This window comes from Acinonyx jubatus, chromosome B2, assembly GCF_027475565.1.
Source record: "Acinonyx jubatus isolate Ajub_Pintada_27869175 chromosome B2, VMU_Ajub_asm_v1.0, whole genome shotgun sequence".
NCBI lineage: Eukaryota > Metazoa > Chordata > Mammalia > Carnivora > Felidae > Acinonyx > Acinonyx jubatus.
The window spans coordinates 111321155-111606840 of NC_069385.1; the positions used below are offsets into that span (position 1 = coordinate 111321155).

The following is a 285686-nucleotide window of genomic DNA, read 5'->3' on the forward strand; positions in this document are numbered from 1 at the left end:
TTCCTGCAGGGTTTAGTTTCAGGTGAGAGCTCCCTTACTGGCTTATAGACAGTACTTGGTCCTCACATGGCCTTTCCTCTGAGTGTGGCAGAGAGAGAAAAAATGAGAGACAGAGAGAGAATGAGATAGAGATAGAGTGGGGGATGGAGAGAAAGAGAGAGTGAGAAAGAGAAAGATGGGGGAGTCTGAGAGAGAGAGGGAGAGAAACAAGCTCTCTGGTGTCTTTTCTCATAAAGACACTAATCATAAAAGGTCAGGGCCCCATTCTTAGGATCTCACCTAACCTTAGTCATCTCCTTATAGACTCTATTTTTAAATACATTGGGGTTAGTCACATTGGGGTTTAGTGCTTCAACATATGAATTTGGGGGAACACGATTTGATCCACAGCAGATGCTGACAGGTGACAGGAGACCTCTGTTGTCAGAAACAACTTAATTACTCACAGCACAGCAGGTAGCATAAGCTTCCTGTTCTCATCATTGTCCCTGAGGTCTCATTGGACCTAAATGGATACTCTGCGCAAGGTAGTTTTGTGTCACAGTTGAGGAATGCTAAATGTAGGGAACTTCTATCTTTTATAAGAGGTTGCATGGAAATCTGCCTGGACTTTGCCCTGGAAGGACTATCCTGGACAGCACACAAGTTGTTCCTCTTTTCCAGAGGGAGACATTATCTCTGTCTTCCTAGGCTGTTCATTATACAAACACTCTTTCTTTAAATATAAAGTTTGTTTATTTATTTATGTGGTCAGGGGCAGAGACAGAGGGAGAGAGAGAGAATCCCAAACAAGCTCCACATTGTCACTGCAGACACCAACATGGGGCTCAAACTCACAAACCATGAGATCATGATCTGAACCAAAATCAACAGTCTGACGCTTAACCAACTGAGCCACCCAGGTGGCCCACTATATAAACATTCTTGAAAAGATAGTTCAGAATAAAAGATAGTCCAGAAGCTAGTATCTCTGTCAGCATTTCTCTTACAGAAAAGAAATCTCTTGCACAAGAAATCTTTTGCATAAGATCCATGGAGAATTATTTCCCAACATTCCTAAGATAGAACACGTGAAGGATATTCATCTCACCACTTTCATTCAACAATGTACCGGACATGACAGCCAGTGAGGAGTCCAAGAAAGTCATAGAGATTGGAAAGAAAGAAATAAAACTGTGTTTGTAGATGATCTGGCTGTTTACATAGAAAGTGCTCAGGAATTAGGACTTGTTCTATAAAACAACTACTAGAATTAATAAGTGACTTTAGAAAGATCACAAAATATAAGGTCAAACACTAAAAGAAATGGGATTTCTACATACCAGAAAGAAAAATTCTTAAAATCCTACTTTTAATAGTAACACGTCATAAAATAGGAATAAATTTAAGAAAATAAATGCAAGACTGAAAGACATAAAACATGTTGAGGAAAAGTAAAGAAGATCTAAATAACTGGAATGATATCCCATGTTCATGAATTGGAAGACTCAAAATTGGCATGATGTCAAGTCTCCCCAAATTAGAGTCTCCCCTTAGATTCAGTACAATTCCAATCATATGCCCAACAGGTTTTTTTTTTAACAGATCTGACATGCTAATTTTAAATTTTATATGGAAATGCAAATGACTTAGAATATATAAAGCAATATTTTAAAAAAGAACAAAGTTCGAGGACTTTTGCTATTTGTCTCAAAGACTTATTATAAAAGCTGTATTAATCCAAATAGTATGACTAACATGAAGATCAGTAAATATATCAATGGGATAGGCTAGAGAGCCTGGAAATAAATTCATATATCTACAAACATTTGATTTTCTCCAAAGGCACCAAGTCAATGTAATGGAGAAAAGGAAAGTCTTTTCAGCAAATAGCACTGGAAGAATTAGATATTAACACAAAAAATTAATCTCAGCCCTTGCCTTACACACACACAAAAATTAATTTGATATGGATCATAAACTATAAAGCTGCCAGAAGGAACTGGGAAAATATCTTTGTGACTTAGGGATAGCAAGGGTTTCCTAGACAGGATTAAGGAAGACAATAACCATAAAAGAAAATGTTGTTAAATCAGACTTCATAAAAATTAAAAACTTCTGCTCATCAAAAAACACTATGGAGGAAAAACCAGGCTAGCCACAGATTGAGGGAAATATTTGCAAAACATATATCTGACAAAGGACTAGTGTCCCGAATATATACATAATTCCTGCAATTCAATAATAAAAAGACAAACAATGCAATAAAAATAAACAAAGATTTGAACAGACACTTCACAAAAAAGATAAGTGAATGGCCAATAATCACATAAAAAAAGATGTTGAATATCATTAGTCATCAGGAAAATGTAAATTAAAACTACACTGATATACTACTGCGATCCCATCTGAATGCTCAAAGGTAAAATGACTGTCAGCACCACAGTTGGTAAGGATGTGGATCTGGGACTGGAATTCTCATATATTGCTGATGGGAGTGTAAAATGGTACAATTGCTTTGGAACATTCTGGCAGTTTTTTCTTTTCATTTTTTTTCTTTTTTTCTTTTTTTAATATAAAACTAAACATACATCTAACCTAGAACCCAGTAAGTTCATTCCTGGATATTTACCCATATGAAATGGAAGCATATGTCCACAGGAAGTGTTGTTCATGCCAGCTTTATTCATAATTGCCCAGAACTGAAAGCAGCTTAGGTGTCCATCAGCAGGAGAATGTGTAATCAAACTGTGATATATTCATTCAATGCACTACTACTCCATCATCAAAAGGAATGATTTACTGATTCACCCAGCATGGAGGATGCTCAGAAATGAAATGAAAGAAGCCTTATGCAGAAGAATACGTACTGTATGTTTAAGCTTCCATTTACATAAGATCTGGCAACCGAGTCTACGGTGAAAAAACTCAGAACAGTGCCTATGGGGAAGAACTGATGGAAGAGGTGTGAAGGGACTTTCTAGAGCTATGGCAATGTTCTAGGGCTTTGAGTTACACAAGTGTGTGTATTTGTCCAAACTCATCAAGTGGAATATTTAAGGTTGATGCATTCATTGTATGTAAATTTCATCTAAAAAAGAACTGTAAACAAATATTAAACTCTCATTACTAACATGAATACTGAAGTATTTAACATTTATTTATTTTTGAGAGACAGAGCCTGAGCAGGGGAGGGGCAGAGAGAGAGGGAGCCACCCAGGCTCCCCGTATGCTGCAGTATTTAAAGGTGAATTGAACTGCTGTCTATAATATGCTTTCAAATGCATCAAAAAATAATATTTATTAATGGATAGATAGATGATAGATACATGACAAAGCAAATATTCTAAAACACTGTAGAATATAGGTGATAAATATATGGTGCTTGTCGCTAAGCTCTTTTCCCGTTTCAGTATATATTTATATATATATAAAAGTGTGGGGAAAATATTGTTGGAAAAGCATTTGCATACACCCCCAAATTTATGGGGAATAAAATTTTTTTCTTATAATGATACATGCTAGGATGTTTAGCTTTTAAGCAACAGATTTGCAGCAAAAGGCTGCCCCAAAGAACAGAGATGACATATGCATTAATTAAAGAACTTTCATACAAACGTATGACCTCAAGGCGAATCTTTTCAGTTTTTAGTATGATATTCTGCCTTCATCAAAGTCATTAGTGGGAATGAGAATGTGATTATGTCTCCACACGTCTGTTTGCATTTCACAGCTGCTAGTGAGGCTCAGTCAACACTTCCACGTGCTAATAATTGTAATCAACCCATTTGTTCATTTAAGACAAACAAATGATTACTCTGAGAAAGAAATACCTTGAGTCCTAATTTGCTAATTATTAGTTCTTATGAATATTAGCGTTATTCTGTTTCTCCCCCCAAACATATAGAACCTTGAAGGTACTTTTTTTTTTTTTCTTTCCTGGAGGATTGGTCTGGGAAACCTGGTTTGTAAATGCCCAATTAAAAGAAATATGCATGGGGTGCCTGTGTGGCTCAGTCGGTTAAGCATCCGACTTCGGCTTAGGTCATGATCTCACGGTTTGTGGGTTTGAGCCCCCCCTGGGGCTCTGTGCTACCAGCTTGGAGCCTGGAGCCTGCTTCGGATTCTGTGTCTCCCTCTCTCTCTGCCCCTCCCCTGCTCATACTCTCTCTCTCTCTGTCAAAAATAAATAAAAAAGATTTTTAAAAAATTTTAAAGAAATATGCAGTGGTTATTTTATTTTATACACATGTGTACACACACACATACCCAATAATGGAAGAGGGGGAGGAATTTCATTTTAGCATACATATTATAGCTCAAATTATATTGTAAAGCCTTTAAAAGCAAACTATAATAAAAATCACAATATGTATGCTATAACCACGCCAGATGGTGAAAGGGACGCCCAGTCACATTTGAGGATTGACAGATCCATTCAGCTGTGTTCAGGCCCTGTCCTCAGGAGCTCTGTCCCTCCATGTGAAAGGTCCAGGTTAGAAGATACCTATTCTTCACCAACTTGGGCACCTGGAATGGAATCCCTTAATCAACGAGGTACATGCATCTCACCTGTAAGTGAAATAAAGACTAATGGAAATTCATTGAAACTCCTCCTTTTGGTAGACTTCATGGAAGAGTTGAGCTCCAAGATCAGCTGAGAATGGCAAGAAAACATAAGAGCCAACAAAGGGAGGAAGAGTTTGCTCTGTAAGGCTATGCGTGAACAAGAGTGCAAGGCAAGGACGTACAGACACTGCCATGCACATGGGGGAGATGGCTCACCTCCCCACGCACCAGCTCACTGAAAGCTTCCAATGCCATGACATTCCTCTTCCCAGCCAGGTCTTCACTTTGAGGTCCTCTGGGATGAGCAGTGGGCAACCTTGATAAAGCTCCAAAGTCAATGTCACGGGCCCCAGCACCCTGGTCATAGTACCTGCTTCCCTAGAAGACAGTCAGCGTCCTCTTCATTCTAACACACCTCTCATGAGTGCTTTGCAAACCAGCATTATTTACTTTCAGTGTTTGTGGGTTGTGGCCATGGGGATGGTTTCTACTCATCCATTTCTCTAACATGTCCCCTTTAACCTCTATGCTGGGACAAATGCTAAAAAAGGAAATTTTCATCCAAAGACATGCTTAAAGAACAAGAAGGAGATGAGGAACCAGGAGCCAGGGGCGCATAACAAGTGAGCCAAGGCACTTCTCCAGAGTCACTGACTTGTCCTGTTTTGCCTGGGATTTTGCTAGTTTAACACTGGAATGTCACATCTAGGGAACATGCCACCCCCACCTCGATCCCTGGCAAATTGGGATAGCTGGTTTACCCGTAGGTCTCCTGGGCTTTCCAGAGGCTAGGTGGGACATTACTGATCTCCTACCAATCTGGGGGATCCAAGAGGAAGCAGGGATGGTAGAGCCAAAGTTGTCTCACCCAGGAGTGCCTGAACCCTGTCTTGAGGAGCCAAAAGTCTCTAGCTTAGAGCTGCTCCCTTACCTTCCCACTCCACACCAAGTCTGTTCTGGAGACTGAGGAAGGGATGGTGATAAGCACTGTCTTCTCTTTGCTACTCCTGCAGTAGAGGGATCTGAGAAGTCACAGTTCTACCAAAGCTGGGGTCATCTGCATTCTGGGCAGTTGTTCAGAGAAGGGGGCCTTCCATTCCGGCCATCGTCAAAGACCAGCCCTAACTGCTTGGCAGCCAGCCTCACAGCTCTTCAGGGTCCCTGGCAGGAGTGTGACAATCATGTCCGCTTTGTGTTAGGTCCGCATCTCTGGCTTCTACTCTAACCACTGCAGCAGCCTGGATCAGTGCTGCAAGGCAACTCGGACCTGGCAGCTGGCATGCAGGAGACGGGTGTGACACTCACGGAGATGCACTGGCCAGGTGGGGCCCCCTGCCCTTTATATCATGGCCTCCATCACCTCTTCCATCCACCTCCATCACCACCTTCCACTCACCATGTTTCCTAGTGCAGAGCAGTAGGTGACTTTGAGCCAGTGTCCCAAGCTTTCCCTGTGCCAGCAACACCATCTGGAAAATGGATTTGTAACCTAATAATAGAGGGTTCAAGAAATGAGCTCATTGATGGGACCTTTGGGCTGCAGGATCTTTAAGCTGTTTAAAAGGCCCAGAGCCACTGTGCTAGCTGATTGTTATGGGCAGGTTTACAAATCACATTTGGTTATAGGTATTCATTCAACTCACATCCCAGTAATGGGGCACCCAATGTGTGCAGCCAATCTGAGCCAGGCATGAGAATGGCAAAGAAGTAGAATTTGTCTTTGGCAACCAATAATTCCCAAAAAGGAGAGTGGATCTAAAACCAAGAGGTGGAGATTGATATTTTGTTAAGGAGCTGGTGCAGTGCATGGGACGAAGCTAAAAAAAGTGCCATTATTGTTGCTCTAGAGAGAATCTAGGAGGCAGAGATTGACATGAGTGTCACAGGGGGTGGGAGGAAAAAGGGAAGGTGGAAATGGCCACAGAGGCAGACATTCCAGCGTCTTGCCAAGGGCATGCTTGGGGGAGTGAGAGTTAAACATGTCCATGGTGCCTCTCTGGGATGGAGGTTGCTAGGAAAAGATAGGAGAGGAAGCCCTGATTCATAGATGAAGATGCCAGTTCAGTCTGGAGCTGGGATTTATTGATAATTAGCAGGACCCCATCTCCAAAAAACATTTGCCTTCTCTCGCTATTGAATCACCCTCTAGTGTTCTTCAAGTATTGGGTGACGGAGCTGTTAACTTGGGAACGCCTTGAGGGTAGGGGTTGTGTTGATTCCATCAGACCAGAAGAGTTTTGAGAATATGAACTGTACTGGCTCCACCAAAGTGGAGAATCCCTGAGGCCAGGAACTGAGTCTTCCTCTCAGACTGGGTAATCCTCAGCTCATGGCAGCTTGTTATAGGATGGGGTAGAAGGCAGAGCTGGTCTGGCCTGGCCAAGAAATCCACTCCTGAGCTGGGCTCAGGCTATTTGAACCTTCTTTGTGCAGGGACGATGGAGACTGTCTTAGGTCCTGGCTGAGTGGTGGGACTCAGTCACGCTCCAAGGGGAGGGGACAGGTGTAACAGAGAGGGGACACAGTATCAGACCACAGCTCAGTCACAACCTGCTGCTTCCACACCCCTCTGGGCTATTTTCTGAGTCTTACACCTCACTGCTCTGGGAGCAGGCCTTGCATGCAGGAGGAGCTGGCCCCACAGAGCTCCACGAAGACTACAAAGAAGTGTGTTGTACTCCCTGCTAATGCCTGAGTTATTGCTTTCCTTTCTCCTCAAATGAAAGGAGCATTTTATTGGCTTGGGTTTAGAAACAAAGCATAAAAAGTGGCTTGTTTTTTCTTTTCTGACATCATGAAGCTCAGGCTGGAGAGAGAGGTGCTGGGGAAGAATTAGGAGGGTGGAGGGAGAGAAGTGGAAGGGAAGGCAGGAGAGGGTGGGGAGGGGCCAAGTAGAAGAGGAGGAAATGATGGGGTGGAGGGGCAGGAGAACTCTGCAGGGGTGTGACCTGCAGGGGAGGAGAAGGAGGAGGAGCAGAAGGAGGGGCTAGGAGAAAGGAATACTGCACTGTAGGATAGGCATCCATTTCCCTCCCCAGTGGGAAGGCATTAAGAGCCAAAGGCAGCAGAGTTGGTTTCAATTGGAAAAGCTTCAACTCCCTGGAGACACTGTCCAGCTCAGGCACCAGGGTTGCAGAGAGTGGCTTGGAGGCCAGGGGAGGGGGAGGGATTTTCTCAGCTTATTCGGTCCCAGGCCACCACCCAGGTTTCTGCGTTGTTTTGTTTGTTCGTTTGTTTTTGTTTTTGTTTTTAATCCCTGAACTGGGATTTGAGATCTCCCAGGGATAGGGCTTGATGCTTCTCTCATTTTGTGAAGCAGGTAGGAGAGAGGTTATTAATTTGGGATACCTTGAACTGGCTCTTCTCCCCTGATGAGCTAATAGTGCCATGTGATGTTGGGAGTGGAGATGCTGTGCTGCAGGGGTGAAGGGCGGGGGGGTGAGACTCCACCTGCACCCATTGCTGTCTCCCAACCCAATGTGCTCTCTCAGTCCTCCCTGCCTTTCCCACACTGCTCTTCTTGCCAATTGCCATCTCGTACTTCAGTGACAAGTCACATGCTGGTCACCCTTTATGTTTTGACTCAAACTTTGTTTCCTTTCTGGAGTTTTTCAAGCCACCCCCGGAATATGTTCCTACCTTACCCTGTATTTATCTTTATCATTGTGTCATGCTGTATTTTGATTATCAGTTAATGTTTTCAGTTAAGCATTAACTGGGAGGTCTTTGAGAGCAAGAACTAAGTCTTATTTACCTTTGTATGCTTAGCAGAGGGTCAGAAACATGGTAAGCATATTTGTGTTCCAGGGAAGAGGAAAGGAAGGAGTTGCAGAAAGGCTGTGCAATGTCATTTGCGATATATAAACTTTGGATTGAGACAGCCATGGATGCATATCTTTCCTCTGTAACTTACAAGCTATGTGGCTTTGAGAGATTATTTTTCAAGGTTTCCATGAAGATTAGAAGAAATATATAAATTGTTTAGCACACAGCCTGGCACCTAATAGGTGCTCAATAAATAGTAGTGATTACATGCCAGATTGCTGATTGCTAGAGTCCATCCTGACATGGCATCCCTACATCCCTTTTACCTCACCATTCGGTCCTTCCACAGAATCTCTGGACCATTTTTTTCTAGGAGACAGACATGGATTTTTTTTCATGGGAAGAAATAGTCTTCCTGCATCTTTGCCAGCGTTGTCAGCATGTCTGCCACAGGACTGTTGATAGGAGGTGCAAATGTACTTCCTAATTTGAGATGATGGTGTTTGGAATGCCTGGAACAGGGCTATATTTAGCTCTGACTTCCCCCAAATAGCAACATGGAGGAAGAGCCTCCCATCCAAACATCCCATCCAGCTGGAAAATACAACAATCATAATGATTATTTTTATCATTGTTATTATTTATTGACTAAATGAATTAACAGGAGGTGGATATCCACTGGCATAAAGAATAAGGGGGTTTTAAAATACCAAGTCTCAGAGGCCCTTGGATTCCATACAATCAAATATAGCATGCCCCAAAAACAAGGTAACTGAGGCTGAAAGAGATCATGTGATTTGTACACCCAACATCAGAATCCAGACTAGACCAAAGTCTAGACCTTTGGACTCAATTTAATGGTCTTTGTTTTTTAAAAGTTCTAAGGCATTTCATGCAAGGGCATTGGCCCGGCTTTGACTAAGAAGTTAGTCATTATCTGGTGATGCCTTTATCTGTCTCTGTCTTTAAAGGCCTTCTCTCAGTGCTATGAAGGCCACATGGAACACCAGGCAGGGAGTCTAATGACTTAGATTTTAGTCGCGAATCTGCCCAAAAGTTACTGTGTGACCTGGGGTAGGTTATTTGACTTCTCAGGCCTTCTGTTTCCTCATTTACTGCCCATTGTTTATCCATCCATCCATCCGTCCATCCATCCATCCATCCAACAAGTATGTATATAAAACCTATATGATCAACCGGAGACGTTTAAGGATCCAAGGGGAGTACTAGCATGATTCCTATTTTCCAAGCCTACATACAGCCCACCAGTAGGTGGTAGAGAACCACCTGACATACTCACAAAGGAGAGTAATGAAGAGCTGTACACATTAAGGAAGGGCAAAAGAGGCATGGAGAGGAGCGCCTGGGCAACTCAGTTGGTTAAGCATCTGACTTCGGCTCAGGTCATGATCTCGCAGTTTGTGAGTTCAAGCCCTGCATCAACTCTGTGCTGACAGTTCAGAGCCTGGAGCCTGCTTTGGATTCTGTCTGTCTGTCTCTCTCTCTGTCCTCCCCCACTCACACTCTGTCTCTCCCTCTCCCTCTCAAAAATAAACAAACATTTAAAAATTTTTTAGAAAAGAGGGATGTAGAACCCAAAGTAATAAACATCATACAGACCCTTTCCCTCTGGTATTGAAAGGTAACGATAGAGGACGAAGGGTCTCCTGCTTGCCCAGTATGTTTGTGAGAACACACACACACACACACACACACACACACACACACACACTCCTTCTTGTCCCTAGCTGTCCTCAATGAACTCCCCAGAAGTGAACCTGGAAAGTTAGGAAAAGAAGGACCAGAGTCACAGCTTATCTAGATCAGGTGTGCTGCTGGTCACACAAAGTTGAGGCTGCAGGCTGCTGGGAGGGGTGTGTTCATTGTCATTCAGGTGTCACTTCCCAGGTGGGCAGTGACTATACCTCAACACTCCTCCAAAGCTCCAAGAACATCAGCACAGGGCACATCACCATGCGTCAATGATTGATTGAACACCACTAGGTGACCTTGGGGAAGGCTATTTCTTTCTTGGGTTTCAAGTTCTATATCAGGAAAATGGAGAAGGAGTATTAGAATAGATGCCACTTGAGGTCATTTCCAACATTAATAATCTTCTGTTTCATGAATGAATATTCCTCAAAGACCTTCCCCTTTGACTCTTTTTCTTTTTATGTTTTATCCTCAGGTTCCAAGATTTGATGCCCCAATCATCTGATCCTTCATCCCTGCTCCTTCATTCCCTCCAGTACTGTCTCTATTCCAATCTCCTAACTCCCTAATTCTGCTAACTCTAGTCCCCTTCTAATCTCCTGGAATATGTTAGTCAAACTAGAGCTCCTCAGCTGTGGTTGGCAGGGATGCCATGGCCCTCCCCTTTCTCTGTGTGCACATATACACCTAAACCCATCTGTGAAATGCAATGAGCCAAGGGTCCCAAGAGGGATTCCAGCTCTTGTCCGAGTTAATAGGAGAGAGGATGAGAAGAGAGGGACTGAATTTCAATCACAATGTGATTATTGGCCTTTTTGAAGTTTTTCTGAGTTTTTTTCACCTGGTTGGCTCGATATCACTAACCAAATGCTTGTCTCACAAATCGGCTTTGGCCGCAGTTCAAATTTAATTACATTCTAGCTAAGTAAAAGCAAGAAAGCAAGCAAGGAGAGAGAGAGAGAGAAGTGAGAAGGTGGTGGGGGGGGTAGCTTATGTTTATAGACCAGACAACTCTATCCTAAATCTTCAAATCTTCCCAAGTGCAACAGTCAATGTGAGCCAGACAGAGATGGGTCAGCCCTGAGATAGAAGTGAAGCAATAACAAGCTTCTTGTAATTTGAAACTAGTGAAATTACAATGCCAAGGCTGGGAGAAAATTGGGAAATTGGCAGAGTTTGGCTCAAGTGTGCCAGCTGCCTGGTTCTGTACCTGAATGCCTCTTTGTTCTCCATTTAGCTACTGTCTAAAGCACTCAGGCTTTTTCCCTTGTCCCTTATCATCTTCTCCTGTCAGTAATCTCATTCACACTAAAGTGTAAATGACTAAAGATAAATTGCCTTTTTCCATGCCTGGAATTGTGTTTTGTTAAAAATAAAACAAGGACAGACGGGTGAACATACATGCCAGCATGTAAGAATCAAATGAACAGCAAATAAATTAAATAGTGTATAAACAAGGGTGTGTTGGGTGGCCATATGAGAGTCGATATTAGATAACTACAGACCCATAGCCTATGGAATATTAGTATAAAAGTATAAAAAGGCAGGGGAAAGGTAGGGGATGGAGTCAAGGATGACTCAAGTTCTTTGCTATAGAAAATAAAAGAAGAAAGCCATTTGTGGGGGAACAGCGATGATTTCTGTGGAGCATAGGATGAACTTGAGGTGCTTATGGGCATCCGATGGGGGTGTTCATAGGTCTTTGTATATTCTTGTCTGCTTTAGAGGAAAGGGCTGCTCTGAGTCATGTGTTTGGGAGCAATTAACTCAGGAGAGAATCCTAGGAGCACAGGTAGGTTAACCCAGGGAGAATTCATAGAGAAGAGGTGATCGAAAGCAGGAAGGATACTGGAGAACATCAAAAAAAATTTAAGGCATTCTCAAGAGACTGAGAAGTTATAATCCAAGAGGCAGGAGAAAAACCACTGTGGTCACAAATAATCAAGGAAGAAGAATGAATTCTAAAATATCAAAGATGCACTGCCTGGGTGGCTCAGTTGGTTAAGCATCTGCCTCTTGGTCTAGGCTCAGGTCCTGGTCCTGATCTCATGGTTTGTGAGTTTGAGCCCTGAGTTGGGCTCTGTGCTGACAGTACAGAGCCTGTTTGGGATTCTCTCTCTCTCTCTCTCTCTTTTAAATGTTTATTTATTTTTGAAAGAGAGAGAGAGAGAGAGAGAGAGAGAGAGAGAGAGAGAAACAGAATCTGAAGCAGGCTCCAGGCTCTGAGCTGTCAGCACAGAGCCTGACATGGGGCTCAAACTCACAAACTGTGAGATCATGACCTGAGCCAAAGCTGGATGCTTAACTGACTAAGCCACCCAAGCACCCCAAGGAAATGTGGCTTTTAAAGGAAGGTGAAAAAGGAGATGATAAGCTAAAGGAGTCTTTATAAAATGGTAGAAACTTGAACCTACTTCTGCACTGAAAGGAAAGTTAGTAGGAGGGAGAGGTTGATGAGGAGAGGGTGCATTATTGATGGACAAGATCCTCATAGAGATAGAAGGAGAAAGGCTCTTCATCCTGGATAGAAGGGTTTCCTTCGGGCAGAAGAAGGAATGAATGCCTGCTCCTTTATGACGGAAGGAAAGAAGGAATGTATAATTGTGAGAGCAGATGGATTTTTAATGGGGTTGAGGGAATCTATGCCTGATAGCCTGATTTTTCATTGTTAACAGGGAAGCCCTATTGCTCACTGAGAAGAAATTAGGGAAGTTGAAACGTTTTCAGAAAAGTTAGGGAAGGTTAGAACAGCTACCACAGAAAACGAGAAAAGGAGGTTACTCAAGCCCAAGTCCCAAGACGGGATAAGGGGCCACATTGAGGCATGATATCCAAAATCTGGTCTCAGTTCAATGTATACCCTTTCTCCCTAGGGCTCAGCAGCAGAGGTATGGGGGAAGATAGTTGAATGGACAGATTTGAAAGATTTCAGAATGCATGTAGCCGACTGAAAAGCAGATGAGGGTGTTGGAGTTTCTGGGAAAATGTGGTGAATATGATGCTCTTTGGGAGCTAGAAACGAAAACCATGTAGAGTGTGTGTGTGTGTGTGTGTGTGTGTGTGTGTGCACGTGTATGTACATGTAGGGCAATGTTGTGAAAACTGGTGAAAAAGTACCTATGGTTTACTCCCATGTAGACTATCCACAGGGCATCCTTAATCCTAGGCTGGCTACCTCCTGACTTTTCTCCTTACCTTCTCCATCTTTCTCTCTCTTGCCTCATTCAAGCAGGGCTCAACGTGATTACAAGTACACCTGCAGCCCCTTCCCTTCCTCCAATATGGCTTCTAATTCAATCTGCACTCAAAATAGAAATTATTTTGTGTTACATACTATTTGGAATTCTATGAGCTTCCTCTTTCCTTTCATTGACACAGGTAATCAAAACCAACTTATATTTGATCTTCTCAAATAGCAGGTATAATCATGCCAACAGAGCATTCCCATCCACCCTCTGGGTCTCACATCCCCCATATGCACTATAAGGGAAGTGAAATAAGTGGCCCCAAAGCTCCTGTCCGTCCCTGACGACGTTCTGGGCCTCTAAGCCCCAGCAGCCTAGTGTAGCTCAACCTAGACCAGTCCATTGGCTAGACCAGCCTGGGTTCCAGCACCAAGTCCAGTGCCCAGTGGCACCAATGGCTGCTTGAAAAGGGCATACAGTAGCCTGCCAGGACATGGATGCAAAGCTTGTCTTAACCTCACTGGTCCCAAAGTCTCAGGAGAACTGTGTAATTAACCTAGGTTAGGGCTTCAGATCCCTGCTGCCCATAGCTGGTCAGATATGCAGAGTGGTGTGAAATTGTTGACAAAGTATAGGGGTGAATCATAAAGAAATTTATGGACTATTAGCTTTTTGCACTCATTCACTTGTCCCTTGCCCTCCTTACTCCACTCCCCAACCAGTTCCAGCAATTTATGGTGGTGCATTCCCAGTGATATGTGGCTTCCAGGGTTGCCAGAGGGGATCCCAAGAAGGAATGGGAACTGGACTAAGAGTTGGAGACATCTGTGGCTCCAGCCCAGGTCTGCCAGGTGTGACCCTGTGCAGGTCACCTACCTCTCTGGGACTCAATTTAGTCACGACATGGTTGAGCCAGATGTCCTCTCAGATTCCAAGCAGACTGTCTTAGTCTGGCTTTCCCCAGAAACAGACACTGAGTCTAGGATTCAAGTGCAAGCAGTTTATTTGGGACATGAGCCCAGGAAGCACCAGTAGCAAATCAGGAAGTGAGACAGGGAAATAAGCCAACGCAAAGTCTGTAAATGAACAGTTTACCACCATGGACAACTGGGCTTCAATCTCAGTGGAAACTTTTGGGAGATGTTGTAGGATATGTGTTCCAGAGTTGTCCCTCATGAGAGGTGACAAGGTAATTAATCACTAAATTCACATTTGTCATTCATTGGGAGCTTCTCTCAGGGTGCTATATCCCTAGCATTTATAACCTTCTCTGGGGGGCGGGGAGAACATGATCTCACTGCTAGAGAAAGCCCTCAGGCAGGGAGATGCAGGTGCTTGCAATAAGAGACTCTCAGCAGGCACAGAACCAGTGAGTGCTAAGGGGATATGGGCAGGACACTGACAGCATCTGCCATGCATATTTAATGACCTTAAAATTCTATGACTTCCTTTGACCAAACTAAGAGTGAGAAGAACCATCCATCTTGAAAGGACTAGTAGAGAAAGATTTCTTTTTGCTTTGAAAGTCTGACTCTCCCTTCCTCTAAAGCTAAAAGCTCATACATTCTGAGAATCTTTCCTAAATTAAGAAATCTGATAGCTTATGTTATAGTCTCAGGCCTACTAGTTACTATGGGAAAATTAATCAACCTCTGTGAGCTTCAACTTCCACACCTTAAAGAAGGAACACTAATACCTACCTTGAAGAGTTGTCATTATAATTCAATGTACTGAGCAAGTGGGCAAAAGAAAGCCTGGGTTGGGCCGGGGCGGGGGGGCAGGTAACTGATGGGAATACATCTAATTCTTCCAGTAGAATGTCCAGTGGCATAGGGAGCAGACTAGGGAACAGAAGCTGGATCCGGACTAGCTTTTTATCCAAGGAAGCAACCAATGTGATGGTGGGACACAACAGTGGGAGTTTGTGATGAAGGAAGTACACTAAGTTCTGTGGGAGACATAGACCTGGCTGTAGATAAGACTTCTGCTTTGGAGCATCAGACACAAAACCAGATAGACTGGTAAGGGAAACAGAGCTTAGACTCAGGGAGAAGGAATTACCCAAGTTTGGAAGCATGTTCCAGGACAGTTCCAAGAGGAAAGCCAAATATGAGTCATGATCCAGGGAGAAACTAGGGTAAGCCTGATGCTATGTGTATAGGGCTCACATCAGAAACTTTGCTTAGAACTGAAGCAACCACAGAAATATCCATTCCAAACATTACTTAATGAAAGGAAAAATGCGTCTTAAAATATGACCATTATTGGTGAAAATTGACATGGCTCAGGAATCAGGTTCATGCAGGGCAATAACACAATCACTTTGTTTGATTAAAAAGTTGTCAGAGTAGGGATAAAGGATTCTTGTGCCTTCTTATCACATTCATTGACTTGTATGGACCCTAAGAAATTGGTGACTTACATGGAAGGACCTAGAAGAGGGTGTCAATCAGAGTGACCTAGTGGAGAAGAGGGAGGTGTTCGGGTATTGAGAAATGGATATGTCTGTAGAGTGCACACTATTGAGAATGGATGTCCAAAGCATCAGGTCCATGAGAACAGAGAAGAGAAGAACAATAATAGATGCAAACTGGTGGGTTGGCAAAATAGAAAAAGCAAGACAAACAGGGGTGGAGGATGGAAATGTTCAGTATTTGCCAAGGAGTGAAGGAGTCTTGCTGTGTAGACTTCTGGGCAAGAGGGAGCTGTGACCAATGCTGAGCCAGTGTGGCTGTGGTTGCTGCTGGGGCCTTTGATTGTTACCTGGGGGCTGCTTTGCCAATTCTACCACCTCAGCACCAAACTAGTCCAATGTCACTGTGCTGACGTCAAATGTCATCCCACCCTCACCATGTGTTGTGATAAACAATCCAACTCTGGCTCTTCAAGGAGCTCCCTCACTAGCTGCAACTACAAACTGCCCTCAGCATAGATGGCATCTGGAACCTAGGGACAAGAAACGGAGTTGGGGGAAAAGAGACTCTGCTGAGGAGGGGAGGCTACCAGAGTGGAGACATGTGGCTAGGGAGGGAGAGAGGAAGAACCTTGGAAAAAGAGGAAGGCAAAGAGGAGAAGATAAAAAGAGAATGATGGTGGTGCAGAAGACTAGGTGGAGGAAGCTCTTTCAGCAAGTTAGGGATCCCCTGAGATCCCATGATGAATGAGTAGAGCAATTATCGCTCTACTTGGCAGAATGCTATGTACCACACAGATGGAGAGCTGTCCACCATACCGAGGTAACTGTGCATGAAAAACCCATGCAGCAGGCCCATGAGAGTGACACCCTGCCCAAGGGTGGCAGCCATCTGCCCCATTGTATGAGCACACAGCATGAGCCTACACATCTGCGCTTCCCCGGCACTCAGCCACACTCCCTTACTGGGGCCCTTATCACTCTGTATTATAGTTAGCTGTCTGCCTGTCTGTGAGAGTAAGACCTCTTTGAAAGCAATTGCCTTCTCTTATAGACTGTTTATCTTTGAGAAACCTGAGGTCTCCCTGGACCATAATGAGTGCTTTGAAAGTTTGGGGAATAAATAAGTCATTTGTGCACAGGGATGCTGGTGTGTGTGTGTGTGTGGGGGGGGGGGTGTTGCACAGATGTGAGGCCAGGGCATGTGAGGGCAAATTAAATAAAAAAAAAAAAACTCGGAGAGGTGTTCCAATACAGTATTTCTCAAATTCCTCTGATTAGTTCTGGAGAGTCAACCAGGATGCATATTAAAAATACACACTCTCCTAGCGCTGTCCCTGAATCAGAACTCCACAGTTGGGCCTGAGAATATGCATTTTCTCTCCCTCCACAGGTGATACTGATGGCCAGCCAGGTCTGAGAACCACTCTTCTACAGGCATCTATTGGATTTACAAGCGACTGATTCATAGGTGACTAGGACACTGAGGGTCCTTTGACAGCATTCGGAACAAATCCACGCTTGACAAATGACAAAAGTCGACGCCCGGTGAGGAGATTGGCCTTACCGAACTCCACGCTGCGACCTGGTACTTCGGCTGGCGAGTTGCCGCACAGATCACCCCATTGCCCCCGCCCCCCCCCCCCCCCCCCCCGCTCCAGCACCCCTCCCCCCAATCTTTGTGGTCCAGGGGATGTTACACTTCAGAGACTTGAAGCCTTGGCCTAGCGCGCAGTGCGCTGTCCAGCAGCGCGTGCTCCTGAAGCACGCCGTCCTGCAGCTGGGCGAGCTCCCGCACCCGGCACTGCGGTGAGTTACACGACTGGTGGGCGGCCCCGCAGTGCGGACTGCAGCAGCGCCCGCCTGCAGTGCCCCCCGCCCCGCCCCCTGCACCCGGCCGCGCGCCGATCCCGCCACAGCCGCCACAGCCGCCACAGCCGCAGCGCGGGGCTCCTCTCGCGGCGCGTTATCCAAATTCAGGCTAGTTATGAATGGCTACGGCGCGGAGATGACGACCCGGTCCCTGGCACGTTAGCTCGCTGCTAGCTGATCGATTCCCCAGTTAAGGGACCGCACAAGCAGAGGAAGTAGATTAAAATATAATGTATTGCATTGAAATTTAACACAGTGCTATACATAATATTCAGCCGGATTTGCATATTCACGCTTCCCTCCTCCCCTCCTCCCCTCCTCCCCAATTTCTCCTGGAGAGTCCCATGGGCCCTTTCTTGTTAAGCTTCTGTCACTGCCGGACAAAGAAATTTAATGACTTGAGGGGCTAGAAGGGCCTTCAAAATGTCACCTATCCAGCTCTGTTTCTGGCCCAGGAATATTGAAATCCTGAACTCTGCCCTTAAACTTGGTGAAGAGGGAAGGAGGAAGTCTGAAATAGACCTGTTGGGTGGTTTCCATTTCACCTTTGACCCGCTCCATTGTGTCCTCTTCTGTCTGGCCTTTCATCCTCAAACCTCCTCCTTTGAGCTAGGAGAAACCAGCTGGACTTTCTCTGCTGCCCCCCAACCCCCCAACTGATTTCCTAGCTTCAGCAACAAGCCCCACCCTCCTATTTTCAATAGCATCCTTCTCACTTGATTGGGAGCCCAGCTTATAGGGATAATGTTAGAGAAATGCCGAGTCTCCGGAGGCTTTAAACCGTGGTAGGACAAGTACCTGAGAAAAGAACTCAGTGTGTTGAAAAGAATGACAGCCAAAGAATCCCATTTAATTTGATGGCGCGATGAATATTTAAAGTTTTATAAAGAAATACAGGAAAGCAATCAGGCTTATTCAGGCATGTGCTCTGGGGAACAGAGTACCGCTCCCCATGTGTTGGAAATATGGGGATGGGAGATGGGGACGAGGGTGGGGGTGGGGGACATACACATAAATAGTCCATATTCTCTCCGTTCTTTGTATTGAGGTGAAAAAGAGCTTACCAGTGCAGTTCAAGAAAAAGCGGGGGGGGGGGGATCCTCCCAGATAATTATCATAACGTGCTGACGCCCTAAACAGTTCCTTTTTAAAATTGAATTTCTAATATCATCACTTTGGAGATTATAATATTGAGACATGAATCCCTTGGCAAATGATTCGGGAACCATACACACTGTGATAAAGGCACCTGCCACAGAAACAGGAGGGGACATAAATCTCCCACCGTGTGTGCAGAATGCCTAATTGTACCATCCTTTTGGCAGAGTGGGGTCAGCAGACACCTCCAAACTGCCATTCCAAGGGCAGTTAATTCATTATAAACATGTACCAGATATCTTCATTTTGTATCAGCCACCACATCAAATCTAGTTATCAGAGAACTAGCATGAGATAGAAGCCTTGACTTCAAAAAGCTCCTAGTCTTCTTGGAGAGACAGATGTATGTGCACAGGATATACCATAATGCTCGTCCAGCACAGAGCAAAGAGGACAAGCTAAGCACTCATGAGACAGCAAGTGGGGAATCTGTCAATATGGATTGTGGGGATAGGGGTAGGCTTCCTATTACCCACTGTGGCAGTTACCATCACTGCCCTGCTGTTATCTCTTGAGCATTCACCTGTACACAGCTAAGTTGCTACTATGAACACCTGAGACTTTATGTCTGATGTGTTCCTGGCCAAGGGAGCCAGTTGTGCTAGAGAATTAATGTCCCTGAAAGATCTTGGCCAGTGATAGATGACAAGTAGATGGACAAAAATACTCCTTAACCCTGGGGTGGGCAATTCAGAGCATGCTTTGTACTGTATCCCATGGATTCCCTGGTGAAGCAAGCCCACCCACTCCCCACCCTATCCTCACTAGCCTGCTTATCCAGGATCCCATAATTCATCTTTTACAAGGACTCAAAGTTTACTGCATAGTTGGTACATCCCTACTCCCTCCTGAAAATACTTGCTTGATAACACACCCTTTATTGGGTTCTTTCCCTTTTTTTCACTCCCTACTCCCCTACTGACATTTTCTAGGTCACCTCACAAATAAAATACTTGTACTCAAACCCCTATCTAAAGGTCTGTTTCTGGAGGAACCCAAACTAGTATAATACCTATAGCTGCCTTTCATTAAAAGTCAACCGTGCCAGGTGCTGTGTTGGCTTTTATACTATTTCTAATCCTTGCAATAATCCTAAAGGGCATAAATTATTTTTCCATTTTACAGATGAAAAACTGAGGCCCAGAGAGCAAAAGTGAATTTTTTCAAGGTCACAGAAAATGTTAGAGACCTTGAGACAGTGAAGTACCTAAAACTCATCAATGATGTCCTTTCCCTCTCCCTGCACCCACACCCAAGATGAAGAGAACAAAGGATACCTTTGAAAGTGTTATAGATACAATAGTCTCTCTTTCAAGGGGAAAAATACCATGCATGTATACATGTGAAATTGGCTATACAATTTCAGGGGGGTTATAGACTCCCTTAGATTCTGGGCTCCAGATTAAGAAACTCTTTTAAGAAGGACTAAAACTTTCAAAAACATGGGGGCAAAATACATTCCTGGGGATTTGAATAGGTGGGGAAACTATGAAGGGGACATAGTTTAGGAGACAGTAGCAGGGACAGTGGATGACAAACATATCACTGTTCGACAAACATATCACAAACAAATCTACATGGAGGTACAGAGGAAAGTAACTTGGGGAGCTGGGTGTAAGGAGAGTGTTATCTGGACTGAGCCACCAAGGTGCTCCTCAATTATAGATTCTTATGCTAAGCCTTTACCTCGCTGGTATCTCAGCTATTTGACCTCAGTACTCCCCATCCTAAGGCCTTCATCTCTTCACTAGCCATCCACATGTCACATGACATCGGGAGCTTTCTAACAGAGGTAGAACTATGTCATTTGGAAAACAGAAATCACCCTAGTTATTTCGAGCAGAGGGGAATTTAATAGAGGACATGTATATCAAAGGTGTTGTTTGGATTTTTAAAAGCAAAAAGAGAGGGATGCCTGGGTGGCTCAGTCAGTTAAGCATCCAGCTCTTGGTTTTGGCTCAGGTCATGATCTTGTGGTTTGTGGGTTTGAGTCCCACATGGGGCTCTACACTGACAGTGAGGAGCCTGCTTGGGATTCTCTCTCCCTCTGTCTCTGCCTCTCCCCTGCTCTCTCTTTCTCTCTCAAAATAAATAAACTTTAAATTAAAAAAAATAATAAATAGAAGCAAAAAAAAGAGAGAGAGAATGATAACTTCAAGAAGCCATTATCACTCCTAGAGATGAAACTGTAAAAAGGGGAAAGTGTCATAATCCAGGTCCCAGGATTCTGCATTTTGTGACAGAGCAGTGACATAGCAGAACCACCGCTAAAACTGGGCAGATTCCCCGGACCCACATCCCTGCCAATGCTGCTACCAGAAGCAGAAATAGCCTCTACCTTCTTCATGCCTTCTAATCTCACTTGAGTGCTTCCCATCAGTAGACCCTAGCAAGGGAGTCTTGGAAATGAGTGTTTTTTTCAGGTGCCCAGACCCTTGTAATACAGAGGAGAGGAAGAAAGAGCAGGTATGGGTCTCTTGGCGACAGGCAACATTCAGTACAATCCTAAAAACCTGGAAGTCCTTATTCTCCTTTGCTCTGGCCACAAGTGTGTATCCTTCCGTCTGTCCATCTATGTTAAACCCCAGCTCCTGTTTAAAGCAAACCCACCTCACTTCCCACCCTATCCTCACTAGCCTGCTTACCCAGGATTCCATAACGCATCTTTCACAAGGACCCAAAGTTTACTGCACAGTTGGTACATCCCTACTCCCTCCTGACTACTCCAAATCCTAGAGCACAAACATGCTGGTTCTTTCTGGTATTTCCAGGTTGATAAATTGCAGGACAAAGTCCCATGATCCCTTGAGTTTCCACCATAGCAAAATAAAAACAATGGGCTTCACTTCTGCCTGAAATACTCATATTCGTCCTCTGGCAGACTGCCAGTTTCATCCCCAAGGGGGCTGCTCCAACCTCCCTCTCCCCTCCAATCCCACTTCCTCTCTCTGTGTACCATACAACTTACAAGATCCAGACCACATATCACTTCCCTCCACCTCATAATCGTCTCCTTTTCCTTTGTTTATTTCCTCTGGTCTCTGCAGAAGAAGGACTTTCTCTTTCTAGGGTTCACGCCTGAACCCTTCCTACCTCTCCCTTCCCCCAGGGAAGATCTCTTCTTGCTTTCTCTCTACACCGGCTGCTTGTCTCTGGCTTACACCCAAGTGTTTCCCACCCCCAAGAAAGTCTTTCCTCCATTCTGATTTCTCCTGAGCTTTCATCCCACCTTCCACCCTCCTTTCGCAGCTAAACTTCTCGAAAAAGTATTATATGCTCACCGCCTCTACTTCCTCACCTCCCACTCAGTCCCAACCACTAGCAATCTGGTTTCCATACTCATAACACTGCAGAAATTGCTCTCTTAAAGGCCACCAATGACCTCTGAGTCGCCCAACCTGATAGTTCTGACGGTTACTAGTTACCATCCTCATAGACCCACTCCTTTGCCAGGTCAAATGCACCAGGTAACCAAATTCTGAGCCAGTTGTCCTAGCTGGTGTGTCATAGCACATGGGTGTGCTGGATATTGGTCACAGCCAGGCCTGGGATGCACCATTCAGCCATATGGGTGATTACAATATGGAAATATTTCCAAACCACTGCCAGAGTCCCCTTTCCACCGCCTGGCTGCCAAAGCCCCTGATCTAGGACCCCAAGGCAGACCTCATTATGTAACAATGAGACAGAGCTATATCTGGTGTGGCAGGGGGCTTTGCTCTTATTGGTTGGCACCTGGATGTACCAGTTGTTAGAGATTGTCAATATCACCATGCTTACTGCTGTGCTGAGATATTGATTCGTTCAGTGCTGGGGATTCATTCAGTGCCATGTAGAGTCAGGGGAGTCAGAGGGCAAATCAGCCCCAGTGAAGAACAGCCTCTCCATATACCCTCCATGTGCCATACAAATACCATTTTCTACGTGAGCCTTGGCATAGGGACATTGAGAAGCAAAACTCTAAGCCCCTCACCTTCCCTGATTCCCATGATAGGAGCCTGTTCTAATACCCCTTTGCGGGCTGCTTTTCTGTTTCCTCGCCTGGCTTCTCTACCAGGGTGACCTTGGGAAAGCTACTTAACCTTGTTGAGCCTCAGGCTCCTCCTCCATAAAATGGGGCTAACAGATTTCTGCTTTGTGAAGAGGATCATGGGTAATATGTGTAAAATGGCTAGTGTAGGACCACACATGGAGTAAAGCCAAATAAGTGTAAATTCCTAACCCCCACCTCCCTCTCACTCTATGCTTTCTCCCCTGGGGATGTGCTCTACTTACACCTCCATTCTACATCCGGCTATTTCTTCCAGACCCATTTATTGAATTATGTCCTGGACAAGAGGACCTAGGGTCTCAAACTCCAAACGTCCAGTGTGGAGCTCATCATTCCCCCACCTCCCACATTCTCCATCTCCCAGTATCTCTCAAGGACACCAATCACTCTTACAGTTGAGTAAGCTTCATAACGTGAAGTGAGCTTTGACCATGATCCTCCTTCCCCTCAGACCCCACAGTCTTGTCCCCTCTAAGGTCTGGTTCCTTCTACTTCTCCCATCTACCTCCTTTTATTGTCACTAAGATAGCCTTCAATCTGACTCCTTTCCCCCCTTAACCTGGACTATTTCAATATTTATAAATGCTTTTCTGTTGTCAGGTCTTTCTCCTATCAGTTCACCCACCAAGCTCTTACACAGATCTGTTCAAAACACTACAGTGTTGCCCAGTTGTCCGCACGAAGGAACCCAGACCCACTACCTCCATGTTCAAGGCACTGACGGCCGAGTCTGCTCCTACCTCCTGCTATGCTCTTGTAAAATAATAATAGTAATAATAACTAACACATCTTGAAAACTTAGTTTGTGTCACCCTAATATTCAAAAGTCATTTATGTCATTTAATCCCCTCATCCAGCTTGTGACATTGTCACTATTATTAATCGCACTTTAGTGTTGAAGTAATGGAACCTCAAGGAGGCTCAGCAACTAACCTAAAGTAACTTTCCTTACAGGCAGGGCACTTAAGTTTAAACCAAGAGACTATATCCGCACTTAAGTTTAAACCAAGAGACTATAGCCGGAGCCCCCATTTCTCACCACCATGTCTTTTTCCACCATTGCTTTGGCCACACCAGAAAATTCCCCACACTCACTTTCCTGTCCTGCCTCCTTGCCTTCACCTGTACTATTACCCCGACCTGCACCACCAGTTTCTCTCATCTCTTTACCCACTAAAAAATGCCATCCATCCTTCAAGTGTAATTCAGATGTCAATGCCTCCTCGAAGTCTTGTCTGATTTCCTTGCTTTACAAGTGATCCCTTCAGGGGGTGCCTGGGAGGCTCTGTCCATTAAACATCTGACTCTTGATTTCAGCTTCAGGTCCTGATCTGAGGGTTGTGGGATCGAGCATGGAGTCTGCTTGAGATTCTCTCTCTCTCTCTGCTCCTCTCTCCCACTTGCATGTTCTTTCTCTCTCTCTCTCTCCCTCTCTTTCTCTCTCTCTCTCTCTCTGTCTCCCTTCCTCCGTCTCTCCCTCAGAAAACATTTTAGAAAGTGATCTCTCTATTCTGGAAACACAGAATTTTCCCAAACTTTTCACTTTTACCTTATTCTCTGATATTGTAGTCATACAGAGCTGGTCGGCTCTACCAGAGTCTAGGATGGGGCCACAGCTGTTCTTTCCCTTAATCCTTGTCTGTACTTTTCACATGAAACCTACAAAGGCAGTTTTATTAGGGGGAGTTGAATTATTGTCCTGCTCGGGATCAGGAATGGGTTGGTTTCTGCTTCACTCTCCAAGTCCCTTTGAAAGAAAAGCCAAGGGCTTGATTAAGGAACGGAAAGAATTTTGTAGTCAGTCAATTCCTGCTGCGATAAATCTCTTGGGTGAAGGATGCTAAGGCAGGGACATAAATGACAACAGCCATGCTTCCACAGTTGACTGGATTATAAAACAAACCACATACTTATGACTGTATGCTCTAAACAATGCATAAAAGAAGGCAGGGTGAGGTGAAGGAAGGGACTAAGAGCTGGTGTGCAAGCAGGAAATCTGCCCTGTCCATTGGGGAGACTGGGACTGTGATTTTCCTTACCCTGATTTTCCTTAAACAAGTCTATTCCACAACCAGTCACTTCTAGCATAGGCTCTGGAGTTCAAGTGCCAGGGATAGCATGCTGACTCCGTCCCTGCCAACTCTCTGACCTAGCAAGTTACTCAGCCTCTCTGTGCCATGTTTCCCTACCTGTAAAATGGGGACAAGAACCGTACCTGTCTCACAGGGTTTTGTGAGAATTAAATACCATAAATATCGTCCAGGGCAAAGAGGCGTGGCCGGCACACAGTGCATCGAATGTGTTGCCTGGAAAGCCTGCTGTTATGTGCCCGGTGGCAAGAGAAATGGGGCTGGGGGTGCAAGGCGGTCTGGGGAAGGCTGGGGCAAGTGCCTGGGTAGAGCTAAGAGATCTGATCTCTCCCAGGTCCCCTTGGGCACTTGCCACAGCCCAGTGTTTCCACTTCAATACCACCCTTAGGATCTGGGGATTCCCTAGTAGGAGGCAAAAGCCAGAGAAGTCAATGACATTGGCCTATTGTCCATCGAGTCATGGCATCTCACGTCCCGCTCTGGATGGCTATTTTCTTTACTGCTTTTCATTGGATCTTAGAGATCATTTAGCTCCAACTCTCCCATTTTAGAGGTGGAGAAGGTGAGACCCAGAGAAAGTTAGAGTTGCGCAAGGTCACGCTAAAGAACCATAATCCAGATCCCTCCATCTAACCCTCTGGTGCTCTTTCTCCCACACTCTCCTGCAAGCCCAGGGTCTCTTAACTCTGCATTTGCCAGGCTGGTTCTTCCAGGCTGCAAATTCTGTACCAAGCTAGCCCTGGTGGCCTTGGCCTTCCCTTTGCTGGATGCCTACTGCACCTCAGCCTGTACCAGATAATTTGCCACTGAGTGGCATCCCGGACAGTATTAGAGAAGCTTCTCTGTACACAGGAAGGGGCCTGGGAGTCAGATGATTCAATTTGGAATCCAGGGCCATCCATTCAGAGTTTCAAACTCTGGGAGCCATCATGTTAAGTGCCTTTGTTTGTAAAATGGGGATGATGATCTATTTCATGCGATTGTTGTGAGGAACAAGTGAGGTAGCATTTGGGAATGCTCTTTATAGACTGCAAGGCGCCGTGCCAGAACTGGTTTGTGTCCTTTCTCTCCGGGAAGAGACTGCCTTCTCCTTCCCTCTCTTCTCCCTACAGTATTTAGCCGAGTGCTCAGTGGTACATAGAAGATACTCGAAGAGACTGCTCTGTTGATTGAATATGATCTCCCAGGACCCTCTGACCTGTTGATGCATCAGGCACCCAGCCCCAGACCTGGTGTTGGGGTGAGAGGGTGAAACTGTGCAGGGAGCCTATGGGGCCTGGGGAAGGGGAGAAGTAAACAGAGGGCTTGCAGATGAAAAGTAAACTGGATTTAGAAAACAAACTGGAGCTAATGGCTGTAGGTGGTGTTAGTCATGCTGTTAAGGAATTTGGGAATACATATGCATACTAATAGGGATTTATTTGGGCTGCTACTTACTCCAGCACTTGGGAAGGGAGGAGGGGTGGAGGGCACTGCAGGATTAAAAGGCACCAGACCTTCATCTCCAGAAAGTGCACTCTGGGGTTGGGCCTCAGCTTCTGAGGATCCATGTGCCCGAGTTCTACAAGGCCTGTGGGATAAGCCGGGTGAATGGGGTGCTAAGAATTTAGGAGTGGTTCCCCGCTTCTAGCCTATATGGTAGACTCAGTGGAGGGAGATCTCACGGTCTTAGGAATCTGTGCCCCAGGATCTCTCTTATTCCCCCAGCCCACAAAGTCAGTCTTTAGAGGTGCCATGGGAGATTCTGAGAAGCATCTAGTGCATTCTTGGGATTACAGACTGCACCTCTTGCCTGGGACAGGCTCCACAGTTCCCACCCTGTGACTCCACACACTCAGGCACGTGGCTCTGTCCTACCATCTAATCTGAATCCCTCACTTCTGTTTGTACCAGTTTCTTCTCTTTTTCACACTAGAGAAGCTCCTCATAGTCCTTTGCACAGATGGTTCTATCTGTTAGGAGGCCCAGGCCAACTCAACCTTCTTTTCCTCATGCTAAAGGCCTCCCCACTCCAACCCCTCCTGAGAAATCTTCTGATCTTCTGAGAAACCCGCTGAGCAAGTGGGTATTGGGAGCCAGCCATGTGCCCAGAAGGGTGCTGGGCAGGGGGGGGGGGGGGCATGGGGAGGTTAGTGTCTAGAGTCCAGCCAGAAAGCCAAAGGATGCAGACAATAGGGTGAAGCTGGTCACGAGTGCTCAGGCGGGCAGGGGAAGATGAGTCATGGCTAGGGGCAGGGGAGCTTGGATAATTCAAATTGAGATATTGGAGCTATATTCAAGTGTGTAGTGTGGCCCTGATATGCAGCACGAGGCACAAAGCACACCCCTTAGGCACCTGCTAGGAGCTCTCTGGGAAATCATTTGTCTGCCCTTGACTCTCAAACTGAAACAAAGAAAAATGTACCCAGAGCCTTAAGTATATTCATGCCCTTTGGCCCAGTAATTCTACTTCCAGGAATCTAGAGCAAACAAAGACACAACAAGAATGTGGGTGGAGAATTTGATACAAAGATGTCCATTGCAGGGTTATTTAAGAGTGGAAAATAAATAGCGTTGTTAGAATGGCTTGTGTACAAGCTTTCTTCCTTGTTCCTCCACCCCTATCCCAGCCATGTGTACCCCTTTGGAAAGTCCTGGCTCTCCTCTGGGGTTCAGCAATCAGTAAAAGCAGGAAGGTGGTTAACACAGCAGTCACCCCCTACCCAGCCCTTCTGGGTTTGCTCAAGCAATCAAAAAACCCACCATCATTGACCTTTCCATCATTGAAGTGGGGTTATCTTCCAGGGGTTTCCCACCATGAGTGGTGATTGCAGACTGGTTTTCTCTCGACCTCCCAAGGTGCATCTGGGTCCCCACCCTGCTCCAATTGCCAAGGTCCCTGGGGAGTTCCCAGAGCTGGGCAGGTCCTTAGAAAGAACACCGTCCAGCCCCTTTGAGGGGAAGGCATTGTCACACTGTTGGTTAGTCTAAAAGCCACCTTGAGCATCCAGGCCCAGGGCTCAGTGGTAAGGTAAAGCAGATGCAATTGGAAAAATAAACCCGTCGTCCTCAGAATTACCCAAAATGCAAGAAACGAACCATTCATTTAAATACATTTCATGCATATGCATTAAAAAAAGAGAGAGAGAGAGAAATGATCCAGGTCCAGGGAATATGCATTCCCTTCTCTGGGCTGGGAAAACTTTTTGATGAGGCATTGGGTTCACTTTGCAGCAGGGACTGGGGCATCCTTCCAGCATCTCTGGGGGCTCCGGCCCCTCCCCCATGCCCCCCTAATGCTTTTTTGGTTTCTGAGAGCAGCTCCGTTTTGCTCTGGTGCTAGCCTGGTCCTTATCCCTGCGACTAGGGATTTCAGTTCTCTCATGGGTGACTGTAGGGTTAAGGAGATAACCTAGCCCCTTTCTCTTGGGGTAATTCAGAGACTTGAACCTGGAATTCAGTTCCTCCTTCTACTCCCAATGCCCCCTCCCCAGAAGCCCCACCTGTGGTATGCAAAACCCTCAGGTAAGCAAGGGAGGAAATACTGGCCTTGCCTATCTCCCCCTCTATTGTCCCTCCCCCATCTTCCTCTCTTCACACTCTTCTCCCTATCTGCTACCTCCTTCAAAGCACCTCCAGTTTTCTCCTTCCTCTCTTTCCCATTTCTTCTCCCCTTGTCTATCCCTACCCCAGCTCCGCTTCTCTTTTCTTAACCCAGCACACCCTGATATACCTTGACTTTCATCCTGGCCATGCCCTTCTCCCTGCCCCCCCCCCCCCCGCCCCCCAGGCTTTCCAGAATCCCTGCGGGGAAGGGCCTATTTTTCAGAGTCTGAAGTAGGCTGATATGGCAGTTTCCCTGGATGCACATGGAGAGGGTGTCCGGAACATGGGGCCTGGGTGCGGGGGGTTCTGCCAATCTACACCCACCTGTGTGCATAGGCAGGTAGGAGGCAGGGTCTTATATTACAGATTTATCCAGCTGAGCCAATCCTGGGCTGCAGAGAAACAGCCACATGCCACATGTGCCTCCCTGTGGGTATCTGGGACAGGTGCAAGGGAGGCGTTAGCCACTAGGAGAGAAGAGATGGATTGAGACATTTTCCCTGCCCCTGGATTAACCAGCTAGAGTGCCAGCAGGAGTCTCAAATTTTCATTTCTTTCAGTAGGACAGGTACCTCTTGGGAAGCTCAGTAAGGCAGAGCCCAGTCCAGCCTTCCCAGGAACTGGTTGCTGATCCCAGTGGATAAAGAGGATAACCAAAGGAAGATGAGACCCTGGCCAGACCCCGACCTTCTGATGCTAAGCCCACAGTCAGCCTGGAGTAGGGACTACCTGCCACGTGCCTTGGACAAGTCGCTTTAGACTTCCGCCCTCAGTGTCCTCCCATGTCAGATGAGGGGTTGCTGGGAGGATCACACAAGGAAAGAGTTGCAAAAGGTGCTGTGCGAACAGCTGGCGCCACAGCACACCTCACGGATCCCTGTGATACTCACGGAAAGTCTAAGCCTGTGTGTGCGCGTGTTCCCGGCGCTCATCTTTCACGGGTCCCCCGCCAGGATGCGGGGCTCGGAGCCGGGCCCCGGGCTGGATGGGCGCGATCCTCCCAGCCCCCACCCCCAGCCCCGGGCCGGCGCGGCGGGTTTGCGTCCTGCAGGCGGCGGGGCTGGAGGCTGCACGGCGCGCTCCGCACGTGAGGCGGCAGCACCGGCGCCGGCTGCAGCGGCGCAGCCCCGGCCGCCCGGCCCGCCTTGCGCAGGGGCAGCCCGCGCCACTCGGTCGCCGAGCCCGCCCTCCCGGCTTCCGGGGCTCGCGGCCCGCCCGCCGCCCTCCCGTCTCTCCGTGCGGAGCCGTCTGGCCGGCTCTCGCCGGCTCCAGGCCACCCCCGCGGGCCGCGCGAATCCCTCCGGTTTCGGCGGCGGTGGAGGTCGGCGCGAAAGGGTGTGCGTTGGGCGGCGGGCCCGGCTCCTGCAGCTCCGCCGGCCACCGCTGGGGGCTGCCGCGCCGGAGAGCTCGGCGGGGACGGTGCGCACCGCCCGAGGTTCTCGGGCGCCTCCGGCCGCCGGGCTTTCTCCACCGCCGGCTCCGCGCTGCCTCCGCAGCCGGCCCGGCTCCCTGCCGGATCCGTGCGTGTGATCGCTGTGCGTGTGTGTGTGTGTGTGTGTGTGTGTCCGGGTGCGCGCGTGTGCGCGCGCGCGGGGGGCGGTGTGCACGCGGGGAGTGCGGGGGAGTGTGTTTGTGTGTGTGCGTGTGGGTGTGAGTGCCTGGCTCTCTCTCGCTGAGACACACACACACACACACACACACACACGCACACACGCACACCCCGGCTGGCTCGCCTGAACTTGAAGACACCCCACATTCCGAGATGCCCGAGGTCCCTGGGAATGCCCCGGGTTCTTCGATCTGGAAAATCCTACCGGCGTCTTCCTAGGGGGGGATTATCTTATTTTTGGTTTTGGGGGGTTTTTGTTTTTTGTTTTTTTAATCTGGAAGAGAAGAGAACAAGTTGTGCTTTTCCCTCCGTTCTTTTCGCTAAATGCTGTGGATATAACTGAATAAGCCGCTCAGGGCTCTCCCCGCGTGGACGTCCGAGGCCACCATCTGCCTGCGTTCGCCGGAGCCGGAGGGCTTAGCTCGAGCCTGTCTCGGGCGGGGAAGGATGCGTGGCCGAGCCGGGGAGCCCGGGCGCCCCGCGGAGCCGGCCTCGGAGCCTCCCAGCCAGGGGTAGATGCTGCCTCGCCCAGGTGAGTGGTCGCCTGCCGCCGCGTCTCCGCGATCCATTGGGGCATTTGCGGGGAGCTCGGCGCGGGGCTGAACGCGCCTGGGGGAACCGGGAACTTTGCATCCCTTTCTTTCTCACTTGAGGACTCCCTCACCCGGGCAGTCGTGCGGACACCTCTTTTCGCCCATCCTTATCGCGGGAGGTTTCATTTCTTTTTTTGCCCCGGAGTGGGGGGGGGGGTGAAACTCTGGCTGGGAGCGGGGAGAATGGGTCCGTGCGAGGCCGGCGAGCAGGAGGGAGAGACGGGAGCCTCAGGTGTACGGCAACGTTCGAAGCAGGAGGAGAACTTTGCCGCCAGACCACTCTGTTGCATCTCCCCACATGCGAGGCCTGGCTCCAGCTCTTGCTGGGGGCTGGGTCGGACGCCAGGGCTCCCTGCGCTCTGTGGGCTGAGTGGGGTGGGGTAGAGCTGGGTGCGGAGGGGTTGATTCGGCGCGGAGGGAGGAAAGGCAGGCATCATTGCAGTTTGGGGAGGCAGGTAGGGCAGGCACAGGGCCCTATCCTGGCCTCAGGCAGGGAGATCGGGGGGGGGGGGGATTGTGTGTGTGCAGCTTGGGGCATCAGAATGGCATGATGAAGCAATATGGAAACTGGCATTAGCCGTGCCTGGTTGGTAGGTCTGTCTCCCACCTAGCCCTGCCCTGGTTGTAAGGTTGGCCTGAGCAGGAAGGGGGGAGAGGGATGGACTGCTCTGAGGCCAGCAGTGCTGTGCTCTGCACAGACCCGCGGCAGTGACAGGGAGGTGTCTTGTTCATCTGCCCGTCCCTCACCCTAGTACAAAGGACATAGGCAGCAAGTTCGAGGGAGACGGAGCCCCTGAAAGCCGGAGCCTCAGAAAGAATGAGTAGTGAGCCTGAGCGGAGACTGCGGAGGGACTGAGCCAAGCCAACACCAAGTGCAAGCTGAGAATCACAGACACCACAGACAGACAGACACTTGGTGGGGAGAGGGAGCTGGAGTCATAAGCATGGCTGTAGACGCCGACCCCTGCCTTGCCACAGTGGTGTGTGTGTGTGTGTGTGTGTGTGTGTGAGGGGGGTGTGCTCTGGCTGCAATGGGCTGATTGGCCTTGTAGGGCTGGGGGGGAGGGCACAGGCTGCTTCTCGAAATTGACCCCTGTGGCTGGGGAGGAGCAAGGCTGGGGAGGAAACTGCCAGCTCTGAGCTGTGAAGTTCCAGAGACCCAGGCGGGTGGTGGGAGGGAGGTTCTGGGTGGGTTGTTGTCCGTGAACAGGGCCCGGTTTGGAACTCATGGTGGGGAGGCCGAGGTGGGGGACCGGGTGTGTGGGTCCCAGGATCAGGGGAGACTGGGAGTGTGGGTCCCCGGTCTTGGGGTTGTGGCCAAGGCTGGTTGCCACCCGTGGCTTCATACAGCCACTGTACAGTGGAGCCTAGCCAGCTTGGGACTTGCGTGTGGGGTACTTTGGAGGCTAGAGGGGGTCAGGGTCACGCAGGGAGGACTGGGAAGCTCATGTGGGCCTGGTCTTGGACCTGTCAGCCTCCGCGGACCATGCCAGCTGCCCGGGCCCTTCTGCTGACGCTGGAATGTCGTCTTTCCCTTCTGACTCTGGCTGGGATGCAGAGTTCCGTGTCTTTCCTCCCCTCACATGCGTCTGCTCAGGCCCCCTGCCCAGCCCTCGATTTAGAGTTTCTGGTCTAATTCCTGCCCAGGAATATCATTACTTATCTTCCGGTCCTCTCCCTGGGGAATACAAACAGCAAACTTGGCATTTTGGTCTCAGCCTCTGGCGCTGCTTCTCCGGGAGGAGGTCGGCTCCCAGCTGCGGCTCCTGGCCGGCTGGACCGGGTGCCCGGCAGCGGTGGCTGGGGCTCGGGCTCCCTGCTCCTCCCAGGTGCCAGCTCCTTGCCCAGGCCCAGAAATCTGAGCAGCTGGGGAGTGTGCCCTGAGAGGAGGGTGAGCAGGGAGCTTCCCTGAGGGGAGACTGAGGAGGAGGAATTGGATGGGGTGGGAAATGCAGACGAGGTAGGTGGCGCCACTGGGGAAACTGGCTGCCTTTTGGCCACCCAAGCTCTGGTTTGGCTGGAGTGGGAGTCAGCTCTCTTATCTCAGCTGAGGCTCTAAAGTGAAACCAAGCATCCAGGGGTTCTGGCCTCCGCGTGTCAGGCTTGTGGAGTGTCTCCAGCCAGTCTTTCCTCCTTCAGAAAGTCCCCTGGCTGAGGTGGAGATGAGCAGTTATTGGCATCTGGGGCATCCCCATTCTGATGCCAGAGATGTAGAGGAAGAAAACCAACCAGAGATAGCCAAGTGGAATTGGACCCTGGACAGAAGCAACAGCAGTGTGGGTGTTTTGCAATTTTTCTTGGGACACCATTGGTGTTTTAGGGTCCAACTGCTTTGAAGGGATAGAGTTGGCATGCAATGGAAATCAACCTCCACTTGGAGGGCCTGGGTTCAAACTCTGCCTCTGCCACATCTTTGTTGGCTGATGACTGGAGCCTCCATGTTCTCATTTGGTGAAAGGACATGGTAGCACAATGCCTCATAGATGTGTGATAACCTCATGTTTGTTCTGGTGCCCCCCAAGTCCTGGGTCAGATCTGGAGGAGTGTTTGGTTGGAGGGGGAGGGGGCGCTAATACCCCTGGCTTTCCCCACCCACCTAGCTATCTGGACGGTACACTGATCTTTAAAAGATTCCAGGAAACCCTCCAGAAAACTTTGGGAATTGATATTCGGAGAGCAAATTTCACCTCTGGGGCTATGGCACCTGCTTCCCTCTTTCTCACTTGCTCCAGACTTTTACAGCCATGCACATTTGCTCAGGAAGCACAGGCTCCGTGTTTTACAAGTGTCATCTGTCACCCTTTCCTGTCCGAGGCTTGAGTGTGAAATTTCTCCCAGAACCCAACCCCTCCCTTCTCTTCCCTGACTCTGCCTCTCGCTGCCCCCAGAGTGGGTCAGGTGCAGACCCAGTGAATGGGCACAGCTTCTGCTGGGGTGTGTGTAGGGCCTGTGATTGGACCTGGGTCCCGTCAGTAGAGTTGGGAAGAGATGCTCAGACCCAGGGTGCATTTAGCAAGGTCTGACTAATGAGCCAACTGGAATAGGACTGGATATGGAGGTGTAACCATAATGAGCATGCCTAAGAAGAGGTGTTGTCAGGGAGCCGGCAGTCAGATATGAAGATGGCGACCAGGAACCATGGCTATGTCCAGTCTGCTCAGAGCGAGGGCAATCAGGAGGGCTCCTTGGAGGAGGTGAGGATTTCAGGAACAGCAAAAGCCCATAGAAGTTCACAGAAGACAGATTTTGTTTTCTCTGAAATTCTTAGAGGTTCCTGGGGATTTGGGAGGCTTCAGGGGTGGGGGTAGTGAGCAAGCAGAATAGATATTCTGAGAATTTCTTAGGCTATCAGGACCAGCTTCCTGAAGCAATATCTTGGTTGCTTATCATGTGCCAGGCACACGCTAAGAGCTTCACATTATTATCTCATTGAATTCTCCCAATTCTATGAAATCACCACTATTCCCACCTCGACCTTACAGATGAGAACACCGAGGTTCAGAGAAGTTGGGACCTGCCCGGTCGCTAGTACGTGACAGAGCGGTCACTCAACTCTCATGTCTGTCTGACTTCAAAGCCCACAGGACCCAGCTCTGCCCTGTGTTCCCTCCCCTGGAGCCTCGTGCTTCCTTGCCGATGAATCCTGATGAATCAGGATGTTAATGCTTATGGCGTGCGTGAATGCACTTCCTACATCGCATAATACCCTTAGCACTCAGGGTTATATTTGCGACCCCTTCCTAAGTCACTAAAATGTCAACTGTAATACTTCTTAGGTACGAGGGCACTGAAAGTGGACTCTATTATATCGGCTTCATGTGGGACTAAGATTAACCAATAAGGTGACAGGCCAGCCAGGTGGGCGCTGTGCCTTCTGGGAAGGCAGAAGAGGGGCATGTGGTCTAGACATTGGGTGGGATCAGTGGCAGGCAGCTAGAAAGGGACACACTGACATAGACATCATTTTTGTAACCTGGCAGCCATCAGGGAGGCGTTGGCCCTGGAGTCTGCAGAAGCCATTTTCCTTAGGCTGATGTTTCTAGGCCCTCTTTCTGCTGCTACTGTCTTCAAGGAGCTTTTTAGACACCTTTTTCCTAATTGCACCCCTGCATGGATTTTAATACCATGGGTGTGCCATAGATCTGTTTATATACCGTAGGTGTATCTGTGCTTCACATACAAGAAGTAAACTTTTTTGCACCCCTCCCAAGAACAGATTTTTCCCCCCTTGGGGGCGCTGGTGCCCCCATTGAGAATGCACGTTTTAGAGCTAACAGACCAGGATTAGGAAAAAAACAAAGTGGACTATAATGAGGCTAGAAGAATCCCGGAGATGGTGAGGAGGACAGATTCACTGTGACATGTCGCTACCCCAAGTGTGCTCTGTGCCAGCAGCATCAGCATCTCCAGGGAGCAGACTAGCAATGCAAACCCCATCCTGTCCCAGACCTCCTGAATACACATCTTCATTTTATCAAGAGGGGAGATGGCTACCCCCAAACAAACCCGAGGCTAGTCTTTGAATAGAGGGCCAGAGGAAAAGAGGTGAGAAAGCAAAGAGCGGAGACAGCCACGTGCAGGGTCACTGGCTTGTTAAGCCCCTGAGTCCAAATGCAGCAAGCAAGTTTAGGTCCACGCCTGTCTTGAGCTCTCAGTCTTTACTTTGCCAGGTGATTTCCTTGCACTGTAGCTGCAGGCTGTGTAGAGGGTGTAGGGATCCTGAAGAGGAGACACGAGGGTGAGCGTGGCCTTACTTCCAGGCAACAGAAGGCGAGCCACCTTTGATTTGAACAGATCTGGACCTGCTTTCTTGAATACCCCGAAGGGCTGAGGCTAATGAGGATCAGACCAGCCTGAGGGACAGACTGGGACTGTAGAGACAAGACTTAGGTTTTAAACTGTGTCAAGTGGATTAAGTAACTAAATGAGCTCTTCTATTGTATCAACTTGCATGAGATAGTCTGCCATAGACCCTGGGTCTCCTTGGGGCGGGGGGTTCCTGTATTCACAGGGAAGTCCTGGAACATGAGAGACTGTCACATCCCAAAGTTGGGCTCTTTTAGAGTTCAGTGCATTTATTATTGGCCTGTCCTGTGTCAGCCCACACACTGGCAGGAGCTGAGCCTCAGTCATTCTGCCCAGACTCCACCAACGTGAGAGAAACGTGGAGCCCCTCTCGAGTCCTCTTTCTCTGGGTCATCTCCCCTCAACCCATCTCTCCCCCTACCCCACTTTGATCTAGGCCAGCATGCAGGGGTCTTCCTTCTTGGCTTAACTCAGGTTCCTAATAACCTTCACTGGGATGCAAATCAGTTTGGTCTTCTGATACCCCCTTCTGTAAGACTTACTTCCTATTCCCTGTCCCCAAAGGTGGCACTGTCCTCACCTTCCCCCTCCTTATCTAGTGCCTGTTGAGGCAGCTTTAGTCAAATGAACTGGGGGAGTGGATTTCCTTTGGCCCCCAACTGCGTCTCTGGAGGCTCTTCCTTGAACAACATGGATTTAAACTGTCTAGGTCCACTTGTGTGTGGATTTTTTTCAATGAATATGGTACAGTGCTGTAAACATATTCTCTCTTACGATTTTCTTAATAACATTTTCTTTTCTCTAGCTCTACTGCACGAATACAGTACATAATGCATATAACATACAAATATATGTTAATCAACCATTTATGTTACCGGTAAGGCTTCTGGTCAGCAGTAGGCTGTTTGTAATTGAGTTTTGGGAGCAGTCAAAAGTTACAGAGAGATTTTGGACTGTATGGAGAGTGGGTGCCCTTAGCCCCCATGTTGTTCAAGGGTCAACTGTAGCTGTAACTAGGCCATGCTGTTACATGACTCTTTTTGGTCCCCAAAATGGGTGACATATGGTCACTCAGCCCGCAGGACTTGGAGAAGCTTGAGGAGTGAGTTTGGCTCAGAATCCAGCTTGGGTCTCAGAGTCTGATGAGAGAGAGATGTGGGAGCCTCTGGGATGGTGGCAATGAGGGTAAAGGCATGCTTGACTTTCTAAGCTCCTGGAAACATCTGGAAATTCCTAACAAGGTCCATAAGGTGAGGCCCCACCATTCCAAAAAGGTATTGAAGATTCCAGGGCGAGCAAAGTTGATGCTTTGATTCAGTGACCTGCCCCCCATTAATGCAGCCATTGTTACACCCATATAGGTCCTCCTGGGACAGAAAGGAAGGAGCCTAAATGGTGACCTGGGGTCATAGGGTTAAAGGTTAGAGGTCCTCTTACATCACAAGACACCAGGGCTGGGCATGGTGGACAGTGGGGGAACCTGGAACGAGTTTTCCCTTCGACTCTGCCAGGATCTTGCTCAGTGACTTGGGCAGCCTATCTCACTTTCTGTTCTCACCTGTGCGACGGCCTGGGGCTCCTCAAGTGCCTTACAGTCCAGGTATTTGATCCTTTGATTTAAAATTCCCGGAACCCGCCTGAGTAAAGATATGTCTGCCGAACCATTCAGGCTCTGGAAGTGACTTGCTCTCCAGCCCCCTTCTCATCCTATTCTCCCAGATAGTGCTGACCTGATGCTTCCCTCAGCTGGGTGCCCCCCGACTGCAGCAGACCTGCCCTGAATCCCGTTACCAGGTTACCATGTTCGGTTTTGAACAGCCAGCATCCCAGGGCGGCATTGTGCCTGCAAGTGTCTCCCTCTCCCACTCCAACGCATGTGTGCACACACACTCACACTTGCACTTTATGCACGTGCACACACACCCACAAGCAGACACCCCATGCACACACTCGTTCGTACTCACACTCTCACATACACTCACACATCCCACATGTCCACACACATATACACACTTTCCCACATACACACGCATGCATAAATGCATGATGCGCCCATATATGCTCCCATACTTGTATCTCCAAACACGCATGTGCACCTGCACACACACCTGCAGTGCACACATTCATACATGCTTGCACGCGTTCACACATACCCATGCTCTCTCATGTATAGACACATACACACACACTAGCACACACTCCCTTTGTCTACTGCTGCCACTTCTCCTTCAAAGACACGGACACATGACATCCAGCCCTGCATGGCACTGGCCACTTGACAAAGAGCATTTCCGTGCGCGGTCTCCTGCGGTCCCTGGGCAGAGTGCGGTTTTGCCCTCCTCCCTCTCTGGGAGAGGAGCCAGGCTCAGACCGGGAGGGCCACATGGGTAACAGAGCCGGCATGGGAACCCAGACTTGGGATGCCGTGCAAAGGTTCACCATCACAGCAGAGCCGCCATGGCATGCTCACACCCGTCACTGTGCCTGCCGCCCAGCAGCCCTGGGAGACAGGAGGAGCTGTTTGTCCCTGAGGTCCCGGGAGATGCAGACACTGGGCGATGGAGCTGGCACGGGAGCACCCTGTCCTCTCCCGGGACAGAGTGTGGCTGCGTTGGTCTGGTCCTGGGAGCTTGGGTTCACATCAGTCTTCCGGCAATAGACAATGCCGCCCTGCATCAGCCCTGTGGGCCTGGCAGCCCCATCTGCCTCCTTTCTACCGAGGTAGGTGCTGTGCAGCAGCGGACTGGGCTGTCTGTGTCCTCAGAGGGCAGAGGAAGCCCTCTCCTGGCATTTCTCATAACGCTTGTGAGGGATGAAGGCCTGGTCGTCATGAGGGCCTCCGCTGGCTCGCCTGTTTGTGCCCCTGAGGCTGTAGGTTCTGTGCTTTGCTGCCTGCCCTGGGAGTGGGGCTTCCTTTCACTGCTTCCAATGTGCCCCCTCCCGGCTCCCTCAAGCCCTCAGGTCAGCATTTGGTGACCAGACCCAGGCTCCGTCCCCCAGCCCTCTCCTGGCTGGCTGGTCGGCAGTCCTCACAGATTGTTTAGCTCTGCGAGCAGCTCCTGAACGCCTACTGTGTGCCGCCCAGAGGGCCAGGTGCCGCAGAGATGAATCAGCTCTCCAGCCCGCGTGCGCAGGCAGCCCCCTCGCGTCCACCGTCTGAGTCCTCCTCCCGTGCTTTTCTCAGCCCTGCCTGTGGCCTCCGGGACTCGGCAGAGGGGGCTTGGGGGCTCCAGTCTGGCTTGTTTCTAGCGCCTTCCCTCACCTGCATTCCCATGATGTGCATGTGTATGTGTGTGTGTGCATGCGCACGCAGAACTCAGCTGAGGGTCACATGTGATTAACTGCTTGATGTAAAGCCGACTGTGGTGGTGATGATGATGATAGTGGTGGGGACGAAGACCACGTAGGAAATGTCCTCTCACACTGCTGTCCCAGACCCCTCCTCTGACCCATCACTAAGCTGACATCTAACCATCTCACCCAAATGCAGACTGACTGGATGAAGAGATTTGGGGGTCACGGTCCCCATGTAGGGGCAGCTGGCCCTAAAGGGACCATTTAATCTTCCTCCTCTGGGCCTGGTTACTTGCGTCACAGGGGCTGAGCTGGGGAGCAGGGGAAGTGAGGAGAGGCCTCAGAATAGACATAAATCCCGGACCCTCTGTCTGGTCACAGCTTCTAAGCACATGACAGATAAGGGCCATCACTCGGGGTGGGGGAGGAGGATTGCCCAGCCTTCGATGGGCAAGAATCCCGGTGTTGATTGCTGGCAGGGAGGAGCACAGAGAGGTTTGCAATGGGACAGGCAGGCTCCTGACACTTGAGAAACCTCCAATAGGGAAAATCCTGCTCCTTGTTCTTGGGCAGTTGACATCAAAGAGGAGGACGGAGCAGATAAACATGGCACATGATATTGGAACACTTAGAGGCTAAACCACAGGGACATGGCATCCTTCTTATGCAGGGATCATGGGGGCCTTGGGACTTCCATTCCTAGGCTTTATACTGTCTCCTGTTTTCCTGGTTGTGTGAACTCAAGCTGGTGACTGTGTCCCTCAGTTTCCTCATCTGCAAAGTGGGGATAATAATAGTGCCCATCACATAGCGTTAGGAAAATTTAACAGATTACTTTATGTAGAGTTCTTGGAGCAGTGCCCAGTACACTGTGAATGCTGTAGAAGTGTGAGCTGTCATTATTCATAGTGGGTATAATGAGGGCATTTTCCTAAGCATGGAGAAGAACACTGTAGACCAACTTAACTGATGCTCCCTTTCCATAAGCACCCCTTAAATGATACAACAACTTGGGGAATTTCATAATACTCTCCACATGATCCTGTTGGACCCTCCCAACAATCCTACCAGGCAGGCAGGACAGACGTTATGATTATATTGATTTTACGTGAGGGGAAACTGAGGCACCAAGGTTACCAAGTAGTTGCTGGTCCAGTGGGGTTTCCATTCTGCCTTATGGCCGCACTGTGTTCAGTCGTGGGGTCTGGGGAATTTGGTGGGGAGGGTTTGGGTGAAGATGGCTGATGGGCCTGGGACTGGCCCTCCCACCTGGTCTTTACTCATGCCGGGGTCAGATCACTGGGAAGTAATCAATGTGGGAGGAAGTTCATGTCATGTGCCAGGTCTGCAAGTCTAGCATAGATCTACACAGCATGGCCCAGGGGAAAAAAGGTTGTGTCTGTACAAAAAAAGTACCTCAGGGTATGGGAGTCAGTGGCAGGGCCATAGGACATATTATTTGGATTTTTTTGAAAATGTTAAAATTCCCTGGGGTGGGGGTGGAGGTGGGATGTGTGGGAGGCTCTAAGGGGGTTGGGAAACCTAGACAGGGGGACCTTCTGATGGGAGAGAGCCCCTTCATTCAGCCTGGGCCGTATGTGAAGAGAAGGCCAGAGAGAGACATCCCCCTGAGCCATGATTCCTGCCCATGCCTCCAACACCCATCCCCCAGGGCCCATCCTGCTCCTAGGAAGAGGGACCTTCCATTTGAAGGAGCTGGGAAAGCACCTGCGGCAGGAAAATGAGCCTTGAGCTGGGACACAGGAAGAGAGAATGAAGACTTCTGGTGGGGAGAAACCAGGCCCAGAGGAACACCCAGGAGATATTGTTTCAGGAACCCTGGGGAAGTTGGGTACAGAAATAGATGATGGGGTCAGTGTCTAGGGTAGGACATGGGATGGTGCTGGGGAGTAGGTGTGTGACCAGGAGGCAGGGACAGGAATCAGGGAGGCGGTGAAGAGCAGAAGAGGGTCAGGTCAGAGCCCTAGGAGGAGAGCAAGGAGGGGTTGGGAGCCAACTGGGGCCTGGGCCTCTAGGATGCTCCCACCTCAAAGCCAGGGCTTCCTAGAACCAACGCCCCACCCCAGTCCCTCTCTCTTTAGGGGAGAAATCCAGGCCCCAACCCCATTTCCAGGACTATGTCATCAGCTGGGTCCATAAATCTCGTGCCATGCAAATATGGCACATTATTGGGAGGCATCGTGGGTCCCAGCAGCTCTGGATCACCCTGAGCAGGGAGAGAGCAATGGATCATGACTTACAGGGCGGGTTGGTAGGGCACCGGTGGCTGGCCCAGCTTCGGGTGTGAGTAATCTCAGGCCGGGCCACGCTGCTATGCTGCTGCTTGATGGCACCGGGCTGCTATTTACTGTATATTGGTTTTTAAATTACAGTACAACATTGATTCCCTGCTCTTGACGTTCAGGTCTCACTCGCCGTCCCTGTCTCGCTCCACCTTTCTCTGCCTCTCCTCCTCTTCCTCCATCTGTCTTGTCTCTTTCTCAACTCAGTTTTTAATGCAGAGTATTAGCTTACATTGTATCACAACCCACTAGTATTATGTTTGTATTGCCTTACATTTGTTAGAGTATATATTATATTTGTCCCTTCCGTATACACAACACTTGATAGTTTTTAAAGCTCAGCTTGTAGCCATGTTTATCTACTTTGGACCCCATGACAGTGAGGAAATAAAGCAAGCAGAATTGTCTCCATCTAAAGGTGAGGAAACTGGGGCTCAGAGAGGCTAATGGAATGACCAGGTCATGCTTGGATTGAATTATATGATATTATGCCGTCAGGATAATGGCTTCTGTGTATTGAATGCTTACGGTGGACCCGGCATTATTCTAATGTAAGTTTTATATGCTGGTTTTATCCCCACATTAATTCTGTGGGGGTGGGCCCTGATTTTAGCTCATTTTACAAGTGAGGAAACAAAGGCCCAGAGAAGTCAAGTACCTTGCCCAAGGTCACGCAGATAAGAAGGCAGAGCTTGGATTCCAGACCAAGAAGCATGACTCCTGAGCCCACACTCTTATCTGCGATTCAGGCTGTCATATGTTGTGATCCCTGAGTTGGAGATGGCAAGAGGGACAGGGATGAGGTGGCATTCTTGTCTTCATACACCTTCAGTTTCTATAACAGTTTCGCTGTACCCATGGGAAAGACAGGGACCCTTGTGGGAGCTGGGAATGCCCCCAGGGTCGGGGCCATGGACCTGACTGGTAATTTGGGCTGCCGGGTGAGGGCCGAAGAGCAGGCCCAGGGTAGGGGTGGTGGAAGCCCTGGCTAGGGGGCTTGCTGGCTATCTGCCTCCTCCTTTCCTGTGTCCCTGGAAGGAGGCTGATGTCCTGACCTCCATGGGGTCCCGATCGACTCCCTTGCCCTTTGTGTTTTAGCTCCAATCACAGGCAGAGCTGCTTGGGCCCAGGCCCATCTCCAGGCCAGACCTTGCTCCCAAGGGCCCAGCAGGCCAGTGGGTATCAGAGGAGGAGCTGTGGCAATACCTGGGAGCCCTGCATGTTCTGCTGGGTCCAGTCCCCTCCCTGATTGGGGTGGGGGGGGGGGTCCCTGCTGAGCATTGCCCTCTGCAGCCTGATTCCCATCTGAGCAGAAGTTTGGAAGGTGTACCCGGCTTTACTCTGGACTGCAGCCAGGGGCCCTTCCTCTCCAGACTCCTCACAGTCCCTGCCTCCTACCTCCATCCTGAGGAGATACAGCCATGGCTTGAGTCTGGGTCACGTGACGCAGCTTGCTGTGGCTGGGAAGCTTATCTCACTGTCCCCACTCTCTTTTCATGGGGGAAGAGGAGACAGGTGCTCTGGGACAAGCAGGAATCCCCTGTGCCTTCTGCACCTGCGTGGCCCCCACTGGGGGCAGGGAGGAAGGAGGGTGAGCAGTGAGGCCTGAGCCTGAGGGTGTAGCTGGGGCTGGGCTTCCTGGAAATGAGCTATCTCGGGGCACACAGCCTGCACATCTGCATTTCCATGGGCCTGCTGTGAAGCAGGGCTTTGGGTGCCTGGGCTCCCTTGCCAGGATCCCTACCATCTGCCCTTGCTCAGGGGCCTCTAGCAGAGAAAATGTAAAGTATAAGGTAAAGGGACCCTTGCCCTCCTTCCCACGGGCTCAGAATCATCAATTCACACCCCATGGGAACATAAACTGGGGATATCATTCAGAGGGGTGATGCATTTTTTTTTGTTTTTCTTATCAATTGCTACTATTTATGGGGCACTTGTTTTGTTTTTTTTTTAAGTTTATTTATTTTTGAGAGAGAGTGTGTGTACAGGAGCGGGAGAGGGGCAGAGAGAGAGGGAGGGAGGGAATCCCAAGCAGGCTCTGCGCTGTCAGTCTGTGAGTGTGAGCGCAACGCGGGGCTCAATCTCAGGAACCCTGAGATCATGACCTGAGCTGAAATCAAGTCTGATGCTTAACGGACTGAGCCACCCAGTTGTCCCTATTGACTACTTGTTATGTGAGAGGAAGTCTTAGCACAGTGATTGAGGCCCAGGGGCCAGACAGGCTGGGTTCAAATCTCAGTGATTGCACCTATGTGCTGTGTGTCCTCAGGCAGGTCAGTTCTCTCTGAGCCCAATTGCGTCCTCTGTAAAATGGGGCTCATGCCAGCACCTGACCTCCAAGGTTGTGGCTAGTATGGAATGAGTGATTATCTACAAAGTGCGACAGCATCTGCCTGGGGTGTGTCCTAGACCAGTGTTTTCTGGTGCTGTGATTTACATGCCTTCTCTCCATTAGTCCCCTTACTACCTTTGCCAAGTAGATATTACCTCTCTCTGTGCAGAGTGGAAATGGAGGCTCAGAATAGCAAAGGGGCTGTTTGCCCTGGACCGAGGGGGTTCCCAGGATGTAGGACTTTCAGTTTGAAAACTAGGGAAGTCCCAGGCCAGCTGAGATGAGTCCCAGGTCCTGCAGAAACCGTATGGCTGAGCCAGGATTTAAGCCCAATTGTGTCTGATCCCCACTGCCCTTAACCACCACTCCAGACTCCCTTGGGGACAGTGCCTCTCTTAGCTGCCCACATTTGCTGAGCCCCGGTAGGCTTTAGAGACAGTCTCCTGTTTTCTCCTCACAAAACCTTGTGAATTAGATCATCTTCTCCAAAGTGTACCAAAGAGGAAACTGCGACAGACCCAGAGAGGTAAAGTACCTCGCTCAGCAACTAAATAAAAGTATTGGGGAAGACAGTGACAAGAGTCTATAAATTCTGAATGAGGTTCAGGAAAGTGGCCTGGGCCCCTAGCAGCCAGCCAGGAAGGGGCTGAGCAGGATTCGAGCCCAGGCTATCCAGTGCCAGGGCCCTATGCTCTGCTACACCTCCCCTTGTATCTTTTCCCACTCCCCCCCCCCCCATGGTACATGGTCTCGTTTCTTCATCCCAGGGGCCTGTGGAACAGACAGGGTAGGTACTTTTATCCCTGTTTACAGGGCAGAAAACGGAAGTTCAGAGAGATCAAGTTACCTAGCTAACATCACATAGCTTGTGAGTGGCAAAAGTGGGGTGAGGTTTCATTGGGTTCTCGGCTGGCACTTCTTGCTGTGGTTTCCTTGTTCAATAAGTGGGAGGAGGCCCCCCAGCTGAGCTCAGTCCGGTTCAAATTCCTAGAAGGCAGGAGGTCTCGGTGATCACTGGGTCCCACGTGCAGAGGGCTGGTTCCTTCCCATGCTTGGGCTCTGGGATGCCATCTGATCCCCCTGGCAGGTAGAGGAGGCAGCCACTGCAGGGCGGATATTCTGTCAGCCACACAGCTCCCTCCTCCCAACAGCTGGGGACTGACTGCCGAACGAGCTGTGTTTTCCCGGAAGGGCAGCGAAAGCTCTATTAATGCCAGGCTTGCTTCTGAAGCAACTAAATAAAAGTATTGGGGAAGACAGTGACAAGAGTCTATAAATTCTGAATGATGTTCAGGAAAGTGGCCTGGGCCCCTCGTGCCCATAAAACCCAGGCAGCCTGCTGGGTCAGGGGTGATTTATGGGGCCCTTCGTCTGCCTTGGGGTCACCTGCCCATCAAGCTTCCCACTTGTGAGGTATTTTTCTTTTTAACCTCCAAGCCCTTTTCATAGTTCTCGGCATTTTGTGGTTGTCCTCGAGCCACTCATAGGGACAGATTACTCCCCCATTTAACAGATGGAGAAACTGAGGCATGGAGTGGGTTGGTGAATAGCCTAGGCACACCTAGTGACCCAGGTCCCTGGACTGTGTCCTAGTAAGTTCTTACTAACATTTATACTGATGAGCCCTTACTCCCTGCCAGGAATTGTTCTAAGCACTCTATATTTATTAACTCATTTAACCCTCGCAACCACCTTAGGACTTAGGACTATTGTCCCTGAGGTTTCTATTTTATTGTGAGGACACGGAGGCAGAGAGAGTTTACATAACTAGCCCAGGACCACACAGCTGGGACGTTGCAGAGCTAGGATTTGGACCCACACCCTTACCCCTCACACTGTTAGCAAAACAAAGACAGAATGGCCTGTGGCAGTGAGGAGGGGTTCCTGCTGTCCCTGGAGGACCTGGCTGGCTGCCTCTGCCTGGGGAGGGGGGGGTGCTCCCCTGTGAGCTCTGGGTGCTCTGTGCTCTGGGCAGCTTCAGCGCCGCTAAGCAGAGACCTTCCTAAAGGAGCAGTGGGGGCTGGCAGGTGCTCTGAAGGGCGGTGCAGAAGTGCCATGGAAAAAGCCCTGGGCTGGGAGTCTGGAAGCTCGGATCTCTGGCCCCAGCTCTGCCACCCTCTGGCCATGGCACCTGGGTGACCCCACTGAGCCTCCCGCCCCTTCGCCCCTGCCCTCCTCTGATCTGGACAGAGGCAGGGTGCTGCATGGTTGGGGGCCAACCTGGCGGTGGCGATGGCAGCAGATGGAGGTACACGCAAGCTCCAGTGCCAGCCCCACCCTCCCTGCAGAAACCCGAGCAGCAGCCGGTGCCCAAACTGCCAGTTAAAAACCCGGGCTATTTAAAGTGTCTGGCACTGCCTGGAACCTTGAGGCTCTGCTATTTCAGGAGGGGTCTGGGCTGGGGCCACCTCCCTCCCCATTGCCCTGCCTAACGGGGTTTGGTGGCAGTGCGGGGGGAGGGGACAGGCTTGGCCATCGCCGGTTATCTGTGGCGCTGCTGCCCCATCAGGTGTTCATCCACGAGGGCGGGGTGAGGGGCTTTGCTGGGGGCCTTTGGGGTGCAGCATCCTCTTCTGGCCAAGGTCTGTGAAACCCCAGCTCTGGAGGAGAAAGTGAGCAGAGGGGCTTCTCCCGGTTTCTTCCCTTCTATGAAATTCTTCAGGATGCTGCCGGCCTGGCCTGGCGGGCCTTCATTCAACTCATTTGCAGATAACAGATGTTTCCAGAGCACCTCGTATTGGTCAGCTGCTGGGCTGTATGGGTAAGCTAGACCTGTTCCCCGCCCTCAAGGTGCTCCCCTCCCAGCAGGGGAGGCTGAGAGGTAAACAGGCCATTAAAATACACAGAGCTCCACTGGAAGTGAGGAACCCAGAGAGCTTCCTGGAGGAGGCAATTCTCTCTAGCTCCACTGCAGCTGCCTTTCCCTAAATGGCTGCAATAGCCTCCTGAGGGCCCCCAGACCCCCCTAGCCCACCCTCAGAGGGATCTGGCTGAAGCCCACCCTTGCAGGCCTTGCTGAAGACTCATTGCCCTCAGGATAAAACCCTCACTCATTAGGTAGCCTGCAAGGCACTGGTCCCATCAGCTTCTTTCCCTGGGGTGCGCCCACCCCCATACTGGACTTACACAATTCCCAGAGTGTGTCGTGCACTTTCCCACCTCTGGGTCCCCTGCCTGGGATACCATTTCTCCACACCCTGCTTGGCTGGGTGCTTCTCACCTGGCAGGTGTCTCCTGACATATTGTCCCCCAGGGGGTAGCCTGACCACCCAGTCTAAAGTTGGCCCTTTGCTCTCCTCTCACTCAGGGCACCTTTGTTTTTTTTCCATATCCTTTTCTCTACTTGGTATTTGCTTGCTTGTTTATTGTTTCTCTCTTGCAGCCTGTGAACAACCTGAGGGCCACAGACTGCCAGCCTGTGGGTCACGTTGCAGTGCTTACTGGCTGTGTGACCCTGGGGAAGTCGCTTCCCCTCTCTGTGTCCCCATTTCCCCATGTGTAGGTGGGGGAAACAATAGTACCTACCCCACAGAGGTGTTATTCTAGTTTAATGAGTTAGTATGTATAAAACACTCAATATTAGCTATCATTATTATTTTTATATCCAGTGCTTAGAACAGTGTCCAACTCAATGAATATTTAACGATTGGATGAGACACCTGGGCTGAATGTTCAAGGGAGTAGGTCGGGGTTGGTTAAAGGGAGAATAGCGGATGTCAGCCCTGGCTGCACACTGAAGCCACCTGGGGGCTTTAAAAACCAGTGATGCCTCAGCCCCATTCCCAAGACTGTCTGATTTAATTGTTCTGGGTGTGGCCCGGCCATTGGAGTTTTCAAGCCCTCCTGGGATTCTTATTGCAGGGTTGAGGATGTCAGAGACGGGAAGAGGCAGGCATTCATGGCAGCAAGAACACCTGCAGCTGGGAAGGCCTTGCAGGGAGAAGAGGGGTATGGTGTGGAGAGAGACCAGGGACAGGGGAGTTGAATGTTTCCCAGGAAGGGAAGGCCAAGCCAGGAAGGTCCCCACATGCCATACTGAGGAGCTCAGGTTAGGCTTGGTGGGGAAGTCCCTGGGGAGGCTGGAAGGCTTTTAAGCTGGGAATGACACGGTCCGATTTGCCTGTAAGGAAATTGGCTTGGGTGGATGTGTGGAGGATGGATTCCCGGGAGTGAAATTGAAGGCACGCAGATCAGAGTGCAGAGGCCTTCCTGCCACTGCGAGAGCAGTTCGGGGCCCGGCTTGTACGGGGAAGGCAACTTGCTTGTCCCCCGTTTCATGACTTAATCCTCCTTGGCGTGTCTGAACGGCGAAATCTGGTCAGTGCAGGTCTCCTGCGTGCCATCCGGCCCCCAGCTGCAGCCGCAGCCCACATGGATGTAACCCAGGCCGGTGTAAACCCCATCATGTCCTGACCAAGGGAGGGCTTTTCTGTCTGCATTGCAAGCCAGGCTCCCAAGTCGTAATGAAAATTCTGTATTTCGCAGCCCACTAGCCCCCAAGCTGGTTGTTCCCACCGGGAAACCCCTCCCAGGCCTGGTTCCCCCTCCTCCTCCATGATGCCCTCCCAGTCTGCCATCTGAATATACCAGTTTTTGTCCAGGTTCCGGGCTGGTCCACCCTCGAAGCAACAGACTCCATCCTCAGGGCCTTCTTGCCCTGCATCAGCTTGAAGGCTTGCTCAATCTTCCCCTCCCCTGGCTTGCAGGGGGAGGTCACACTTCCCCTGGCCACCAAGCTGTTCCCATCTATGTGTTCCGTTGACCCCCTGCACGTGGATGTGGGTCCCAGAGCCGCCTTTGATGGCAGGACCCTTGATAAAGTGACCCATGTCCTTCCCACTGTATCACACTAAACCACCCAGTGTAGATGGGTGTTCCAACCCAGCTCTGCTACTCACTGGCTGTGTGATCTTGGGCAAGTCATTTGACCTCTCTGTGCCTCACTTTCCTGGTCCATAAAAATGGGGCGAAAGCTCACAAACAGTTAGTCCAGGACCACCAGCCATGCGCATGGGTTTGGACCGGCCATCCAGTCCGGAGGATACAATAGACTTTATTTACCACCATGTTTCTTAGCGTCAGGGGAGGATTCGGGACAGGACAGGAAATAAAGCATCTTCATTTTCGTCTCGTGGGAGGCCCCGCAGCTGCCCACGTGAACAACTTTTTTTACCCCACACCCACATGGGGCATGTCAGCTGCCGTGGCTGAGAGCTGAGATGCATGTGAGTCTCCTTGCTACAGAAAAGCTGCAGCCTCAATTTCCCACCATCTGTATACCGTCTTAGAGATCCAAGTCCTGCCTGCCTGCCAGCTCACAGTTCCCCAGTCCCAGTGGATCAAGGGTTTCACAGTACGTGTGCATACACCACACAATGAGTGTGCCTTACCTGTACTGGGGAAGGACAGCCCGGGCCGTCAGCAAGCCTCTATAACATTTCTCATAGGATGGGACAGTCAGGAGACGACAGTTAACTACAAAGGCAAGAGCTGGATTTATAAGAGACAGAAGAGAGGGGGAGAATCTGCAGAGCACCCAGGAATGGTGAATCTTGTTTCCACATTTGGGGGGGGGGTCAACTGATCAGCTGGCAGCTGGCAGAGCAGTTAGTCGGGGCATTTCTGTTCCTGAGCAGACCGTCTAAGGGCATCAAAGAACATAGTGGCAGTTGTTAGGGATTTTCCAGAAGAACCCCAAGAGTTCACATGGATGGGGGCTGAGTCTCTGGGGCAGTTCTGCCACGCCCCCTCACCAGCACCTCCACCTTAGCCAGGCCAGCCTGCACTTTCCTCATCATGGGCCACGGTGGGGTTAAATGCATCAAGGCACACAAAGTCCTCAAAACAGTGAGGAGTGTGTGTTCACATGGAAATAAGTGCACAATGAATGTTTAGGAAGTTCCACATACTATTATTTTTTTCTCTCCTTGGGTTCCATCTCTTTGGCCTCTCAGCTGCCATTGCCTGATGTCTCATATCTCTTCTGGAACTGAGATCTGAAGGGGAGAGGAGGAAGATGGGGACCCAGAGAGGAAGCCAAAGGCAAGATGGCTTTGGAATAGCTGGCTTTAAGCAATAAAGTGGTCTGGTTCCTCCCTTGGAGCTCTTTAGGACCTAGAGTTGAGAATTTCTTTTGTCTCCTTTTAGTCAAGGCAGCATCAACCAGAAGCTCCCACCACCTCCCATAATTTCATCCCGTTGGCCAGCATAGGCTGTGTCCACCATTTTGTTTTTCCTCTCAGTGGTGGAGGATAACTAAAAGCCCAAAACCCAGATAAAGAGTGTCCTGCTCTTTTCCTGTGGGGACGTGGGGACAAGGACCTGGTAGCAGGAGGCTGTTCCCTTCTTGAGTGTCTTCCCTCTCTATTTCCTCTTCTCTAGGAAGCCAGGTGGGCTAAGTGATGGGGTCTCAGAGGCTGACTGTGGAGCCTGTCTGTCCTAGGGATTTGCAGTATGGCCTTGATCAAGAGGGTGTCCTCTCTGACCCTCTTCTGTTTTCTCATCCTTAAAGCAGGGAGATGGAAGAACTCACACATAATATCCTAAGAGCTCTGGGGTACAGAGCCTGCCTCTTTCTACTGTAAGCATACTCTTTGTGTTTCTCTTTAAGACCACTCTCAAAAGTCATGATCCCAAAGTTTGGCTGGAATAGAAGTGTTAGGGGGTTCTATAGTGATTTTTCTCTGGTGCCAAATCCTCCGTCAGGTGGCCCTGGCTGTTAAACATCCTGCCTTGGGGCAGGAAGAGCTGTGCTCCCTTTGACTATGGGTCAGGAACTTTTCTTAGAGATGCGGAAGGCTAGAAACTCCAGATCCCCCTTCAGGCGTTCACTTGAACAGACAGGTGCCATGATGATTTGTGTCTGAGTCCACGTCTCATATGGTTAGAGCTTTGATCTCAGGGCTGCCTGTTTCTATCATTGCACACAGCACCCGGCGTGGCCACGCACATGGAGGCTGTGCTTTATGAAGATTCAGACACTTCTGTGATGTTGAGCACTGCTGTGATGGAGGGGATGGTAGTGGAGGAGGTCGGGATGATCGTGGGGATGGACATTACGATCACAGTGCTGGTGGAGATGGTCATTGTGGACATGCTGTAGGGAAAGGCTGGGGAGATAGGTAGGGCATCAGAGGCAGTGAAGAAGCATTTTTGCTAGGAGAAATGGGAAGGCATTGAAGCATTGTAATTTAAGGGAAGGGGGACCAGATTTACATTTTGAAAAGCTCACTGTAATTGCATGGTGGAAAGCTGCTTAGGGGTTAGTGGGGGTCGGGGGACGCAATCTACTGAGGAGGCCACTGGAATAGTACAGGAGAGGGAGAAGGGTCACTTGGACTGGGGTGGTAGCAGTGAGACAGAGAGAAGTGGACAGATCCTGGAGCTGCTTAGGTGATGAAATCAATAGGATGTGGTGATGGTCACATGATACCTTGATTAGATTCAGGGAGCTGTGAGTGGGAAGGTTGCATCAGAGATGAACCTTACATTTGATTAATAAACGCCATGGGACCAGGAACTTTGTCTTGCCCACCTGTATCCCCAGGCCCTCAGACAGCAGCTCACACAAGGCCCTAAGTGATTGTTGGTTGCACGACTATTGCTGTTGACTCTTGGTCATGACCATGATGGAAAGTGTATATGGTAATTTTGGCTCCTGTGTCCCACCATGGGACACCAGATGCTCTTGGAGCTGGCCAGCAGATGATTAATGGCCATGGGGCTGGACCTCAGAATCAGATACATCTGAATTTGAATCCTAAGACCTTCCTTTACTGGCTGTGTGATTTTGGGAAAGTTAGACAACTTCCCTAAGCCTCCGTATATTCACCTTTCCCTGAGCCTCAATATGTTCACCCAGCAAATGGGGATTAAAAGAGATCTTACCTCGCAGAGCGAGCGGTTCCACTGATTAAATGAAATGAGGTCCTATAATAAGATAATGTTGTACAGCACCCAGCCCAGCTCCTGGACCACGGTTGCTAAGTGTGATGGTAGTCATTTTAGAAACTTAATCACCTCACATCCAGTACCTTGCTGGCACACAGCGGGTGTGTCTGTGGGGTGACAGTGAGGAAATGATGAGGGCAGGGGAGCTGTTGAACACTTCGGGGACAGGGCTGAAGACGCTGTAGGAGACTGGTGCTCCTTCCACAGCCATGCTATTGCTTCCACTCTGATTTCTATTCTTGCTTCCTGGCAGACCAGGAGATGAGACCGTTTATGACATGGTCTCCGGGGCTCATGGCAGGCCCTCAGTGCTGACAGGGAAGGCAGACCGTCTGGGGACCCAGCTGCTTCCATATCTACCTCTGCCTCAGCTTAATCCTGACTTAGTCACAAAGAAATGTGTTTTTAAAAATAGCAACAGGTGCTGTTCATCCAGATGGAACCCCCTAAAAACCACTGCTCCCTAATGGTCTTTGCACCAGGATAAGTGGCTGTGGATTGACAGGGAGCCCCTGGCAGCTTCTGCTCCCTGCGCTTTTCCTCCCTTTGATGAGAAAGCAAGGACTCAGCAAACCTGAGGACCCTCAAGGGCCCCCCAGAGGAGGATATGGTAGGAGTTCACTGGCCCAGTGGCCAGCCCTGCTGCTGTCCTCCTTATGCATCTGAGCTAGAGGGACAGGGAGGTAGAATCACAGACACTGACTGGAGGCAGAGAGGCAGATATTCTGAGAGCAGGACAGAGAGAGGCGCCATGTGCACCTGGGCCATCAGTGGGTACCATGCAGGTGTGCAGGGAGGGGTCTCTACACATGGGGCCCCTTGAGCCATCTGTGGGCTTAGAGTCAACCCTCAGGAAGAGACAGGTAGGGCCAGGAGCCAACTGGTGGGTCGTCAGCACTTGGTCAAAATCTAGACTTAGGCTGTAGGGAGACACACATGTGATACACACTCCTACCCACACAGAGTCCCACCTACTGACCCTCACCCCCTCCATGGCTGGCTCCCCCAAGACTTGCCTGCTGCCCCTTGTTGGATGCAGCCGTGGGCAAGCGGCACATTGTGTGTGTGTGTGTGTGTGTGTGTGTGTGTGTGTGTGTGTGTGTCACATGCGTGCAGGTGGCCTTTGCATGTACAATGGAGGCTTAATAGTCAATTGCTAGGAAAGTCGTCACCTCCAAGAGGTGGCAGAATCAGACTGGGCCCTTTTTCAGAGCTTTTTCTTGCCGGTTCATACCTGCGTGTCAGCAGGACCCGGAAGCCCGCCCTCTCTGCTTGTCCTGTGGCTAAGGTCCTTCAAGGCTCAGGAGCAGGAGAGGGAGACTGCAATGAACTCTGGCTGGAACCACAGGGTCCTGGCAGAATGATGGCCTCCCCAGTTTTCCCTGGGGGCTGTGAAATTGGAAGTGGTGCGTCTTCCCTTCATACCATATGCTCCCCGCTGGCCTGGCCTAGTCCCTGGTTGTGACCACTCACCCAGCCCTAGGAGGCCTTTCAGCACCCTTCATGTCTCTGTACTTCTCCAATCCATGCACCACACTGTCCTGCCTCCTTCCCTATGCCCGAACCCTACCTTCCCCTAACCTCCACCTCCAGGAAGTCTTCTGTGAATGCTGTAGCCGAACCTTGCCCCCAGATCCTACCTCCTTCCTCGTCTGTGCCCCTTAGCTGTCTCTCATCGTATGTTCAATTTGAAATGCTTTTCCTCTACTTCTCTGTCCTCGTGCCTAAACTGGCCTGTCATCTTCCAGAGGGCAGGTTCTGTGCTCTCTAGTCTCTACTATGTTCATTCATTCATTCATTCATTCACTCACTCATTCTTGAAATACTTCTGGTACTTCCTGTCTGCTAGGAGCCAGACACTGGGCTGGGCCCTAAGGCTATGGGCATGAGCAAGACTGAGGTTTCCTGCCTAGGGGTTCCTGGACTGCAGGTCAGCAGGTGGAGGGAAGATGCCCTGGACTCCCTGCAACCCAAGGCTAGAGAACAGGTGTGAGGGAAGCCTACTCCAGGAGAAGGGTTCACCCAGAACCTGGGAGAAGTGAGCAGCTGGGGTGCCCCTTCCCAGGCCTGCTGCAGCCTGCCCCTTCCTCCAGCCCCTTACCGTGGTCCGGCTTGTCCTCACTGGCCTTCCCTCTCCACCCTGACTCTCCCACTAGGGCTCAATGTGGGGAAAGCCAGGGCTCTCGTTCTTCTCATATCTGAAATGGCTGTCTCCCTCGCCCTCATTTCAGCCCTTCCATTCTGAGTAGCTTCTTCCAAACCCTCCAGCTAAGGTGCCTCCCCCAGAAAGTCCGACAGGAGAGTGACCCGTGAGTCCTCGTCCCTCCCTGAACCCTCCCCTCTCCATTCCCCGCCCCACCCCAGAGCTGGCAGGATCTGCAGCAGACAGCCCCCAGAAGGGACAGGGTGCCGCTGAGTAACCTGCCTGCAGCTCGTGTGCCCTAGGAGCAGGGCAGGCCTGGACAGCAATAAGCAATGCTCATGGGGAGGTCTTAGGAGACAGGCATGCTCTTCCCAGGTCCGACCCAAGCCATCCATTGGGCCTCCCTCTGTGGGGGCTTGGGTTTCCCCATCTACAAAATGAGGGTTGCTGCAGAAGCTCCCTGAGGTCCCCTCCAGCCCTGACCTTCTATGACTCTGGGAGAGAAGGCCTGGGTTCAGGCCATCCTTTCCTTCCCGTTCCCTGGAAGACTGAGGAGGAGTTCCCAGGGCCAACTGCAGAGGGCATCAGAGGGGATCCTCCCATCTGCCCTTTTCCTGAACTCCTGGCACCACTTCAGGGCCCTGGAGGCTGAATGTCCTGACATCCTATTGAATTGCCTCCCTGTTGACACCCCCGCCCCCCCCACCCCCCCGTCGGTAGTGAGGGCAGCTCTGTACTGAGGTGTCAGTGTGCTCAGGAGATCCTTTAGTTCAGAGAATCACTCCACAGAGTTGCCGAATTGCAGTACAGAAAGGGAGGGAACACACATCAGTTAGGGTCAGGTAGATTTAGGGGTGCTCTGGACCATCCATGTTAGTGGCACTCAAATTTTATCAACTGGAATGGGCATTAAGAAATGTATTTTATGGGGTACCTGGGTGGCTCAGTCGGTTAAGCGACCAACTTCAGCTCAGGTCGTGATTTCGCAGTCTGTGAGTTCGAGCCCCGTGTCGGGCTCTGTGCTGACAGCTCAGAGCCTGGAGCCTGCTTCCGATTCTGTGTCTCCCTCTCTCTCTCTGCTCTTCTCCCACTGACACTCTGTCTCTCAAAAATGAATAAGACGTTAAAAAAATTTAAAAAAAAGAAAAAGTATTTTATATTACATCCTGATGTGTACATTCGACATACACAAATACTCAACACATGTAGAATGGAAACAAAATATTATCAAACAACACTCTTACTAAGTACAATGCCCTGTTCTGTCCTCTCCTCTCCTCTTCGATTCTAGTCTCATCTGTTAAGCATGCCAGTTATGACCTACTGCATTGATTGTGTGACCCACCGGTGGCCAGTGCACTACAGTTTGATAAACACCGATCTGGAGTGATCAGGCAGGTGTGGCGTGATGGCTGTAGGGAGCTGCTGTGTGTTCCAGCGCATGCTGGTAGGAGGACCTCTCCTTCTGGAGCGTCTTCGGGTCCGCTGATCCAGACAGAGAACATTCCACTTAGCAGCATGCTAGCCACGCCAGACCCTTTGCCCTCAGGAGTCAGGCACCCCCTCCTCCTGCCCTCTCTGCCCCTTGCACTTTCTGGTGCTTCCCACGTATTTGTGCATCGCTGAGGGTCCCCGGCCCCACCAGGGCTGCCCCACCACGGATGATGTTCTCCCACCTCACAGCATCCTGGCCGGGTCCCAGGAAGGGCCCGCGGGCCTCAAGCACGTGATCTCTGAGAGGGTGGCTGGCGGTGGCCCCTGCTGCTGGCTGGAGTGCTGCCTCCGTCAGAGAGGGCCTCCCAGGCTGGACTTGGTTCAGCCCACAGACACTTAGTTAGCACCTCCTGTGTTTCCCACACTACAAGACCTTCGGGCTGCAGAAATGAATACTTCTCTCACCAAATGTTTACTGAGCGTCCCCTGAGTGCTGGGCCCAGGGCTAACGGAGACAATGCAGAGAGGGAGACACATCCCAGCTCTCTGAGAGCTGGCGGTCTGGGGGGAGGTGTGTGCAGACAGATGGTGAAAACAGTCTGAGGCTCGGGGAGGGCCAAGTCCGGACTGTTCCCCAGGAAATGGGAGAGGGAAGGAGGCCGGCCTTTGTGCACCAGCTGCTCCCACGTGAGTGGGACTTGGAAGAACGGCAGAGAGGGAGAAACAAGGACTTGTGAACAGGACCGGGAGCCTGCCCAGGAGGGGGCAGTGGGGATCTGTGGGGTCACAGAGGCAGAATTCATGCTTTCAGTCTGGGGAAGTCCTCGGGGCCTGGGATCAGTTGGCAGCAAGGGTGGGACAAGCCTGGGGGAGGGGCAGGCTTGAGTCCCTGCCTACCTGGCCCTTGCGGGATCTCTGACCCCTTTTGGGTCTCAGAGGCTGGTACTTCTCAGCGTCAAAAGTCTGGGTATTACAGGAAGGGGTGAGTACCATCCCTCGTCCCCCTTCCGCCTCCCTCCACTCCACCCTCTACCTGACCAGGCTGGGAAGGGCTCTCAGTGCTGCAGCCTGGGATGATCCAGCCAGGCCAAGAATTCCCAGGGTGAGGGGTTGTTGCATCCGCAGCCCCTGTCTGCTCTCGTCGGGATTTACCGTGGCAGGAGTCATAAACTAAATTCGAGTAACCGCTCGAACAGTGGCATCGGGCAATAGACTGAGCGCCGGAGGCGCGGTAATGGGTTTACTTAGGAGCCCTGATTTACAGCATCATCAGGAAGCCTCCCAGCCCTGCTCTCCGCAGGAGGAGGCTTTAGAGGCTGATCCCTCCCAGGCTGCCCGCTCCCCTTCTACATTTGACAAATGCAGGAGACACAGAGCAGCGCTCCCTCACCCCCACCCCCCCGCCGTCCACCCCACCCCCACCGTACTCAGTGGCTCCTTCTCTCCCCATCTTGACACGCTTTTGTGCTCAGATCTGCACCCCAACATATGCTCCTTTCCGTGTCCCCATTAATCCTTATTGTCTTCAAAAGTCACTCCTGAGGGCCGCCTTCCCAGTCAGCCGGAGGCTGCCACCTGGTGGGGCAGGTGGGGGGGGGGGGTGTACTGCTAGCAACCTCTGTTTCCCCACCCAGTGCAGGGTCACGGTGCACAGTGCAGGGTCTCGGTGAAGCCTGGCCGTTGGCCGGTGAGCTGTCTCTGACTGCTGTGGACCTTGGGCAGGTTACATCACTTCTCCATGCCTGTTCCTCATCTGAAAAACAGAGGTGCTAATGACGTTACCACCTCATAGTGGGTTTTATGGGGATTGAATGACAGGAGGCAGGAGCTTAGAATAGCAGAGTAGGAGCTCTGTAGTAATAGGAGTAGGAGCCATTATTAATAATACTAATAAATTCGGGGGCGCCTGGGTCGCTCAGTGGGTTAAGCATCTGACTCTTGATTTCGGCTCAGGTTATGATCTCACGGTTCATGGAATCGAGCCCCGCATTGGGCTCTACCTAGCTCACGTGCTCTCTCTCTAAATAAACAAACATTTTAAAAAAACAATGCTAATAAATTTCATGATTCTAACATCAGTTTGCCCTTGAATTCCTCTACTAAACCCCAAACTCTGCAAAGTCAGGGACTGTCTTCAGACAGAAGGCTTCTCTCCCCTCCTTGCCCTCCTGTGACCTGCTTGCTTCCCAAGTTCAGCTCACTAACATCCTAAACCCCATAGGAGCCACATAGCCACGCTGACTGCCCACCCCCACTCCAGACCCCATCTTGCAGCCCCTGGCCTGGGTGGGCCTGATGAAGGGAGGAGCAGACCCTTAGCAGAGTACAATGGCCCAGGCCTTCAGCTACCCAGTGGAAGGAAGTCCTGGCTGTTCCTCCACTGGCTGTGAACTGGCCAGGCCAGAAGAGAATCAGTCCCTTTGGGAGGGCAGAGGGTGCAAGCTGATTTCCTCCCATTCCTGGGCTCCGGGCCTGTCGCTGCTGCCTGGATCCACAGAGGAGCTAGGCTGAAGGAGGTGTGGTGTTGGAAGATCCCTCTGGGTGATCAGAACAGCTTCCCTGGGGACTTTGGCTTATTCAGGCCCGGGAACTCCGGAACCCCCTACCCCAGCCACCCCTCCTCCCCTCTCCTCCACCCCTTCATGGGGGGCAGGGGTTGTCAGGAAACATGTGACACCCCATCAGAGGTCTCCGCTGCTCACCGCTGGCATCTGTTACTTCTTTCAGGCAAATGGGCAAGTGAATCTTTGCCCAAAACATGGAAAAGCCTTCTGTGCAATGAAAGATCATCATCATCAATATCAATAGTAATCATGTCTCACATAGCCCCTACTGTGGACCAAGCGCTGGTATAAATGCCTTGCAAATATTAACTCACTTAAACCTCACAAGGATCTTATGAAGTAGATGCTGTTTTCATTCCCATTTTATAGATAAAGCACAGAAAGGCTAAGTAACTTGCTTAAGGCCACACAGAAGAGCCAGGATCTGCACACGTAGTCACAGTGTATAGAAGCATCCCTGATGTGGTGGCTTGTGTCCCAGCCATAGTACCTCTGCTGCCCCGGTTTCTTGCCCTTGGGCACATTGCACTCTCGTCTCTGTTTATAGATGTCCCTCAAGGCCAAGGCCTGTCCCTGAACCCAAGACCTCCTTGGAGCCTCCCTGATCCTTGCCTGTGGATCTTGCTCCTTGGGGCTCTCCAGGGTGAAGGTCAGTAGTGGCAGCCGTGGCCCAGCTGCCATCTCCACCATCCTTACCCCTTCTCTGAACCCTCACACCTCTGCTTCCTGCCCTTTTCTGCCTTTCCGTGTCATTTCTGTGAGAGAACTAGGACATCATTTCTGCAGTCAGTGCATTGAGGGCAGGTTTGTGTCCTCTGCTTCCTTGGAGCCCTCAAAAGATCAGACACATTGCTGGGCCCATGGGGGCTTTGCCCCCGAGTGAAGGAGGGTCTGATGAATGGTGCGATGCCCTCTGTCATGAGCTCATGGCCAGCCTATCCCAGATTGTACTGGGCTGCCAGCTGGACTCCTTCATGGAATGTGGTGATAGCAGGATGGCAGAAGAGGTGTGAGCCACACTGATGGAGGGAAGGGACCGGGAGACGCACCTGACAGCTGAGTGCTGACTATGATCCTGGTTACTATTATGTCTCTTGTTTAAGGAGCTCTCAGTCTGAGGTGACACAGGCTAGGCAAATGGAAACATGCCCTGAGTGGGATTTGGACTGGAATTGGATCTTGGGAGATGCAAGCAGGGATGGGCCATGGCCTCAGGAATTCTGGGTATGAGCCAAATTTGGGTTCACTCAGATAGGAGGATACGAGTCGCAAGAAATCACCCATTCAGAAGAGGGTCCTGGGCATTAGTAGGGGTGTGTGTATGTGTATGTGTGTCAGGGAGAGACCGGGTTCCAGTCCCCTCTTCGCTGCTATCCAGCTGTGTAACCTCGTGCCCGCTACCTGTTCTCTCTTCTGGAAAACTCTGCAATCCTAAGGACAAGGGTGTGGCCTCTGCATGACTGTAATGGTGAAATATCCTGCAAAAATCAGGGTGTGGGTGACAGTGTCCTGTGAGAGTGGTCACCTCCTCCCCCTGCCCCGCCCTTTTAGAGGAGCACGTGGCCTCCACACCTTATCCTCACTGCTCTGCAACCTTCAGCACATCTTTAGATGACATTAGTCCTTTGGGGTAGAAGGGCTCTTGGCCAAGGATGAGAGGGGCCTGCCAAGGTGTCAGGGCCCAGACATGGGCCAGAGTTCATACAGGACTAGGTCCCCGTAGTCGTAGAAGTGCTAGACAGGAAAGCTGGCCATGCAGCCTGGGCCCACGTCGGGGAAGGCCCCTGGGAGGGCCCTCTGGTGTCCATGGCTTCTCCCGGGTTCCCCAGATCCCAAGTTAGAGCCACTGGGCCAATACTAGACCCTCCAGCTGGTGGGGCCCTTTCCAGGTGGCTCAGAAGAGCAGGGCAGGTGGAGCTTGAGGAGAGCAGTGAAAGTTGAGAATGTGCGTGGCATGGAGCCTGGAACAGAGTACAATCTCAGTGTATTATTACTGTTAAGGATATTCTGATTTTTATTATGCCTCTTGCTCTTAGGGAGTCCCCTGTCTGAGATGACATGGAGGTCAGCAGAAAAGAAAGATGTAGCACAGGAAAGCAGTCAAGGTCAGGTGAGGAGCTACGTGGACAGGATGCATGTCAGGGAGGTGTGTGGATGGAGTGAGTGCATGCTCAGTGGCAGGGATTCAAGTCGGGGTAGAGAGGGCTGGACCAGAATCACCACTGGGTCCCATCTATTCTGTACAAGGAGGCTTCCTGCCAGAGGGGAGGTTTCAGAGGCCCTTGGGAGGATGGGAGGGAAGCAGGCAGGGGAATGTGGGTGTGGGGCTGAGAATACAAGACCGCTCTCACAAGACCAGTCTCTCCAGATTCCCCCCAGACCCCCTTGGAACGGTGGCCTGTGAGGAGGGGGCTCTGAGTAGTGACTGCATCTGGCTCTTACCTCCCGGATGGGGCCCAGACGGCCTGTCAGTGGCCACCACCCATCCCTCCGTGATCAATACTCTGAGAAAGGTTTCCTGCATCCTGCCGGCTCAGTTTCATGTGTGTGGGGGAGAGAAGGAACAGGGTCTCCTGACCTCCTTACTGGTGGGTGAGGTCGTCTTCAGCCCCCCCACCCAGCTTCCCCCTGCCCCCCCGTTCCCAAGGTGGAGGAGCCTGCGGGAGAGGGCCCCCCCCCCAACCCTGCAGAGTGCATTTGATTGTACTGGCCTTTCTGAAGTTGACAAAGACAATGCCTTACGTTCCGAGGGAAAAGAGAGTGGGGGAAATTATTTAATCAGCTGTAAAGAAGGATGGAGTTATGTTAGATGTCAGGAAGAACTTTCTACCAGCAGGCAAGGAAAAGGCCTCTTTTATACGTTATAATTAATTATACATTATTGAAAGTGGCTTTGTCAGAAACAGAACGTCGGCCTCACCTCCTGCTTTTGCTGTGGAAACCACTGTGTTCGTAGGTTGATTTACTGGGGGAAGTGGGGTGACTTTTAACCAAGAAACAGTCTGGGCAGCAATAAAAGGTAGTTGAAAGGTATGTAGGTAAAAGTCAGGACAAGAGGGATTTTTCAGAGAGAAGGAGGGGGGTTAAGGGAGGGAGACAGAGACAGAGAGGGAATAATAAACAAAAGTATAAAAAAACCAAACAGTGTGAGACTTTGGGCCCTATCGGCTGCCCTCCTTGGGCCTCAGTTTGTAAAAGGGGACCTCATTTTAGCTTAAATAGCCAGTGGTTCTATGAAGCTGCGGTTATGAGCTGACAGCCAGATTACAAAGCAGTGGTCTGGAGAGCAGAGCGATTGTTGGGTCCACTTTACCTTGAATTAATGGCTGCTCTTGGGAAGCAGGCAATAAAACAAAAAAGAGTAAAAACAACCACCTATTTTGAGGGGACCTTTCTGCTTCCTGTCAGTTTGTCTACCCCAGCTGCCCCCTATCGTTTTGTCTGTCTGCCTATCCATTTATATATCTCTCTATCCATCCGCACCCCTCCCCTGCCCCATTCATCTGTCCACCCATCCATCTATCCCATCCATCCGTCAGTGAACTCCTCCCTCTATGTGCCTTGAATTTTAGCTTATTCCTGGGTGAAACCAAGGTAGGCAACACAGAGCTGGAAGGCCCCAGGAGACAAGACTCTCAAGGAGGGTGTGAGGTTAGTCCATTGGACAGAAACCTCCAGAACTGGGCTGACCTCATACACGGTATCCTGGGTCCACTGACGTTCTCCTAGCCAGACCTCTGGGCATCCTGTTCTTTGACAAACTCCCTTTTGCTTTTGCATAACCCACAGTCCTCATAGGAGTAGAACAGGGCAAAGGGGCAGAGGCTTGTGCCCAGTAAGAAAGCCCTGACTCCCAGGGGGTGGGGATGGAGGGACCCCAGTGGGTCAGTAGGTTCAAGAGAGAGGGCCATGGGGGAGAAACTTATTTTTTGAAGACTATGAAGGCTCAGCCAAGACAGGAGAGGCCTGCCTGAAGCCACGGGAGAGACAAAGGCCTCTCTGGGTCCTTGAGCAACAGTGTCCGGGGCAGGGGGACATCTGTGGCCTCAAGTATGATCTGCTGAGATGACCTCTGAGTGGGTGAGGAGCACAGCCCAGATCCTAGCCCGCCTCTGCTCGCCCCTGCCTCAGTGCCTCAGTTTCCTGTGCCGCGGCTCACCTAACACCTGCCTCCCCACCCCAGGCCACATGCAGAGTGCTCATGCATGCAAGCGGCTCCTCTTTACCACCTGATTGCACGCGGGGCGGTTCATCGAGAACTGCGGTTCTCTGGTGGCCACTCAGATATTTGCTCACCTGTTCCATTTGGGGAGCATTTCCTGGGTGCTGCGCTCTGTGCTCCCACGGGCTTCCTGTCCAGGACACCAATGAGAAAGTACTCTCCTGGTTAGGGACGGGGTGTCCTCCAGGTCCCCAACCTGATCATTTGTGTTTCCTCTGCTCTGCCGGATGTCCTGGGTGTGTGTGATGCCTCCCTGACTTGGAACAGATCAGGCTTCCCTTTGATGTGACTCCATTTGCATAGCTGCTTGAAACCCCTCAAGGGTGTGGTCATATATTGGGATTTTTCCCCTCTGTGTAAGTTTTGTGGATTATAAAAATAAAACTCAATAAATAGGTTGTGTTGAACTCATAATTGCTTTGTTATGCAATCTACATTGGTTGATACTTAGCCACATCTCTTTATTTTTTTTATATGTTTATTCATTTTTGAGAGAGAGACAGAGCATGAGCAGGGGAGGGGCAGAGAGAGAGGGAGACAGAATCTGTAACAGGCTCCAGGCTCTGAGCTGTCAGTGCAGAGCCTGACGTGGGGCTTGAACTCACAAACCATGAGATCGTGACCTGAGCCGAAGTCAGACACTTAACTGACTGAGCCATCCAGGCTCCCCTTAGCCACCTCTCTTTACAGAGTCAGGTGGCAGAGATGGGCCTCTTTTACCTAGGGATGTGGGTGAATTAGGAACTAGAAACGGGTGAGAAGGAGCTAGCAGCTGACCTCCCCCTAAGTGGCAGAGGAGAGTGAATGAGAAGGAAAGTGCATGGTTGCTGGAAGAAAACAGAGCCCGGGGCACACACCTGCTCTGAGAACGGGGACAGTATGGGTGCAAATTCAAGACAGTGTAACTCCAGCTAACTGTTGACTGGCTGAGTATGTTAATGAAGTGATTAAGTGTGGGTTTTTACTGATTAAGATAAATGGCTCTAGTATTACAGCACTCCCATACAGAATTGTTCTAGTCAAGAAAACCCCCTAGTACATGATAGGACCCGCTTTCAGTTATTTGTTTTAAGGATACTTACAGGCCAAGATTGGGAGGATTATGCAAACAGAAAAAAAAAATAGTTGCTGAGCCGAGGTGATTGGAGTATGAGTGTTTTTCTTCCTTTCCTTTTCTCGAAATCTTTTAACGATATTATTTTTATAATGAAATGTTTTGTTTTGTTTTTAAGCGAGAAAGAAAAGTAAGGTTTGAGAGGTTAGCGACCTAGGTTTTATTTCTGAATTACCTAACGATTTAGCTGTAAATCTCCTTCCTTTTTCATGGTGTGCTGTGTCTCTGGGATTTCACTTTTCCAAGGCCCACGAGACTGTGTCGCTCAGCTACCTCGAGAAGGTTCCAGTAACCACTCGTGACGGGGAACAGATGCAGGATGATGTTATAGTCTACACAGCATTGCCATGGCCAGCAGCATTGGCATCTGCTGGGAACTAGTTCAAAATGAAGATTCTCGGGCCCTACCCCGGACCTATGAAATTTGAATTGGCAGTTTAACAAGAGCCCCAGGGAACTTGCGTGCACATTAGGATTTGAGAACCACCATTCTAGAAGGGTGCTTCTCTGGCTTGAGGATTCATCAGGATCGCCTGAAAAGCCTAGTAAAGCAGGGGTCACTGGGCCCACTTGAGTTTCTGCTTTGGGAAGTCTGGGGTGAGGCCAAGAGAATTTGCATGTCTTTGTTTTTTTTTTTTTTTTAAGTTTATTTATTTATTTTGAGAGAGACGGAGACAGTGAGAGGGAGGGAGGGGCAGAGAGAGAGGGAGCCAGAGAATCCCAAACTGAGCTGACTCAGGGGTTGGAACACACAAAACCTGGAGATCATGACCTCAGCCTAAACAAAGAGTCTGATGCTTAACCAAGCCACCCAGATGCCCAGAGAATTTGCATTTCTAATGGGCTCCCAGGTGACTCTGGGCTGCAAGTCCGGAGACCACACTTTGAGAAGCATTGTACTCAAGGATGGAACAAAAAGCTGCCCCCTCCCCCGCCAGCCGGTGTGGGAACAGCATGGGAACAGCATGTACCTCTTGCCCATTTGAGTGGATGTGGAAGCCTTGTCTTTTGGCTTCAGGTTCCCCATCAGTCAAGTGAGGGACTTGGACTTCATGGACTAGAATCCTTCTCCTCCTTCCACCTCTGATCTTTTCTGTTAATTGAATCTGTCCCAGGCATGTCAGAGCTGATGGGAGCAACCACTTTTATAAAACATTCTGCCGTTCTTATTGAGAAAGCACTGTTAATTCCCCGGTCACCCTACATGGCTAGCCTCACAACTCATGTACAGTCGTAGCGTCGTGGCCTCTCTAGCTCTGTGCTGGAATCCGTCCTCAGCAGCCACATCTGCTCACATGTTTGATGGTTGTCTACATTTGTTCATTCATTCAACACATGTTGCCAATCACGGTGTGTGCTCTTGCCAGGGGGTTAGGTGCGATGATGGGATCCAAAGAAGTGGATTAAGCTCCAGAGATTCACACACAGTGTATCTTTTAAATACAAATAATGGAAAACGCAACTCCAGCTAGGTAAAATGATAGAGGACGTGTGTCGGTTCATGTATTTGGAAAGTTGGGGAGTAAGGTGGACTACAGGAACAGCTTGAACAGGCCCCAGGCTCCATTTTTCATTGGCTCTTGGTGTCCTGAGCTCCTGGTGTGCCGGCCTTGTCCTCTTCCGCTGACTTCCTTCCTGGCCTCACATCTGCATACTGTGTTTTCTTGAAGAATGTGGGTTTTTGGAGGGCGAGGACCATGTCTCTGCTGTTCATTACAATTGTCTAGAACAGTCCGTGGCACGCAGTTGGCCTCTGTAATTACCTCTTCCTGAGTGCTTTGTCCCCAAGAGTCACTTTTAGTGGTTTCACTTGGATCACACACTCCTTGAGAACTAGTCATTGTGACTTGGGTCCTGAACCATCACTAACCTGCCTTGTGTCACACACAGGCTCCCACCTGGAGTTGGCGTTTGAGTCAGCTTCCCAGCACCACGGGAGGTCCTACATGGAAACTGGGGGTTTTCATCAGGGACCCTGGGAGGCAATGCTGATGTCCGCCTCTTTGACTGCAGCACCTGCTCTTGTATTCCGTGTGTACTTTCAACAACACCTGCATACATCCAGTGTGCTCAATTCACACACAGAGCGAGGCATTGTGAGGCTTCACCCCGCTGCAGGTTACAGCCGCCCAACCCAGCATCTCCCAGGGCTGCTTCATCCTATCCAGATGAGAGTCCTGATGTTTCAGCCTCCGATTTGTCAAATGAGAAGCTACCTACACCTCAACACACCTAACTGGCACCTGTGGAGAGAGAATATGAGAATTGCAAAAATGAAAAAAAAAATCACAAAACAAAACCATACGCCCTCCATTTGGAAAATGAGTAAAATTGGAAGGCCACGTTGTGGTCACTGGTCTGTGGTCTAGAGCATGTACTTTGGACAGCGTGTGCCTTCCTCGGTTAGCCAGGGTGGGGTGGGAGGCTTCCCTTGTCCGTTGTCCTCTCTGGACCCCTACGAGGTAGGCACTGCGAGCCCCTCTCTTCTGTATTGCTTTAGCAGGGGCCTCCTGTCAGATGAGGCTGGGAATTTGGGCATTGCCTCAAGGTTTGAGCAATCAAGGGCCATTACCGGCCAGACTTGACAATATAACTCTCTCTGAAGACCTTAGATTTCCAGTCTATTTACTTCCCAGTCAATACCGTGTGCCAATAACAGCAGCCAAGAGATATTGCTGAGTCAGTCTTAAGTTTGAGAATTGTCTCTTTAGTAACCTCCTTGCTCTGCTCATATCCTGGCCCTTAGAGTCACAGCTTCTGCCTCCCCGCTGTGCCTCCCTGTGCCTCCCAGTGGCCTTCTCTTCTGCATAGGGAGGCACCTCCCATCGGCCTTTTTTGTTTAATTGTTTTTTACTGTTTATTTTTTTTTGAGAGAGAGAGACAGAGACAGAAAGAGAGAAAGACAGAGCACCAGTGGGGGAGGGGCAGAGAGAGGGAGACACGGAATCTGAAGCAGGCTCCAGGCTCTGAGCTGTCAGCATGGAGCCGGACACGGGGCTCGAACCCACTACCCGCGAGATCATGACCTGAGCCCAAGTCGGTTGCTTAACTGACTGAGCCACCCAGGCTCCCTGGCTACACCTCAGCTGCATCCTCACAACAAACAGGATTGCCCCGTGCCCAGAAGGGAGTTTATTTGTGTGTGGTCAGGGGGTTCAGACTTCCTCCTGATACCAATCTTAGGCTTCCCTATTACCTACCTTTGGTCACTCCCTACAGTATCACTTTATCGCCTGGCAGGCTCCAGATTACTGTAATCTCAAGAAATTTGGATTACAAACCAAAGGTGGCAGCCTCTCTTGGCAAAGCCGTATATATTTTCTCCCCCTATGTTCTCAGTGGGCCACCTGGAACCAAAAGTTGTCTTTGTATTGTAGGACATTGCATTGTATTGAAGGCACAGAAGTAGTCCGTGGAGTCCAATGTCCTAAATTTGTCTTCCCCGCCATGGCCGAATCAGGCCCAGGGGCTGCAATCCAAGATGAGGCACAGGTTAAACCACATCTTCGTCATATCCGGTGTCACCTACGCCTGTGCAGTTGGCATCATTGTGCCACTTTGGAAAAGTCTCCCCCTTCTCAAGTCACTTGACTGCCATTTGCTAGAAAGTTGACTTGTAGGGGCACCTGGGTGGCTCAGTCAGTTAAGCGTCTGACTTTGGCTCTGGTCATGATCTCACAGTTTATGGGTTCGAGCCCTGTGTCGGGCTCTGTGCTGACAGCTCAGAGCCTGGAGCCTGCTTCGGATTCTTTGTCTCCCTCTCTCTCTACCCCTTGCCCGCTCACATTCTCTCTCTCTCTCTCTCTCTCTCCCTCTCAAAAATAAATAAACATTAAAAAAAAGTTGACATGTCAAGACACAATTCTCTAATGGCCTTGAGTGTTAGCGGTGCCCCCAGTGTTGTACAAGCCGCAGTCTGTCGTGGCCCTCCCTGGATAGCAACACTTTATTGTTTGCCAGTCTGTCTCTTTGGCTTGATGTGTACACCCTGCCTGACATTGTAGGGTCAGTTATTTCAACATTCCACTTCAGGTACAAAGTCTCAGTCCATTGGATGCAATCGATTACAAGTACACAAAAATCCAATTTGATCTGATTTCTTAAAATGAATGTTATTGGCTTGGGTAACAAGGAAGTGGTGTGGAGTCCAGGCATGGATTCACCGAAGTCTGGCTTCATTTCCTTGCTGTCTTTGAGTGGGCTTTGCCTTTAGGCTGGCCTTCCTCGAAGTAGCAAGATGGCTGTGGCAGGTGCAGGCTGCATGGCCATAGATCAGGCCACCTAGAAGGAGGCAGAACACATTCTCCCAACAGTCTTGGAACAAGTTCTGAATCACGGTCTGAATAGACCTGCTTGGGTCTTCTGCTCCTCTTGTAACCAATCACTGGGATCTCAGGAATTAAATGTATCCATTGGGAAGGTGTGGGTTGGGGTCAAGGTGGGGTGAAATCAACTTTCCAGAACCACACAGCTTCCTCCTAGCCAAAATCAGAGGCTTTGGGGAAGATAGCCAGACTGCTCCTGATATAAATATAATGCTAATAATGCTGATGGCTATCATTTATAGAATCGTACTCCATGCATTGGATCAAAATGACCTATAGGGGTACTATTTCTACCCCTCATTTTACTCCCACGTAAAAATAGATGGGAAAACTGAAGTTCTTACCTAGGTCACACGACTGGAAAGTATTAGAATGACATTTGACCCACAGTCTGCCCAGATGTCAATGAGCGTGATGCTCTCTCGTTCCATTTAGTTGAAGCTACATATTGGTCAGGATGCCTTCAGGGAACAGAAGGCACACTTCGAGTGGGTTATTTAAAAAGGAACTACTGGGGCACCTGGGTGGCTCAGTTGAGCGTCGACTTCGGCTCAGGTCATGATCTCCCAGTTTGTGAGTTCAAGCCCCACATCAGGCTTGCTGCTATCAGCACAGAGCCCGCTTTGGATCTTCTGTCCCCTTCTCCTTGCCCCTTCCCCACTTGCTCTCTCAAAAAAATAAATAAACATTTAAAACAATTTAAAAATAATAAAAAGGAACTATTGGCAAAGCCGGGGACGTAACATGGAGAAACCAGGGATAACGAAGTACCATGGGACTAGTAACAGTGGGAGGCTATTGCCATCCTTAAACTTGAAAGGGTGAAGGGAAGGGGTGGTTCCTGAAGCCCAGAGGCCACGTGAGCAGTGCCAGGAAACATGCCCAAAAGGAGCTGTCATCTTTGCTTGAAGGTCACAACCAAATTCACAGGGAGGGAACTGTGTATGTCAGGTGGAGGCAGGGGGGTTAGTGATTGGGACCCTGAACCCACTCTCCCTTCTCCCTCTCACCTCCTTTGGTCTTCCCTGTTGATCTGCCAATAAGGGAAGTGGAAGACAGTCAGCATGGTGGCCATTGGTGTGGGACACATGGATCAGTCCCCTGGGTGGTGATCAGGGTAGAAAAGGCTGGATGGTAGATCTGGAGGGGAAACAAAGGTGACTAAGATGGAATAAGCTAAATAATATAATAGAGAAAGTGTTATGAGGCAGGAGAGTCCCCATGGTTTGGGGCCACTCACAGCCATTAATCAAGATTTGCTTTATTGCCATTTTTACAGTGGAAATACACTCTTTTTTTTTTTTGAAATACACTCTTAAGTCAGTAAAATATAGTAGCTGCTGTGAATACCTACTTTACCAAGTATTTTATATATGTGATTTCAAACCTTCAGTAACTCTAGGAAGAAGATACTATTATGAGCCTCATTTGAGAAATGGGGAAACTGAGGCTCAGAGAGGTTAAATAAGTGATGTTGAGGGGGAGCACCTGGCTGGCTCAGTTCTTAGAGCCTGTATTTCTTGACCTCGGGGTCATGAGTTCGAGCCCCACGTTGGGCATAGAGATTGCCTCTAAAAAAGATATATAAATAAGTGGTGTAGAAGCCGAGAGCCGGGGATGTGCAGGCCGACCGCTTGAACTCAAATCCTGCTGCTGCCACTGACTCTTGACTCTCTACCTGTTGCTTCACCTGTGCCTCAGTTTCCTCATTTGAAAAATGGGATAACAGTAGTACCTGCCACATAGGGTAGTGAACATAAAATGCAAAATGGAACAAAGTAAACAGTCAATAACATCAGCTGGGGTTTGAATCCAGACTCCAAAACTGGTTATCATCTAATCTGTATCACAAGAATTGGCCAGGCCAATGAGCGCATGTCTGCAGGGTCTCCCCTAAGCTCCCCACTAGTGTTGGCCAGGAAGTGGTTTATGGACTTGGGCTGACTACTCACCTGTGTCCTTCATGGATCTGGGTCTGGCTGTCAGTGGTAGGGGGCATAAGAGGCTGCAGGGAGGCTTTGGGTCAGTATCAGCAGGTCATTGGGATTAATCGCTCCACCACCTTTCCCAGGAAGGATGAGTTATGATGTGCATAGTTTGGCACAAACCCTCTGGAACGTACCATACCTTTAGGACCAAGCACACGCAGGAGAGCCACATCCTCAGCTGCGGTCAAGGCCCTGTCTCTGTGCTGCCCTCTTGTGCCGCCTGTCAGCACAACCGCCCATTGCCTCCTGACTGTGGGCTGTTAGGTTGCAATCTCTGCCTCCCCTCTCCCAACCCTCTTTCTGCAGCCAAGCAGTGATCTTCAAAGTCAGCCATTAAGATTCCCTGGGGCACCCCCCCACTTGGCCCCCAAGTGCAGGATAGAACACGTAGAAGCCTCTGGGCTACCTCCTGCTAGATGATTGCACGGAAATATTTTCACGTGCCATCCTGGGCAGGCACAATTCTAGGACCAGAAGATACAAAGCTGAAAGAAAAGGGGCGCTTGGGTGGCTTAGTGGGTTAAACGTCAACTCTTGATTTCAGTGCAGGTCATGATCTCACAGTTCCATGAGATTGAGACCCTTATCAGACTTCAAACTGACAGTGTGGAGTCTGCTTGGGATTCTCTCTCTCTCTCTGTCTCTCTCTGTCTCTCAAAATAAATAAACAAACTTTAAGAAAAAGTAAATAATAATAACAATAAAGTAACAAAGAGCCCCTGCCCTCATGGGACTTACATTTTAAAATAGCTCTTGGGGTGCCTGGGTGGCTCAGTCAGTTAGGTGTCTGAGTCTTGATTTCAGCTCAGGTCATGATCTCACGGTTTGTGAGTTCAAGCCCCACGTCGGGCTCTGTGCTGACAGAGGGGAGCCTGCTTGGGATTCTCTCTCTCCCTCTCTCTCTGCCCTTCCCCCACTTGTGCTTGGTCTCTCAAAATAAACTTAAAAACTAAAATAAAGCAAAATAGCTCTCACTTGCAGGCCAAAGGATATTTGCTGAACTTGCAGATTGTGCCAGTTTGCATTTCAACTCCAGAACCCAGGTCCTGGGCCTCCCTTCCTCCCCGCCTGCCCTCTGCTCCTCACTGTCCACCCTTTTTCTTTCTCCTCTTTTACCTTGTTCTCCCCCTCACCCTCTCTCTCCCCCTCTCCCACCTTCCCCCTCTTCCTCCTGGGGTCCCCTCCTGTAGGTCCCTTTCTCTCTCCTTTCCTTTCTGTCCCCACCGGCCTCCAGCCTCTGTGGCCCATGGACAGTAGCCTACTTAGCATGCCGAGGTGTGGAAGATCAGAAGATCAGCGAATACAAATCAATCAATTTGTTTTCAATGAAGGTGGCCTGTTCTCTCCCCTTTTTTGCCCAGGACACGTGTGCAGTGTGGCTACGGCTGCTGGGCTCTGCATTACGCATGAGTGAGCGGTCTTGTGGGGCCATAGCCTTGAGTGCCCTGCCCTGCCGGAGGACCCCACCTTTGTGGTGCCCCCCCCACCCCCCACTGCTCAGTTCCTCAGAATTAAAGGACTAGACTCCTTGCTATCTGGTCAATTTCCAATAGGAAAAAGGTAATGATACTATTTATTAAGCCCTTACTACGTGCTAGGCACTAAGCTAAGCACTTTGCATGAAATAGTTCATTTAATCCCACAACTATGCCATGAGGTACGTGCTCTTATTATCCCTGGCTTACTGTACAGAAACTCTGGCCCAGAGATAAGAAGTGACGTACCCCAGACCATCTGCTAGTAAATGGGAGAGCAGGATTTGAATCCAGGACCCTGTGCTTCTAACGTGATCCCCCACCATCCCCCGCCCATTGACAGCTCTTGTCCAGTTAACATATCTGCACTCCTCACGGCTGCAAAGGCTCTGTCACCCATTTGCTCTATCCCCTCATAAGGACTGAGGTTTGGGGTCCAAAGAGAGGAGGTAACTGGCTTGGAGCCAGCACAGAGCTGGGACTTGTTGTCTCTGGCCAGTACCACCTTCTCCGCGCCATGAAAATGCAGCTTATGCCCAGTTCTGCTGGAACCAGGGAGACAAGCCATCCCCTTAATCTTGCAGGTTTGTGTTTTGAAGAGGAGGGCAGAGGGCAGGCGTGAGCTTGGGCCAGTTTTCTTCCTCTCCAGCTGTCACAGGAAGGCACTGGAGCAGATGACTTCACAGCTCTCTTCCGCTCAGAGGTCTGAATGTGGGGTTTGGGAGGAGGAGCTCTGGGCCCAAAGACTTTTGGGGGCAAGAATGAGTGGCCCTCTGGGGAAACACAGGATTATGCATGGCTGTTTACTCAAATCCACCCTCAAATGCTTGGCCGCCGGGATGCTAGGCCTGGGGCTTTCATTTCAGCCTGAAGTTGACTCCGGAAGTTTGTGCTAAGTAATAAAACAAGAACAGGTCTCAAGGCGTCAGCCTCAGATGGGACTTTGAGGTCTGGCGTTAGTGAGGACGCGTGAGACACTAGGCAGACTTCCATGGGTCAGGCAGGTCACTGTGTTTGCAGGGAAGGAGGGTTTGAGCTCTGACCGAGGACTTGTTCTAGTTTCTCTCCCCAACCCTCCCCCCTCCCTTTTCTCTCTTCTTTCTCCCAGCTTGCCTGCTTCGACAGGCACCTCCAGGCTTAGGGTAGAACTAGCTAGTTACACCCTCATGTAAGAGTCCGTGGATGGCCCAGCAATTCAGGGTGGGGACAGTGGCGGGTGGGGGTTGTCCTTGTTGGGGGCCAGCAGAGTGCTTCCCCAGGGTGTGCCTGGGACCAGGTGAGCATGCCAGGCCCAGATCCCTCTGTGGCTTATGAACTGAGCATTGACAACCTGGCTGCAGGCATTTGCTACACCAAGGATAAGGATAGGCGACATTCAGTGGAGCCTGGCATTTCAGGAGGACAAGATGGAATGAACCAGAAGAGGCAAAACACCCAGGTCGAGTCCCTTTTCAGCATGCCTCTTGGATGCCTGGCTCTTTGCTGATTCAAAAGATACCCAAGCCAGGGAAGCCCCCAATGCATGCAGCTGCTTTCCGCTCAGGGCTTGACCCATAATTATAATCCCTTTCCTTTGATTTTCTCTGCAAAAACAGCAACATTCCAGCCTGCCTTCAAGCTGAAAAAAAAAAGCCCCGTGCAGAGCTTAAGAGATTTATAAACACGATGAAAAATCACAGTCTTGTTTTCCCACAGCTTGTTTCTCTAGGTGAGTGGAGGGAGGAGGAAAGAGGACAGCAGAGCTAGGATGGGGGGGGGTAGTCAGAAATAGGGGTGGGGAGGATACAGATGTGCAAGACACCTGGGTGTGCACAGACCAGAAGCTGCATGGGAGCCAAGAATATGACTCAGCTGCCAAAACCCTAGCTAATTGTTTCTGGCGGCAATGAGAGAGGTACACACACATAGATAAGTGTGCATAATATGCAGGTGCCCCAGGCTTCATCCAGAAAGGATTTATGGGATCTGTGTAAGTAGGGAAACAAGAATGAGAGGGATGGCGGACCCTCTGGACTCTGTGCCAATGGGCAGGGACTGAAAAAGCCAGGGAGAGGTCCATGCATTGGAGGGGGAACAGAAGTGTGGTCTTTTCAATGTGCCTGATAATGTCGTGAAGATCTGCCCCTCAAAATTAATCCGGAATATGCCAGCTTTTAAAGCTGGTAGGAATTCTAGAAGTCATCAGACCCAAGCACTTATTTGGAAATGGTTTGCTGCCCATTTTGCAGATGGGTCGTGTAGGTGGCAGAACAAGGGGCTGGGAATTAGCACCCTGGTCCCTAGAATTCACTTGCTTTGCAATCCTACCTTCATCTAGAGGGTGCTTTGGTATCAGATGCCCTCTGGGAAAATGTGGCTATGCTGACTCTGGGGAGCACAGCACCTGCTGTGTCCTCGGAGACCTAGGGGACTCTCCCCCCAGGCAGAGAGAGCAGCTGGGGGAACTTGGCCCTCTGAAGGATATTCTGGCTGGAGCTAAGAAGTTGGGAGGTTTCAGGAGCAGCCTCACCTGTTGAAAGAGGCAAGGTGTGGTCAGAGTGGGGACGGCACTGGATGCAGAGAGAGTGAGCAGGTCTCTTTAGCATCTTCTGTCCACCCATCCCGGCTCAAAGGGCGTGTGGTGGAGGGTTCCTGCCATGGCCTGGGTGCTCGTCACTCTCCCGGGAGGGTAGCGAGGAAGCCACTGCTGCCCAGGGCCACAGGCGAAGGCCAAGGCCGGGATCAGCACTATGCGGATGTCACAGAGCCATCCGCAAAAAGCTTGCTGGCTTGCTGCGTTTCGCTGCAGTGCCTCCGGCCCACCCATCCGGGCCGCCCCCAGTTCATTCCTCCTCGCCAGTACTGCCTGGGCTCCGTGCCTAATGACCCCCTGCTGCCACCGCGCCGCTCAGGGTTCCGTTCCCTAATTGGAAAACTCCTAGCCTGCATCTCCTGGAAAGGCGACCAGGGGCGTTGGAAACTCCCTAAGGAGTGCGGGCCTTACACATCCCTCTTTCCTCACATGTCAGAAGGGGCATGAGCGTGCTGGCCGCAAGCGTCAGGGCCACGTGGCAGCCGGCCTGGAAGGGGAGCGCGCATGCCCATGTGCGCTTGTGTTTGAACGACCAGAGCCTGGACTCGCGGCCGCGTGAGTGCGGGTCTGCGTGATGGAGTCCCTGCGCGTGTAGCCACACCCACAAGGGTGGAGACGCGTACTGGGCGTGGCGGTGTGTGCCTGCCTGTGGCACTGTTTCGTGTGTACGTGTATGGGGCGGGGGGGGGGGGGGGGGCAGTCTCAGCCGCCCGTTTGTGTGTCTATAGATAGTGTGCCTCTGTGGGTGCCACGTGCAGGCTGGGGTGAGCTTCTGTGCCTATCTATGCCGCATGCCACTGTGGGGTCCGGTGGGTGCCTGTGTTTGAGTGACTGCACCCACCTGGGGTGGGTGGAAGCCAGGTGATGGGCACGTTGCCATGGGGGCAGGTGCCGCAGCCCCGGGCAGAGGGTTGTCTGTGGCTGCCCTGACTGAGGCCCATGTTACAGCTGATGGATCTTTCCCAGCATCCTCTGCAAGGGAGCCCATCCCCGTGGGTGGCAGCTGAGACCTGTCACCTCCACCTGTAGCTGGCGTGTCTGGGACCTCGCCAGTGAGCCCCGTGTCTCCCTGGGCCCTGCCCCACACCCTGAGCCTTCTCTCCACCATTTTCACCCTCTGGGTGGGTAAGACGAGGCTCCTGGGGATTCCCCCCATGCAGTCAGCTCCGCGGCGTCTGCCTGTTATTCCCCCTAACCCCACCACATTCCATCTGGGGTCCCGGGAATACCCTATCACTTCTTGACACCTCAGTGGAACTGGGGCATATGGTGAACAAGAGTCCTCAGCTGTCCCCCAGGGGACAGACTCTGCTGGGCTCAGCTCCTTGGGGGCAGGGCCTGGCACAGATAATTTCTCTTGGGGAACAGGAGGCAAATGAGTGAATGGGCAGGTGTATCACACACCCACATGGACACTCAGAGAGGTGTCGCTCAGCAGAGGTGGCGGGGGTGGGGGGAGTATTTGGGGGTGCCAGTCTGTGCAGCGAGTGGCGTTACTTGGGAGCATTCAGGCTGGGCAGAATCATCCCGGGCTGAGGAGGGTGCTCACCGCAGGGAGCCTGGAGCCTGCTGCTGGCTGGCTAGGAAAGAGGGCCAGGATCTGACGGTTATACCGGAGAGGTGGGACATTGGTGGCAGAGTTAGAGCCCACCCTGTGTCTGTGCCGGCCCTGGGTGTACACACAGTCTTGCTGCTGCAGAACTGGGGACGGGGGCAGGGGGCGGGGAGTAGGCGCAGGGCTCCCAGCGCCCGTTCTCCTTTCCTGAGGAGAAAGCGCATTCCCTCCTGACCCCAATGGCCTCCTGCCACCTCAGACAGGCCCCTTTTGGCCCAAAGAGGGAGCCGTGGAAGGACTTTAATTTGCAATGCCCTGTTCCACCACCGAGAAGTTCACCTCCCTGGGCTCTGCAGACCACTGCTGCACTCCCGGGGGCCCTGGGGGCGGTGGTATATGTGTGTCCCCAGTACAGCCTGTTCCCTCCACCGCCGGGGCGAGCTGCCCTCCAAACTAGGAGGGAAAGAAGCATAATGCTCTGCAGAAGGCACAGCCTCGCTCTGCATTTCCCTTTTCGTAATGAAAATGCCATTATGTTTTCTGCTCTCAATAATACCACAGCAGAGGCAGCTGGCAACCCCTTGAGGCGACATCCTCTTTTTCCCACACTGCCAATCACAGCAGATCCACAAAGAAAACCACATAGTCTCAAACCTCTCCAGTGGTCTCCTCCTCCCCAGCCAAGGCACCTGGGTAGGGAGATGGTCCAGGCCTCTGTGCTGATGGGAGGGATTAGGCAGATCCTGAGGGTCTGGTGCTGGGGGTGCAAAGGGAAGAGGCTCCAGAGCTTTGTAAAAGCTTGGCATCCGAAAGGGAACCTACATCCAACCTGCTCATTATACACAGGACACTGGATCCCTAGAGGAGGGATGGGCTCACCCAGGGTCACCCAACAAGCTCACAATCATCCACTTATTAAGTGCCCAGGGCTGTTCTGACCGTTTTACTTATAGTCACACTATTAGGTGTGGGGTAGCATTTTCCCTGCATACCCAACGAGGAAACTGAGGCACAGAGTACTCAAGCTAACGCAGCCAGGCAGTGGTAGAGCTGGTACTGAGACCCAAGTCAAGGTCAGCATCTCTTCTCCCAACTGCTCTACTCCGCAGTCTGCAGCCTGTGCCAGGAACGTAACCCCTGCCCTCGGCCCCGGGTGATCTTTTCATATCGAAGGAGACTTGCCAGGTGTCAAGCATCCCAGCATCTGCCCTTTCCTGGTATCTCCCAGCATCCCAGACAGGTGACGGAGAAGCGAGGGAAGGAGTGACGATGATCCCCTCCTGGTCACAGTGGGGAAACTGAGTCAGGAATCACTGCACCCACGCTGAACAAGGCATGGGCCACGCCCCGACTGAGACCCCGGCTTCCTGCACTCATCTGAAGTCTCTCTACCCGACACAGAGGTTTAGATCACCACTCATTCTGTGCTCCAGACACAAAGGCAATTATCCTGGGCTCCCCAGCACCATGGGCCCGAATCCTGAGCTAACAAAGGGGTGAGGTCTGGGGGAAAAGGAGATCTGTGCTATGTGGCTATGCCTCCCCGTCTGAACTCCGAGGGCAGGGATTCTACTTTTTTCACCACTGTCTCCCCAGTTCCCAGAACAACACCTGGCACATAGTGGGTGCTCGAGGGGTGTTTACTGAATACATGCATGAACTGAAACTGGGAGCTTCCCAAGGCTGCTGAGGGTAGCTGTTTTCCCCACCACCGAGAACTCTTTGTCCTTATTTATTGCTCTATTCTCCAAACAGTTAGCATTGGCTCACACTGAATCCCCGTCAGTGGCTGTCAGGGGAGAAACATCAAGATGATTAAAGTTGGGAAAATGGTACCTCTGGGGCAGTGTTGACAGGATGGGGGTCAGTGACCCCCAAAAAGAGAGGGCAGTCTCGGTGTTCTGGTTAGGAAGGCTTGAGATATCTGTGGCTAACAGCCATTCATCAGCCTCTGTCCCCTGAAATCTGGCCCGGGGCAGGCAGGGTAGAGGAGAGAGGGGAGGTTCACTCTACAGGAGGAGTTTGGGGCTGGTAGGGGGTGGCAACTGTTAGCTGCCCAGTGTCCCTAGAGAGGGAGAACTCCCAACCGCAAGGAGTGTGCACAGGGCAGGAGTGGGATGGGGTAGCTGTCTTGGATGCAGAATTTAAGGGGATGCTGCAGGTAGTTGAGATAGATGATCTTTTAATGCAATATTTCTAAAAGGAAAAAAATCAATGCAAAAACTTATGCTGAACAAGAAAAGACAGGATCGAATACTAAGCTTGTATGACTTACAGAGCACCCTCCTGCTAGCCTAGTCCTGGGCCTGGCACAGAAGGGAGGCAGAGAATGGGGGACCACTGTAGGGGGGGGTTGTCAGGAGGAGGACTGTGGGTCTGAGACAGGTGTGGTTGGGTGCGAGGAGCGGGAGCTGTAATGGGGGGAGGAGAGGACTGGGTTGTAGGGAGTGGGGTGTGAGGATGGGAGGCAGTGGGAGAATATAGCGACCATTGTGCCAGGAAAGGAGAGAAAGAGGGCTATGGATGCCAGGGCTTCTCTTCTGAAGCCGCTCCACTTAATGGGCCTCATTCACATTGGGTGTAGGAACTCTGAGCCCAGGTGGGGGCGCTCTCTCCTCTGGACTGAGTCCCAGGGAAGGTGTAGGTGGCTGGGAGCCATGCGGAAGGAGGCCTGGGAGTAGGGGAGCCTGTTCCCAGGGGCTTCCCATCCATCATGGCTGCCAGTACCAACCCCTTTTCCTCCCCTCACCCCCTGGATGGTAGCCCTTCACTTCCTGTCCTTCCCCAGAGCATTGAATGCCCAGGCTCAAATAATTGTGTCTCCAGTTTCACTTTCTCAGAATAGCTAAGAAGAGAACTGGAAGAGGCAGCCCCTCCCCCTTAGCACCCAAGCCATGGAATAGAGAGGGTGTATGGGGGCGGGGCGGTTCCTGGGGTTTCTTCCATCCATTTCCCTTAAGCCTGAGCAGGGTGGCACTAGAGCCACAAGGAAGATGATAGAGCATAGAAGGGGCTCCATGGGCCTGCAGGCCCCCATCAATCTTTGGAGGTCTTAGGGTCTCATATTTGCAGCTGGAGGGTGGAAGGAGTTGGGGTGGGTAGGGTGCCCTGGCCTCCGCCCCACGACTTTTGATGTCCATCCATCTTCAACACTGAGGAGATCTCCCTTGTTCCCAATTCTGGGCCAAGGCTTTGGGGTCTGGCCAAGGCTTTTTGGGGCCATGGTGCCAGGTCTCTGCCCCCCAGTGGAGCTTGTGGTCAAATGGAGAGGCGGACTACCCCCAGAGACAGAAAGCAACCCCACCATGTATGGCTCAGGAGCAGGGGAGAGGTGAAGACAGTGGGAGTCTAATCGGGGCTGGAGTGGTCAGAGATGCTTCCTGGAGGAGGAGGTTCTCAGCTCCACTGGCAGCTCCCTCAGTGCCCATGGCACTTGCTGAGAGGTGAAGACAGTGGGAGTCTAATCGGGGCTGGAGTGGTCAGAGATGCTTCCTGGAGGAGGAGGTTCTCAGCTTCACTGGCAGCTCCCTCAGTGCCCATGGCACTTGCTCCTTGGGAGTTGGGAGTTTCCTTGTTCGGGTTTCCACTCCTGAGGCTCTTTCAAATCACATTTGGTTGTGACATGTGTGTGGAGTCTCTGGCTGTGGCCCACGAGTGAGGGGATGTGTGGCCAGGGAATGATTCTACTGGATCCTACTGGATTCATTCCATAGATATTCCTAAAGACCTACTATGTGCCAGACACTGTTCTCAGTGTTCTGGTTACTACCTCACGAACCTTGTATATCTAGGGTGATCTGCCTCTCCTGCGTGCTTCAGATTATGCTAGAAGGTTCTCTAGCAATAGCAGTCTTTTACAGTAGTGAGCTCCGAAACCTTGGAAGCCATTAAACAGAGATTGAAAAACCACCATGTCAGATCTCATGGGTCCAGAGACCCTAACCCTCCTATGTACTGGCTTCATCATCATAGCCTGTTTTAAACTCTGTGCCTCAGGTTCCTCATCTGGGAAATGGGAATAATGATAATACCTCCCTCCTAGTGTCGTAAGGTTTGAGTTTGGACATGTAATGCCGTGAACCAGGGCCTGGTGCGTGATAAGTACTCAACAAATGATGCCTTTATACTAACAGTAGTCGTTGTGCCTTTATCCCCTTTGCCTAGGGATGAGGTGAGATTCACAGGCTCAGAGACTCCACCCAGTCTGGGTCCCTGGCCTCCGAGCTGCTCTCTGTCTGGTGGGATTTCTTATGGGATGCCTCCTGGCTCTGCGGTGGGAACAGCAATCTGGACAGAACTGCACCAGGCCAACCCTCCTGCCCCCCTGGGACAGGTCTTGAGTTTCCCCAGTGTTTACCTATATCCCTGGGGCTTCCCAGCCAACACCATGCCCCTCCCCATCCTCCCTGTTCTTCCATGTTGCCACTGTGGACCCAGCCCTCAGTCTCCTCACTCTTGGCCTGTCCTTTCATTTACGTAACTCAGTGGAGCTGGGGAAAAATCCATCTGCTCCCAGGTCCTCATTCTGTTTAGTTCTGGACACACAGAAGGTCACGCTTGGACCTTGGGGAACAGTTAACCTGTATGTAACTGGGTTACTTAGAGGAGGTTTCCTGGGTTTCTCTTAGAGGAAGGCAGTGACTCTGAATCTTCTCTCTGACCACAGGCTCCATGAAAGTAGAAGCTATTTCTCCCTCTTCAGACTGGGGCTCCCTGACACCAGGGCTGTGTCTCCCCCCCCAGACTGAGGCTCCGGAGGGCAGGGCTGCGTCTCCCCCCTCAGACTGAGGCTCCCGAAGGCAGGGCTGCGTCTCCCCTCAGACTGAGGCTCCCGAGGGCAGGGCTGTGTCTCTTCCCTCAGACTGGCAGTTCTTGAAGGACCTGACTCTCTAGACTCTTGCCCGGGCTTCTCCGCTCTTCCCTGTGAGCCTTCCCAGGTCTCTTGCCTGCTTTGCCTTGCTTGAAGAGAAGCCTCCCATGACTGGTCACATGCAGCTGGCTCCTTTATTTCCATCTCCTCACCTGACCCCTCCATCCTGGGCCTCCACAGTGTATTTCTACCATCCCTACTCGGCCAGACCCGTCTGTTTCTACATCGCTGAGCCAGCTGCAAAACCAGGTCACCCTCCTTCTCCTTGTCTTTCTTGTCCTCTTTCCCTAATCGAATTATTTTTCTTCTGCATTGTGCACGAAGCTTCGACAGACGTGGGTTCTCTGCACTCCCTGGCAACATTGCGTCCAGTGATGAGCAGGGTATAATCAGAATTCTGATGCCTAATCAGCAACCTCCCCTCCCCGCCCCCTCCTGGTCTGCACCTCTAGCTGTGCTGAGTAACAGTGCTCAGAGTGAGTCTGCGGGAGAGCAGGAGGACGGCACCACACTCACACTCCTGACACACGCTAAGGGGGTGACCAGATGGGGGGAGGGCAGGTCCAAGTGGATAATGGAGCCATGCCCATCAGAGCCCAAATCTCCTGGGCTGCAGTGGCATGTTTCCTGACCTCAGGCGGCTCCTGTTCTCCCGGGGCTCCAGGGCAGTGGCAGGGATGGTCGGGGCCCTGTCCCTGTCTCCTCTTTGGAACTTTGGGTCCAGGTCACAGCCTGGCTTTCAGGCTGCCCTAAGCGGTTCCTGAGCAGTCAGGACACAGCTGCCCGCCTATTACTCTGGGTGGACAGTCATAATAGTCATGATAATGATAATGACACTAATCATGCAGCCTGGTTGTAAATGCTTCGAATGCGTCCCAAAGGGCATTTGCTTCCATCATCTCATTTGACAGGCAGGCAAGGTGGCCGAGACTCAGAGACATCGAGAGGTTTGTTTATGACCACAGAACAAGGCAACAGCATTGAGCCTCCTTTCTTTTGGCCCCATCTTGCTTTCTGGGGAGACTCTGAGCCCCAAGACCTGGTCTGTGGCTCCCCAAGGGACCAGAGTGGTAACTAGAAACCTGGGATGGGGCACCCGGGTATCTCAGTTGGTTGAATGTCCAACTTGGGCTCAGGTCATGATCTCGCGGTTCGTGAGTTCAAGCCCCACGTCGGGCTCTGTGCTGGCAGCTCAGAGCCTGGAGTCTGCTTCGGATTCTGTCTCCCTCTCTCTCTACCCCTCCCCTGCTCATGCTCTGTGTGTGTGTCTCTCTCTCAAAATAAATAAACATTAAAAAAAAAAAGAAAGAAAGAAACCTGAGCTTTGGAGTCAGACAGACCTTGGTTCAAATCCCAGCCTGGCCGTTTTCCATAATGGGCCTTGGGTAAGTTGCTTCATCGCCCCAAGCCTCAGGTACCCCATACCCCATCTGTGAAATGGGATGATGGTACCTCTAGCCCAGGAATTTTTAGAAGACACGTACAGGGCACCCTCTTGGTAAGTACTCAGTGGGTAGCATCTATCTTGTTCTTGCCTGAGAGTAGAATTGTCCCTTCCTTTTCCCCTCCTCAGACTGACCCAGCAAGGTGGACCATAGCCTGTGTCCAGGGGCCCAAAGACAGTGACCACAGAGGGGAGTGCAGACAATAGCAATAGCAATTCTCAATGTATCCTAGGCTCTTACTCAGCCCAGGCACTGTCCTAAGCTCTTTACATGTACCCTGTCAGTAAATTCTCACAAAATCTTTATGAAGTATCTGTAATTATGAAGCTCGCTTTCCAGGAGGGGAAACCGAGGCATGGGGAAGTTACATAGTTGGCTTCAGAGCCTGCCCATTTCACGTGACTTACCCAGGGGCCCTAGGGACCAGGTAACAGAGCTAAGACTGGGCTCCAGGGTTCCCAGTCCTCTTGAAGTTTTGGAAAGTGGTCTGAGCACAGGCTGTGCAGTTCAGACTGCCTGGCCCACCATTTACCAGCTCTGTTACCATGGGGGGGGGGTGCTCCTTGGTCCCTCTGTGCCTCCATTTTCTCATCTGGAACATGGGGATAATAGCTGTAAAGAATACTTACGACAGGAGAATTCAATGAGCTAGTCCATACATTAAGCTGCGCCTGTCAAATTCTAAGTGCCCAGTGAATGTGGGTATTCATCGCATTAATGTAGTAATATTAGTATAATTCTGCCTTGCCACTCCTGCATCTACCTTTGCTTCTCTCTCCTTTCTTCTCTCCTTCCTCAATCCAGGCCACTCTGAGCACCACACCCGGCTTCCGATACCCCCTTTCATCCTCGTGATTTTTGCAACCCATTTTTTTTTGCAGATGCACTGTTTGTTCGCCAAGCCTGCTCTGTCAGGATGTCAGGTCCCTGCATCTAAAGGCTGTGTCTGCCTTTATTTTTTGTCCCACGAAGGGATGTTCTGTGATCTGCTCCTGGGCCTTTGGTGTGGGCTGGCTGGCCAGCCAGAGGCCAGGGAGCTGTGCCTGGCTTCAGTGGGGGTGAGGGGTGGGAGCCCAGGGATTTTTTTCTATCAATAGTAAGTGACAGAAAAGATTATCTGAGAGTCCTTTAAGGAAAAGGAAATCTGATCTCTCTCCCTGAGTGCATGTGTGTGTGTGTGTGTGTGTGTGTGTGTGTGTGTTTCAAGCAAGAGAGCAGTAAAGTAGAAAACATCCCACTCACATACTTTTTAGAGCAGGGAACAGATAAAAAAAATTCAGTTGGTACAACAAGTAATAGAAAATGTATTTTGGTTCTGGATTTTGTATTTTGTCCAGTTAAGGGAACGAGAAAGAAAGGACAAGGCGATGGAGAAAAGGAGGAGAAGGAGGGGAGGATTGGGAGAGACTGAGAGATTGAGACTGAACAAAACCAGGTGGAGACCCACTGGATGAACCTAGTGAATGGTCTCTAGGCTGAGGAATGTCCTCAGCCTGAGGGAGTTCAAGTCTCTGCCACTGAAGACCTTTACACATTCTGTTGCATTTTTACAACCTTAGGCAGCCTGTCATCTTGTGGTACTTGACCTGCAGTCCAGGTGAATTAAGCCAAGGACTGTATTAAGCCTAAAGACAGGAGGCCTTCATTGTTGTCTTGCTATTACTATACCTGTGTTGTGCTCAACACCCACCTGCCTGGGGCTCAAGGTACAAAATTGACAGGGTTCCGCCCTTAATGAGCTCCCAGCCCCGTTGGAGAGGCAGACGTGTAAATAACGATCATAATAAAAGTCAGGCTGCTATAATTACTATAATAAAAGTTCAGATGAAGTGCACGGAGGAGAGATTAATTAATTCTGACTGGGAAATCCGGAACTGCTTTGTAGGGAATAATGAGGCATCTTGGAGGAGGTGCTGGATTTCCGTAGGCAGAGTGGGCAGAGGCAGTGGCAGTAGGATAGGTTTTGCATCAAACAACGTGGATTCCATCTCTCGCTGTGCCACTTCCTAGCTGTGTGCCTTTGGGCGGGTAACTTAACCTCTCTGTGCCTGTTGTTCATCTATGAAATGAGAATGACGGTTTATATCTCCTAGGGTTCTTACATTAAGAGATAAAGCCTGTGTGGCAGGCCTATAACATAATAAATGGCAACCAAATGTCAAAAGATAGCATTGAAGTTCATGGTTTCCATGAGGAACTCTGACCACTGGATACTTACTATAACATAAGAATATAAGCCTGATGGCTCCACAGAGCTGAAGGCTTGGTGGCAAAGCTGAAGGCCAGCTTTCCTGGCCCTTGGAAACCACTCGGGTCCCCCAAGGGCCTATGAGACTGTCTGAACAGAGTGAGGATCCTCTTGGGCTCTTGGAAAAAAGCCCAAACTGGCCCTTTGGTGGCAGGCAGGCATCTTTATGTACCTGTGGCCACTTGGATGTCTTGAGGGGGTGTGTGTCAGCTTCTGTCCTGCAGGATGCGGGCACAGACTCTAAATCAGTCATATTAGGATGATTGCGCCTGGCAGTGGCCCAGTCCCTCCCTCGTAGCCGCTTGGGAGTGAATACGAGGCAGTCTTATTCCACTCTTGAGTGAACATGGTGAGCTGCCGTGAACCAGGGGTCCAATCCCACCACCTTTGGGATCTGTTGACCCCAAGTAGGACTGGATGTCCCCCTGCCTAAAACTGTCACATAGTGGGGAAAGAATTTCAGGCACAGGGGAAGGCACTTCCCAAATGCCTGGTGGACACTAACACTTGAGCAACAACTTAGATGCACCGTGGGCAGCTACCACTGGCGTGGGCTTCTGAGGGGCCTTCAGGGGCTGCGATCGGAAAGGTAGGTGGGGCCAGAATGCGAACTGGATCGTCCCAGGTGTATAAGCACAGATATGTGGCAGGAGCCTCTCGGGTGCTGTTCAGAGAGACATGTCCCTGTCCTCAATGTGTTCCCAGACTTGGGCTTGGTGACTTGGCTTTAGGCCCCTGGGGCGGGGGTTGGGGAGTGGAGGCTATGGGTTCTGGAGCAGAAAGTGGCCCTGATGGGTGTGTGTGAAGGATCCTACTGAGCCGTGGAGGATCCAGTGGGGGAGGGTGGCTGGAACAGGCTCCTAAGGAAGCTTATGATAGGTGATGGCCCCGACAGGACACGAGGAGGGCAGGTGTAAGGCACAGACAGTGGGGCTGGAGAGGAGGGGAGGGATTAAAATTCAACTGCACGGGTAGAACCAGCAGGACCAGAAGTGCCTGAGAAGCAGTCTCATGAACAAACCAACAAAAAACTAAGGCACAGAGAAGACAACTGTAAATGCTCCTTGGAGAGCAGGGAGGAGGGAGGAGCCAAACACAGCTCCAAGGGTGACTGCAGTTCTGTGCGGCTGGAGGAAGGATTTGCTGGGATAGACCCTCAGAAATCCACCGGCAGAATTGACGGCAGCCGTCTATCTGCCCACACCTGGGCCCTGGGAGCTCCTGCCTCGCTGCACACGCCACAGAAACGCGCCCAAAAGATGTGTTCTTGGATGTTCTCTGGCAGCCCCCGGTCTTCACAATATGGCCCCAAGTGGAAAGCATCCAAATGCTCGCCAGCAGCGGGCAGGATACTGGACGGCAAAGCAGGGACAGTCTGAAGTTGCATCGCACCCTGTGTGAGACTCTCATGGATGCAGCCTCCTGACACAGGAAAAAAGCCAGACAGGAGAGAATACAGACTGCGGGCTTCCATTTGTGTAAATTACAGAAACAGATGCCAGATCAGAGGTCCACATAGTAGCTACCTTTGTGGGAGGGACTGGGCAGGGGCAAGAGGGGCCTCTAGTGGGGGTGGGGGTGGTTCTGTGTCTGGTTCTGAGTGCCGGTTCCCTGTATGTGTTTATTTGGGCAAATTTGTTGAGCTTGTGATATGTGGACTTTCCTCTATGTGTCTTATATTTTAACAAACATTCCCCTCTCTGCCCACCTCCCCAAAAGGAGTGAGGTTTGGAGCAACCTTGCAAACAGTGGTGACAGTAACCCATGCTGGGAACTCAGAGGTAGCAGCAGGGGAGGAAGCAGAAGGGAATTTGGTGGGGGTCCGGCTGGGTTTGGGGTGGTGCGGGCAGTCAGGAGCAGATGTGAATGGGGTACCGGGAGTGTGCACTGGGGCTAGGGCCGGGTGAGCAGGTCCCCCAGGCGGAGTACAGACAGTAATAGAACAGCCGGTAGAGGGTGGGGTCCTGGGGGCACCAGGGTTCAGGGGCGAGCAGAGGGGTGGTCAGAAGGAGAGGATAAAACCTCAGAGGAGGTTTCATGGAGAGCATGGTCAATGTCAAGGTCACATGTTGCAGAGAGGCCAAGCATCCTCATTGTGACCATCATCTCCACCACCTTCTTCCAGGACTTTCCTCTCATACCACATTACTGTCCAGTCCCCATCTGCTGTTCCAAACCTCACTGCCTGCCCTCAGCCCCCACATTAATGGGGGCCCTTTTTCATTTCCAGAACTGCTCCTGAGCCAGGGCTCCCCTGTCCTGTTCTCGTGCACTTTATTGTTGCACCCCAAATGTAGAACTTCACATTCATCCCTGTTAGACTCCACCTGTCTGTGTAAGCCACAGGGGCAGGTAAAGAAAGGGGACGCTTCCCTGCACGGGCTGGGGGTTTATGTTCAGGTGGCCCGGAGTCCAGGGTCCGGGTGGAGCAGGCAGCTGGCACCCCATAGAGAGAGACCATCTTTGCTTGAGTTCCTTCTGTATCAACTACCCCTGGGCCTGCTAGTTCCTCATGTTACAGCAAGTATGTGGCCTGTCACATTCACCCATAGGGACCATATGTAACTTCTAACCAGGGAAATAAGGGAAGATTTGTAAGCAAATGAAAATCTATGCTTCTCTTCAGGGTATCTGTGGCATGAAATTAGGAAGTTCATAAAAATAATAAGAATACTTCGAATTAGAGTAATAATAATAGCTACCCTGTATTGAAACTCACTGCGTGCCAGGCACCGGGCCACGCGTGCACATAGGTGATCTGATCAAATTGTCACATCTCCCCCGTGGGGTGCATCCAATTATTACTCCCATTTTATGGCTGGGGATATTGAAGCAGAGAGAGGTTCACTACCTGACCCAGAGTCACTCAGCTAGTAAGTGGCAGAGCTGGGAGTGGAGCCCAGACAGCTCAAACTCTCCACCACCTTTCATGAAATATCATTAGCAAGGTGAACACAGAGAGCAGGGGCAGAAACTATGTATAATGTAAATCCATCAGGCCCTTTATTTTGGGTTTAAAATGTACAACTTGATGGCTTGGCAGCAGATTTATTTCCTTTCTATATTCCATTTGGTTTAAGCAAATATTAAAATGAGTTACATTTCCCTTAAGCCCACATTGACCAACTCCGGGAAAAAAAATGTGGATAGCTGGGCGCACAAATGTAGGGGGGCAATAAATATCATGCTTTATTTTATTTCCACTGCCATAAATCTGACCCTGAGCCCCCACCTCACACTGATGTGGGAATTTCTGTTTCTGTCACAATTGGAACTTTCCATTCTCTTCTGCCCAGGGTTGTGCAAAGGTCCTGGGGTCCTTTGAAGTGCCAACTGACTTCCCACCTCTTTTCAGTGCCTTCAGAGTTGCTCTGCTCTGCCATCCACCCTTCAGAGCACTGCAAATAATTTCATCATTAAGTTCACACTTTTTTTCTTTTTCTAAAATAGATAGAAAGGGCAGTGACCTCAGCATCTTTTATTTTCCATCCTGAGAACATCCCTGAGGTCTGGAAAAAAGAAAAAGGGGAGAGGGAAAATCAAGACAAATTAGCAGGTGTATGCCCACGGGGAGCCCCTGCTTACTGGAGGAGCAAGAGCCATCCATGCAGTGCCTTCCCCAGACACGCAAATGAACTAAGCCCAGAATATATCCTGGAGGCGGTGGGAATGGAGGTAGGGGTGCAACTGGTTGGATAACCATTTTAGGAGGCTTCCTGGAGGATCCACAGGGGAGAATTCCTGCAGAGAGGATCGGACAGCTCAGAAGATCCTGCCTGCCCCTTGGAAGACTGTGAGCCCAGGGCCCTCAGCCTCTGGAGTGAGCTGTGCCTCTTTGGTGGGGTTCCACACTGGCCCCCCAGTATAGCAGCAGCAGGACAGATGGGAGGCATCTCCTTCCCCCCAGAGGAGTTCCCAGACAAAGCAAGGTAGACAGAAGCCTGGTCTCCCAGGATCTGAGCACCAGAGTCAACCAGCCCAGGGGTGCCTGGGTGACTCAGTCAGCTGAGTGTCCAACTTCGGCTCAGGTCATGATATCACAGTTCGAAGGTTCCAGCACCGCATCAGGCTCTCTGCTGTCAGCACACAGCCTGCCTCGGATCCTCTGCACCCTACTTCTGTCCGCCTGTCCCTCCCTTCCTCTGCTCCTCTGCCCCCCTCCTCCTCCCTCCTCTGCCTCCCTGCCCCCCTCCCTTCCTTCTCCCTCCCCCGAGCACATGTGCGTGTGTTCCCTCTCTCTCTCCCTCTCTCTCTCAAAGCTAAATAAACATTGAAAAAAAAGTTTAGAGTCATCTAGTCCAGCTTCCTCCTCACTTCTGCCTTGAAGGGCTGGGAAAGGTGCGCCTGCCTGCTGGTTCCCATGACCACAGCGCGTCAGGGGTCCCTGTGCTTCTATGCCTCCCTGCATTTGCCTGCTCTGCCTGGTGCCCCTGGGCGGCTCCACCTTGGCCAGATGGGGCTGGAGATGCCACCGGGGATCTTTGTCATATTCGAGCTTAAGGGTTGGCAATGGGAAATTAAAGGTGTCCTTTAAGATAACTCTTTTTTGAAAATTTCTTTAAAAAGCTAGGATATGATGTAGGGGTTATTTGAGATCTGGCACGAGAGAAGACTGGATTTCCATCCCAGCTTTCGTCCTAACCAGCTGTGTGACCTTGGGCTGGGCAGGCACCTCTCTGAGACTCCCATTTTCTCCTCCATGGATGGGAACAACAGTCACTCCATAGGATTATGAGCTCATGTGTTTAAAACACTTGCAGTTATTAACCGCATATGGTAGCTATTATAGTTACGATTATCATTATGCCTGGTGGGCCGAAGGTTCCTCGATCTCCTTTATATGACCCAGACTACAAACTGGACCTGGCCCAAAATCTAGACTCTAACTATGTAGTTTCAAATGCCCTAAGGTGTTTTTGTTTTAATTAATTTAAAAATAGCATCATTAAGCAATCATTAATGGGTAGAATAATTTATAGCATAAGATCTTCAAACTCTTCTCAAGTACAATATGGCACATTTCTCTTTAATCACTTACATATTCACTGTGTCTGCAGCCAGGTGTATATTAGTTCTCTTTCTAAATCATCTGGAAATCGAGCTTCCTATTCTTATTTCAGGTTGGCACATCATCTGTAGTGGCTCAGACCTTTTCCTTCCGTAACTGGAGGCTCCGGGTCCTGGAAAGAGTCCAGTTTTATGGTTAGAAAGATCTGATTTCAAATTCTGACTTTGCTATTTGCTAGCTGTGTGGCTGTAGATAAATTTCTTAACCTCTCTGAGCCTCTTTATCTCCCTGTGCATAACAGTATATCACCTCATAGATGATGGGGCCAATCAAATAAAATGAAATTTGCATCCCTCTGGTTTAGAATAAACATCAATGGCTGTTGGCGTCTTTCTTTTCATTTTTCTCCCATATTCATACCTTGGGCTGTTCTGGAATATTGCGTTGGTGGACAAGAGGCTGGAAAAGTAAGCCTTAGCTTGATTGTACTTCTAGACCTTTCCTTCAGGCAGCTTCTAGAGAACTGCTTTCCGGTACAGAGGAGGTCAACTTTCATTTTACTTTTAAGGACGAGTGAAATACCCATTTTCCAAAGGAATTCCTAAAAGTGCTGCAGACCAGCTATAACTGGTCCTGCACACAGGGGTCCTTTCCTTAGCCACCACTGGTGTCACAGCCTTGTCTCCCTGAGTTTCTGCTGACAAATCCAAGTTTACGCCCTCAGCGGAACAGAGCATCGAAGACAAAACATTGAATGAAAGTTTGTTTTTTTTTTCCTCTTGATGGAGATACATGGCCTTCATCAGAACTGTGCTCACCTCCCCTTCCTGCAGCCCCTCCTTGCCAACAACACAAAACCCAATGCTGTTGTTGATAGAACAGGGACCTGGGCCAACCTGCAGACCACTTGGACTGCGTTCTTGCCTTTGATTCCTGCTTCGGGGCTGTGTGGGCTCTCAGAGATCATTCCTGTGGGAGAGGAGTCCCAGATCTTTAATGGTGGGATATAAGGCAGTGAGGATGATGGCTAGGGAAGATGGGGGCGGGGGATGTCCTTCTCAGCCCTTTTCAGGTCACCCAGCCTAGGCCTTGACTGATCCTGTCTACAGATGGACCTGGTGCTGGACAGACCTAGATTTGAACCTGGCTGTACCCTCTCCTGAGTATGTGATGCTAGGAACACTGCTTTCACGTCCCGGGTATCAATGTGCCAACCCCCTAGTGCAGGATAAACATTGGCGGGTGTTAGTCCCCTTCTTGTCCCCATCTATCACATTTTATTGGTTTCATCTGTAAAGCATGGGCTGAGTGGTTCCTGAAGCCTGGGGTTGAGGACACGGTCGTGTGCAGGGAGAAGAGGAGTAGCAGGAGCTTGGGTAGGGATCTTCTGGTCCAGTCATTCAACACGTCTTCAGAGTGGCTGGGTGCTCCGGGGGCTGTTGATGACACGGGAAGAGCTGGCCTTGACCTCATAATGGACGGGAGAGGTCAGATGGGGGAAAGTAAACGCTGTGATGGGGGGGACCCTGTGGGCTCAGGAGCAGGGCAGAGAGCCCTAGCCAGTGTGAGGAACAAGTGTGCTAAAGACAAGTTGGTTATGAGATCCACTCAAGCTGCCTTCCTGGGAGAACAGGCTAGAGAAGGCTGTTGTATTCTGTCTTTGCCAAGGTTTGTTTTGTGGCCCCTTTGAGTACTATAAAAGGGTTTTAATTTGGCTTCCATGGCTTGGAATGACCCCTTCTGCTCCCTGGGAAAAGGCGGCCATACTGTGGTTTTGAGACTAACCCTGGACCACACTGCCTGGGTTCAAGCCCCCTTTCCATCACGTTGCACCTGCGTGTAGATGACCTCTCTGAAGAAGGCTGGTTTCCCTCCTCTGCACCATGGGCATCCTCCATGCAGAGATCATTCTACATGCAGTGCTCAGAACAGCGCCTGGCTTCCAGCAATGGAAACAGTGCTGTTGTTAAACCAGGAGCATCTTGAGGCCTGGGGCCCCGATCCCTCCCTCTTCCCAGCAGGGTCCTTGTGCCTACATGCTCAGTATCCTTGTGGGTTTAAGATGGTGACTTTTAGCTGGTCCTTGGAGGGGTAAATTTTAACACACAGAGATGGAGAGGAGACAGATGGCGGGCAGGACGGGTGGAGGCAGTGCAGAGTAGGGGGCAGTCTCGGGGGCAAAGGGCCAGGGCCAGAGAAAACCAAGACTGTGCAGGAGGTAACAGCAAGGGCTTCTGGGTGGAGGTCTGACAGTGTAGGAAGCCTGGGAGAGCAGGTGGTCTTCCTGGAGGAGGTGAGATGGGTCAACTGGCATAAGGGAAAAGTGGAAAGAGGAAGGAGTCACCGGAAAAGCCAGTGAGCGTTCGTAAATCTCAGTTCCCTCCGCTCATAAAGTTGTGCAGATGCATTTTTCTGTCAGTTTTATATTAACATTTACATAACAAGTAGATTGAGAGATGGCATTATTTACATATATATGGAGGCCGGCTGGAACTGGGGATCCTCACGCCTGTACATGACGTTTTATTGATTAATAAATTAGACATTTACAGATCAGGCACAAATCAAATGCATCCATTTCAGACACCCATCAGGTGCAAATGAATGTAAATTGGCGGCCTCATTTGCATACGGAAAGCAAACCACTTAGTTGTCATTTGTCATAGGCACCCTTGAGAGTCTGTAATTTGCCTTGTGGGGCCAGCCAGCAGCAGGGCCACCCCTGTGCTCTGGGTGCTTTCAGAGACTGGCAAGAGGTGGCCTGTGCAACGCTCCTGTCTTCAGCTCCCCCTCCCCAGTCACCAGCATCGTCCTGGAGGTGGGCTGTGGAGCCTCGCTGGGGCCCTTGCCTTGTCACAGAATCAGAGTCTGGGTGGCCTGAACCGGAAGAAATCTGGAAGTCCATCTACACCAGTCCTGTATTTTACAGATGGTGAACTGAAGTCCAGAGAGGGGAAGTGACTTGCCTCAGGTCACACAGCCATGCGGGCACTGTGTCAGGACTGTGTCAGAACCCAGTTCTCCTTACCCCAAGTGCAGTACTTTGTGATGCCATTATGGCTCTTCCTCACAGGAAAGAGAAGAACAAAGGCTGTAGCTTCTAGAACCATTGCCTCCTGATTCCATTTCCTGGAGCAGCACCTGGGTGTGGGGGGAAGGGGGGGTTCAGGAGAAGGATGAACTGCTATTCTCAGGCTGAGCTTGTTGGCAAGTCTCTGCCAATGCCCGATTTCAGGGCGCCTGGAAGCCCCTCGCCCCTGACAGTATTTCCCCCACCGTGCTCTGACTCCCCACACTCTTTTACTGACAGAAAGGGCGTTTCATTAGGTAAGAAAAGATAGTTTAAAGGCTGGCTGGTCTGGAGAGAGAAGGTGAGCAGAAGAGCCTTGGTCCCCTGCCTGGGTGAGAGTCAGGCCCCTGAGAATGATGGAAAAGGCACAGAAGGGGCGCACCAGAGGCCAAACTTCACCTCCTTCACAATCGAAGAGAGCAATGGGCTGCAAGGACGTTACATGTGGTAAGGCTGGGGGTTCCATTCGGGGGAGAGGGAGGAGGCTGACCCGTGAGGCCAGTTACCAAGACACCCGAGGAGTGAGTGGGCTGGAGAAGGCAACCAGCTCATCTGTCCTGTAATGGGACACCTGTTGGAGGCAGGACAATGGCTGAGTTGACCCCAGTAGGATTTTTCTGTGTATTTAAATTTTTTTTAACCTTTATTTATTTGTGAGACAGAGAGAGACAGAGCATGAACAGGGGAGGGTCAGAGAGAGGGAGACCCAGAATCTGAAACAGGCTCCAGGCTCTGAGCTGTCAGCACAGAGCCTGACGCGGGGCTAGAACTCACGGACCGCGAGATCATGACCTGAGCCGAAGTCAGACGCTTAACTGACTGAGCCACCCAGGCGCCCCGCTGTGTATTTAAATCTGCATGTGTTTTTGGCAGGTTAGGATATCAAGGTTTGGAGGTGGTTTTATTAAAAAAATTTTTTCTCTCCTGTGTGATAAGAAAACAGGTGAATGGGGACGTTATCCTCAGGTTTCCTGTACCCATCACTTACAATTATGAGGAAAACAGTGTGTGATTTTCCTAGAACTTCTGGGAAGTGACACAGGACTTGGGCTGACCTTCCTAGCCCCTTTTCTGGTCCGTCACAGCCTTTATACCACAAACCCAGCAGGGGAGCAGTGAGAAGGAGCAGCCTGGAGGCCCGGTTTGTGTCTAACCCGCTCTGTGACCTGGGGCCAGGCAACTCACCTTTCCATGCTGTCTGTGGAAACAGAAGGTATTCGAATTTCTTCAAGGCCACGGGATTTGCATTCCTGCCCTGTTGTGAGAGGGGCTTGGCCCAGTTATGTGATTGTCTGTGGCTCCAGGAAACAGGGTCGGCGGTAGAACCTAGCTGCGTTCCAGCGCCTGGTCCCAGCATGGCACACAGCTGGTGCTGCACGGACTGAACTATTATTCAGTGTCTCTGGTCAAAGAAAGTCTTGTTATGCTGACTCCTCCTGAGGGCTATTGGTGATAAAGCACCCAAAGATCCTTCAGTAACTTAAAGCACTAAAAACAGGGAGGCGGTGGGGGCCGGGGAAGGTGGCCTCAGTTCAGTGACTCCGTATGATTGTCCTTCCCTAACCTGAGCTGAGGCCCAGGGTTAGGGTGCCTCCTGAGCCCTTGTAAAATGCACTGGTGGAGAGTTCAGTGGGCGATGCCATCGAGGGGCTCCATGAAGAAGCAAAACTGGGGGTCAGAGTCCTCAGTGGCCATTCAGAGAGAGGATGAGGAGGGGTTCACATCCCAGATACAGAGCACTTATTGAGCACCTACTGTGTGCCAGGCTACATTCACAGATCTTACCACATTTGTTCACCCTGGCCTTCAAAAGGCCCTTGGAGCCTCTGAAGCAGTAAGTAGCACAGTAACAAAAGTGGTAAAATGTGCCTAAAAGGTTATCCGTGCAGAGACTCGCCGGGTCCTAGTGCCCTTTGACGGGCTTGGTCTCCTTAACGTCGCTCAGAGGGCAAGCCCAATCCTGTGCCTGCTCTCCCCTGGTCGGTTCCAGACCATTATGCGCACATTCAGTGGGGCCCCATGCTGGACACTTCTCGCCCATTGCACAAAGCTGAGAGAAGCAGACAGGAGGCAGGGCTCAGGGAAAGCATCCTAGGCTCCCACCCCGGATTCTGTTTCCTCTAAATACTGTGGGTTCCCCCATAGATGCTGCCACCTTTCTAAGCCAGTGGTTTTCAGAGTGTCGTGCCCAGAAGATTCCTGGGCCCCACTCACAAGAGCTCGAAAGCAGTGAAGGCCAGGGGCCCAGGGATTCTGACGCAGGTACACATGACCTTCACACGACTCCCTTGCTGGCAGGCTTGCTTGGCTTGCACCCCGGCTTCCGGTGGTGAAGTGGGTCACCGCAGCTTAAGCGGGAGGGAAGGGCGGGTGGACGGGGCTGTGGGCCTCCCAGGGCTCTGTGCAGCCGGGACCTCCCTGTTTCATCTGACTCCCCATGGGAGCACACGCTCACACACCTCTATTCTCTGCTTCAGGTGGCAGGCTGGCGCCTTTGGCCTTCTTTTCTGGCAAAATTGGCTGGACTCAGCCTTTTGGCTCCCTCTGCTCCCTCTCGGAGTACCGGATTCCCTTGGTCATTGCCCACCTGACTCACCTTCCTGGGCACCCTCTAGGCCCCGCCCGACTTGCGCCCTCCTTGCAGACTGGCCAGGTGGCCCTCTGGTACCATTTAGTTTTCCCTTGTTTCTTTCTGTAGCCGTGGGCTTACCTCAGCCTCCTCCCCAGCAGGATCTCCCAGCATGCCTTGAGGCTGGCGACCGCCCCCACCCCCCACCTCCCACGGCTCCCTCTACCGGGAGGACCCATCTGCTCTAGAGGCTCCTTGATTTTCCTGCGCCTCCATTGACTGAGTAGCACTGCACTACCCCATGAAGAGTCCCTCTTTTCCTTCCGGTCTTAGGGGATGTGGCCTTCGTCCCCAAGATACTCAACATACTCCTCTGCTAGCCCATTTCACAGATGAAAAACCTAGGCTCAGGGAGAATGGAACGCCCCCTTCGTCTCCCAGTGGGGCTCTGTCTGGAAAGTGGGGGAGCTTTGCTAGTGGCCCCTTGCGAGCTGAGTCCCCGGTTCCCCCAGCCCCAGGCGGTGACCTTCCCTCTCCAACAGGGTCTTTATTTTGTTCCTTCCTTGATGTGAGAAATTGAAAGGAGGCAGGTCAAGGTGAACCCGCCCTTGATTCAGCACACAGTTGAATCTCCCCGTCTGGACACCTCTATGCACCCTGTCCTCCCTGCCATGACACCCCGGCCTCAACGTCCCTCAAGGGCAGAGTCCCGGAGCATCTTGTTGCTGTTTTGTGAATCTCGAATGATAATTATATGTATAAAATTCGACTGCTTAAACCGTTCAGGATTAATCGGCACCAACACACAGAAATGCGCCTTGCCTGTAATTAGCGATTCCCTGGCAAATGCATTTTGCAAAATAGCACTTGATTTTAATAACAGGCTGTTAGTATTAGAACACTGTGCCCATTTTATTTCAAATTGTCAAAGCAGCCCCCTCTCTCTGGCCACCCCAGCCTCCACCCGCAGGTGCCTGAGATCCTGGTTGGGGGCCTGGCGCCCTCCGGGAAAGGTGTCTTGGTGATGTCCTCCTCTGCGCCCCTCTGAACAGCTCCACCCCCAGCAGGGGCCCCCCAGTCACAGCTGCTGCCTGGCGGTGTGAGTGTCTCAGCACTGTCTTGGCGATTCTTCCCCTCCCCCTCTCCTCCATGGGCACTTGCACTTCCACTGCCCCTGTTTCTCTCTCTCCCCTCCCTCTGGCTCCAAGGTCCCCTCTGACTCCAGTTCTGTCTCTCTCCAGGGGCAGTGGCTCCACATCTCCGAAAGCCTCGGTGTGGGTTCCCTACCTGCCGCCCTCCACTCCTCACTGCCTCTCTAATTCCTTCTCCCTTCTCTGCTCTGTTGGCTTCCATGCATGTGGCAGGATGCTTGGGTCCCTGGTGGCTGAGCCCTGACCCTCTGAGGATTTTCCATCCTGGGGGTGGGGGGTGGAAGGGAGATGGAGTGGGGGCTCTGAGCTGGTGGCCAAGCATCTGCCTGGATGACCTGGTCACACCAGGCCAGGGATGGGCAGAGGGGGCAGGCTCAGCTGCGGCCACTGCCTGCCCCTCCTGCTCCTGCGGCCACCCTGCCCCAGCCTCCAGAGACCCCCGTCCTTGCCGGCACCACTGTGTCAGCACAAAGTACAGGAACAGCCGTGACCGAGGGACCTTCTTAGGAGGGTGAGGAGTGAAAGGACAGGAAGTCCAAAGTGCCTCTGGGTGGCTCAGACAGAAGGCTGGGTGGCGGGGTGTGCCTCAAACCCTGCAGAGGAGGCAAGGAAAGGGGGTCCCTCCAGTGCGAGCATGATCCCAGGTTTTCCCTTCTCCCCTACCCACACAACTGACCCTCCTCCCATTTTCCCACAACCACCCGGTTGCCCAGGCTGGAGACCAAAGCATGATCCCTGCCCCTCCCCCTTAGCCCGTACCCAAAACTGCCCCTCTTCCTCTGCACTCCTTTCTCCATCCCATTACCATGGCTATCAGTCAGCAATGTGGCAGCATCTCTTCCTGGCTGGCCTTCCTGCCTCCTGCTAACCGTTTTCGCGGCTACCAGAGGGTTCTGGCTTAAAGCCAAAGCCACGTCTCATTGCCACACTACTTAAAATCCTGCCATGGGTCTCTGTCACCTCAGCATAAGGCCCAAACTCCTGTACCTGGCCCGCCTGCCCTTGGAACCTCATCTCCTCACCTGTCCCTTTCTATGCAGGTACACCAGACTGTTCCCAGGACCGCCAAGCCTTTGTGTATGCTGTTCCCTCTGCCTAGAATGCCCTTCTCTGTCCCTTCTCCTCTGAAAAATCCCAGTGCCCAGAACAGTACTTGGCACACACTATATGCTCAGTTAGTGTGTTTTGAATGAATGATATATCTTACCCATCACCTAGCCGCAGTTCAAATGTTTCCTCCTCTGGGAAGCCTTTCCTACCCACCCTAGATTTACCTGCATCTCCTGTGTGCTATCTGGACACCATTAATGTGTCACTTTTCTGCCTGAAATAAAAACAGACCTGTTGTATTTGTCTGCTATTGCGGAGTAACAAAGACTCAAACCCAGTGGCAGAAAGCAGTGGCATTGAGCTGGGCTTGACAGAGAGACTCAGCCAGGGTAACTCTGCTCCCTGTCTCTCTTCCTACATGTGGACCTGTGGGCTAGCCCAGGTGCAGTCTTGTCATGGCAGTGGCAGAAGCACAAGAAGGCAAGAGGGACTTTAAGGTCTCTTAACGCCCAGCCTTGAGGCTGACACATCATTCTATCTTATTCTGTTGGCCAAAGCAAGTCTCATGGTCAGATCCAAAGCCAAGGATGGGGCAATATACTTGCCCCTTTTTGGGAGGCACTTGAAAGTCTTTCGGCAAAGAACATGAATGTGGGTGGGGGTTGGGTGGGCAGATTTGGACCCACACCAAGGCTTGAATTCCCATCTCCCTGCTTATTCATATGGAGAGTCATTTCACCTCTCAGAACCTGTTTCCTTATTTTTCAAGGGCTCTTATGGGAATTAGAATAATGCATTCATTCACACAGTGCATATCTCTTGAGCACCTACTATGTGTCAGACCCTGTCCTAAGTACTGAAAATATAGCAATGAATAAGATTGATAATACATGTAGAATGCTGAGTCTTGCCCAGAAAGCAAGCTCCCTTCCCTCTCCCCTGCCCTGCAGAGGTGGTACCAGTGCCCTGACTGGTGCCCTGATTGGTTCCCCGTGGTCAGGCCTTGCCTACACGTCTACCTGCATCCTGCTACTGTTCCTCTGGAACTGCTCAGGGCAGTCCCCCTGAGGGTGCTGGGCTCTGCTCCTCCTGGGCTCTCCACTTCCACTCTTTCTGCCTGTAATACCCTCACCCCCCTTCACTTAACCCTGCCTGTTCCCTGGCCTCATCTGGGACACCAGTTACTCTAGTGAGTAACGCTCACCACACTGTGCTGTAACATGGTAAACCTTCCAGGGCTGACCTGCTTGGCTTCACGTCCTCAGAGCCTGGAACACAGCAGGCACTCAGTGCTCATACTGGGGGAAGGAGAGACTAAATGGATGGATGGGTGTATCCTGAAGAGTCTTGTGTCTCGCAGGCTCACAGAGGGTGGCTTGTGGAGCCAGCAGGGAAAGACAGAAAATGATGCCAGCTGCCTGTCCTCAAGCATTTACTAAGTGCTTGCCTTAGCCTGTGCTCGGGAATGTGTCGGACCAAGACACTGCCCCTGTTTGACATGTGCACTCAGTAGATCATCCAGGGAGGGCAGCTGAGTAGGGCATGCCAGTGTATAATCAGGCTGCCCAGACTCTGATTCACTCACTTCCCCTGTGTCTGTGTTTCCCTCTGGAAAGTGGGATTATAACAACACTTGTTTCATAGGGGTGTTGGAAGAGTTGACTGAACAAAAAGTTTATTGGTCACCAACTATGTGCCAGGCACTGGAGAACGCAGGGAACAAAATGGTATCTTAGCACCAGGCTGAGTTCATGGTGCACAGTCTGCATTCACCATTGCCCCTGCCATCACCTAGTCCAGCCCTGTCATTTGACAGATGAAGAAACGGAGGCCCAGAGAGGGTAAGGCATTGACCCAAGGTCACACAGCAAATTAAGGATGGGATTGATAGTAGAAACCAAGTTGCCTGATGCCCAAGCGAGGCTCTTTGTACTTTACCTCCCGTTTCTCCTTGGAAAAGGGACAGCCGGGAGATGAGGGGTCTACAAAATGGGGGCAGAAGACAAGAGGAAGACTGGTCGGATCTGCCTTTGCTCCCTCTCAGTGCTCGTGGACCTTGATTGATTCAATTTCTGTTGTCATCGCCCAATTGTCCGCACTAATGGAGCAGAGATAATCCTGAAGTGCAGCTAATCCCATAACCTGTTCTTCCCAACTCCGCCGCACATATATCCTGCCATCCTGTGTGTGCCGCTGGCCGGTGTGTGTGAGCAGAGCTGGCTGACTGACCTCACTAATTAGGCTTTGCACAGATTGATATTGAAATGAGTCTGCGCTCCTGTGAGTGCACCTGCTCAGGTGGTTGGGAGGCGTCCTGGGCAGGAGATTCTGGTTGGGATGAAGGTGCCCCGAGATGAGCAGAGAAATCCACATGCAAAGTTGCTGCCACAGGTGGGAAGGGGTTTAAGAACCTCCCCTTCCCTTGTCCAGGGTCTGTGTCAGAGAGTGGGGCCCAATGCCCTGCCTGGTGTGAAACACACATGAAGCAGCGTGATTTTTGTCCTAAGCATCTGAGATTGGATTCGTGGAGAGGTGTGCATTTTAGGAGCCCATCCTGAACTTTCCCTGTCTTGCAGACCTTGGTTCTCCACTCAGAACCACTTCTTCATTCCCTGCTGCATCACAGGGCAGGGCTAACGTGGTTCTCACCGCTTGGTAGTGTGTCTTTGACTTGACAGGTCTTTTGAAGACCACGTGTCAATTCAGTTGAATGGATTCAGGCCCGGGATTTGGGGCACTTGTAATCTGGCAGTGGGGAGGGAGGGGGAATGAGAGGGGGAATGAGAGGAGATGGCTCCTTATTACATCCCAGTACCTGGGTGACACAGTCAAAGAGCTGTCCTTTCCCGCAGGGGCTGATTTCTAGATCTAGAGCGTATGTACTGCCTGAGCAGGGACTTTTTTTCTGGTTTATACCCCAGTGTATCCCAAGTGCCCAGAAATGGGCCTGGCACAAAGCAGCCATACAATGACAACGGTTGGGGAAGAAGTGAAGACCCCATCACGGGAGATGGTGTTTCTAGTCCCAGGGTCCTTAGGTCCCAGCTCTTAGATGAGGAGCTCCAGACTCCTGCGGGTGTTTTCCCGAGAGGACCCAGTGAACAAGGCTCATCCCCGGTCACTCAGTGGAGACTGTGCCTCTCCTGGCCACCCCGTAGTCCTGCAGGAACCTAGAGACTTGAGTGGGAACAGGCCAGGACCAGCGTGTAGGGTGCATGAGTGGCAACTGTAGGTGAGAGAGGTCAGCAAGACCACCGTCTGGAAGATGCTAGGGGGAGAAACCCTTTGACAGGTTATTGCCTAATAAGGAAAACAGGTGGCATGACCATGATGCCTGCCAATTAGATCAGGTGATCCCCAGGGCACCTGTGTGGCTTAGTTGGTTAAGCGTCTGACTTCGGCTCAGAACTGCGGCTCAGGTCATGATCTCACAGTTTGCGGGTTTGAGCCCCCCTTTAGGCTCTTGGGCTGACAGCTCAGAGCTGGGAGTCTGCTTCAGGTTCTGTGTCTCCCTTTCTCTCTGTGCCCCTCCCCCACTTGTGCCCTGTCTCTCTCTGTCTCTCAAAAGTGAATAAACATAAAAAAAATTTTTTTAATGTAATAAATTTTAAAAAATAAAGTAAAAAATCAGGTGATCCCTTCATGCCTACAGATTAAATCAGATGTGTGTGTTTAAAGCTTCCTTGGCTGCCTCCTAACAGCCGAAATCTGCATCTTTTCTCTCAGCCATTGTCCTTGGTTCTGAATCTTTGTGGATATTTTAGTCCCTATGAAGTCTGCTAGGTGACCCTCCCAGGCTCGACTTGGAATAAATGATTTTGGCGCAGACACGAAACCAGGGCTGAGGTTTACTCAGCATCTATGGGGACCTTCATAAGCCTCAGAAGGTTTATGCACCTTCTCTCATGGAGGGGGAGGAAAGCAGACACTCAGACAGACCTTGCTAAGTCGTCATTTCCAGCTGCCCCAGCCTGGAGGTGCCCCCACCGGGTTTCTTAGTTTGGGTTCCAGCAGAAGCAGACCTGGAGACCAGGATTTGGGTGTCAGCAGTTTATCTGGGAGGTTGGCTTAGGGCACACTGGTGGGTGGGGATGGAAGGATGGAAAGGAAGGGAGGGAGGAATGTAAGGCAGGGCAGGAAACATAGCCAATAAAAGCTGGGTTTTCAAGTCACTTACCCCTGGTGGCAAATTGAGCTAATTCCACTGGGGACCCCTGGGATTCAGTGTAGTCTCAGATTTGTGCCACCTGAGAGGATGAGTGGGCTGGGGTATTTATACCCTACTCTAGGTGGGGAGGGGGGTATTGGTGAACACCCCTTGTGCTGGGGAGTGCTGATTCCCCGGCACTTTGGGCCCACCATGAGGGCAAGCAAAGTGACTCCAGTACAGAGAAGCCCTCAGGTAGAAAGACACAGGTGCTGGCAGCTGGGAGTTGGACACATCATGGAAAGGGTGAGGGTTATGGGCAGACCAGCCCCCCACATCTGCCACACAGGGCTTCAGACCTCAGCGGGCGTGACCCTCAAGTTCACACCTTTTGCACCAAATCTCACATTCTGTTCATTTTTCTTTGGGGGCTACTGTTTCCAGGGATAAGATCAGCCGCACGGTTTCCAATCTGGAGGTCTTTCCAACATGCAGTTGAGGAAAGAGACACTAGCCACAGTGCATACGAAATTCCCCAGCCGGCTTCCCCAAGCCTCTCCCAGAGTCCCCTTCCCCCTCTTCACTCAGTGTGTTTCGAAAAAGCAAGCTCTTTTTAGCATGTGGTGAGTGAGGCCAAATTAGGAAGGTAAGGCTGAAGTAAAAATAAACTCACTTAAGCGTGCCCAAAATAAATGGCTTTTGGATTATCTGCCGTTTTGGATTATGCCATCCCCACGGAGAGTGACCATGAGTGCTGGGTTCACCTGCTGTAGGCTGGGGCTGCCGGGTGGCTAGGCAGAGTGGGCTGCTGCTGAGGAGTTCTAGAGATGGGGCCTCTAGCCAGGGACAGGATGGGGGCGGGGGCTGCATATGGGAAAAGAGACGAGCTTGGGAAAGGGGGACTGATTAGCAGCTCTTTCCTCAATCTGCTGCTTCTCCAGAAGTTCATGGGTATTATGAGGGTGTGAGGAGAGAGAAATGAAAGAGTCATGTGGTCAGGTGAGTTTGAAAAATGCTGGTATGGCCAAAGTTGCAAGTTTATTTACTGCAGGACTTCTCAGGTCCTTTACCACGCAGGTCAGCATTGTGATTTTCCAAAAAAGGAATATGAGCCTGCAGGTATGCAGGTGTATACGTGCATGTATATGTATGTATATTTTGCTTTTGCCAAAGCTGTTTGGATAATGGGACTCTTTCCTTCATGTAGAGTTCTTAGGACTTGTGTGAGTACCCTGTGGAACGTTCTTTGGGAATGCCGTTTGGCATTTTTCCAGAACTTTCTCATACCCAGTCCTTGTCAGATCCTATTAAAAGCAGAAAACAGAAAACTCATCACTTCTCAGTTTCGGATCCTCAAGTTTCCCCAGGCCTGTTGGATGATGCTCAGACTCCTTTAGCCTGGCATGCTGGACCCCCATGACCTGGTCAGGTCTGCTTCTCCTGGTGGCTCCCCTAGGAGCCCTGAGCTTCCAGACCTGTGGACTTTTGCATGCCTGCTCTCTCTTGGGAAGGTCCTCTCTCTAACCCCTTCTGTTTGGTGAGCTCCTGTTCATGTTTCAAACCTCAGCCCAGACATCACTTTGGAAAAGTTTTCCTTGACCTTACTGCCATCTAAAATGAGCCTTCCTGACCACCCTTAAAATTGCAGCACCTGACCGCAGGGCTCCTTGTTCCCCTCCCTGCTTTATTTCTCTCCTTGGCACTTAGCACCTCTGCACAGATTATGACATTACCATATCTGTTCTGTTTCTCAATTGTGGTCTGTCTTCTGCCTTCAGAATGTTGGCTCCATGAGGGCAGGGATCAGTGTCCATGCTGTTGTCTGTTTGCAGGGCCTGGCACACAGTAGGTGCTCCAAAATATTTGTTAAATGAGAGACGATGATACGTACTTCCTCAGCTGTTCTGCTTTGGTATCTTTTTATAAAAATATTTATTTAATTTTGAAAGAGAAGTGGGGAGGGGTAGGGAGAGAGGGAGACAGAGGATCTGAAGCAGGGTCTGAACTGACAGCAGTGAGCCCACTGTGGGGCTCAAACTCAGGAACCTTGAGATCTCTGACCTGAGCTGAAGTTGGATGCTCAACCAGCTGAGCCACCCAGGTGCCCCTCTGCCTCAATATCTTAAATGCATATTATTATCAAACACATGGGCTTGCAAACAAGTAATTGTCATGGTGCCCTGCCTCTCAGGCACACTGGCTTCTCCAGGGCACCTGCTCTGGGACCCTCCTCTGTGTCCCCATCAGTTGATAAGTCCCTGCCACTAAGGACATACAAAACAAATGCCCCTTACAAGCACCAGTCACAGTGTTTATAAACAGAGAAGCCAGCCTTCCTCCTGGCTAAGGTGGGGGACAAGGGACTGCATTTTGCAGGCCCTGACTCTGTCCAGCCCAGGGGCCTCTCTTTTTACTTCACTCTCATCTCCCAGCTGACAGTTGTTGGCTGGAGTTGATTTCTTCCTACTCGAAAAAGTGGTGAGGATTTTCTCTCCCCCTTTTTCTCGGCATTAAGGACAGGGCCGTGGCTTCCTCTCAGTGGGTCTTTCTTGTCCCAAGGTAGCTCAGAAAATGGGTCCAGAAAGCTGTGGGGCCATGGTGGGGTCTCAGAAGGAATCTGGGTTGTGCTGTGTTCATTTTCAGTGTGGCTGAATCTGACTCTGTTGAAGACAGAGCTGAATGGGGCCCAGAGGTCCTCAGACTAGAGTCTGACAAGCCAGGAGGGCGGGGCCGGCTGGCCTGGGGTGCAGACAGACAGACAGGGTGTGTCTGCAATACTGAAGGGACTACTACAGTATTTCATTGCATCTAAGTCTCCTTTGATTAAAAGATGGACTGTTATTTTTTGTGTCCTTAGGAAAGAAATGTTGCTGCTGATTAAACTTTGACGTGGCATTGACTGTAAGGTGTATCCCGATTTCAGAGATGTTCTGTAAACATTTTAGGATTGAGGGAATGTGGCCTTGTTATCGCAGGAAGCGGGGGTGGGCGGCTGGGGGAGGTGGGCAGCAGGAAGTTAAGTACGCCCCTGGGCACAGGACACATAGCATCACGATTGTCCTTTGCTGCCCATAAGTAAAATTGTGCAGAGTCAGGTCTCCTGGTGGGGGCTTGGCATGCACTGGGAACTGGGCTGGGGCAGGGATTTCCCTGCTTTAATGATCCGGGTCCTAAATCCAGAAATCTGACTTCAGTTAGAATCCTCTTCCCTTAGGAGCTCTAATTTTTTTTTTTAAGTCTGTCTATTTATTTTGAGAGAGAGAGAGAGCAGGAGAGGGGCAGAGAGAGAGAGGAAGAGAGAGAATCCCAAGCAGACTCCATGCTCAGCGCAGAGCCCGACGCAGGGCTCGAACCCAAGAACAATGAGATCATGACCTGAGATGGAATCAAAAGCCAGACGCCCAACCGACTGAACCACCCAGGTGCCCCAGGAGCTCTATTGGCTTTGCAGTTCTGAAACGCCACTTCTGGCTGCTCACCCACCCGCTTTGCCCTCCTCTGTGTGGAGCCTCCCTCCTTGGCCTCCTCTCCCCTGCCTTTCTGCTCCTTCCTCATCCTTTTCCTCTGTGTCTCCACCTGCCCTCCTTTCTTGTCAGTGACAGTTGTAATTATTGAAACCTATACCCCTTGCATCTCTCCTTTAAAAAGACCCTGCCTATTCCTGGGAAACCTTGGACCGTGGTAGCAGAAATCCTTTCTTCTCCCTCGTCCCCATCCTCCCCCGCCTGGACCGACCGCCACATCACCACCCCACGCCTGGTTCTCCGTCACCCTGTTGGTGGCTTCTCCCTTTCCAGTTTGTCCCACGTGCTTCCTGAAACACCTGTCATGCCTCCTCTCAGAAACCTACTGCGCCTCTCTCTGGCCTGGTATCTCACAGACAGGCTGATGCAGGGCACAGCACTCGCCCCGGAGGCACGTGGCCTGGGATCGGATCCCCTAACCCACTACCAGCTGCGTGACTGGGGGCAAGTTACAAACCCTCCTGCTGGCTCAGCTCCCTGCGGATAACAAGGCCAGGTCCCCTTGATTCTAACATCTTTATTTTAACATCTCTGAAACTGGGACGCCTCCTACAATCTATGGCATGTCAAAGTTTAATTAGCAGTGATCTTTCTTTCTTAGGGATATCAAAACAGTTTATCTTCTAATCTACAGAGCCTTAGATTTGATGAAATGTTATAATGCCTACCTCAAGGGTTGTGAGTGCTAAGTTGGCTAACAGGAAAAATTCTGTGCACGGCCCCTGGCACACAGTGGGGACCTCGTAAATGTTATTACTATTGGCACCAGAGTAAACTCTGACCTTCGTGTCTCCTGAGAGTCTTCCCTCATTGTCCCCACTAGTGGCCATGGTTACTGCCCTCTGTGCCCTCCTGCATCAGACCCTCTTTGGCCTTTTTCCCTCTGGTCTTGCCCCTCCCCCTCCGTTGGACCCCCTCTTTACCCATAGTGCTCTACCCTTCCTTTTTACCAGCAGGGGTGCCTGGCCACACTCTGCTGGCCCTTCCAGATCTGTAGTTAGCCTCGCCCCATCCAGCACTGACCTGGGTATTCGTACTGTTTTCCTCTATTTCCCCTGTGTAAGTCTCGCCTTCCCAGTGTTCCTTGGAACTGAGAGCGCTGCACTCTGCCAGCCACCGGGCTGGCCAGGAAACGACCATCAAAGTGCCCACCCAGTCTGAAAGAGCATCCCTATCCGCCCTTGACCCTGTTCTCATTGCCTCCAGCACGTAACCCAGCCTGTCATTCTGGGTGTGTATCTGCTGGTTTATTGTTGGCTTCCCCTGTGAGAATGCAAACCCCCTGGGACCACAGCCTGATGTTCTCACTCATCACTATGCCCCAGCAGTGAGCCCTAGCCAAGGACAGGCATGATGGAGGTGCTCAATTAATGTTTGTGGGATTACTGTGAACGTTCTTATTCACCAACTGGTTTGTGGGCCAAAGGAGGGCACAGGGTTTTGGGTGGTGGTGGCAGGGTGGCTCAGCTTTTTGCAGACTGAGGCTCAATGATCAGGAAAGAGACGGGGGTTCCAGACAACCAAGGGGAGTCCCCAACTGGGTGGGGGTCCCCGGCTTTTCCTGGCTTGATGGTACATAAGGAAACCTGGGCCCAAGAAGTCAAATTCTGGGCCCTAAGTATGTGGCTTTCAAACTTCTTTGACAGAGTTCCATGGTGACACATGCGGTTCCCCTCACACACACGTGAACGCTCACCCTTTACTCTGAGCTGCACGCTTTAGTTTCTGTGCCATTTTATTCCACTCTCTGCTCTTTCGTTATGTTTTAAGGCCAGTTTGACCCACTACACTGAGTTTATAACCCACAAATGGGTGTCCCAGAGCTACTGAGTGTGGAAGGTGACTGTGACCGCAAGTTTGCTGGACGCAAAGCCTGTGTTCTTTCCGGTGAGCGGTCCTGCCTGGGAAGATAGCTACAGAAACTCACGTGTATTAAGAGAACAAGATTATTCTGGGAAATTAAGTGGGAGGTCCTATCAGAGCTCAGGAAGGAAGTTCTGTGGGTGTGTCATTCCTGGCTGGGTCATTCGGGAAGAGGGAGCCCACTTCGCCGGTGGTAGGCACTCTGAAAGTTTTGTGGACTAAATGGGGGAGTGGGCGAATGAATGGACGAATAACCCCCTTTCCCACACACCTCCAGCACAGCCCCTTCAGGGGAAGGAGAATATGCCACCCTGGTTGCCATGGTCCTGAGAAGGAAAGGATGTCAAAGTCCTGGCAGGGAAGGACCCCTGGGGATCGTCTTGTCCACCCCACCATTGCACAGATGTGGGCACTGAGGTCCAGAGAGGAGACGTGGAGCATCTGAGATCATGCTGTGGTCACTGAAGGAGCGGGGCGGGCCTACCGTGTGCTGGCTCCCAGGCCAGAGCTGAGTCCAGGCTTTGGAGTCCGGAATACAGTGCCCTCTGCCATGAATATTACTATTAGTTATGGCAGCATCTTTGGGCATTTCTGCAGCACTAAGTTCATGACAAGCAGGGCATCAAGTGCCTTACGGGTACTAAGTCATTCACTCCTCATGCAAACCCTATAGAGTAGGCACCCTTATTAACCTCTGGAGAGGAAAGTGAGGCACAGAGCAAGCCACTTGCTCAAGGTTGTGGTAGAGCAGGGATTTGACTCTAAATGGGCTCTGGAGCCGTGCTGCTGGAGGCTTGGGTGGGGGGAAACAGGCTGTCTGGGCACAGGCAAAATAGCCAAGTCCTCTCAGGTGGATGGTCAGCACCCCTGCAGTTCAGGCGCCTTGGAAAGCCCCCACACCTCCTGTGTGGCTGATGGTGCAGCTGACAGTTGGGGGCTGTGGGGTGGGGACAGGCAGAGGGGGGCCGTCGAGGAGGGCAGGACAGGATGGATGGACAGGAGGCTGAAGCTGGCTCTGCCCTGTCCCTGTGGCATGTCCTCAGGCAGGAGAAACCATCACTGTTAACAATCATAAAATGGTAGTAGGTGCCAGCACTGTGCATGGGTGATCAGATCTAAGCCTAGGAGGAAGTGGGGGCAGACCGGGGAGGTAACTAGCCCAAGGTGACAGCAGGGGAAGGGACAGAGCCAGGCGTGGGTGCCAACTCGACCCAACTGCAGAGCCCTGCTATCACCCCTGTGCTGTACTTCAGGGAATGGCCTTCTCCATGCCTCAGTTTCTCACCTCTCCGGTGAAAAGAGAGGCTCCCACCTTGACTATTACAATACCTGTCACCTGTTTAAAAAACATGCACGTTTGTTAGCTATTATTTAAAAAAAATTTTTTTTAATGTTTATTCATTTTTGAGAGAGAGAGACAGAGACAGAATGTGAGCGGGAGAGGAGCAGAGAGGGGAGGAGACACAGAATCCGAAGCAGGCTCCAGGCTCTGAGCTGTCAGCAACGAGCCTGACGCGGGGCTCGAACTCACAGACTACAAAATCACGACCTAAGCTGAAGTTGGATGCTTCACCGACTGAGCCACCCAGGCACCCTGTTAGCTATTTATTATTCATCTCATTGTCATCATGGTGTCAGAATCCCAACGCCTGACTCTGAGTTGTGACTTAAGGGTTAAACAGATTCAGATAGAATCTGAGACTTTTCAGGGTCGAGGGCCTGGGCATTTTGTGAGCAGATCATTCAGAATCCACTAAAGGCCTGACAAAGAGACAAGTCAACACAAAACAAGATGTCACCAGCATTTCTTGGCACTTGTGATGGGCCAGGCATTGGGCGAGGCATTTTTCTCCTTTATGTCCTAATATTCCATCAAAACAATAAGTGAGAAACATCAACTCTGCCCAGTCTTCAGATGAGAAAACTAAGGTTGTTCAGAGGGTCTCAACTGCTCGCCCTTAAAAGAGGCCGTTTGGCACTGAGGCCGAGAGCAGGGACTCTTCAAGGACCCCACCCTCAGTCTGCCTCAGTTCTGGAAGCTGGAGCCTGTCTCAGCAAGCCAGCGTGAAGATTAAATGAGATACTGTGTGTTCAGGATTTAGCGTGTGTCTGACACAGGCGAGGCTCTCAATAAGCAATAGTCATTGAAATCCCCACCTGTGTTTTCTTAGGGTCTAGAGGACGGGGAATAAATCCCTCTCTAGATCATGAACTAAACCAGGGCAATATCAGTCCGGCCTGGGGAATGGTTGGGCACATCAGTGAGCATTTATGAAGAGCCTACTACGTGCAAGCTGAGTCCAGGCTATTTCAGTGCAGCAGAGACGTGGAGTGGAGCCGTGTAGGCGTCGAGCCCTGGCTTGTGACTCTCAAGTTCAGGGCTCGGGGAGCTGACACACAATCAGTACCATTTACTCACCCTTACCTGGATTATCAGTGCGATGCTTTCTAAATTAATGGTGGTCCTTGATCTGTGTAGTGCTTTATAATTTGTGAACAATGTTCCCCCTTTAAAGGATAGGACTTAGAAACTCTGTGGTCTTTTCCTTTCAGCTTTCCATCCCTGCCGGGCAAATTAGGGACAGATAGTCCCATCTGGCATCTGACAAAGCTGAGGCTCAGACAGTGGAAGTGAGTCGCCCAAATTGTCGAGACTGGTTGCTGGGAGTGTGGGGGCTGGAACTCTGATCTCCTGATCAAAGAATTCTCTCCACCGCATCCTGGGCTCCTTCTCCAAGGGAGACATGGCTGACCCCAGCCTGGGGGACAGTGACTTCTTGGAAGATGGGCTGGGACAGCATGACTCAACAGTTGGGGGCAAACGGTGCAATTTGCAAGGCATGCGGGGACGCACATGGGGAGCTCCAGCATGCTGGCACCTTCCCAGGGACCAGACACAGTCTTACTCGAAATCCCAAACACCAACTGAACGAAATACCCGTTAAGCTTGGAGAGTAGCTCCGGGCTGTACTCCTGCCCTAGCTACATAATTTTAGAATATGCAGGATGCAGGTTTGGCTCCAGTGTGCACTGTTTCTGGGGGTATTTTTTTTTTAATAGTTCCATTCATGCTTCAGAGAGCTAGCAGATTCATTCTGGTCAGAGCTCTGCCTTCAGTCGAAGCTCCTGTGCACATATCCACAGGAGCAGAGAACAAAAATGCACCTGGATGGTTTTTATTCAAGTTGGCAGTTGTCTGGATAAAACCATCCTGGACCACCACATTGCATGGAAGACGTCTTATCCTCTGACAGAAGACACTGGGTGTCCACAGCCATTCTGCTGCCCATTACTTGAGTGGCCTTGAATCAGGCATCTTGCCTCCATCCTGCATCTGCACAGGGACACAGGGAGGGTGCTGGACTGAGATGTCCTTTGGCCCTGGTTTTGTAGAAATGGATACAGTTGCAAGTAGTGCCGAAGCCCCTGGAAAGATTTGGGTCCCTCATTGGGGCCTTTCAGGCCCAGCCTTCAAGATCCTGAATATTGAGACAGGGAACAACTTGGGGCCATTTGTGCCAATGGCCACTTGGCCACAACCTTTAGGGTCTGGGTCACTTGGGCCCCAGACCCTCTTTTTTACTTTTGATTTTTCAAATGTTTATATTTTTTCCTGAGAGAGAGAGAGAGAGAGAGAGAGAGAGAGAGAGAATGAGTGGGGGAGGGGCAGAAACAGAGAGACACAAAATCCAAAGCAGTCTCCAGGCTCTGAGCTGTCAGCACAGAGCCCTGCATGGGGCTTGAACCCACGAACCATGAGATCATGACCAGAGCCAAAGTCAGACACTTAACTGACTGAGCCACCAGGCACCCGGGCCCCAGACCCTCATACATAGCTATGCGTCTTGGGGCTCAACCTGACCAGTCGGCAGAGGTGGCCATATTGAGGAGGCCCATCCTGGAGAGTCACAGCTGGGACCCCCAATCCCTGCTAGGAGGCTTGAAATTAAGATGGGAGTTGGAGAGAGTTAGGTCATCCTTATGTAGGCTTTGAAGTCCCAAAGCCACCTCCACTGAGCGCACCCTAGACACCACCGGCACAGACTGTCCAGTGGTTCCAAACCAGCGCTCTGTCAACCAGGGCCCCTGGAGGCACAAGATTCTCTTCCCCCTTCCCACCCAGGCAAAGGGAGGCTTTTGTGTGGCAACTTCCTGATTTCACATTTTAATTTTCAAAAAGGAAATAAATTCTCTCCAGCCTTAGCTGTAATTGACTTTGGAGTTGTGACTTTATCATGCAAATGGTTATTTGTGGACTTTTAGAAACCTGCGTCACGGAGTGAAATTATATACTTAGAGACTTCCGAAGCCATGGATTGCGGTCCCAACAGATCCTAATGATTCTCCAGGTGCCATTAGGGTATAACGTGGAAATGCATATTTAGAGGATGATTAAAAAGCAAACGAGCACACACAGCGAAATTCCTTGTGGAAAGTGGTGATTAGACCCATGGTGAGACTGTTTTCTTATGTTAGGGACCTCACTGACCACCCCCCACCCTGGCCTCCGCCCCTTGCCCCCACAGAGCCCCGGAGGCCCTGCTGGCAGGTTATAAACAATCACAGACCAAGGCCTGAAGGAGAAGGAGGAGGAGGAGGAGACAGATCCCCCCCCAGACCTGCCCCTTTGCAGAGGGAGCTCACCGGCTGCTTTGCGGCAGCCACCAGAGGGATCTGGGACTGTCCTTTCCAAAGATCTAGGTGCATTTTCTGCACCACCACCACCACCCCAACCCAGGCCACCATCATGTCACATACCCTGGAAACAGTTCAGTGTGAAATCCCTTTAGCAGTAAGTGAGGGGCTCTCCCACCCAGGTAGGTAGGGAGGGTGGTTTATAAGGACAGGAGCTATAGTCTTGGGTAGGGTTTGAGACCTGGTTTCAGACTCAGGGCTGCTACTTGAGTATTGCCTGTGTGCCTTTGGTCACTGTAACTCACACGTCCATGAAGGAGATACTAATATCAAATGTGAGTCTGTACATCAAAGAGTTTAAAAATAGTAAAGGGGGCCGCCTGGGTGGCTCAGTCAGTTGGGAGTCCAACTTCAGCTCAGGTCATGATCTCGCAGTTCATGGGTTCAGGCCCCGCGTTGGGCTCTCTGCTGACAGCTCAGAGCCTGGAGGCTGCTTCGGATTCTGTGTCTCCCTCCCTCCCTCTCTGCCCCTCCCCTGCTCATTCTCTCTCTCTCTCTCTGTCTCTCTCTCTCTCAAAAATAAATAAACATTTAAAAAATCGTAAAGGGCTGGGGGATGAGGCTTGTCATGACTTCCCTCCATGTCTGTTTCTTGGTCTTGCTGAAAACGGGTGCTTTCTGCCTGGGCTCCAGGTGCAACCCCTGCAAGGTGTCAGTCCATCACCCATTCTGACCTGTTTCCTTCCTACTTTCACTGTCCTTAGCTCAAGTGGATTGCCACGGGATGAAGGCTTTCAGTTACCCATAGCTCCACAACGTGCTTCTGACCTCACTCCTATTTCCACCCTCATAAGGGGTCGCCCCCATCCTGATTTCCCCAGAAGCCCACTCTTTCTGTAGGAAATTGGTGAATTGGTTAGAGACACACTTTATTGAGCACTCAGTCATGTGCCAGGCACTGTGCTAAGCACACGCTATGTCTTTTGTCTCATTTCATATTTGCTACAGCCCCACGATTATTCCAATTTACAGATGAAGAAACTAAAGTCCAGAGAAGTTAAGTAACTTGCCTGAGGCCACACAGCTAAGTGACCAAATCCAGGACCGATCGCAGACTTCCAGGTTTTAACCTTTAAAGTTATAGGCATGTCACTTGGGTCCGATGCAACAGCCAGCTTTGTGGCATGTTTCTCTGTGGGTCTTTCTTATGTGTGCATCTGGCTTTTCCTGGGAGAGGCCCCTATCCCAGTCCCCAGCACACTCATCCTTGGGCCTGAACCCCTTGTTCCCTCCCTAATCCCCCATTTCCCTCCAGCAGCTGCCCCTATCTTTCCCTACCTCTGCACACACGTCTTAGAGTTGACTCTCTTTTCTGCCTCCTTCTCTTGATTCCTTCACCCATTTGAATCACCTTCACTCTACTGTCCAACATAATGGCTCTTTCTGGCATCACCAGTGACCGCTGTGTCTCTAAATCCAACGGGCTGGCTTCTGAAAAGCATTGACTCAAACGCCCACCCCATCCTTCCTGGCACAGCTTCCTCCCTTACCTCCAGTGACACACCCTGCCTGCCCAGATTTCTTCCTAAATCTCTGGCCATGTCTTTATAGACTCACTGGAGTTGCGGCTCCGCAAGGCCAGGTCCTGCGGTGGCCAGATCCTCTCCCTCGGCGATCTCATCTATGTGCAGCCTCATTTTCTGTCCACATGCGGACTATCTACAAATGCGGGTTCCCACCAACGCCTCTGTTGAGCCCTACACCTGTATGTTCAACTGCCTATTCAACATCTCTTGGATGTCTCAAAGATATCCCAAACCCCACCTGTCCCCTGAAGAACTTGTGACCTTCTCCAATAATGATAGTCTTCTTCCAGTGTTCTCTCCTATCCTATGGCACTAGTGTCCATCCTGAAGCACAAGGAAGGAGCTAAGGGTCATTGTTGGCAAATCCCTTCACTCCTGCTTACAGTCAGTCCATCATGGCGATCGGTCAGTTTCATCTCACGGTTAGCTGTTGGATTCATGCAATTCTGTCCTGCCCCTCCCCTAGTTCCCTTGACTGGTTAATCCACCTCCCACACTGCAACTCGAATCATGTCATACACACCTCACCCTCACCCTTACCCCACTGAAATCACCCTTGGTTTTCTGTTGCTTTTGAGATCATTTCCCAAACCCATGATGTGGCCCTTAAGAGCTGCATGGCTGGCTATGTCCACCCTCTAGCCTTCTCACCCATCCTTCTCCCCTTCTTGCTCTTTGGGCCCCAGCCACATGGCCCCATGGCCTCGGTCCCTGGAGCTCACCATGCTCCCTCTTTGTGTAGTCTAGGAACGTGTGTTCTCAGTCTGGAACATTCTCCCACTACTTGTGTGCCTTCCTCCCCCAAGCCTGGCTCCTTTGTCCTTTTCTCTGATAGAGCCATGGACCTGCCTTCAGGACGGTCTGTAAGCCTCACCCATTAGTGTGTATGTCGACTATTTCTGTCACCCCTGCTGGACTCTCAGCTCCACGGGATCAGACACCATGTCTGGTGCTCCTCTACCGTCCTGGTACCAAGCGCAGCACGTTCAGTACCTTCCTTAGTCCATGGATGCTTCCAGAGGGCCATTGTGTTCTAGCCACTGTTCTGGGCTCTGGGGGACACGAGGGTGAGCAGATCAGACATGTGGTTGTGCTCAAATAACACTCGTAAGGTATGAATGAATGTTCCCTCTTTGTGCCTCACCTTCCAGTTCCCTCCCCACTCCCTTCTGGGAAGGACAGAAGTCTGGAGCCTCCAGATAGAGGGACACAAAGGACAAGTGCCTGCCTCCCCCTGCGCACCTGGGCCCAGATTTCCCAAGGGCTTGTAACTGCAGCCCTCCTTCCCTGCCTCGTCCTGATAGCCCAGCAGGCTTTCAGTCTGCCTCTGACATTCCTCCCCTCCTTCGAGGCCTGTCTGAAGCCACACCCCATGGCTCTCCATGCTGACGATCTGCGGTGTCTCGAAGTGCAGGCTGATCCTGAGGGACTCCCTGGAGGTCCCCAGGCTTCCGCCTCCCCATCATAGGGCTGATGATGCTCACCTGTAGGGTTGCAGTGGGAATTAAGTGAAGTCATGTGGGTGAGGGTGCTCCGAGCCCATAGGGCTCTAGACAGATGGAAGTGTATTGTCACTTGACACCGTAGGGCTATTTCCCTTTGCACGTGGTACATCCTGTGTCCTGAGGACACACCCACTCTGGATTTCCACTGGGTTCAGCAAAGGACAAGGATGTAGAGTCAAGATGTGCTGGGTGAAGGACTGAGGCTAAAACACACATAAATGAGGCAGAAAGTTCAGACTGTTCGGGGCCTCTCCATCTCTCTGATCCCATACCCCCTGGATACCCAGCCTCATCTTTCCATGGTCCCAGTGGAGGGGACCCCCAAGCCAGAGTATCGGGGCAGAAAGAGGCACATTGGCACAGGGCTGAGTCCACACCTTGGAGTATTTTCGCCCAATGTGTTCTAGATGCTCCCAATTAGAAAGTTTAATTTGATTATTTAAAAAACCAATGTTATTGTAAAAAATTTAGAAAATGCTCTTAGGTGTAAACAATTATCCATCGTCCCATCATCCTCGATAACTTCTGTTAACATTTTGTGCTTCCTGTCAGTTTTTTTTTCAAGTTTATTTATTTGAGGGAAAGAGAGAGAGCATGCACTTGAGTGGGGGAAGGGAAAAGAGCGATGGACAGAGGGAGAATCCAATGAAGGAGCCCAATTTGAGGTTCGAACTCACAAACTGTGGCATAGTGACCTGAGCCGAAACCAAAAGTCGGACGCTTAATCGACTGAGCCACCCAGGTGCCCCCCAAAAACATTATTTTTGATAGTTGCACCAGTACTATCAAAACTTCTTTCAACCAAAAGAGTGATTTTTGCTTAGAGCAGAGAATGCAAAACAAAACAAAACAACACAGAAATATACAAAGGGAAAAAATCACCACCATCCATAACTCACATATTCAAGGATAACGCAGTTGACGTTTTGGGATATGTCTTTCCATACTCTCTCTTTCCAAACCTGCACATATTATTTTTGATGGTTTCAAGTTGTCCACAGTCTTTGAAGCGTGCTGGTTTCCTTAGAGGTGTGGATGTGCTTACACTTGTCATTGGGCTTAACAGCTGCAAGCCAGTGCCCTATCTGGATGCCGCACCTGATGCCTGACAGTTGGACCTGTAGGTCCCTTCCACTCTCTGTCATTATAAACAACACTGTGATGGACATCTTTGCATGGACACCTTTACATACAGCCATGATTATTTCCTCGTACACTGCTGTGTTCACTCCCCTCCAGAATATTGAAGGGGGACTTGTTTCCAAAGGTGTGGGCACAGTGGACAGAGTCAGCAAGGATGTTGAATTGCCCAAAGACCAGCTGGAAAGCCATGAACTACCTACCCCTGGCCTGAAGTGCACAGAGTGAGGAGCTGGAGGGCCAGCTGTGGGGGGCTTGCAGGGCGAGGGGCCTCACCCACAGGGAGCTGGATGCCACATGTCTGGAGGTAAGGGGTGCAGATAAGGACGGGGAGCCTGACAAGAGCCAACATGCTCTGAGGACTTGCCAGGGCCGCCTCTGAGGGAAATCTACACGGTAGTCTCATACAGAATATATAAACCTGTTTAATCCTCATGACAGCCCGAGGTAGGTGCCATTCTTCCCCATTTTACAGATGAAGTAACTGAGGCACAGAGAGCTTTTCAAAACTCCTGCTCCCACAGCTAGCAGAAGGCAGAGCTGGTGTCCAAACCTGGATACATACGGGGTCAGCCAGTCACTGGGTTCATGCAGAGACTGGCCCTAGGCTAGGCATTCTAATCTCTGCCCACTCTCTGTCCGCCTGCTGCCACTCTCCAGCAGGAGAAAAAAGAGAAACCACACACAATCCGAAGAGGAGCCCCGCGAAGCCCTAAATCCACTCCAATTGTATTTTCTCTCTATCCCTTGGAAAATAAAAATTGCTGAGCGCCTGCTATTTTCGCCGAAACTGTGTAGCAGAAATCTTCTCCTGGGCTGTGACCCTGGGAGTTAGCTTTCCGCCCAAAGCACATTTTTACAGCCAAGTTATTTCTGATTCTTTAAAAGCAAAAGCAAGAGCAAAAAAAAAAAAAAAAGTGTCTGGAAGGAGCAGACTCTGTTGTAATGTAATGTCTCAGCAAAAATCCCTGGCCGCTGGGCGCACGCTTGGCTCCTGTCCTGACCACAGGAGGCTGGGAGGCGTCTTAGGCAGCATGGGGTGAGCACAAGGCTGCAGGCAGCCCTTGGCATTTTAATTATTGCAGGGACATGATAGCAAGGAGTGGAGATGATGGGATGCGTTGAAAGGAGAGGAACGCGTAGTCAGGGAAAGGAATGGACAATTTACAGATCTGGCTTTGAACTTGGAGGCGCCCCACTCCTCACTCTGAGTGAGCTGCTTCCTGGGGCATCATAAAAATGCTTTGACTTTGGGTTTGTATTTAAAATCATCAAGAGCCGTGTGTGTGTGTGTGTGTGTGTGTGTGCGCGCGCGCATATGCACGCACACTTGTGAGGGCGGGAACCATTTTGGTCTTGCTCACATGTATATCTCCAGCACCAAGCACGCTTCCTGGAGCGAAAGCAGGTGCTCAATAAACATTTGTTCAGAGTCTCTTGGAGCACCTGCACGTGCGTGAATGAGTCTGTGTGCAGGGGTCAGAGGGGACTCGTCTGTGCATCCCTGTGCGTGCATCACCAGAATGTCACCTCCCGAGGGCAGAGATCCTGCTCGGCTCCCTACACTGGCATACCCCAGGTGCCAAACGCAGTGCTGGTGTGCGGCTGCATGCGCATGGGGGCGTCTCCGAGCCAGCCTGGATGTGAGCATGAGCTTATATGCGCAGCGTGTGAGAGACCATGTGTGAGAACCGATGCCCTTGGACGGCGTGGTGCCTAGGAATGTCGGGGTTGGGTGTACCTGCATTTGGGAGCAAGCGTACATGCTAGTTTGTTAAGAAACGGGGAAAGACATATGTGTAGACAGCGTCAGTGACTGGAAGTGGAAACCACAGAGAAATATCTAGAAATAGCTTCATAAATATGTTGGGACTCTCTCCTGCAGGCTCTGGCATCTGTACCCACGGCCCTGGTGTGTTTGGATTTGGGTCTTAATTGTAGACCCTTCAACCATGAATGCAGCTTAGATTCAATTATTGGGAAGAGCCTGAGGGCAGAAGACTGGACTTTTTGGCACAGACACTCATTACTCACTTGTAGCTCTAGAAGACCCTTTGGCTGCCTCCCATCTCCCGTTTACACTTGCAGTGTCGTTTTTCTCTCCCAGTCAGTCTCTCCAGGCTTCTCTGCTGGTGACAGAGCCTTCAGTGCAGTCACTGTAGGCACACTGTCGTCCAGTCAGTGTCCTCTGCCGATGGTCAGGACCTCGTTGCCCTTGCCTTGTTACCTCGGTCTGCACCTTGCCCTCCATAGTTCTGGTTCCTCAGCACCCCAGCAGCCACCCCCGTAAGTGATTGTCTCCTTCCTCAAGGTCAGCTCTGTCTCAGGACTGCTCCCCAACAGTAAAGATGATAAATGGCTGTTGTGGTCTGAGACTGGGGAGGTGACATTTCTCTAGCCTTCCAAGAATCCCCTGTGTGCCTGCCGCTGTTGTCCTGATCTGGGTTTTTTGATCATCCTCGCTTCCTGGGGAGCCCAGGGCCCTCTCTGCAAAGGCCATGCATCAATCCTGGGGAAGACAGGAAGACAGGGCGGTGTGTGTTGGGCAGGGGGAGCGTGTTGTGGAAAATCTAGGGCATCTGCACTGCATAGCCTTCTCCATGCAGCTGTGGAAACTGAGGCATTGTCAGGCACTCAGCTTCCTCTCCTTGCCCCATCCTTGTTCTATTGTAAGCGCATGCTTTTCTGTCTCCCAGAGACAGGATATCACCGTGCGTTCTGTGTGGCACTGGGACTAATAGATGCTGATGCAGTTATGGGGGACTCCCAGAAATGCTTAGCCAGCTTCTGCTGGGAAACAAACTACAGGACAGGTTTGGAGGTAGGTGTCTGGGTGGGGGTGGCATTGGGGGGGAGGCTAGACTGAGGATGGGGCAGAAAAGACAAAAAGGGTCCCTGGGACAAGCAGAGATCGACAGGGCCATGGGCTATGCCTGGCACGCTTGGAGGAGACACTGGAAGAGAAGGATGCTGGGGTCCTCAGAGGGGGAGAGCCGGGGAGTGGTCTGCTGGTCAGGGTGGAGCCTAGGAACACCCGGAGCAATGCAGAAGGAGGCTCTCTGAGGTTGGATCAAGGGACAGAGGCAATGGTGATAATGAGGAAGAGTAGGTTTCTGAGCTAGACAGGCAGGTGAGAATGAGACCCTCCTTTTACACACCTCTCCTTTTCTGCAGAGTCATGTAGGGGCTGAAGCCTTTGCATGGTGCTTTACAGATTGCAAAGCTCTAGCACATCCAATAACCTTGTATCGGCCCCTGGAGGCACATAGATATTAGAACTCTTATGTCATAGATCAGGAAGGTACAGAGGGATTAACTGGCTTCTCAAGGTCCATCAGCAAGGAACTGGAGTTCTAGGACCATTAAGTCGACTTAATAAGCACCTACTGTGTGCCAGGTGCTTTTTAGGTGCTGGGATTAGAGTCAGAGCATCTTCTATTCTCGTGGGAGGAGGCAAAGAATCACACACATACACATCAGCAAGATGCTTTTCAGTACCTACGGAGAAGAGAGAACAGGTTATGGAAAGTGGTGATGGACAGTGGGGCTCAGGGACAGGCCCTTTGACCAGGTGGTGAGGGGGGCTTCTCAGGGGAAATGACACAGAAAGTGAGATCTGAATGATGAAGGTAGAATGTGAAGGTAGGGGTGGGAGAGGGGGAGGGGGGAGGGGAGGGGGAGGGGGAAGAAGGGTCTGAGCAGAAGGAATGGCGAGTGTAAAGCTCCCAGGGCTGGAATGAGCTACAGCCAGGGTGTCCGGAGCTTCCGGACAGAGCTGAGGACAGAGCTGGGGACAGAGCTGGGGAACCATGAGGCTGGGAGGGGTCACCAGGGGCTGAATCACACAGGGCCTTGCAGGCTGCAATGAGAAACTCTGTTTTGATCCTCAGTGCAGCAGGAGCCTCGGAAAGGTTTTCAAACAGTACACCGGCCTGACCTGATTGCGGTTTAGATAGGTCCCTCCGGCTGCTCTGTGGAGGACAGATTGGAGGCGGGCCAGAATTATAGGAAGGACATAAACTAGGGGACTAATGTCATGGTCTGGGTGAGAGGTGATGGTGGCTTGGGGCAGGCGGTAGCGGTGAGGTGGTGAGAAGGGATTGGATCCAGGATAGATTCTGGAGGAAGAGCTGAGAAACGTAGTGATGGGCGGGACATTTGGGGGGAGGGGGTGTTAGGAGTCAGGAACAGATGGATGGGTGGCTGGCATGGCGTTTTGGAGATGGGAACTGCTCCAAGGGAGGCAGATGTGGAACGAGGAGAGGGAATTTGTTGTTCTCTGTTGGTTCAAGATGCCCAGTGGTCATCCACATAGAGATGGCAAGCTGGTAGGTGGATGTGCAATTCTGACAAAGTCCAGGGGAAAGGTCTGGGCTGGAGGTAAAATTTTAAGAGTCTTCATCAGATACAAGGATCCCACTGGATGTGATCAGCTGGGAAGAGAGTGTAGACAGGGGGAGAGGAGGGCTAGAGGATGGTGCTAAGGGCAATATGGTGGTAGAGGTCTGGAAGCTGGCACAGGAGGCTGGGAAGGAGGGACGTGTGAGGCTGGGGGCAAACCAAGGGAGTGTGATTCTAGAAAAGCATTTTAGAAAGAAGATAGGAGCAGTTGTGTGAGATGCCGTGGGGATATTGGGGAAGGAAAAAACCAGAGAATTGGCATTTGGGTTTGAGATGTTAGGAAGTCATTAGTGACCTTGATCAAAGCCTTTGCCGTGGAGGTGTGGGGATGGAGCCACAGGGATGGGACAAACCAGCAAATCTTTTGCTGGGGGCAGGGGTAGGTCAAGGAAATCAAGGGGCTGCGAGGTAACGTGGGGTCAAGGGAAAGAGTTTTTCTTTTATGATGTGAACTACCAAGACATGTTTGTCAAGGGGAATGGATGACCCAGAGAGAGAGAGAGAGAGAGAGCGGTGATGCAGAGGACAGAGGGAATCATTGTAGGAGAAAGTCCCTGAGAAGATGAGACGAGACAGAATCCTGTTCACAAGTGGAGGGTTTGGTCTTAGAAAGCGATGGGGATGCTTCCCCCTTGCCCCCACCCATTTCAACAGAAAAGAAGGAAGAGAATGTGAGAACAGATGCAGGTAGGTGGGTGAACTAGGGGTGGGAAGAAGAGACAGGTTTCTGATTTCATTGATTTCTCTATGAAGTGAGCATCAAAGCTGTCATCCGGTGATGGGGACGGGGCGCAAGCAGAGAAAATGGTAATTTGAGGAATGAGGGAAATTTTTGAAATAATTTTCATGGAGCGTTAGTGAATTTACTAGGCGAGTACTGAAACATTACCTGGCCGCGTTCAAAGGTAGGCTTCATCATAAACTTGAACTAGTTCACGCGGCGGGGTGATGTTCTTTCCAGGGTCCTAGAGAGCAGTCAGCTGACTGGCTGCAGGCGCCAAGTGGATGGTTGGGTTTAACCAGGGTTGCCATTTTTCCAGGTGATTGTGAAAGAGGGAGAGGGGGGCCGAGGGCATCCAGGCTGCTAGGAAAGCCATGGTGTGGGGGCAGGTCTGCACAATCTGGGCTGAGAAATGAAAGAGCATAAGAACCGTGTTTGCTGGATAGTGACCGAGACGAATGTGGACCAAGGGGTCTCAGCAGGTGGGAGAATTGTGAGTGCAGGAGTGCTGGAGTCCTGGAGGGGAAGTCACACAGGGGTCCTTGAAGTCGAGACTATATTTATGTATCTATTTTGAGGTGGAGAAGTTAGAGGAGAGGTTGTTACTGGTGATGATGGATGAGGTGTACGGTGTGACCATGTGCAGGGAAGGGTGGGAAGGGCAGGAAAAGATCTTTGGTGCTAAGGGGGGGTGGTCAATGAGTCGAGGGTCCAAGGTGTTGGACAGATCATCTGCAGGGACACTAAAGATGTTGAGAACGATGGTCAGAATATTGGTGAGGAGAGAGAGAGAGAGACAGTGTGGACACCAAGGTGCTGAGGTCAACTGGTGACTAATCTTTAATTCTTAAAATTTCAAAGTCATCCATCCAGGAAAGTAGTTTTGAAAGACTTTGGAAGACTCTCACCTCTTGTTTGCAGGAAGCACTTTGGGGCAGCTCGGACAACAGCAGAAGTTCAAGTATAGCTACTGTTTGGAAATAGGGTGGGGGAGATTCAGCCCCTTCCTCTCACCTCCAGCCTCGGGGCTGGGGTGGGGGGGCTTTGAGAAGGTTCCATGGACCCGTCCGTGGCACACAGAGAACCACCGATGGAATCCAGCGGCCCTTATTTTATGTGTAAGGAACAAGAGTTCTGTTTATCCAAGAGCAGAGCCAAGAACAGAGCCAGGTGTCCTGCCTCCCACTGGACCTGGGCTCCATCACCCCTGCAAACCTCCCTTCCCATTCTCTGCTGCTTTTCCCTGAGGTTTCTTTTTTTTTCTTTTTCTTTTTTTTTTTTAATGTTTTCATTTTATTTTTGAGACAGAGAGAGACAGAGCATGAGTGGGGGAGGGGCAGAGAGAGAGGGAGACACAGAATCTGAAACAAGCTCCAGGCTCTGAGCCGTCAGCACAGAGCCAACGTGGGGCTCGAACTCATGGACTGTGAGATCATGACCTGAGCCGAAGTCGGACGCTCAATCGACCGAGCCACCCAGGCACCCCTCCCTGAGGTTTCTAAAACACAAGACTGACCACAGCATTAGCGGGAAGCTCCTCTCCAGCCCGTCCCTAGGGCTTTCCCAGAACTAAAGGATGTCATTGTCCCATCATCAGAGGGGGCTAAACTCAGATGAAAGCCATGAACAGATGGCTGAGAGATACCCAGCTACAAGGTCTGTCCTGGGGTGAGGGGTGGAGCAGATCTGGGTCCAGAGATGAACTGCAAGCAGGGACTTGGCCATGACCAGACTCCTAGAGCCTGGGCTGGACATGGGTAAGGCAGGATGGACCCACAGGCTGGAAGTCAGCGTGCAGGGGCGAGGCCAGCACCCAGCTAAGTGGACTGCCCAAGCAAGACATCAGTGTGGCCAAGAGACAGAAGCTCTCTGCAAGGCAGTGGGACAAAAACCAGACTAGGAGATGGAAGGATCGGGAGGAGGTGGGGAGATAGAGTTAGAGGGTTTCCAGAGGTGCTGTGGAGCACAGGGGCTTTTTGTAGGTCCTACTGGGCCTCACCTATGAGAAGAAAGGTGCTAGACAGGACTCTGTATCGGGGAGCATGTCCAGACCAACAGGTCAAGCTCAGTAATGGGGGACATGGAGGCTGAAGGCAGTATTCAAAGCCAGCTGGACATCCCTTCATGGGTTTGAGCCATCTGCCCATGGACAGGGGAGCCTCACCTGAGCTGGTATACGGGAAATAGTACCTGTGCTCATGGGAAGGGGCTGGTAAGTGTCACACAGATCTCATTGTCTCAGCCAGATGAGCCGGAGCACAAGTCAGGACTCTCAGTATAGCAGCATACTGGCAAGGAAACTGAGGCAGAAGGCCGGGATGGGTGGGCAGGGGCAGGGGGCTCACTTCCCATCACTGACCCCCACCTCAGTTCTGGCCCCAGTGCCCAGAGGATTCCAGGATGTCCCCTCTGCCCTGAAGCCCTGCCCCCTCACCCCTGATGTCAGCAAACTCAGCCTTCTCACACGTCCCTTCCTAGGACAGACCTTCCCTGACCGACCTGTCTATAGAGCCCCTGTGCCTCATCCTTCATTCACCTCCAAGTCCTTAACCTGCTTTATGTTTCCTGGAAGCACGTGTCACTTACTACCTGACATCTTAGAATGTGTACATTGACTTGTGATTGTCCACTTTCCACACTAGCGCTAGGCTGGAAGCTCCCCTAAGGCAAGGAATTCGGTTTCCCTGTCCTTCCAGATCTGCTGCGCTCAGCTCCCAGCAGAGAAAGGGGCCCTGGTTGCCATGCTGCCGAGCTGTGATGCTCACCCCCTCCCTCAGAACCTGGCTGTTGCAGGCCCCAGAGCTGGTGAGCGGAGCTGGGCCCCTGGAAACCCCAGGCCGGTTGTATCAAGGCCGATAAGCTTCAGTAAGTGGCTCTAAAGATAATCAATTGTTTTCATTCTGCGTGAAACAACCAGCACCAAGGAACCTCTATTTAAAAACCACACACATACGCCAGATCCATCCTTTGTTAAATTGTCGCACATGCTGATCTGATTTGACCTGGCAGGTTTAATGTGCTTCCTGCTCAGTGCCAGAGAGGGGGCTGGGAGGGGCTGGGGGTGGGGGGACGGGATGCAGCAGGGGAAGCTGCGGGGTGGGGGTGGGGGGGTGCAACTGAGCAGGAAGGAGAGGAGGATCTGGAATTGACAGGGAGGAGGGAACCTCACCTCCCCGCTTTACCCACGTCAGGTGAGGGCTCCTCTCTCCTGTGGGAAATCCTGCCTTAATCTTCCTCCCCCCTCCTCCTTCTTCTCCTCCTCCTCCTCCTCCTTCTCCTCCTCCTTCTCCTCCTCCTCCTTCACCTCCTCCTCCTCCATTGATCCAAGAGAATTAGTGGCCTGGCTGGAAAGGACCTTAGACTGCAGGGTCCAAACCCTTGATTTTCCAGGGAAAACAGAAACTCAGAGAGGGTAGGCCGCTTACCCAAAGTCACACAGCAAAATAGTGGCTGAGCAGAGGCAGGGCCTGGGATGCTACAGGGCTACTTAGTAGTCTTTCTAGGAGCTACTGGGGAGGGATTCTTATCTCTTCCACAAGCAGGAGGTCTTGACAAGGGCAGGGGCACATCTTTCTCCTTCCCTGCCTCTCAGGCACACTCTGAGATAGACACCCAGTGAACATTATTAAGTGAGTGAAGGGAGGGGGCCGTGGGGTCCCAGAGAGGGGGAGGAGATCTGCAGGGCAGGGAATGGAGCAGCTTGGGCAGACCAGGTCCTAGAGAACACAGGAGTAACAGTTTTGAAAATATAAGGCAGGTCATGCCTGTCCTCTGCTCCAGATCCTGCACTGGCTCCCAGTTCGCTCAGAATAAAAGCCCAAGTCCTAAGGATGGCCTGCAAGGCCCTGTGTGATCCCACCCTACCCTCGTTGCTACTCCCCTCCCTTCTCCTCACCCGCGTGGCCACACTGGTCACCTCGCTGTCCCTCCTGCCTCCAAGCATGCTCCCCGATTTTACAGGTGAGCAGCACAGCCTCTGAAGGAGTCAAGGACATGAGGGGTCACCGGAGGCTGAGTCAGGTGGCAGCCAGGGAAGCTGGGAGGTCAGGCAGGTAATGGAGGTGGGGAGGGCCAGGGGCTGCCTCACCCCAGACGTGTGGGCACCAGAGGGAGCCTGGTGCCCTTTGTCTGAGCCTGGGAACAATTCTCTGGCGGTGGGTCCTCTGATGTTCCTGCCCTGGCAGGCCTGGGCACGGTGGGGCTGCCGAAGGACCTGGTGCACTCCAGAAAGAGAAGAGGCAACATGGAGACGCTCGGGGCTGAGGAGGGACACGATAGCAGTTCCCTCGTGTGATGGCTGGGAGTGACTGGAGACTCGGTCCCAGGGAGGAGCACGTCTCCGGAGGAGCTGCCAGTCACCTGTGATGAGGGCTGCGGTCAGAGGGGCTCTTCCTCTCTCCCGGGGGCCCCCCCCTGCCACCGCCGCTCTGCCCCTCCTCTGTCTCTCCACACCCCTGCTGGCCTGAGGCACGGACATGGCCATAAATAATAGTAATAAAGAGAGAGTCTGTGCCAAGCGAGATGATTTTATGAAATTACATTTTTGAAAAGGTTAATTCTTCCATCTCCCCACTTGTACTCCAATCTGGAGAGGCAAATGTGGATTAATTGGTCCCATTTCCTCCCCGGCCTCCGAGGGACACTGACAAGATGTTTGCTTGCACCAGGGCCTGACTTGTCCATCAGGCTTGCCGGAAGCAGCCGGTCAGTCAGGGCCCTCCTTCCCCCTGGAGCTGGCTGACCTCCCTCCCTGTCAGGCTCAGGGCCAGCAGGGCCCTCCCGACCCCAGCCTGGGAAGTCCTGGCAGATGGAAGGACAGACGGCAGGGACAGGAGAGGGGGCCCCCAGGGAGACTTCTGGAAGTGGCTGTGGAGGGCAGGACATGGGAGGAGCAGATGTGGGTGAGGGGGTCCCGGTGGGAAGCCTGAAGCTGGGAGCCCCCGGGGGACATGCAGGGAGTAGGCAGGGTGGGTGAGTCAGACAGGGGAAGGGAATGGAGACAGATGGACAGACAGACGTGAGGGAGGAGCCAGGAGCCGGCGGGTAGACCTTCTTTCTGGTCTCTACTTTCCACCTTTTCATTGTTATTTTTCCCCAAAATCAGGCAGAGGAAGTCCGGGGAAGACAGACCCTGAGGGAAGGCATTTACCTCAAAGGGAGACAAAGAGAACCGGGGAGGAGTGTTTTCTGGGAGCACCAAGTGTGACCTGTGTCCCTTCCCACTTATCTCCTAACCAAGCCGGCCCTCCTTGTGTCCCCAGGGCCCGCCCTGGGCTGCCCAGCTCTCCTCCCCTCCCTCACCATCTTGGATGCCCGGTCCCCCTCCTCCAGGCAAAACTGGGGTGGTGTCAGCAGCTCCGCCTTGTGTCCCCGACAGCCACTCTTAGCTGTGCCACCTCATGCAGACACTGCCCCACTCTGGGTCTCAGTTTCCTCATCTGTGAAGCGAAGGGGCTGGACGAGCTTGTTCGGAGTATCTTACAGTGCTGAGGTGTGGAGAGCGCTGGGTGCTTAGACGAAAGGGGTGCTCTGGTGTTTAGCTGTGTGATGACTTTATTTTGGTGGGAGATCATCACCGGTTTTTAAGTACGATAAAGTGGACCAGTAGGGAAACAGAGAGGCAGTAAGAGGGAGGCAGGCTGCGTGGGGGTGTCCGTCTGTCTGTCTCTGTGTGCCTCTGTGTGTCGCGGGGGGACAGGGGAAATATGCCAGCAGGTGCTCTTGTGTGGCTGAGTCTTTCCCCTCCTTGGGTTAGCTCCTCCCATGTCCCGCTCCCCAGGGTGAGCCTGGATCCCAGTCAAGACCTAGCCCACCACGCTGAAGCCTTGGGAGATACAGGAGTGGACCTTCTCTCAAGGAGACAGAGGAGGTCAGACTCTATACGGGTTGTGTTTCACCTCCAGACCAGACCCGGGGGCTTGTGCCATAACCGGAATCACCCCTGATGTGCAATGGGTACAGGGAGGAAGCATTCATTCTACCTGAGGGTTGTAGGGATCAAGGGAGGGGCTTCTTGGAGGAGGAGACATTTGAAATATAGATTGATTACACACTCTGGGCCATGGGAAGCTGGGCAAATGGCTCAGTCAAGGGACAGAGAGGCAGGCAGGTGCCCAGGGTGTGTGGGGACAGGTAGAGAGTGAATCTGTCAGATGGTTGTGCCTCGGCCAGGTATGAGAAGTGAGAGGCATAGAAAGTCCTCTCACGGGAAGTGAGGCTGAGAGGTGTCTTTGTTTCAGTGGAGCAGAGGCAGAGGCAGAGGGAGGGGCAGGCAGGGCATGGATGGGGAGGGGACAGGCAGGCGGCCAGCAGACAGGGTCCCTGCTGCCTGGTGGCCCCAGAGAAGGAAGGAGTGGGCTGGAGAGAAGATTCAGCCCCACTGGCACCCTCTCCCCGTGGCCCCTGATGGGGCCAAGCCACCTATTTCCTGGCTAGGGTCCCCTCCTGACAGGCACTCTCCCTGTTTATTCCTGTTCAAAGAGCGGGGAAGACCTATTTCCCTCCCAAGAGCCTATTTATTCTGCTTTCTCATTTTCCAATCCAGTGACTTTACAGCTTTTTTTCGTTTGGCTTCATCTTCCCAACAAGAGGAACTATTCCCTCTCCTTCTCATCCCCCGGCTGGGGAAGAACTGGGGATGCTGCTCTGGCTGGGAGGCCTGGGGCCTGCTGCACACCAGCCAGGTGGGCCTGGGGGCCCCACTCTCCATTCCGGGGCTCACGAAGCAGGACCGCTTACTCTCTCATGGCCCTGTAGCCCCAGGACCATAGAGAAGAAGCGGGGTTTAGATGAGACAGAGAGAAGCAGGGAGCCGGGAAGGGGGGTGGGTCTCCCAGTCTGACAATGGATGGTGGGCTTGGGGCCCCCTTTGGTTTGCTCCTATCATCTATCTTTCCCCACTTTTGAGGGCGACCCCTAATCCTAGCCATCCACCTGATCCCACCATCCTTGGATTTGCTGATGAAACCCACTGATGGCTTACCGCCCTAGGTCACAGTTCCTTGGGCTTCTGACCATCCCTTCACACCTTCATCTTTCCAAAAACAAGGGGTCCTATACCTTTCACAGCTATCTGCCCACCTCTCCTCCCTTCCATTGATCTCAGGACTGGTTCATTTTGTTGAGGGGAAGGATAGACTCCCTGGGGTTGCCATTTCTGGAGATGAGGAAGACCACGGAAACAGAGGCTGGGGGTGGGGGTGGGGTGGGGACAGGAAGCAATTGTTTATGGCCCTGATAGGCCTGGGATGCCTGTTAGGCACCCTGGGGAGATGTCCTGAGAGTCAAATTGTGAGTCTAGAGCTCTGGGTGAGGCTAGGGCTGAGGACAGGAACTCAGACTCATCAGCATACGATGGTATTTCCCCAAGGCAAAGGGAATAGATAAAGAAAAGATATGGCCCAGAAGGGCCTGGAACGGGACAAAGTTTTGTTGAAAGAATGAGCAAAAAAAAAAAAAACTGTGCAGGACTGGCCAAAGGGGAAGAGGAAACCAGGAGCCTCTGGCATCTCTGTCATCTCTGTTTCCAGTGTCTTCCTAATGTGGCTGGTCCCTGGTGGTCTTTGGGTCCCTTCACCAATCGGGCTCATATCCTCAGGGAACAGACCAGACAGAACACAGACTGAATCAGAATCTCAGCCCCACCCCCAGTTATGTGGCCTTGAGCAACTTACTCCATGCCTCTGAACCACGTTTCCTCATTGCGCATGCAGAAAATTCAACAAAACCCATGGGACACCTGGCACCTAGTAGCCACTCCATAAATGTCAGTTCTCTTTCCCCTCCTCACTCTCCCTAAAATAAACCACCGTGGTATGCATCATCTCAGAAGGAAGTCCTGTAGAGTTTGAGATATTTGTCTTTAAATACACTATCTTACACTTGCCCACACCAAATCTCATCTGTCACTTTTCTACCCACTCACACACACCCTTGTGGGATTCTGTAGTGTGTATCCCCATTGGCTTGACATTTCACTTCCCCCAAAAAACTTAGTGCCATTTGCAGATTCCCAGCTCTCGCTGTGTACTCTGTCTTCCAGATGATTTATTAAAATTGCAATCGAGGTGCTCCATCCTGACCACAGGGCATCTCTGTTGGCCGTTCTCCACCCAGAGAAGTGGCTGGCACATCTCCAGCATCCTGTTCATTTCTGACCCAGGCACAGTGCCTCTGAGCTACCTGCCATCCCAGAAGCCGTCCATAAGCCCGAATGAAGCCCCCAGGAGGCTGTGCCACCTGCCAAGTTCCCCAGAAAATCCCTGTGCTTTGGGGGCCAGGGGTCCCACCCTTTTCAGAGACACTTCCATTCTCCTCTCTAGCGTCAGAAATTGAAATGCATTAGTCCGCGGGTCTCAGGTCTCTTCTAAGATTACTCTTGTGGGGATTGTAGTCCCATTGGGTCCTGCTTTGATCCCACCATTTTGGTTCACACCTGCTCCCACTGCCCCACTCCCCTTGCATCTGTGGCTTGAGGGCCTTCTCTGGCCACTGGCACATGCTCTGCCCAGACAGGTACACAGGCCAGTGGTGCTGGAGAATTTCACTGTGAGAGCCACTCTCAAACACTGACTGATGGGCCTTCCCATCCCTTATTCTTCAGCAGGGAGAACACTGATATGGATCCTATACAGTCACCCAGAGGTCCCAATGGGACTGAGCTCCAGTTACCCACCATTGTAATGTGCTTGAGAACACACTTTTTATCTGCTGCCATATGTGCTTGAGAACACACTTTTTATCTGCTGCCATCTCTTTCCCACCTCACCTCCCCTACACCCCTCCTGTGTTTTCAGGGACCACCTCCCCAGGAAACTATGTGCCCTCGACTCCTTATCTCAGGTTCTCCTTCTGGGAGAACCTAACCCAAGACACCCCGGCTCATCGGCTCATGATAACCAAGGACCCTTGAGCTGCAGCTGGCCTGGTTCACCCTGTGTTCTTCTGGGGACTTGAAGTCCAGCCTCTGGGCATACTCCACACCAAGAGTTCTCCCCGACTCTGGCCAGCAGCCTTCCCTGGTCCAAGACTGCGTGGGGTGTTGGGCCAGAACTCTCCTCCGGGCCAGGGCATTTCTGAGCGTCGCCCGTCAACGTGGGAAGAGTTTATCTTGTCACTGGCTGCATTGTCTGCTGATTTATCTCTATCCAGGGGAGTAGGGCCCAGCTGCAGACAGCAAACATATTGAGTAAATTCCTAATGAACTGATTACTCAGCTTAGCATTTTAACTGCAGCATTAAGCATTCTCTCACCCTCATAAACATGTTGAACTACTGAAGGGATTATGGCTTCCAGGCTGGCCACTCTGTCACTGGGAAAAATTAATCTCGAGATTTAATCAAAGCCAAGACCACAAACTGCAGTAGGGAAGGGCCTTTTTCTTTCCATGATGCCCAGGAGATGGCAGGGAATCCATAGCTCCCTCCGACTTGTGAGTGACCTTGAGATGTCATCTGGTCCATTCTCCTAGGCCTGTGTGCACACAGACCCTCATGCCCCGATGACTGGAACCTTTTCTAGACACCATCCAGATGAGAAATACCCTTCTGTAGATAGAAGGGTAAACCCAAACGGAAGTAGGTTAACGAGCAAGGTTGGAATGCGATGTAGACAGCAAATGCAGGGTTCTTCCCTATCCTTAGCCTCTTCCGTTAGAGATTCGCTGTGACCCACAAATCCTCATCTGGGGGCTTTTGCAGTAGCCAAGACTACATTTGGATGCTTCGCGTGTCTTCCCCGAGCTTCCCCATCTCTCCTGACCTCTGTCAGCTTCTGTGCGATCGGGCTGAGGAGGAGTGTGGATGGCAGAGCCTGTCTGTGCGGCTATCACCTGGGCACGTGTGTCAGCGTGTGAGGCCAGCAGAGTCTGCGAGGATTGCATCCTCCAAGGAAGGGACCAGATGTTGGATTCCATGGCTCAAAGCTCGGGGTCTTAGTTTAAATGTGCTCACGGGTAGGCCTGTGTGACTAGTAAGCAGCAGCTAAGAACTGTCCAGTGTCTAGCTCCTGAAGGAGAAGGCCTGGAGGCCCTGTGTGGCTCCAGAGAGCCCTTGAGCCTAGATTCTCAATGTCTGGTCCTAAAGGGCAGTCCTGGGACATCTGGGCTCTCACTACCTGCAAATAGTGTCCGGACAGCTAGCAATGCAGCATCTGTGGCCTCACCCAGACCTCCCGGATCAGGACCTTTTTTTCTGGAGTCCCCAGATATTTCATGTGTGCCTCTAAGTGTGAGAGGTGCTAGCCAGCCATCCAGAGACACTGCTCTGAACTCAGAAGGTGGGGGCAGATCCACCGAGGAGCTCTCCCTCCTCAGAATCAGAGCAGCCAACGGCCAGGGACAGAGAAACACTGATGAGCAGTAACCGGGCAGAGGCCTCCGGAGATGAGAGCTCTCAGCCAGCTCTGTCCCTCGACCTGTCACCACACTCTGTCCCTGTCAGGGCCTGCTGTCTGCCCGCTAGTAAATCCTCGCCCCTGGAACATGATCGTTTCCTTGGCATTGGGGACTCAGGGGTGACAGGAAGCCTTTTAGTGAACCCCTGGGTACAGGTTGTGCCAAAGGAGACCAAGAGCTGTGTGCCCACTGTGCATGCTGAGACAGCCCCACACCTGGTGGGTAGAGTGGACGAGAGACAGCCATCCCCTCTGAGTCAGGCACCTTGTTAGACTCCAAAGGCAGATGGTGGGAGAGACTCTGGGGGTCACCTTGCACTTGGACCAAGAATGCTTCCCGGGAGTCAGATGCTCCTTGTGCGTGTTTGGGATATCACAGCAGAACCTGTCTCGAAGCTAACTGAGCCCCAAGAAAGGAAGGGAAGTTCCAGCCTCTGAGCTGCCAGGCCTCCCCCTCCCTCTCCCCGACTCTCCTGTCACGTGCACGGCACAGAATTGCTGCCCCTCATTTCCTGCCACTTCTTCTTCTTTTTTTTTTTTTAGATGCAAAATCGGGGATGGCAATAGTAAGTGTCTTCTAGGGGTGATGTGACAATTAAATGAGCTGATTTACCGAAAGCTCCTCAAATAGAGTCTGGCACGTTGTAAGTGCTCAATAAATGCTGTCGCTTGCCATCACTGTTGTTCTCGTGCTCCCACTGGCTCCCCATCAGACCAGGGCTGTCCCTTCTGGAGGCCGGGCATCTCCCACCCCCTTGCCTAAGAAGCCCTGTGACCCCAGGAAGAATGGAGACCAGGCTGTGAGGGTGCTGCTGGCCCCACTAGCTGCCTTCCCAGTAAAGCCTGGGGAGGCGGGAGTGGAGAAGAGACAGGGCAGGGAGGGCAGTGGAGAAGGGAGAGAAACAAATGGCAGGAGAAGGGGGTGGAAACAAGGGGAAGCAGAGAGAAGGGAAGGGAAGTCCCTCCAGCATCTATCGTGTATCTGGTTTTTACACGCAGCTTCTCATTGATGCCCCACAGCAACCCTTAAGTTAAATCTTAGTCACTCATTTTGTGGATGGGGAAAGTGAGGCTCTGAGAGGTGAAATAGCTTACCCAAGGGTCAAGCTAACCAGTTTTCACAGATTCTTTCTTCTCAACCACGCTGGAGCCTTCTAGGCTTTGGAGGAAGAGGAGAGAACTCCAAAGGACAGAGGAGGCTTCAGCAGGGACAGGGAGCCAGCGGTGGAGTGGGCATGGCCCCTTGGGTGACTCAGGCATGTCCGGGCACCTCTGGCAGGCCCGTGCCACCCAGGACCTCACTACAGTCACTTCCCCGCCTGTGTGCCCGGTTCCTCTGAAGTGCTCCTTGACCCAAGCCCGAACCATCTCCCACTCTGCCCGCCCGTGGCTTCTGACCCGCCGCACCTGGCCAGGAGGAACGAGAGGCTGGGCCTGGGGACCTGTGAGGGCAGGCGAGGGGAGGGGTGCAGGCACAGGCAGGGCGAGGGATGAGTAGGAGGGGAGGGCGCAGTGGGGGGAGGCTGCCAAGGCCACTGGAGGTAGCAGAGTGCTGACTTCAGAGAAGCTGGCAGGTGTCACCATGGCAACCGCAGACCAGTGACATCTCCGAAAAAGAAAAAGGACAACAAGTTTGAAGATTTTATTTGCTGGTTTTGCACTCTTTGCCAAGAAGAGAAGGCTGGGTAGACAGGTTGGGTGGGGGTGTCAGAGGAAGGCTCCCCCTGAAGAGAGGATGTGGTTGAACCCCTGAGGAAGGTGGTGGAAGCTTCTGCACGTGGGCTTTAGGACCCCCAGGACATGGTTCCCTCTCCTGAGGCAGATCCATCTACCCTCCATCTTCCAGATCCTATTTTGAGAACTGGGGACTCCTCAGGGCTTGTCAGCCCGGTCTGGTTCTATGCACAGTAACCCCCCGAGAATCCCTGTTCAGACTTAGGCCCACCAGGAGGAGGAAACTTCAGAGGTCAAGATTTCCCATGCCTCATCCTCCCTCCCCCTGCCTAAAAGTACCCCCTTCATCTACATGGCATTTGACATGCATCCAGGAGACACAGGAAACAAGTTCCGACTCCCCGAGCCACACTGCCTGGCTCCGTAACATCCTTGTCCCTTCCAGCCATGTGGGTAAACTAGTTAGCAACTGTACCTTGGTTTCCCCACTGTGGGACCGGGTCAATAATGATATCTGCCTCACTGGGTTGTGGGCCTGAGTTTCCAGCCCCAGCATAGGGACCTCTCATATCTGGGCAACCCCCACCTTGATCTTGCCCTGAGAGCCTCCATCCAGCACACTCACCGGGTCTTTGGAAGAGAGAGGAAGAGGATCCCATCTTCTTAGGTCTGCCTTTCCAGGCTGCTCTGGGACCACATGCACAGCTAGAGTCCCTGGGCCTCAGATTGTTTAAGCGGCTTTCCATCCCTGGAATTTCTAAGATCCTGAGCAAGAAAAATGCACACACACACACACACACACACACATGCATACTGATTTCAATCCTCAGAGGAGGACCTGTCTGCATTGATGAGAGTGTGAACCAGAGGCTGCTTTTCGATAAGTAGTTTCCTTCCTTCCAGACCCAAGCCCGCAGAAGATCTGTCTTCCTGAACAGACCCAGACACTTGTCAGGGGCCCATCAGCAATGGGTGACTCACTCAAATTAGCCTGGCAGTTGCAAATAACATGTAAGTGCTCTAGAAAGGTTCTCTGTGCATGTTTTCCCCAGAATTTTTTTAACGTTCCCTGTAGATGTAGATAGGTGATATTGTTTTAGGCTCTATCTTAACTGCTGTGAATTTCAGAGGAATGAGGCTTGGCCGTAAACACCCAACCAGCAGTTAGCCAGTGCTTGTAGGTCCCACCGGACCTCCTCTGAGAGTTGGGGTTCTGTGTGACCCATTTTTAAGGTCTTATCCTTATTTCCAGGGGAAGAAATGAGGGGCCCGGAGGTCATGGGCTCATTCGAGATCACACGGTGAGCCAGTCAAAGAGTCAGGCCTCAAATTCTAAGATTTCCCGGCGCTAGATATGATCCCTGACCTACAGGGCAGCCTATGTGGTGATTAAGAGCCTGGGCTCCTGACCGGACAGGTAGGGCCAAGTCCCAGCTTTCCCAGCATCTAGCTGTAGGAAACCACCTTTCAGGCCTCCATTTCTGCATCTGAAAATCAGGGAGAAAACGTCTAACCCGGTGCTGTTAAAAGAGCCAAAGAGTAAATATATACCGAGTTCTTAGAACAAAGCCCAGTACACAGCAAGTGCTCAATCAGTGTTTGATTTCAGCCTTCCCATGGAGGCCATGAGGCTTCCATCCGTGGCTCTGGAGAAGAGGAGTAGATACATGTCTCTACCCCAACATCAATTCTCAAGGGTCCTTGAAATTTTCCTAAAGGTAGGCCTTTAAAAAAAAAAAAAAATCATGGGTTTTAAGCCAAAACTATCTTCCCCAACTTATCTCTCAGCATCGTGGATTCTCAGGGCTGGCAGGGCCTCCCACGGCACAGAGAAGAAAGAGCGTGCAGCCAGATGGACCAGCATTAGAATTCAGGCTCCACCCTTCACACGAGGTGACCCTGGCACATTCTTTAACCTGCCGAGGGCTCCAGGTCGGCTCTGTGATGAGGGCTGAGCCAGCAGCCCGGCAGCCCCAGGCCAGTCTTACCCTGAACTTGATAGGTTCTTGCTCTGGGTCTCAGCCTCCTTACCTTAAGATGAGGAGCTCATTCCACACGGTGCTAACAACACAGGCTCAGGTTTATGGCCCCCCCACCCATAGTGCCCCCACCCCCAAAGTGCCCCTCAGAGTCCTGGGTGGCAGCATCAGATGCTCACAGCAGGAAGGAGATAGGAGAGAGACTCTTAGCAATTCTAGAAAATGAGGGCCAGAGGGGGGTCCTAGAAGGTTACGTGGGGCACTCCCCATTTTACAGATGAGAAAACTGAGGCCGCGGTCAGGGGTGGAGAGAGTGCCTTGTCCAACGTCAGAGCTGGGACTGGATCCCCTGTGTTCTGCCTTGTAGTCCCAGTGCCCTTGACACTGTGTCAGTTCATGCGTGTGAAGGCTGATACCCCTCCTCTGGGTTTTTCCCACTTGGCAGCTTGAAGAAAGCGAATCATCCCAAGTGTGTTTCAGCGCAAAGGTGGTGAGACACGCTTCTTATTAACTGTAATGATCATGGTGATGACAATAACTCTAATTCATCGAGTGCTATGTGTCAGACATGGTTCTAAGGGCTTTATATTCATTTAATCCGGTCGGGTGGGAACCGTTCTCGTCTCCCTTTACAATGAAAGGACTGAGGCACAGAGAAGTTAAGCAACCAGCCCAAGGTTTCCCAGCTGGTAAGTGCAGGAATGTGGTCTTGAGCCACACAAAGTTCTAAAGCCTGCCCTTCAACCGTGTGTCCACGCTGACTCCTGGGAGTGTAATTTTTCTGCATTTCCAGGCCGTAGAAGCCCAAGGAAGGGAATTGTGCTGGATTCAACTCGGTTTAACTCCATTGGTATATTTGTTGAGACCTGCTAATATGATCAGCTGAATAGCCAAAAACACTGGCGGGTTCCAAATTAAATAAATGTATCAGGATAAAATAGGTTTCTGGATTGACTTCTCACACAAATGTGTGCATGTGTACACATATGCAGACACACACACACACACACACACACACACACACAGAGGGGGGAGAGAGAGAGAGAGAACCAAGACTATGGTCAAGCAAAGAACAGAATGAATTCAGAGAACCAGAACACCTAATTCAAGTCCCAGCCCTGTTGCTGTCCAGCTGGAGGCTGTTTGGCGGGTTCATCTGCCTGCTCTGTGAGCGATGGGGCTGCATCTATATTATTTGCCCCCAAATTTCCAGTGGTTCCCACTCAGCAAATGAATAGATTATTTCCTCACTTCGGCTTTCTAGCTGTGTGACTTTGGGTAAGTTACTCAGCCTCTCTGTTCCTCAGTTTCTCCCATCTGTAAAGTAAAGATAACGATTTTACTTACTCATGGGGCTGTCTGTTGCCAGGATTAGATAAATTGACCTGTGTAAAGTGCTTAGGGCTCCGCACAGAGTTAAATATGCACCAGTGTTAACCAGGACGGTGGTGAGTACATTGACAATCTCATTACTGTAAAATGGGCCAGTAATAGTGTTTACCTCCTACGGTTATTCCACAGACCAAATAAGATAATAGCTAGCACGGAGTATGGGCTCAGCCCCCCACTCACATCACAGATCAGGGACAGAGGAAGGAAGGATGTGCAGACTATGGGGACACCCTGCCACTCTATCCGTGAGGAAGAGGGAGGTGACAGGGTGGGCCCTGGCCTGGAGCCTGTCACGGTAGTAGCAGATGGGACATTTCTTCCCCTTGTGTCAGTTATTTCTATGACTTCCCACCCCAAAGCTGCCACTTTGCACGTGTGACCCAAACTGTCTCTTTAATTATCCCACGGAGGAGGAGAAGCCGCAAACAGGTTTAAGATATCACGGTTTGCTGCGTTGCACTACACCCCGCATGCATGTAAACAACATCTTGTGGCATTGTCTGATAAATTAAACATCTCTCCTTCCCGGGCTCGGAGAGGAACATCGGGTCCCCAAGAGGAGCACGGGTGACTCAGCCAGCGCCTCCGCCGCTGAAGAGTTTCGCATGGTGCCCCTAGAGCTAAAAGCTTGGCGAGGGACAGAGAGTGGAAAGTGCCAGCCTCAGCTCAAGAGTGGTCTGTTTCCCTAGGAGCAGACGACAGGATGTGCCCAGACCAGGCTGGGATTCGTTATTGGGGAGCGGGGAGCCGAACACCTCGGCAGCCCCAGGTTCCGGGAGAGCACGCTTCTCCGCATCACACTGCCCCCAAGGCTCTGTCCCCTAGATTCTAGCCCCTCTGTCCCAGCCCATCACCAAGTCCTGACTTATCAGCTCGGCTCTGCCATCCACTGTGTGACCTTGTGACAGACATTCAACCTCCCTGGGTCTTGTTTTCCTCCTGGGCCCACAGACAATGAAGATAACCTTGTCAAAGGCAGGCAGCTGGATCACACTGTCCCCTGGGCTGTCCCATGAGCTCTAAGAGCCACGAGCCTCTTCCCAGCCAGCCTCCAAGGAGATCTCTTGACTCGGAAAATGAGCCAAAACGAAGACATCCTGAGAACAAAGGGGAGCCAGCTTTGATGAGAAAACCCACCACCTAGATGACTATTCTTCCATCCCACTGGTAGTTAGAAATCACCCAAAAAGCTTTTTTTAAGTAACCCCCCAAATACCAACACTGGGACAATTCCCAGCATTTCTGACACAATTGTTTTGCTGGAAGCTCAGGCTTTGGCGTTTTGCAAAAGCTGCCCCTAAGGTCTAACACACAGCCAGGATTGAGAACCACTGACCTAAATAATCCATTCCCTGTTAATTAAGAACTGAAGGTGATTTTAACTAATAAAGAAGATAAAGAAGATGGGAAGAGATTCTGGGGAACCAGACCTCTAGGTCTTTTGGCAGCCTGACCTGAGATGTTCTTCAGGGTCCAGCCCAGACAGGCTGGAAAAAGGACACCACCCGCCCCCACCCACCCCTGATTCTTCTCCCTGCTGAGTGTGGGCTGGGGCCCGGATGGAGTGTGTCCATGGGCCACCAGCGACTCCTGGGCCCCGGGCTGGGAACTGGGGAGAGCAGGCAAGGGGAGAGACGGGCTCTGCCTGGAAAGGTAAAGGAGGGAGGGCTTCTCCAGGCGGAAGGCTTGAGCTGAGGGTTGAAGGAGGCATACAAATTTGCCAGGTGGAAAGCAGAAGGAGACAGCAAGATTTCCAAGCAAGGAATGGGAAATAGCAAGCACCTCAGTGCACGTGACCTAGGGGCTGTCCTGCTCCCTCAGCACTCATGGGGCTCTCTGTGGCCAGCTCCTTACCAGGCTATGCTGGTGTGGGTGGGAGGCCCGCCCACCAGAGAGCTTAGGCCCCGCCCTTCAGACTTACAGTGAGGCTGGGAGGTTCAAAGGGAATGTCAAGATGGTTCCATGCAAAGGGAATTCCTAGTGAGGGCCCCTAGTTGGCCTGTATCATTAGGAAGTTGCTTGGAAGTTGAGTCTGGAGAAATGCATAGGTCAGACAAGATGCAGGTGACATCTCAGGGGACTGGGTAAGAAAAAGCCCTGCTTATCTGATGATTTAGCCCCTGCCGTGGCCTGGGGCAAGGACAGGACAGGGAGCCCCATGTGACTGAGGTACAAGGAGGGAGATGGCCTGAGCACAGCTGCACCAGGCCAGGCTGGGACTGGGCAGTGAGGGGTCCCCAAAACCACACTGAGCTGGTTGGACCCATTCTGAATTTGGGGCTTTGAAACAGACATTTTAGTTTTTAATCTAGTCTGGATTATCTTCATCTTTTTTTTTTTTTTTTTACCAATGCAATTGTAAAATATAATTTTTAATCTCTTCTTATGGAGGAAGGAACCCACAAAGGCAAGCATACCTAGGGCCAAGGAAAATCACATCACCCTTGAGGCCGCCCAGTCAGCTGGGATTCTAAGTCCCCGGATGCTCGTCTGAGCCCGCCTGTAATTATCTGGGTATTTTTGGGCAAATCACCAACCCTCATGGAACCTCAGTTTCCCCTTCTGTAACCCGGGAGCAGTAAACCCTTCCCAGAGGCAGCACCCCCATGGGCGCCGTCCACCTGGGTTACCTGGAGAACAGTGCCCACTGAATGTGCAACAGGGCCTAAGGGCTCACGAGAGTGAGGAGTGGAGAAAATAAGAGCCATGCAACCACTTTTCTTTTTAAGTTTATTTATTTGTTTTGAGAGAGAGAGAGAGAGAGAGCGAGAGCAAGTGGGGGTGGGGCAGAGAGAGAGAATGCCAAGCAGGTGCTGCACTGGCAGTGCAGAGCCCGATGCGGGGTTCGAACTCATGAACCGTGAGATCATGACCTGAGCCGAAGTCAGATGCTTAACCGACTGAGCCCCAGTCTTAGCACTTGGGGAAGGGGATCGGGGCTCCTCACACAGCCTCACCATCCCGCTCCCTATACCTCCCATCAGATCTTCCCCTTGAAGGAAAGAGTATCTCTGAGGTTGCCGATGCTGATGAAACCCTTTGTGGGAACAGCCTGCGGCACTCTCTGTGCACCCCACCCGTGCACATCCCTGGCTCCTTCAAGACACCCACCAGTCCCGGAGGCCTGGGACCCCGTTTTGTCCATCGCCAACCCGCCGGCCCCAGCACACAACTCATCTTCATACACGAGCTGGCACTGTTAGGCCACAGGCCGTGTTGGTCTGTGGTGCTGAGCCCAATCCCCTGGCCCCGACCCCATTGGGCTTACCTCCGGTTCCCTGTCCCCTGGGACACTCTGAGTCCAGCTGTCATCTCTCTGCACAACAGCAACCTGCCCTTGTTATGCTTGGGTCAGTCGGTTTCCGTGCTGGTGCTGGGGTCCCCAGCCCAGCCCAGGCCACACGCTGGCTTCTCACACACTCCGGGGGCCATGCCGACCTCTGGTGGCTCCTGTTCACTTGACTGTCCCCTCATGAAGCTCTAGTCCCCACCAACCATGAGTAAGGGCAGCTTCGGTGGGGCCGTCTCCCTTCTGCCGCAGGGTGGCTGACAGGTGCAATGTCATCTTCTTGGCAGACCCAGAAAAGCACAGGGTCTTCTAGCATCATCCTCTCAACAAGTTTGAAGAAGCAGCAGCTGGGGCCAAAAGAGCGTGTAGCGTGTTGAATGGTGGCCCTCGGAAGATAAATCCACCCACAACCTCAGAACGTGACCTTACTTGGAATGAGAATCTCGAGATGACATTAACCTGTATTGTATTTAAGCCGGGCCCTAACCCCAAGATGGGTGTCCTCATAAGAGACAAAAAAGGAAAAGATGCCAAGAAGCGCAAAGACAGCCATGTGACGACCGAGGCAGAGATTGGAATGACACAGTCACAAGCTGAGGGGCTCCAGGGGTTGCAAGGAGCCAGCAGAAGCCGGATGAAGCATAAAGCCCTCAGAGGGAGCATGGCCCTACTGACATCCTGAGTTCAGACTTCTGGCCCCCAGACTGTGCAAGGATCGATATCTGTCGTTTCAAGCCACCCAGTTTGGGGCAATTTGTTACAGCAGCCCCAGAAAATGAATGCAGAAGGGATGTGCTCTCCCTGAAAGTGCCCCTCTCTTCTTTTCCCGGTTTGATAGCTTCCCCTCATTGCATCCATTCCAACCACTGGCTTGCCCCAAAACCCCATGTCTGAATTACCAACAATGGCAATGCCATCTTGCATTTACCGAGTGCCTGCTATGTGCCAGGGACTGGGTTTTTGCAGCCCACTGAGTGTGCAGGGCAAGTGTGAGAGGCAGCATGTGACAGTGATTCAGGCCATGGAGGACCTGGATGGCCACTCTCTACTTGTGTGTCCCTGGGCGGTGGTTTAACCACTTGCTGCCTCAGTTTCCTTATCAGTAAAATGGGGATGATCGTAGTAATGCCCACCTCCTGGGCTGCGGAGAGGATTATGTGGATTAACCTGTCTGACGCCCTTGGAACCACAGCCTGAACCCTGCAGGCATTGGCCGCCATCCTTTCCCCATGGCTCAGGTGAGGAAATGGAGGCTCAGGTGGAATATGTCACTTTCTCGGCACAGCTAGCAGATGGCTGGGCTGGAGTTTCATCCCAAGTTTTTCTGACTTTAAAGCTGAAGCACTTTCTAGTCTGACACACACGGTCTCCTTTCCAGGAGCTTCCCAGAGACTTGACATTTAAGCTGTGAGGAGGCATGATGTTACCTGAGATGCTTAACAGGGCTTCTCACCCAGGGGTGGCAGCCGGGGGCCGCTTGTAAGTTCACAAGCACCCTCTCGGCCACCAGCTGGCAGAGAGCAGAGCCCCAGAGCTGGGCTGCGGCCCAGGAGATCACCTTTCTTAAGGAGAAAGAAGGCAGAGGAGGAGACCCAGAGGCATGGGACTCGGAAAGCGAGGTGTGATCCGGCCTGGGAGAGCCAGGAGGGGGCCAGACACAGAGGCATGGGGACTCCCTGGTGTGTGTTGTGCGTCTTCCAGTGGCGCAGGGAGGGCCTCTGTCCCAGCATCTCACCCAGTGAGACCCATTTCTGTAACAGCGCGAGAAACAGGTGCTTAAGTGGCTGTTGAACGACGCAGCCCAGAGGGAACGAGGGTGTGAACGCCGGGGTGGAAAGAGACAGGAGATCGCAGGCCAAGGAGAATTGCAGTCATGGGAAGTTGGACGCCAGTGAAAATGAGGTTTGGGGAATGACATGGTTCTTGACTGTCAGCCTGCCAGGGGACCTGAAGGTGGGGGCTGCGGCCGCAGGCGGGAGAGAGGCCTAGGGGAAAACCGGTATCATTGTGTCAAACAATGCTCAGGGTCATGACACACGCTCCCCACTGGGTCTCCCTGGCACCACAGGCCCCAGTTTCTTACGTGATTTGTAACAACCGCAGTGTGGGAGGAGGGGCAGGTGTATATGCCCGGAAGGAAGTGCATATGTGTGCTAGGCTTTGGAGGGTCAAGGCTGTGGGTGCATCGCAGGGAAATCTGGATCTGTGTGGGGAGAGGGGGGGGGTATTTCACAGACCACTCCCAAAGGACATTTGGCAGGACCCCCCCCCAGAATCCCTATCAGGCTAAAAATGACCACACTGGCCCCTCTGCTCCCCACAAATCTTCCCCCTTCTGTCGAGTCAGCGCTATGGCTGACATCCGGGGTCTTCCGACATCAACTCAGCCAGAAGCAGAATGAAAAGTTCAGGCAGACATTGAGTGGTTCTCATACTGCAAGAAGACGTCCCCAGATTTCCTGGTTTTCACCAAGACCCACCTGCTGGATTCCTGAGTTGGTGGACTCAACCAGTTGTTTTGACCTAAAGACACCCAATCCACCCCTGGAGAGGAAATAAGACAAGAGAAATGGGAGGGGCTGGAAGGAGGGCAGAGGGAAGATGGGCAGAGGTGGGGAAGATTCAGGTTTTTTCATAGCACAACCCGAATTTCTTTCTCTTCTGTGCACACACACACAGAAACTTATCTCTTTTTTTTTTTTCAAAAATTTTAAGTTTATTTATTTATTTTTGAGGAAAAGAGAGAGAGTGCAAGCGGGGTAGAGGCAGAGAGAGAGAGGGGGAGACAGAGACAATCTCAAGCAGGTTCCGCGCTGTGAGCACAGAGCCCGACATGGGGCTTGATCTCACGAACCACAAGATCATGACCTGAGCCGAAATCAAGAGTCGGATGCTTAGCTGACTTTATCAAGCCCCCACATGTGGGGTGGGGGCATCTGTTTGTCCAAGTTATTGAGCCCCTGTGACCACACCCACCAGCACATGGGATGCCTGGGGGCAACCGGGGTCACTAAGTGTGCACAACTAGGTCTCACGGTTTCTGGGCACTCGGGCATCGTCCTAAGAGGCTTGCCTTGCAGGAATGGGGTTCTGTTCACCTTCTTCCTTCAGGCAAGTATATTCTGGCTGCGGGTGTGGGACAAGCCATCATACAGAGCACATCTCTCTCAGTGTAAGCAGTAATGGAATCCTTGGGTCGGTCTGGAGGACGGCCCCCCGCCATCCCAGGTGGCAGTTCCGGCTGTGGTACCGGAAAGAGCGAGTCCGAACAGTAATGACGGTAGCAAGCACTTAACCTATTACCTGCAGTATTAACTCATTCCATCTCTGCAGCAGCCCAAGGAAGGGGGGACTGTTATCTTCATCCCCATTTCACAGCAGGGGGCTTCAGGGAGCTGTCCCCGCCCACACTGCTCATCAATGACAGAGCAGGGATTTGAATCAGGGCCAACTGGGCCCCCCCCCCCCCCCCCCCGTCTGTGCTCTTTACTCTATACACAGCACTCCTCACAGCGTCTTAGGGAGAGATTTTAGCAGTTGGAGTAATACGTCCTTTACAGAGCATTCCATGACAGCATCCCTGAATCCTGGTGGCTCGGCCCTCACTTGAATATATCCACTGATGGGTGGCTCATTACTTTGCCAGGAGTCCATTTTTCAACAGCTTGGGTTTTTGTAAAAGTCATTTGGATGTCGAGCCCCCAACTTGCCTCCCTGTACCCTGCTTCCCTGGCTCCATTCCTGGAGCCACTGAAAACAAGTCCATTCCTTCTGCCTGATACCCCTCAGGTATTTATTTGTAGGCCAACCCTATCCCCGGCACTACAGACTTGGATTGCACAAGCATGGGGTCCCGTAGCCCCCAGGTCCTACCTCCTTGCCTGTCATAAGCTCCCACACCCCTTTCCTGTCAGGCCCAGACCTGCTGGACATGCTCTCCTTTGCCAACATCTGTCTTTAGGCTTGGAGGCTCGGAGACACCCTGCTGTGGCCCCGCCTCTCCTGGTCTTTGGCCTCATGGATAGGGTGAAGGGCTGGCTCCGGAGCTCTGACATTTTTCCAGCTCTGACATTCCCAGTTGTATCTGGGGTGCAGCGCCACCTGCCTCTGTCCTGTCCCTGGTCCCTCGTGCTCCACTTCTGCCCCTGGTGCCCTCCTGGAGGTGGGCCCCAGGCCTGCCAGAGCGGAACAGCGAGAGCAACAGCAGCTGCTGCAGGGGCCGAGGCCAGAGGAGGCCGCAGGTGCTGAGTCTTGGGGAGTAGGGATGGAGTGGGAGAGTCACAGGCCCCCCCCCAGCTGCTGGCTGCCTGGCCTTCTGAATTTCTCGACTTCTTTCTCCCTCCCTCCCTCAGGGAATCCCTCTAAGCTGCAGACAGGAAACAGCCTCTTAAGTTGTTATTAACTGGGAAACATTAGCACCATTTCACTGTTGGTCTCCGTTATTGTCGCATGGGAGAGGGGGAGGGAGGACATTGTGTTTCCTTAGATGTGCCACCCCAAGCCTCCATGCCCCGGAGACCAAGCTGGCTGGGGCAGGGAAGTCCCAGGTGAGGTCCTGCAGGGAAGATGGGTGGGTGGGGGTGTGTACGTGTGACAGGTGAGGAAACGGAGACCCAGACAAAGGCTTCAGGTATCCACGGGCCTGCGATCACCCTGTTTGATGGTCTAGAAAGAAAACTCTGCCAGCTCTGGGGACATCTCTGGTGAGAATTCAGAAGGAAGGGACAGGCTTTGGGGTTCCCAGTCTGTCGGGCAGGTGGATGCCGCGGCTGGCAGGGGCCCGGCTGCAAGTGGGTGACTAACCTCCAGCGCTGACCGAGGGACTCGGTCGTCCCGACCACTACAGGGCAGGGAGCAGTGCCACCCTGCGTCCATAGAGCAAGGGGTGAGAGCAGGGTGCTACTGAGAGCTTCATCCGTAGGGAGCAGCTGGGAGCCATGGCAGGGCGCCGGAAGAGATCCCCCGCACCCCCCACCTCCAGTCTCCTGTGGGCACCTCCCATTGACCAAACCCAAGAAAGCCACTGGGAAGGGGAGTCCAAGAAACGCCGGGGTCAGAGCAGGGCAAAGAACAGATTGCGGAGAGGGTGCCCTCACGGACAGTGAGCAGCAGGAACACCAAGGTGATGATCGTGTTGGCTTCCTGGGACGGCTGTGACAAATGACCGCACACGGGGGCTGCCAACAACAGGAGTCTGCCCTCAATAGTTCTGGAGGCCGGAGGACTGAGTTCCAGGCGCTGCTGTGGCCGGCCCTCCTTCCCTCCCTCTGCTGGCTCATGGCTGAGGAACTCTACTCTCTGCCTCTGCCTTCATGCACCTTCTCCCCGGGTCTCTTCTAAGGACACTTACTGTTGGGTTTCGGGCCCATCTGGCTAATTCAGACTGGTTCCATCACCTTAACTGAATTACATCCCCAAAGACCCTTTTTCCAAATAAGACCACATTCACCGGTTCTGGGGATTAGGACAGGGATGGATCTTTTTTTTGGGTGGGGGACACCCTTCCACCCACTATAATGGTTATCCAGGTAAGCGTCTGTCCCTCTTCTAGGTCACCTACACATGTCACTTCAGTGCACTTCAAAGTTGGCCTGGAAGGAAGAAAGGGCCAACACTGGGTCCATTTTACAGAGGAAGCCAGAGAGGAGAAAAGATGCCTCAGAAAGGGCGGGGTGTAGCTCTCCTGCTGCACCCCTCCCCCACCATACACAGTGCTTCTCAGCACTGGGCCTACTCCCTTTGCTGGTGTTGTTTTCACTGGATAGTTTTTCCCTCTTTGGACTTCAGGCACCCAGACCTGGTTCTCCCATTTCAATGGTCTTAATGTGACCCACTTTTATTTGGATATTTCATTTTCTTTAGTAACGGAATAAGTATGCACAGAACCACCACCCCCAAAAAACAGCTTGACTGTCATCCACATCTGAGTTCGATCCCACCCCATCCCACCCCCCTGCTCCCCAAATCTGAACCTGCCTTCCCTCCCCTCTGCCCCATCCCATCCAGGCCACCTCTCCGTTTGGACCACCACTGGGCTTCCCCTCAGCTCTGGGAATGGGAGGGCATCCCTTGAGCCTCCAGATTCCTATAAATTTGATCATCTGGGGAACTTAATTGCCCCAGAGATCCTGAAGCTGTCATGTCAGATCTAGGTCAAACATAGGTGGGTCAGGAGAGCCCAGGTGTTTTTGGTCAGACATCTCTCTAGTCCCTCTGACTCATTAATGTCTTATGTTGGGTTCCTCCAGAAACAAACAAAAGTGAGGATCTGAGGTAGGTAGTTTATTTGGGGGTGACCTTAGGAAGCACTGGTAGAGAAGCAGGGAAGTGAAAACAGGAACCAGCAGAAGCCATTCTGACTCCCCCTTTTCCATGTAACCTGATGTATTTGCAGAGGGTTAGGGTGCAGATACGCTGGGATACTAATCCGCCAGCTCCCATCCAAGATTGGTTACAAGGGGAGGTAATTTCTCAGCGTTTCCGGTCTGCCCACTTGAGCCCAGTGAGTTCCTGTGCCCAGAGAAAGCCATTAGGCAGAGTCGCAGATGCTTGGAGCAGGAAGCCATCAGTATGCGTAGAGGTGCTGAGCACTGAGGGATATGGGCAGCTCACCAGTGGGGTCTGCTGCAATTAATTAATCTATTTATTCATCAGAAATTGAATGTCTGGTTAGACCGGGTCTTTACCAGGTCCTGGTGAGAGAGTGATGAAATAGACACTAGTCCTTGCTCTGAAGGCTCTCATAGTCTAGCGGAGGAAACAGACACGTGTGAGATCATTATAATGCAGTGTTGTTAAGTGCAGCAGTAGAGACCTGAGCTGGGAGTTTACACAGTCTGGAGTGGGCATAAGGGGAAGATCTGGGAAGGAGTCCTGCAGTGTAAAGCCCAAGTTAACATTGGAGGACGTTTAGGAGTTGGCTAGATGACAAGGGCAGGCCACTGTTCTGGACAGAGGATATGGCGTGAGCAAATAAACACACCTGGGCAAGAAATGGTGTGATGCATGCAGGGAACGTGGAGTGGAGTAAGTAGCCTGGCTTCAAACCCTGGGCGGGGAAGGGTAGAGGTGCCTCTGCACAGCTAGGCAAGGGTGTGGGCCTGGGGCACTAGCACCCACGAGAAGCTGCCTCCTCTTCTGTCCTCAGGCCAAGCCAGGGTTAACACTCATGGCTTAGGCCCTGTTTTTTCTCTTCACTGGCAAATGAAATCATTTCTTAGCTTTAGCCGAGGTGCCCTCCGTGCTTTATAGTAATTATTGCTCGATCAGTAAATGGAAAGGTTTTAATTTCGCAAGGGTATGTGCAAACTGCACGTTTTGCATTTACTCAGCCTTAATCAATACTGGAACAGGATTAAGAGGCCCCAGCAAGTCTTGTGATCCTACCTAAGCTAATAAAAAACGAGCCTACATAGCTACGGACAAGACTTTAGCTAATGTACTGGTAGATAGCTGGTGACCACATTTTTCTGTCTTGTATCAAATTGTCACTAGTTTATTCAGGTATTGACTAAAAGAGTGTGTTTCTTAGAGGCAGGGACAGTCTATCATTGCTACTGTAGTTTAAGATTTTGTGTCATCTTCTTTCCAGTCACCCAGTTACATTACATCTTGATCTCAAGCCTGATCATCAGCAGTCTCCATCTGCTCTCCTGCTTTGTTTTTCTCCCTCCTCCTATTATACTCTTTTTTTTTTTCTTACTTATCTCATTCGTTCTGTCTTTCCAAACTAGAATGTGGGCTCTGTGAAGGCATCATCATTGATGCTCATTGTTTTTTTTGTCTCGATCATTTGCGGCTGCGTTCCCAGAGCCTAGAACAGTGCCTGGCACAGGTTAGAAGTTCAATGAATTATTTGCTATTGAAAGGAATGCAATCACCTGGTACAGTTGTTGTACACATGGTATGTGCAGTTTCTAACGTCACTTTTTGGCTCTAAAATGCTGTGTTTCCATATGCTTGGTATATAGTGTATACTTCCTGAATGCCTGGCTGGCTGATTAAACAAATGGCCGCATCAAGTGTTACATTACAATGATGGAAAACGATGTCGTTGTTCCCTCCACCAGCCTCCCACAGACTCAGCTGGACAGAAGGAAGGAGGCGTGGAGAGCAAGCATATATTCTCTGCCCTATCTCTCCAGCACATGGCCAATTTTTAAAATAGCATTTAATGGCCATTGCATAAAGATGTCACTGCATCAGCGCTGGCCCCAAGCGGCTGGGAGACTGCGCAGTCCCCTCTTCTTTCTGTGGCGATCTCTCCAAGGGACCACAGAGTGGGGGTGTTTCCTGGCCCAGCTCACCTGCTTCATTTGTAACCCAACTCCCTGGATAGGGTGTTCTGCTAAACACACCGTCTCCCTTATCTGCCTCTCCTATGGTAATGCTCTTGCTACACAAGCCAGACAATTAGAGGTAATTGGGATAATCGGCATTTATTATGGCAATTTGCATTTCTACAGCAGGCAGCACAGAACTTACCACCCGGCTGGGGAATGCGCTTTTTTGGATCCAGGCTGAATTCAGCTCTTCATCCTAAAGCACATTTTAGAACCCACAGGATTTGTCCCTTCTTTGCTCACTGGAGGTCCTTAGGACTGCATTAGATGGGAGTCTCACCAACCAATCAGAAGGGAGCATATAAATTAGGGTCTGGAAATTAGGGAAGCCTCCTTCTGTCCCCCAGGAGAAGAGTGTACCTGCTCCAAGGAGCACTTGGGTCTGTGGCTAGACCCCTGGTGACTGATTTTTCGCTACATTGACCAGATGTTTGACTTAATTGACAGAATTGTTTCACTGTCTCAGCCGAGTAACTCAAAGCTCATGCCTGCTGTTGGTAGGAACCCTCAGCACAGGAGCCCCTGTGAGGAAACAGCTCCATACAGGAGCCCACATGGGCTTCTGTACTGGCCCCTGTGCCTGTCTGCAGCCACCTTCTCTTGTGCCCAGCGTGGACACTTCCCTCACGCCCAGCTTCATGGGCCCCTGCTCGTCCCTCTCATGAACGAGGGCAGCGTTGTGTCGTGATTCTAACTGTAGCTTCCAAGTTTGGAGTCTCTTCTCCAGCTGTTAGCTGGGTGACCACAAGCAAGTTACTTAACCTCTCTGTGCTGCAGTTTCTCATCATCAAAGTGGAGATCATAATAGTACCTTGACTTGTAGGGTTGACAGGAGAATCAAGATCATGTATGTGAGGGGCGCCTGGGTGGCTCAGTTGGTTGGGCATCTGACTTCGGCTCAAGTCATGATCTCGCGGTTCGTGAGTTCAAGCCCTGTGTCGGGCTCTGTGCTGACAGCTCAGAGACTGGAGCCTGCTTCTGATTCTGTGTCTCCCTCTCTCTCTTCCCCTCCCCAACTTGTGCTCTGTCTCTCAAAAATGAATAAACATTAAAAAAAAAAACTGTTTAAAAGAAAAGATAGTGTATGTGAGTCCTCTTGCAGAGTGCCCGAGACAAGTGTGAGATGATCTAGTGAAAAGGTCCCCTCTCCAGCCACTGCACACGTCTTATTCTGCATTTTCACCAACCCATCTACACGTTACAAAGTGCCAAGTGTCCCCAGAAAAGCACAGAGAAAAGTGCTTAGGGAGTTTGGAGAAGGGAGCAATCGATCTGGTCAAGGGGCGTGTGCAGGCTTTTTGAGGGAAAAGAGGTGGCATTAATTCTGGGCCCTAAAAATAGAGAAGACAGAGACACCTGCCGAGATAAAGTGGAGGACATTAGGAAGCAGGAAAAGGTGGGATGTGCATGAAGAGAAGTTCATTACAAAGGGCACAGGTTTGTGTCTGTACCCGAAATATCCCTATTTACAGAAAAAAGACCATGTTTACAATTTAACCACAATTGACAAGGGAGTGACATCACACACAGCCTCCTGGAGTCTCTTGCTCTATTTCATCTCGTCCTGGGCAGGGAGACCCAGGGAACCTGTCACCCCCTATAATGGCAGCTCCTCGGGTCCAAGACTTTACTCCTATGACAGCCCCATCACAGACTTTGTCCACTTGGTTAAGAATGCGGTGGCCAAGGAGCAGAGACAATTTCCTTGGATTGCTGGGGAAAATGAGGATAGTTAGATGGTGGGGCCCACAGATCGCTAGACCCTTCAGAGTCCCCCGACCTGCCTACCTAGGAGAGGGGCCTGGCTTTCCTTCTACCCGGGCTCACAAACGAGAAAGATTGATTTTGTTGTTGTGGGTCCTGTGGGTTCTTGGAGAGCAGGTGGGAAATGAAGTAAAACATTTGCTGCAGCTTCTTTTTATCCAGTGTATTAGTTAGGATATAGGTAAAATTGTTGTAACAGAGTCCCCAAAGAGAGTGGCTTAAAGAACAGGGAAGTGTATTATACTTTCACACAATGTGCTAGCTGGTTCAGGCTGGCGGGGCAGCTGTGATTGACAAAGTCATTCAGACCCAGGTTCCTTCTGTCTTGTGGCTCATTCTCCCCATGGGTGTGGTACTCACCTGCATAGTGATAGCTGTGTAGAGGGCACGTTTGCTTTCTAATACATGAGAATCGGAATGAGGAGCATGATCCCTTTTTAAAGCCCTTTAAAGACAGGGATGTAGAAGTTGCACTTGTCGTTTCTGCACCCTTTTCTTTGGAGAACGCAAGGTCGCATTGTCACACCTAACCCTATGAAGGGCTGGGAAATACAGTCTCTGGCCGGTACCTTGTGCCGAGTAAAAGCCTTGTGGGAAAGATGGGGTCTGTCAGCATAAAGAAGCAGGGTGCTTAGTGTTTCTGTTCAATCTGGCTGTTGGGCGAATAGAAGAAGTTGGGAGTTATTTCATATGGCTCTGGACCATCACCTACCAGTGGAGCCAGGACTTGCAACCCAATATGTAGCTTGCTGTGGACCTCTCTGAGCTGAGCTCTAAAGAGAACATGGGTTGCTGAGCCCTATGGGCTTCTGCCACTCCTAAACAGTACCTCGTTTCATGAGAATGTCCACTGTCCAACCCCCACCCCCTTGCCCTCTCATGCCCAAGAGTCATCCCTGCTTGCATGGAAAAACAGCATCAGGTGACAATGAAGCCTCCATTCTGGGAAAGTGCCAGCCCATTTTCTGATCTAACCTGACACGTGTTCATGTTTGTAAAACAGTTGTCTGTAGTTTCATCCATTCCTCACATGAACCCTAGGATGAAAGCTGGACAGGTTTTCCCCCACATGTGATTAAAGAGAAGACAGGCTCAGAGCAGTTAAGGGATTTATTAGTTAGTCCAAACTAGTTACAGTTTAGTAACAAGCAGCCCCAGTTTCCGTACCTCAGCACAACAAAGGTTTACCTCTCATCCTCACAAAATCCATGGGGGGCCTGAGTGACTCTTCAGAACGACCATCCTCCATGTGGGCCATAAAGATCCAGGCCTCTAATGGTTCTGTCTTCCTATAGCCTCACCATCTAAAACACACAGTCTCCTTGGGACTCATGGCCAGGGAAGAGAGACACCGGATAATCGTGTCTGACGGTGACACACTTTGTCTACTTATATTCCAGAGTTCACCTGATAGGGAGTGGTGTTATCGTCTTGACTACTGATACCATTGGCTATTATGGCTTTGACAGCTGTGGCTAATTATAGATCCTTGCTAGCTTGGGGTGTCAGCAGGATCATGGGAGCAAATAAATGGCATGGTTGACCCAGGATGTGGTCTTCCTTGGACCTGTGATGTTGACCAGCTATGACTCTGCCCTTGAGAATAGCTGCTACCATAAATGGTAAATAGGCTGTCCTGTACTGTCTGACATGTACTGACATTACATAGGAGTTCTGGTCTGTGCCCTGCCTTCTGTTTCCAGAAGACTTTCACTGAAGACTTCCCAGAAGACTGGACCCTTTGGAAGTCTTCTCAGAGTTTTTAACAATGTGTTCAGCCTTTTTCCTGTGCTTCTGTTTCTCCTTATGTAGGAGGGAAAATAATGATGATCTCTATGGTGATTTGAGGTGTCTATAATATTGTTTTCACTGGGAGAGGTACCCTTGGAAATGACAAAATGAAAGAGTGATTGTCCTTGGAAGGTTGTCTACCGGCAGCCTGTGGAGTTACTAATTTTTAGTATGGAAAGAATCAGTGATATGTCTCATCATCTGTCTGCAGCCAGAGCAGCCCAGGCCCAAGGGCGCATCCCAAAAACGCCTTCCTCTTGTACTTTGGGTTCTCCTACAAGGGACTTCTTGCCTCCCCTGGTCACTTAAGAGCTGCACATGTGACTGGGGAGTGGAAAAGAGCCTGTATGTTTTGAACAAGGTGACGTTCACAAAAGCATGCTGCTTGGCACTCTGGCTCTTTCTCATAATTGTCAGGAAACCAGGATCAACACTGCACCACTGAATTCTGGTAATGAAATGTCTGGTCTCCCCAACATAGGCCTCGTGGCCGGTCCAGAGAGATGCTCATTAAGTGAAAAGGCTGATAATTCAATCACTGCAGGGCCAGACGTAAGCAGAGGATGCTTCTTTCTTGGGGAAGAACATGACTTGCTCTTCCCCTGAGTTTTCTACCACCTAGTGACCCCTCCAACCCCAAGCTGAGGCTGGTTTAGCCTCTTAGGTAAGTCACATAATGTAGGTCTCAGGAATTAGAACTTGTGCAGGAAGAGCATATCTGGAAATCTCCAACCTCCCTTCATGAAGCAGATACAGTCAGACAAGTAATGGTCTGAGATTCAGTGAAGCCTTATTTCTCACCAGCTTCTAGAATGGGGGTTCAACTTTGGGGGAAGTCGCCTTCACCTTAGAGAATCTGATGAAAGCTGTGGATGCTCTTCCCAGAAAAATGCATGGTCACACAAAATTCAGCACACACTTTGAATAAGTTCACAGGTCCCAGAAACCCTTCCTGTGCTAGATTATGTCACATGTATCTGGTTCCCTCGGGGGCACTTCCCTCTTGTTTAGAGGGAGCAATGATAGTAAAGCTAAGAGTAATGTGGGTGGACATGCCTTGATGCTATCTTTGAGGTGGATAGGACCTTCAACTCACATCTATGCACGTCTAAGTGTTGTGCATCCTTCAGGCCTCATAGCAAAGCCTCTGAAATTCTTCCCTGGTTATCTTTCCTCATCCATTTTCTGAGAACCGAAAAGAACACAGCACCCCTAACGATGATGGCCATTTTCTTCTTACATTAGATCTTTATACACCTTCTGTACTCTCTAAAGACCATTCTCAGGAGTTGGGGACCAGCCATATTTGTTTCATTGCTGGGTGTCCCTTAGCACCTACTGCAGTATTTTATACAGAGTGAGTGCTCAGTAAATACTCTCTGGATGAATGGATGGATGATGAATAAGTGTCCTCACTTGGGGATTGCCCAGTCTGCCTGCAGTGGGATGCAGCTGGACATTGACAAACACCACCCACTGGGCCTTCCTTGCAGGCTTCTGACACAGTTGCATATCCCAAGCACACATATTCGGGGACACAGACGAGTCTGTCCCCATGAGGAAATGCCCCTCCCTCCCTTGCAATATGCTCAGGGGCCTTTGACATTTAACTCCAGTGCAATTTGTTTCTTTTCACCCGAGTTGAAAATACCAACAAATGTCACCCGCCTTCGCTCCTCTCTCCTGACATGTGACTTTGATGGGCCAGGAGCTTGCAACACTAATGAGCATCTCAGGTGTCCAGGAACTAGCAGGGGGATGCAGGGCTCTTGGTAGGTAAGAGGCTGGTGTGGAGATGGTTCCCGCCTGAGAAGGGTGAGCACAGAGTTAGGGATGGGGGCATTGATGTGCGCAGAGGTGGGTGGTGGGACAAGGAGATAGAAGAGGACAGTCCTTCCTTCTCCCAGCACCACTGAAGGGAAAGATGACTTAAAAAGAAAACCTGCAGGGAGTCCAGGGCTATGTGGTGGAACCATGGTACCCAGGTTCCTTCTATTTTCTTGTTTTGTATCCTCAACAAAATAATCCAACTGCTGGATCAAGATAGGTACTCAGGTCTGTCTGTGCATCTACTTTCCAGTTGTTAGGAAAGAGAGAAGTGTAAAGAAGGCTATGCCTTTTCTTTAAGGAAACCTCTACAATACCGCCTACCGGTTTATTTACAGCCCATTGGCTAGAACTTGGTCATGTGACCACACCTAGGTACAAGGGAGGCTGGGAAATGTAGTCTTTATTTTGCATGGCCCCTAAGGCAAATAAGACTTGGGGCTTCTTACTGGGGAAGAAGGAGAGAATGGATATTAGAGGACACCCAGGAGTCTCTGTACTGTCACTCCTTGGAGGAAGAGCACAGCACTGGGCATCAAGGAAGACCTGGTTGATTTGATTGCCCTCCCAACTGTCCAACTGGACTTTCCCATTACCTCTCTGGAGGGGAGCACTTGCTTGCTGAGCTCACTAAACCCCAGGGGTTGTGGAGAGACAAGAACCTCACTGCCTGAGCCAAGCCCTGATCCTGTTTCTTCCATTGATAGCAGAAAATTGTGAGCCCCTACCCCAAATCAGTAAGCCCCCTGAATCCCGAGGCCATGTGATTATTGTGAATAAGAGGAGGCATTCACACACCAGTGTGAAGGACACTGCCCAGGGGCACCCAGCCCCCTGGTGTCTCACCTGCTTATGCTCTAACCCTGGGAGCACCCTGACCTTAGACATGTCAGGGTGGGGCCTCCTCACCCTGAAACTCTGGGGTGAGCTCCCCATTCCCTGTCCATGGAATGCTCGACAATAAAGTGACCCTGAGTGATGTTTGACTAGAGCCTTCTGTATGTTTCATTGGTTGACTCTCCTGGAGAACATAGGTGGTCAGTTCTAAAGTCCCAAGACCGATGATGCCCACAAAGCTCTCTGAGGGCCCAGAGGGACCAGTGAACACCTCTCCGAGCCTCATGTGCCTCATCTGTAAAATAAGGGTTATTTACCATGCTCCCCACAAGGTGTGAGTGGAAGGGTGAGAGGTTAAAGCATAAAATGGTTAGCAGGTAGTTAACAGTGGACAAATGTTCACCATGAGATGGTGATGATTCCATCTACATTTGAAGAGCCAGAATTGCTGAAGCCAATTGCAAGGTGTTTAGCCTGCGAAGTTCACAGAAGAATAGAGGTTTGGGGGCAAGCTTTTAAAATGTTCTTGAAACCTAGTTCCCCCACTTAGTGGAGGTAGAAGACAGGACCACACACTGATAGCTGTGCCTATGGTGAGGCAAAAGGCAGCCAAGTTTGGAGGAAGAAGAGAGACTGGGGTGAGGCTCACTCCTGAGTCTGTGCCCAACATCATTACAACACAGCACCTTTAAAGCTAATGAGGGCCCATCTTTACACAGGAGAAGCTGAGCCACAGGGTGGGAGTGTGCTTAGCCTGAAGTTAATGAGAAGTTCAGTGGGGGGGGGGGGGGTTTGTCCCTTGCAAAGAAGAAGTATAAATAGAGTGTTCCTGAAGAAGTACTCTCATGGTGAAGAAATAGAAGACTTTGTTACCAAGGACCCCCAGTCTGAGGAGAGACAGCTCTGTCTTCAAGGAGCATCAGGGGAGACACAGCCCTATTGCAGGGACCCCAGTCTGAGGGGGAGACACAGCCCTGCCCTCAGGGAACCCAGTCTGAGGGGGAAACACAGCCCTGCCCTCAGGGAGCCCAGTCTGAGGGGGAGACACAGCCCTGCCCTCAGGCAAACCCCAGTCTGAGGGGGGAGACAGAGCCTTGTCCTCAGGGAGCCCAGTCTGAGGGAGGAGACACAGCCCTGTCCTCAGGGACCCCAGTCTGAGGGGGAGACACAGCCCTGCCTCAGCAAACCCCATTCTGAGGGAGGAGACAGAGCCCTGTCCTCAGGGACCCCAGTCTGAGGGAGGAGACACAGCCCTGCCCTCAGGGAACCCCAGTCTGAGGGGGAGACAGCCCTGCCCTCAGGGAGCCCCAGTCTGAGGGGGAAGACAGCCCTGCCCTCAGGGAGTCCCAGTCTGAGGGGGAGACAAGCCCTGCCTCAAGGACCCCAGTCTGAGCGGAGACACAGCTCTGCCCTCAGGGAGCCATAGTCTGAAGGAGGAGACACAGCCCTGCCCTCAGGGAGCCCCAGTCTGAGGGCAGACACAGCCGTGCCTCAGGGAGCCCTAGTCTGAGGGGGAGACATAGCCCTGTCCTCAGGTAGCCCCAGTCTGAGGGGGGAGACACAGCCCTGCCCTCAGCAAACCCCAGTCTGAGGGGGGAGACAGAGCCCTGTCCTCAGGGAGCCCCAGTCTGAGGAGGGAGACACAGCTCTGCTTTTCTGTGAGTTTGAGTTTGGGGAGGTAGGCAGGGCCGATTTTGCTTCTATCATCTGTCAGCTGCCCCCTACACCTCTCCCTCTTCCCTCGTGGCTGGGTCTATCTGGCCTTTAATAGATTGCAGTCTCCTAGAGAACAGAGAGGAACTATTTATTCAGACTCTGTATGGAGCCCAGCACAGCAGGTGCTCAATAAATATTTATAGGTGCTAATGATTTTGCCCACTAAATACACATAACCTAAGTGACAGAAGTGTAATGAGCGTAGCACACAGCAGCTGTGCCAGCGGCCATTGGTAGTAAGAAGCAGGGTAGAGAAGGAGTTTACTAACAAACTGGAAGCGATCAGAGAGAGGGAGTGGAAGGTCCTCCTTTTCTGTGGCCGGCACAGCGAGTGAGCAGAAAATACTCCCAGTACAAAAAAAATAAATAAAATTTAGAAAAATCTCAGCCTCTTCTCTGGGCCTAGAGGCATCCTATGCCCAAACTACCCCCAAGCCTGACCCTGGAATGGGAGCAGCCAGTTTGGAGGAAGATTTCAAGCGTTGCTTCCTGACCCCAGCTTTACTTGCATTAACTTCTACCCACGTGACCTACAACAACAGAATTTCTTCCGCTAGCGGCAGAGATCCCTGGGTGTGCAGAATTCTAGAATATGTTTTACGTTTTAGCTTTCTATTTCAGTGGCAATCCCAAATCCATTCTTTACCAAAGACGCTTTTGAGAACAGCCAGTTGTGACTTAAAGACAGTCACAGAATAAGAATCATAATGGGTGACCCGGTTTTGCGATTTCACTATGGGCTCAGCTCTGCTTAAGTGTGTTTTACACGGAGTGACCTAGCTAATCTTCACAACTCTGTGAAATTATCCAGTTTCACAGACAAGGAAACCAAGACACTGAGAGGTCAAGCCAGTTGCCCATGATCACATGCTAGTAAGAGTCAGGATTCAAGTGCATGAGGTGGCTTGACTGAGAGTCTGTATGCTTACCACTAGTCACCTTGCTTCTAGGTCAAGCTTTTTAAGACAGCACTTCTCAAACCGGGACCTCCAAAAGGATCTTTCCTTAAAAAAAAAAATTTCTGTAATTAGTCAGCTGTGTTCGACTACCACAACACCTTGAATCTGTGTTCTTCTAGAATGTTCTCATTAAGACAACCATCCCTAGCTGCTGAAATACTACCACCTATCATGTAAGGCCACAATCAGTGCTACCTTCTTCCAGAAGTGTCCCATTGCCCTAGTTAGGAGGAATGTCTTCTGAAGAATTCCCATTGCATTTTGCCATCCTTCTATCTTGAGATCGGTGTTGTCCGTGGTGGGGTAGGGTTTATCTGGGTTGGGAGTCCAGCTCTACCTCTTGCCTTTGTCTTAATTCATTGAGCAAGCTTTGTCAGCGTCCTGAACCTCAGCTTCTCCATCTGTAAAATGGGAAAGTAGTATTACACTGTCAAATGGTTTAAAGGAGAAAATGTGTAGAAGGAGCCAGACTCACCAGACCCTCTGTAAACACTGCCCCCCCAACCCCGCTGGATTACAGTTATCTAGGTAGTTATTTTTAAGCTCCTCCTGAGCAGAGGGGTGATGTCCTGTCCAGTTCTGTCCACTCCCATGTCCTGCATGCCCACGTCCCAGCAGGTACTCAGCAGAAGCCTGATTAAATGACGGAGTCCCTGCTGCTGAGTCAATCAGGTCCCCTGTCTGGGGGAGTCGGGGTGGGGTAGAGCATCGTAGGAGGGAGGAATTGGCTGCAGTGTTCCAGATCTCCACTCCAGATAGTCTCCGGGGAAGAGGACAAAGGAGAGAAGAAGGAGAGGACAAAGAAGATTGGCAGAGACAGAGGGAAATGGGGAAGGATGGAAGGTCATGGAGAGAAAGGGGGACAGGAGGAAAAAGGAGATAAAGGGAAGGGAGAGATGAGTCTGTAAACTGAAAAAGAAAAAAGGAAAAAGAGAAACTTTGTGGGGCTTTCAGACTTGAAGACAAAGAGGAGACTTTCTTTTCCCACGCTTGAGGGGCTGGGGTGATCGTGTGGCCCGAGTCTTCATTGCCCCCACCCGAAATCTCATCCAATGGGCTAGAAATGGACTTGAATAGATGACCCCTTCAACACATACACACACACACACACACACACACACACACACACACAGAACCAAATTGCCCAGATGAGGAAACTGAGGCACAAGGAAGAGAAGGGGCTTGCTGAGGGTCCCAGGCAGGGCCAGGATGGGGACGCGGGGCTCGGAAACCCTGCACCACGCTATTCCTGCTCCTCTAGTCTTACGTGGGAGTCAGGACGCTCACATTCCAACACGAAGAAAGACAATATTAGGAATGCAGAGAGCAAATCCCAGGGTAATGGAGCCTGGTGTTTGCAATAAAAATTTAAATGTGCCGTCCTGGTGGCGACAGTGACTTTTATCTGATCAGCCTGTCAGCGCTTAAGACGGCCGGCACTGTAAATGGCAAAACCAAATTGAATTCATATTTACTGCCCTTGAATCTGTGCGGTTTATTGCTTCCAATGGATTAATCTCTTCTCTCTCTCCTCTTCCTCCTTTTCCCGCCCTCCTCCTGCTTCCTCCTTGTTTTTCTTCCACTTCCAAATGGCCTTATTATCTGCCAACTCATTGGGAAAGTTGACAGGAGAGAAGGGCACTCTTTCTGAGTGTAGATAATTTTCTATCTGCGCCTCCAAGTACACTCTCCACAGCCCTGCCCTGTGGCCGGGGAGGCTGACCTGTGTGGCAGCTTCACGCAGGCCCCCTTGTTCTCTGGCTTCCTGAGTTTGGCTGCTGGAAGGTACCAGCAGGCGGTGAGAGGGCAGCATGGGAGAGAGGCCCTTCCTTCTTGGGCCCGCTCCGTCCCAGGCTGCAGTTTGTCAGTGAATGTGTCCTCTACACAAGCCCCACAACTCCTGTTGCCCGACTCTTCTCCCATGGCTGTAACACATTCCTAAAACTGTCCTCTGCCTTTACCCCTTCAGGCCTGGGGGACAAAAGGGTAAAATCCTCTCTGTTGCCAGTCCCTGGGTGCTACACCACCCTTCCAAGTCTCCCCTAACCCTGTCCACACCCCGTACATCGTCCCTTCACTAAACTCCCTTCAGGCAGCCCTTAGACTCTGTCGGCCGTTTCCTCCAAGGACTCTGAGGGATAATGTGTCCCTGCCCCTTGTCCCCAGAACTGGGAGGACACAGGAGAGCATTGTAACGAAGGGACAGGCAGGAGGACCTTGTTCCATTCCCTTATTACAAAGTGGGAGGAAGCCTTTTTTCTCTTATGGCTTTTTCTTAGGCCTTCTGTCTGCTAGGGAAATTGTGGGGGTTATAAGACAGCAAAAGTAGCCCTGACTAAGAAGTCCTCTTGCTTTTGTGTGTCACTTTATAAGTCGAGGTTGGTCATCAGCTGAGGATTCTGTTCCAAGTTCAAGGAAAGACCAGACAGACCTTGGAGGTGAACATGGGATACTCTATACCCATGTTCCTCCTTGCAGGGGGCAGGCCTGTCCCTGCCACCACAAACAGGCAAGATGAAACAGGCAAAAAAAAAAAAAAAAGAAAAACCCTCCTATCAAGAAGCCAATTTGATTGTCTAAATTCTTTCTGTTTTAATAATCAGAGGTGTTATTAGAAGCCTGAGATTAAATATGCCATGCTTGATGTCCTGGTGAATGCATAATAACAGGGCAGGGTAATAACCACAGGCCTTTGTAATGAGACCTTCTCAGAGTAGCCTGTGAACTTGAGTGATACTCTGCCCGGGGCTGCCCGGCTGAACCCCAGCTGCCTACCCACCAGGCAGGGCTGCTTCTTGGAGGTCTGGCCTTCACCTGAGCCCCCAAGACTGGGGTGAGGAGAAGGGCTATAGAGGGAACAGAAGGATAATGCTAAGGCTAGCTTCAAGTCCCAGAGACAGAACTGTGAGCAGATGCTTGGGATAGAGACACTAAACATAGCCCTGCCCTCAGGAAACCCAGTCTGAGGAGGGGAGACACAGCCCTGCCCTCAGGGAACCCCAGTCTGTGGGAGAGATACAGTCCTGACTCAGGGAGCCCCAGTCTGAGGGGGAGACACAGCCCTGTCCTCAAAGAGCCCCAGTCTGAGGAGTGACACAGCCCTGCCTCAGCAAACCCCAGTCTGAAGGAGGAGACACAGCTCTGCCCTCAGGGAGCCCCAGTCTGAGGGGGAGAGACAGCCCTGCCCTCAGGGAGACTCAGTCTGAGGGGGGGAGACACAGCCCTGGCCTATGGAAGCACCAGTCTGAGGGGAAAACATAGCCCTGCCCTCAGGGAGCCCAGTCTGAGGGGGGAGACACAGCCTTGCCCTCAGGGAGCCCAGTCTGAGGGGGGAGACACAGCCCTGCCCTCAGGGAGCCCCAGTCTGAGGGTGAGACACAGCCCTGCCCTTAGGGAGCCCCAGTCTGAGGGTGAGACACAGCCCTGCCCTCAGGGAGACCCAGTCTGAGGGGAAGACACAGCCCTGCCTCAGCAAACCCGTCTGAAGGAGGAGACACAGCCCTGCCTTCAGGGATCCCCAGTCTGTGGGAGAGATACAGTCCTGACTCAGGTAGCCCCAGTCTGAGGGGGAGACACAGCCCTTCCCTCAGGAAACCCAGTCTGAGGAGGGAGATATTACCTTGCCCTCAGGGAGCCCCAGTCTGAGGGGGGAGACACAGCCCTGGCCTATGGAAGCACCAGTCTGAGGGGAAAACATAGCCCTGCCCTCAGGGAGCCCAGTCTGAGGGAGAGATACAGTCCTGACTCAGGGATCCCCAGTCTGAGGGGGGAGACACAGCCCTGACTTCAGGAGCTCCAGTCTGAGGGGGAGACACAGCCCTGCCCTCAGGGAGCCTCAGTCTGAGGAGGGCGATTTAACTTCTACCTCTAGTGACCTTCAAGTCTGATATCCTCATCAGATATCGACCCTAAATTATGTTCTCCAGCTGGAGTGAACTTTAATGCTATCCAGTCATTGCCTACCCTGTAGCCTGGATGGCTTGAAGAAGAAAAGCCAATTTTAATTTTAGCCTGAGCCAAACATAATGAGGAGAGTAAATCATAGTGTGAACCTTCCCTAGCCAAATGGAAATGAGTTTTGGATTATCTGCCGTTTTGAATTATCCACCCCACTGCTCCTTTCATTAGCCCAGTCCCAGAGAGGACCACACAAGGAGGTTGCTCCCGGAGTGTGGGGACCAGGGAAAGGTCAGGGCTCTTGGGGGCAGGGTGCTGTGAACCCAGGGGTGCTCTGTGATTTACAGCAGGGAAGGATTAAAGGGTTAAAATGGCAGGGACTGGGTCCTTGGACATGAATTTGTGGTGGGGAGGCTTTGAGCAAGGAGAGAGGACCAGACAGGCCCTGGTGCCCGGAAAGGCATCCCTGTGGATCCATACCCTCCATATTCTCCCTCTGAGGTACAAAAGGGGTGGTCCACCCAGCTTCCCAGAGCAGGACCCTTGTGTGAGTCTTCAGGTGATAGAATCCAAAAAAGCGTTTGGAATGGGGGCACGGGGTATTTTAGAGAAAACATCTCGAAAGTCAGGACTGAATCAAAAGCAAAAATCTCTCTGTGTGAGACCAGAGCTCCCACACACTCACCCGAGGGCTGGAATAGAGGCTGACAAGCAAGAACAGGGAGGGAGGTCGAGGCCTAAACTGATGCTGGGAGCTGCCAGCCCTGTGGGCTGTCTGTGTCCCGTAGGCAGGGACAGATCACCGGCAGCCACGGAGAGGAGCACATTTGCGGTGGACGACACGGCAGCAAAACAGCATTTGTTTCCATCAAAGCCGGACAAACAAGCTTGCTCCCTCTCCCTGCCTCGCGTGCCATCGGCTCACAGGCAGCCTGATTCACATCCAGGCCCCCGTTCCTAAAAGCAGGCCCTCCTTCACCCACACAGCCCTCCATTCAGGCAAACACACCCGTTCCCTCACTCACTCGCTCACCTCCATTCATGCAGCACCCCCTCACTCACACACGAGGCGCCTGCAGGCGCCTGATCAGTCAGACATGCCAGTTCCCGCACACACACACCCCTCCGTTCACGTTCCAACCCCGGCATCCACACGCCACACGCGTCCACACATGGGCCTCCGTCATCCACGCTCCTTCACACAGTGGCTCGCACGGGTCTTGAGACCAGAGGGCTGGCCGTGAACACGCTGGGTAGAAGACAGGTGCCCTTCAACCGTTACCGCCAGTCCTTTGTGTGGGAGCTAAGATCTTCTTCCTTCACCAAGTTGCTAGTTTTACGTGTATGTGTGTGTGTGTGTGTGTGTGTGTGTGTGTCTCATTGACGAGAACGTGTGTGATTTTCGTATCATTTTTTATTTCCATGTAGCTGACATTTCCACAGCGGCCCAAGCTCAGCTGGTACCTTATATATGAGAGTAATCACTAAGGAGTTTGCCTCGAGCTGGGTTCCCCAGAAGTGGACCCAAAACAAGGATTTGAATGTAAGTGCCTTATTTGTCTGGTGGCGTCAGGACACCCAGGAAAAGGAGTAGGAGGTGAGAGGGGGAAGGGAAGACAGCCAGTATCGGGTGAGAAGAGCAGGTGGCAGCAAAGGGCATCTGGGGCTCACCCGGGACCACTAGGGGACGGAAGAACGTGCCTCAGCATCATCCCGCCCCAGGAGGGGAGGAGCCGAGGTATGTATCCTCTCATGGGGAAGCATTGGTTGGAAGCTCCCCTCTGGGGCATCGCTTCTCCAGCATCAACAAATCAAAATGGACGGGGTGGCAAAGGTGCCCCGGGGTTCAGCTGGTCATGCTAGAGCACTCATTCATTCAGTCCACCACTCATTCATTCTCTCATCAAGCATGTCCCACATGCCTGCTCTGGGCCAGGTACTGAGCTTGCTCCTGAGGATTCAGAACTGAACAAAATATGGTCCCTGCCAAGAAGGGGTTCCCAGGTGAACGGAGTATGAGACAGAGAAACACGTAATTACATTGCAACACAATAAAAGCTATCATGGATGCATTAACACGGAGGCATAATGCTGTCATTGAGAACAGAGAGGAAGCGGTTCTGAGCTTAATAACTTACTTATGCTAACAACTGCTTATCTTGCACAATAGAAGTTTAAACAGAGCCTAAATGGGCTCATTCTGCCCTTTTGATGTTTGAGACATTATTTCCCTCTTCTGTTCCCGTTGCCCGTGCTATCGCAGACCGCATTTTAAACGTAGTTTGTGCAGAACTTTGGGGGTTCCGGATGTGGCCTCTGCCTCCATAGGTTTGCTTGGGGACAGCGCGGCAAAGGATTTTGCCCATCCTGCGTGAGTGTCTTTCTGTAGCCAAAAAACTAGGACCTTCGGAGGGGCTCCCTTGGGATTTGGCTTTCTCTCTCTCTCTCTCTCTCTCTCTCTCTCTCTCCTCTCTCTTTCTCTCCCCTTCCCCCCTTCACACCAGAAGCTGTGACTCCAACATCAAAACAGGCGGTGCTGCCTGAGGTCAAAGACGCTGCCTTTCCCTTCAGACTGGGCACTCTGAGGTCTCAGCTCTCTCTCTCCAGCACATACTCCTTAAGCTTGCTCCCTCCTCTCTTTCTAAGGATTCTAGAAGGATCTCTCTACAGGGCAGCATCAGAGAGGGGGTTTGGGAAATCAGCTCTCTAATGCTAACTCATTTTTCTTCTCCTTAGAAGAAGCCCCGGTCTGTTTTCCTGAGGGCCTGGGAGGTAGAGTTGTTGGAGATGGGGCTGACAGGGCTTGAAAGCCTCGCACTGGAGCCAAACGCGGGGCTGGGGGCAGGGCCACCACCTGCCAACTCCTAGGCCAAAAAAAAAAAAAAAGCAGCCCCATCAGCTCTTGTCTGGAAGTCAGGTTTCCTTTCCCCATCCCTTGCTCCAGAGCAAGTCCCTCCAGGGCTCGCCTGGAGTGGTATGATTTATGGGGAGCAGCAGGTGCCCCAGGAGGGGGAGTCTGGGAAGAAGGTGCAAGCAGCGGCCTCTCCTGACAGATCCGAACCCCTCCCACTTTTATTAATTCACACTTTCCTGGCTGGGAGCACCCTGGAGGGGCCATTTCTTTTTACCTGAAGCCGAGGCAGGCATCTTACTTGATTTACAGGCTCCAGGGGCGGGTGGCTCCTTGGCTGGTTGCTAAGGTATCTTTTAAATGGAAATCAGGGTGGAGAGATATCACATATATCGTGCCAGCCATCTGCTAAATGTTGCCTCTTCTGTCTGGAACAGCTCGAGGTGGTTCTGACAGGGAGGCAGGGCCCAGGGGCCGGAGGGAGTGGGGAGGAAAGTCTGTGGTCTCACCATCAAGGGAAGGAACAGGAACTTTCCGTTTCTGCCGCCATGTCCATTAGTTTTCTGATTTCAGCCCTCATCTTTCTTTTTCCCTTTTGTTTTAAATATAAAATCCCATCTGGAGATTCTGATTACAAACCATCAGCCTAGTTCCACACGCTATATTTATTGCCAGTATATTTAAGCGTGTGCATGCATGTGTGTATGTGTGCGTGCGCATGTGCATCCTCTGTGTGTGTGTGTGTGTGTGTGTGTGTGTGTGTGTGAGAGAGACCCACTGCCGTGAAGCCTGACAGGTGGGTCTTTCTGAGCCAGTTAGGGCTCTGCCTCTGGGAACACCATCCCTAAGCAGGAAACACAAGAGCCCCAATTTAGTCAAACAGCTGGGCCGTCACAGGTTACTAAGCAATCCCATAGTGGCAGCAGCAGGATTCTCTATGTACACCAGGCACATGGAAGCCTCTGGAGGGACCTGCTCCACTCCAAGGACAGCCTAGAGCCTGACAGTCCTCAGTTCAAACCATGGCTTTTCTCGGGGTAGCTGGGAGAGTTTGGGCCGGCCCAAACCTCTTTGAACCTCAAGTCCCAGTGGTTAAAATGGGGATAGCAATACTTGAGGCCACAAGGTACGGGAGGGTGGGTTGTCTCCTGCACAAGGTTATCCAGCGAAGGGGCCCTACAAATGCCCTGCAAGGACACCTGTTCCTAATTGCACAGGAATACCTTAGGGACCAGGGGCAACACTCACCTTGCAGAGTTGCTGGGAAAACCACCCGAAGAAACCCAGGCAGGGAGGAGACATTGTTCCTGCCCAGAGTTGTGCAGATTCTTGCGGGGACTGCCGGTCCTGGGTAGAGTGTTTCTCCTCCTCTCCTGGGTCCTCTGTCTGCGTCTCCAGGCAGCCCCTGCCCCGCCCCTCCCTCTCTTCCCCTCCTCTCCCCTCCCCAGGCCCAGGCTCATAGACATTCTGAGCAGATGAGCTCTTGCTCCTCTGCAGATAGATTCCTCTGCATGAAGGCTGATGCTGACATTTGATACCAGCATCCATGTCACTGCCTGGCTTCTGATCCCCGTGCACCTCTCTCAGCTTTGCTGACAAATAATCCCATAGCCCCTCCTGACTGCTTTCATCCGCTCACTCCTTTGTTCCTGAAACCAAATCTCTACTCCTAATCTCTCCCTCTCTTAGCTCCCCTCTGCCACCTGCCCCATCCGGACATGCTTAGAGGGACCTAGTGGCTCCTTCCAGCTCAAATCCCTGCTCAGGAGAGGGAGCCCTCACTCTGGGGGTGCGCTAATTACGCGCATCCACACGCTCCCCTTTCCTCCCTCCCGACTTGGGGTTTAAGCTGCTTTTTGTTGGGCTATGGGAGTATTATAAGTGATGGTTCTTGGAATACAATTTTAATTAAGATTCAATAGTCACCTTCTCTGTCAGTAAGCTTCCATGCTGATTACTTAAAATATATTTACCCAGCTCTATTATGTCACAAATTTGAATTCATTAGACACTTGTTAATCCTTAACAAACTTTTTAAAAATAAGGTTTGGTTAACATAATTTACAAAGACAAAACTGTCTGAAACAATGGGCCCTGTGCAGGGTGCACATCCCAAAGTGCCTGGGGCTTCCCTGCTTGGGGCCACTGCCACCCTCTATCAGAGGGCAGGTGACAGGACCAAGGATGGGCAGGCCCAGAGGATGCCGTAGGATGGGGTGGTCTGTCCACATTGCACTGATGCAGCCCAGACAGCAAGCCTTCTAGGGCACAGGGCAGGGTCAGAGAGGGTAAAGGAAGGATCTAGAGGGGCAAATCAAAGAGATCTAGCACAGGCCACCAGCAGGCTTGGCCCTGGACTCATAGGAACCTGACAGACATTACCACTTCCTATGTACGCCGTGTTGTGTAAATGTTGGAAGTGCTGCTTAGCCTCGGGTCACTTCAGTGTTTACTGACAAGAGCTTATAAAGAGGAAGCCTTTCTCTTGGGACCATAGGCTTTCAGCACACTACCCCCCTCTCTACACATGCACACATGCATGCCTCCAACTTAACCAAGGAGGGACATCCTTGGGTGTGGCTGTCCCTGGATCCCCAGTGGGTATAAGGGGTACTGTTCACCTCTACTTGAGCAGACACAACAGCCAGAGACATATGGACTACCTGACTCCATGACCATGGTGAGTCATGCTGGGCAGTGCAGCTGTTGGTTGCCAGAAGTTGTTTCTGAAGTTTCTGCCGTGACTGCACCTCTCCATAAAGATAGTCTTCTCAGCTGACTAACCAAATGAACCCTAAACAGTGTTAATACAGACCTCGGAACCTCAGTGACAATGCCAGAAACTGGCTTTGCTCAGTACTGTACTTCATTCATTCATTTAATTGATATTTACGGGGCACTTACGATGAGTTGGGTGTGTGCAAGGCACTGGAGGACAAGATAGGTAAAGTCCCTGTCTTTTGGAGTTTACGGTCTATGAAGGCAGATAGCTGAGTAATTAAGGAATTATAATGAAAAGTGCAGTGAGCATGTATGTAGGACAAGCATAGAATAAGGAGCACATAGCAGAAGGGTTTAATTTGGTTGAGGTTGTGGAGAGGCTTCCTGGAGTAGGTGGTGTTGAAGCTGAGACCCGGAGGTAGAATAGGAACTTGGCCAGGCAGGAGTGGAGTTAGGGAGAGAGGCCAGGAAGAAACCAGAGCATGTTGGAAGTCCTGGAGGAAGATCAAGCATGGCATTTATAAGTGAGAGACGTTGAGCCTAGCTGGGAAAAGAAGAGCGATGGAACAGAGGGTGGTAAGAGATAAACTAGGGTAGTGGCCAGAACCAGCCCTTGCAAAGATTTGTTCTTGTGCTAAAAATATAAGAAGAGGGTCAGCGCAGATGGAGAAGATTCCTGTTTGTTTTATCAGACTCCAGCTAAGTATGAACCTAGAAAGCCCGAGCTCATTTGAGCACAGGGAAGGTGGCAGGTGGAAATCTTTCACATGCAGACACCTCTGGGCTGGATGTCTCTGGCGAGACCTGGTTCAGGGTCGGATGATAACCCCTCAGGTCTGTTAAAGCAGGGACTGGCAGGGTGGATGGCTGCTCATGGAAACCCAGAGCAGAACTGTGTGGAATTAGGCGTGTTGGCAAAGGCTTGATGAGGGTGATTGTAATGAAGAAGATGAAGAGGGGGAAAAAATCCTCTACAACAGATATTGGCAAACATTTTCTGTAAAGGGCAAGACAATACATATTCTAGGCTTTGCTGGCCACATTATATCTGCTGCAACTACTCACCTTTGCCACTGTAGTGTGTGCCCACACGCACGCACGCACACACACGCACACACACACACACACACAAGACATAGCCATAGATAATATGTAAATGAATTGAACATGACCATGTTCTAATAAAACTTTATTTCCATAAACAGGTGGCAGGCTGGATTCGGCCCTTGGCTATAGTTAGCCAACACCTGCTCCAACAACACTGTCCAATATGGTAGCCAATAGCCACATATGGCTAGTGAGCACTTAAAATGTGCTCTAAGTATTAAATACACACCCAATTTTAAAGACTTAGTGCAAATAAAAGAATGTTAAATATCTTGTTAATAATTGTATGTATTGATTACATGTGAAATAATATTTTGAATATAGTGGTTTAAATAAAATATATTATCAAAATTTATTTCATCTTTTTATTTTTTACTCTGTATATGTCTGCTAGAACATTTAAATTACATTTATGGCTAGTAAATTACATTTCTTTTGGACAGCGCTGAGCAGAAACAACACTCTCCAGATGGAATATAGATTAAGTCTTTGGCCCTTGAAGGGTCTTAGGTGGGAGATTTACCCTGAAATAGACACAATAATGAAATTCACATCTTCACAATAAAGTAATATCTAATTGGAGTAGGTTTTTAAATTTACCATACAGCCTTTCAAATCAGCTGGCTGTTTTTTCTGTGTCTGGGCTTCTCAAACTGGGAGCTATGGAGCCCTACTTCCTCAAGATATTAATGATCATTGCTCTCCAAAAAGAGTATCTTTAGCTAAAAAAGGCAAAGCAATGTAGAATTAAACATTAATCTATTTTCTTTACTGCAGCAGAATTTCTCAACCTTTCTGCACTTGCTAACGCATATAGAGCTTTTGCGAGAGCAAGAGAGAGCAGGCAATGTGTCCCCAACTCGGTGGCCTTAGAATGCCTTTCTTGCAGAACCCTAGCCTGCACTGCTAGAAGGCAGTTTGAGAGCGCTGGTCTGCGTGAGGCTACACAACCCGTGTGCAGGGATTTTCAAAAGTCCAACTCCATTGATGTTTTCAGCACTACATAAATGGAGCCACAGCTAGTACAACATGGAGTAGTGAGAAAACTCTAAGATTTGGAAGCACAAAGACCTGAGTCAAAGGCCATTTCTTCCTTCCCTAGATATCCATTCATGCAGAAGCACAGACTATGTGCCAGGCACTACTTTCGGCCTTTGAGTATGTAGTGGTGAATAAAAACAAGCCCCTACATCTTGGGGCTCTGTTGCCAGTGCAGAAGACAAGCATTAAACAAGACAAGTAGGTAAAATAAATAGACAGGAGGTTAGATTGTGATCAGTTTCAAGGAGAAAATACAAAGTAAGGAAAAGGGATGTGCACGTCAGGGTGGGGCATCGGGAGGGAAGGTGACTTTTGAGTGAACACCTGAAGAAGGCTATTCAGCGGTGGACAAGTTCTCATCTATATACACAGATAAGCCCTTCCTTATGACAGATGTTTCCAAAGCCCAAATGAGATGATGTACCTGAAGGTCTGGCCAGAGGACCCAGCACAGAAGAAGTTCATGCCTTTGCTTCCTGTCTCACCCCTCTTCTGCATTTCCCAAAGATTCATCTACTGTGTGGACTCTCCATGGTGAAACTTACCTATAACCAGTTCCCCAAAAACCCCAATAACTAGTTCTCCAGGGGTCAGCTCTCTCCCTGTCCATGTCCTTGTTCCTAAGGAATGCTAAGTCTAAACCAATTAAGAAAGTAACACTGCGGGGCGCCTGGGTGGCTCAGTCGGTTAAGCGTCCGACTTCAGCTCAGGTCGTGATCTCACACTCCGTGAGTTCGAGCCCCATGTCGGGCTCTGCTGTCAGTCCAGAGCCTGGAGCCTGCTTCAGATTCTGTGTCTCCCTCTCTCTCTGCCGCTCCCCGCTCACACTCTCTCTCTATCAAAAGAATGAATAAACAACAACAACAAAAAGAAAGTAAAACTGCTTCAAGATACATCCATAACACACTTTTCAAATCTGATGATTATTACTTGAACCACTGGTATGGATTTTTCCCTCCATTCATTCCACACATTTATAGCGCGCCTACTGTGTTCCAGACACTGTGCTAGACGTGTGGGATACAGCAATTCACAAAACAGATCAAAGTAATCTATCCCTGTGGAGCTGACATTCTCGTGGGGGAGATAAGAAATATTCCATAAATATAATTAGTAAGTAAATTAAATAGTCTGTTAGAAGGTGATGATAACTAAGGGCGCGGGGGCAGTGGAACTGTATGAAAGGGACTGGTTGGAAGAAGAGGTTAGACCTCGCACGAGCACAGGCCATTCTCTGCTGCCCCCCTAAGGCAGGGGTTGGGGTGACCAGTGAAGCTCTGGTGGGGCATTAGGAAGTGGCCTCTTGACCCTGACCTTGTGTCCCTCCCTTCTAGGCACCACGGCCTGAGTGACCAGACCATGGAGACCCTGCTTGGTGGCCTGCTGGCGTTTGGCATGGCGTTTGCCGTGGTCGACGCCTGCCCCAAGTACTGTGTCTGCCAGAACCTGTCTGAGTCACTGGGGACCCTCTGCCCTTCCAAGGGGTTGCTCTTCGTGCCCCCTGACATTGACCGGCGGACGGTGGAGCTGCGTCTGGGTGGCAACTTCATCATCCACATCGGCCGCCAGGACTTCGCCAACATGACGGGGCTGGTGGACCTGACCCTGTCCAGGAACACCATCAGCCACATCCAGCCCTTCTCCTTCCTGGACCTCGAGAGCCTCCGCTCCCTGCACCTGGACAGCAACCGGCTGCCCAGCCTCGGGGAGGACACCCTGCGGGGCCTGGTCAACCTGCAGCACCTCATCGTCAACAACAACCAGCTGGGTGGCATCGCCGATGAGGCCTTCGAGGACTTCCTGCTGACACTGGAGGACCTGGACCTCTCCTACAACAACCTGCACGGCCTGCCCTGGGGCTCCGTGCGGCGCATGGTCAACCTGCACCAGCTGAGCCTGGACCACAACCTGCTGGACCACATTGCCGAGGGGACATTTGCCGACCTGCAGAAACTGGCTCGCCTCGACCTCACCTCTAACCGGCTGCAAAAGTTGCCCCCGGACCCCATCTTCGCCCGCTCCCAAGCCTCCGCCCTGACTGCCACGCCTTTTGCTCCACCCTTGTCCTTTAGTTTTGGGGGGAACCCGCTCCACTGCAACTGTGAGCTGCTCTGGCTGCGGAGGCTCCAGCGGGACGACGACCTGGAGACCTGCGGCTCCCCCGGCGGCCTCAAGGGCCGCTACTTCTGGCACGTGCGAGAGGAGGAGTTTGTGTGCGAGCCGCCTCTCATCACCCAGCACACGCACAGGCTGCTGGTTCTGGAGGGCCAGGCGGCCACGCTCAAGTGCAAGGCCATCGGGGACCCCGGCCCCCTCATCCACTGGGTGGCCCCTGACGACCGCTTGGTGGGGAACTCCTCAAGGACCGCCGTGTACGACAACGGCACCCTGGACATCCTCATCACCACGTCCCAGGACAGCGGCGCCTTCACCTGCATCGCCGCCAACGCCGCCGGGGAGGCCACGGCCATGGTGGAGGTGTCCATCGTCCAGCTGCCACATGTCAGCAACAGCACCAGCCGCACGGCGCCCCCCAAGTCCCGCCTCTCGGACATCACTGGCTCCAGCAAGACCAGCCGGGGAGGGGGAGGCAGTGGGGGCGGGGAGCCGCCCAAAAGCCCCCCGGAGCGGGCTGTGCTCGTGTCTGATGTGACTACCACCTCGGCCCTGGTCAAGTGGTCGGTCAGCAAGTCGGCGCCCCGCGTGAAGATGTACCAGCTGCAGTACAACTGCTCTGACGATGAGGTACTGATTTACAGGTGAGCCGGGGGCTGTGGCAAAGGCAGGGAGGTGTCTGGCAGGAGAGGGAGGAGGAGGTGACAGGGAGGATGTTGAACTGTTCCCACCTACACCCCTTCTCCCCAGAGGTGCCTGTGGGATTCTTGCGGCAAACTGCGTCCTCTGTGCAGGTAAGAGGACATAGAAAGAACTTCGACTACCTGCCCTGGGGGCAGCCCCAAGAGATACGTGTCAGAAGGACCAGGCCTCCGAGGGCGTGGCTGTGATAGGTGGGCATGTGGCTCTGAGCCTCTGGACTTTCTGGGTTTTGAGCCCCAGGTGGGGGACACACAAGAACAATGAGGGGAGCTCTTGGCCAAAGGATCTAACTCCTCCAAGGAGGAATGAATCTGGCCTTCATCTGGACTCGCATGTGTCGTGCTTAAGGCTTTGAGGCCAGAAAGAGTAGAACTCGGATCATGGCCCCACCACTTGCTACCCATTTAATTCTCCTGGGCTGCCTCAGTTTTCCCTACCTGTAAAATGGGGAGAAGCCATACCTAACTTAGGTTGGACATTTGAATGCAGGTGATCGAATCCAATTCAAACCGGCTGAAAAAAGAAAAAGGGGAAATGGAGACATAGTGTGTTGGCTCAGGTACTATAAAAGTCAGGAAGCTGCTTCGGGCTCAGCTAGATCAAAGGACCCACCAACGTCCTGTATTCTCAGAGTTTCTTACATTCCCTAAGTTCCATTTTCTTCTGGTTTGGCTCACCCCCACGTAGTCTCTTTCCTCTGAGCTTCCCTCTGTCCCTTTCCCAGCTGGTCCCACAGAAGCCCTGGATGAGCTCTGATTGGCAAGAGCAGGTCACGGGAGCCCCCTGGATATTAGAGGTGGGGCCATCTTGCCCACCTGTGCTGACATCTCTGGGCATGATCTCCTTTAACTGGATATGGAGACAATGAAGTTGACCTTGTAACTTTATGGTGAGGATCAAGGGGTCATTTCCTGGGCCTGGTAGAAAGGGAGGTTAAGACTAAAAAACTGCACTTTAATTGCCCCTCAGTCATTCAGAGGGAGGGAGAGAGGAGCTCACAGAGGGACAGATCCAGGCCAGAGGGTCCAGGCTCTGACCTCGGATGAGTCCCCATCTCAGCCAGCCTTGGTTTGCATTAACCGAGAAGCACATGGCCTAGTATCTTACTGCTCAAGGAATGCCTGGTTTCTCCTGAAACCCTGTGTATTTTCTTGCATGCCTTTAAAATGATTATTCTGAGAAGGGATCCCGTGGGCTTCGTAGACACCCGAGGGTCCATGGTGCAGGAGAGGTCAAGAGCATTGAGATTTCTTCTGGCCTCTGTCTCAGTTGCTGAGTCTCTGGATCAGGATGCCTGAGAGAGAAGAGCTCACAAGCAAGGCATTCATTCACCAAATGGAGTCCCAGAGACTGAAGGGGGGCACGTCATGGAAACTGATAGAAACCAGGGTACTTCCCTGACTGGCCTATGCTTGGCTTGTCTGGACAGCAGCTCCTCCCCTCAGGATGTGCAGAAGGCAGCATTAGACCCTATTAAATATATACATGTGAGCACATATAAAGAGATCTATAGATAGATCATTAAGCCTAATAATACACATATGTAATTTTCTAATGATAAAAGTAATAGTCTGTAGTAAATTTGAAAAATACAATGACAAAGAGAAATGAGAATTACCTGTAATCCCACCACCTAAAGTTAACCCGTTTTCTTTCTCTACATTTTATCTCAATTCGAAATGATATTTATGGCCAGTCTAGTTTGTACTTCTTAATTCTTTGCACCCAACATTATACTTGCTTAGTTCCCATGGTAGTAAAAATATTTTCCATTTGCCTCTACCACAATTTCTTTAACTAATCTTTTATTGTTGAACATTTGGGTTTCTCATTTTCAGCATGAAAAGCAGTGCAGCAATGGCTCTTTGTACACAAATAGATTTGTGCAGGTTCAGTGCTGTGCTTGGCATATTTTTCTAGGGGTTGAATGACTGGTTTCATGAGTAAATTATAATCTTTACACATTCTGTGTAAATATTTATCGACCCCTCCCTATGGAAGGGGACAGTGCCCATTTCGACCACACCTTCGCCAATGATTGAACATATAATTACTTTCATCTTTGCCATTTTATAAGTAAGAAATGGAACTTGTTTTAATTTGCATCTCTTTGATAACTTGTGAGGTTGACCTTTGGAAAATAAGTATATTTCTTCACTTGTGAATTTATTACATGGTCTTGACTTTGGTGAGAAGTGTCAAGGTGAAAGGCGACCAGCTCTGAGGCTTGCACTGGCATAGGGTTGCACAGGCAGCACGCCCCTATCATACCCCTCCCCGGGGGACCCAGAAAGCCAGGCAGGGACACAAGAGGGGTTGGGGCTCTGCTTCTGAAGTCACTCAAGATGGGAGTTCAAACTGCTTGCATTTGGTGATTGAGAACCTGGAGACACTAGGTTCTTAAAAATAAATAAAATGAATCTATCAGAAACCTTGGAAGGGCGCCTGGGTGGTCCAGTGGGTTGAGCGTCCGACTTTGGCTCAGGTCATGATCTCTCAGTTTGTGAGTTCGAGCCCTGCATCAGGCTCTCTGCTGTCAGTGCAAAGCCCGCTTTATATCTACTGTCTCCCTCTTTCTGTCCCTCCCTGCCTTTTCTCTCTCTCTCTCTAAAAAATAAGTAAACATTAAAAAAAAAAAAAAAAAGAAAAGAAAACGGAATAAAAACAACAACAAAAACTGCTGACTTCCTCTGAGCTCAGTCATGGGGACCAGGGGAGACAGGGCTCAGAAAGATTTCCAGATAGTGCGGGCACATAGTAGGTGTTCAGGGTACACGCGTCACTATCATTATTAGTAAAAGTAATAATAATGGTGAAAGGAAGACCATTATCTTGTCTGTGGCGCTTGGGGAAGGAAAGAAAAGCGAGGGCTGAATACACACTTCGGTCTTTAACAAGAAAGATTTCTAAAATTGGAAACAAAAAGTTCAGAGTGAGTCTGTAGTCAGTTGATAGGAGCGGCCCTCGCTGGTCTCCTTGGCTGTCTGCTCACTCTGTGTCTGACACGTGGCTTTCCAGGCCGTGTCACATTCAGGGCTCCCAGGCATACCGCGAGACATGGAAAGGGCCGAGAGAATTAGGAGACTCTCCCAGGCTCGGGCAGCCAGAAAGAAGCAGGACGGATTTGAACTGAGGCCGCTCCTGGAGTCACTGCTGGACTCGGCCCTGTGTTCATGCCGCCCAGCATCCTAACAGCAACTCTGAGAAAGAAGGAGACTCCAGGAAGGAAACCGAAGTTTTAGAAAATGAACTGTCCCCATAAGAAAGAAAAGACACCGGTGGCTGCACAGTGGCTTCTGATGTGCACCAGAAAGTGTACAAGAGAAGGGAAGAAAGGCCTGTATCCAAAGATGAGGAGGAGAAGGTGCTGTGTGGAGAGAGCTAAAGACAGTCGAATGGGGGCTTTTTAACCCCTGTTCTAGCAAGAAGGAAAAATGACAGCAGTCTGCAGGTTGGGAAGGAGGTTGCAGGGAGACTAGACCAGAAGCTGCAGGCCAGCCTGGCCTTTTCAGATTTGCCCCCACTCTCCCCAGCAAGGAGACCAGCAGCACAAATAGCACAAATCTGCACTACGAGCTTACTTGTGCCGCGCGCCGTGTTCTAAGGGCTTTATGCACACCGATTCATTTAGTCTTTACTATCCCCGGGAGGTGAGGGCTACGATTATGCCACTTTGCATATAAGAAACTTGCCCAAGGTGTGACACAGGGGTAAGTAGCAGAGACAGAATTGGGATCCCAGTCACCCGGGTAGGAAAAGCCCTATACCTTGCAGAAGGAAACAAAGAACGTGAGTGCTGGTCCCCAGGCCCTGAGGGTCACATTCAAGACTAAAGGAACGCTAGATGAGGTTCTCGAGCTGTGGGAGTGGTCCCGAGGCAGCATGGACAGAAAGAGAAGTGCCTCAGATGGGGAAAGGGCGGATATTCCGCTTTTCCAAGAATAGACCGCGTAAATCATAGGATGCTAGGCTGGGCATGGAGTCCCTGCCAAGTTCTAGAAAGGATTTCACAACAGATGGCGGCAAGCCCTGAGAAAAGAATGCTGATTGCCAGGCCCCAGCGTGGATTCACATGGGGAAAATCCTGCCTAATTACTGATCTGTCTTCAGGAGACACTGTGGACCCGCAGCTCTCAGACCCACGTGCCTCCAAGCCATTTACGAGGCTACACTCCCCGGTTGACACCCTCCTTGTACAGTGATTCTCCGCTAGACCCTACCCCCATGTGGCCCCACAGGGAAGAAGAGTCGAATCTCTGGGGTGCTGAGTGCCCTTGGAAAGCATCCCAGGAGTTTCCATTGGCTATGACTCACAACCGTAAACAGAGCTCCTCACAATTTTATAGGACACTTGACAAAATCTCACACTGTGTTTGGGACAAAATGGAGACATGCGTGCATGGTGAAATGGGCTTGAAACTGTTTAAGTAACCAGACTGATAAATTAATGTGAACATGCAACAAAGCCTCTACCGTGTGCCTCAATTTCTGCCCCCATTTCTGTTCCTCTTGATACATTTCCCTCTTGTCATAGATAACGATGCGGAAAACGTGTCTTCCCTTTGGTTCAAGGATTCCATTGAACAAGCACAAGGTGAAGAAAATCTGGCTCAACTGGAATTCTGTGCAGCATGGGGTCTGGAGTTTTAGTTGATCTCAAGGACATTATAGCCCCAAAGTGATGGAGCCACTAAGACTCCTATGGTTTTGATTGTGTTAACAGAGATAAAAGGCTCAGCTAGGGAGAGATTACAATTCTAACCACGGAATCATTCGAGCTGGTCAGAGCAGCGATGTAGAGTGTTTAGCACAGGGTGGCGCAGTCTTAAGAATCATTTTACCAATTGCAATGTGTCCAGAGATCAGTTGATGAATGTGGGATTCCAGAAGCTCGTGTGAGATGGACGAACGTTACCTTGGAGAGGAGAGGACGTAGAAAAGAAGTCATAACTCCCTGAGCTTATTCAAAGAACTCAGGAGTAAAAGATTGGAAAACACACGCACAAACGCACACGCATGCATATGCACTTACAAAAGTAAGCATCAGCCCATTACAAGAAAAAAGCCCGACGGCAGCAGCTTGATGTACTTTCTCACTGCTGTCCATCTGGCTGCGAAATTCAGTGTTGTATCCTTCTTCCTCTCCAGCATGTGTTTTCACGTGTACTCATCTCTGTACCCCAGCTCCTAGTAAGTCCTGGCCCACCCACAGCTACTGAATCAACTTTCAGTGAACTGAACAGAATGGAAATGAGCATTAGAGCCACCCAACAGCAGAATACGTAAGAGCTGCCACAAAACAGCAAGCTGCCCATGCCAGAAAGGTTCAAGCAGAACCTTGCTGACTTCATGCTGGGGACACTGGGTGGGCGGCCCGACGTTAGGTGAGTATGGAAACATTTGACTTAAATGACCCCAGCTCTGGTAGTCTACGACTCTTGTTAAGATCTTTTTAATCCCATGATTGAGGCAGTATGGTTATCACTCTTGCTAAATACATCTGCTTTTACCAGTTGGGGCCACTATGGCATCTTACCTCCCAGGGTTGGGGTGTCCTGTCTCATAGGGGTTTGAGCCCCAGGGCCTGAAGTCACAGACAGGCTTTTTGGCAGAGACTCAGATTGTCCAACAAGAACTGGACACAAGTCATTGATGGGTCGCCACTGACCCACACCAAGGGCCCATGGAAGCCCTGGGATGCTGTGAGCAGTGTCTGAAAACATCAGGTTCTATTCCGCATATCAGGAAGGAGGAGCAGCCATGGGTAACTCAAACCCAAAACATGGGTAACTCAGGATTTGAATTTGACTATGAAATAGGGTCTTGCTCTTTTATCAGATAATTAGCTCCCTAGTTATCTGATGCTTCCCACTGACCTCCCAAGGCATTTGTCTTCCCTGCGTACACACGGCTGAGCCCCACAGCGCCCTGGCATGTTCCCCGTGTGACTGGGGAGGGCCGACTCTCCCATCTCTATGCCCCAGGGCCTGCCCTTTCAGGAAGTATCCAACATTAATGAGGGCAGTGTCAGAGCCAGGAGGGGTCACAAGAGCAAGAGGCAGGGTGGCAGGAGAGGAGTCAGAAAGAGGGGAGCCTCCCTTCCCGTTGGAGAAGGCAGCAGCCCATCCAGCTTAGCCTCATCCCTGATGTGACATGGAAAGTTAAGTGCCCTGCGTGTCATTATCAGCCCAAGTGACATTCACAAACACTTGTCTCCAAGAGTCATCGAGAACATCTGTCACCAGGCGTGATGTTGCAACTGTCCCCAGGAGGGCCAGGGGAATAGCAAGCATGCTTCTAAAACACAGTGTGGAATTAGCCAGCCTTGCCTCCCTGCTGTTTATTATGCCATGGTCATCAACATGTAGGGCAAGTGGAGGATGATGAGAAGAGAGACCCCAAAGGTGGGGCAAGACAGCAGCCATTTCATGCCCCACCCCTGTTCCATCTGCAGGCCCCCCTTTCCATGACATCTTCTTCCATGAATGTCAGACATGACACCACCACCCCTATCCTGGGGAGACTGTACCACCCTACTAAGTTTTGCAGTGCTGGGGCTGGGGGCATCTTCTACTGTTGTTCTGCCTTCCATCGAGGCAAAGGATAAGAGGGCCAATTCCATCAGGTCCCACCCCATCAGGATCTTATCAATCGACACTTGAATGGAGGTCCGTTCCCTCCCCATGATAATACAGCCATGCCCACCATGGGATGGCAGGAAATTTACTAATGAAGCCGAGACCTTGTGGATGGGGGAGAAACTGGTAGGAGAAACAAGTGTTCCCTACACAGAGGGGGAGCCCAGGTCTATAAAACCCTCCCCCTGGATGAAGAAAGGTTCTTTGACTCAGCTGATTCCCCAGACACCCAGCTTCTCCTGAAAGTTTTGACTGAGCTCCCACAGGTGAAAGAAGAAAAAGATGTAAAGGAAGAAACAGGGGTGCATGGGTCGGGGGAAGTTCCCTAGCAGCTTGCTGGTCAGGACCACAATCAAAACCAGCCTGCCTTGGATTTTATAGTTTTCTAAGTTTCGTTCACACTGTTAAGTTACTGAAAGCTGACATCCACAAGGGAGGGATGGACAGGACAGATGCTCATTTTATAGGTGGTGAAACTGATTGTCAAACGAATTGAGTAGATTTCCCAAGGTTGCAAAAAATTAGACTAGAAGTATGGTCTCCTTTCTAGTCCCAGGTACCATGGGACTAGTTACCATGCTGTGGGGCACATCTCACTAAGAGCACATGAGTTTTTGTTAAGACTTGGGCTGAGGAGTGGCACCTGTAATTTCTCTTTCTGGGAAGGATAGATAACTCAATGGGAGTCTTCTGGGATTGTCTCTTTCAGCTTTAGTTGTTCCACCGTTCTTTTTTTTTTTAATGTTTATTTTTATTTTTGAGAGAGAGAGAGAGAGAGAGAGAGAGAGAGAGAGAGAGAGAGAGAGAAACAGAGCATGAGCAGAGGAGAGACAGAGAGTGAGGGAGACACAGAATTCGAAACAGGCTCCAGGCTCTGAGCTGTCAGCACAGAGCCTGACATGGGGCTCAAACTCATGAACCGTGAGATCATGACTTGAGCCAAAGTCGAACATTTAAATGACTGAGTCACCCAGGCGCCCCCATTTCCCCCCACATTTCTAAGACCTAGTAGGGTTGAGGGAAAATGACAGGAGTGCCAGTAAGAACCTTGGGTCCCATTCAGAAATAGCCACCTGGGACCAGCTAACAGAAAATAGGGCAAGATGAGATAAGGGCAGGTGAGCCATTGGGGAGTAACTTAGTTGCTAGAGGCATCCCAGAGAAAAACGAGTCTGGAGTCAGAAGTCTGGAGTGGCAATTAGGATGAAAAACTCAACTTAATACGACTTAAACTCACTAGGGTTTATATGTCTCTCATGTAAAAGAAGTCCAGTGGAAGAGAGTTTAGGTCTGGTCTTATGGGCAGCATGGCCACCAGCAGCACAGCTCCTTCTAGCTTTCTGCTCTGCCATCCTCAGCACATGGTTTGTGTCCTTAAGGATCACCTCGTGGTGCAAAAATGGCTGCTGAAGCTCTAGCTGTCACATCTCCCTTTTTAAAAATTTTATTTTATTTTTATTTTAGAGAGAGATAGAGCATGCGAGAAGGGGAGAGGGGCAGAGGGAGAGAGAGAGAGAGAGAGAGAGAGAGAGAATCCCAAGCAGGCTCCATGCTCTGTGTGGAGCCCGACCTGGGGCTTGATCCCACAACCCTGAGATCGTGACCTGAGCTGAAATCAAGAGTCAGACAGTCAACTGACTGAACCACCACCTAGACGCCTCCACATCTCCTGTCTACACATGGCAGGAAAGATGAAAACCAGAGAGCAAGAGGGCAAAGGGGAGGAAATTCACAGAAGCCCCAGCCAATAACTTGACCACACCTATCTGCAAAGGAGGCTGGGAAATGTAGTGTTTTAAAGCTAGGCACAATGTACTCCCATTACTATAGAGAAGATAGGGAGGCAGCTAGAATTTCCAGAAATTCAGTTTGCACCCCAACTCCACCATTTACTAGTCCTGGAACCAGGAGCAAATTGTTTCATTGCCCTCTGTCTCTATTTTCTCACCTGTACTTGGGAACAGAGATTCCCCTCTGCATATTTCCTGGGATTGTGGTGCAGACTGAATGAGAGCGTGTATTTGAAAACACATCTTTCATTTTGTACTGTGCAGTGCTGGACACATATAAGCATGTATTGTTATTAGAAACCTTCCCACTTTCCCTTCTTGCCCCTCTTCTTGGCCCTTTTCTCCAGGCTGTCTCTTGTGGCTCCAGTCTTCAAAACCTTATTCTAAGAGAGCTGTAAAATTGAAAAATGATCTAATAGGGTTTTAAGAGATAAAGGTATAAGATGTAAACCCTCTCACAAATTTTTGCAGTTCAATTGGGAATTCTGAAAGACCCAAAGGAATGAATCTCTAATGGTGGAATTTCAAAACCCACAGCAGACTTGTGCATAGGGAAGACATTTTTCAGGGGTGCTTTCCAAGAGTATTTCAAATCATATCGCTACCTTCTCATCCTTTCTTTCTTGTGCTGCACAAGAAGATGACACCACCGAGATTCAAAAAGCTTCAGGGCATCTGCTCAGAGGTGACTACTTTTTCTACTTGTCATTCCCTCTTCATTCTCAAAAAGCTTTGGCTGGAGACATCTCCGAAGATAGAAATAATTAGCAGGAGTAAAGGGATTATCCAGACTGCCTTGCTTCTGAAATATGGTTTTCCCCCCACTGGTAAGGAAGAACCAGAGAACCAGATCCTTGTTAATTTTATATACCTTTGGTTACTCAGTGGGTGGAAGAGGGGATATCATTTATTTCACACCAGCAAAAAACCAAAGAAGGTTCACAGAGGGAGGGGCTGTGTCCGGAGGAGTGTCTGGTGCTGGGGGTCAGTGCTGGTGGTGATGGCCATCAGAATGCCTCCAAACCCTCATCTGACAAGACTCTGCCCAGGTGGGTTCACAGAAGCCAGCTCCTTTAGAAAGAACCAGGGGTGGGGAAGGGGTGAAACCCAGGTGTCCTGACCCCAAGCCCCAGGTTCCCACCTCCCCAGTGTTCCTTGACCTTGGCTGCACGCTGGAATCTTTTGGGGAGTTGTAATCTCTCTCCAAAAGATTCTGAGTCAGCTTGGGGTGGCGCCCAAGCATCAGTGTTTTTAAAGCTCCCCTGGTGACTCTGACGTGCATTCAGCATCATGCCACATGCCAGGGAAATCAGGTGTGTGGGCAGCACCGGTGGGCAGAGCCACTGTGCATCCCACGGCTGGGGGTTGGTCTCTGAACTTCCGGTGAGGGGAGAAGCCAGAAGACCTGGTCATCTCACTTCTCGGAGACTTTGCTTCATCCTTAACATCAAAATAAAAATCCCTGAGAATGGGGTTATCTCCCAAGAGGTAAAGTGTGAGAAACACATGGGAGACTCAAGCACCTTGCACGCTTTAGTCGCTGGAGTAACTGTTCTTGGTCTCTCAGAGCCTGAGTGACGAATACAAGGATGGGATCAGGGGCCCGAAACATGGGTTCTCGTTATCTCCCCTCCCTTTCCTTCTCTGAGCCTCCGGCTTCCCATCTGCAGAATGGGAATAATACTAACCATCCTGCGTACCTCTCTACGTGGTAGCGAAATGGAAGGAGATGTCAAGACGTGAACAAAGAGCATCTTCATAAAGCGCCAAGTGCTTCTAGTGGCGGAGATCGGACTACAATGGGTTAATCAAATTCAAACTTGGAGAGTTTTTGTGTAACAGAATCCCAGAAGGAGGTAGTTCAAGGCTGGTATGGGAGCCCCCTGACCTTCAAGAACTGAGGCTTCTTCTGTAGGTCAGTGGCATAATCCTTAACATGAGGCTCATGTCTCCTGTGCTCAGGGCCTCCCCGCCTGCCCAGCCCACAGGTAGAGCAGGCACCGCCTCCGAGAGATGTCCCAGGAGGACTGAGCCCCAATTGCCTACAGTGGTAACCTGCTTAGTGGAACCCCCTGTATGGACTTTCTTCCCCATTTCCTTACTCACCACAGTGTCCTGGGCCCACCTCCCAGATAAACTACTCGCGTTCAAATCCTTATCTCCAGGTCTGCCTCTGGGAAACCAAAACTTAAACAAGCACCACCTCCTGGATGGGTCAGCCCCTGTAAAGAGGGTAAAGAGCCCCCCAGAAGTCCCACCCAGTGACTCTGCTGAAGGCTGAGAAAGGTAGTCCTTTGTGAGGCACGTCACCTCCCCAAACAAAATCAGGCCTCTGCCGGGAAGCTGGGAGAGGGGACAGGATGATGGGGAGGCTACAGCCGCTGCAAAGCTTTGGTGGTAAAAAGCTTTGGTATCATTAACACCTCTTGGCACCTGTCCACTCAATCCCAGAACCCAGTAGCCAACATGTAGCTGAGGCCAGCCTGGGAAAGAAGATGATCCTGGCTGTTTCTCTGCCTCTTTGTGAGTGCTCTTTTTTCATCTCTGGAGACAGTGAGACAGAGAGAAACAAAGAGGGATGTCTTAGTTCTTGCCAATTAGGCCTATGGTCTGGCATGTGTGTGTGCGATGGGAGTGGGGCACCCTGTGGGTGACAGGAGGGCTTGGGACATGAAGTCAAATTAATGCCCATAATCCTCAAAGTCGCCAAGGTGGTGGGGGGCGCGGGGCGAGTGGACGAGGCACATGAACCACAGACTGCGGTGTGCCAGCCCAGAGTGAAGGCAGGGCCACGGAGACTTTGCAACGTGGACGAACAAGCTCATTTACTATTCACAAGGGAGAGCTACTTCTAGCTGGGGTGGGCTCCCAAGATGGGCTCCGACTCATTCTCTGGCTGCGGGGCTGATGCTGTGGGTGGAAGTGCTGATCCAGATGTGGGAACTAACTTGCACTGCCTCGTAAAGGAGATAAGTGTTGGGAAATTGAACATCACAGGGAACTATTAAACACTTAACCTTGTAACATGGTAATTAGTTAGTGATGGTACTGAGTTAAGAGGCCTTTCAGTGTAGTAATTAGCCGCCTAAAAGGTTAAGATATAAACGAATGGCTTCGTGAACTTTATCCACTTGAGCTTTTTCATGAGCTAACTGAAGTGAATTCACTTGCCTGGGTCGGGAGGGTGTGTTCCGGGAGGGGGGCGGCAAGCTTCCGGGAACAGGTGGAGTGGAGTGTTGGGTGTATCCTAGAAAATAAGTGGAATTCGAGGCAAGAGGGTAAGGCAAGCTATTTTAGGTGGAACTAGTGAAGACAGATGCAGAGGCAAGACCTGGTCAAGGACCTACAAGGGCTGCTGTTGTATTAGTCAGCTGCTGCCACAGTAATGCTGCATGACAAAGAACCTCCAAATCTAGGCTGCTTACAGCCATTAACATTCATTTTCTTACTCCTGTGTCTGCAGGTTTGTTGGAGTTTGGCTGGTCTTGGCCAGCCTGGGCTGGGCTGGGCTGGGCTGGGCTGGGCTGTGGTTTAGATCCTCCCTACATACCTCATTCTGGAGCCCAGCTAGGGGTGGGAGCGGTTCAGAGTATGTTCTTCATTCTTCTCGTGATGAGAGCAGAAATGCAGGAGGCAAGCCCAACAGAAGAGCCACACGCCAAGCCGCTGGTGATACCACACGTACTAAATCCCATTGGCTGAAGCGAGTTACCTGGCCAAGCCCAAAGTCAAGGGACAAGGCTTGTACTTCACCCACCATCAGGCCATGGCTAGGCTGGGATGAAACAGGACCGACAACTCAATCCAGCACGCATGGCCTGCCTCATGGAAGAGCCGTCTCTGGGCAGGTTCTCAAACCTGAGCGTGCATCTGAGTCACCCGGCACATTTGTAGGCACCCAGATGCACAACCCGACTGGGTTTCTGACTCAGATGGTCTGGAGCAGAGTCTGACAATCTGCTGTTGTAATACATTCTCCCAGGGTTGCCAATACTGTCGGCCTGGGGACCACACTTCAAGAAGATCCAGTCTAGGAAAATAATAGGAGGTTTGTTTAGAGAGGATCAGAGAGGTCAGCCTGTGGGTGGCCTTGAATGCCACACAAAATAGCTCTATGCACTGAATCCTTACTACCTTCCAGTTACTGTCCTAAAAACATTCTGTGTGTTCTCTTCGTTGGTACATTAACCCTGTGAGGTGTTGTATTGCCATCTGACAGATGAGGACTCTGAAACATGGTGGGTGATGTGACTGACAAGTCCCCACAGCTTGGGGCGGGGTGGGGGGGGGGTGGAGATAGAACTTATAACCAGTGTTCTGTCCTGTCCTGAATGTCAGCCTTTCACCTGTTGACAGTGGGGAGCCAGATCAAGTTCTAAGAGAAGGAATGACCTGCGGTCGAGAAAAGTCTGGATTTGGAACTGGATGGTCTAGGCACAAACCACACTTTGATGGTCGATAGCTAGATTTTCATTTATTCAATCAACAAAAATTTATTGAGTTTTGGGGTAGACTCTGTCAAGACCCTAGGGCTAGAACAAGATAGGCAAAGTCCTTACATTCTTATGAGAGAGGGGGACAAAACATTTTATATGTGCACTAGGAAGACAAATAATTAGTATGAGGGGACACAGACTGAAGGGCTACTGTTGTATATGGGTGGCCAGGGATGGCCCCTGTAAGGAGTGACATTGGAAGAGAGACCTCAATGGGAGGAGAAAAACAGTCCAGCAAGGGAAATAGCATGGGCAAAGGCCCTGGGGTAGGAACAACTGGCCTTGTTGGAGGAGCAGCAAGGATTCTAGTGCATCTGGAGGAAGAGTGACAGTAAATGAGATTAGAGGACTGGACAGGACTGGGTCCTGGAGGGCCTCACAGACTGTGGTTAGGCCTTGGATTTTATGCTGAAAGAGATGGGAGCCACTGGGGTATTGAATGTGGGAGAGTGATGTGATTAAGAAAGAAGATTCTGGCTGCTAGGTGAAGAATAGACCTCAGGTGGTTAGGGGTGGAAGCAGGGAGACCAGTTACAAGATGGTTGCCGAGGTCTTCGCTATGTCTTGAGACCTTCTTGCTCCTTAAGGTTCACATCCAGAAAATGGGAGGAGCATCCCTTCTGTCTTTTGCCCTCAGGCTCTGTATGAGAGCAGAAGGAGATCAGGGTGTGGGCAAGGGAGTGAGTAGGAAAGACTCGGGCAGGGAAATCAGGTAGTGATTTTTCTGGCGGAATCCGTGGGCCTGCCTCTGCCTGGCTGGGAGACCAGCACAAGCCTGGAGTGGAGAGGGGTCCCGTCTCCCCCTGCAGAGCAGACATCTCACGCATCACTGTCCCAGCTCTGGGCTCAGCGTCCCATCCCCCACCCTCTCCGCCCCCAACCCTCTCACTCTGATAGGGAGTAATTATTTATGTTCTTGTTTAATTAGCTCATTAGGCATGTGCTGCAGTATTTCTGATAATAAATCTCCTCCTCTAGTGGCTCCTAAGTGCATTTTCACTGGTGCCTGGCCGCGGCGATGGACACTGCAGTTGCAGATGTGAGGGGAGCTGCTGGTTGGGGCTGGGTGACCCGCGTTCTGTCCCCTGGAGTGTGTGTGGACAGGTGGGGAGGCTGCCGAGGCCCTGGGCATGGAGACAGGATCTTGGAAGCTAAGGCAGTGGCAGCAGCCGGCACTGAAAGCCAGAGAGATATTTTTACCACCCGTCAAAATGCCACCGTGTGTGAGCCAGTGCCAAGGGCTGCCTCCCAAGGCTGCTTTGCTCTCCTCCCCCAGCCTTTGATTGTCGCTCAAAGGAAGGTCTGAGTGAAACAGAGAGACTTTGAAAATTCCCGGGTTGGGTAGGCTGGTGCCCAGCAGTTCTTTCCCTCTGGCAGGGGCTGGAAGGAAGCTTCTGTCCTACAGCAAAAGTGAGTGGGTGGGAGTTGCCTTCCTAAGGCACAAGTGCCAGGATTTAGACCCAAACCCCACTCTCCCCCATTCTGTCTAGAGTCCCCTCCTTCACAGAAGATCAGAGGACCTGAAATTCTACCGTTAGAGATGCATTTCTTTGTACTTAGCACAGGCAAAAGCCTGGGTGATGCTGACATGGCTTCCTCCGGGACTGGTCAACAGAGGATATGGGCATGATGGAGGGCACAGTGGAGGTCCCAGCAGCAGGAGGAGGCACGGGGTCAGGGTGGGGTCGTAAGGCAACCTCAGAGCCCAGTTCTGCTGCGTGGACATATTGCCCAGGGCTCAAAAATGCCCAGAGAGAGGAAGGGGAAGCCAAGGTCTTGCGATGGGTCTAGCTATTTATCTGTCACAACTCTCTTGGACTCTGTTCTTCTATCTTTAAATGAGCCTTGTTTTTGTTACCCTGACAGATTGAAAAAGGTTCGGAGTTAGAAAGGGATAGTTCAAGGTCATCCAGGCCAGGCCTCGCCTTTCTTCGTGAATACTCATGATGCCCACCCCTTCTCCCACCCATCACCCCTGCCTCCCACCACACCCTTAGGATGTTACCTGGCCCCATAGGGGAAGAACTTCCACATAAGAGAAACTACCCCCTCCTTTTTTTCCCCAGGAGCCCGACTACTGTTGGGAGCTCTAGCTAAAAATGTTCCTATGACAGGCCCCCCAAATTCATCTGCCTCCACCTCCTGCCCTTACCTTCTGCCTTCACCCACATCAGGAATAATATGAATTCTTGTTTCAAAATATGTCCATGTGATGTTTGCAGATAATTCTCAGGGCTTGCCTGCCTAATGCCATTTTTTTTTTCAGATTCAACATCTTTTTTTCCTGCCTTCTTCCGTTCTTGCGTTTTACCTTTAGACATCGAAGAGGTGTTTAGTTTATGCTTCTAATGTCGGGTCTGGGCCACTCACAGGACCCCCCTGCCCTCCTGCAATTCACATTTCCGAGGGAGGCAGACATTAAAGCACTTGGTACTTGAGGAGGAACTGATTCAGTTATTACAGCTGGGATAAGTGCTATGCAAGCACATGTGAGACAGTGTCCTGGGAAGGTCAGGGAAGTCTTCCTGGAGGAGGTGATTCAGAAGGTCAAGTAGGAGCGCGGTCAATGAAGAGACATAGGAGGCGATTTAGGTCAAGGGCCGCCATGCTTGTCCCTGGAGCAGGAAGGGACCGGGGGTGTATTCTGTGCTGCGTCTCCTTCTCCCCTGCCTCAGAAGCGTGCCAGGTTGTGCCCTCCCTCTGCGTGTGTGGGGTCCAGTGGGCAGTGTGCTGGATGTGGCCTGGCCAGAGCAAAGTAGACTGAGGCAGCCCCTCCTGGGTTGGGGGTACCCCTCATCTGAAGGCGGCCTCGGCCCTTTCTGCTCCTATGGTCCAAGTCCCACCCAGACTGGAGGCCCCTAACATAGCTGCCCGTCTCACGTTGTTCTGAGACCACCACAGCCCCTCCTCCGTACGAGGCTCTTTCCAAGACAGAATGACCCAGGGCTGTGTGGCAGCTTTGTGGGCACAACCAAGCATCCTGGGGTCCCAGGGCCTCTAGCTCAAACCTTCCTGATTCCTGATCTTCCATAAAATATATATATTTTTAATTTACTTGTCTCATTTTATGCGCTTTTGTGTGGCAACTCATCTTATATTGTTGGTTGGAAGTAAGTGGATTATAAATCACAAAAACAATGGATGGAAATTAGGTCAAAAGTGCCAAGTAAATGCAAGTGTTTTTTTTTTCCTCCAGTAATGATGATGACAATAAGAGCCAACCTTTCTTTTTTTAAAATTTTTGAGAGCGAGAGAGAGAGAGAGAGAGCATGAGTGTGGGAGGGGCAGAGAGAGGGAGACACAGAATTCGAAGCAGGCTCCAGGCTCCGAGCTGTCAGCACAGAGCTCAATGTGGGGCTTGAACTCATGGACTTTGAGATCATGATCTGAGCTGGTCAGATGCTTAACCGACTGAGCCACCCAGGTGCCCCAAGAGCCAACCTTTCTGAGAAAGTACTATGTGCTAGTTATGATTCTAGTGGCTACCATGTATTAGCTTATTTAATGTTTCCAATACATCGATGACCAAGGTACTGTTATTGTCTTGTTTCTTTTTTTCTTTTACAGATGAGAAAACTCAGGTGCCGAGAGGTTAAGTAGCTTTCCTGAGGTGTTCTGCCTGGGATTTGAACCCAGGCAGGCTGGCTCCAGGGTCTGGACCTCAATGCCTTAAAAATCTGCAGCTAGCTTGTGAGCGCTTGCTGTATGCTCCCCACTGTGCCAGGCATGTACGTCATGACCCGAGAGGCAGCCCTTACTAATATGCTCACTTCACAGGGTAGGAATCTCCAGGATCAGAGAGGGTAGGCAAGCTGTGTGAGGTCTCCCATCTTGGAAGTGGCAGAGCCAGAATCCAAACCCAGGCCTGCCATCCTCCAGAGAGTTCCTGACCACTCTTCTTCCTCCCCAGACATGACTTAGGGTGGAGAGGGGTGACATGGATGTCTTGGAGTTATAGGTAGTATGTTCAAAATTAGGGCATCTTGCTGGCTCAGTGGGTAGAGCATGTGACTCTTGGTCTCAGGGTCATGAGTTCAAGCCCCACGCTGGGGCTTTAAAGCTTGCTTTCTTCTTTCTTTCTTTCTTTCTTTCTTTCTTTCTTTCTTTCTTTCTTTCTTTCTTATTTCTTTCATTCTTCTTTCTTTCTTTCTTTCTTTCTTTCTTTCTTTCTTTCTTTCTTCCTTTCCTTCTTCTTTCTCTCTTCTTTCTTTCTTTCTTTCTTTCTATCTTTCTTCTTTCTTTCTTTCTTTCTTTCTCTCTTTCTTTCTTTCCAGCTTACCATAAATAAATAAATAAATAAATAAATAGAAAAACAGAGACCAGTGACCGCATTTCCCTTCTAGATCGCCCCCTTCCCAGCCACCTACTCTATTAACAAACCCAGAACCATCAGCCCGCTCTCCCTCGGAACCACCACGAGGAGAAAGGGGAAGTGTGAGCCAGGCCAACACATCCCAGCCACCCAAACATGGGAAAGCAAGTGGGTGCCTTAGGGAGGGGTCTCAGCTGGGCAGGTGGCAGAACTTCCAGGCAGTGCCGGTGACGTCTCACAAACAAAACCATAGCTTCTGTGAAAGCAGAAGGAGGCCCGCAGAAAGGGCCTGGAGGATTCTGTGTGAGGCCTGCGAGCTGAGGCGTGTGTGACTTCCGCCTCTTCTCCACACTGCACAAAGTGATGGCCGGGCCCTGGGGCGTTTTAATTTATGGCTTGCCATTTGAACCGTGGCCGATCGGCCTCCCCATGGCTGCCTCCTCCCAGGACTGAAATGAAACGCGGGTCACGGGTTCAACCCTAGTGATGGGATGTACTCAGGAGAGAGGGAGGAGATTTATGGCTTGGTCTCTACCCTTAATGAGCCATCATCCCTCAGAGCCACGGTGGCCACTGCCTTCCCGGCCGGGTGAAGCCCAGAACCAGTGCCAAGGGGCAGGCAGGGGTGCGGGGCTGGAGGATGGTGCCATGAATCTCTGACAGCCACAGGGCTCCCTGGCTCACGGACATCCGGTGGAGGGAGCAGCCAGTGGATCACAGTTGGGCTGTTGACCTTGAGTCTTAAGCAAAGTGAAGAATAAAAGGTCATATTTATTCCGTCAGAGCCACAGGAGCCATAAAATATCCGAATGTGAATCAAGACAGTGATAAATCACTCATCGTTCTTGGGAATTTGGCTGATCTGTCTTCTGGCCTCGTCACCCACTGGGCAAGCTGGGGAGCAGTGTGTTCAGAAACGGGGGACTCCAGGGATCCCAAACAGTGCTCTCTCTGGAATGCAGAAGTGCCGAGAATCACTGAGACTCATGGGTTCCTAGAATGTAAGATGTCCCTCACTGCAAATACGACCTTCTTAAGAGGTCTTCCTGACCACCTCCCCACAGAGACAGAGTGTGAGTGGGTGAGTGACACAGAGGGGGAGACACAGAATCCGAAGCACGCTCCAGGTGCTACACTGTCAGCACGGAGTCTGATGCAGGGCTTGAACTCACGAACCGTGAGATCATGACCTGAGCCGATGCTGGACGCTTAACTGAATGAGCCTCCCAGGCGTCCCTTACTTTCTTTTAACCCAATAGGCTTTTCCTTTTTGCCATAGCATGGTCCACTTTATAACATATTCATTTGCCAATTATGTTTATTATTTATTTTCTGACATTCTGGACGCTGCCCAGAATGTCAACTCCGCGAGGCAGGGACTTGTATCCCCAGTGCTGTATCCCCACTGCCTCCAGCAGCGCTGGCATATAACAGGTGCTCCGCAGACATTTCTTGGATGAATGGACCAGCCTGAAAAGACTGATCTAACCGTAACCCTTCTCTGTGCCCAGGAAGACCAGAGTCCCATCTGGGACAGGACTTGCCCCGGGTCATACTGGACTTAGGGGTTGCAGGACTGGAAAAAGAATCCAGGAATCCAACTCCTGGGCCAGAGATGGGGTTCCGCGTGGTCTGAACTGCACTCACACCCATCAGAGGACGTGCTTGCCCGCCACATTCTGCTAACTACCTATAAGGTCGGGAGCTGGCAGTCCAGGGTGGGCAGGCTGGGGCTTCCTTGCTTCCTGTCTTGATTTTTTAAAAAAGCAGGAAGTGTGGGGGGGGGGGGGCTCAGTCAGTTGAGCATCTGATTCCCGCTCAGGTCATGATCTCGCGGTTCGTTAGTTTGAGCCCTGAATGGGGCTCTGTGCTGACAGTGCAGAGCCTGCTTGGGATTCTCTCTCTTTCTCTCTCTCTGCCCCTCCCCCACTTATGCATGCATGTGCGCTCTCTCTCTCTCTCTCTCTCTCTCTCAGATAAATAAATAAACTTAAAAAAAGGTGATGAATATACTGATAACTGACTTCCTAACCCAGAGGGGGTCCGATAATATGGGTTCCAGGGGTGTGGGAGATCAGGGAACTCTTACAAGGTGGCTGGGCGTACAGCAAGAGGTGTTTAGGGAGCACCTTCACCTGGTGGCCGCCACCGTGCCGGCTCCTTCGCCTGGATCGCTCGTTGCATTCTGACTCCGCGCCGTGAAGGAGTATAATAATAATAGCCAACATGCACTGAACTATGCGCCAAGTCCTGTTCTCAGTGCTTTTAGGTATTCATTCATTTAATCTGCCCGACAGCCCTATGAAGTGGAGAGCTTTCTATTATCGTCCCTATGTTACAAATGAGAAACCGGAGGCAAATATGCCAGGATATAAATGCTTCCATTCTGGGTGCTTGGGAGGCATCAGTGAACAAAACAACACAAGATCCTTGTCCTCCTGGGGGAAGCGGGCAACCAACACAAGTACACAAGTTCATTATATAGGTAGAGGGAGACAACGCGTGCTGTGCAGGCAGAGCAGAGCAGGGTAAGGGGCTGGCGGCAGTGGCCAACTTGCAGTCTTAGGGCAGCTGGAGCAGGCCTCCCTGGCAGAGGCTTGAAGGAGGTGAGCCAAGCGGAGGTCTGCAGGAAGTGAGTTCCAGGCAGAGGGAACAGCCAGGGCCAGACCCCCAGGCCAGAGCACCTCTGAGGAGCAGTGAGGGTCCTGGGTGGCTGCAGTGGGGGAGTGAGGGGCAGAGTCCAGGAGATGGGGCAGGAAGGGAGCGGGGTCAGATGACGGGAGCCTTACAGGCCCCCTCAAGGACACCGTCTCAAATGCTCTGACTCATTCAAAGGGCCGCCTCACTTCAAAGCTCACAGGTGGGGCGCCTGCGTGGTTCAGTTAGGTAAGACTCTGACTTCGGCTCAGGTCACGATCTCAAAGCTCATGAGTTCGAGCCCCGCATCGGGCTGTGTGCTGACAGCTCAGAGCCTGGAGCCTGCTTCACATTCTGTGTCTCCCTCTCTCTCTGCCCCTTTCCTTCTCGCTCTCTTTCTCAAAAATAAATAAATAAATGCTCACATGTGCTCACAGGCTCAAGCTAGCACCCTCCTCTCCTCTCTGCTCACACACTGAGGGTGCTTCCACACTGGCCAGTGGACACACACTCACACACACACTGGCCAACAGACACACACTTACACGGCTACCCCTCCCCGCAGAGCTCCCCAGAGCTTCATTTTCCATCCTACCTGTATGTGTGGAAGAAGGAAAGGAAGGGTCCTCATCAGCCTTGCCCCATCGGCAGCCCAGCCTGGCCTCTCCACAGCTGGACCAGGTGAGGGAGGAAGGCAAGCCAGTTCCTGGACCTTCAGACCCATACACCCCAACAAACAGTGCTGGAGAGACTCCCAGAAAATTACAGACGGAAGTCTGTGATGTACTCACACCCAATTGACTCACGTGATTACTCCCATATGAGATCGCAGACCCACATGGCCATCCTGCAGGGACACCAAAGTGCATTTAGTGGCTCTGTTCTGTGCTCATTGTCAGCACAGGAGCTGCTGTCCCAGGCCCGGGGAGGGGTGGGGATGGAGAAGGTAATAATATTGCTGCTTTTAGGGACACCTGGGTGGCTCAGTTGGTTGGGCATCCGACTCTTGATTTTGGCTCAGGTCATGATCTCACGATGGGTGGGATTGAGGCCTGCCTCAGGCTCTGCACTGATTGTGCAGAGCTGCTTGGAATTCTCTCTCCCTCTCTCTCTCTGCCCCTCCTCCACTCGCTCGTGCTCTCTTTCTTTCTCAAAATAAATAAACTTAAAAAAGTAAATACTGCTGCTTTTAGGTAATCCCAGTTAGAACCAGGACGGGGCACCTCTAGACCAGGCCGGCCTCACCTGAGAGCTTCTGGCTAATGAATAAATTCCACAGTAAGGTTCATCTTCTCAGCGCCGAGACCCTGGCCCCCAAGATGACCTACTGGTGCCCCCAGACATTTCACCTTCTGCCACTACAAGAGCTCCTGCCTGGAGATGGGTTAGGTGGTGTTAGTGTTCTCTATGAAAAAGATGTTGCTGCTGCCAAAGATCAGTAGACAGACAGACAGACAGGGAGAGATGATAGACATGATAAAGTAGGTAAGCGTTCACTATATTTATACATGATGTAGTGAGTACATATTGCATGCCAGTGTTTTGCACATACTATTTCTAATCCTTATGTGGCTCTGCAAATTAGATTTGCAAACTGCCTTTATGAGCAAGAAGCCTGAAGTTCTGGGAAGTGAAGTAACAGGAGTAAAGATTAGGCGGCCAGTACGTCGGGAGTCAGAAGTCAAGCTCACGGCCCGGATCGCTCCCGTGCCAAATCCTCTGTGCGCTCATGGTTGGGAACGCGGTGCCCGAGCTCCCGCCCCTTTTTGCTGGCCGTACCCCACCCACCCTCCTCCTGCTCTGCCTGGCTCCGGTCACCCTCTTCTGGTGATATTCTTGTAGAGTTCTAAAATGTCAGAATTGGACATTGAAGCGCAGAGAAGAAAAGTGCCTTGCCCAAGGCCCCACAGCAAGTCCATGGCAAAGCCAGGGTTAGAGCCTTGTCCACGCAGTCTGGACCTGAGGCTATTTGATGGCGGGGGACAGCTCTGTTCCCCCACCCCGCCTCCCGCTCGGCTGCGCAGAGTAGCCTCCGCACTGCGTCAAGATCTGACTCCAGAGGTCATTCTCTCCCTACCCCTGTTTAATTCCTTCCCGGCCAGCCTGCTTGTAAGGGGCAGAGGTGTCCGGGGGAGGATCAGCAGAAACACAGCCGGGAGAAGTGCTGAGCGGGCTCCCTCCGCCCACCGGCTGGAAAGGACATCTCTCTGCAGGACGAGGCCGCAGCAGAATGATGCCTGGCCAGCCAGGTGTCTGGCACACCACTTGGTCGTGGGGTCCGGCTTCCAGGCATGCAGCTCAGAGCAGCCCTTAAGGAAGCACCAGACAGTCTCCAGATCACTGATTCGTGCACCGGTGCTGAGTGTCCCTGTTATAAAAAACACCACCTCACATCCGTGACCACCTTACCACTTAACATGCTGCGTCAGAGGAGACACGTCTTCCTGGGTTTTCCCAACAGACCAGTTGCAGTAGTATCGTTCCCATGTGACAGACAAGAAAGCGGAGATTCTCAGGAGCGGGATCTCCTTGTTCCCGATGGCTCAGCTAGCCGACGGCGAGGCCAGAAATGGAACCTGATCTTCAGACGGCAAATCCGAGCATTTTTATTACACATACGTGTTCCAAGCACTGTACCCAGTACTGAACAAATATTGTATTTTATTTTCACAAAGATACCGTACGATCGCTATTATTAACCCATTTTGCAAGCAAGAAAACCGAGTGCGGTTCGGAGATGTGCTGTGAAGAGGCGTACATACATTGCATGGCCAGTGAGCTTTCTTTCTTCCACATAGCACAGGTTCGACCTCGGGATTGATACAGTTCCCTTCCTCGGGGAGCTTCACATCTGACACAGAGAGGGGATTATTACTGGGGGGAAAGGCAGGACCCCAGAACTCATCCATGAAATAACTGAGGGTTTCACATCATCTTGATTTCTTCTATCAAGGGTCAGCGTTGACTTCAGCGCTGTCATCGAAACAAAACCTCGTGTTTACTGTTCAGGCATCCTGCCCAGCACCGAACACACTTTACCTCATTTAATCCTGACAATATCCTACCAAGCAGGTACTCACATTCCTATTTAACCCAGGCAGAGGGGGTCACACAGTCTGCCTAGAGTCACACAGCGAATCAGTGGCAGAGCGGGACATGAACCCACACCCAACTGACCCCACAGCAGATACTGTGGACCACTGTGTGTTTCCTTCCGCAACCCCTGTCACACATCTGGTTGAGGCCAGGTTCTGTTCTGGAACTTCCCTGTTCTTCCACCATTAGGACAGATACAGAAGTGCCAACAGATGGCCCCAGGCCCCTCTCCCCAAAATGCCGCCCACCATCCCTGATCTGTCAGGGCAACCAAGCCCGTGGACACTGGAGCCAAGACAGCCCTGCAGACGGTGACTGTCCCCCCGAGTGTGTGTCAGCCATACTGACATGGCAACTATATTTCCGACAACCTCTCTCCCTCCTACCCTCCTGGCAGAATTTGCTTTGTGATGGCATTTTGCAGGGGGAAGGGGGGCACTGATTTTATTGTGCCAAAATATGCGTAACGTGAAATTGACTATTTTAGCCATTTTCAGCGTGCAGTTCGGTGGCATGAAATGCATCCACACTTGTGCTGCCGCCGCCCATCCCCCAACTTTCCGTATTCCGGACCGTAACTCCGCATCCATCAAACACCAGCTCCCCTTTCCCTTCCCCCCAGCCACCCTTCTACTTCTTGTCTCCCCCCACTCTCAGAACTTCGTATAAGTGGAATTGTGCCATTTTGGTCCTTTTGTATCTGGCTTATTGCCCTGAGCGGAATGTCCTCAAGGTTCACTTACGGTGTAGCGTGGGGCAGAATTTCAGAAAGATATGGAATGCGTCATGAATTTTCGCGTCATCCTTGTGCAAGGGCTTCACTAATCTGTGTATCATTCCAACTTTAGTATACATGCAGCTGAAGCAAGTACTGTGATAACATTTTTTAAATGTTTATTTATTTTTGAGAGAGAGAGAGAGCGTGAGCAGGGGAAGGGCAGAGACAGAGAGGGAGACACAGAATCCAAAGCAGGCTCCAGGTTCTGAGCTGTCAGCACAGAGCCCAACGCAGGGCTTGAACCCACAAACCAGAAGATCATGACCTGAGCTGAAGTCAGACGCTTAACTAACTGAGCCACCCAGGTGCCCCGCTGTGATAACATTTTTAAGAAGGCTGGTGCCACGGGTGACTTTGCCGCTGGGTGGCGCCACCGTGAAATTATGGATCTGCCAATGCGGGGAACTGATCAGGGACATCACTGGGTGGCACTGACCTGGGTCTGCCAGTTAGCTTTTCCGGTGCATTTTGGACGCAGCTGGTGGGGAATCTTCGGTTTGAACACTCCTGTGTTTACAGTGAGGTGTAATTGGTCTGACACCTTCTGCGTTTTTTCTGTAAGTGATGAATTGTTAGTGAACAAGCTTTCTCAGCTCCTCAAGGAGATGAAAGGCAACTATCATCGTCATCTTCACGGGGGTAACCGGCCGCCTTGGGAGGGGGCAGCCATGCTTATCTCCACTGCATTTCATTTTTCATACCCACACAAGAGGTTGTCCTGCTATCCTCATTTCACACATGAGCGAAGAGGTTCGGAAGGAGAAAGTGATCCGGAGTCCCACGGTTGGGGGCAGAACCGGCCCTCAAAGAGAGATTTCTGTCTGATTCTGAAACCCACGCTTTTTCCTCTGAGACATGCCAACCCAGTCCTTGGGGGCTGGGAGCGAAGGACAAGTAAATACAGGGAGAAGTCCCCCATCCACAGAGACCTGGATCAAGAGAGACGGAGAGAAACTAAAGACCCAGAGAGAGAGGCCCGACACGGGTGGGAGAGCTTGCTGGGTCGGCTGCGGTGGTAGAAACAAGTCTGCAATCGTAGAAACACTGCTTCCAGGGAACAGAATGGAACAACATGGCTTAATAGCAGCCTGGGGGAAATCACAGAGCGTTTCCATTGACCGTGCGGAGCCACAGATGGGATGTAGCTTCCAGAAACTCTGATGCAATCTTGAGTGGGAATGGGAAGAGGCTCAAGAGAAGTAGGATGTCCCATTGGGGGAAGGTGGGGTCTGACTCCGTTCTCTGTGCTCAGACCGCCCCAGAGAGAAGGGCCAAACCCACCCTGGCATGCTACTGGAGGGGAGCAGCCGCGTTGTACGTGGAACCTGGAGCCCTGAGGAAATTGGAAGGAATGGGAATGTTAATTCTGCAGAGGCAAAAAGCTCAATGTGGGATGGGAGAGCAAAGCCCAGTTTGAGGAGCACTGATGTGTCCACACAAAATAAGTAAATAACGCCTTGTTCTGAGTGTTCCCAGGGGGGTGTCTTGGGGCCCATAGGAAGAAGGCCCAACGTGGGCCAGGACTCTCCTCCCCTCAGGGTTGTGAGAAGCTGGAGGGGCTGCCTAGCCTGCCCCTGCGGAGTGGCAAGCACAGTGCTGATAGCCAGAATAGTCTGTTGCAGAGGGACCCATGCCCCTCTCCAGCAGCGCTCCTGAGGTCTGTGTGTGGAGACGGCAGGGGAGGCTGGAAAGACCAGCAGACGTAGGTGAGTCACCAAGCTGGGCTAGCGGCCACATGGAGACAGACCATCAGGTCTCAGATGGCTGCCTCTGAGTTGGGCTGCATGCTGCCTAGCTGGCTGGAACTTGATCTCTCCATCCCCATTGAGACCAGATGACTCCTCAGGTACCAACTAGCATACTATGGACCCGGCACTGGTCAGAGCACAGGTGCTGACTCTTTAGTCCTCATAGCAACCCTGTTGAACTATAAACCTCCCTCTTTACGGAGAGGTTGAGCGGCTTGCCCAAGGTCACACAGTCAGTAAGTGATGGTGCTTGGCTTTGAACCCTGATGACCCAGTATCAGCACTTTAACCCCTCCAAGAGGAAGAGCACCATGGAGCAGGGCCAGCCTCCCCCAGTGACACTGTAGTCTCAGCCAAACCCGGGGCCTGGCGATTTCCCATACCCTGACAGGCAGCCAGATCTGCCACACTTCCCGAGTCAGAGAGCAAAGGAAGGGCCTCCCCCGGGTCAGACCCTCACCTGTCACCAGGTAAGCCCTTCCTCTGGGGAGGGGAGTGAAGAGGCAGCCTGCTGGAGCTTGGCTCACTTTGGCCTGATTTCCGGCCATCTCTGCAATCACTCAGCCAGGGTTTAACTAACACTTGTCACCACCTGTCTTCTGGAAAACACTCTTGGAGTCACGTGGTGGGTGGGGGCACATGTCCTGCAGTGAGTGTTGCAGGCACGATGCCTCCCTGCCAACCCAGCCAGGACCCAGGCACAGCCCAGGTCTTCAGCTTCCTAGCTTGTGTGAGGTTTGTTAGGCACAAATCCCCGAGGCCTGCATTTCCACCGTCAGAGATACGTTTCTTTTGGTTCAGCATCACCAACTCCTTTATATAACAATCCCTCAAGAGGAGCTTACTCTGTGCCAGACACCAACCTAGGTTCTTTGTGAATCATGACTCGTTAAACCTTATAGCAACCCTATAAAGCAGGGCTTATAAATGCCCCATTTTACAGAAATGGGGTATTTTTAGGAAACTAAGGCACAGACAGGTTAAGAAATTGCCCACGGTAAGTTATTACAGCTGGGAAACGGCCGAGCCAGCATTTGAACCCAGCAGGCTGGCTCCAGGGTCTGCTCATCACCACTGCCCTCGGCTGCCTCTGAAGCTTCTCTTTCTTTCTAATGGTAGGTATTCCTGGGAGGGGTGACATCTATCGTCGGGATTGGATTTATCAGGGATTTTTCTTAATAGAGACTTATGCAACAGAACTGTAACTAACAGGCAGAAAGTGGAAAAACAGGAACAACAATGTAGAAACAGAGGACCAGAGTGGGGGGGCCTCAAACTTCAGTTTGGCGAGGCAAAGGCAAAGAGAGCACTCTGGGAGCACACGAGCTTGAGCCCGGCCCAGGGAAACCCCAGAAGGATCCCAGTAAACCCTGAGGTCAGAGGAGTCAAGAAAAGCTGGAAAAACCAGAAAGAAGGGATGAAGCTTTCCAACGTCACCGAGAGAGCTTGTGGGGAGAAAGAGAAACACAGGCATTCTATTGAAACCTTTAGGAGTGGCCTCTGAACCGGACAGCGTTCCCTGGGCTGGCCCCATCCGTTTGGGGTGCCAGGGCTCATGCCGGAAAGCACCTGTCTCCTGCTGGAGCACGTAACAAAGCTGTCCAGCATGCTCTGGAAGAGCAGCATCCTACTGCCCTGTCCGGTGTGGCAGCCTCTAGCCACACGTGACTAGCGTGACTGGGGACCTGAATTTTTTTGTCTGATTCCATTTTAACTAATTTGAAGTTACATTTAAATAGCCACATGTAGCTACTCTTTGGTGGTGCAAATATAGAACATGCATTTCCTTCACCTGCCCAACAAATGTTTTTAAGGGCTGACTTTGTGCCAAGTGTTGTTCTAAAGGCTGGGGAAATATCAGTGAACAAAAGAGGCAGAAAAAAAAAAAAAACAAAAACCCTGGTCTCCAGAAGGAGAGCTGAGATTCTACTGGAAGGAGAGAAAAGGTAATTAAGAGAAAGCATAGGAAGGGGCGCCTGGGTGACTCAGCTGGTTAGGTATATGACTCTTGATTTCGGCTCAGGTCATGATTTCATGGTTTGTGAGTTCGAGCCCCACGTTGGGCTCTGCACTGACAGTGTGGAGCCTGCTTGGGATTCTCTGTCTCTCTCTCTCTCTCTCTCTCTGCCCCTCCCCCACTGATGCGTGCTTTCTCTGTCTCTCAAAATAAATGAACATTAAAAAATAGTAAGCATAGTAAGTAAGCCAATGACAGCATCTTTCTCTCAGGCAATAAAAGTGGACTGGGGTAAAAATGGAGCAGAGTAAGGGGCATGGGGGACCCAAGACAGAGGCGAGGGAGAGCCTGTGGTGTTAAATGGGTGATCAGAGAAGGTAACATTGGAGCAGAATTGAAGGAGGTGAGGTAGTGGGCATATAGACACCTGGTGGAAGAGCACTGAGGTAAGGTCAATGGCCAGTGCAAAGGCCCTGAGGCAGGAGCACCTTTGGCAGGTTTAAGGAATAGCAGGGAGGCCAGGCCCTGGTGCAGAGTGATCAGGGTGAGTAGGAAGAGAGGAAATAAGAGAGGAGACTTGCAGATCACATGGGACCTGTGGGCCATGCCAGGACTTTGACACATGAGACAGGCCTCACTGGGGGCATTGAGCAGAGGAAGGACTTGATCTGACTGGCTTATAACAAGATCCTCTGGCTGCTGTCTCAGAAGAGGCAGGGGGAGGAGAGCCAGAGAGTTCACCCAGAGGCCAAATAAACAAGGGCTTTGATCCCCAACCCTGCCTGCTCTCCCAAGGGTGGTGGGAATGGGTAGCAGGGGGCCTTTGCCTCAGAATCTCAGTAATCTTGAATGTGGCTTCTTTACTTGTGGAGGGCCTCAGGGCACCCGGAGGGGGTGGGGGGCCTGTGTTCTCAGCAGTGGCAAAGACAGAAAGGCAGAGACAGAGCCTGGTCCCTGGCCCCTGGCCTTTGTCAGAAGTCGGTAAGAGGCTTCTGATTCTTGGAGCCCTCACCCAGTCACGCCAGCTCCATGATAATCCCATTCTAAAGAGCGGCCATGTGCCTTCCCCTGCTATCACTCAGGGCCAGGCATTTAGGGAAGACCAGCGTCTGGCATGAGACACCAGAAGAAGGGTGGCCACCACTTGCATCGGTACTTCCAGTAAATTCTCTGTAACTATTCTCTGATCCCTAGACCAGAAACAACAAATCTGAGACACAGATCCTTCCTGCCCCATGCCACTCTGTCCCACGGAATCTGAACACAGCCTCAGAATCCTTCTCGACCCCGGCACTCAGCCAACACTCGGGATTGGAACACAGCACTGAACGTATTTGCGAGCCTTCCAGAACCTCGCTCCTGGCTACTAGTTTGATGACCTTATTTCCCATCACTCTTCCCTCCCACCACTCTATTACAGCCATGCCAGCTTCCTCACTGTTCCCGCCTCAGGGCCTTTGTACTGGCAGCTCCCTCTGTGAGGAAACTGCCCACAGATACCCACATGGCTCCCTCACAGTCTTCAGACCTTACAGGAGCATAAGGAAGCAGCCAGACAACCCTCATCCCTCCCTGAAATCCCACCTCCACCTCTAATTAGCTGTGCAACCTCGGGGCAATTCAGTTACCTTCTCTAAAATGGGAGCATAATTGTGAAAGGAAATTCTCAGGGCTATCATGAGCATTACTATCATGAAGTAATGTGAGAGCGCTGAGTTCAAGCCTTGGCTAGGTGCACATGTTCCCTCTGTGAGACCTGGGGCAAGTCACTTCTCTGCACTTCAATTTATTTATCTGTACATGGAGGATAATAATAGTACACGTCCCTCCCAGAGTTGCCATTAGAATTAAACGTATGTAGCATACTCAGAACAGTGTTTGACATACGGCAAGTGTTCGATAAATATAAGCTGTCGTGGTAGCGATACACGATTTTTTTTTTTATTGCTGTCAGTTAGCCTGACTCTTAAGACTCACTTCCTGCCAAAGTCGGATTCTGCACAGTCCAGTTCAAGGTAATTCAGTATAGGGAGGCTCATGCTCCGCGGTCTGACGACCCGGGCTTACAGCACTGGCTCAGCCATTTTCCGGCGGTGTGCACTTGAGCAGGTGACCCGTATGCCTGAGCCTCAGTCTCTTCATCTGTAACATGGGGATAATTATTCCCACCGAGAGTGCCCGTACACAGAATCAAAGAGACCGTGCCTGTCAAGTGCCCAGCACGTGGTAGGTACTCCGTAAGTTGTATGCAGGATAGAAGCTGCCCGGTCTCCTTTCCACCTTGCGGTTTGTGCAGGATGCAAACAGGCCCCTTTGGGGGCTTGCGGAAAGAAGGAGAGGCTGGGGAGCGGGGACGCTTGCCTCAGTTTAATGAGGCTCTTTCATGTGCCCCGAGATCTCGCAGCCGGCCTGAGAGGTTGGCAGGCTAGCGCTTCTCTGAAGAGCCGGGTAATGAGGGTGCAGAGCCGGGGAAGTGGAGTAAGGCAGCTTGACGTGGCTTCTCCAAATTAGTGCTGGGGCTCAGCGGGCAGCCGTGGTGCATCACGGATGAGGGGACATGCACCTGCAAAGAAGTGGTGCTGGGGGAGCTGAGGGGCTGGGGGCTGGAGATAAAAAGAGGTGCATTTGCTGACAACTCCAAGAAAGCAGAGATTGTGTTTCTTGCGTCGATACCAGCACCAGTGTCTTCCTCTTCCACACATACACACTCAGCCCTCTGGGCCGTCACCCATGTACGCGGGTAGCAAGCCCCCCAGGCCCTCCCTGTCCCATCTGCAGAGTCTGCACTAGTCAGGAGAGCCTAAGGCTGCTGCAAATGGCTGCAAACACAGAAAGCCTCAAACGCAATCAAAGTTGATGTCTCGCTGTCCTGAGAGTCCAGGGCGGTAAACCAGGTTAGTCGGGAGGCCTTCTTCACCTGGAGATGCGGGCAGCGGCTTCCACCACCCCTCGGGCCTTGCTGTCACCCGCCTGGTCGGGTTGGGTCACCACACCCCGAGTCTGGCCGCAGAAAGGAAAGAGAGTGTGGGGCAGGCAGTCCCTCTCGTTTAAGGCCTGGTTCGGGGCAGGGAACACATCCTGTTTGCCAGATTGTACCACTTGGAATCCCCTAACTGCAAGGGAGACGGGGAATGTAGTCCGGAGCGAGCCCAGGGAGGAGGGAGTGGGTCTGGTAGTCAGCTCGCAGGCTTTGCGCTGAGGCCCAGGCAGAGACTCAGGGTGTCTCCTATTTATTCCCGGATGCCCCCAGTGCCCTTAACGGGAGCAGTTAGGAAAGAGCAGGCCTGGTCTGCAAGTGACTCTGGGAGAGGTCACACGGGAGTCACCTCAGAAGTGTCAGGGGACATGCAAGAGTGTCTGAAGGGGGTGAGGCCTGGGCCACAGAGGGGCAGAGCAGTGACTAACATTGCCTGGGACCAGAACCCCTTACGTACTATATATATGTGAACACCCACCCCCCCCCCCCACACACACATACACACTCAGCTCTCAGATGGTACTGAGACACACAGACGTGTTCCACACACTTTGTTTCACACACGCACACACGTGCCCGCACTGACACACCCATACAGATCCCTAAAGGTTGCCAGGAGGCCACGCGGTGAGCCTCAAGGCTATAGAAAAATGCCTCTCTGGAAAGACCTCCGCAGGACCAGCCGGTGTCTGAGAGTCACCATTAGCCAGCCGTCATATTTAAATAAGATGCGCTCGCATTTGTCTAGACCTTAACATTTAACATAGAGCTCTTTCATTCACTCAACCGTAGGGAATATTTACTCAGCAGTGACTCTGGGCCAGATACCATGATTGACAGTGGAGATAGAAGTGAGTAAGACATAAGACGTGGCCCCTGGCCTCAAGGGAGCCAGGGAAGAGCTCTAAGGGAGGAATACAGGGAGGGTGCTGGGAGAGGAGGGCAGAGGCAGCTCTCGGGGGGGAGGGGGGTCAGACATGACGTCTGGGTCAGGCCTCAAGGGCCGTGGTCACCAGGTGGAGAAAGATAGGCGATTTCCAGGAAGAGGGGCTTGCTAGAAGAAGGGGTCAAGGCAGCTTATGTGGGGAGTGGGGAGTCACTCAGAGAAAGTGGCAAAGTGCTTCCCGAAGCTGGAGTTTCCATGAGGTTAGGCCAAGATGTGCTGCCGCCAGCAGGAAGCCATGATGGTCTTTTCCCAAAGTGCAAGGGGAAAATGATAACAGGCAGAACATTCTCGTCATGGAAAGGTTACCTCCTGTGCCACGTAGGATTCAGTCAGGATTTATTGAGAAGAATAAAGCACGCTTTAGATCTAAGAGGGAATTCAGTACTGGGGTTGGGCTACACAGGGGTTGGAATTGCTGGGGAGGGGTGTCAACAACAGGGCACAGTGAGGCACCCAGGGATTGGCTACAGCTACTACCACCCATCCACCCCCACCCAGTGGTGGGAAGCACTGGAAACGGAATGACCAGAACCTGAGATCCAAATCTATCTGGCATGAACCAGAACCCCAGGAGCTGGGATCACAGAGCGGGCTCAGGAACTGATGGGAAACCACCACCAGAGGCAGAAAAAGAGGAAGAAACAGCTGGCGTCTCCTGTTCCTCCCACCCTCCTTCCAGTGCCTCCATTGGCCAAGTGCTCCTGGAAACCCCGGGGCCAAGGAGCCTGGGAACAGGCAAGGGAGCCTGGGAAATGTAGTTCCTTGCCACACAGAGTGGGGACAGGTGAAAGGAAGACAGACCTGACAGCAAATAGTGGAATAACCGGCATGCTCCTGTGATTCCCTCCTAAGCCTCCAGCATCAGCTGTAGACAACAGCTATAGATATGTCTGGCAGTATGAAGCTGAATGAACGAATGCCAAACGAATATTAATAGGGAAAAAGAAAAACAACCCAGGAGCAGCCACTTACTCCTGTTTTGTTTTTCCTGGGTAAGTGCTTGGGGCTGCAGCCTTAAATTGTGCTTTAGAACACGCGAGCTTAGTTACATTTAAAGTGTTGGGGCAACTTAACTTAAAATAGCAATTCATGTTTTCTGCTAAGAGAGATGTCGCTGGTTTCCGTGATGGAGAGAAATCTATGAGGATTTCTATGAGGATTTCAGCATGTGTCTTGTGCAAGGAGGGCTGTGACCTGATGGCTGTGCCAGATGTAGTGCGTGGCCTCTCCAGATCCCCTCTTCTATACTGCTGTGTGCCCTGGAAGGCTGACCAGTGTGCAGCCACGAGCCCCAGCTTTTGGTTGGGGTCAGCCAAAGAGAGCAACAGCAGAAGGTGGGGAGGAGGGAGGAGAGGAGGATACTTATTTGGCCGGTCCCCGTGCTGTAAGGTTGCCCCTGGCTGCCTCTGTCCCTCAACCAAATTTTCTATTCCAGTGTGTCGGCCCCAGAGGACATCTGGCAATGTGTGGAGACATCTTTGGTCGTCACAACTGGAGATGCTACTCATATCCAGTCAGTAGAGGCCAGGGATGCTGCAATCATCCTACAGTGCCCGCGACAGCCCCGACAACAAAGAATTTTCGGCCCAAAGTGTCATCAGTGCCGAGGCTGAGAATCCCTACTCTGGATCAGTCCCTCTCAAGCTAGTCATAGTGAGGGATTTGCGCTGTTTCCCAATCTGTTGGAGACCAATGCTTTTATAAGAATGTAATGGAAATAAGTTATCACAAAAAATGATCATGCACAGGGATGTCACGCCGATGCCAAATTGCTAGAAAACTTTCATAATGCTTACTCTGAATTTCTGTACTCTCTGTTCGTGGACCTGTGGGCCACACACAGAGTAGCCCTGCCCGGCCTGCACGGGTCTTTCTCCTTCCTGGATCTGGTGACCTCCCCTTGATATGCTCAGGGCTAGATTGAGTGACAGCTTGGCTGCTATCAACCCTGGGTTATGACATGTTCCCTTGCGGTCCCCCATCCCTAAATCTACCCCTTTGTAATGAGGTCCTTGTAACATATCCCTCTGTGTGCCTTCTGCCCCTAAAGAACCCAGCTGATTCCGAGGTGTTTTCCTAAAGACCGTGGGCAGAGTCAGAGGGTGTGTGAACGGAAGTACAAGACTGTGATGGGCAGTCCGGTTTGGGAGCCCAGCTCGGGAGCTTGGCCTGTCTCTTGTAGGTCATGGGCAGCCCTTGAAGAATGTTTCAGTGGGCAAGGGGCATGGCCAGAGTTGTTTCAGATGGAGCACTCTGGGGATGGCGGTGCTGAGCATGGACTTTAAGGGAGCACGGGTGGAGGCAGGGAGGCCATTTGGAGGCTGCTGCATTCAGGCGCACCAGAGATAGTAGGACCTAAGCAAAAGTGTGTGTGTGTGGAGAGGGAAGGAAGGGAGAAGTCCAGGAGAACCTGCCACCACAGTGCCCGTGGGGCATGGACAGGAGTGAAGGGGGACCCAGGCTCTCCACCTCTCACCGTGAGGATCGGCAGTTGATTGTATTATGGAGCATGAGCAGGTAGACAGGGCCACCCGGGCCAGAGATGAGTTCAGTTCTGTCACTAGAGTTTGAATAGTACCCATTTCACATGACTTTCTCGCGCAGTTCATCTCCCTGACTGCCTGGGGTGGGAAGCAGTCTTGCTTAGAAGTGTGGGCTCTGAGTCCCCGAGGATCCAGATCTGGCCTCATTTCCACCACTCCCCCGAGGGAGGGGAAGCGACAACTGCTTAACGTCCCCCTTCCCTAAATTGGGAATGATGATAATGACTCCCTCCGGGGGCTGTCAGGAGGGTTAAGTGAGATAATGTGCGCAGACTTCCAGGCACAAGGTTAGTGTTCGGCAATTACCGTTTTTTTGGCAAAGGCGGACTTGACTGCCAAGGCTATTTGGAGCCAGCTGGCTCTGGCTCTCCTGTAAGTAGACACACACACACACACACACACACACACACACACAGGAACCAGGAGCTGCTTCCCTGCTCTTAATCCTGGAAGGTAGTCCCTTTCCTCCCGCCTTGTTGCTGACAGGCCAGTTAAGGTGCAAAGCTTTTCCAGCCCAACCCCTCATCCCTGGTGCCAAGGATCTGCCTCGCCCTATCGCACCTCTGTCAACAACACAGCCCTTTGGGGCCTCATCACCTTCTGATCTTGCCTGATTTGGGAAGCAGGGACTGGGGGGTGGTGGGGAGAGGCCAGGCAGGGTCCTGCCCAAACAAAGTTGCCCTGAGGCCTCAGGAAAACAGGGCAGTGTCTGAGAGGCAGAATGGCTCAGTAGTCAGGAGTGGGGGCCCTGAGGCCCAACTGCCTGGTTCAGATCCCAGCACTGTCAGTTCCTAGCTGGGAGCCCTTGGGGAGGCCGCTTAACCTTTCTGTGCCTCTGGTTCTTGTCTGTCTAATGGAGATGACAATTGTTATTATGAGTATTAATCCCCTTAAAGATCTCAGAACAGTGCCTGGCACATAGTAAGCCAGCCCTCGGCATTAACTCCTCTTTTTCTTTATTATTAATCAACAGTAGTGGTAGTCTGCTTTCCAGGAGGAGACAGCCAAACTCCGATAGGATTTCTGGGCTCATGGTCCATCCCCCGTGTCCTGGGATCGTTGCAAAGGTTGAATGCCATACTGAATGCGGAAACCCTGTCACACAACAGGTGTTCAGTAAATGAGCTGGGCCATCCCCTCCTCGAATGGACGTGCTCTTACATTACTCATGTCCCAGCAAGGTGCTGGGTGGCACGAATTTGGAGCCAAATGCTAGCTGTATATGTTTGCCTCTTACCTCAGCACCTCTTCCTCCCTGTCTGCAGAGTAAGGATCGCAGGAGTGGCCACCTTGGAGAGTTGCTGTAGGACTAAGGGAGTTAATAGACAGAAAATAGGGCCTGGCCTACAGTTGACACGTAGTGTTGGCTCTTACTGTCGTCTGTGTTCTGGGTGTATATAGCTCCTGCCTCTCCAACTTACATCATTAGCTTCGAGGGGAAGCGAAGAGGGGCCTGTGTGGCCCTGGTCACATAGGACTCCTTGGGCTCTGCCCAGTGGGTGGCCCAGTAGACCAGAGATCCTATTGGAGGAGGAGTGTGAGCCCCGGTGGTGTTCTGGGCGCTGCTCCAAGGAAGGGGTGGCTGACAGCCTACAGGCTGGGGTGGGCTTTTCAATGAGATGAGGAAAAATGCCCCCATGTTTATCACATGGTAAGGAGCAAGCCCAGACTATGGGCCTAGAAACTAGTGTTAAAGGCCAGTGGCCCCTCCTAGCAGTCCTAGCTGTGTGACTTCAGGCCAGTCACTTCACCTCTCTGAGTCTTGGCCATTCCTCCTCTGTCATGACAGCACCAGTCCCTACCCTCACAGGGTTGCCGTGATGCCCAGGTGAAACAGACAGACCCAAGGGGCTGGCCTGTAGGCCTGGCAATTACACAACTCTCCCTCCCACCCCCCACCCCCCCCCCCCCCCCGCCCCGGCAGCCCCAGCCCCAGCCCCACCACCCTACCTCTTATACCTATGGGCCAGGGGTGGGGCTGGGGACAAAGTTTCCTCCCCTGTGGCTTCCCCATCAGCAGAGCAGGCTGGGAGAATGAGGAGGGAGGCAACGGCCTCTGGGGCTGCCCACTGACGGGATGTCAATAAATGCCTGTCAGCTCCGATCCTGCGTGCGGAGTCCCCTGGTGGAAGTTTTCAGGCTCCGGTATTTCATATTTGAGATCTCAATTAAGCTGCCTGGCTCTGGTTTGAGGGGTTGACGGGTGCTGATGGAGCCCTTGAGTAGTAGGGGACTGGAAAACAGAGGGCCCTTTGGGAGGAGGGGCGGTGGGAAAGGCAGAGAGGGACGTGGCCCCTCCAGGCCGAGGTGAATCTCTCTGCAGGAGTGTTTATGGGGTGACACAGGCATGGTCTCCCGAGATGTCACAAGGCCTGATACCCAGACAGGGCCTTAGAGATCAGGGTGTACCTCCAGGCTGCTGGAGGGTCCAGGTGGGAGAGGCCCAGGAGAGTGGACGGGCCCCAGCATGGGACACTGCTGCCCCACCAGAGCCTCCCAGAGCCGAGGGACCAGTCCAGACCTCCCCAAGCAGAGAATCTCTTTCCAGGCCTCTCTGGATGAGGCTGGCCCGCTATGCCCATGACGGAGGAATCATCCCTTCTCTCTGGGAAGCAGAATCACCTTCCCATCTTCAACGTCGCGTGGTGCCCCTCACCTCTGTCAACACCCTCTCCCCGCTTCCAGTTCTCTTCTGCTTAGACCCTTTCTATCTGGTTTGCAGCAGCAAGCATTCTCCCTGCACAACGTAGGCCCAGGGAGGGGCTCTGGCAGTGTGGATGAATCTCCAGGACATAAAAAGGGGTGGAGTCCCCGGGGGGCTGGAGCAGGGCCAGGGTGGGCCTGGCGCCCACCACCTCCCAGAGTCTGAGGGAACCATGGAGTCAGGCTGGGGGAGGGGGCTCCCTTGGTTTAGTCTCTGCTTCTGCAGCCTTTAACCTCTCTGTCTCTCCGTGTCTCTCCCTCTGCCCCTCCCGTGTTTCCTTTCCCATCTCTTTCCCCGAGGTGTCCCCCTTCTTCTCTGTACCTCCATCTCTTAACCACCCTCCACACCCCTGACCTTTGTATTTCTACACCTGGTCTGCGTGTGCACCTCTCGCTGACCCCTCTACCCCCGAAACTCTGTCACTGCCTTTTTCACCCCACCCCCCACCCCCCGTCCCTCTCTGGCTCCTTATCTGCACCCCTCACCTCCCACCTCTTGGACTCCTTCACCATTTCCTGTCCACTTCCTGTCACCTGCCCTCCCTTCCTTTTCCTGTCTCTTCACCTGTCCCTCTCTCCTCTGCTCCACCTCATTCTCTCTGTGTCCCCTTGTCTGTCTCTCCCTCCCCCTGCCTCTCCTGTCCTTGTCACTCTCTCTATTACCACCTCTGCTGACCTTCACCGTCCTCCCCCTCTGCGTCCACCCACCCCAGGATGATTCCAGCCTCCAACAAGGCCTTCGTGGTCAACAACCTGGTGTCAGGAACCGGCTACGACCTGTGCGTGCTGGCCATGTGGGACGACACGGCCACGACGCTCACAGCCACCAACATCGTGGGCTGCGCCCAGTTCTTCACCAAGGCTGACTACCCACAGTGCCAGTCGATGCACAGCCAGATCCTGGGTGGCACCATGATCCTGGTCATCGGCGGCATCATCGTGGCCACACTCCTGGTCTTCATCGTCATCCTCATGGTGCGCTACAAGGTCTGCAACCAGGAGGCCCCGGGCAAGCTGGCAGCTGCCGCGGTCAGCAACGTGCACTCGCAGACCAACGGGGCCCCGCCGCCCCCTCTGGCCAGCGCGCCCGGCGGGGCGCCCGTGCCGGGGCCGCCCAAGGTGGTGGTGCGCAACGAGCTCGTGCACTTCAGTGCCAGCCTGGCCCGAGGCAGCGACTCCTCTTCCTCCAGCTCCCTGGGCAGTGGGGAGGCCGCAGGGTTGGGACGGGGCCCCTGGAGGCTCCCCCCGCCTGCTCCCCGCCCCAAGCCCAACCTTGACCGCCTGATGGGGGCCTTTGCCTCCCTGGACCTCAAGAGTCAGAGAAAGGAGGAGCTGCTGGACTCCAGGACTCCGGGCGGGAGAGGGTCTGGGACATCGGCCAGGGGCCACCACTCGGACCGAGAGCCGCTGCTGGGGCCGCCTGCGGCCCGGGCCAGGAGCCTGCTCCCCTTGCCCCTGGAGGGCAAGGCTAAGCGCAGCCACTCCTTCGACATGGGGGACTTTGCCGCTGCGGCTGCGGCAGCCGGAGGGGTCGCCCCGGGTGGCTACAGCCCCCCTCGGAGGGTCTCGAACATCTGGACAAAGCGCAGCCTCTCTGTCAACGGCATGCTCTTGCCCTTTGAGGAGAGTGACCTGGTGGGGGCCCGGGGAACATTTGGCAGCTCCGAGTGGGTGATGGAGAGCACGGTGTAGGCCCGTGGGGCGGGAGGTGGGGGGGTGGGGAGGCTCCTCCTCTCACCCTTGCAGGGTGGATAAAGGGGAAAGAATCTATACTGGCAAGTCTTTGTGGAGTTTCCATGGTGATGTTTACATCCAGGGACAGTCTCGTCTCCCTGTCAACGCCCCCACCACCACCCACACCCCCTTCCAGGCCTGTCCCCCACCCACCCACCCAGCCGGGGTGTGCTCAGGGAAAGCGGACTCAATCGCTAAAATGTCGGACTGAGCCCTGAGTGTTTGGAAAGGCGGACTCCCTCCTTTCTAATCACGAATGTAGCGTGTAAGCAAGCGGCTTTGGATTGCTTATGGCTCCAGTGTTGTTTTTATTCCTCAACTTATTTTTCCCACTTCCAGACTCCTCCTCTTCATTCACACAGATCACGGAGAATTTACTCTTCGTGCGAGAGCGGGTTCCCAGCAGCCCCGGTAGTGGGAGATTATCTACTGTCAGTTGACAAGAGAAGGGAGCGATTCTGGTCCCACACTTGTTTGGAAGGAAGACTAGGGCATCCCCTGCCCAGACTCCTTGTTATTCCCAACCACCTGAGCACTGGGGAGGGATGGGCCCTCACCGCCATGCCTGACCCAGCTTCCTCTGCTAAACATGATGCCCCACAGCCATCACATCAGCTTAAGCCAGAAGGTTAACTTCCAGGACTTATGTGTGGGAAAGGGAGAAGGGCTTTATGAGGCCTAAGGCCATAAAGGATGTTAACCTTTGGAATTGCTTTAGGATTTTTACCTCTTTCAGGGGAAGCTGGGACAGAAAGTCTCCATGAGCCTGTGACAGGCCAAGAGGGTTTCTGAGGAAAGCAGAGTGGGATGGCCAAAGGAGCATTGGACGTGGAGTCCAGTGCTCTCCATTCGGGTTCTGGAGCCACCACCGGAGAACCAGCTGATCATACTGGGCAAGACCCTTTTTCTCTTTGGACCTCAGTCTCCTAATTTGCAAAATACTGGATTGTACCAGCTCTTGGGATTCCCTTTAAGTTCTAAGGACAAATGAACTCTTCCATGCCTCTAGATGTTATGGTTTCCAGATCAGCAGTACCAACAGCACAAGCTGGTAGAGCATCGCTATGCTTCCTCCTGGACACAGAGGAAGTCTTCTAGAGGTTTTGGAGGGGGAGAATCTGAATCTTTTTAGGATGGTAGGGTTTTGAAGTTTGAAGAGGTGTTTGCAAACATCTCATCCTTAGCCCTCTCTCCCTTTCCCCCAGAGCATAAAGGACTTGCCCAAGGTCACACAGTGAGTTAGTGACCAAGCCAGGGCAGGTACCAAGGCCACTTCCTGGGGTGGTGTTTGGGATTCATTATGCTGTCTACACCCTGGCTCAGGCATTTCTGTGTCCAGAGTCCATCCCTTGTCTGTCCCTGAGGAAGGTGGCTCAGGGTGGCACGTGGGGGGATGCCTTTCCTGGATGACATCCTTGAGGAGGATCCATCTGTGGAAATGACATATGGCGATGGGAAGGGTACATGGGCTTTCCACAAGGGGCATTAACCTCCACACCCCAGACCATGTCAAGAGGGGGCAGAGGACATATGGCCACGGAGATACTGCATGAGAAGCATCTCGAGGGCTTTCTCCTACATCTCTGTCTCTCCTGCTCTCCATCTTTCAGGTCTCTCCTCATTGCCAACATACTACCTCTCCCTCGGTCTCCCCAACCCATCCTTTGCTCTTCTGAGTCTCTGCCATTGATCTTTAGCCTCTCTTTTGTTCTTCTCCCTTCTTCCACTTGCCAACCACACCACATACAACATCCAGGTGAGTCCCCTTCTGCTGAAGGGTTCTAATAGGCTCAGACCCGGAGCTGAGCTGGCGGCCCCCAAACCCACCCGGAACACACAAGGAGCTGGTGGGGAACTGTCTATGCAGGATTGCCTTCTGGCTCCAACCCAGGAGCCTCCAAATCCCTTGTCTTTGTCCTTCTCCACTGACTCAGATCCCTCCTGCCTCCTCTCTCCTCCCTTCTACTCTCCTGTCTTCATACTTGTCCTTCCTGTGACTCTCTGCCTTCCCCAGTCCCTTTCTGGTCCTGACAAAGTCATTAACAGACCAGGCCAGTCTCTTCCCGAGACAAGTTAATTTTCCAGGCCAGTCCCGGGGCCAGGGCACATGTCTTCCCCCATCACGGTGGCAACCACAAAATTGGGTGACTAGAAAGGAAATCTCTCCTTCCCTCCCTCTTCCCCTGCCCGAGTTTTTCTTCTCTCCTTTTTCTCTCTGAACCTTTCTTCTTCAGTCTTTCTAAATGTAGCCATTGAAGACTTGAGCCCAAATACCACCTTTCTTTTTGCCTTTGGGTTCAGACACCCAGAGGGAAAATGGTGGACACCGGAAGAGGAGGAACCAACTGTCTACTCCTGTCAGTGACCCCAAGCTCTGTCGTGACATGATATGTACTTGCACTTCTGTTTGTCATGTTTCTGACTGGGGCTTTTGGAAAGCAACATCCCTGTGGTCAGAATATAAATGCCAACTTTCTTTGCTTAAAAAAAATGTACAGTAAAATGTACAGTCTAAAAAAACAAAACCAACCACACTTCTTGGGAGAGAGAAAAAAAAGAACATTCTCATATCTGTGAATGTCTGCTGTTCATTTCTCTGGAAACTGCGGTTTTCCGAAGGTGGCTTTGAAGTGACATTTTCTCTTGCACCTGTGTTTATTACTGCCTGGTGGGAGCCTGCTCCCTGCCAAGTTCGTGTATACGATGGGAGCCTTCTGAAATAAGAGAGAATGGGGTCGTCCTTCTGAAATAAAGAATGGTAGAGGGATCTGGAGTGAAGCTCCAGGCGAAGAAGGAATGGTCCGTCCGCAGCTATTCTGACTGTCCCACCTGGTACCTCTCTGTATCTCAAATACCAGCCCTGCCTCCTTTTTCCTGTACTGTGGCCATCACCACACTTAGCCACCAGGGGTGCACAGGTCCCTCCACCCATTTGGTTGAGCCCTGAATGACACTTTTTCAAAAGGGTCTTTTCCTGGGAAACTGGAACAAGGAACCAAAGCATAAACTCAAAGTATAAAAACGAATAAACTTCTGGAACACAGCTTCCCAACCCTAGCTACATCTAATGGCTAGATTAGCACTGTCAGATAGGAATACGGTGTGATCCACAGTCATTTTAAATTTTCCAGTAGTTGCATTAAAGCAAGTATAAAGAAACTGGTGAAATTAATTGTCATAATATATTTTAGCTAATCCAATATTTCCCAAATATTATTATCTCAATGTGTAATCACTATAAAATTATAAATATGACATTTAAGTTTAGTTCCCCACCACCACCACCAAAGTTTTGGAAATCTAGTATGTTTTTTACACTCAGAACACATCTCAGTTCAGACTAGCCATGTGTAAAGTGCTTGAGGGCCACCTGTGACTAGTACTGGTCACCATATTGGATAGTCCGACTGGACATATAATGATCGACTTTCAAGCACAGCTTTGGGAAGGGGAAGGAAATTAACAGTTATTAAGCACCTACAGTTTCCAGGTACTGTGTTGGTACTTGACAGGCATTTCTTACTGAAGCCTCCCAAAGTAGATATTATTATGCTGATTTTACAGATGAAGGGCTTGAGCCCCAGAGGGGTTAAATAACTTGCCCAAGGTCACACAGTAAGTCTGGCTGAAAAGCCTTCGCTCTTCCCATATCATCGCACTGCCTCACCTGTTCTCTCTTCCTCCCTTCAATCCATTATAGATTATATTTTAGAATGATGGAAGTACTCAGATTTACCGCCTAATCTGGAAGCAATTGGTTTGGCCTCCATGTCTGGTAAAATTCTCAGAATGTTGACTCCAGGCAAAGGTCCCTTTGTTAAGTGGTTTCCTCTGAATTCACACTGGCCTTTCTGGCCATTCTTGGCCTGTAATGCATTCCCTCCCCTGGCCAGGAAGATCCCCCCAGGCTTCAGAAGGTCTTGCTCAGATCATCCTTGTGATCACCCCTTCTCCTGCCCTGGTGATGTCTAGGAGGTCCCTTGCTTAATAACCTTCTACCTCCAGTCTCACCTAGTCCCCTCTGCCCTGAAAGCCTGTTAACTTCATCCTCATAAGATAGAAAGCCTCACAACAGCTCACTCCAATGACCACACCCATCTTCCCACCTCTTCCTCTTCCTCAACTCTTAGTCCCTACCAGGAGAATGGCTTACCCACCCAGATCCTTCTTCCTGATTGAGAAAAGCTTCAGTTCTCTGATCTTTTGGAAAGAAGAGGTAGCCCAACCTAGTTCTTAAGCTTTCTGACCAATAGTCCAACCCCCCTTTCCCCAAATTCTTTTTTTTTAATGTTTGTTTATTGGGGCTCCAGTGTGGCTCAGCCGGTTGAGTATCCAACTTCAGCTCAGGTCCTGATCCCACAGTTTGTGGGTTCGAGTCCTGTATCAGTCTCACTGCTGTCAGCAAAGAGCTCACTTCCAATCCCATGTCTCCCTCTTTCTGTCCCTCCCTTGTTCATGCTCTCTCTCTCTCTCTCAAAACTAAATAAAACATTAAAAAAATAAAATAAAATAAAATAAAATGTTTATTTATTTTGAGAGTGAGAGAATGTGCCCATGCACCAGTAGGGGAGGGGCAGAGAAAGAGGGAGAGAGAGAATCCCAAGCAGGCTCTGAGATGTCAGCACAGAACCCGATGCGGAGCTAGATCTCACCAACCGGGAGATCATGACCTGAGCAGAAATCAAGAGTCCGACACTTAACTGACTGAGCCACCCAGGCACCCCTCCCCAAATTCTTGATAATGATGCATTCTTCAGTTTCCCCTCAAAGGAGATGCTTTCATTTTGCCATCATAACACTGTTGAAATTCCAAGAGAAATGACACACACTTTTTTTTTTTTTTAAAAGGGATATAATTTCCAGCCAGGTAAAAGGAAGGTCATTGTCTCAGATTTTCCCCTTCCAACACCAGTAATAACTTCTCTCCCACAGTCTGTAGGTACTGAATTTTCCTAAGCAGGGCCTGAGTCCTTCTGTGTCTTCTATTCTCTGTTGTCTGTCTGTCTGTCTGTCTGCAGTGAGTGTCTGAGCCAGGCGGGGCTTCCTCTGTTCTCGCCGCCATTGTGATAGCTACAAATTGCTGCTGGTAAAATCGACACCCTTCTTCAAAAGACAAGACTTGGCAGACAGCGGGCGAAAACCCAACGCATGGTTTTAAATAGCACACCTCGATCCTCAAACCCAGTCGTTCCCTGCGATGCGGTTGGCAGCAGGAAGTTTGTTGTGACAAGGCTTCTCACGGGTAAATACCCGAGGTTGCTACCTTTGCGTAATAGAATCAGACCCATCCATGTTGCTCTCCCAACACCTAAAAGGAACACGGCTCCCTTCACAGTTTAAAAATACCTGTTTTTGCCTTAAACCCAAGATCTTAGTGATCTGATCTTCTGTGATCTATTTAAGTTTTCCCACCTCACAGCTGGTCAGTGTTTTACTACAAGACTCAGGGTTTCCCTTCCTTGCAGCCTCTGGCAGAGGGAATTGCTATGTTTCCCAACGGACCGTAGAGGGGAGCCCGCCTTTACATCTCAAGCTACCCTGTGATGCCCATCATGGCCATTTAGCATCTTCTGACAGGCACAGCCATCTTGCCCTGTGGCCTCATTTTGGACACTTGGCATCTTTCTTCAGCTCACCAACTCTAGGCAAATGGGTGCAGATTTCAGGCTCCTGCCTGGCTATTTTCTTGTTCTTGTTGGGATCATTGAGCCTCTGGTTCCTTCAGCCAGCAGTCGAATGTGAGCAAGAGCCAGGATTCTGGGCCCGCATCTGGAGTCTCTGTGGGGCTGGGGCAAGAGAGATCTGATTCTCTAATCCCTTTCTGAGCTGCCGGTGCCTCCTGCAGGCACCCGCTTGGTTTCTTAGTGATGAGGGGGTGAGGCTGGAATTTCACCCATCTCCATGGGATCCCCAAACCCATCTGGTCCACAGCCAGTCAGCCCACTGACCAGCCTCCCACGGCCTCAGGCCGCTCCGTCCAGCTGCCCATTTGGTTAAGTGACGATGAGCACACCCCCTCTTCTTTTACCACCTCCTCTGTACCATGTGTTCATGGGTGCTCCCTGGCACACCCAGCAGCGAGTCTAGCATTTATACACGTTGCGGGAGTGAGATTTTTCCCCTGGACATCCCCTATGCTGTATTCAAGATAGCCCCTGTTCCTTGAACCGTTGTTACCTCTGCTAGCTGAACTTCCTGATGCTGTTCCCACGTTGGGAAGAAAAACCTCAGAGCCTCACACCTCCATCACCGACTGGGTACGTCCTGATACAAAGCAGGTGTCTCATTCACTTCTGAGAAGGAATATTATGAAGAAGGAGTTGAGATCTCAGTTACACCCAGTAATCCCTGTTACATACTTTCCACCCATTCCTTTGGGGATCTGTGGAGGATTACAATTCTGCCTGTCTACCGAGGATGGGCCCGTTGCCTTACCTACCCAGACTAATTACGGGAAAGTTTTATCCCTTCATTAAGTTGACACAAGGTTAGCATTTTCCAAGTGGATATTGAACTGCAAAATTAAATTGCTAATAATAGCTGACATTATTGAGATTTTCCTATGTGCCATGCACTGTTCTAAGAGTTTTTTTTTAATATAATCTCAATTTATCATCAAAACAACACAGTGAAGTAGGTATTATTATTAACATTTCTGTTGGAGAAGCTAAGGTAGAGAGGGGTTAAATATCTTGCCCAACATCACATAGTTAAGTGAGTGGCAGAGCTGGATAAACATTCAATAAATGGATTTGTACCGAAGTTACCTGCAGAGCTGCAGAGGTGAATAGAAACACAGTTTGCTGGGTTTCATCTCAAAGGCCTGAACCCTGGCATGTGAACCTTGAATTCAAGAAGACTGAACCCAGCAGAAAAAGTGAGAGAGGTGGAGAAATCAGTGCTGCATGCGTTCAACATGCATTTGCTGACCTGCTGTGTGCCCCACACTGTGCCTGGTTTAAAAGAAAGCAAAATAAAAGTAAAGGACACTGTGCATGCCCTTGAGGGCCTTCTATGTTTCCCTGAGGGACAGGGACATGAGCTAGTTTCTGGATCTCTGATTTTACAAGATGGGTCTGTTTTCATTTATTTTAAGATAATGTATAGCTTCGGGGAACCCACTATCCAGGAGGTGATGGATGGATGAATGGATGGACGGATTGGCCAGAACCACATGCCCAACGCGGCACTTCTGGCTGGAAGCGTTAGCTAGATTTTAAGTTCCAAAGGAACTTGACATGGTGGGGAGGGGGGGCGGGGGGTGACTGGCTCTGTGCCAAACAGGTGCCCAGTCAGGACTGAAATCCTGTGTCTTATCAAGCAGGGGTGGAAGGAGGCAAGTGGCTCTCACAGGAGCTTTTAAACAGGGATGGGAGGCAGGATGGAGAGAACAAAGAGAGGCAGTTGCAGAGAACTGGGTGTGGGGGTCCTGAGTAACCCAAGGCAAGTACAATTGCTCCTGTGGGTGAGGGGCCATTCTGTGGGAGTAGCTGGATTCAGAGCCATTTCTTGGTTCTAGTTTCCTTTCTGGTAAAGTACCAATGGTAAGTATGGACTTTGGTAAGTACGCCTCAGAAGTACTGTGTAGTTCTATAGATCACACTTGAGATTGGCTATTATCATAGCCATTATTATTAATGGTATGCATCATTGAAAACATTAGTATAAATTACAGAGAATTAGTGATGATATTAGGTATCTCAGACTCAGAGAATCTCAGGGCTGCCAGAGCCATCAGATGCCATCCACTTGAGCCTCCCTCGATGGGTATTAGAATCTTCTGTTCGATATCCATGGAAACTGTTATTAATCTTATTACAAGCAAGACTGTGCATGATGAATTTCAGAATTCACCCCGGCAGGAAGTGGCTCCCTGTACTCCAATCAGATCAAGGCCCGATGGTTATGGCTCTGTGTTCCTGGTGGGCCTTGCGGAGCCATCATTCCTGCCTTCATAAGAAATCCAGAGGCCAGACAGAAAGCAGCTATGGCCAGAATAGTGGTAGGAAACTGGGTACAGAGCCGGGACCTTAGCTGGGAAAATCTCAGAGGGGGAGATGCTGTCCCCTTGACCAATCAGCCCTGGTCTCCATGACACTGAGAAAAGGCAGGAGGCAAGAAAGGGGCAGGAAACACATGGGAGCCTCTGCAGCCCCTAATGCTCCTTCATGTTCCAAGATCCTCAGTCCCAACAGCAGCAAGGAGGACCTGAAAAATCTCTGACCTCACCGCTGGGCTCCCTCACTTATCACTTCCCCAATCCCTGCTCACCCTTTATCCTTGTTCCAAGTCTGGCATAAAAGCCAAAATCTAACAATGGGACTCTGGAATGACATAAAGGCTACACCAAGTCCTCCCAGCCGCTTTCTCCATTTCTCTGGGTTAACAGACATTTTCCCTTATAGGATGTAAATGCTCATGGGAAGACTCTGCCAGATGCCAGGTAAATCACCTAGGGACAGTACTTGAGTTAGGGGTGAGTTCTTCCCAATGGGATGGTAGGAGGACCTGACCAGCCCTTTCCACCTCTCCTTAACATCCAGGTCCCCTCCAGCACAAACATGGTCCCCTCCAGCACATTCTTCCTCCCCACTGGAAGGAATTTTAGAGAAATACTCCACCTCATCCAGCAGTGGATGGCTGGGCAGGCCCCTTGGGTAGAGCTGACACTTCACAGTTACTTGAGGGAGAAGTGAGGTACAGCAGAACACGTGGCTGGGGATAGGGTGACCCCCATGCAAAGAGCCTGGCTTCCATGATGAAGGTAAATGGAGAGGACTGTGGGTCACTGCAGAGGGAGGATGTGGGGAGGGCCCCAACAGCCATCAAGCAAAGGAGTCTAATTCTTCCTTGATCCTCACATTTTTTTGCAGGGTTCTGATGAGACTCTGCCTTCTGAGGAATCCTGCAAACAGGGTTAGGTTAGTTCAGCCTTGGCCAGTATCATTAGGGAAGCAGAGCTTGGGACTTTTCTGGGACTTTTCCTCTTGAGCTCTACAGCCCTCCATCTCCCCTGAGGTATGGAAAATGGAGATTTGTGCCAGGTATGAGAAAACAAGATACTCTTGCCTGAGCCCCTCCGCCTTTGGTTTGGGGTAGAAAACAAGATGGAGGGGGCTGAGACAAGAGTATCTGATTCCTGGGGTGGTCAACTGGGCTTTCTTCCCTACATCCAGACTTGTCTGCAGAGTGGTGGGGGAGAAAGCCAAGTGGAGACATTTGAATACATACAGTCCACAGCAGGGCTAGAGAGGTTGTACAGCATCCCGCTGTTTCAAGTAAATTCTTTCAGATGGATTACCATGACTTCCATTCCTTTTTTTAAAGTTTATTTATTTTGAGAGAGAGAGACAGGCAGAGACAGAATCCCAAGCAGACTCTGAACTACCAGCGTGGAGCCCTACTCAGGGCTCTAACTCACGAACCATGAGATCATGACCTGAGCCAAAATTAAGAGCTGGATGCTTAACCAACTGAGCCACCCAGACGCCCCATGCCTTCCATTCCTTACCCCAAAACTCAGATTTACACATCACTGCTTTCCACAGTTTACAGCTTTTCCAACCTGAAGATGTAAGTTATTTATTTGGGATTTTTTTTCCAAGTTCTTATAGAGCTTATCGAGCAGAAAGGTTCTCAAATGAAACCTTCAGACCCCAGAACTGGTATTCCCATCACACCATACCCTCCCCCCACCACACACACACTCACTCGGCCATTACAGTGATGCCCACCTGCTGCAGAAAATAGAAGTGAAGGCTGAGAAGGCAGCCAGAGGAAGAAAAGAAAATATCCACACAGCAAGAGAACAACCAAGTCTGGGAGAGATACAGAAGGATATAGGGCTCTTGAGAGTTGCAGTATGAGTCTGGGAAGGGTGGCTCTTCCAGGAATGTTCCATGAGCATGAAGATCTCTCAGCCCTCCAGTCCCACCCTGGGTGGGATAGGGTCAGAGACGACGGTCCGCTATTGGCTAAGCAAAGGAAGGGGGGAGGTGAGAGGGATCAGGCAAGCACGAGTAAGGAAGAGGTGAGGGGCAGAAAGGAAAACTTGAGAGGACAAAGCTGTATAGGTCCAGCTCATCTCCCATCCACATCTAGAAGAGGGCACAGAGCAGAGGCCTGGGATGGGCCTCCACCTGGAGTGTCCCTGTAGGCCCACTCCCTAGTGAAGCCAGGAGGCAAGCAGGGGGGCCCCTGAATCTGAGGTCCTTTTCGGGATTTGAGCATTTGTGCTGTATATGTTTTGATGCTCTTTTTGTTCCCTGTGGGAAGGCAAAGACTCCTGACCCAATATAGGAACAGAGGCCCATTGGGACATCAAAGCTTAGTGAAGGAGGAAAGGGCTGGCTTCTCCATGAATACTAGAGGCTCTAAGGCATAGCCCCACCATCAAACCCACTTGTCTCTTCCGGGTCTTCATGAAGGGATAGACACCAAATGACTGGAGAATGGCTGAGGGTGATGAGCCCCTGGTCCTCCAGATTATTCCAGGGTAAATTTATTGAGGGGAGAGCTGTTGCACAGAAGAACAGAAGTGTTTCAGAAAGTTTTACAGAATCTGAGTTTGCCTTGAAGTAGCTAGGGAAGGGCAGACTCAGGACTCTCCTTTCTTGGTTGTGAGGCACCATAGATAGCAAAGTTCTTCGCAGAACACAAAGGACTGTGCAAGCAGGGAAGAGGAAACTCATCTTACTTGCCAAACAGAGGAATAAGCATCCATGTGCTATTTCTTATAATCCTCACCCATGACACACAGGTTGGATCACCCATTTTACCACCTAGAAAACTGAGACGCAGAGAGGATAAACAACATGCTGCAGGTCATAGAACTAGTTAGGGGAAGAGCTGGGTAATCAGTCAATCACTGGAGGTGCCCCAAAGTTACCTAATAACAGCAAAGGACATTAGAATCTCAGTGAATCATCTGGAAGGATGATGCGAGCCACAAGGGTTAAAAGAGGACATGTAACATTAAAAAATGGAAGACGTGGAGAAATCTATTGGACAGATATTTAATGCCTTCTCTGTGTCTGTCCCAGTGCCTGTGTGATGAAAAGTAGAAGGCTGTCCTCAAAGTCCTTAAACATCCTGAGAAACTGAGGCCTATTGGCTTTTTTGTTCTTGCTTTCTCAAATGTGGGGGCTGGAGAGAGGAGTAAGCCAGCAGGCCCAATGGGGCAAGTGCACTGCATACCCTCTCCTTCAAGGGAGTGGAGTCTTTTTCAGTATTCTCATCTGTAAAATGGCCATGGCATCTCTCTACCTCCAAGGATTTCTGTGTTTGTAAATCACAGAGCTCTATGTTGATACACAAATAACCCAGAGCATTTGAGAAATCACCAATTCATGATGATTAATGACATGGATCAATGATAACACTGTTATAAATTACAGAACACTAGTGATTATGTGGGTATTAGGCCCAGAGTCTTGGGGCTGGAAAGATCAGAGGTCTCCAAGTAAGCCCTCCTCTGTTCATCAATATCCCTGCCAGGTGGTTATTCTGATTACAAATGATTCCATACTTTTAATTTATAAGTCCTCCAAGGACAAGAACACATGAACTCATTCCCTGTGCTCCGATGAACTCAGTGCTTAATGATTATGGCTCTAGCTTTGTACAGACTCCACCATTCCCGCTCCTTAGGAGACCCCCGAGTCTTTACTGAAGACAACTCCCAGAATATTCTGTGGTCATCACTGGAGTAGAAAAGCACAGAGAAAGGGCCCCAATGTGGGGAGTCTTAGGGATTGTTCCCTTGCCAGATCAGCTCTTGTCTCTGTGGCATGTGGGAAAACAAGACAGGAAGAGGGGGCAGGGCACTGGGTGACATCCGAAGCCCCAGCAAGTGAATGTTTTTTTTGCAACGACTTTCACTGCCAACTGTGAGATCCAGCAAAGCTGCCCACCACCTTCCAGGTACACAACCCAGGCCACTGACAGGATGCCTGTACTCTTGGGTCCCCACTCTGAAGACAACCCCCTCCCACCAGTAATTTCTTATTAATTCTCCCATTACCCTTAATCAAGGACTAGGAGAATGAAGTTTCAAAACAGTAATGAAATCCCAGGACCTCAATATGAATCACTATTTAGCCCCTTCCACATCCTTCCTAATGGCCTGACATTCTGGCAGATAAATTTGTCCCTTTGGTTCTTGCCCTATTACCATGTAGAAGCTCAAAGAAAACCCTGCCGGGTGTCTAGCAAATCGACTGGTGTCAGGTCCCTCCCTGACATACTGAGGAGCATTCTTCAGAGGGAAAGGGGAAGAGCCAGGGATATCCCTCAAAATCCCACCCACCCCCAGCCTCCCCTCATTGCCCACGTGTCTGTGGCACAAGTACCATGCACCTGTTTGGATGGAAAGAAAAAAAAAGGACCATCCAAATCTCCTGAACCCGCACACCAATCACGAGTCCTGACAGTCAAGGTCGTGAAGCCTTTATTAAATGTCTACCTGACCTGAGGTCTGCGGGGCTCAGTCACCTCTGCGTGACTGGCCAGGCCCCTTGACCCCACAGGCCTTCACGGAAGGGCGGTTTGAGGAACAAGATACTGCACAAAAGAGGGAGGATATACTCATGTGAAGAGCCAAGTTTCCATGTTGATGGTAAGTGGAAGAGCCTTTAGGTCTGAGCTGAGCTCTGAGGAGGGCAAGGGACCCATCCTTTTCACTGCTACAAACACCTACAGCGGGGTTCCTGCTCACGCCCAGCCCTCTCTCCTGAGGAATCCTGTGAGCCTTGACTTTGAAGGAACCTTAACCCCCGAGGGCTGTGTCTTCTGCTGCTGCCTGGACCAAGCTCAGATCTCCTCAGTGAAGGGAGAGTACTCAGTACCTTGAGGGGGAAACGGGTGTGGGCAATGCATGGACCAAGAAAAGAGCCCCAGGTCCTGCTCGCAGACCCTTTTCCAGATAGCTAACACTGGGGTGAAGGCTGGGAAGTCAGGAGCCTGGGAAGGTCCTGCTGGGATGGGACTCCTGGAAGGTGACTTTCTAGTGGCTAGATGACCGCGTGCACAAATAGCCTCCACACTCTTGGTTATGCTTGACTGATGATCGTGGGCAGTGACCAGTCCTGTGAAAGCAAAAGGAAATGAGAGGAAACTTGATACACAGAGAGGCGGCCAAGTTAAAACCACAAGCAGTGTGTGCCACACCTGTTTTCAAAAGACACTCCCATTCGCGTGGAGGTTCTGACTTAGGCGTTACTATAACGTCGCGTTTCAGGTGAGAGCAAATTTCGCAAAGGGTTCCCTGGTCCCCCCACCCCGCCCCCGCATCCCGAGCTTAGATGGGAGCCCCTGGCCCTTGCAGAGGAGGTCTCCTGACCCCAAGCTTCCACCCCTCACGCTGGGAAGGGAGGTGAGAAGCGGAACATCCCTCAAAACCCGGGGGGAGCCAGCCTAGGAGAGGAGAGGGGCGGCCGGGACACTCACCCCGGCGCCGCCGGGGAACACGGGGCACGGGGCCGGGCGGGGCAGGGCGGCTCCGCTAGGCTGGTCCGGGTCCTCGGAGTCCTGCGCTCTTTCATGGCCTGCAGGCGGCGAGTCCTCCGGAAGGGAGAATGGAATCCTGCCACGGGAGACCAAACACAGAGGTAGAGGGAGAAAAGGGGGCGGAGTTGCGAGGGTGAGCCCGAGGCGAGGGGAGGGGCTCAGCCCTGCGGCGCGGGAGCCACGCCCTGAGGGGACAGAGCTGTGGCCCTGGGGACGCCAAGGCCGCAACTTCTGCAACCAACCTGAGGTAAGGGAGGGGGCGCCCAGTTCCCCACATCCTGGGTCTCGGGGTTTTTCCTGCATCCTTAAGGCAGTTCTGATCTTCCCTGGATAGGGAGAGTGCGTATAAGCCTGGTTGTCATCTAAGAAGTCAACTCAGAGCGGTCGCGGAGAAACTGAACCAGGGGCGGCCCGAAATTAACAGCCAACTGCCGGGCTCAAGCCGTTGGCCACGCCCACCGCCCCTCCCCCGCAGCCCTCCTCCAATCAGAGGCCAAGCTCCTCCCCCTACCCGCTCCCGCTCCCCCGAAACTCCGCAACCTGCCAAAGGTCCTGGGTTTGGCCGTTTGCGGACCAGTGTAGGTGGGGGAGGGCCTGGAATCCGCGGAGCGCGGGGGCTGCCTAGGAGCCTTGGCCCTTGGAACAGGTGGTGGCAGGGTGGAAGGGGACGGAGCCCCTGGGCCTCCTGCTTTATATTTACCAGGCCGTGGAATCCCAGGATTTCTGTGCTTCCTGAATTCTTACTTCCCTTTTATCTTACCTCAGAGGAAAGCACCATCCAGAAGGCACTTGGCCTGAGGTCTCACAAGAGTTAGAGGCACAACTGCAATTCAGACCCTACTAAGGCCAATTTCTGACATTTTCCACCCAACCAAAGACCCTCTACTAGAGAGAAACGCTTGACCAGGCTCATCCAGCTCATGGGGCCTCAGAACCCTGAAGAAAGCTTTGCCATTGTCTCCTGCTTCCCCTGTCCCCTTCTGCAAGGCCTGGGGAACCAGGTTCTCACTCAGACCCGCAGAGGCTGGTTGGAGGGGAGCTCGTCTGTTAATATTTCCTGGGCACTTATTTTGAAAGACTCCCTCCTGGAAAGTTCAACATGCATCATCATACCTGAGCATCCCAGATTCCTTTGTTAAAAATTGACAGAATTCACATAAGGTTCACCATTTTAAAGTGTACAATTCAATGGCTTTTATTACATTCACACTGTTGTGCAACCATTACCACTATTGAATTCCAGAACATTTTGTCACTCCCCGCAAAAGAAGCCCCATAGAAGCCAAGCGGTCACTCCGTATTCTTTGCTTTAGCCTAGAGCAACACGTAAGCCGTTTTCTGTTTTGACGGATTTACCTCTTCCGGACACTTCGTGTGAACAGGATCACACAACATATGATCTTTTGTGTCTGGCTATCTTTTACCTAGTATAGTGTTTTCAAGGTTTCTCCATGGTGTAGCATGTACTAGTACTTCATTCTTTTTAAGGCTAAAGAATACTCCCCTGCATGATTACACCTTATTTTGTTTATCCATTCCCGTCGATGGACTTTTGGGTTGTTTCCACTCTTTGATTTTCATGACTAACTCTGCTATAAACATTTGTGTACGCGTTTTTTTTTTTTTGTTTGAATGTATGTTTTCAGTTTTTTGGGATATATGCTTGGGAGTGGAATTGCTGGGTCATATGGCAATTCCGCATTTAACTTTTTTTGAGGGATTGCCAAAATGCTTTCCACAGCGGCTACACCATTTTGCATTCCTACCAGCGATGCATGAAAGTTCAGGTTTCTCCTCATCAATGCTGGTTATTTTCATTTAAAAAAAAAAAAGTTCATAGCCATCCTAATAGGTGTGAAGTGGTATTGCACGGTGGTTTTGATTTGCATTTCCTTTGTTGTTGTTTGTTTGTTGCATGGCTTTTCTGAGCTAGTTTTGTAGTTTGTATCCTATGGCAGTTTGTCATGTGTGGCCACTAAAGTCTGTTCTGTTAGATTTATGGTCAGCTAGTGATTTCACAGAAATTTCCTTAAATACTTGGAACTAAAACAAACAAACAAACAAAAAAAAAACACAAAACCTCCCAGTCTTAGTGGACGGTGCGTGTGTGCATGTGTGTGTGTACGTGTGTTGGGACATGTATTCAACACTCAGCTAGACAATTTACAACTGTATCTCAGCCTTTGCTTCCTGCTTGTGCAGAGCCTGAAGATTAGTCAGAGATAAGGGCTTAGGGCCTTCTCAGGTCTTTTCTGAGCCCTGGGTATTTGCATGGCTTTCTGATTTCCCAGAAATGTGTGGCAGCATTCCAAAATCCTTATTCTCATTCCCTAGCGTTTCTCTTCCAGGCTTTTAAGTTAGACTATTGTTTTCCCCAACCGTTTTTCCCTGCCTGAGGAAGCAGCAGCTAACACATTTGACTTTAAGTATTTTTGACAAATTCTCCCTGGGTAGCTGCTTCAACCCTGGGATCATTCTGAGGTAGATGAAATAAAGTCAGCTGTTTGAGACAGCTCTTCCAGGAGTCACCAGACAGGTCAAAACAAAAACCACAACTGTTTGAGGATAAGGTCTCTTCTGTTCCCTCTGGTTCCAGGTATATACTGGGAATACCAACTGTTGCCTTCAGGTCACTACCAAGTTGGGGAGTGGGAGATGGTACCAGGTAGGTTAAAATATCTTCTTTATCGAGGCTCATATGTGTTTTTCTTGAATAATCATTCCTGTGCATGCTGTATGACATTGATTAGATTCCCCACAATGTTGATTCTCACAGTTTTTGCCAGATTATTCATTGCTTCTGTGGAGGAACAGATTTCTGGAGTTCCATACTCCACCATTTTTGCCGACATCACACTCCCTATATCCATTTTAGGTAACTACTCATTAGGAGCTAAGTTCCTGAGAAGTTTAGTAACTTGCCCATGTTGTATCCAGTAACACGAAGAAAAAGGCTTTGGACACAGATCATCTGACTCTAGAGTCTGTTATATCCAATTGTAGCATTTGTCCACTCATTCAAGAATATTAATAATTCTACATCTACTAAGTGCTAGGTATAGTTCTAGAAATTCAAGATTACCTCATAGTACAAAATAGCAACTATTCAGGTCCCTGAGAACTTGTACTTTTATGGAGGGAAGGTCATGACAGACATTTAATAGATATTTGATATTAGAACTTCAGAAGTGCTATGGAATAAAGAAATTGAGATATTTATTTTATATAAGGACTGTTATGGGAGTGGGGTGTATATAATTTTTTAACATTTATTTTGTCTTGGTTGCAAATTTTATAAAAAAGTTGCAATAGTAGTACATGAATTCCTATATATGCTAAAGCAGATCTATTCATGGTTAACATTTTGCTACATTTGCTTTACCTCTCTCTCATTTGATAGTAAGTTGTATTACATTGTGCCTGTTTACTCCTTCATAATTAATTATTTCCTAAGAATTAGGAAATTCTCTTATACAAGCATGGGGTAGTTATCAATTAGGAAAGTTAGCATCTATACAATAGTATTATATAATCAACAACTTATATTATGTTATGTCCTCTCATTTGACTGATTATCACATACGTTCTTTATCTGTGGTAATAGTCTTTGTTCTGAAATCCACTTAGTTTCATAGTGGTATAGGTACTCGGGCTTCCTTTTGATTAGTATTCGCACTGTTTATCTTTCCCCATTTCTTTACCTTTTTAAAATTTTTTAAATGTTTATTTATTCAGAGAGATAGATAGAGAGCAAGTGAGGGAGGGTCAGAGAGATCCAGAGACAGAGAATCCCAAGCTGGCTCCACACTGTCAGTGCAGAGCCTGACACAGGGCTTGAAACTGCAAGCCACGAGACCATGACCCAAGTGGAAACCAAGAGTCAGACATTTTAACCGACTGAGCCACCCAGATGCCCCTTCCCATTTCTTTGCCTCAACTTATCTGTATCTTTATATTTAAAGCAAGTTTTGTGTAGGCAGCAGTTGTGGGGATTTCTTTTTTATGCATTTGAGCAATCTCTGCCTTTTTATTGGAGTGTTTAAACCATTTACATGTAATGAGTTATTGATATGGTTAGGTGTAAGTATATCATCTTGCGGTTTGATTTCTATCTGTTCCATGTCTGTGATTTTTATTTTCCTCTTTATCTTGCTTTATTTTAAAGTATTTGAACATTTTACTCCATTTTCTCTTTTGTTGGCTTACTATCTACAATTCTTTGTTTTTGCCATTTTAGTGGTTGTTTTAGGATTTATAGTACACATCATTAACTTGTTACAATTTACTTTCAAGTGATTCTATACTACATCATATATATTATAGGAATCAACTTCTCCATAGTGTATTTTCATTTATCTCCTAGTAGCCTTTATGCTATCTATGCCATACAGTTCACTTTTACATATATTATAAACTCCACACTACAATGTTTTCTCTTAAATGTAACTAACTTTAAAGGGATTTAAATAATAAAATAAAATCCTACATATTTATCCATAAAGCTACCATTTTCAGTGCTGTTTATTTCTTTGTGAAATTTTATATTTCCATCTGGTATAATTTTCCTCTGCCTAAAGGATTTCTTTTAACAAATCTTGTAATGGGGTTCTACAGGTATGAATTCTTTCAACCTCTGCATGCCTAAAAATCATATTTATTTGCATTAGTTTTTGAAAGATGCTTTCACTGGGAATTGAATACTAGGTTGACAGTTTACTTCTTTTAGTACTTTCAAGATGTTTCACAGTCTTCTTACTTGCATTGTTTCTCACTAGAAATCTTCTAGCACACTTGTCTTTTTTTCTTCTTCATGTAAGGTGTATTTTTCTCCGGTTGCTTTTAAGGGTTTCTCTATCACTGGTTTGAGTAATTTTATTATGATTTGGCTTAGAGTGGTTTTCTTCGTGTTTCTTGTGCTTAGAGTTTGTTAACCATCTTGAGTATGTGAGTTAGTTTTTATCATGTTTTGAGTATTTTAAGCTAATATTTCTTCAGATTTTTTTTTTGTATGTCCCTTTTCTATCCTTTCCTTTGGGGATTCCAATTATAGATATAGTAGGCAGCGTGAAGTTGTACTACTGTTCACTGATACTCTTTTCATTTTCTTTTTTATTATGATTTTTTTCTGTGTATTTCATTTTAGATTGTTTCCATTGCTGTCTTAAATTCACTAATCTTTTCTTCTTTAGTGTCTGATCTGTTGTTAATCCTATCCAGTGTGACTTTCACATCAAGCATTGTAGTTTTCCTCTCTAGCTGTTCAATTTGGGTCTTTTTTTTTTTTTTTTTTTTTTTTGGCATCTTGTGTCTCTCTACTAACTTTTTGAACATATGGATTACAGTTATAATAACTATCTTAATGTCTTTGTCTGCTACCTCTAACAATGTGCCCAGTTATGGCTTGTTTTAATTAATTGACTTTCCTCCTCATTATAGGTTGTATTTTCCTGCTTTTCTACAGGCCAGGTAATTTTTTATTGGACATTATGAATTTTAATTTGTTTTTGTATTCCTATAACTATTTCTGAACTTTGTTCTCAGATGGAGTTAAGTTATGTGGAAAGAGTTCAGTCCTTTCAGGTTTTGCATTAAAGATTTGTCAGATAAAGCCAATGCATTGTTCAGTCTAGGGCTAATTATCCCCCACCTTTGAGGCAAGATCCTTCTGAGTACCCTATACAATTCTACATGAATTATGAAGCTTTCTAGTTCAGCGGCTTGGAGCAGACACTACTCTTGGTCCTGTGACAGTACCTGGAGATGTTTCTGCTTATCCTTTTAAAAGGTTCTTTCTGTGGTTTGGGTGGTGCTATGATCTGAATGTTTGTTTCCTCTCAAAATGCACATGTTAAAATCCTAGCCCCCAAAGATGATGGATTAGTAGGTGGGGCCTTTGGGGAGTACTTAAGTCATGAGCATGGAACTCTCATCATGGGATTGGTGCCTTATAAAAGAAGAGAGCTGCCTGGCCCCTTCCAGCATGTGAGGACTACACAGTGAGAAGTGGACCACCAGAAAAGGGCCTCACGCAGCCATGCCAGCATCTGGGTCCTAGACTTCCAGCCCCCAGAACTGTGAGAAATAAATTTCTGTTGTTTATAAGCTGCCCAGTAATGGCATTTTGTTATAGCAGCCTGAATGGACTGAGACAGGTAGTTTCCTCACACAAGTGTGCTGATGAGCATTCTGTTGAATACGTGAGAGGGACCCTCTGCAGCTCTCCTCTCTCTTGGACTCTGTCCTGTGAGCTGCAGCTCCCTTGATCTCCTCAGACTCTCAGCTTCTTCAGTCAGGCAGGCAGTCCACTGGGTTCCCTGAGCTGGGCCTGGAACTCTCTCCAGGCACTCAACTGATAAAATTGTAGAATTAATCTCCTTTGTTTCCAAGTCTTCAGGATCTTTGACCTTCATGGTTTGATGTCTTGTATGTTTCAAATATTTTGTTCAGACTTTATGTTATTGTTTTAGGAGGGAGAAAGAAGTCAGTCCCTTTTTCTCCATCTTTGGAAGGGCTTTTAATTTTTTTAATTTTTTAAGTTTATTTATTAATTTTGAGAGGGGAGGGGCAGAGAGAGGGGGAGAGAGAGAGAGAGAATCCCATGCAAGCTCTGTGCTGTCAACACAGAGCCCAACGTGGGGCTCAATCTCACAAACTCTGAGATCATGACCTGAGCCAAAATCAAGAGTCAGATGCTTAACTATCTGAGCCATGCAGGCACCCCTGGAAGGGCTTTTTAAATTTTTGCTTTTTATTTCTGCTTTTACTGCATTGTAATCAGAGAGTTCTGTTTGTAATATTTCTAATGTGGAACCTACTTATGTTTCCTTTGTGATATAACATATGATCAATTTCAATGAATATTTCATGTCTGCTTGAGAAGAAAGTATATTCTTTATTAAAGGGTACAGCATTTAATACATATTTATGGAGTCTAATTTAACATTAATGTTGGTTAAGTCTTCTCTATTTAGACTTATTTTTTGTTCACATGCCCTTCTTGTCCTGAGAGTGGTGTGTAAAACTGTCTTATTGTTATTATTTTTATCTATTTCTCCTTGCATTGCTGTCATTTCTATTTCATTGATAAGTGGTTTCTGTGTAATCTGGTACATAGATATTAATAGCTGATATATTTTATTGTAGATTGTGGGTTTTTGCCTTATTATATGTTTTTATTTGTCTTGTTTGATGCTTTTTGGTCTAAATTCTGCATTGTCTAATAGTAAGCTTACTACTATTCTTTAAAGTTGTTCTATTTAAATAGCATAACTTTTCCTATCCTCTTTTATTCTTTAGCCTTTGAATCACTTTGTTTTAAATGTCTCTACCCTATATAGAAGAGACTGGAATTTTGCTTTGTAAAATATTTTGAAAATCTATTTCTTTTACTAGGCAAGTTAAATATCCTTCACATTTATTTATTTATTTATTTATTTATTTTTAAATGTTTATCTATTTTGAGCGAGAGGGAGGAAAGGGAAGAGAGAGAAAGGGAGAGAGAATCCCAAGCAGGCTCCATGCTATCAGCTTTCCATGCTATCAATTTCATGAACTGGGAGATGACCTGAGCCGAAACCAAGAGTCAGACTCTTAACCAACTGAGCCACCCTGGTGCCCCTCTCCTTCATATTTATTGACATGACTAATATATTGGTGTCAATTTTATGTTATGCTTACTTTGCTTTTTTCTCTATATGTCCCCTTTGCTTTTTTTAAAATAAAAATTGTTTTGATATTTACAAAAGTGTACATTTTTGCTCTACTAGTTACCTTTGATTGATATCTTTTAACATACCCTTATTTAACTTTTATCTCAACTATAAATTATCTGCCTAGATTGTGAATTCTAAATGGTGTCATTTGATTCCTACCTGTTCCTCTTTCTGTCTTCTTTCTTGGCTCGAATTTTAAGTTACATGCTTTCTACTTGGTCAGAACCTATGATATTTACAAATTATTTTCCACCTTTGTCCCCGATCCTTGTTTAACTATTAGATCTACATGCTCTAAATATACTTTAAATACACTACACACTCACCATCATTCTCTTTTCCCCCCACTCCCCAGTCATGTCTTGAGCAGACAGAATTCCTCATCTAGCAGGTTATCTTAAAAGGGCTCATGTGTACAGGATTCTCTCACTCTTTGCATATATAATTTTTCAATAGCCTTGATAATTGAATGATAGCTATATTGCATATAAAGTCCTTGGCTTACAACTCATCTCCTTTCTGTTGGTTATCTGAATATAAAGCTCCATTCTTGCCTTGCTTTACAGGTTGCTCTCAAATATCCTGATGCCAATAGAATTTTCATACTTTTAGAGGTATTATGACTATTGTGTCTGGAGGCCTTGAGTATTGCTTCTTTTTCTTTATAGTCTAATTACTGTATAGGCTATATTTCTGAGTTGATCATTCTCAACTTGCCCAGGCATGTGGTTGACCTTTACATAAATTTAAGTTTTCTTCTATTTCCATAAAGTGTTCTTGAATTCTGTTTTTAAAATACTAGTTCTATTCCATTGTTCCCTCGAATTTTTAGGGATACCCCTGTTCCTGAACATGTGAGAAGGGGTGGGATATAGTAGAAAAGCGGAGGGGCTGGTTTGAGACGGGAGTGCAGATAATTTGTTTACTCCAACGGGCAGGAAAGCAGAGGGTGTGGACATGGATGCTGACAGGTGGCGTCTAAGGAAGCACGCTTCTAATTGCTTTGTTTTTCTCAGTGGTAAGGAAGCAAGATTGAAGCTAACTCTCTAATTTTCCCCACCTGGAAAGAAGAATGGAGATGAGTGTGTTTGCCAAATTTACATCTGTGGTCTGAATGCGAATCCTTTGCCAAAATTTGTGAACTATGTTCCAGAAGGAGTTCTACCTGGTAGAACACCCAGAGCTTCTTCCTCCTGGGATTTGCTCATGTCCAGAGGGACAGAAAACGGCACTGATGGAGAATATGAATGGAGGGAGAGGCCAGACACATCTCTGATGGGAATCTGGAGGATTGTCTGTGGGAGGTGTGAAGACCTCCTCCATACTGCTTCTGGAGCAGTGAGAGAAAGACATAGGGACATTGACTTTGAGTGAGTATAAGAAAGAAATTTAAGGGACTGGGTAAGGCTGTTGTGTGAGGCAGTGAATCCTCTCTCCCAGAGAGTATTCCTTAAGTGGCTGAACATCATGATGTCAAGGATGTTGGCTTGGAGATTCCTAGTCAGCAGGGTGATTGCCAAATGGTCTCCACAGCAACTCCAACTTGACTATTCACTGTCTCTCTCTATCAAAACCCTCTTGGTCCACTCTACCTTCAACAAATATTCAGAATGCAACCATTTGTAACTTCCTCCATCTGATTCCCCTGGACCAATACATGGTTTTCTCTCTCCTGAATTATTTCAACGGCCTTCTAGATGCTTTCTCTGCTTCCTTCTTGGCCCCCACTCTATTCTCAAAACAGCAGTCAGACCTATCCTGTTAAATTGTAAGTCAGGTAATGTCACTCCTCTGTGTGAAATTCCACATCGCCCAAAGTCCTAACAATCGTGTTCACGGTCACATGTGATCTTTCCACGCTCTACCCCCCACCCCAGCCAACCTCTGATCTCAACTTCAACTGCACTCTTCCTTGCCCTGTATTCCCGGCTCACTTACACGGGCCTCCGGCTGTTCCTCAGACACGCCAGACATGCTGTCTTTGCCCTCAAAGGGCCTTGGCAATTTCTTCTTCCTGGAATACTTCTGCCTCTGATACTGAGAGAGCTCACTTTTTTTCTGCTTTCTCCTTAGATTTCATTACCTATTCAAAGAGGCTCTGCCTGTCCACACTTTATAAAAAGGCACTTTTCATCTTTTGGTGTTCCTTTATTTTGCACAATAGTATTTATCGCCTACATATTATATATTTAATTATTTGTTTATATTCTGACTGCCTCGTCTGGCAGTGGCTTTGTCTGTTTCTCACTGCTGAATTCTCAGCGTCTAGAAGGGGCCCAGCACAGACAGAACCGGTGCTCAAGAAATATTTGTTAAGAGAATGAATAAGTGAATAGATGTGATTGTGTTTTCATGAGGAGATGGGATAATGTGACAATCAGCCAGGACTTGTCTCCTTCCTCTTGGAGGCAGGAGAAGGACCAAGGCTTTTAAAACTTGATAATGCTTTCAAATCTTATTGTGTTCCAGTTCCAGGTAAGAGGAAATAAACACATGGCCGCCTCTCTCCCTTACCGAGTATACAACCTAGACAGTACACAGTGCAGCTACCTGAAGTCTCCGAACAGTAAGTACCGGCAAGTGGATTAGGGGGGTAGGGGAAACCAGGAGTCTAACCACCACCAGACTGGTGGTGGGTGGGGCATATTTTGTACTTGGGTCTCTGCTGAGCAGAACTTAGTGTAGCCTGAAGCCTGAAGTCAGGTGCTTGGTGCAGAGTTGCAGAAGAAACCCTGTGCTTCTGGTTACAGCAGCAGAATAGGGAACTCCTTTATCTATCTATCTATTTATTTATTTAATGTTTATTTATTTTTGAGAGAGAGAGAGAGAGAGAAAGAGAGTAAGAGAGAGAGCACGAGCTGGGGAGGGGCAGAGAGAGAGAGGGAGACAGAGAATCTGAAGCAGGCTCCAGGCTCTGAGCTGTCAGCATAGAGCCTGACGCGGGGCTCAAACTCGTGAACCACAAGATCATCACCTGAGCTGAAGTCGGACCCTTAACCAACCGAGCTATCCAGGTGCCCCAAAGGGAACTCCTATAAATCAGAGCATGCGTGGGGGTGAGGATCCCTGCTTTTTCCCTCTTGTTTTTCTCCACTCTGGTGTCCCAGCCATCAGGAGTCCGTGGCTGGAGTGACAGTGGTGACAAACATGGCTGTCAACATAAAAAGGCAGGGGCTAGGACTCCGAGGAAGGGAAGCTTATATTCTGGACTCAGGGCGCTCTTTCTTCCTGCTTTGGGGTCGTATCCCACCAGTACCTCAGGACTCTTGCTATCTGTCACTCTTCCCTGTCAGTTTTTAACCCAGGTCAGAAGGGTTGGGAGTGCAACATGCTCTTGAAGACACAGCAGCTGTCACATTTGGGACCAGTCAGAAAGCCTGGCCCCAGACACCCCCACCCCAATAAATATCCTGTGGCTGGGACCTGCCCATCACCCCACCTAGGCTGTGGCCTCCTCAAATGAGGAGCTGGGCCAGCCCCCTGAACCAGAAGACAGAGAGGGGAGCTAATGAACCACCAGCCTTATAAAAACTGTCATGGTCTCTGGTCAGCCATGACAGCTTAAATACAGGGAGAGGGATAAAGCTGGAGCCCAGGAAGATGGGACAGAGGAGGAGCTGAGACCTGACCTTACAGAATGTTTCAAGGGCACTGAATGGGCCACGCTATGGCATCTGTGATGAAAGATGGGCACTGAGGAGGTAACCTCACTTGACTGTTCAGAGGCTGCATGAAGAGGAAGGTCCTTAGCAGTTAGAAGGGGTGAGTGGCGCAGGGAGGAGCTCATGTTTCTTTACACAGCTTCTGCTAAACGCTTCATATGTGCTATGCCAGGTAAGCCTCACTAAGCCTGGGACGTGGGGTGGGCCACCTATTTTCCAGAAGAGCAAGCTGAGTCCCAGAGCCGTTAAACCTCTGTGTCAAAGGCCACAGTCATGGTGAGTGACAGGGCTGAGGAAGCCTTCAATAAACTTATATGCCTCCATCAGAATTGATATGAATGAAACCCCCCAGACTTCCTTCATTCCTACACTTTTGAATCCCAAACAGGCCATGAACTTGAGAAGACAGAAGCCACCAGCAGTGTGAGGGAGGCGTAGAAATCAAAATATTTCACTGTTCAGTGGTTTGCTGAACACAAGACACTCCACCCCATGTCATGAGACATGAAAGAACAGGGGCTGGGGCCCTTGGTACCTTCACAGGTCTCCCTGAGGAGCTCGTCTCTGGCTGACAAAGATAGGGGGCGGGTTTTCCACACGTCTCATCTGGTCTCCTTGTCTCTGAGGAGGGCGCTGCCATCAAGGATGGATTGGCCACAGTTCAGCCCAGGCCAGGGTGGCTGTCACAGCTGGGTGAATTCATGGCGCTCTCGGTGGTTCCCAGACCTGCACGCCTCTCTTAGCAGAGAAAGTGACTAAGGGGAAGAGATTTGCTTGGAGTCCCAACTAAGAATGGATTAAGACAGACCACTCTTTCTGAGGAAGGGGAAGCCAGAGGAACAAACCCCAGCTTTCGGGTTGAGGGGGGATGCGGTTCTGTGGGCCCGTAGGGGAGGACATGCGGAACGCCCCTATGGGCATGGGCAGGGGGCCACAGAAACTTCTCTCAGAGGCTCAAATCCAGGGGCTTGCTCGGCTCTTCATGGGTGAGGGGCGTGGTCTCAGGACCCCAATTGGTAAACGGCAATGGAGAAAGATCTAGCTCAGGGGCTGTGTATTTATAAGCTGCGAATTACTGAGTAATTAAATACATAACACATAGAACCGGGGAGTAGACGTGCTAACAGCCTCCCTTATGTTAATTGTATGTGTCACTGAGCACATCAGCATCAACTGCTTCATATTCGTGATAATAGTCAGTGTGTAGGGTTCTAGAACCTCTAGACTGGCACAGTCAGAACCTCAGAGGCCATCCAGCTTGGTCTCCCATATCTGATATTAGAATTCTCATGGCTACTGTTCATGCCAGGGAGCACTGATATTATCTTGAGTAGTAACGAGCACGAAACAATGGGCAGAATTCATCTGGGGACTGGTGCCCATCCCCCTCCGGGCAGCCTGGGAGACAGGATCCATTCCTGCCTGGTGAACGGTGCATGATCCCACATTTCCCAAATACCTCTTGTCAGAATGGAATGCCCAAGGGCACCTGAGTGGCTCAGTCCATTGAGTGTCTGACTTTGGCTCAGTCATGATCTTGCGGTTAGTAAGTTCAAGCCCCACATCCGGGTCACTGCTGTCAGCCTGTCAGCACAGAGCTGGCATCGGATCCTCTGCACTTCCCCTGTTTACACTCTACCAAAAATAAATAAATATTAAAAAAAAAAAAACTTAAAAAAAAAAAAAGAATGGAATGCCCAAACTTGGGTGAGGCACTGGGTCAGAACATACATAAGCTTAGGTCCCTGCTGCCTGTCTCCCTCCATCTCCTTTTCAGGGCAGATGGCACCCACTCCTCCCCAGAACAGTCCTGGCAGGCGAGTGATAAGGTGGGGGCCAGGGAACCTGGGTGAGAGGGGACTCCCCCCCCCCCCCGACTCCATCCTGGGTGATCTCAGACCTGCCTCATTGGTGCCCCATGTCCGGCCCAGCTATATTTGGCAAGCTCAACTCTGAAACTAGAGTGACTGGGCCACCCCAGTCCCTTCCCCTCACAGGGGCCAGTTTCTCACCTCTTTTAATCAAGTCTTCCATTTCTCCAGGCAACCCACTCAAAAGGCCTGGGCCAGGTGGTGGAGATACTCTGGCTCCTACACAGAGGTTCTATTTTCTGTTCTGCCTTCTTCCAGGCTGGGTAATTATGGATCTGTCCTCAGAGGCATTCTGTTTCTTAGCATTGGCTGCTCGAAAGCCTGTGTACGTGAGGCTGGTCTCACCACTTCTATCTAGTGTTACACTGCGGAGTACTATATCACAGACACGCGGCTGTCTGTGCCCAGTGTGAATACACTCAAGGGCACATTCTAACATGTGGACCGTGTGTGTGTGTGTATTGGTATATGACCAGAGTGCTCATCGACCAATAGGTATTATCAAGTGCCCACTATGTGCCAGGCCAAGGTGGTCTAGCTTCGAGGGCACACTGTCATGAACTGGAGGGGAAAGATGGCGGCCCCCATGGTTTACATCTTAGTGGCAGCAATAGTAAACTCTGAAGTCAGGGCATTTCAGGTGGCGAGCAATGCTGAAGGAAATAAGCAAATCGATGCTAGTGAATGAAAGTCGCAGTGAGCTAGCTATGGGTGGCTGCTTCTGATGAGGTCATCAAGCTAACTTCTTATGGGGAGATATGAAGGTGTGGAGGCCAAGCATTCCATGCAGAGGGAACAGCAGAGGCAGAAGCCCTAGGAAGGAACCAGTGTGGTGTTTGTAGCTGGAGAGCAGTAGCAGGGATGGGGGAGGTGGGGCAGTGGATGGTGGGAGCTGAGATCGGAGATGTTAGCAGGGGCCAGGTCCTAAAGGGTTCAAGGAGTCAGACCTCAGACTCTTCAGTCAAATTTCCCAGGTCCAGTTTTCTACTATGCCACCTACTAGTTGTGTGACCTTGAGGCAAGTTATTTAACCTCTCTGGGTCCCTGGATGGTGCTGGTGGGGGTAATGCTAGTACCTCCTTCAGAGAGTTGTGAACCAATGAGTTACCAGAAGTAAAGGGCTTAGAACACCACCTGCTTCATGGTGCATAGCTGTTCTTTTTATTAAGTGTTTGCTATTATGAGAAGCCTTACCGTTATTACAAAAAAGGAACTAAGGTTTTAAGAGATATACGTTTGTCTGCTGGGACAAGTTCTGCTCTAGAAATTAGGGGAGACCTGAGCCTTAGTCCTTGTTCCATCTTCAAGTCCCTGGGTGTCCAGATCCTCTAAGTGGGTTCCAAAGCAGTCCTGTGGGACCCCAGCTTAAGCAGTTGGCATGGCAGTAACCTCTGAGGGGTGAGGTCTTAATGAGACCAGAAAGGGAGCTCAAATCTCATCAAGAGAGCATCAGAGGTGACCTAAAGCTCAAAGAACACACCTGCCACCTGAAGCAGGGAAGGGAGGCAAAGCAAAGAAATGAGAAGGGCAGGCACAGGGCTGGAGGGGATTGGGAAGCAAGGCCAGCCTCCTAGAAGCCATCTTTATTGGTCCCAGCCTCACCATGCACCATGGGGATGGCTGGGATGAAGCCCCAAGGTCAGATGCACACCGGGTTTTTCATCTTTTGAATGAAGGAGTTGATTGAGTTGATTGATAAGCTCTTTTAAGCCACTCCTCTCAAGATACCCATGGGAGGCTGCACCGTTGGGGGGCTAGGAGGGTAAAAGGAGAGGATTCTTTGAGAATAATGAGTCCTGCCTGGGTCTGTGGTTGTCTTGGGATACAAGGTTTGGTTTCCTTTCTGCTAGCTGGAGGTGGAGAAGGAACTAGTGTTTATAGTCCTAGCTAAGGGTCCTGCTCTGTGATCAGACCTCTTGGGTGTGTAGCCAGCCAGCTCTGGGGAGGGCTTCCATCAGAAATGCCCACCCTTCTCCCCAACTGGATGAAAAGAGGCACTGACAAGTTCTGCACATTTACAAACACACATCCACGCCCCTACCATGCATGGGCTTCTGAATATTTCCAGGTAAATCAGATTTTTGTAAATCAAATTTTGTGTTCAATGCACTTTGGCTGCTTGCTGTTTAAAGAAACCCTGTTGCAAGTCCTCTTGTGAAGCAAATATCTCTCCTCCCATAAATATCAATGTTCATATTTAGGCTTTCAAAGTATGGAAGCCCCTGTCTGTTCAAGGGTGTGTGTGTGTGCGTGCGTGCGTGTGTGTGTGTGTGTATGTGCACGTATGTGTGTGTGTGCATTTGCATTCATTCTGGCACATAAAAGGATCCATGAATAAAAATGTTTTTTCTCTCCTAGGCTTTGTTGTGATATGTTGCTGGAAAAAAGACACACTGTTTAAGCAAAGGGCAGACCCTGAGCAGCTCAGGTCTCTGTGTGCTTCCCGTCCTTCCTGACTGCTGCTGGAAGTCAGCAGCTGACTGCTGCTCCCCAGGGGTAGACCCCATGGGTCCCACCTCAGGGCGAAGCGCAGAGGCACTTAACAACTTGGGGAAGACAAAAAATGTGTCTACTACCTGGAATAGGGTGGGGAAGGGAGGCAGGTGGGTGAGTGTAGAGGGGCTAACCAGGAATGCTAGAATTCATTCACAGGATTGCATTCTACAATCAATTATTCATCAGGAAACATCCAGGGAACCACTGTTATTTGCTTCCTGCTTGTCTGCAGGACCAGGGTGGTGGCCCTGACAGTTTTGTATTCCCGTGCTCCCATGAGTGGTTCAACTTTCCCTGGTAAATTTGTAGCACCACCCTGGGCTTTACGGCTTGTCTCCCCAGCCCGTGCCTCTGACCTCTGCGTGGGGGAAGAGTCCCCATTACTCCCCAGCCTTCTGCAGGGTGGTGTGGGGACAGGCCAAGAAGTCTCTGGAAAGACTCTCCTTCATCATTTATTAATGGTCCCTGGCCTCTTCCCTGAAATAATTAGGGTTGGGATATTTTCGAATCATGCAGTTAATTGCCATCTGTACTGTTTAACAAGTGAGGGCACGGGGTAGTAATCTGGAGGCCCACCGAGGATAGGACATGAGTCATGGTGTTGGCTGCCACAGCTTGATGGGAGGGGGACGTGCAGAGGGAGCCGGCGCTGGGATGTGGGAGGTGCTGGACTCACAGTTCACAGGGAAAGTGTTAAGAACCAGGCTTCTCCTCTGGGAGCAGGAGCCCAAACGAGATCCTGGCAGAAAGCTGGGTTCTCACCACAACAGACACCCACAGGATGTCCCAGGAGCTGCCTCAAGAGCATGAAGATTGGGGATCAGAAGCCCTGTGCTCTAGCCCTCGGTTCGCTGGAGGAGAGTCTGAGCTGGGGATTCCAGTGTGTGTATGATTTGTTGCGGGAGCAGGAGAGGACTGAAGAAGAATCTAGGCCAAGCTGCCACTTCAGGCAAGGTCTTGCCTGAGCCTGATCCCTCAGGGAATTCTGGAACGTGCATGGCCCCTTGGAGTCTGTCCAACCTTAAGACAGGGGGCCAGCCTTCATATTCTGACAGCAGTGTCACTAGCCAAGGGTTATTACGGAGGGTGGGGGGTGTGACAGAGGGCTTTCACCTCCTGAGTGTCTCCCCAGGAAATGGCTTCTGTCCTGTCAAGTAAGGACAACCCATTGGAGAAGGCACAGCTATGACCTATTGGCAACCAACACTCCAGCAGCTTGGTGAAGGAGATATGGTGGGGCACCAGCGGCCTCTGACAGAACCTTCCAGGCTGAGAGACAGCGGACATCTAGTCTCTCTGAGGCCCAGTTCCTTCCCACAAGAGGATTCACAGCCTTCCAGGGCTCTCTTACAAGAGAACACAGAAGGCTGGTGTGGAGGGCATCTCTTAGCTGTCATGTGCTATATAAATACCCTGCCCCTACTCCTGCACAAACCCCTGCTATTCCATGAGGAACTACCGGGATGCAACTTTGCATGTGGCTGGAGTGCACAGACTAATGTTTGGCTGGATTTATAAGGTGTCTCTCTTTACCCTCTGCCCTGGCCTGGGCACCCTCCATTAGACAAACGTTCTTTTGGGAAGGCATTATCCTTGGGGATAATTTACAGAGAAAGGGGAGAGGGGCTAATTTTCGGTTCTCAGTCATGAATGCCAGTGTGAGGATCCTTCCCAGGCCATCCTAGACTAGAGTCAGGGAGAGAGACAGGGGCCAAGCAGATGGCCACTGATGGGACCGCAGGAGGGGCCTCTTCCCACCCTCATCCATTTAGGGCAGGCTGACTGGTAAGCTAGAAAGGGCTGAGCACTCGGGCTGGTGACAGCTGCTGTCTGTCCCTCAGGGAAGACAGTGAGTGCAAAAGAAGCTCTCCCTCCGCATCCCGCTAAACCCCCTCCTTCACTAAGCCTTGCCCTAGCTCCTAAGAAAAAGGGCTGCCTGGCCAAAGGTGGCTTCCGTGGGACAAACCAGGAAAGGTGATTATTGGGAAATGTGGCGCTTTCTGTTGTGAAGGCTACTGGGGAGACAGGCAACTCTGGGGTCTGGGCAGTCCTGTAGGTGGGGGGAGGGTGGCAGTGTCAAAAGAGCCCTGTGATGAGCCTGGGGCTCAGTATGGTCTGGAGGGCAGCAAGTATTAATAGTCCAAGGTCAGGGGGCGCCTGGGTGGCCCAGTCGCTTAAGCATCTGACTTCGGCTCAGGCCATGATCTCACAGTCTGTGAGTTTGAGCCCCACATCGGGCTCTGTGCTGACAGCTCAGAGCCTGGAGCCTGCTTCGGATTCTGTGTCTCCCTTTCTCTAACCTTCCCCCGTTCATGCTCTGTCTCTCTCTGTCTCAAAAATAAATAAACATTAAAAAAAATTTTTTTTAAATAGTCCAAGGTCAGAAAGGTTGACCACTGTCCATCAGGCCTTCAAAGGAGAGAAGAAAATGATACTCTGGTGTTTCTTTCCACCTCCGGAGATGTCCTTCAGCCTTCAGCAAGACCGTTGTCTCCCCTTTCCCCACGAGACACCTTGGTGCCCCCTCAGGATGTCACCAGTTTGCCCCTTCCTAGGGAAGGAGGGGTTCCACTCCTAGGACACCCTGCCCTACTCCTTTCCTCCTGAACTCCTGGCTGTGCCCCGCCTCCTGGGGAGCAGTGAGGCAGGCTGGCCTGTTCCTCTGTTGGACTGAAAAATCCAGAAAATGGAATGTCATTAGTGGGAATGTGAAATTATTTCTGGGAGGAAACAGAGCGTGTGTGTGTGTGTGTGTGTGCGTGTGTCTGTTGGGAGGCCAGGTCACACTGTCCCCCATCCCAGGAATACAGACACCTGCTTGAAGCAGAGAGGTCAAGACTCAGTGAGGACAGGGCTGACTAAGGACAGCTTTGGCTCCACTGCCGTTCGCCCAGCTTGAGGTTGGGCTCTGTGTCCCTGAGGTGGGCAGGAGAGGCGAGCCAGGCAGAGGATGTGCTTCAGGGTCCAGAGACTGGATTTACTCAGGGGAACCACGCCGGGGGTCAGGCCTAGGGGACTAGAGAAGGAAAGTAGTACAAAGTCCACCAAAATGGTCATGGGGCCTGCTTGGAAGAGGTGGGGCCTGACAGAAGTGCCCCATTTGAATTGGGAGGGATGAGGAGAGAGAGAGTGCATGGGGAGAGCAACTGTGCCAGCTAAGTGTGGAGGCTGGAGGCAGGGAGGGAGGCCTGGTGGGAAGAAGATCTGCCCCAAATAATAATCATTGGATACTGATGATATTCCTACTAACTGAACACCCACTATGTGCTGGGCACTATTTGTAGAACTTTCCATGTGAACTTCAATCCTCACAATGACCCCATGAGATAGGTACTTCCTCCACTTTAGGGAGGAAAAAACTGAGTCTCAGAGAGGTTAAGGAATTTGCACGGGGTCACTCAACCAGTGAGTGTCAAAACCAGGATTTGAACCCAGATGTCCTGGTTCTGGGACGTCTATCCCTAATCAATAAACCTTTCGGTACAGGCCAGCACGCACTGATTGCTTATTATGCGCCAGACGCCATTCTGAGCCTTTTCTTCATGGAGACTTCATTGCTGGTCCCATTTTACAGATGAGAAAACTGAGACCCAGAAGATTTCACATAAGATTACTCGAGGTCACTCAGAGAACAGTGGAGTCCATGCTGGCCCCTAGGCAGTCAGAGTCCTTAGTGACTACACCACACCTCCACGTGTGGGTGAAGGCTCTGGACATGGAACAGGGGTGTAGGGACTTGCCCGCAGGCACTGAGAGTTTTTGTATGGCTTGATCACCGAGAGGGAGGAGAGATATCGGGAAGATGTTTCCAGCTGGAGCATGTGCCAAAGTCTACTCATGAATGGGCAGGAGATGCAGCCCAGAGGTGAGCTTATGGACACATGGAGCCCTTTCTAGAAACCCCACTCACCCAGGAGTGGGGCAAGTTTTCTGGCTGGGGCAAAAGGCTTTTTCTCTCCAATCCCACTTCCTGGGAGCCTGTGGAGGCAGGGGGGCAGGGGGGCAGGGGGGGCAGGGGGACAGGGGGGCAGGGGGCAGAGCCCGCCTCCTCTGTGGCTCCTGTGGCCTAGTTTCCAGGCAGCTGCCAGGTACTGGAGCCTGACAGACAAGTTATAAATATCCTCTAGTGACAGCAAGGCCTCCTCACTGACGCTGATGTGGATTAAGCCGGATGTGCAGCCTCAAGGTCACTGGCATGGCTGTGGCTTCAACTGCTCTTGGAGGGTCTAGGTGGGGGGGTGCTAAGGAGGCAAGAGCAGAGGGGCAGGGGCCTGAGCCCCAGGGGCAGGCCCAGCTCAGACTTTCCTGCCGTGTGGTCCAAGTGCTTCACTCCTGCTCTTACCTGCTCAGATCCTTTCTATGCTCCCCCTACCCCCAGCCTCTTCTGCCCTCCTCAGCAGCCTGCCCCCAGCTGGTTTTCTTAGCCAGTCTGGGCCCCAATGCCCTTAGGACACAAGGCCTTGGTGGGGGAATGCGATGTCAGGTGAGGAAATGGGTTGTGAGGGGGGAATGGGTTGTCATGTGGGGGGATGGGATGTCAAGTGAAGGAAGGGGTGGGTTTTCAGGGAGGGGATGGGTTTCTGGATGGGGGGATGGGTTTCCAGGTGTGGGGATGAGTTGTCAGGTGGGAGATGAATTGTCAGGTGGGGGATGAGTTGCCAGGTGGGGAATGGATTGCCATGTGGGGGGATGGGTTGCCAGGTGGGGGGATGGGTTGCCAGGTGGGGGATGGGTTGCCAGGTGGGGAATGGGTTGCCATGTGGGGGGATGGGTTGCCAGGTGGGGGATGGGTTGTCAGATGGGGGATGGATTGTCAGGTGGGGGATGGGTTGCCAGGTGGGGGGATGGGTTGCCAGATGGGGGATGGGTTGCCAGTTGGGGGATGGGTTGCCAGGTGGGGGATGGATTGCCAGGTGGGAGGAAGGGTTGCCAGGTGGAGGATGGGTTGCCAGGTGGGGGATGGGTTGCCAGGTGGGGGATGGGTTGTCAGGTAAGGGATGGATTGCCAGGTGGGGGATGGGTTGCCAGGTGGAGGATGGGTTGCCAGGTGGGGGATGGGTTGCCAGGTGGGGGATGGGTTGCCAGGTAGAGGATGGGTTGCCAGGTGGGGGATGGGTTGCCAGGTGGGGGATGGGTTGCCAGGTGGGGGATGGGTTGCCAGGTGGGGGATGGGTTACCAGGTGGGGGATGCGTTGTTAGGTGGGGGATGCATTGTTAGGTGGGCAGAATGGATGTCAAATGTGGGGTGGGTTTCTTTCTTTCTTTCTTTCTTTCCTTCCTCCCTCCCTCCCTTTCCTTGTTTCTTTCTCTTTCTTTCTTTCTTTCTTCCCTCTTTCCTTCTTTCTTTCCCCCAAGGTGTTTCTGTCCTCTACATGGATTGACACATAGGACACATAGGACACAGTTGGAGCAGGTGGATGCTGAGCTGAATTGAGGAGGGCTGGACTCAAGCCTTATTCACAGGCCAATGTGGACGCTGAGCCCGGCATCTGTGACAGGACATGACAGTGGGAGAGAGCCATACACTGTAGGTGTGGTCAGGGTCAGAGGCTCTCTGGGTGGCCAGGGAGGAACTGCCAATTGGTCCAGATGCTAAAGAGATGGTAGAAATCCCAGTAGACCCCCTCAAAGACAACCTTGCCGCTGCCCTTGCTCTGAGACCAAGGGCTCTTCCCTCCTCCAGAGTTGAGGAAAATGGGAAGGCAAATCCAGGCACAGTCACTGTGAGCCCGGGGGGGCCGAGCTGGGTCAGGCTGCCAAGACAATTCTAGCTCATCCAGGAGAGGATTGAATGATGGATGAGCAGGCCCTTTCAAGAAGGTTGGCTGGAAAAATGCATGGACTGTCAAGAGCATCTCCTGGAGAACTTGTCCAGACTACTTCAGCCCTGCAAGTCTCATCTCTGCCCCCTCTCTGCCTCCAGGAAGCCCAGATGCAAGTCAATCTGGAAGGAGGAGGCGCTGCAGTGGGGGGCTCAGAGGGAGGGCCCAGGCCCCGGGACCTGACATGCCTACCCCACTGAGGGAGGGGAGGCAGAGGTTGCCAGCAAGGCCACGTTCTCACCAGACCCACACACTCCCCCTACAGAATTAAAAACAAGAGACTGTTGGAGGCCAAAATGACTCTGAGCAGTGAGCTGGGCATGAGCCGTGCTATCCTGGCGCTTGGCTGCTGACATACCAGATTGGTCAGAAGGCTTTGCCACATATCCCTCCCTCTACACCTGGACACACGGACTCCCCACCCACTCTGGTCCCCATCTCAAGTCGTCCAGTTCTCGGGGATTTTGCTCACCCTCCCTCGGTGTACCTTCCCCATCTATAAAGTAGGAGTAACAGTAGTACCCATGCATGAGGTTGTCATGAGGGTTAAACCTCAGGGTTAAAGGTTAAGTGTTTAGAGCAGTGCCAGCAGGCGAGCACCTGGTAAATGTGAGCCGCAGTCCCTGCTACTGTTGTTAATTGGACCCTATTAATCAGATGATTGCCCCAACTCTCTGGTATCCACCACCAGTGAAGCTATGCTGTAGAAACATTTTCTGGATTTCTTTCTCAGGACACCAAAACTCACACTGGAGATGACAGGCAAAGGCTCAGCGTTCTTACCCTGCACTGAGCGGCCATCACTGGGCATGTTCCGCCAGATACAAATGGCCTGCCAGAAGTTGGTGGTGGGCAACCTTGCAGTGGGTAGAAATCAAAGATACTACTTGCTGAGTATTGCTGCCTGTTGAGTGACAGGCACAACCCCCTTCAGCGCTAAAAGGAGTTCTCACCCCAATGTTACAGATGAAGAACCAAGGCTCAGGGACTTTAAGGAAGGTGCCTACGGTCATAGAGCTAGTTGGTGGAGGAGCTGGGATTTGAACCTAGTCTGTCTAGTTGAGAGCCACGGTGCACTGCCAGATGGAGCAGCGTGCCTCCTGGGCCCCTCCTTGTGAGCCCTGTCAACACCCGCTCTGCCCTCTCCCCACCACACCCCACCCCTGCAGCCTCCTTCCAGCACCTTCTGACCTAGGCAACGTGGCTGAGGATTGAATGTGGAAGCACAGGGCTTCTTTCCACCCTTCTGGTTTGACTTGATGGCTGCTGGATGGGTTTTTCCTTACTTTCTTTCAGTTTAAGCTGGTAGCTGTCATGCTGCTCGGATATCACTCACTGGCATTTAAATCCCAAGTCTTTTTATACATGGAAAGGAAAGGACTGACCTCGATTTGTGCCGAGGAGAGATGGCCACTGAGCTGCAGGCCTTCCTGGCAGCATGAGGGGCACCGTCTCTGTAGGGCCCGCTCCTGGGTTGCCTTTGAGAGGAGCTGCTCCCTTCGCTGGTGTAGGAGACTCAGAGCTGCTCTGAAATGATCTGAAGGCGGGGGCATGCTGTTACCCCATTTGTGCTCATCCTTCGGCCTCCAGTCCTACTATTCCAGACACCTTTGTCTCAGGGGCGGCAAACCGGGGGCCCACCACCAAATGCTTCCTTTGGCCCACACAATGTTTCACAATTTTGAACTTGAATGCTTGTGCCCCCTTATTCTTTCTGGCCCCCATGGCTTCCTGTTGTCTTACTACTATTAACATTTGCTTGCTAGCTACTTGGTGAATGCATCTCCATACCTTCTGTGAATGCCTGTGGCCCTGGGAAACATACAACCTCTTCATCCCTGAGAATTATACCTGTGGGAGCTACCTGTTCTCAGCCACCCTCCAATAATGCTGGTTGGCTAGGGCTCTGGGGGTATAGGGGCGGGCTGCATCATTTTGGAGCCTGGGGCACTGCCTTGGAGTAGTGTAGGGCAGCCGAAGGGACAGGTGGCTTGGGTAGGGAAGGGTGGGACATTCTTGGGCATCTTCACCGTTTTTCTGGGGTGAGTCTCCATGGGATCACTTACAGCCACCATTGTTTTAAGTACCCACCACAGGCCCGGGATTGTACTAGGTCCTTCAAAGATATCATCTAAGTTGGTTCTCTGAGGCGAGGGTATTAAGCACATCACAGATGGGAACACTGAGGCTCAGAGGGGAGGAGTCACTTGCCGAAGACCTGACCATGGACAAAAGGCCAAGTCCAGACAGAGCTCATGTATCTGTGTGGCATTACGGTGGCACATTATCTTTGCATGGCAGCTTCTCTTTTATCAATTCATCACACTGGCTTCATGGAACGTCTCCTTCTTGCCAGGATCCAGGCCAGATGGATATAGTCCAAGCCCCTGACGGGCTCCTGGGCTGATGTGGAGAGGTAAGATGAGCGAGCAAGAACCTTCTAAGTCATAGAGGTGGTGCCACAATATTCCCCACCCCCACCACTAAGAAAACAACCAGCAACATTTCCTGAGGGCCCACAGTGCACCCACTTGTCCTGGAGCTTCACAGGTATCGACTCTCTTGGCAGCCTGAGTAAGTGAGCACTGTCACTATGGCCTTTTTAGATAGGAGGTAACTGGATCACGGAGACGGTAAGTCATTTGTCTGAAGCCACACAGCTAACAAGTACAGGGCCAAGGCTTCTTGACCATGGCATTACCCAACAGAGGCCCCAAATGCTACAGGAGCACAAAAGACGTAGCCACCATGCAGAGACCCGCACCAGCTGCTTGCAACACCTTGAGACCAGGTGACAGACCTGGGGCAGGGAAGTGACCTACCTGCCCAAGATCTTCAGCTAGTGAATAGTGGAGTTGGGGTTCCAGCCCAGACATTAAGTCTCTGAGACTTCATCCGTGCCTTTGCCTGCCGTGGCTGGGAAGGACCCGTGAGCCGACAGAGAGGAGGTGACGCGAATGCTACAGAAAGGGAACATCCTTAGATGTCCACTGCCCTGAGGTGGAAGGGCTTCCATAATCCAGTTTACGAAGTGCCGGGCCTGCTGACCTGGGCCTGTCGGAGGGGGCTTTGCTGGCAGCCTCCATCCCGTTTGAAATGTGCAGCCTGCCTCTGACTGACGCCCGCTCAGCCTCTCAATCCCCGAGAGTGATTCCGTCTCATGGATGAGAGCCTCCGACATCTGTACCTGTCGGGCGACAAATCCAGACGCACACTCCCTGTCTGGTTAGAGATGCATCAGGCCTGATTAGGCCTGTGAACCTGCTGGCTCCTCGCGAATCCCTTTAGTTGAAAGCCTCAAAGATAAATGGAAATCGGGAGCAATTCACGCCGGGAAGTTGCCTGGTGACGGGCAATGAAGGGCGTAGAGTAGGGCCGTGAGGGAGTGGGCAGAAGGCCCTCCCGCCGTGTGACGCTGGGGTGCAAGAAAGGGCCGACCAGCAGGTGCAAGTCACCTCAGTAAGGGCCCCACCGGCTGCTGTTGCAGAGTCCCCTCGGTGGCCTCTCGCTTAGGTGCCATAATTGCTGTCGTGGGTTCTCCCTGCTCCAAACCCGTGCAAGGCTCGGCGTTTCCCTACCTGCCTGGACACTCTCTCCTCTTCCCTCTGCCCTGCCCCACTTCCGCAGTCTCCCTTCTAGCCCTCTTCACTGTCCACCCTGCCCAACTCTCTGAGCCGCTTCTCTGCCACCTACTTTCCCTCCAACTGTCTCAGCCCCTCTCTCTCTCAGGAGCCCCACCTGCCCACCTCTCATCTACTCCTGCCATGGGGAGTGTGGAGCACAGCAGGTGCAGCGGCATCCACTGCCCCCCGGCAGGCTCCGTCCACAGTGCTCAGACATGGCAGACCTCCCCTGTTCAGGGGATAGGCTGATGCGGGACCGGCAGAGGACAGGATGAGGCAAAGAAGGGAGGGCAGCCATGGAGATGGGGAGACTCGGCTCAAGGACCTCTGAGATCCAGGAGACACAGCCGCTACCTTGCAAGACGGGGAGCAGGGATTCCAGCACAGAGGCGGGAGACGAGGGCAGGGGTGGCCTTTGAGGATGCACCTTTTGCTCCGGGCTCAGGATGTGTCTGCCTCCTTCTTTCCCCTTCCATCTCTCTGTTCTCTGCTCTGTCTCTCTGTCTCTGGGTGTCTCTAACTCGGCCCCTTGGTCTCTTTGTATCTCCAGCTCTGTGCAGTGTAAAGGGTGAGTTGGAATAACTTCTCAGCATTAACCACCGCTTCTGTGCAGGGGAACGTTATCTTAATTGAGTCTCAGCTTGTCTACAGCCACTCAGCTGCCATAAATAATGGATGTCCAAACAGACTGTAAACCAGAAGGACTGAACAATGCTGCACGTTGCAATTGGCACCAGCTTCAGCTTCTGCAAGGAGCCCAGGCTCCCTCTTAATAATGTATGGTCCAAGCCTTCCACGGCCAGACATCCAGAGGCTCCAATGAGGAGCCCTGTTACGCTGTGGACCAAAGCGAAGTTGTAGGGAAGGGATTGGGAACCTGCCCGCCCTCTGATCCTTTTAGTGCGAGGGCAGCAGGTACCACACAGAGAGGTGTCCATGGTGCAGGTCTTCTGGGCAAACCATCCTGCCCACGATGTCACTAAGACACTGAAACTGACCCATACCCTCCTATGTGCACTAGCAGATGGTCTCTTGGTCTGTGGCTTTAATCCTGGGGTATGAATCCTGTGGCCGTCTGCTCACCAGGTCCCTGATGACTGCGCTGTTCTCTGTGTATAGAGCAGGTTGCTATTCAGAGAATCTGAAGCTTTTTAGCACACCCATGCTGTTTGTAGAACCTCCTTGTTTGTAGAGCCACCCAATGATTGCAAAATGAGGGCTGGTTGCAGACACGGATGCTGTTGGCTACTTCTGCCCCGGAATTCATAGCGCCTTTACTCACACATAGAGGACTCTCTTACCCCCAAATCCCAGTTTCCACACGCATCCCCCCTCCTTCTGCCTGCTCTGCTGACCCAGGGTCTTCAACTCTGCCCTGTGGACCACCCATGTCAAAGATATCCTCACCCACTATGCCCCATGCTGTCGCTGTGCTCAGAAATAGTCTCTTATAATAGGACCTAAAAATTAGTTTCTGACCTTGAGGTTTCTGGGGTGGGGGTTGAGAGTGTTCTGGAAGGGCCCCCCGGGCTTCTCAACAGTGCCTGGTAGGTGAGGTTCTCAATGCCTGGGGGCTTGCTTTTAAAACTCTGCGCAAACACAGGCTATTAATAAATCTCAGTGTCCGCTTTATTCTAACACATTCTTGTTGGTTTTGTTTTGGATGCCTGTGGGGTGGATGATGGGAAGCAAGCTGTGGTTGTTTAGTGGTTTTTAACTTTAATGGCTTTGGTAATGTAGCTAAAGCCTGTTCAGCTTCCGTTGTTACTGGTACCCAAATGCTTCAAGCAAATCATCACCAGCCTTCTGGGTTATCTCTTTCACAGGCCAGGCTGGAAGTGCATGGGTCGTTGGGAAATTTGGGGTCCTCAGAGGAGAAGGGGATGGTCCCTCAGTGACCAGAGTGGAAAGCGATTGCTTTTGTCCAGTGCTGGGCCTCCCGATAAGGTGGCCTTGCCTCACTTTCCCCTCTGTGTCCACAGACTCATTTTATCATAGACGGGTTTTGAGATTGGCTGTTTAGTGGTGCATGATACCACTAATAACACTTAGCATTCATATAACACCGGACAGGTACCACAGCAAGCGTTTCACAAACATGACTGCACTAGATGGTTGTGAAATAGACGAAGAAAATGAACCTCAGAGGCATGGGAGCCTTTTCCAAAGGGTAGACTTCAACTCAGCTGACTCCACATTCAAGTTGCCCCCCCTGTACCGGGGTGGGCTCTCAACCACAGGACAAAGTTCAAAGAGAACTTCAGCTCCTGTGGGAGTTGCCATGAACGCCTTGAAGTTGCTTGCAAATCCCCCAACCACGGGGGTCTAGTATGGGATGTGGTGGGGAGGGATGTTCAGCCATCTTGAAATACTGGGGAGTCTGGAATATTCTTTCACTTGGGGTTTTTTCATTCTGTTTATTTGACAGAGGCCTCCCCACTCCTGGCATCTCCAGCCTCAAAACCTGGATCTTCCTCTCTCAGAGAGGATCACATCTTTTTCAGTCCTTCCAATTTCTTTCCCAGCACCATATTCCAAGAATAGGGATGCAGGCTAAGGCCAGCTACACCCCGTCCCTCCCCCACTCCCACCACCTCTGCTCCTCCGCCCAGCACCCCTCCTCCCACCACTGCCCCCCGGTTCGGAAAGCTCCAGCAGCCTGGCCCTCTCCCCTTCATAGCAGAGCATGTCACCAAAATTGGCTGTTGTAATGGCAAACTAAGCGATGCCCTAATACCCAGATCAATCTTCCTGTGAAATAACTCATTATTCAGACTCCAATTGCAGGGGATGGAATTAAAACAAGAACAGTTAAGAGAGAAACTGTTGCACCAGGTAGCATTCAGGGCATCCTGGATGAGGTGCAGGGGAGGGAGACTGAGAGGGAAGGGCTGGGCTCTGGGGGGAGGGGGTGTCAGGTCAAGACATCTCTTCTTTTTTTTAAAATTTTTTTTACATTTTATTTATTTTTGAGAGGGAGAGAGAGAGAGAGAGAGAGAGACAGAGCATAAGTGGGGGAGGGGCAGAGAGAGGGAGACACAGAATTCGAAGCAGGCTCCAGGCTCCAAGCTGTCAGCACACAGCCCGATGCGGGGCTCGAATCCACAAACCGTGAGATCAAGACCTGAGCTGAAGTCAGTTGCTTAACCGACTGAGCCACCCAGGCGCTCCTCACGGCATCTCTTCTTAACTTGAGATAACAGGAAGCTGGATGGTAGAATAATAAAAAAAAAAAAATGTGCAGAGCAGGCAACAAGCTATAGGAACACAACAGGAGTCACTTTTGTGACTGCACTGTTGGCCACGTGTTGGCCAGAACACAGGGCTCTGAGTAGACAACGAACCACAGAGACAAGGACCAGGGCCATGACTCCCAAGCAAGAGGCTTAATCTCAGAAAATGGCCTCAGACCTCTAAAGATCTCTCCATAGACAACAAGGAACATGGTCTCTACACACACAGGTGTCAGTGGAGGGAGAGAATGCATGCCAAGAGGTCACAGGTATATTGGCAGTGGAGACAGGACCCCCTCTGGGGACCCCTCAGTACAAAGGGACTGCCCCGTCCCCACTGCCATCTATGCTTATGTTAGTGGGACAGGGGCCAGCAGATCACCAGGGGCTCCAGGAAAGAAGAAGGGTGTTTTCTCCCTCCTCATTCATTCATCCACCAAACATTCCATGGTCTCCTGCTATGTTTCCACCAGTCAGGCTGAGGATGCTGTAGTGAAATGACCATCTTGCTGAGAGTTGAGAAGCCCAGGTTCTAACCCTAGCTCCGGGACAGACTGGCAGTGCAACACTAAGACAGCCTCCTCAGGTTCTCTGGGCCTTGGGTCTCCTCATCTGAAGGGTGAGCAAGCTGGAAGACGGGGTGGGGGTGGGGGGGCGGGCAGCAAGGTCCCATCCAGCCCTGATGCCGGAGTGTCCATCCTCAGGGCTGAGCACCGGAGGCCTCCTCGCAGGGCTGAGGCTGGCTGAGCTGGAGGCTGAGCTGGAAGCAGAGCACAGTGTGCGCTGGGCACGGGTGGCAGGGGAAGGTGCATGCTAGTCCGAAGGCTGGAGTGGTCAGGGCAAGTGTTTGAAAGGAAGACAGAGCAAGAGTGTGAAATAGAGAGGAAGATGGTGGAGAAACAAAAGAGAGGCTGACAGAGGGAGAGAGGGTGGAAGGAGGGAGAGGAGAGATGGGGACAGATGGGGAGAGGGTGGTCATCTGAAGAATGAGGACAAAATCCCCTCCTACCCAGCTGCATTCAACAAGTTCTTGTTGGAGTACCTACCATGTGCCACGCATCATTATAAGGACTCAAGAACAAAGGCTGATAAGCCCAGCTCACTCCCCTTAAGGAACTACATGATAATGTGGAAAAGGAGCAAAATAACGCAATGTCAGCATTAGCATTTAGATTTTTTTAATGCTTATTTTTTTTTTTTTTTTTGAGGGAGAGAGGGAGACACAGAATCTGAAGCAGGCCCCAGGCTCCGAGCTGTCAGCACAGAGCCCGACGCGGGGCTCGAACTCACGAACCACGGGATCAGAGATCATAACCTGAGCCGAAGTCAGTCGCCTAACTGACTAAGCCACCCAGGCACCTCAATGTGGACATTTCCTATGGGGATCTTAATCCAGAATCCATGGGAAAACAATAGCAATAGCTAACACTCTAGTTTCTTACTAACTTCATCTTTGCAGTAACCTTATGAGGTAGGCACAAATTATCATCTCTTGGGGCGCCTGGGTGGCTCAGTCGGTTAAGCGTCCACCTTCAGCTCAGGTCACGATCTCTCGGTCCGTGAGTTCGAGCCCCACATGGGGCTCTGGGCTGATGGCTCAGAGCCTGGAGCCTGCTTCCGATTCTGTGTCTCCCTCTCTCTCTCTGCCCCTCCCCTGTTCATGCTCTGTCTCTCTCTGTCTCAAAAATAAGTAAAACGTTAAAAAAAATTAAAAAAAAATTATCATCTCTTGTAGAGGTGGGAGGATCTGAGGCATGGGGAGGTTGAGCAGTTTTGCTGAGGTCACAGTCAGTAAGTGGTGGAGCCTGGATTCGAACCAGGCAGCCTGGTCTCAGTGCCTGTGCTTAATCATCACCCTGTATGGACAGACTGGGGGAGCTGGGGATAGAAAAATGGAAAAACTGCCCTCCTCCAGCCTCAGGCAGGGTAGAAGCAGTTCACCTCCTCGTGAGCAGCGTCACCCCAAAGAGGATTGATTCTTCCCCCTGCATCTGTTTTGTATGATGATAAGGAACAGTCTGGTGCTTCTTAAAGTAACACATCTCCCAGCAGAAGAAAGGAGCAGAGCCCTACCCAGGCAAGCTCTGACTCTACAGTCAGGACCAGTGCATTGCAAAGTTGGAAAGCATGTCAGGTTTTCTCTGAGGCTTTCTAAGCCCTCTTAAGTGGTAGTGGAGGGGTGGGTTGGATTTCTGACAGCAGACTAATGATTAATTCTGTCTGAAATTCAGTCTTGTCATCCGTACAGTGAGTGGTTGAATGATATCCATGCACCCTTAATTCTGTGTCCCAGGCCCCCTTTCCCTGAACGGGATCTCTCCTGTCCCTCATTCCTATCACGTGTCACATCCATAAATGTTGTATCTGAAACTGGCTCAGGCACTGGCCTTGGCAGGTAAGCAGTTCCTGTCAGTCAGATGAAGAAACAGGTGAAGAAATGCCGTGTTTTCCTTACTTAGGAATCAATTTGACTACCTATACGTACTAAAAGATACAACATAAAGTAGCTAAAACAAGATGGAAGCTTATCGCTTTTGCAAAAAGAAATCCAGAGACTAGCCAACCACACAAACAGGGTGAATCTTCAGAGTCAGGGACCTGAGCTCCTTCTGTCTACGTCTCCCCTATAGCCTGCATGTGGCTTCCACCTCATGGTCTTAAAATGCCTGCCAGAGATCCAGCCTTTGCAGCCACGTTTCAACTAGCAAGTAAGAGAAAAGAGATTAAGGAAATTGTGCTTTCTCCTTTTTACGAAGGCTTCACATAAGTCCTATATAACACTTGCACTTAGATCTCATTGGCCAGAACCTGGTCAAATGGACCCACCTAGCTGCAAGGGATTCTAGGTAATATAGCGTTAATGTGTTAGCTGGATTTCAAGCCTGGTGTTGAGCTAAGGGTCTTGTTGCTGCAAAAGCGGGGGAGAATGGGTATTGGACACAGACACTTAGTAGGCTTCGCCATTTTCTCTTGACTTTAAATATGCTGATAGCCAGGACAATGGACATTATCAGCTAGGAGATCTATCACCAAAGGTAAGGCCTTGGCATGACATTCAAGGACAGGAGTCCAAGGGTCTAGGTTTGTCTAGACTGGAGGCAGTGGAAGAGGTGGTTAATGGCATGAGGCAGAAGTTCCAAGGGTGCAACATGACAGCTATACCACCTGCTCAGGTCCCTCTAATTTCTGATGTCCACCTGGGGTGTGGGCCTGAAGCACACAGTGGGGGGGGGGGGGGCAAGCCTTCCCAGCTGTGGAGTTTGGAAGCAAGGGGAAAGGAAGCCAGGCAGCTCATTATACCAGGCATGTGGCCTGGGCGAAAGGGACAGGGAGCAAATGGAAAACGTCAGGTGTTTGGACCAACGACAGCAAAGTCTGGACTCCTGGTCAGGAGCTGAAGCTGACTCACAGCCCCAGGGTGGGTCCCCGCAGAAGACCGAGGTGGGCTGCTCCTGGGGAATGGAAAGGCGGGGGGGGGGGGGCTGCTCCTGGGGAATGGAAAGGCGGGGGGGGGGTCCTAGAAGCTGGCTAACAGCAAGCCCCTTCTGCAATGAAAACGGTATTCTAAACAGAATAAAGCTTGGGAGGCAAAACAAAGCTATTCCGCTGAATAAATGTTCTGCATTAAAGCAGCCAGACTAGCGATGAATTAAACATCAGGTCTGAATGAAGGGAATATGCCGTGATTTATAATTGCTTCAGGCAGGAGGCAGCCTGGGAGAGAGGCTGAGGCCCCATCAGGGACTGGGTTCCCCCACAGAGCTGTGGAAGTACTGAGAGGAGATACAGGCTGCCTTCAGGATAGGGAGACTGGGATGGAGTCTTCTAGAAAAGGGGGCAGCCTGGAGAGAGGAAATGCTTCCAGGAGACCTAGCTGCTAGTTTTAGCTTCGTGTGACCTTGGCTAAGTCACTCGGCATGTCTGTCCTCTTTTTCCCATCTGTCTGATGGGGATAATAACACCTGCCTCATCTCGCTTGGTTCCTGGAGGATAAAGGGAGATGATGGATGATAAAGGGTTTTGCAAATGTAACATGCTGCCGTTACTTCCCAGTCTCCGCAATGCTGAGCTCTCTCGGCTTCTCTAAGGTGATCTGTCTTTGGGGAGACAGAAGGCGGGGAGGGGGAAGAATAAAACAAGATGTATTGGCAAGAGCTTAGAAATGCCGCTCCGGAGATGCCTGTCAGAACAGCTCCGTGTCAGTCTTCCCGCCGTCCTGCAGACAGCGGGGTAAAGTGGTTACCATTCTGGGGGGCAGGCTTGGAGTCCCAGCTCACCTGCATGTTGGCATGTGACCTCAGGCAAGTTAGGTAACTTCTCTGCATCTCAGTTTCCTCTCAGTATAGTAACGGGACCCCAGCTCTGAGAGTCCTTGGGAGGATTAAATGGGTAATCCAAGCAAAACACATCCAGCGCTGCCTGGTACCTGGAAGCTTCCCTGTAATTGCTAGCTCTCATTAAGTTTCTAATACCGAGTACATCAGCTACACACATCTAGGAAAGAAACCACGGGTTGGCTTTACAGGCTCTGGAATACTGCCAAAGACTTGCTGCTCGTACTTGGCTCTGCGAAGGGAACCCCTGCAGGTTGTGTTAAAATGCAGATTCTGATTCGGCAAGTCTGGATTGGAGTCTGGGATTCTGCATTTCTAATCAGCTCCCAGGTGATGCCAAGACCACGCATTGAGAGGTGGGACTTGAAGGGATGCTTCTGGTTGAATCCTGATGATGCTTGCCTCCTCCAGTCTGGAAGTCTGGCTATTCCAGGAGGGTTTTGGGTGAGCTGGTCTTTCCTGCTGCACTTTGCCCTTACCACCCCCCCCCCAAGCCACCTCCCACCCAAAAAGAGATGCTACCCAAGGCTGCCTTCCTGGGTGGGGGGGAGGGAAATCATTGGCATACCAGCAGGATGAGCCTTGATTTTCAACTGACAGGACTTTATCAGCTCACAGAAAACCACCCAAAAGGTTCAGGCAATCTGTCTTGCTGGGATATTTCTGATCTATTACAAATGACACAAAAATCCATTCCTAAAAATTCCCAGCATCTGACGACGGTGCCAAGACTGCTGGGAGAAAAGTGTTGAGTGGGCGGGTGTAGCTGTGGGCAGCTCCCCGCTGGACGTCCCAGATCCTGCTGGGCTGACAAGCCCGTCCCTTGTGGGCCGCGTGCCTGGGGCAACTTACCTTCCCTGAGCCCAGCTTCCTCAGAGATAAATGGGGATCACAAGAGACTCCACTTTCTAGAGCAGTACACATGGGGTATGGAGAGTTGTCCAACACTGACTAAGTGAAGAAATAAAATTGCAGACAAGCCTAATGCCATTTTAGAAAATGTACAATAATATATATTTGCAAACCCACAGGAACATCCAGAAGTATAGATACCAAGCTGTGAATAGTAGTTATCTGGAAAGGGACAGTTGGGATTAGGAGGGATTTTACTACCAATATTGTGCATTTCTATATTGTTTGATTTTTAAAATAATGAGCATGCATTACTTTCGTAATCTGAAAACTTCTTTTTAAAAATCTGCTTTAAAAATGGCTAATGCCAGCCTTATCGGAGACAAGGCATTTGGGCAAGGTCCCTTCTCCTATCCAGCACAGACCATAGGATCTGGGGCCGGAGTCTCACTTTGTCGCTCACTCACTGTGTAACCTGGGCAGCCCCCTTGATCTCTTTGAGCCCTGGCTATCACATGAGCAAAATGGGAATGGTCGTCATATCTGAACCAGAGATCAGCATTCAGGGAGCACCAGTGAGGACCAAGTGGTAGCTCCTTTCCCCCAAATTTGGACATCCACCCCCTTCATGGAAGGAGGAGGAGGAGGAGGAAAAGGGGGAGGAGGGGAGCAGGACAATGGGAAAGCTGGGGAACCCTGCTAGGTTTCTTAGAGTAGCATAGTTGGGGTTTCCTCCAACCAGCAAGGAGAGGAACGGATCCTGTTGTCTAGACTATGACAGAGCTCTAATTACCCTACATTCCAGTCTGAACACTTTCACGCCTCTGAGCCTCTGCTCATGCTGTTCCCACTCCATGGGATGCCCTTCCCTCCTTCACCTGGCTACTCCTTGCTCACCCTTTAAGACTTGGCTCCTGTGGGAATCTTCTCTGAGCCCCTTGCCAGTCAGGAGGCAGGGGCACATTTTGGATGTTCCCTCAGCAGGCTACATTTTTCTAACTCCCTGGGCTCATCCCCACTGCATAGTTATTGCCCATTTCTTGTCTGTTTCCCATTTAAGGCTGAGAAGTGGGCAGCTAGGGGTCTTATTTATCTTTTAATCCCTGACATCTGGCACAGTGCCGGGCGCACGTTTTTATCCACCTTTCAGCTTTCATACACCTTTTAACTTAAGCCCCTTCAATTGTCCTGGAATTTCCTCACTGGTTCCTTTGTGCCAAGGCTGATGGGGCTTTTCTACCAGGAAGAGGGAACTAGGAAAGGGAAGGATCGCTGGGGTGGTGGTGAGGGCATGGTGCCCTCTAGTGGCCAGGTGCAGGGGCGGCTGCAGGGTCCCTACAGGAGAAAGAGGGGAGGGGCCAGGTGCGCCTGGGGCGCTCAGTAAGACCAATGAACTTCCCCCACGGGCAAACAAACGAGTGGGGGGCCGCTGTGTTAACTGTTTCCCCAGCGCGGCTTGGAGCAGTCCCCCTCATGGACCCACGTAGGGCTGTGGCTTGGCTTACAAGTAATTGAAAAGCAGGAGGAAGCCCAGAGACTGCCCCCCGGTGGAGAGGAGGAGGCAGACGCGTGGAGGAGCGTGGGGGGCATGCTGAGGGTGGGAGGAGGGACGCAGAGAACCTAGAGGTGTGATCTGGGAGAGGGTCATGTCTCCTGCTGAGAGGCTGACGAAAGCGGACAACAGAGAGGCCCTTCAGGTAGGGGGACCTGACCAGTTTTCTCTTGCAGGGAAACCATATTTGAAAGCCTCTTGCTCCTCCCAGCATCCTTCCTGTGTTGACATCCTGGGATCCATGAGGCTCCCATGATGCCCCTCAGTCTCAGACCCGCAAACCAGAGTTGGCAGGTGCTGGTCAGGGTCCTCTCCCTTCTTGTCATAAGGCACTAGGAACATTATTAGATATTTATCTGCTTCCCACACCTTTGGGACATCACGCCCCCAGTCACCCTTTGTGCTTGGCCCTTTGTAGGGCCAGGAAAGGGCCCACCAAGACCTCCTGAGCAGCCAGCCTATCTCCCCAATGTACAGCTCCCTTTCAACCAAGCTTCGCTGCCTGGGTGGCACGTAAGTCTCTCTGCTGCTATATGAACCCACGTCCGCTGGTTCTGTTCCCTCCCCCAAACTAGAGGGGTGCTGATTAGCATCCACCTGCCTCTCTCAGTCCCATTTAACTCCCACTTCCCCTAGGCTTTCCCTACAGGGTTTTTTTTTTTTTTTTGCCCCCACTCTTCATCCTTTCTCCTATTGGCTCTGGCTCCACCCCAGAACCTCCAAATCCTTCTTAAATGTGACAGCTAAAATAAGATCCGGGAGAAGGCCAAGTGCAGTGGGATGATCGCACCCTGTCTTGCATGTGCTGCTTCCTCCTTCCTGGGTCCTGTCCCAGAGGTGTAGGCTGGCCTGTCACTGAGGATGTTATCAGGCTTGTGTCCCCTGCGATCCTGGGTCCCCTTGGGTTTTCTCCTTGCCTCCTCCAGGATGGGCAAGGCTGGTGTTTTACTTCTAAAGGCCTTGCCTTATATTTCATGCATCCTGAATGGATTGTTTTTCTAACCCATCAAGCTTCCCCTGAATTATATCCCGGCTTCCTTGAAACTGTGTTTTCCTTCTGGTGCCCCAGGATAAGCCAGGATCTAGCTCTAAGATGCACTTAGCTGGCTTTGGTTTGTTCATTTGTTCACCTACCCACCCATTTAGTCAACAGTTACTTACTGGGTTTCTCTGCACCAGCCCCTCTGCTGGCTTGCGGATGCCTAAGGCAGCCCCTGGCTTCCACGGAGGTTGTGGTCTTAGCAAAAAACATAGAAATGGGACAAGGGCTGTCCAGGGGCCTGGGAGAAAATATGAGGGGGACTAACCATCTCTCTGGGAGAACGCATTATGGCTTAGAACTCCATTTCTGTAACGCCAGGTATGCTGCGGTAAACAAAATTAAAAAACACCAACCAAACAAACAAAACAAACCTCCAACTCTCAGTATGTTAACACAATAAAGTTTTGTTGTTGTCGTTGTTTTCTAATTCGTGCATTCCAATGTAGGTTTTGACTCCCCAGGGCAGCCATCCTCGCTAGAGATTCTGCTGCTTCTATCCTCCGGCATCATGTCAACACGGGTCAACGGGTCAACATCCAGGTTGGCGGTGGCAGGGAAAGAAGATGTGGCGGAACTCACACGTGCTTTGAAGGGTCTTGGACTTCAAGACACCCACCGCACCCCTGCCCACACGCCATTGGCCGGGACTGGTCACGTGGCCCGTGCCGCCGCGCAGGGGATGCTGGGAGATTCCGCCTTGCCACGTGCTCAGGTGGAGGAGATGGATTGGTGAGCGCGTAGTGTTGTCTCTCCCACAGCGACCCGCAGGGTGGAGTTGGGGAAGAAAAGGTCAGTGAGTCCCCATTACCACAATCAGCCGTCTCTCTTTAGCCACCTGCCTTCAAGTGTCAAAGGAGCTCTTGCTCTTCTAGAAGGGGGCCAGGGCCATGGGGCGCCTGGGTGGCACAGTCGGTTAAGCGTCCGACTTCAGCCAGGTCACGATCTCACGGTCCGTGAGTTCGAGCCCCGCATCAGGCTCTGGGCTGATGGCTCGGAGCCTGGAGCCTGTTTCCGATTCTGTGTCTCCCTCTCTCTCTGCCCCTCCCCCGTTCATGCTCTATCTCTCTCTGTCCCAAAAAAAGTAAATAAACGTTGAAAAAAAAAAAATTTAGAAGGGGGCCAGGGCCAGAAGCCCGACATATCCTACCGGGGGAGGCCCTCCACAGGGTCCCATCCTTGGGGCAGTGGGCGGAGATCTTGGCTCCACCCTGAAATGGCAGTGGGCTTGGTCAGGGGGCCTCGAGGTCTCAGCACAGGGTGGTTTGGGGATCCCACTGTGTTGGTCTTGGGCCTGTTGTTGTCAAATCCCTGCCTTGCCTTTCCCCTGCATCTCATCGCTACCGGCTGCCTTCCGCAGACTCTATGTCTGACTCCCAGAGGGGAGTGCAGGGTCGGGAAAGAAGCAGCAGGGGATGGCCCCTCTCTCCCTGCCTGGAGCAGCTGTGGCCCAGCTCCTCCTCTGGCGGCCATCACGGTCCCAGCTGTCCCAGGTGACCCCAACTCCCCAGGCTCTGTCAGTAGCCCCCCTTCCCTTTCTCTGTCCAGCTCCGGGGCTGGCGGTGGCTCCTGGAGGTTTGCTAATTTCTGAATTACTTCACTGCTCCATTTGGCTCTTGGCTCCTCCAACATCTGTGTAACCAGGGCCTGCAATACATTGCCTCCATTGTGTACTTGAATTGATTTCTGTTTTCCCATTTAGATACAGACTGGGACACCATGGACTTGGCAGGACCCTGGTAGGGGGCGGGGGAGGGAAGCGGGCAGAATGGCGTGGCTGTCAAGTGAGGTAGAAAATATGACAAATAGAGATGAGGTACAGATGATGGTCCCCTCCCTACCCCCTCTTTGTGGTCTCCAATACAGACATCCTCCCAAGGGCTGTGTCCTCCAAATTGGTCCCCGGCAATAAAAGGGAGGGGGTAAGCATGCATTAGAAACAGACCCTGGCTGAGCTGGTCCTGAGGCAGAAGGGAAAATAGGCAGAGCCGAGTCCTCTGAGTTAGGGCAGAACTTTCTAGGAGCCCCTGCAGTCAAGGCCTGTGTTGCCCCATCCATCCCAAAGCCTTGTGCTGGGAAAGCTCATGGGGAGACGTTCGGGTGCAGGCAGGGCCTTGCCTTGTCACATCAATCACCCCCAGGAAGGGGACCAGCTTCTCAGCCAGTGTGATGGGCGAACTCTGCCATCCATCGCGGCCCAGCTCACAGCAGTCCTGGCTGTGCAGGCAGCAGGCAGTAGGCAGCAGAGTTCTCTGTATGCAGAAGAACAGCTTTGAGGCAGGGAAATAAATAAAATCAGAAATCATAAATAAAACCACTGGCCTTGTGTGTGGGGGGGGGGGGGTGGTGGTGAACCAGCAGCCCCCTGGGGAGCTAGGCTCTGCTTCCAAGGAGGTGATTAAATTCCAAGCCAACCCAGCACCATCCCCAGGAAAGGCAGGGCCGGGACTGTGGGGCTGCAGGAGAGGAATACAATCACAAAATGTTAGAAAACCGAGGGATTTCAGACCAAGAATCAGAACTTTGAAATTTGGAAGGACCTTCCCGGTGGCTCTCAACCCTGGCTTCACATTGGGAATAATGTGGTACCTCTTTGAAAAACTAGAAAGGCCCTAAAGATGCTGACTCAGCAAGGCTGGATGGGGGGGGGGGGGGGAGGGGGCTCAGCTCCTCCGATGGTCTTGAAACGCACTCTAGTCCAGAAGCTTCAGGCGCCACTGATAAGGAATCCAGGGGTTCTGAGAGCAGTGCCAAGGGGTTCCTCCACTAAAATCGAATCATGCAGCTCTCTTCCCAATGCACAGAAGAAATCAGGGTAATGAATAGAATGTTCTGTATTTAAAGTTTTCCCCCATAAATTTTCCCTCTCCTTTTGGCACCTGCTGCTGCGTGCCTGCCAGTAATCAGTGAGAAACCAATCTGAACAGAAAATCTCAGAAGCCATTGATCACGTCTACTTTGACGACACTTTTTTTTTTTTTTTTTTTTTTTTTGGTAAGCCCATGTGCTCAAGCTTATGTTTTGTATTGTGTTTCTAAGACAAATTTAATTAAACGTAACGTTTTCAGGCAATTTAAGCTCTGGATAAGAAAATCAGGTAGCAGTTCCCTCAAATCTTCTTTAGAACAAAGTGAGTAAATAAATAAGACTCCATCTTTTGACCGTCTTCAAAGCGTCCATAACAGGTGGTACCTTCCTAGAGGTCAAGACCCCAAATCCCAGAATTAGTCTGCCAGAGGTGAATGTCAGCCCCACTGATAATTAGACAATGACCTTGAATATGATAATTAACCTCCCTCTGCCTTAGTTTCTCCGTATGGGAACAGGGATAATAAATAGGATCCACATCACGTGGCTGTTGTGAGGCCTAAATAAATCTGTATATGTAAAGCTCTTCCAGCAGCACTGGGCACACAGAAATGCTATTAGCTAAACCCATTTGAGGATTCAGTAGGGGTGTGGGATAGCAGAGTTAGTATCTTTAAAGAGGGTGCTTTAGTCAAAGGAATAGTCTTTTTTTCCATTGGTTTTTTTTTTAACTTAATTTTTTAGAACAGTTTTAGGTTTGTGGCAAAATTAAAGTGAAGGCACAAAAATTTCCCAGACACCTACTGCCCTCACACATGCACAGCCTCCCCATTGTGAACATCACTCACCAAGTGGTACATTTGTTACATCTGATGAACTTACATTGATACATCATTATCTCCCAAAGTCCATAGTTTACATTAGGGTTCACTCTCAGTGTTGTGTACATTCTTTGGGTTTGTACAAATGTGTAATGACATGTATCCATCATGATGGTATCATAGAGACCATTTTCACTGCCCTAACTAAAACAATCCTCTGTGCTCTGCCTATTCATCCCTGGCAACCCCTCATCTTTTTATCTTTTTATCTTTTTATCTTTTTATCTTTATCTTTTTATCTTTTACCCCTTATCTTTTCATGGCTTGACACACCATTTCTTTCTAGCACTACATAACATTCCATTGTCTGGATGTGCCACAGTTTGTTTATCCATCCCCCTACGGAAGGGTGTCTTGGTTGTTTCTGTGTTTTGCCGAATATGAATAAAGCTGCTGTAAACATCCATGTGCAGACTTTTATAAGTTTTCAACTCCGTTGGGTAAATACCAATGAGAACAATTGCTGGACTGGATGGTCAGAGTGTGTTTAGTTTTGTCAGAAACCGCTAAACTGTCTTCCAAAGAGACTACGGTTTTGCATTCCCACCAGCAATGTATGAGAGTTCCCGTTGCTCCCCGTCCACATCAGCATTTGGTGCTGTCAGTGCTCTGGCTCGTGGTTATTCTAATAGCTGTGTGGTGCTAGCTCGTTGCTTTAACTTGCATTTCCCTGATGACATATGAGGTGGAGCATCTTTCCACATCTCTCTTGCCATCTGTATTTTCTTTGGTAGGGTGTCTGTTAAGGTCTTTGGCTCATTTTTTAAATTGGGTTATTTGCCTATTGTTGAGCTTGAAGAGTTCTTTGTATATTTTAGATAACAATCTTTTGTCAGATGTGTCTCTTGCAAGTATTTTCTCCCAGTCTGTGACTTGTCTTCTCATTCTCTTGATGTAATTTTTTAATCACACAATAATCCGTGAGTCATTCTCCTTCTGAAAACCCAAACAATATAGCAGTCTCTAGAATTACAAAGTAACAGCCCTTCCTTCTGGAGAGAGAGCCACTGCTCTCCAGCAGTTTGAGGACAGCTAAGTCTTCTTTTGGGAATCCATAAGTATCTGAAGACACTTGTCCTGTTCTCTAGGGACAGACAGTATTGGAGGGCAGACAGACAGGCAAATAAAGCACAGCAGAAGGTGGTGACTGGAAAAAAGGCATCTAAGAGGAAAAAGCGCACGTCCTTTTCCAGCATTCCCTGTGAGGAAGGTTGCAGAGTAGCTCTGGTGCCAGGAGCCAGACCAGTGGTTCTCAAAGTGTGGCTTTGGACCAGCAGCATCAGCATCAACATCACAGGGAGGCTTGTTAGAAATGAAATCCTGGGGCCCACCTCGACCTGTGAGTCAGAAGCTCCGGGAGTAGGGTACAGCAGTCTGAATTTTGACAAGCCCTTGAGAAGATTCTGCTGTGCCCTGAAGGCTGAGAGCCACTGCCTTAGAACTAATCCCTCCAGAGCCATTCCCTGAGACTCCCTGTTCTGCAGCCTGTGACCAAGGAGGGCTGTGGACAAAATGGCTTCCAAGCTGTCCAGGAAGATGATGCCACAGGCATAAGGTCACCCACAGGGGCAGTGAGCGGGGCAGTGAAAGGCACAGAGCAGCTGCCCACTGTGTGGGGGTGGGGGTACAGGTGGAGAGGAATCACCTTAGCTATTTCTCCTTCAGGCCAGACCTTTTCCTGGGAGACATGTCTTAGCCCCTTCCCTTTGCTTAAGGGAAGTGTCACTGCACAAGGCTTAACGGATTCCTCTGGAGGAGGCAGCAAAGTGCACACACCATCCATAATGAATGAGCCCATTTCCTGTGTGAATCAGGCAGGAGCTGGGACAGATTAGCCCTGGTAATGGAGTTAAAGGCAAGCTCATCTGTTTGCAAGACTGTTGGGAAGTCCAAGTCCCTTTGTGCAGCTCTGTTTTTTGGGAATGGAGCAGAGAAGACAGCATCACGTCCCCTTGAGAGAGTCTGTTGCCTGGGCTTCTTCATGTAGACATTTTTAGGAGTGGCGGGAGGAACGTGAAAGCCTTGTTCCACAGCCTAAGACCCTGACTTGGTATAGTCATGGATGAAGCCCTTCGGCCTCTTGCATTTCACCCCTGCCCCACCTAAGACCCAGTTCTGGTTGGTGGGTAGGTGGGGGAACTCTGCTGCTTCCTCAGTATGAACTAATGATTTCTTCTTCTGAGGTTCACCTGTTTCTGGAGTCCCATGAGTTAAGATTACAAAAGAACCATTGATATCCCATTAAACCAACTTGGATCCGCCCCGGGCCCAGGTCTGCAAGAGAGCAAATTACCAGGGGAGGAAAGGCAGTGAGACCCAAGGCTCCCCTCTTGCCCCCCGAGTCACCCTCCCTTGAGTTCTCCCCATCATTACCACCACCACCACTTGGCTGACCTTGGGAGCACCATGGCTCCTTTAAGGCAGTTTTCCAATCAGGCCACATTTTCTTTCATCCTTTCCTAGGCTGGGACAGTCAAACAAGGCTTTACTGGAAGCTCAAGGATATGATAAGAAAAAAAAAAAAAAATGCAAAGGATTATAGGCAAATGGCCAATCTGGCTCACAGAGACATTCCTCCTTGGGGTGGTCTGGCCCCTTTCCTCCCTACCCTGTACCAGCCTCATTGCGATGATGCCATCTTGGTTCCCATGCTGAAAGCTCCTGCCTGGAAAACAGCCCCTTTGTGCCTGGGATCTAGGAAAATGAGGCCCAGGGAGAGAACGATGTTCCCCTCTGTAATCTAGGAACTACCTTCAGAGTTCTGGGTGTCTGAGGACTCCACACTTCTGGGTAAGACTGAAAAGGAGTATAAGAACACTCTCTTTAGGGGAGATACTGTCCCTTCCCCACAAAGGGGTAGTGCCAACAGGCACCAAAACTGGGTTAGGTACCAACACAATAAGCCTAAATCAATTCCAAAGGTAAATAAGCAGAGAACTGAGGGCCATTACTCTGGAGACATGCCCATACCCCTGCTTGGTCCCTAGATGACCAACATTGGCCTTTACCAAGCTGCTGTACCCTCTTGACATTGACCTCATGCCCAAAGATGCACTTGGTCCTACCCTCCTGCATCCCTCCCCTCCACCCTCCTCTTATGGTGGGCAGGCTTTGTTCCCCATCCTGGGGCTCCCAGTCTTCTTCTCCAGCTGAGGTTAACCTCTCAGTACATAAGTCATGACTGGAGGGGCTGCACTAAAGGTTTCCAGAATGACTTGAAGGTATCTTCCGGAATTACTTGAAGGTATCTAAGAATCTATAGCAAATGTGGGCCTACACCCACACAAAACACTGTCCAGGGTTAGAGTTGACTTGCAAGTCCCCAGTCACCAGCCACATCCGAGGAAGCCAGGCCCTAAGGCGGAGGGTCCAAGGGCTGAGACCCTTGCTGCTCTTTCCTGGGGTAGCCCAGGTTTCAGGTGAGTGCATGCCATTCTTCATGGAGGAAGTTACCCCCTGCCTTTGCTAAAAACCTTCTTATGACTCCCAACACCCACTGTGGATAAACTCCAAATAGCTCAAGGTCCTTGGCCCTGCCTGGGTGCCAAACCCAGCTCCATGCCACTTGTCAGTACCCACCCCATCCTTTGCCTTGTGAACTCTGACCTATACGGTTGGGAGCCCTCCCTGAGCATCGAGAAGGAGTTCCTCAAGCTCTTCTGCATTCCCTCAGCACCTGTGTTTCTGTCATGTCTCCCACAGGCCTCCTTACATCCTTTGGGAATGATCTATGAGCCCAACCTCCACAGCAGGCTGTGGGCCCCCAGCAGTGGTGGGGGGTGTTTTCCTGTACATCTTTGTCTCCCTGTAGCCCACACACTGTGGGACACATGGAAGATGCCAAATGAACAGGGAACTGAAGAGGCTTGGCCGATCCCTGGCCAGGAAGCCCCACAGAGCTCCAGAGAGCATGGATTCCCCAGGGACCCAGCCCCTACAAGGGCTAGCTTTTCCTCTGGTGGGACCCGCTTGCATTCCCAGAATGTCTCTTTTTCCTCCCCAATGCTAAAGCAGAAACAACAAGGGAAGGAAATATGTGGAAACCCATCAGATGACTTTCCTTATTGTCTCTACGCCAGGTGTCCTTGGAGGGGTCAGAGCCCACTCTCCACTCCTCCCACCTGGCATATGGCTCCTTTGTAACAGGCAGGCCTAATTTTATAGTCAGAGGGAGGCAGCAAAGATGGAAACCTGCTTCAGGGACTTTAGCATCCTTGCCTCCTGTGGGATCAGTCTCCTTCCCAGAGAGCAGGCTTTCAGGACCCAGAGCCAAGACCATTTTAAGATGTGGGCAAAGAGAGTGTTTGCTGGGAGGTATGGTGTGCAAGGGAAGCTGTCTCAGGGAGTGGCAGGTCCCCCTCTTCCTCAAATACATCTGCCCACTGACTGTAACATTACTCAGAGGGCCAGTGTGGACACTTCATTCTTGGGGACTTGGGTTTAGACTAGAATTCACATGTGCCTGAGAGGGATAATAACTTAAGCAGTTATCAGTATACTCTTCAGGAAGAGTCACTTTAACAAATAATGAGAACTGTCTTAGCTAGGGCTAACTAACACAATGCCATAGATTTGGTGGCTTAAATAGTGGAAATTTATTTCTTAACAGTTCTGGAAGCTGGAAGTCTGAGATCAGGATGCCAGCATGGCCGGGTTCTAAGGAGAGCCTCCTTCCTGTCTTATACACAGTCTTCTTGGGCTGTGTCCTCATCCTGCAGAGAGAGCGCTCTGCTGTCTCTTCCTCTTCTTATAAGGCCACTAATCTCATCATGGGGCTCCACCCTCGTGACCTCATCACCTCCCTGAGGCCTCGCCTATAAATACCACCACCTTAGGGCTTCAACATATGAATTTGGAAGGGACACAACTATTCAATCCATGGCATTCTACCTCTTGTCTCCCTAAACTTCTGTCCCTCTCACATGCAAAATATATCCATTCCATCCCAACAGCCCTAAGAACCTTAATTAATTTCAGCATCAACTTTAAACTTTAAAATCCAAAGTTTCATCTGAGTATCTATACCAGACACGGGTGAGACTCAGGTATGATTCCCTCTCCATCTGTTCACCTGTGAATCCAGGGGACACACTCCCATTGCAAAATGGGGAAACAGGAAAGAAGGAAGGGTGATGGGTCCCAAACAAGTCAAGCAAGGAAAACTTCACAAGATCTTAAATCTTGAGAATGATGCTCTTTGGTTCATTGCTCTACCTTCTGGACCCGCTGGGATGGGGGGTCCCACCTTTGCAGGTCTGCTGAGAGGGAGTCATGTCCCCAAGCCTCTGGGCAGCCCTGCCCCCAATCTTCCACAGGTTGTTCCCGGCCCCACATGTCTGCAGGGCAGTCCTGGGCCCTAGGCCTCAGGTCAGGGACTGTCTGGCCTATTGAAAATGAGACAGTGGCCCTGGTAGTCTCTGGATTGCCTCCAGGTCCAACTTCCCTCTTCTTGATGAATAGTGCATGCTCACATCAATAGCTCAATGATGTGGTCCTGGAGGAGCATCTAAGAAGTCCAACAGCTTCCTTCCACTTCATGTTATCTTCCCTGTCCCCTTTAGGTCAAGCTGTCTGTGTCATTGTGGTGTAATCCCATCTCTGCTCCTCCCTTCTGCTGAAATGGCTAGTAAGCCCATGAGTCCATTTGTGATCTCTTCATCAGATGGCTATTCAGCCATATTAGTGTTCTTTTCAGAACAAGATGTCTCAGTTGTTGCAATATGGATAGGCTGAGAAATTTCCCAGTCTTCCAGTTCTGGTTCCTTTTTGCTGAACAATTACCACTCTTTCAATGTTCTGCTTAGACATCACCTCAGCTAAGTATCCAGCTTCATCCCTCAAAAGTTTTACCTTCCACAAGATCTGAGAGGACAGTTCAGCCAAGTCCTTTGCCATTCCCTAACAAGGAATGCTCCGGTTTCCATGGACATGCTCCTCACTTCTGTTTGAGGCATCACCAGAATCACCTATATTTCTGAAATGCATCTCAAAACTCTTCAAGGATCTCCCATCACCCAGCTCCAAAGTCCCCTCCACATTTTTAGGTATTTGTATTTGTTGTAGTAACATCCCACTTCATACCAAAACCTGTCTTACTCAGCATAGGCTGCCATAACAAAAATGCCATAGACTGGGGTAGCTTAAACAACAGGAATTTATTTCTTACAGGGCCTGGAAGTCCAAGATCAGGAACTGTTGGTTCCTAGTGACAGAGCCTTCTTCCTGGCTTGCAGACTGCCACCTTCTTGCTATATCCTCACATGGCAGAGAGAGCCCTGATGTCTCCTCCTCTTCTCCTAAGGGCACTAAGCCCATTATGATGGCCTCATCCAAACTTAATTGTCTCCCAAAGACCTCATCTCTAAATAGGGCTTCAACATAGTAATTTGTTGTGGGGGGGGGGGCGGGGGGAGACACAATTTAGCCTATAGCAAGAACAATTCCATGCAAGAATAAGGGAGCTCATTTAAGTCTCCTGGACAGAAAAACTAAGGCAAACCTCCTATATTTTCATAGTGCTTCATATCAAGCAAGGATATTAATATGGTTGTTCAGGTTGTACACTGCACAAGCCTATCAGTTACCTGTCGCTTTAGAGACCTTGTAGATTTGAAAGCTTAATCTGACCATTTCATGACAGATAAGATGTATTTTTTTCTAAGAAAATGAGTATATTAAGATAAATTTCTAGTTTATAACACTAAAATGTCTTGAAGAAGGGTTCATTGTTTTTGTCCACACAAAACATAGTATATGAACTACATTAGACCTTATGCAAAATCTCCTTTGATTTCTTTTTTTAAAAGTTTACTCATTTATTTCGAGGGAGAGAGAATCCCAAGCAGGCTCTGCACTGACATTGCAGAGCCCAAGGTAGGGCTCAATCTCACAAACCATGAGATCATGACCTGAGCCAAAATCCAGAGTCAGATGCCTAACTAACTGAGCTACCCAGATGCTCCATCTCCTTTTGATATCTAACTCAAGATAATGCTATGAGTAGTTATTTGGGGTCCATTTTACTGGTGAGGAAGTTGAAATGAGGAGGATCAAATTCACCCAGGGGGTTAGTAAAGAACTAGCCTGCCTGTGATGCAGCCCAAGACAGAGCCTCTTTCCCACTGTGTCTGGCCACTTTAGACATGGTCCTGTGTCTGGTTCCACTACCTTCTATGAAGATGTTTGGGGTTTTTGTTTTATTTATTTATTTATTTATTTATTTATTTAAATTAGAGAGAGAGCATACATGAGAGGGGCGGGGGAGAGAGAGAGAGAGAGAGAGAGAGAGAGAGAGAGATTGAGAACCTTAGTCTGGCTCCATGCTCAGTGTGGAGCCTGATATGGGGCTCAAACCCACAACCCTGGGATCATGACCTGAGCTGAAATCAAGAGTCAGGCACTCAACTGACTGAGCCACTCAGGCGCTCCTATGAAAACATTTCTATTGATGGTCCCCCTTGAGGAGAAGCTGTGGAAGGACTGATCTCTCCACATCCTGCCTCTCCCAGGCATCCCCTCATCAGCTCTGCCAGGGAGCTCTCGCCCCACAAAAGAGCCACCTGGCTCAGGAGAATGGTGCACCAAGAGCTGGCATCCCCAACCCCAACTTGACCCTGATTGTTGAGCCCAGGGAAGGAGGAGGGCTCTTTGGACCTTCAGAGCTTGCTTTGCTGGAATATGGGGGCTGAAGTGAGGAGGAGATGGAACCCCAGAGTGTCCCTCAAGTGAGGTCTCACTAAAACATCTACGGGGAGATACACTGAGAAATGAATATGGATTTCTACTTTGCAATGAGATGGGGAATCCTCAGGTTCTTGTTTGAAATAATTAATTAATTAATAGTAAAATGAAGAACAATGCCGGTTGGAAGGGCTTGGAACTTCAGTCACTGAAACCTGTGAACCATTATTTCTTTTTAAATTGAGATATGGCATACATACAATAAAGTACACAGGTCTTAAGTGTACAGCTTATTGGGTTCTTATCTGTGGATATGCCTGTGTAACCATACAGCCCCCCAGCATGCTCCTGCCCAGGGGTCCTGGTGCCCCTTCCCAGTCTCCAACCCACCCCAGTGGTAACTGCTGTTCTGATCCCTGTCACGAAGACTACCTTTGTCTATTCTTGAACTTCATATAAATTGACTCATACAGTATGTTTCCTTTTGTGTCTGGCTTCTTTCACTCAACAAATATCTATGAGATTCATCTGTGTTGTTTTGTGTAACCATAGTTTGTTCCTTGTCTGTGCTGGATAGTATGTGTGAATGGTAGCCATGTGTGAATGTGCCACAAAGTATGTATCTGTTCTATTATTGATAAATATTGGCTAGCTTCTAGTTGGGGCCATGATGAACGTTCTTATAGGAATGTTCTTATGGGTGTTGTTTTATAGACACAAGCCCTGATTTCTCTAGGATAGATACCTATCATGAATTGCTGGGGTTTAGAGAGGCTTTCACAGCATGATTAGATGAGTGGGGGGACGAGGGGTAGGTCAGACAGACTTGTTTCAAGTGCCCATGTCATTACTGCTTGACCTTGGGTTGTCTACGTGCCTTTTCTGTGCCTCAGCACTCTCCATCTGTAAAATGAGGCCTAAGAAGACATCCCTCAGGTGGTCAGTGTAAGACTGCAAAGAGATAATATCTGTTAAGCACCTGGTACAGCACACTTTTCTTAGCACACTGAAGAAAATAATCATTTCTGGCTACTTTACTCCACCACTCATGTTTCACTAGCCTCAGTCCAGCCTCCCCTCAGGAAAAGAGTACCTGCATTCTTCACCAATAAGCCAGGTAAGATGTGTAGGTGGGACCCTGCCTTCAAAGCTTGTACTAGTCCCTTGTTCTAGAATGGCTTGCCCTCTATGGTGGATATGCATGGTTTGTTCTGCCCAAAACAGTATCCTCATCTTCTGGAAAGCTTCCCGTGAACCACATGGTTCTGGTGAGGACTGCTAATCATGGATCCCATTCCTGCCCCCACACCTCCAAGTCCAAGGGTTGATCACATGACACAGACCTGGCCAATCACAACCCTTCCCTAGGAGTTTCAGACAAGATCTCAGAAGAAAGAGCCCTCTCCTCTTTGCTCACAAAGTTTCCAGACAGACTCCTTGTCAGAGCTGGTCATTGATCAGTTTCTCAACAACTCCCTACCCTCTACCTACAACACAAAAAAAAAAAAGGTCAATGAGATCAGAGTTTACACTGAGGTGGGAAGCAGAGGAAAGAGAGGGAAGGAAACAGAGCTATTGACAACCATGTCTTTGGTTCCAGGTATTCATGAGGCCAGTGGCTTTGCTAGCCTTCTGAGTAATTTGGTTACACGAGGCAATAAATCTCTCATTCTTTTGAAGCCGCCTTTAGTTAGGTTTCTGTCTCTGGCTCCCAAGATAGTTCTGACAAATATACTCTGCATGAAGTGTTCAAACCAAAGGCCCTTGAGGGCCTACCTCTAATCTTTCTCAAGCTCCATCCACCTGGCCCTTCTCTTTGCACCAAACCATCACAAACCTGCTCTTTGCTTTTGAAGCCATGGCCAGTGGTCACTTGTTAAGCACACACCTGGAGTGTGCAGCCCCCGTGTGGGCTCTGGCTGCACAGAAGGCAAGTGGATGGCCTGGGCCCCCCGACCTTGAGCTTTGTACCATCCCTGCACAATTTCTCATAATTGCTCTCTGATTTATGCTCCTTTCCTTGGCATGGTATTGACAAACGGAAGATTTGATAGATTCTCTCCAGGTCATCTATTTAAGGTATCCTCAGTTAATGCAGGAAAGAAATGATGTTCGGTTTTTAAGTGATTGAACTCTAGCCGCATGTTATTTTTAGCAACATGCCCAAAGTCCTGAGCAGCTGCCCTGGCCTGAGTTGGGGAGTGGACCTGTTGGCCCCAGGGAGATGGATCCTGCCTGACTGCCGCCTTCCTATGTGGTCTCAGAAAACTCTAAAATCATATTCCCAGCAGTTCTCACCAGGAGAAGGTGCATAGTGAGAGGGCGAGACACCTGAACTCTGAAGCCAAAGACCAAATAAAGTTGAGGGAAGAGGGAAGAGAGTCCTGTCCACCCCTGTTCCAGTGCCTGCAGGACCCTAATGCCCCATTAGACTAGCCACCTGACATCCCCCCGTGAGAGGGAAGCCCTGACACGAGCTGTGATAGATCACATCATGTAGCTGCAATTGGTTACATCTCCCTCTATTCACACCCTTTGCCACACAACTTTGTTGTGTGTACTGACCTGGGTGGAGTAAGATCTATCCCTTGATTCACTTTCAGCTTGTCCAATGAGATATTTGTGGGGAGACATGAAGGAGGCTGGAAGTAGTGCCTCTTAAACCTCTACGCTCACATGGGGCACATGCTCAGGCCAGACTGATGGAGGATGAGAGACATGTGGGGCCGAACCAAGTCAGCCCGGTCCTCCTAGCCAAGTCCAGCCCATCTCAGCCAATAGCCATCCCACCTCCTGAGAGGTGAGTAAATCCAGCTGAGGCCAAAAGACCCAGACAGCTGAGCCCAGCTATTTCGATGTTCACAGTTTAAAGTCACTGAGTTTGGGGGTAGTTGGTTAGGTAGCATGAATTGTGGCTAATGCATAACTAATACATAGCCATAATGCAGAGGCTGTCAAATCACACATGTGCAGACAAGCCAGATGGGTAAGAATGGTGAACCACTGAAAGATCTGAGTTAAGGTATTTGAAGCCAAAAGGTTTTTTTTAAGTTTATTTATTTTGAGAGAGAGGGGTGGGGGGAGAAGGGCAGAGAGCGGGAGGGAGACAGAAAATCCCAAGCAGGCTCCACACTGATAGCACAGAACCCGATGCAGGGCTTGAACTCAGCAACCATGATATCATGACCTGAGCCAAAACCAAGAGTCTATCACTTAACCAGCTGAGCCCCAGGTGCTGCTGAAGCCAAGAGTTTTTTGAGAATTGCTTTTGAGGGTCTACAGTAACTAAAGTATTTATGTATGTACGTATATAAATTGTATATGTAAAGTTAACCAATTGTTTTCAGGCTGAGGCATGTCCTTTAAGGAAAAATAAACTCAATTATGATCAACTTATTGCTATGGCAGTGAGAGCTGTTAAATCATGTGGAAAATAATTTTAGCTGTTAGTCACATATTTTCCTTGCAATGGGTGCAAACCAAAAATGTTCTTTATCATAGGATTCTGTGCTTTTTGTTTCCTTTGGTTGTTTTAACTCTTACTCCTACATTTCTAGCAGCCTCTTCTCCTCCTCAGGTACCCAGTGCCCTAAGGCACTGGAATGGGAGTGGGATTTGAGGCATATTTTTCTTCCAGAATACTTCTACTGTTAGAAGAGAGGAAAAGGAGGTACGCCTGGGTGGCTCAGTTGGTTGAGCATCTGACTCTTGATTTCAGCTCATGTCATGATCCCACAGTTCATGAAATGGAACCCCACATCAGGCTCTGTGCTGACAGCATGGAGCCTGCCTCGGATTCTCTCTCTCCCTCTCTCTCTCTGTCCCTCCCCCACTCATGTGTGCACACATGCCCTCTCTCAAAATAAATATACATATAAAAAAAGAGAGGAAAAGGAGATCTTGGGGGACCTGAAAAGGGCTAAATGTGGCCATGGTGGCATATCCTTGAAGAGTCATATTTAATCTAATAAACCTGTGTGAAATTTGCCAGTGATTCTGGATTAATGGTCCCCTTAGGAGCCTTGCAGAAACAAACACAAGTCTTTTATGAAGGACACACGTTAAATACAGATTTCAAAGCATTCTCACAGATAAAATTGCGAAGAACATGAGTTCACAGTTTAAAAAACCAAACGCACAAGGAAACAAGCCACCATGAGCAAGCGTTCTCAGAAACAACCAACTGGAAATCAAATCACCAAAAATAAGAAGCATCATAATCTTCAGACACCCAGGACAAAAGGCTGATGTGTTTCAAGGATTGGAGGGCCACTGGAAGTATGGTGAAGCAAAGAACTACCAAAATTGACCAGTTTGCAAAAGAACTAAATAGGGCTTCCATAAACAAAGCCAATAAGTGAAATTAAAAACTCAATAAAAGAGGCAAATAGCATTGCTGGAGTGAGAATTTGTGAACTAGAAAATTGATGAGTTGACCTCACTGCCTAGGAACCTGGGTGTGTGGCATGAGGAGACTAGATCCCAGTTGCTGGAAGGACAGGGGGCAGCTGAACGGGAAGACAGGGGCGGGGTCAGCCCAGCAGCGTCGCATTCCCCGAAGTGAGATGGGCAGATAGAAAAGCATTGGCCACTGTACTTTCTCTGGTAGGAAGGACTTTGTGGAATTGCGGGGACAGAGAAGCGGGGGGCGGGGGGGGGGGGGTCTGGTCTATAAGACAGAAGCCAGTATTATAATAAGCTGCATCCAAAGGACCACCCAGAGTCACACCGTCCTTTGTAAGACAGTCACAGCAGGTGTCTTGGTTATCCGTTTGCTGTATAACAAGCCACCTCAAAACTTAGGGGCTTAAGACAACAGTGATCACTTATTTTGCTCAGGATGCTGCCATCTGGGCAGGGGTTGGTGGGGACAGCTGGCCTCTGCTCCCCATCGCATTAGCTGGGTTACTCAACTAGAGGTGGGAGGATCACTTTCCAAGTGGCCCATCTGGCTGGGGAGTTGGTGCTGGCTGTCAGCTAGGAGCCTGCTGGGTCCTCAGCTCCATATGTGTCTCTCTACCCACCATTTGTACTTCCTCACAGCATGGTGGCCGAGTCTCCAAACAGAAGGCAGAAGTGCATGACTTTTTTACTACCTAGCCTCCAAAGCCACATGGTGTCACTTTAGCTATACTCCATTGGTCGAGATAGTCACAAAGATCTGCCCTGGTTCAAGGAGGAGGGGGAGAGGGAAGGTTCTAGAAGAGCATATGGCATGAGAGATGCTGCTCCACCATCTTCAGAAAATGGCAATGTCAAAGCAGGTGATGGCAATCCAGGGTCAGGTGATGGCTAGACACCTAGGCAGGCAGCCAACCAAGGCGTCAGCACCCAACTGGGATTTGGTGGCAGGACCTCGGCCCCTGAGTTGGGGGACAGCTGATAAGAGCACAGCCAAGCCTGGGACTTTATCAGCAGATGGTGTAACAGAGTGGTCAAGAGCAGATTCTCGAACCAGATTCCCTGCATTTGAATCCTGGCTTCACCAATTAGTAGTTTAAGATCTGGGGCAAGGAGACTGACCCCTCTTGGCCTCGGTTTCCCCATCTGTTAAATGGGATAACAATAGAACATACCTCACAGGTTTGTTGTGAGGATTCAGCCAGTTAATAGAGGTAAGAGCTTAGAACAGTGTCTGGCCCTCAGCAAATGCTGTGTAAGGATAAGCTAATGTTGGTAATAGACTCTTTTCACAGAAAAGCACCAGAAACCAAACAGGGAACAGAACTGCCAAATGGTGTGTATCAGAGCTCCGAAGAGAGGCAGACTTCCAGGAATGAGAACTTCTGGTAACAAGAAGGATGCCCCTGGGGGGGCAGGGGTCCCAGAGGCCTGGGAGGAGTTGGGGCCTAAGGCGGATTCCTGGTGCATGAGGGAGGTGTCCTTGGAGCGGAGACAGTGGTCTCTCAGCCCAGGGCCTGGAGGTCCTGCCGGGCTCAGAGGCAATACCAAGTTCAAACACTATAAAATGCTCTGCAATGTTGTTCGAGCAATAAAAATAGCAAGGAGTCCTGAGGCTACTTAGAAATAGAACAACTGTTTTCTCCTTAATGAGCCGCCATACGCAGCATTTAATTAAAACTGCAAGAGCTTCCCAGGAACGTGGACCGAGGGAGCGTGCAAGGCGGGGTCACAGGCGCTTGCTTGTCAGGGCTGGGGGTGCCTCTCAGGGGCGGGGCGCAGGCGCACCCCCACCCCGCTCCTTTCTGCTTTCCAGTTTCCCAGGAACCCTCCTAATGGTTTCCACCGGCTCTTCGTCGTGGTGAACAGTCACTCTCCACTGGCTTCAAGTATCTGTGGGGCAGCCTAGGGTAACTTGCTTTGCCTCTCTGAGCTTTAGTTTCCCCATGTGGAAAGTAGAGATAATGAGGCATCCTTGATAGAGATACATCCTGGAGGTGCCCGACACTCGTTTTCTTCCCTCCCCAGACTGTCGTGCTCAGGACAGTGGATGCTTTGAGGGCTGCAGGTATCGTTTTCCAAGCCACATCCTGTACGGTGCTCCTTGGAAAGGGGCTTCCAAAGTCAGGTAAGTCTGGAAACGCGGTGCTCTTCAAGCACTCCTCCCCACTCGCAGGGGGCAAAAAACATGGGTATTTTAAATGCTCCAAGAAGTTCCCGTCTGAAGAATCCTGCTTTGTTGAACCTTGCGTGCTAAAATGTCTCACCGTGGAAACACTTTTAAACTGATTTAACATGAATTTTCTTTATTTGTTTCACCCATTAGCATCATGGGGGGGCAAAGGAAACACCGAGATGGCACAAATCACACGTGCACACCTCTTCATCTCTGTCAACTGTCTTCTCATCTGAGAAACGAGGGTAAGTAACACCCACCTTGCAGGTGGCTCTGAAGATTAGACTCAGTATACATAAAACACCCGCCCCACGGCCTGGCCCACGATGGGCCAGCCGGCAGTGAGCTGAAGCTGCTGTGACTTACACAGGCACACAGGTACAGGAAATGATACAGAAGGATGCGGATACCAAAGGTGAGAAATGAGGCAGGGCCTTGGCCAAAGAGGGTGAGACCAGCACAGGCTGACTGGGGCTGAGCCCAGGGGTCCTTAAGTCTCCTAGACCAACCCACGGATTGTTCCCAGCACCCGGGGCAGAGCGGGGCCTGCAGGAGAGGGATGCGTGGCCTTGGCAAGGGCTTGGCAGACCACTGGGCACAGGGGCAGGTAAGGAAGTCATTTATTAACTATATTTATTGAGCACCTACCACCTGCCCGGCACTCTTAGCCACAGAGGAAACATCAGTGAACCAAAGTCCCTGCCCTCGTGGAGGTTACACTGTCAACACATTTTCTTAAAATTAGTAATTCATTAGGTGAGAATAAGTGCAAAAATAAATAAATAAATAAGCCGAGTAAAGGGGTAGATAATGATGATGGGTGGGTGTTACTTCTAATAGGATGGTCAGGGAGAGCCTCTCAGAAGAGGTGATATGAGCAGAAAGTGAAGACAGGAAGGTGACTGCAGGTTCTCTGAGTCATTTCCTCCTCCTCCTCCTCCTCCTCCTCCTCCTCTTCCTCCTCCTCCTTAATGAGATCTATCTCTAAGGCCCCACAGACCTCCTCACCTGCTGAGCTAAGCAAGACCGGTTCAGGAACAGGCCTTCCTGGGGTGCAGTTCCAGAACTTGCCACAAGGTGGAGGTAGTGACTCTAACCCGGTCCAGGGGCCTAGAGTCTGTTGAGGAATCCAGAAGACCCTTGAATTCAAGGCTCCCGCCCCTAGAATCCTATCAAGGTTGAGAATAATCTCTGGCTGTCTGCAGCCACAGGCACCCCATATAATCTGAGGTGGTAAACACCTCCCACGGTGTGGTGGGGGCCTTTGGCCATCTGCCACCCGGTGTCTGGGAGGCTTGGGACTGGGGGAGGGAGAGAGAGTGAGAGCCCCACAGAACTTTCAGGGAGGCTGAGGGAGGGAGGGGTGCACAGCCCCCCAGCACAAGATCCAGGGGTCCCAGGGCTGAGACTGGCACCACCCAGAGAGCAGTTCCAGCCAGGACTTCTTCTCATGATGGGGGATGGCTGTGGAGGTTTAAGACATCCATCTGCCTCTGGCTGAGGGGCAAGGCAGGTGAGGAAGCGGAAAGTGGAGAGAGAATTGGCTATAAAAGCTGAGTCCTGAGTTCAGTACAGTCAGGCTTCGGGGAGTAACAACCACGCGTGTGCGGTTTATGGCTGGCTAGCTGCTCCTATAAATTCATCTGAGCATTGGGAGAGGCGGCTGTGAGCTTGCTGGTTGCCTGCCACGATTTGGGGTGAAGGGGACCCAATCAGAGCCCCCAGCCCTGTTTTCCCTTGGGCAGTAGCTACAGGACGGTCCTTGGTGGCAGAACCGCCAAGACCCCCTGTTTGGGGTCTTCCCCAAGCTCCCACTGGAAAGGTGGCTTGCTCCCCTTGGCAGCCAGGACCTACTTCCATCCCCCCTCACTGAGAGGATTGATTGCCTTCCCAGACTCATTCCAGGGAGGCAGAGTTGCAGGATTTCCACTTTACCTGGCATTTTGCTCCCCAGTAACGTGAACAGATGCTGCAGGGCTCTCTCTGAGGATCCCCAGGCAAGGAGGGTAGATTCTCCCCAGTGAGGTTCTTTGCTTTCCTCTGGGAGGAGAAATCCATTTCGCACTGCTCTGTGATTTCACTAACCTTTAAATGCACGGGCTGAGGACTCAGGTGTACCTCCACCTGTTCCCCGGCTCTCATCTTCTGGAAGAGGGGCAAATAATACTTAGCTGGCAGGGTCATTTGGTCAACTTAATAAGACAATATGTCTAAATGGCACCTGGCACCTCATCAGGACTCAACGAATAATAATTACATTTATGTCTGCAGAGGACGAGGTACACCTTCTTATCTATGATCTTGTTTATTCCACCGAACAACCCTGTTTGGCACCTTCCGCTTTTTCTTTTTTCTTATTTCGTAAATTTTTTTTTTTCCACAAGGAACATCTGAGAACGTTCTCATCATAACAGAATCGAGCATCATAATTCGGAGTAAAATACAAATGTTGCTCCTTACTATCCCCTCGGCGTATACCCTACCCCATCCTTCCACATACAACATATTCCCCAGAGGTAACTACTGGCGTAAGTTTGGTGTTCATGTTCCCAGACTTCAAATATATATACTTTTTTAGTGTTTATTTTTTTATTTTGAGAGAGAGTGTGCACATGAGCAGGAGAGGAGCAGAGAGAGAGAAAGAGAGAGAGAGAGAGAGAGAGAATCCCAAGCAGGCTCCACACGCTCAGCACAGAGCCTGACACAGGGCTCGAACCCATGAACCGTGAGATCATGACCTGAGCCAAAACCAAGAGTCAGATGCGCAACTGACTGAGCCACCCAAGTGCCCCTATATACTTTTTTTTTAAAGCAATACACTCTTTGGAGCTGTAAAATTCAGTTCCACGTTGGGTAGCATTAGATGAAGATTACCCTTCGAGTAAACTGGAGAATGTGCACACCCACAGCTGTTTCTTCCAGGCAGCATTTAGTTTCATATCAACCTCGATGTGCCAATTGCAAATGAGCTTCTTAAAACAGGCCTTCAGAAGGTGGTCTGGCAATACTATGTAAATAATTACCGGTAAGGTCTAGGTGTGTATGTGTATTCTCTGACTCACTTGTCTACCAAATGGCCACAACCTCTGTTCCAAGTTTGGATCGGGGGATAAGGCTACGTATCCCAGGGACGTGGTTCTTTGGGCCACTTTCTTTTGAAATGAGGAGCCAAGCACAGAGGATGTGTCTAGCTGCATAGAGGTTGGGTCAAGCCTAATTCTGGGTTCTGAGCTCTGTTTGGGCAGGGACAACAGTGTCCCGTGGACTCCGGGAACCTGTATGGCTGGAAGTGGGCCACCCAGTCCCCACCTGCTGTCCCCCAAGCTGTCCTGGGGCCTGGAAGCACAGTACCTGCTGAGCCGCAGAGTGTCCACGAGTGCTCTTCCCAGGCTCCACACTCTGTATGTTCTTTCACCCACTCCGCAGGCCAGCTGTAGGAGCCGGGTGTGCTGACCAGGGTCTCCCTTCTGTTGATGGAGACACTGAGCTTCGAGACGGAACACACCCAAGAACATACAACTAGAAAGTGGCAGCATTGGAACTGGAGCCAGCTGCCACGGGGGGGACTCACTCATACTTGTATACAAGTAACATGGGAGTACGTTCAGATTGTATGTGAAATAAACATGAAACTCTTTTCGGGCCCCAGAAGTCACCTCCCTCCATAGCTGACTGCCCTTATGTGTCAAGTTGTGTCCTTCACATACACGCACACAGTTGTGTCCTTTTCACACACACACACACACACACACACACACACTTGCTATTATAAAAATATAAAAGAGATTACACTATAAAAATATTGCTATGACCTTTCTTTACATAGCAATGTGTTTCCACATTCATGTATTTGGACCTATTGCCTTTAAAAAAAATTTTTTTTTAACATTTATTTATTCTTGAGAGACAGAGACAGAGCATGAGCAGGGGAGGGGCAGAAAGAGAGGGAGACACAGAATCCGAAGCAGGCTCCAGGCTCCCAGCTGTCAGCACAGAGCCTGACGCGGGGCCCGAACTCACGAACCGTGAGATCATGACTTGAGCCGAAGTTGGACACCTAACCGACTGAGCTACACAGGTGCCCCAGATACCATTTCTCTCTTCCAGAGCCTGAGATTCCTCCTGGCCCAGCTCCTTGGCTGTCAGCAACCTGCAGCCCACTGCCTGCCATGGCAGATAAAGTGTTATGTCATGTCTAGGGCTGCTTTGAAGCCGCAACAGCAGAGTTAATTGATTGAGACAGAGGTCACATGGCTCGCAAGACCTAAGTTATTTACTGTGTGACTCTTCAGGATGGTTTACCAAGCAATCCTTGCCCTTGATCTTATGACCTGATCAATCGCTCCTCCCTGGGAATGAAGGAGGTGGTCCTTGACCCCTTGTCCTGGTGGTCAGGGTGACCCAAAGCCTCTCACGTGCTCCACCGTGACCTGGCCTCTGGCCAGGGACTGTGCCCCACTGCCGGATGGCTACACACAAGCAGGAATACAGCCTGCAACAGGGACAGCCAGTCAGCCAGACAAAGGTATGACCCTACCCCATTCACAGCAAGGTGAGAGAGTTCTCCTGGAGGCAGCACTGGTGAGGGTGGAGGTGTGTGGGGGAGGGCAGACAGACAGGGTTCTTTCTGGAACAGTATCTGCCAGACTGCAGAGGGCTCATGTATCAGCAGCCATGGGCAGCCCGGCCATGCCGGCTTTGGCCTCAGGCAGAGGGTGGGTGTGGAGGGAGAGATGGAAGGAAGGCTGGTAGCATCTCAGGCAACTCTGGAAACTGAGATCAAGAGCTCTTGGACGCCACTCCTCCAGGGAGCCTTCCCCCTCAGGGGTCAAAACATCACACGGTCGGACTGTGTACCTCATTCTTGCCACTCTCAGTCATCCCTGGGACTCCACCATACCTCCTCTTCTACCCCTGCCCTGCACTGCTCTTGGGGTAACCATGAGGTAATGCCTTAGAAACTTCTAGTCTCACGGAAGCTGCTTTTTTCAAGGTCATCATTGACCTCCATGAGTCTGCATCCCACTGGTTAGTCACCTGTATCCTCATTTTACTGAGTCTCCCAACATCCTTCGACGTCTGCTTTGATACCCACTTGCTGTCCGCTCTGTTCCTGGAATATTCGTCTCCCAGCTGGTCCCATGGCTGGATTCTTCTCATCATTCCTGCCCCAGGTCAAAACGCATCTTCTCAGTAAAGTCTTCCTTGTTCCTCAGCTCCCGATGACCTCCACCCTGCACCATATCACACTCATGATTGCTTCAGAGCTTATTTATTTATCACTACTTGAAATTACATAGTTTACTGACTTGTCAAGAGATTAAGCCAAGGTTCTGGAGCCTGACTACCTGGGCACAAATCTCAGCTCTGCCATTTCTAGCTGTGAGACCTCTGACAGCCTATGGTCTCCCTGTGCCTCAGTTTCCACATCTGTGAAATGGAGGTGATAGAAATCAGTTGCATGAGCCAAATCCAACCTGCTGCCTGGTTTTGATCAACCAGCAAGTTAAGATTGGCTTTATGTTTTTAAATGGTTGGGAAAAAAAAAATCAAAAGAGGGATATTTTGCGACCTGTGAAAATTACATGAAATAAAAAGTTTCAGTGTTCACAAGCAGAGTTTTATGGAACATAGTTTTGCCCAGTGACTTACGTATTGTCCACGACTTCCTTACTGCTATGGAAGAGTTGAGCAGTTGTGACAGAGTGTATGGCCTGCAAAGCCTAAACTATTAAAGTTTGAAATATTGGGGCGCCTGGGTGGCTCAGTCGGTTAAGCGTCCAACCCTTGATTTCAGCTCAGGTCATGATCTCACAGTTTCATGAGTTCAAGCCCCACGTCAGGCTCTGTGCTGACCCTGCAGAGCCTGCTTGGGAATCTCTGTCTCCCTCTCTCTCTGCCCCTCCCTTGCTCATGCTCTCTCTATCTCTCTCAAATAAATAAACTTCAAAAATTATGAAAAAAATGCAAATGTCCTTTTAAAGAAACAGTTTAGGGGTTCCTGGGTGGCTCAGTTGGTTAAGCATCCAACTCTTGATTTCTGCTCAGGTCATGATCTCACACTTCATGAGATCAAACCCCACATTGGGCTCTGCACTGACAGCACGGAGCCTTGTTGGGATTCTCTCTCTTCCTCTCTCTGTGTCCCTCCTCCACTCATGTTTGCTCTCTCTCTCTCTCTCAAAATAAATAAATAAGTAAACTTAAGAAAAAAACTTAAAATATTTCCTATGTGGTTCTCTATAGGAAATGTTTGCTGACCTCTGGTATGAATGTCTGCCATCTAGGGTTGATCTAAGCAACTTAACATACGTAGAAGTCTTAGAATAGTGCCTGACGCAGGCACACAGGTGGAACTGTAGATGGACATCAGCCACATGCAAGTATCAGCTATTAGCTATCTGCCTTCCCTCTGTCATCCTGTCCGGTAGAATTTCCTCCAGTGATGGAAATGTCTCTGTCCTTGCTGCCCAGCGAGGTAGCCACTAGTCACATATGACCATTGAGCATTTGAAGTGTGGCTGGTGTGACTCAGGAATTCCATTTTTAATCCTAGTTAATTAAAACGAATTAAAAACATTTTCTTAAGTCTAGTTATTTTGAGACAGAGAGAGGGAGCACGCGTGCACCAGCGGGGGAGGGGCAGAGAGAAAAGGAGAGACAGCGAATCTCAAGCAGGCTCTGCACTGTCAGCGCAGAGCCTGCTTGTGGGACTTGAACTCACGAACTACGAGATCATGGCTTGAGCCGAAACCGAGAGTGGAACGCTCAACCAACTGAGCCACCGAGGCGTCCCTAACCAATTTCTATCTTTACTTAAAATGCCACGTGCAGCCGGTGCCTCCCATATTGGACAGCACCGCTGGAAAGCAAAGCCCCTTGAGAAAGTGCTTGCCTGGCGTATGGGGAGTGCTCTGTAAACTTGGACTCTACTTGGTTCTCCCCTCTTCTCTTTCCCCAGCCTTCCTCTGCCCTCATGGGCCTGTGCTTTTCCTTCACTGTTTGTCCCACTTTCTCTCCTTGGGACATGTCTTCCCTCTCCCCGCCGGCCTTCCCATCCATACCCTGCCCAGGCCCCACAGGCCCCTCCTCAGTGCCCATTGGCATCCACGCTTCGTCCTCGGCCAACTTAACTGCCGCTGTAAATCAGCCCCGATAATTCGCCATCTGGTCCCGGCCCTTAGCAGAGAGTGGAGGGAGCCAGGCCAGGCGGATTCCGGCTGGAGGTGGGTTGGGAAACCAGGCCTCCCACGCGTAGCCAGGGACACTCCATCATCTCCGAGGCTGGTGTGGCATTCACATGACACCTGGTGCCAGGAGTCCGTGCCAGGCCTGAGGGGTGCTGCCAATCACGGAGGACCCCGGGGGCCTGCAGGGTGGAGAGCAGAGTGGCTGGGAGGCTGGCGGCAGGTGCCTCGGATGGGTGGCAGATGGATGGTGTGGAGAGAGCGGCGAGGAGCTGGCTACTGGGCAGGATCCTGGGGTGTTGTCTTCTGCACTCAAGGGGCTTGTTACCATCGCTGCAGCTGTGGGCCCTTGTCAGCTTCAGGAAAGGGCATCGGGGAAGGGTGTGGAAGAGTGGAGTTCCCATCGGGTGCCAGCTGGTGCCCCGCCATCTTGCAGTCGCCAGTCCTCCCCTCCCACAGAGGCCATTGGCACCAGGGCACTGCCACCGCTCCGGCAAGGCTGGACTAAGCAGGAGAGACTTGGGTCCCCGCAGAAGGCACCAGGTTAGAAGCTAGTGAGGGGGCCTTGGCTTAGAGCTCAGTGGGGACGTTTAAATCATTTCTGACTCTTAGTATATACTGAACCCTCCCGATCTTTTTGGGAAAGAGCAAGTGTAATGACTCAGGAACCCTGACCTCCAGGCCTGAGTCAGCTTCCCAGAGCCACCAGCTGCATGTTGTGGGACAAGTACCTGCCTTCATCTGGAATACGAAGAGGTTGGACTGGATGGATCACTCTTCACTGAATGGAGGGCTGGTGTCGAGAAATGTGGGCGTGGGCACTTTGGGTTGTCCCAGTGACTAGGAGGTATGCTGGGCATGAGCAGGGGGAGGGGCAGGGATGCCAACATCCTACAAAGAGCGATTGTTTGACACGAGAAAAACAATTCCGTCACGATGCTGGTAGCATCCTGCTGAGATCACAGCTTCTAAGCCCTGCAGCTAGGACATCCTACTTGCCTAGAGTAGCCGCTATGAGTGCTCTACCATGTGTCCCTGACCTTGACCATTTCACCCATTCCCGATTAACTCTCAGCTGGCATTTCCATGCCTGAGGATGTTCTCTGGCAGCTGGATTCTGTTCTGTCTGCTCTCATGGCAGCCAGAACACTGGAGAGTTAACAGGCCCTGGGAGCTGCCCTCACCAATACCCGACTAACTCCTAGGGACTCTAGACTTAACCGAAGCCGCGGGATGGATGAGGGCTGGGTCTGGGTGTACAGACAGCAGGAACCCCATGCTGCCCAGTGTCCTGGTGTCCTGTGCAGACACACGGACAGCTATGGGAGACCCAGATTCCATTTCTCTCACTGGCACCCTTTTCTAGGCTCATCACTGGGTACAGTTACCCAGTGGCCAGAAAAGGAGGACAAATACATCAAGGTACACCCTTCTCATTAAGGCCAGTGCTCAGTTATTGATAAAACCACATGATGCTCTCTTCATCTGCACCAGGGGCTGCTTCTTTCAAAGGGAGAGAAGGGTGGAGAGAGAAAATGGAGTGGCTCATGGTTATTTTCCATCCCTCCTCAATATTCACCCTACTTTGTCCCAAAGACCAGGGCCACTCAGGTGGCCGTGAGTTAGGAAGGAAGTGTGTGGTAGGGGCAGGGGAAGAAGCCGGCTGCTCCACAAAGAAGAAGAAAATGAGATCATGTCTGTGTGTCAGATAGCACAGGCTGGCTTCTCCAGCCCTCATCCCAGCCCCTTTGCTTCCACCCAACACTGTCACCTAAGCGATGACCATTCTAGCTGGCAGGTTGCGGTAGATATGCGCTGGAGGGCTTTTGGGTACAGCTTTTGCTGACCTGATATAGATGCTGCCCCTTTCCCCTCCACCATGATTCTTCCTTCTTCCTGCCGGCAATGCAAATATGATGGCTGGAACTGCAGCAGCCATATTGTGCTCAGAAGGCAAAGACGAAGAAAATCTCAGACTTCCCTGCTGACATCCTTGACACCCTTGAACCTGTAACGGTAGCTGCATACCTCTGGAGTCTTAACACGAGTGAAAAAAACCTCTCTTTTCCCCACATTTCACAACTCCGTCGTGTCAGATCCGTTGTGTGCTGGGCCTCTCAGCCCAACTTTGCATTGAGGCCATTGCTGTGGGCATTGGCTACTACGGCTTCCTCTGGCAACACCTCTCCTGGGCTGTTCAGCCTCTCCCCTGACCTCGGTAGTGGTTGCTGGCAGGAACCTGCTCGGCCACACAGACCTGGGCACAACCCCAGAAGTGCAAGGTTGTCAACACCCCCAATGGCATGAAGCCGCCCCACAGTGAGCAGGAACAACAGGATAATGGTTCCTCCTTCCCACCCACCCCCCCCCCCCATGTTGACTAAATGTTTCCAGAGCAGTCTCCCAGCACCTAGTGCTGGTAAGTCACACTTGCATCAGCTTGCTGTCCCTATTCCATTCTTCCCTCCCCTGTATTTCTGTTCCTTCCCCAAATACACTACCCATAG

General features: G+C 50.7%; 1 protein-coding gene, 4 long non-coding RNA genes and 1 pseudogene across 8 annotated transcripts; 3 read left to right on the top strand and 3 right to left on the bottom strand.

Moving 5' to 3' along the window:
- The first annotated feature begins 29545 nt into the window (after positions 1 to 29545).
- On the top strand, positions 29546 to 208631 carry LRFN2 (leucine rich repeat and fibronectin type III domain containing 2). The gene is made up of 3 exons (XM_027057814.2): positions 29546 to 30521; positions 168507 to 169931; positions 207324 to 208631. The coding sequence occupies exons 2-3, from the start codon at positions 168532 to 168534 to the stop codon at positions 208300 to 208302; spliced, it is 2379 nt and encodes a 792-aa protein (XP_026913615.1). The 5' UTR covers positions 29546 to 30521; positions 168507 to 168531; the 3' UTR covers positions 208303 to 208631.
- LOC128315642 (uncharacterized) lies at positions 64221 to 68224 on the bottom strand. Its single transcript, XR_008298621.1, has 2 exons — positions 68080 to 68224; positions 64221 to 64987 (listed from the first exon to the last, which is right to left on the bottom strand). It is a non-coding gene; the product is annotated as an uncharacterized LOC128315642 (long non-coding RNA).
- On the bottom strand, positions 86199 to 89491 carry LOC113598874 (uncharacterized). Its single transcript, XR_003419629.2, has 3 exons — positions 89374 to 89491; positions 88261 to 88402; positions 86199 to 86731 (listed from the first exon to the last, which is right to left on the bottom strand). It is a non-coding gene; the product is annotated as an uncharacterized LOC113598874 (long non-coding RNA).
- LOC113598961 (uncharacterized) lies at positions 193727 to 193826 on the bottom strand (annotated as a pseudogene).
- A 12792-nt stretch (positions 208632 to 221423) lies between the features above and the next one.
- LOC113598875 (uncharacterized) lies at positions 221424 to 234507 on the top strand. 2 transcript variants are annotated; one of them, XR_003419630.2, is made up of 4 exons: positions 221424 to 222097; positions 224447 to 224515; positions 232032 to 232128; positions 233114 to 234507. It is a non-coding gene; the product is annotated as an uncharacterized LOC113598875 (long non-coding RNA). The 2 variants fall into 2 exon arrangements; XR_008298620.1 differs by lacking the exon at positions 221424 to 222097 and adding an exon at positions 222315 to 222496.
- A 24231-nt stretch (positions 234508 to 258738) lies between these two features.
- On the top strand, positions 258739 to 279771 carry LOC106972768 (uncharacterized). Of its 3 annotated transcripts, none has more exons than XR_003419632.2 (4): positions 258739 to 258838; positions 275112 to 275204; positions 275845 to 275944; positions 279419 to 279771. It is a non-coding gene; the product is annotated as an uncharacterized LOC106972768 (long non-coding RNA). The 3 variants fall into 3 exon arrangements; XR_001429892.3 differs by having other exon boundaries at positions 258743 to 258838; positions 275099 to 275204; XR_003419631.2 differs by lacking the exon at positions 258739 to 258838 and having other exon boundaries at positions 274095 to 275204.
- The last annotated feature ends 5915 nt before the right edge of the window (positions 279772 to 285686 follow it).

What these genes read in the sequence shown, in the direction of transcription:
- LRFN2 (XM_027057814.2), top strand. Translation starts at nt 168,532, where the DNA reads ATGGAGACCCTGCTTGGTGGCCTGCTGGCGTTTGGCATGGCGTTTGCC. An exon ending in GATGAGGTACTGATTTACAG is followed by an intron (nt 169,932 to 207,323) that starts GTGAGCCGGGGG and finishes CACCCACCCCAG; the next exon opens with GATGATTCCAGCCTCCAACA.